Source organism: Heteronotia binoei, chromosome 6, assembly GCF_032191835.1.
Source record: "Heteronotia binoei isolate CCM8104 ecotype False Entrance Well chromosome 6, APGP_CSIRO_Hbin_v1, whole genome shotgun sequence".
Classification (NCBI taxonomy): Eukaryota; Metazoa; Chordata; class Lepidosauria; order Squamata; family Gekkonidae; genus Heteronotia; species Heteronotia binoei.
Genome location: NC_083228.1, coordinates 10427569 through 10715059, shown reverse-complemented (window position 1 = coordinate 10715059; position 287491 = coordinate 10427569). Strand labels below are relative to the sequence as shown.

Sequence of the window (287491 nt, the reverse complement as noted above, 5' to 3'; positions counted from 1 at the left end):
AGGGAGTTGCAATATACGTTGCTCACCATATTAAATCGAGTTGCTTATATTCGGATGATCAGGGAAGAATTATTATTGTGGAAGTGGAACTGAATGGACTTAAAACAGTATTAGGAAACATCTACGCCCCCAACGAAAATCAAGAAAAATTTTACCAAGCATTGCATCTTAAACTTAGTGAATTTAATTCAGACAGATACTGTATTGTTGGAGATTACAACGCAATATATGATGTTAAAATGGATAAAAAACATGTTGACCCACAAAAGAGGAAGAAAAATCGTAACATATTACCAAATGCTTTTTTGCAAATGGCTGAGGAACTAAACTTGGTGGATGCCTGGAGAACAAAAAATCCGACCACTATTGACTTCACTTTTTACTCTCATGCACATAAATCATGGTCAAGAATTGATATGTCCTGGATATCTCTGGGTATGATTCTCTCAGTGAGCCAAACGGACATTCTTCCACAGTCTTATGCAGATCACAGTCCAATAGTGGTGACACTAGAGGAACAGTCGAGAAACCCTCGTTGGTCTTTAAATCTGCAAATTTTAAGGGAACCACAGTTTCTAGAAACGGCCAAAAAAGAAATTCAAGAATTCTTTAAGATTAATGTGGAAAAGGACACTAAGATTCCAGTCATTTGGGACGCCTTTAAAGCCTTTTTCAGAGGTGTTGCCATGAGATACACAGCGAGAAAGAAGAGAGAACGAAAGAGAAAGTATAATGATCTTATATTAAAACTGAAGCACTTGGAGCAACAACAGAAAGCGGCAAGCCCAAAGGAGGTGAAGGCAAAAATTAGCTTTACTCAACATAAGATTAACCTTTTATTAGCGGAAGAAATCGAGAAAAAGTTAAAATGGACGAGACAAAACTTTTTTGAGAATGCAAACAAAGTGAGCAGATGGCTGGCATATAGACTAAGGAAAGAAAAAGAGAGAAAGATTATTAAAATGTTGAAAAGTGAAACCAACGAGGAGTTATTTCAAAATTCTCAAATGAAAATTGTCATTCAAAACTTTTACAGGAACCTTTACAAGAAACAGAAAATTGAACAACCAAGCCAGGAAGATTATATTAAGGGAGTGGAAGTTAAGCAATTAACTCGGGAACAACAAGTAAGCTTGGAGAGTCCCATTGCAATACAAGAAATTGTTGATGTAATTAAAACCCAAAAAAGTAATAAGACACCGGGTCCGGACGGATTACCGATTGAATTTTTCAGAGCTTTTGAGGACTTACTTTTATTACCCTTTAAGAGGGTGATTGAAGAAGCTTATAATACAGGTACGATTCCGGACTCCTGGAAAGAAGCTTTAATCACACTTATTCATAAAGAAAGTACTGATCCATCAGAAGTTAAAAACTACAGACCAATCTCACTCCTGAACAGTGATTATAAGATCTTTGCAGCGATACTTGCAAACAGGTTGAAGAAAGTAATTCCTAGTCTGATCCATGAAGATCAAACTGGTTTTGTGCCAGGAAGATTAATGAATCAGAATGTGAGACTCCTGTTGAATGCAATTGAATATTACAAGGAGCACCCGGATAAAGAATTTGCCGCTATTTTGGTAGATGCAGAAAAGGCCTTTGACAATGTTAATTGGAACTTTATTAAAGCCATGTTGGCAGCAATTGGCTGCGGTGAAAAGTATATCAGGATGGTCAGTGCGGTCTATTCAAGGCAAACAGCAAAAGTAAGTTTTAATGGGATAATGACAGACTCAATAGAAATTGAGCAAGGTACGAGACAGGGATGCCCCCTCTCTCCTCTGCTCTTTATTTTGACGTTGGAACCGTTGATTAAGAAGATTAGAGAGGATCCTCAAATTCAAGGCACTAGAATAAATGATATAGAGCTGAAAACTCTGGCGTTTGCGGATGACTTGGTATTTATTTTGGAACAACCTGTTTCCTCGATAGCTCTCTTGAAGCAAAAAATAAGAGAATTTGGCGAAGTTTCAGGTTTCAAACTGAATGTGGCCAAGACCAAAATTTTATCAAAAAACATGTCGAAAGACCAGATCCAATTATTAGAAGAACTGTCGGGATTTAAACATGAAAAGAAAATCAAGTATCTGGGAATTTATCTCACAAATGATTTAAAGACCTTATACAGAGACAATTACGAAAAAATATTAAAACAAGTTCGCCATGACTTAATTAATTGGAAAGATCTTCAGATTTCACTTTTGGGCAGGATTGCCACAATTAAGATGAATATTCTTCCGAGAATCTTGTTTCTATTTCAGACAATACCAATTTCGATATCCAAAACATTCTTTCAACAACTTAATACTATGACCAAAACTTTCATCTGGCAGGGCAAGAAGGCTAGAATCAAACTGAAAGTTTTACAGGATACAAAACTAAGAGGTGGCCTAGCCCTCCCAGATTGGAACTTATATTATAAAGCTAGTGGTATGGCATGGCTGAGAGATTGGTGCAAACTGGATAATAAGAGACTTTTGATCATTGAAGGTGCAGGATTGGGAGAAGGTTGGCATAACTATATGTGGTATCATGCCCCCATAAAAACAGGCCATTTTCTCAGACATGAAATAAGAAGATCTTTGTACAAGATTTGGAGTGAAATTAAGTTACAGTACTCGTATACACCTAAGTGGATATCTCCGGTAGAAGCCTTGACCCATCCTAATCTATATAATTGGGACAGACCACAGGATTATGCATATCTGTTGAATGATAAAAATGAATTGATTGAAGAAGAGGTGGTTAAGTTAAACTGGTGGCTCCAATGTCAACTGAGATCAAGATTTCGAGCAGATAAAGAAAAAGGTTTTGCGAACACACAAATTGAACTAGACCTCATCTTAGAATCCAAGCAGAAGATAATCTCTAAAGTCTACGACTGGCTGCTTCAAATTAAGATGTCCGATGAAACAGTGAAGGAAGTATGGATTCGTTGGCTTAAAGATTTTGGCTATAACATTGACCTGGAGGAATGGGAGAAATTATGGAAACAGAACTTAAAGCTGATAAAACCAGCAGAGCTTAAAGAAAATTTATACAAAATGGTTTATAGGTGGTATCTTACACCTGATAGATTGGCCAAAATCTACCCTACGTACTCCAATAAGTGTTGGAAATGTCGAGAAGTTAAAGGATCCTTATACCACATATGGTGGCAATGTAAGACTGCTAGAAAGTATTGGACACAAATTAACATCTGGACTCAAAAAATTTTGGAGCTACAAGTTTCCCATCTGCCAGAATTGTACCTCTTAAATATTTGTAGACAGAAAATACCCGCAACAAAGTTGAAATTGCTTATGTATATTATTACAATAGCCAGAATATTGTATGCTAAGTACTGGAAAAGTGACAAAACCCCGAATAGAGATGAATTCATAAATAGATTATTAGAAACCGCAGAGGCCGATCTAATGTCTACAAGACTAAGAAATGGAAATGTGCAAAAGTGTCAGGAGGAATGGAACCCCGTTTATAAATGGGTTAAGAGTAAAGGATTTGATTTGGAGTAACTATATTGAAATATAATATATTAATCGATTAATGAGAATATTTTCTTTTAGTTTAAGAAGTAAAGGCTTTGATATTAATATTATCATTGTGCTACATATTATTATATGAATGAAATAACCAATGAACTCACAACTAAATGTTTTTCATTTTATGGAAACCTCTCCGCCTCCCAGGGTGCTTGGCTGTGTATTTGTGATGAGTGTGTGGTAACGGGAGGATGATAAATGTATTTTATGTCTATTTTTCTTTTTCTATTGTCTATGTAATGTTACGTTTCATTTTCTATTGTGTATGTAATGTTTTCTTTTCTTTAATAAAAGTAAAATGCTTTAAAAAAAAAAAAAGAAAACCTTTGCTCTGGCTTGCATCAACGTGGGAAACCATCAAACAGGAACGTGTCAGAACGCGAGACTGCCTGTTAATTCTATGAAAAGCTTTGCGCATGCGCGGGCTGGGCAGCACAAAGCGCGGGAGGAAGAACGAGAACGTTGAGAAAATGGAGTCCAGAGGTGAGGGAATCTGAGCCGTGGCTGTTTTTGAAATGACGCGTTCGCATATGGTCTTCCTATCTAACGCCGATGGGATCTTTCAACATGAAGATGAAATCGGTCCTCCCCCCCCTTCCCCCGCGCTGGTCAGAGTGGTAGTACATGAATGTGGGAGGCGGGGGGGGGGGACAACTCATTCCATGTATGTCGTGTCAAATGGATCATTTCTGTGGAAACATGGATTAGGCCTGTAGGGAATGGATGCTAACATTAATAATAATAATAATAATAATAATAAATTTTATTTATATCCCGCCCTCCCCGCCGAGGCGGCTCAGGGCGGCTAACAACATTACTAAACATGGCTGGTTGGGAAATACTGATTTTTATCTGGGGTGCAGTGTGTGTTTTGGATGAATCAATTTACTTCTGTTAATTTTCTGGCAACTGAAGGCAGACATTATAGTGGAACTAAGTTTCATGTTGAAGCAAAAGCCTGGTGAAAGTTAAGCAAAATTTGAGTCCAGTGGCAACTTTAAGGTCAACAAAGTTTTATTCACAGTATGAGCTTTCATGTCTATGCACCTTGCAAATGTCCTAAGCTTGTTTACTTCAAAGTAATTTCACTGTATTCAGTTGTACTTCAGAAAGGTGTCCTATGACTCACCTGTACAGTGGATTAGAGCATAGTGAAAAGGTGCTTGTAACAGATGAGCTCTTGTTTGGTATAATGAATGTTATTTTTCTCCATCTCTTATACCTGGTTTTTCTGTCTTATTACCCACAGACGGTAGTACAAACAGCCAAGAAGTGGCTCAGCAGGGGTAAGTTGGCTTTTTTGAGAAATAAAATAGTTTCTCTTTATAGCGATCTTTATAAAATTGTTTCTCTTTATAGCGATCCTGCCAATTCAGGACAGCCAATTCAACTGCACCTACACAGCACCCAGGTAAAATATAACAGTAAATAGTTTTCTTTGTGAAAGGAACAGAAACAACTTACCTAATTTTTTTTAAATGTCCCTGCAGTCTAAAATACCTTATTGGATGGATTATTAAAACTGCTTAAAATACATTTTTGTAGCCATTCTATAAGTGTACAGGTGTAGGAAATGGGACTTTGTGGGGCCCAGCTGTGTGTGTCATAAAATGTAAGGTGAGATAGTGAAGATATAAACACAGATATCGCATCACGATGTTTCCACAGCAGTCTTTTTACTGCTGGGGTGGTATATTTTAATTTAAAATAAAATCTAATATTCTTATCTCTAATTAGGTTGTCTTTTTATTATATTTCTTTTCAGTGCCTGTGTGACATTGCTTGGTGTTGGTCACTACAGCTGGTGAATGACAAAATAGAGTGAATTGGATAGGCCCGCCACACATCTGTTTTGTGGTTCTTTGTTGAACTATTTGCCAGAACAGGAAGATATTCAAACTAGACATGGGGATTTTTCTTCCCTGTTATGCATGAATTACAGGCTTTTTGATCTGACTTTTGCCATTGAAAATCTTGTGTGTGCAATACCAAGAGAAATCTTTTTTGTCTATGGCAGGCCTATGGACAGCCTGTTGATGCCCATACTCAGACAACTTTTGGACAGCTGGCATATGCAGGTGTTTTGGGCCAACCTCCAACTGGTATGTTTGTGCTTCCCGTCTTGCAGCCTGTGTTCTGTTTCATGGGAGGAGGTTAAACTTATGGAAGAGTGAAACGTTAACACCAGAAGGGAAATTTCACATTAATATTAAAAATAATTTGGGAAGTGGGACACATGCAATTTGTGACCTCTTTCTGAATTCTGTATGGATATAAATTGTGCGTCAAAATGACAGTTGTGGACCAAGATATTCAGCCTAACTGAACTTAGTGGTCTTTGTGGTTTCCTAAAGGGTGAACAGCATGAGTGGACATGCTCAGCACTTGCTAACATCTCTGCATGTTCCATGTTATTGGTTCCTCCTTCAGACATATATTTCAGTGTCTTCATAAATGTTCTGTAAATTATTTTGCTTCTGTTAAAATTGGAGTTGTCTTCATCCTGATGTTTTATTTTGATATTAAAAAAACCCAGCCAAACTTTGAAAGATGTACAGTAACCACTTGATCCTGTAGTTTGAATTAAAAATGCATGCAGTCACATTTTTGGCCAATAGCATCCTGCTACTGTTTGAAACAGCACGTCTTTTTCATTGTACTTAAAGTTAATGCTTCTTATAGGATTTTTTTAAAAAGGGATTGAGGCAGCTTGGGCTGAGTTAAAAAACTGCACCATTATTACATAAGTACTTTAAAATGTTTTCCCCCTTTTTTGCCTTCATAAAACTGGTAGTTAAGTAGGTTTTAGTTTTTAAAAACCTTCAATCCTACTAGAGCTGCCTTTTTGGAAATTGATTAGGTTCTGAGATGAATGTCAAGAATATTTAGGGAAATACCTTGAGCCCATTATGTCATGTGTGTTCCTGGTGTTTACTCTGTGGAATATCTATTGGCTTAGAACATTATCCCTCCCCCCCATCCCTGCTAAAGCAGTTGGAGTAGGGAATGAGTTTTGACATCTTCCTATATTGTGGGATAAAGGATAGGATTTTTTAAATATGATGTATAGTCTTGAATTGATGGTAAACCTTTCAAGATAATTCACATAAATGTTTGGAAAAGTGTCTGCATATAGAACTGGATTTTGTGGGTTAAATAAAAGTATTTGCTTCCCTTTTAATTTTCTTCATAATCTCGTCAGGAAGCCCCTCTAGAGTTCTATGTTGCATAAATCTTTATCTTCATTAATGATCTCTGACCAAAATTTGCTAGTTCACATTCCTTGTATTTGTTTTTTTCTCAGGTATAACTGTGAATATTTATTTGGGGAGCGGTGTCAGAGGTACAGTGATTTGAATAGTGTTTCCACAGTAACATTGTACTGCTCAATTTTAAGTGTGCTTATAAAAGAAGACCCTTATGTAGTCATTGTGGGGTGAGTGTTGATACTGTGATTCCTATTTCCTACATGAGTCTTATCAGAGTAGCAGGGAATGAGATCTTGTTCACTTTTCTGTCTTAATGGCTAAAGTGGCTTTTAGAGAGGTTGTTGTGTTTAGACTGACGCAGAGGAAGGCACCTCTGCGCATCAGGAAAAGAGACAGAAAACATATTCATAGAGGCAGAAAATTAAGGGAAGTATTAATGCAATTAAGGGTTATTATTAACGTTAAAGAACGCATCGGGGGGAGGAGGTGGGCACACCTGAAGGGTGTAGAGAGGATGATTTATTCTTCCTCCAACCAAAGCTCTACACGAAGGGGAGGGGGGAGGGTTAAAGGGGAGGGGGGGGAAGAGGGAGCAAGGAAAACACTACAAAAATTAACTCTCAGCATGGGGGGTGGAGGGAGGGATCCGGATAAAAGAACATGACTAAAAGGTTAAAGGTGCTGACACTGAACGTAAATGGTCTGACTTCAGATTTAAAGAGATATAGATTGTCCAGGTTCACAAAACAAAATATAGACATTTTGTACCTGCAAGAAACGCATAAAGCAAAAGGAGATAACAAATCTCTGCTTAATGACCAAGCCTGGGTGACATTAGCTGAAGCATGAGGGGACTCTAAAGCAAGAGGAGTGGCGATATTAGTAAAGAAGAAATATGATATCAAGATAAGAGAAATAGCAGCTAGCGCAGATGGAAGGGCTCTGATGGTTAAATGTTTATTTGAAGGTAGTTTAATAACATTGGTAAATATATATGCTCCAAACAAAGGACTAAAAAGATTTTTACTTAAAACTCTTAAAAAAATACAGAAATTTGAGGAAGGAGAAGTCTTAATGGCAGGGGATTATAATATGGACATTACCAAAAATAAAACGATAAGATGGAAAAAATGGGGCCTAATAGAAGCTTATGAGGCTTTGGGATTGACACCACAACCGACATATTATTCAAACAGGTATAAAACAGCTTCACGTCTAGACTTTATACTGCTTAAAGAGTATGGCAAATGGGTGCCAAAAAACATTACCACATTCCCAATGTGCATATCTGATCACGCCCCCATTAGTATGGAAACAGAGGTAAATTGGGAAAAGGAAAAAAAAGGTATGGTGATATAACAACACGATTATGTCCAGAAAAGAGGACAAACAGTATATGGAAAACCAGATAAAGTTATACTTCCAAGAAAATAGAGGATCAGTAACTACAGATGTACTTTGGGATGCAGCAAAGGCTGTGATTAGTGGACAGTGTATAATGAAGGAAAAAGAAGTAAAAAGAAAATGGTATTTGGAAAGGAAGGATAAGATACAAGAGCTTGAGAATTTACAAAAGCAACAAGTACAGAAATTTAGCCAAGATAGAAAAAAGTTAATCGTAGGGTTGAAGAAACAATTAGAAATGCTAGACTCTAGGGCATTATGGAAAAAACAGGTTATGGTAAGAGATTAATTTCAAAAAAATTCAATAAATTCGGCAAAAAGACAAGCAAACTATTTAAAGATTAAAAGAGAAAAGCAAAGAGTAAGATCCATCAGAGTAAATAACGGTATTACACAGAACCCAGAAGAGATTTAAAAAGCTTTTGAAGAGTTTTATAAAACCCTATATAAGAAAAGAGATACGGTTGAATTTGAAGAAACATTAGTAAATAAACTTACAGAAGAGGAAAGGAAGGAGTTGGAAAGGGAAATAACAGTACAGGAAATAGAACAGGTAATAAAAGATTTGAAGATAGGTAAATCACCAGGTCCAGTTGGGTTCACAGCTGAATTTTTTAAAGAAATGAGAGAAAGCTTAGTGCTGGAATTATGTATAGTTTTCAATAGTATACTAGAAGGAGGGAAGGTACCTAATACATGGAAGAATGCGGAAATAACAATATTATTAAAACCACAGAAGGATCTGCAGGAAGTAGGCTCTTATAGGCCTATAAGTTTACTAAACCAGGATTATAACATCTTCGCGAAAATTATAGCAGATAGACTTAAAAATATCATGCCTAAGATAATAAAAGAAGACCAGTACGGATTTGTTAAAAATAGGAGCATTGCACACCCAATTAGAAACATACTAAATGTACTATATTACGGCAAAACCTGGAAAACAGCTCTGCTTAAATTAGACATATATAAAGCTTTCGATACATTAGCTCATGAATTCATGTGGAACACAATGAAGAAATATGATTTTGGGGAGGGAATCATACAAACCATACAGGAAATATATAGTGGAAGCTCAGTGGTAGTTAGAATAAATGCTGAACACACTGCACAATTCCCAATTACAAGGGGAGTTCTACAAGGATGTCTGCTCTCACCCTATTTATTTATAATGGCAATAGAACAGCGTAAAGGATTAGGAATTCAGGAAGGAAAGAGGGATGTAAAATAGGTAGGGAAGAGATGAAGATAAATTTATTTGCAGATGATATAATTATAATAATGATCAGAACTCAGGAATTAAAGAGACTAAAGTAATATTGGAAGATTTTGAAATAAGGTCAGGCTTAAAAATTAATATGATGAAATCAGAGGTATTATACCAAAATGTAGCCTGAGAGGAAAGGAAAGAAATTAATGAGTTAACCAAAATTGGATTGGGAGTAAAGAGATTTAAGTATTTAGGAATAGAAATATACCAGAAAATTAACAAGATAGTGGAGAAAAACTACAATGATGTAGTCAGAAAAATAATAAAGAGACAGAAAAAGATGGAAAAGAGAAGTCTTAAGTATAACATCCCAAATTAGGAGTGTAAAAATGTTCTGGATACCAAAACTGATATATCTATTTCAAGTATTACCATTAGAGATTACTAAACAAAAATTGGAAAAGTGGAATGTAATAATACGGGAATGGATATTTGGAAGTATAAAGACCAGAATTTAAAAAAAAAAAAATTACAGTCACAACACAGAACTAGGGCGGGTTCCAGACATAGCAAAGTATTATGAAGTATTCCAGTTGAAAGCTTTGCTGGAAATAGAAGATGGGAATAGGAAGTGGGTTAAATTTAAGAAAGAAGCAAATAAGGGAGCAGGGAAATGTGGTATATTTACAACTAAGATGGAAAGAGAAGACAGACTGGAGACGGGCCCTAGAAGAACAACATTAAAAAATTGGAAGAATTGGCAATCCAAATGGTTAAAAGGTACATCCGCATGGGCACCACTAGAAACTTTAGATAAGGATAGTATAGACAATAGATGGAGGGAACTGCTTAGACAGAAAGGATATAGAAGAATAAAATATATGTATAACGGGGGAAATTTAAATTCAATCCAAGTATTGGAAAGGGACATAGGGAAACAATATTGGTTAAAAATAGCTGGTTTGTATAAGAAAATAAAGAAGCTAAGGATGGGAAAATGGCTGTAGAGGAACCAACAGAGGAGATATATATAAGAATGAAAAAAAACAGGAAAGGTTTAGCAGGTGTGATATACAAGAAAATGATCTCAGATAAGCAACAAATAATTTTTCAAACACTAAGAAGATGGGAGGCAGAGACTCCTGGCTCCACCCTGAAAGTCACCTGGTTCCAACCCCAAAGTTCCCAGATATTTCTTGAGTCGACTTGGCAACCCTGCTATCATTCCACTTTTGCACCTTTCAAAAGCAGAGAAAGAATCCCCCCGGACTCTCCCAGAGGCACAGTCTTTAATGGCAATCCCTTCTCTGGACCATAGAGATGGGGTCTAAACTTTAAATCCTCCTATTCTGACTCCCTCTTTAGTGTTGTGCAGCAGCAGCTGGCTTATCCCCTCATTGCATTGGGGAAGCTGTGGAAAGGATGGGGCGAAGTACCGGGGTAGCTGGGCTACCAGCGGGATGACAGCCCCTCCCTCCCCCCCAGTGATATCGAGGGCGTGGACTAAAGAACAAGAGCTGGGAACAGGCTGCGGTTATTGACGGGGTGAGGTGAGACCGGAGGACGCCTAGTGGGGGATGGTGAGAACAACACTCTGCCTGGCAGTTCTGAGTTCCTGGGGTTGTGATCGCGTGGCTGAGGGGACACGGGGGGGGGGCTAGGACCTCCCTGGGCCCCTGGTGCTGTGTGGAAGGCTTCCTCGGGTTCCTGGACTGCACGACCCCCCCTCAACAACAAGAACTATGCTCTTATACCATCTAAGAACAAAACTAAACTTTTTCTTCACTTTCTTTGCACCCCTTGGACATTGATGCAATTTGACAACACAAGGAGAAGGACTCTGCACTTTATTGCCACCATCACTTTGTAAGCAGCAGCACTTTACCCTCTAACCCTAATGTTTTAACTGCCAATCTATACAACCAGATAGTTAAATATATAGGTTATTTAAAATAGTTCTCATTGATTAGCTAAGCAGATGTATTGATGGCAAATTAATTGTAAATGAGCGTTAGCTGGGGAAGGTTTTAATTAAGGAGCCAAGGGACGTATTAATTCAACTAGTGTTTGCTAAGGAGATAGATGTGGATTGGGGAGGGACTTAAATAACTAGTGGGTATTGGTAGCAGGCATTTTTACTGGTTGGAACAAGAGGGCTAAAGAGGGTATAGGTTTTTAGATACTGCCAGTTGATGAGCTGGTGTACACCAGTAGAAGATGACTGGCCTGGGGATTCCGGTACTCCTGGGGAGGGGAAGGTGCCTCCGACACTGGTGTTATGTAATGCCAGGTCCATTAATAATAAGACCGCTATCCTCCGAGATTTCCTGCTAGAGCAGGATGTGGACCTGGCATGTGTGACCGAGACCTGGGTGCGTGATGGGGAGACTGTGACTCTCTCCCAAATGGCTCCCCCGGGATACTCGGTCTTTCACCAGTCCCGGACTAGCGGGCGGGGGCGGGGGAGGAGTGGCACTATTCATATGAGAGGCTTACTCCTTCAGGGCTCTCCCGGCCCCGGAGATACAGGGCATTGAATGTGCTGGCCTGATGTGGAACGCTGGGGAGGGGTTGGCGATCTGGCTGGTGTACTGATCGCCTAATGCACCAGCTGGCACCTTACCATCCCTGGTGGAGGCCCCAGTGGGCTGGGCATTGGAGTACCCAAGGCTACTGGTCTTGGGTGACTTCAATGTTCATGCCGACAACGCGGCCTCCAGTCAGGCGATGGACCTGGTGTCATCCATGGCGACACTGGGACTCTCCCAAATTGTCACAACGCCCACTCATCAGGCTGGACAGGTGTTAGACCTGGTCTTCGTGGCGGGAGTTTTAGTGAACGATATTACTACTAAAGCAGTGCCATGGTCGGATCACTATGTCCTCAAGGCTCGTGTGGATGTGCCGCCCCAACCCTGTTTAGGCAGAGAGAGCATTTTAGCTCGCTTGCGGAGCCTGATGGACCCGGAACGGTTCCTAACGGCTCTCCAGGATCCCTGGCCCCCTGGCGACTCCCTGGATGCTCTGGTGGAGTCCTGGAATGATAGACTCTCCAGAGCTATCGAGGAGATCGCACCTAGGCGCCCTCTGCGTCCCCATTTAAAGTCGACGCCTTGGTTTAACCAGGAGCTGCGACAACTAAAACAGGGACTCAGACGACTAGAGAGGCAATGGCGGCGTACTCAAGACAAAGCGATCCGAACATCTTATAGAGAGAGTTTGAAGTCCTATGAGATGGCAATCAAAACCGCAAAGAAAGCATACTTTGCGGCTAAGACTGCATCCGCAACTTTGCGCCTGGCACAATTGTTCGATATAATTCGGAGTCTTACAACGCTGCCACAAGGCAGACCAAATTCTATTGAATTGGAGATTGGCTGTGAGGCTTTTGCGAAATTTTTTGCGGACAAAATCGCGTCGCTCCGCCTCGACCTCCCTGCCATATTTGAGGCAGTTAGCGAAACCGAGGCTCCGGGCCTGTCTTCGGATTATATCCTGGATGGTTTCAGTCCTCTCAGCCTGGAGAAAGTTGACAGGATCCTCTTATCTGCACGCCCAACAACTTGTAAATTGGACCCATGCCCCTCCTGGCTTATTAAATCCTGCCAGAGGGAGCTTAGATATCCTGTACGGGATATCATAAAAAGATCCCTGATGGAAGGGCATTTTCCAACACCGCTTAAAGAGGCAGTGGTCCGTCCCCTCTTGAAAAAAACAACCTTAGATCCGACCCAATTGGCACATTATCGGCCGGTATCAAATTTGCACTTTTTGGGCAAACTTATCGAGAGGGCAGTGGTGGTGCAGTTACAGACCTTCCTGGAGGATGCTTCCATCTTCAACCCCCTGCAGTCCGGCTTTCACCCGGGCCATGGGATGGAGACTGTGTTGGTTGCCCTGGTAGATGACATTCAACGGCATCTAGATCGGGGCGGCTCGGCGGTACTGATGTTGTTGGACTTATCGGCCGCATTCGATACGGTCGACCATCGGCTGCTGACCTGCCGCCTCGCTGCCGTGGGGATTCAGGGGTTGGCCCTACAATGGCTTTCCTCTTTTCTTGAAGGTCAGGGACAAAGGGTCACGATTGGGGGGGAACTATCCCGGAGGCGAACGCTTGATTGTGGAGTGCCCCATGGGGCGGTTCTTTCCTCGATGTTATTTAACATCTATATGCATCCCCTTGCCCAGATTGTCCGAAGGTACGGGCTGGACTGTCACCAGTATGCTGATGACACCCAGCTCTATCTGCTTATGGATGGCCGACCGGCCTGCGCCCCAGAAAATCTGGACCGGGCATTACAGGCCATGGCTGAGTGGCTCAGACTGAGCGGGCTGAGGCTAAATCCGGTGAAGACAGAGGTCCTCTGCTTGGGTCGTCGGGGTCCCGGGAGGGGGGGGGGAATCTCCCTGCCAGTTTTTGATGGTGCGCCGTTGATAACGGCGGACAGGGTCAAGAGCTTGGGGGTACTATGGAGCCTTCCTTAAAGATCGAGGCTCAAATAGCAGCCACTGCCAAGTCCGCTTTTTTTCATCTTAGGCAGGCAAGGCAGTTGGCCCCCTTCCTGGAGTGTGACGATCTAGCATCAGTGATCCATGCTACGGTCACCACGAGGCTGGACTACTGCAATGCCCTCTACATGGGGCTGCCCCTGTGCCGAACCCGGAAGTTGCAGTTAGTGAAGAATGCCGCGGCCCGGCTGTTATTGGGACTCCCAAGATGGGAGCACATTCAGCCGGGACTCCGGGTTCTGCACTGGCTGCCAATAACATACCAAGTCCAGTACAAGGTGCTGGTCATCACCTTTAAAGCCCTATATGGCCTAGGACCTGCCTACCTGAAGGACCGTCTCTCCCCACATGTTCCCCAGAGAGTGCTGAGATCGGGAACCCAAAACCTTCTCGTTATCCCCGCGCCAAAGGAAGCCCGCCTGCAATCTACCAGGGATAGGGCTTTCTCTGTAATGGCCCCTTCCTGGTGGAACCAGCTGCCGGAAGAGGTGAGGGCCCTGCGGGACCTTGCTCAGTTCCACAGGGCCTGTAAGACAACCCTCTTCCGGCTGGCCTACAACTAATCTGGCATAGGAAACTAAGTGTAGCTCTATTAGATTTCTGCTTTGTTTTAATGCTTTGCTTTGCCTTGTTTTAATGTTTTTATATTTTTAATGTCTTAATTGTGTAAATACCTAAACTTAATTTTGTTATGTTGGATTCCATGTGTTGTGAGCCGCCCTGAGCCACCTTGATGGGAAGGGCGGGATACAAATCATAAATAAATAAAAAATTGCATCTTATGTGCCAGTAGGACAGAATGGACTCCTTATGGTAATGAACTCTGGCATCTATTTTTCTGCATCGTGACTCCTGTTCACACCACACAAAGAATCACATAATGAAGGGGAGACCCCTGAATAATTAATGAATAACTCTATAAAATAATAAATGAAAATATACTCTTGTGTTTAAAAAGCAAAAAGGGCGTCTGATGTAATACTGAAGAAGTTGCAATGTGATAAGAACGCAGGCAGTGGGTGTGAGTCACAGATGTGTACTGGTGGCAGACACTCCTATAAGAAAACTCCTTGTTGAATAAAGATAAGCAGACATTGGAATGCTACCAGGGAGAAAGGGGAGGGGGGAAGTGAATCAGATAACATGTGAGGGGGCAGGCTGCAGGCTTGCTTTTGCTTAAAGCTGATGGTTTGAGAAGTGTACGGGGTTCATTATTTTTGGGAGCCTTGATGCTCAAATGAACCTTGCTATTGGTGCCAAATAGTAAAATACCTCGTTTTCAATTGGTAAGTGTGCGCCTCGTTTATTTCCCTGCTACAATACTACAGAGTCTTGTTCCCTGTATTAAAGTGCCTTCCTAAAGTATTCCATTTTATGCCATGCAAATCGGTGTTATAGAAATGTCACGTTGCACCGTTACTTTACCTTGTTTGTATGGAGATCTCCAGCCATCACCTGGAGACTAGTAACACTATCCCTCTCACTGTGGGTGTGGGTGGGCAGGAGATGTCTGCATTTTCAGCATTTCTTCCCTGCCCCTACATACCTCTGACTCCCCTCATTGTTGTGTTCAGAACTGACCGCAGCCGGCTATTACTACTAGTTATGGCTGTCAATATACCACTGACGTCATCAGTTTTTTAATTCCCTGTAGCCACCCTTCGAGGAAGACAGCCGGCAAGAGCTCAGCAGCAGACTACTGAGGAGGAGGAAGAGCAGCCGCGAGATGATACGGATGCCCCAGAGGAGCAAGAAGGTATGTAAGTGTTCATGATGTTTGTGGATTGGACACCTAGGAAAAATAATATTGATCAATAACCAGCACCCAGTTGCTGAACATAAGATCAAGAACATTTTTTTGATCGTCCCCCCCCCCCCCCAAAAAAAGCCAGAGATCGGTACTGATTGGCAAATCACAGGCAGAGGGCATCGGGAGGAAGGAAAAACACTTCCTTCCATCCTTTGCAGAGAAGCCCCTCCTACCCTGCTAGCCTCAATGTCTTGCCACTCTACTTCGCCCCTCCGTGTGCTCATAGGGTTCAGCATCAGCCTCCTCAAGTTTGCCTTTGTGAGAGTGGGTGGAGCGTATGTGTAGTGGAAATTACAGGTAGTCGGTTAGCCATACAGCCCTTCTCCATGTGAATAGCAGTCCCAGGGCAGCAGGGGGTTGAATTCTACACAGCACTGTACATAAAGAACACCTGGGATGAGAGGATGGTGTAGAGAAGAAGCAAGCTTTGAAGGGAGAAGTAGCTTCAAGAGAAGAGAGAGAGCGTGGCTTCGAGAACAGAAGGCAGCTTGGGAAAAAAGAAGCCTCAACAAAGATTTCTGAGTTGTGTGAGTCATGATCCTGGGCCTAGTGAGGCCTGCAGACCCCAGGGAAACCTGCCTAGGAGTTACTGTCCCCTCTGATTGGGTGGCAAGGTTTTGGAGGGAAACTAGCCCAGAGAGGAGTGGGGCTTGGGAGAACATAAAAGGGCCAAGCCCAGGTAGGGGGTGTTCTTTTCCAGGAAGGCTGAGCTGGAGGCAGGCTGTAGACTAGAGAGCTTGCAGCAGGGGAAAGATCCCTTACCCAAGAGGGTGAGTGTTGGTTATCAGAGTAGGGACTGTATAGTTAAACACGTCAGGGATTTTGTTTATTTGCACCAACTTTTACTGTACATATATTTCACTGGTTTACCCACTTATTATTTGAGCACTTTAAATAGACCGTTATTATACTCCTTGGGTCCTCCTGTCTCCTTGGTCACAGTTGAGGTATTTATTCACAAGGAAGAGAGGGGTGGTTGGGTGCTCTGGGCCCTCCATACAGACCCTTACCGGAGTGGTGGCTCTCAGTAGAAGACGCTGCTAGGCCCCTGATGTGTGACAGAAAGCTGCAGGGAAGCTCTGCAATCCATTCTTGGACCTAACCTAATTCATTGTAGGCAGTAGACTATTGTGAGGTAGACTTTCATTCAGGTTGCCCTTTGCGCAGGCCAACCTTCAGAGAATTTTTCCTACTAGTGTTAGATGGTGAGAGGAGCCCCAGAGTTTACAGCCAATCAGCTCATTTCCCACCAAAATGTCTCATTATAAACCTTAGGGCTCCTCACACTCCCTCAGTTGTTTTCGCCACCCCCGAAAACAGTTCACCTTCACTAGCACTCATACATTCCCCCACACAATGGCAACCCCAAAACCCTCAGGGTTTAAAAAAAGTGTTTGGAATGTGGGGCTAGTATGACAAAGGCTGATGTGTTGTGTGTCTTATGCCTAGGTGAGGCACATAATGTGACATCTGTCAAAAATTTACAAATAAGACACGCTCCAACCACTAGGTCTGCTTATGAGCAGCACTCTGAGAAAAGGTTCTAAAAAACACTGAGCAAATTCCCTCAACTTATGCGGCTCCGGCCAAAGCACCTTCCACAATATTTGTTATTGCACCGAGGCCTTCCTGCCCACCATCAACCCGCTCCGAACGGTCCTTACCAACTGCTGGCCAGATTCCACTCACACCATCTGAGCTCAATCCTGTGAGTTCTGCCTTAGCATCAAAAAAGCACAAAGATAAGTCTAAGCATAGAACCAAACTGCCCAAGTCATGTCACAAGTTGAAGGACTGTAGAGACATCCCACATCCCCCACGTAAGGGTGAGGAACTCTCACGGCCCACATTGCCTACCGCACCCCATCCACAGTCTTTTTCTCCACGGCCATGTCCATGCATGAAATGCCAGGAATCGGCCCGAAAGTTACCACTGGCATGATCCTGGGATGGGGACAAAGATGTGAAGGTTCCTTTCTGAGATGAGTCCGATCCTCCTATAGCCTTAGAGTCATATCTGCAACTTGACTGGGTGCCCTTGTAAATACAGCCCGAATCAGCAGCTAAGTCATAGTCCTTATTGGACTCCCCTCACAATGTGCCGTTGGACCTCATGGTAGGAGAACCAAGAGCTCGAAGCACCATTAGAGGATCCGAGACTATTCCACGACCAAATGACAAGGATGGCACAAGCCCTAGATTTGCCGATTGTCCCATCAGACCCAAAGCCAAGGGGAAAACTCATGAGCCGCCTTTACACAGAGTCCACACAATGAGCGGATTTCCCTTGAGGAAATCCTGGACATGTCACAAGACCCCTGTGTCAAGCAGATGGATTCAATGACGAGTTGAAGTTGATACAAAGACTACGTTTATTGATAGACCACTACTTTGGCTCAAGCCTTGGCTTGAGAAGAATGAAACCAACACATTGATACATAAGTTTTAAGGTACACTTCAAAGGGATTCCTACGGGGAGGGGAGGCAGGGGAGCATTCACACATAAGTATCAAAACTACATACATTCCCAGGGCTTATCAGACCCACGGCCTTGCATCGCCCAGATGACGCTTCCTCCCGCAGGAGGATTCATGGGAAGGTGCTGATTCCTTGGTCTCAGTAATTAACAGTTATAAACCAAGGAAAGGCTAAGAAAGGAAAATAAGCTAGCAGCATTTGGTTCAGTGTGATCTTATCCAGGCCTGTTTGTGGCCGATCAGAGACCCATCATTTATTGATCAGAATTAGTCATGCTTGACACCCTGGAAGAAGCCGTTGACCCTCCTGGCAACTTCCTGGCGTGTAGAGAATCGATACTGCACCCACCTCAATAACTGCTCCTTCCTTTTCCAGCATCTGATTCCCTCTTCCCTCATAGCCAAGGAAATGCAGGGTAGGTATCGCTCCAGATCACAGTCCACACTGTCAGATAAGGAGGGACAGAAGGTAGACCTCATGGCACTTATGCCACAGCTGACCTGGACTTAAAAATAGCCAATTACCAGGCAATCATGGCAGTTTATGTTCTTTTCCTTCATGAAAAGCTTCAATGTTTTTGGATAGCCTACCCAAACAGGACGAGGCATTAACTAAAATCATTCACGCGGAAGCTCTAAAATTATTGAAGCAACAACTCAATGCTAGTAAGCATGCAGCAGAAACTTCTGTGCATGGCTTGGTATTTTCCAGTCATCAGGAGGCATGCCGGATGCAATCAACTGCCCTTCTGGGGTCTCTTAACAACCAACAGCCTCAATACAAACAACGGTTCCTGTACTGGTCTTATTACTCCTCCTACAGATACTGGCTGCACTGGAACAACAGATCAACCACCCAGTGCCAACACCAGTATCCCATGCAAAGATCTTATGTCCCCCCCAGCCTCAGACCTCTCAGTGCCGAGGGGGTCAGCAAGCTAAGCAACCAACCTCCCATCAACACCAGCCATTGCAAAGAGAGCCTTCCCAGCCACCAACCCCCCTTTTTTGACTATCCAAGCGACATACTCCGTGTCCTCTTTCACGGAGGGTTTAGCCCGTTACTCGCCCATCTGGATCTGCATCACATCTGATGCTTGGGTTCTCAAGACAGTTGCAGAGGTTTAGCTTTTGGAGTTTAGTGCAGTTCCTGAATTATTTTCTCCAAGTTTTGACACTTCCCCAGTGCCTGACACAGAGCGTTTTGCCCCCTTGCTGATTAAGGGGGCAGTTCACCAAGTACCATTCTCTTCCGATCTCAGAGGATGTTACTCCTTTTTCGTTGTTTCTAAATCAGATGGGGGCTTAAGACCTATCTTAGATTTTAGACGGGTGAGTGCATTCTTAAATGTTCAAAAGTTTAAAATGCTGTCATTATATTCCTACTTACACAGGTGTGATTGGTACACTGTTCTAGACATTAAAGATGCTTAACTGCATATACCCATTGCATCTGAGGATCTGTCTTTCCTGCGTTTTATAAATGGCCACAATGTTTTCCAATTTACCTCCCACCCTTTCGGACTCGCTACAGCGCCAAGAGTCTTTACCAAATGTATAGCAGCGGTGGTGGCACGCCTCCGCTCGTTGGGATGTATCATCTCCTATTTAGATGATTGGCTCTCTGTAGTCCGATCAAGGGAAGCAGTCACACAACATACACAGATCACCATTTCCTATTGTGCAGTTGGGCTTGCAGATTAATTGGAAGAACTAGTTCCAATTCAGATGGCATCCTTCATTGGGGCCACTATTGAATCTATCAAGAGTAAGCTGTTCCTTCCAGACAAATGGAGGAAGAGCCTCCGCCTCTGCGTCAGGCATTGAATTCAGAACCGTCACCATTTGGCACACATAATCCAGGTCTTGTTAGGGCTTATGGCTGCATCAGTCTTTGTTGTGCCATATGCCTGTCTGGTTTATCAGGGCATTCTAACCCCATACCCAGAGTTCTTCCATAGGGTTCTTTATTCTGAGATATGTACAAAGAGAGCTAAGATGGTGGGTTGACAATACAAACCTACAGCAGGGCATGCCTTTCAGAATTTTTGTTCCACACTTCATACTGTCCACAGACGCCTCCCTAATGGGATGGGATGTTCATAAAGATTGCCTAACCACTCATGGGGTTTGATCAAACTATGAAAGGTCTTTGTATATTAACCTGTTAGAAATGAGAGCTATCCAATATGGTCCTAACTCTTTTGCAGATACCTTTTGCAGCCACCACTGTGTCCTGATCCAGACGGACACTACAGAGATGGTGTACTTGAACAAATAAGGTGGCACAACTTCCCTGGTATTGTGTCACAAAGCCACCCATATTTGGCACTGGGCAATTTGGCAGGGTGTACCCTATGAGCCATCAACTTAGCAGGCCACATCAACATGACAGCAGATCACCTCAGCAGCCTGGCTACGTACAAATATGCATGGTCCCTCAGCCCAGCAGTATTTTGCACTATATGCTCTGTGTGCAGATACCCAACCATCAGCCTTTTCACCAACAGAGAAAACGTGAAACATCCCCGGTTCTGTACAAGAGCAGGTTTGGATCCCTTGTCCATCAGAGATGCCTTCCAGGTCTCTTGGACACAGGATTTCCTTTACACATTCCCTCCCTTACCACTCCTAGAAAAAACCATCACGCAACTGCTGGCGTGAAAACGCCATTCTTTTATTGATGGAAGAAGCAGGGGGGAGGGAAGTTTGCTAAACAGAATTATTTTGAGAACTCTAACAGAACAGGCAGACGGTTAACTTAGATTGAAAAAAGAACGTGCAAGAAGAATTATCCTAGCTCTTAGAGGTGACAATATAGAAAAATCTATAAAGAATGAAATGGGAAAAATAATTGAGAACTACTATAAAAACCTGTAAGAAGGCTTAAAAGTAGATAAAGATACTCTGGAAAACTATTTGGCCCGATATAGTCTTAAGCCTTTTACAGAAGAATGTAAAATTTTGAATGATTTTATAACAATGAAGGAATTGGTGGAAGCTATAGGATTGCAAAAAGAAAGTAAAGCACCAGGACCAGATGACTTACCTGCAGAAACTTCTGAAGGTTCTTTGATTCTCCCATATATACCTTTGCTAGAAAAAAAATAGGCAATGAAGGTATTATGCCACCCTCCCAGCAAGAAGCCACCATCTCCTTGATCTCTAAGGAAGCAACTGACTTAAAAGAGATTAAAAACTATTGACCAATTTTTCTCTTAAATGTGGACAATAAGATTTTTGCATCCATATTAGCTCAATGCCTAAAAAGAGTTCTTGTAGAGATTATTCATCTGGATCAAGTGGGTTTTCTCCTGAAAATACATTTAAGGGGCAATGTCAGACTACTATGAAATATTCTAGAGTATTATGAAACCTGTCCTGATAAACAAATTGCATTAATTTTCTTGGATGCAGAGAAGGCTTTTGACAATCTAAACTGGCAGTTTATGATACAATTAGAATTTATGAACTGTGGAGCCAACTTTTTAAAGAAAATCCAAGCTGTTTACTCTCATCAATCAGCTAAAGTAGTAATAAATGGAGAACTAATGGATTCTATTGATATCAAAAAGGGTACAAGACAAGGCTGTCGATTATCTCCATTATTTTTTATTATCACTTTGGAATCATTAAACAATCAAATTAGAGAAGATACTAATATCAAAGAATTTTCATCCAGAGGTGAACATTATAAACTCAGAGCATTTGCAGATTATTTGGGTTTGGTCTTGGAACAACCTACTAACTCTGTCAAACATTTGGTTTCGAATCTTAAACAATTTGAAGAGGTGGCTGGAATGAAGATCAACTATCAGAAAACAAAATTTCTAGCAAAAAATATATCTGTTGAGCAAATTAAAAATTTCCAACAAGAATCAGGATTTGCTTACAAGAAGGTCAAATATTTAGGCATTCAACTCACTTATAAAACTACTACCATATAAAGAGAATTATGAAAAGCTAAATAAAGATAAACAGGATCTGGAGAAATGGAAAGACCTAAATATTTCTTTAATGGGAAGAAGACTGAGGAGTTACTGAAAGACCATGATGAATTGAAAATACAATAAGACTTAGCAGCCTATAATGTTTCCTTTGATTGGTGGACAAGACTTCAATTAGAATTGAGACATGTTAACGACAAAGAAATAGGGTTCGCTGCTGAACAGTATAGATTTGATAAGATTATTTTAGAACCACATCAACATTTAATTTAAAAAAAATTACTCAATGCTCCTTCAAATGAAACTTCAACATGAGGAAGTGAAAGACTGTATGATAAAATGGGCTCAAAACTTGGGTTATAATATTGAATTAGGAGTATTGATATTATAACCCAATACTCTTGATTCAATATTGATAAAACTTGGATTATAATATTGAATTAGGAGTTTCCCCTTTATTTTATCAGCTGATCCACTGATTTTGAGCTTTGAAAAGTTAGTGTTAAGGAATTTGAAAAACTGGGATGTGAGCCTCGGTATAATCACACTCTGGCTCAGAGTAATGTGTTGAGAGACTTAAAAGGCTGATAGTGCCATTGTAATAAAACCTGCCAATCAGGGTGGAGAGCTACAGTGATTATGAATGTAGCGAAATACTACAGAATGGTTTATGATTTATTAAATGTTACTGATCACTACAAAAGGCTTCCGGGTGACCCTACTCAATGCATTTTGCATAATACAAATTATGATCACTGAGGTGGAAATGTTAGGTTATATTACCGCTTCAATTTCTAAATATCTTATTAATAAATATCCTAGGAGCCCAGTGATGTACACCTTACCAAAAATCCATAAATCTTTGAGTCAACTCCCATGACGACCTATATTGTCAGAACTCTTTCCTACATTTCCATTCCTTTCACCCTTATCATAATCAAGAAGAATTTACCTTATAGTCAGTATTGTAAGTCGCTTGAAGATGAGGCTGGAGGAGGAGTTTCACCCCTCCTTCAGCACACTATTGAAATAGCTTAGAATTAGCCCAGGCCCTGCCAAAGCCTCGTTGTAGTGCCCTTCTGATCACATGGGCGGGGGGGGGGGGGGTTGACGAAGCTCAGCTCTACTGCTTCAGCAGGACCCGATTGTTTGAGAATCGTTCGTGCAAACAAGAATGCAAGCTATACAAGTGAGCTGTTCCTGATAAAGATATAGGTGGGCCAGTGGAAGTGACAGATGAAACACGAACAGAACCTTGGACTCATGTAGCCGCACCTGTTGGATGGAGGACTGCTACCTCTACATTATTTGAATATATGGTATTCCTACGTCTTTCAGGAAGCAAGTTTACAGACAGCAGGATATATTACCAATCAAACACAGCATTGAGATAATTTCTTTGGAACTAGAGAAATAATAGCTTAACTTTGAGCTCTGTTGAGCCATTTTGATTTTTGTTTGATGTTTGTCTTTGTTTAGTTCCAATGAATTGGCTATATTAAGTGTTTATATGCATTTGCTTCAAAGCTTGTTAATTTCAGTGTTATTTTCCTAATTCCTAAGGTGGAGCCCAGGTGTTAACGTTTTAATACTGAGACGTGGCAGCAGCCGCATAGGAGAACCATTAACGCCTTATGAGTAATTGACATGACTTCTGCAATTTCATTGACTGAGCACTGGGTGACTTATAGTACGTGGTAATATATCTTAATTATGTTTTGAACAGAACGTTATCCACATGTTATGGTATACTGTATTTGTATTTAGTTCCAGGATTTGTATTTAGTTCCAAGATTATCTAATCACTGATAGATTAGATTTTATGCCGTATAGGAGTCCACCATGGAACCCTATTTTTGCAGCATGGCATCGCCAAAAAGCCGTGGGTCCTTCATTTCAGCAATGCAAGGTATAGGCACGGCTACATTATGTGATTTGATGCTGCTGTTCAGAGAACCCAATTGAAAAACCCCAAGGATCTTCGAGGTTTCCCTGCTTCTGAACCATGTTTTTGCAGCTTGGCTTTATTTACCATGAAGCCATACAACTATGAGTTCTTCACTGCAAGCTGTGGCCATGGACACGATATGTGATTTGATGGTGCTGTTAGGGGGGAACCAAATACAGAGAACCTGAGGATCCATGAGGATCTTTGCTTCGGAACCAGGTTGTTCAAGCGTGGCATTGCCACAAAGCTGTGGATTTGTGATTTCCATGCCGCAAACTGTGGCCACAGAAATAATGTGTGATATGAAGGTGATGCTGGGGTGACCCAACACAAAAACCCTGACGACCCATGCTTCAAGACCGTATTTTTGCAGCATGACATAAAGCTGTGGATCACTCATTTCTGTGGTGCTAGCTGTGGCCAGGGACACAATATGTGAATTGATGCTGCTGTTGGGGGGACCCAACTCAAAAACCCTGAGGATCAGTGCTTCAAAACCCAGTTTATTCACTGTCGTGTTGCCACAAGCTCGGCTCCCCGAAAACTAAATTTCACCAAATGTGGTGAGCAGGTAGAGAAGAGTCAGCTGAACAGTTTGACACCAGTTTGGAGTCTCTAGCCCACTCAGGGGCCATTCTATGCCTAGCTCAAGAGAAGAATTCTATGCCTAACCAAGAACCATTCTATGTCTAACCAAAAGAACCATGATTCCTTTTGAAAGCAAAATCAAACGAACTGAAACAAAACTCTGATTCGTGAGTTCAAGCAAACGAAGATACGAAATGAATCACCAATTTCCCAGCTTGTGCCCATGCCTACACAAGACCAAGACCTCTGTCCTTCTTTCAAGACCAAGACCTCTGTCCTTCTTACACGGGGGCTTGAAGCTGTAGCAATTTAACCTTTTTAAAATTAATCTATTTTCAATAAGTTAAAGGTACCTCCATGAATATGTCACGTAAGATATGCTTCATTCTCTAAACTGAAATTTCTTTCTCCCGTTACCATGGTGTCAGCTAATCTTTGTAAATTGTTCAGTCTGCGTTTCCCCTTAACCAGGAGACATGGAGGATTGGGGATATTAAGCGTGATAACGGATGGGCAAGTTCGGGACGGTTGGGAGGCGTCCTGAATTGGGGCGGCTCAAAAAGAGACACCTGGGAGCCTCTACGTGCAAGCCACATGCATGTTCAGACGTGGAGGTGCCTCAGAAGCCAGACCACAGCTATGGAGGCGGAGGTAGCAGGGCTACTAGCCCTCCTCCTGGAAGTCATGATTGGTGCGGGCGTGGACAGGTTGAGCAGGCTGCGAGCCAGGAAGACATTGGCAGAACAGCGTTACCCGGATCGCTGGAGAGCCAGGCGTTTGGGGGCCATGCAAACCCTGCTCATGGGGTGTTGTGCCAGGGCTAAGTTTTAAGCTGATGTAAGTTCTACAAGATTTCTCACCTTCTGTTGTAAGCACCAGGGTGCAGCCACCAGCTGTAAGGTAGCAGGCCTTGATTGGCCAATTAGAGGCCGGCGAGCTAGAAAAGAGGAGATTTTCCTCCAAGCCTTAGTCTTCAGCTGCTTGCTTAGGCAAGGAGTTGTGGTGACCGAGTGTAAATGTATTCTTGGAACCCTGGGAATTTGGCCAGGCCACCCCAGAAGGGAGTGCCTGTGAAACTCTGAACCTTCCCCCCCCCCCAAACTTGTATTTTATTTAAAAATATATAATCAAATATAACAAATATTACAACATCCTTTAAAAGGAATCCAAAATCAAATAATACTATTAAATAAACATATATAAGTTCTAAACTCATACATACACATAAAAATATATTTGTTTAGATTGAATTGTGAAATGTTATAAACACTGTATCTTTTCCCTTCACATCATATATTCCATGTTAACACAAAACCAAATCAAGATATTTAGTTGGAATAGATGTATTGACTGAAGGTTTTTCATTGATATATGCAAGAAATGCAACCCATTTTTCAACATAGGTATCAGCTAATAACGGGTTTTCAGATTTCAAGATAAGGCACGCACAAGTACAGAGATTCTTACGGGGGGCCACACTCAAGTGTCCTCCACAGACTCACAGATTTCCAACGTGGCGTTTACACACTGTCTTGTCCGCACTCACAAAATCACCCTTCAAGCCCATTCAGGACATCTCCCTAAGATGGCTACGTTTGAAGACCATTTTCCTGATAGCGATCACATCAGCAAGAAGGGTTTCAAAGATTAATGCATTGTCTGTAAAGAGAGAACCCTAAATTTTTCACAAAGTGGTCCTTCGTACAGATCCTACCTTTCAACCCAAGATTGTATCTAAATTTCACAAATCCCAGGAACTACATTTGCCATCATTCTGTCCAGACCCTAAACATCCTAAGGAGCAAATGTGGCACAATTTAGATGTTAGACGTTGTCTGAAGGCATACTTAGTCAGGACTGAATCGATTCGGAAGACGGATGCCAAGTTTATCAACATTACACAACCAAGGTTGGGCCAGAAGATGTCAGCTTCAGCCATCAGCTATGCTATTAAACAATGCATCACGGAAGCATATAAAGCAATGAAATTAGAAGTACCCAGAGGGATTACAGCACATTCAGCCAGAAGCACGGCAACTAATGCGGCCTTTAACAAATATGCTTCAGTGGACGAAGTATGCAGGGCTGCGACATGGTCTTCCATTTCAACATTTGTTCGACACTACAAATTAAACACTTACAGTTCAGCAGAAGCAGCATTTGGCAGAAAACAACATGTTTTTCTAGAAGAAAGCGATGCCCCACCCAGTCATTAATCTACTGCTATAGGAGAACCCAAGATGGCCTCTGACTCAGAGGGAGAACGACCATTGGTACTTACCATGATGGGTCATTCTCCTGAGTACAGGAGGACATCTTGCCCACCATGTTGACTCGCTCATACTAGGGTCTGTTGTGCCATAGCTATATCTATCTCATTTTTTCTTGCTGCTTTACAGTTCCTTGTTATGCTTTTTGCATATTAACTGACTGTTATTACTGTTTCTTTTTTCAGAGTAAGGTTGATAGTTTAGAAACTGCTTCTCGGAGTACCCCAACTGAGGAGATCTGGGCGCTCCAGGGTCATGGAAGAGGGAAAAGAATTATTCTATTTCCTGCCTCCCTGACAAGATGGTGGAAAGCACCCAAGATGTCCATCCTCCTGTACTCAGAGGAGAATGACCCCTCACAGTAAGCACCAATGGTCGTTCACCACTTCTGGGTCAGGCAGCAATGTTTCTCCAGCCCAGTTTTGGCAGGGGTCCTGGAGGTTATTGCCATCTTCTGGGCATGGAGCAGAGATTATTGGGGATGTATGTGTGCGGTGGAAGGTATTTGTGAAGTTCCTGCACTGTGCAAGCGGTTGGACTGAATGACCCTAGAGTTCCTTGCAACTCTATGACTCTGTGATGTTTATCTATAGGATTTCTAATACTTATGTGTGTGTTTTTTATTTCCCATTAGTACCAAATACCTCTGAAGATGAGGAGGCAGGACCTTCTTCAATGCAATCAGGATCCGGCGGAACAGCATGGTATTGTTCCGGATCCTGGACAGCTCACCAGAGCCAGGTGGAAATGTATTTATGGCTTTTACAATGTGGCTGAGAAGATAATGGACCAATCTGAGAGGCACCATGGAAATCATCTGGCTCACTCTGAAACGCAGCATGCTGACCACACAGCAGCAAGGAGGCAAGAGATGGAGTTATACAGGGGAGGAGATGGAGTGGCGCAGACAGGAGATGAATGAAAACAGACGTGACAGGGAGATGCTCCAAGAAGACCTAAGCCAACATAATGCAAGTCATGGAGAAATCTGGCCATGCCCTGTCACTGCTAACTGACCTCTTGGAGAAGGAGCTGCAGAACCCTCATGTTAATCAGCAGGAATGCCACCCTGCCACTTGCGTACCCAGAAGCCATGTAAAACAGAAAGAAAAGAGGAGAAATGGGGGGTGTCCTAGAGACAGACTTTTACCTTAATGTGATCCCCCCCCCCCCGCATCTTAAACTTCCTGCACATCGCTGATCCCTCCTTCCCTTTTAGTTTAATCATTGTTATACGTAAGGTTTTTAAAAGTTTGTGGTTTTGAACCCTGCGTGCCAATTATTGTAATACTGTAGTAAACACCAGGGGTGATACCACAGCATAGTAATACATCACTTTGGTAACAAGTGCCTCATTGGATACACAGTTCAAGCGGGAGATCAGCGCACCAAGCATTGGTCTGTCACCTGTTGCTAACACTTTCATGCCCACACCTGAGTCAGGGGAATGTGATTGGTTTGTAGGTGACTCTGATGCACATGTATGGGGGAGGGGGTTGTTGCCATTTGGAGAGGGGTTGCCCATAGGGCAGCAGGTTTCAGCATGGGAACAGATCAAGAAGTGATTGGTGAGACAGATGTTGCTAACCCAGCCTGATGTGCACCCATCCACGCCCACAGACTATTGGCTGGAAAGGGACTTGTGCCAAGCTGTATCAGGTATAAATGTGAGGGGGGGGGGAAGCCACAGATTTCTGTGGGTTGTAGTTGGTGAGCGGTTTGTCGGGTTTAATAGGTTGGTGAGTGGATTGTCAGGAGCTGTAAGGAGGATGAGTGGGCCAAGAGGTGTAGCTTGGAAGGAGCATGAGATTCTGGATCTCCTAGCAGTATGGGGAGATGATGGAATCCAAGAAGCTCTGTGGACATCCCATAGGAATTATGGTTGCTATCAAAAAGTCTCAGCAGAGATGGCCATGACAGGACAACAGAGGAATGTAGGAGTAAAACCAAAAGCTTGAGAGCAGAATACAGGTGGGTAATTGCGTATAATTCCAACCCTAGAGATAACAAAGTCACATGCCCCTTTTCTAAGAAGCTTCATGGAATACTGAAAGGTGAAGGAACCATTAAGTCAAAGTGGCTGTCTGCCATCACCTTTCTGAATGATAAGCCAACAAACCATGGCAGGACTGCCTTGGTCGCTGAAGAAGTGTTGTGGCCCGAGACGCCAACAGTCAACATGGAGGACATATGTGAAAATGTTCATTGTAAGTGATGCATTATAAGGAGGGGAGGGAGTAAGTGCACTTTGAAATATGTTTCATGAATTAATGTGGTATGCCTGCTTACGTCTGCATAGTGTGAAGGACAAAAATAGGGGATGTCTTGCCTGTTGTCCGATAGATAGGGTCATCTACTCCAACACATCCTCGGTATTTTGCTGCCGGATGCTGAGGTGTTTCCTACTGAACCAGACAGTTATTGACAAGGTGGGCAGCAAGGGATGCATCAGTGCTCAGATCTTGTGACCCTCTCTTACACGCCCAGGAAAATGCTGTTCACCACTTCAGGGTCAGGCAGCAATGTTTCTCCAGGCCAGTTTTGGCAGGGATCCTGGAGGTTATTGCCATCTTCTGGGCATGGAGCAGAGGTCACTGGGGATGTGTGTGTGGGGTGGAAGGTATTTGTGAAGTTCTTGCACTGTGCAAGCGGTTGGACTAGATGACCCTGGAGGTCCCTTGCAACTCTATGACTCTGTGATGTTTATGTATAGGATTTCAAATAGCGATGTTATTAATTTTTTTTATTTCCCATTAGTACCAAATGCTACTGAAGATGAGGAGGCAGGACCTTCTTCAGTGCAATCAGGATCCGGAGGAACAGCATGGTATTGTTCCGGATCCTGGGCAGCTCACCAGAGCCAGGCGGAAACGTATTTATGGCTTCTACAATGTGGCTGAGAAGATCACGGACCAATCCGAGAGGCACCACGGAGATCAGCTGGCTCACTCTGAAACCCAGCATACTGACCACACGGCAGCAAAGAGGCAAGAGATGGAGTTATACAGGGGAGGAGATGGAGTGGCGCAGACAGGAGATGAATGAAAACAGACGTGACAGGGAGTTGCTCCAAGACCTAAGCCAACATAATGCAAGTCATGGAGAAATGTGGCCACGCCCTGTCACTGCTAACTGACCTCTTGGAGAAGGAGCTGCAGAACCCTCATGTTAGTCAGCAGGAATGCCACCCTGCCACTTGCGTACCCAGAAGCCATGTAAAACAGAAAGAAAAGAGGAGAAATGGGCGGTGTCCTAGAGACAGACTTCCACCTTAATGTGATTCCCCCCCCTGCAGCTTAAACTTCCTGCACATCACTGATTTTTCACTACTTCCTAAACTGTTGTATCCCTCCTTCCCTTTTAGGTTAATCATTGTTATACGGAACGTTTTTAAAAGTTTGTGGTTTTGAACCCTGCAAGCCAATTATTGTAATGCTGTATTAAACAGCAGGGGTGATACCACAGCATAGTGATACATCACTTTGGTAACAAGTGCCCCATTGAATACACAGTTCAAGCAGGAGATCAGCGCACCAACATTGGTCTGTCACCTGTTGCTAACACTTTCATGCCCACACCTGAGTCAGGGGAATGTGATTGGTTTGTAGGTGATTCTAATGCACATGTATGGGGGGTGGGGGTTGTTGCCACCTGGAGAGGGGTTGCCCATAGGGCAGCAGGTTTCGGCGTGAGAACAAACCAAGAAGTGATTGGTGAGACAGATGTTGCTAAGCCAACCTGATGTGCACCCATCCACGCCCACAGACTATTGGCTGGAAAGTGACTTGTGCCAAGCTGCATCAGGTATAAATGTGAGGGGGGGGGGGAGCCACAGATTTCTGTGGGTTGTAGTTGGTGAGCGGTTTGTCGGGTTTAATAGGTTGGTGAGTGGTTTGTCAGGAGGATGAATGGGCCAAAAGGTGAACCTTGGAAGGAGCACGAGATTCTGGATCTCCTAGCAGTATGGGGAGATGATGGAATCCAAGAAGCTCTGCGGACATCCCATAGGAATTGTGGTTGCTATCAAAAAGTCTCAGCAGAGATGGCCGGACATGGCCATGACAGGGCAGCAGAGGGATGTAGGAGTAAAACCAAAAGCTTGAGAGCAGGATACAGGCGGGTAATTGCGCATAATTCCAATCCTGGAAATAACAAAGTCACATGCCCCTTTTCTAAGGAGCTTCATGGAATACTGAAGGGGGAAGGAAGCGTTAAGTCGAGGAGGCTGCCTGCCATCACCTTTCTGGATGATCAGCCCCCAGGCCATGGCAGGACTGCCTTGGTCACTGAAGAAGTGTTGTGCCCCGAGACGTCAACAGTCAGCATGGAGGACATATGTGAAAATGTTCAATATAAGTGATGCATGATAAGGGGGGGAGGAGTAAGTGGACTCTGAAATATGTTTCATGAATTAATGTGGTATGCCTGTTTACGTCTGCATAGTGTGAAGAACAAAAATAGGGGCTCTGTCTTGCCCGTTGTCATCAACACCCTGTATAATGGAGGGAATTCACAAATACCTCCTTCCTCCACGCAGGGAACCCTGCTCCAAGTGCAGAAGATTTTTTTTTAAAGGATCCCAGGTCAAAGTGGCCAAACAGGCAGATATTTTAACTAGGTTGTCTATTTTGGAGGGCAGGTCTGCCGGAAATGTCGCAGGAGGAGCCATGAGTTTTGGTCGTTCCGACGGGGGGTCAGTTCCATCTCCGGGGGCTGCCGGATCCGGATCGGCACTGGTTCCCATGGGAACTCTGGGTACGGCTGGTGACATTCCACTGTCATATACTGGGCTTGTTTGACTTTGGGCTTCATGGGGTCCTGCCGCCGCTATTGCGCCTGGCATTGCTGCTGGGAGTTCTGGTGCATCTCCCTCTCCAGGTATGGGTCCTCAGACAAATTGGGCTCGGCCGCATGGTCAGTTTGGCCCCTTGGAAATTGGCCAGCTGTTGGGCAGCAGGGGTTTGCAAGTTCCTTTTCGGGAGGATGGGGCTTTCCTTTTCCCTATGGGGCGGTCCCTTTTGCTGCCCTACCTTTTGGGGACATAGCATTACCTTTAGGTGATCATTTGGGGGTCCCCAATAGGGAGAAAAGGAGAATATTAATATCCAAGTATTTAAATAAATAAATAAATAAATAAAACCAGGTGTGTTTTTTTTCCCCTGGAAAAAGAGGTGCCTTAATTCTCAAGAGGGATGAACCTGCTGACTATCCCCGGGCTGAAAGAGGTAAAACTACAGAGTACCCGCACCCGGGCTTTCTCTGTAGTGGCTCCACACCTATGGAACCAGCTCCCGGAAGAAATGCGGGCCCTGCGGGACTTTTAACAGTTCCACAGGGCCTGCAAGACCATCCTTTTTAGGATGGCCTACACCAATTAAAGAGAGACTGCTAAGAAAAAATTTACCATCTGTTTTAATACCACCAGGATTTCAATTTTATTAATTTTAGAATTTTAATTAAATTGTTAAATTTGTTATTGTTTCAAATATCATTGTATTTAATGTACTGATTTAATGTGGTAAGCCGCCCTGAGTCTGCTTCGGCGGGGAGGGCGGGTACAAATAAAATGATGATGAAGATGATGATGATTTGTTACCTGCAATGAAAGATAAGATCCTAAAGGGAGAGTGTGCTGATATCTTCTTTCTCCTGTTCCGTGAGTTAGAGAAGAAAGATAAAGAGGATTTGGATGACAAGGAAAAAAGAGAAATTGAAGAAGCACAAGGTAGACCGGACTTGGGCCAACTGGCTGCCTGGGTTTTTTTGTGTATGCTGGCGTGATCGCGCGCGCCCAGCCTTGGCGGGCAGCTGCGCTTATTCAGTATATGGCTATCATTTATAAGGGGTACACGATGTTTAGTGGGCCCGCCTGGATTCAATATGAAGAATTCAGGATGAGGGCAGCTTTGTACCCTTCTCTTCAGTGGGATTGCATTCACCAGCAGCTGTGGCTCCAAGTCAAGTCTCCTGCGCATCCGAATTTGGGTGACCGCTTGGATAGCAGTCATTTAGTAGCCAGGTCAGCTTCGTAATCCTCTTATTGAAGTTCTGCGGGGCAGGCGGTTCAACCCCACCTGCTTTGCTGGGAGTTTGGTTCTCAAGGAGTGTGCAGTAGAAAAGCTTGTCAGTTCAGGCATGAATGCCCCCTATGTGGCGGCTCTCACTCCTTTAGTAACTGCCCCAAAGCCCGACCATAAGATCCAAAAGAAGCAGGGTGGAGGTGGAAGTAATTACCAGGCTGGGAAAGGGGCGCCGCCCGATAAAGGTGGGACCTCTTGAGCTCTGGCTGTCCAGGCATCCGCGAAGGGTCGACAGTGTTTACTCGTTAAAAGGTGTCAGGTTCGGTTTTCGAATTCCTTTTCAGGGTCCTCAGGTCGCATTTCAGTCCGGGAATCTCAGTTCTGTTAAAGGTTTGGAGCATGTAGTCAAGGATAAGATTGACAAGGAGTTGGCAGAGGGCAGGATTTTGGGCCCATTTTCTAATCCCCCTGCGCCTAACCTTAGGGTTTCCCCTTTGAGGGTGGTGCCGAAAAAGGTGCCTGGTGAATTTCGTTTGATTGACCATCTCTCCTTCCCCAAAGGGAGGTCAGTTAATGATGGGATTCCCGAGCATTTATGCTCTGTTAGGTATACCAGCTTTGATCAGGCCGTGGGCCTGGTGCAACGCTGTGGAAAAGGGGGCAGAGTTGGCCAAATGCGATATTAAATCTGCGTTTCACCTTCTACCTGTCCATCCGGCTGATTTTGAGCTTTTAGGATTTTCCTTTGCAGGGCAATTTTACATGGATAGAGCGTTGCCAATGGGCTGCCCCGTCTCATGCGCAGCTTTTGAGTGTTTCAGCACGTTCTTGGAATGGGCTGTTCACCCAAAAGTTGGTCTGCAGGATGGTGTTCATTATTTGGATAACTACCTCTTTGTGGATTCTGCATGGACTGGGCGTTGCGCACAGTTGTTGTCTGGCTTCATTGAGCTGGCTGCAGAGCTGGGGGTTCCGTTGGCTCAGGAAAAACGGAAGGCCTGGCCCAAAAAACATATCTTTTGGGGGATTGAGCTGGATACCTTGGGGTAATTGTCCAGAATACCTATCCAAAAAGTGGCAGATTTGAGGAGTAGGATTAATTCCTTCCTTCTTAAACAAAAGGTCACGTTGCGTGAGCTCCAGCAGCTGGTGGGGCATCTTAACTTTGCTTGCAAAGTGGTTGCTTCTGGACGAGCTTTTCTACATAGGCTATGGCAGACTGTGCCTGCCTCAGCATAAGATGAGGGTTACCAAGAGCATGAAGAAAGATTTAAGGGTATGGCAAGAATTTTTGGAGTCCTTTAATGGGATTTCTTTTGGGAGATACGACATACGGCTTGAGGCGGAGCTTCAGGTCATGTCTGATGCTGCTGAGTCTTTAGGTTTTGGGGTTTATTTACGCGGACATTGGTGCACGGACGCATGGCCAGATTCATGGGTTCAAGCGGGTGTGAACCGAGATCTGACGTTTCTCGAGTTCTTTCCCATTCTTGTTGCAGTTCGGCTGTGGGGGAGTTACATGGCCAATCGCACGATTTATTTTAGGTGCGATAACATGGCAGTGGTCCATGTCATTAATTCCCTTTCTTCCAAATCGCAACGGGTTATGAGACTGGTGAGGACCTTTACTCTGCGGCTGTCTGCAGCTTAACATACTGTTTTTGGCCAAGCATGTTCCTGGGGTAAATAATGGGGTGGCTAACGCTCTCTCTCGTAAACAGATGGAGAAGTTTTGTCAGTAGACCCCAGATGCCGATCGCGAGCCGGTGCCAATGCCCCAGGAGCTATGGCTGATTGGAGAGCCGAGGCCTGCAGAGCGATAGGCCATGCGATTGCGCCTACCACTAGGAAGTCTTATGAATGTGCTGTGCGGCAGTTTGAGGACTTTAGGGCTGAGGTAGGGTATTGCATTGTTTGGCCCCTCCCGGTGGAGCAGTTGCTCCACTACTGTGTTTCTCTAAAAAGTAAGGGGTTGGCCGTGTGATCCATTAGGGAACGCCTGTCTGCTTTGGCTTTTGCTAGCAAGGCATTGGTGTATAAGGAGAAAACAGCAGACTTTCATCTTCGAAAGATGCTAGAGGGGTGGTCCAGAGAGGCCGGGCCTAGTCCTGACATGAGGAAACCTATTTCCCCTTTTTTTCTTAGGGGCCTGAAAGGGGTTTGGGGCACAGTGTGTGCATCTTATTTTGAATCCACACTGTTTCATGCGGATTCCTTGGTGGCCTTTTTTGGGCCCCTTAGAGTTAGTGGCAAGTTCCAGAAATGATGTTTCTGGTGACGCTTTGTTGCTATGGGACCTGAGATTAGTTGAGGGTAAGGCGGTTCTTACAGTTTGACATTTTAAGACAGACCAGCACAGCAAAGGGACCATGTTGAAGCTGGGCAAGTGCTTAGAGCCTGAGTTGTGCCGTTTCCACTTTGGCTGCCTATTTGGCAGTGCGGAGGAACATTGAAGGGGTTTTGTTTTGTAACCTTAATGGCAGCCCATTGACAAAGCATCAGTTTTGGGCCATGACTTCTCAGGCTTTAACTAAGCTGGGGTTGTCCGGGGTGCGGTTTGGTACCCACTCCTTTAAAATTGGGGTGGCCTCTACGGCTGCTGCCCTGGGATATCTTTCTTCCTCTATTCAGCGCCTGGGCCATTGGCAGTCATCAGCCTATAAATCTTATGTTCGCCCTTTGCTCAGTTCTTAGCTTCGTTTATAGTTGAAATGTTATGGTTCTTGTTTCTAGTTTGACTGTTTTTTTCTTTTTAGATGCTGTTGTTCCTGGCCAGAGGAGCCGAGTTCTCGTCTGTGGACACAGCTATGTGTTTTGGGCCGCACATCTGGCTCCGAGAACTTTGGTCGGGTCTCAGCTGGGACTCAGCCAATATGTAACTATCGAATGGCGGGGGCGCCGGGGTCTTCAGTGGCCTGGCCTGCTGCCATTGTTATTTCATGGGAATGTGGGCCCTCTTCCTCAGGTTTTAATCATTCACCTGGGAGGGAATGATCTTGGGCTGGTAAAAGGAAGGCTTTGGTCTTGCAGGCTCGAGAGGATTTGGGGTACATTAGGGAGAGATGACCAGGGAGAGATGGCCAGGGAGAGCCAGTTTGGTGTAGTGGTGAAGTGTGCGGACTCTTATCTGGGAGAACGGGGCTTGATTCCCCACTCCTCCACTTGCAACTGCTAGCATGGCTTTGGGTCAGCCATAGCTAGGGTGGCCAGATGGTCCCGCCCACCCGGGAAAGCCCCGCCCCTGCCCCCAAATTCCCGCCTCACGGGTTGACTAACCCGGGACCAATCAAACCCCGGGTTTGCCAAAATCCCGCTTTTTTATGTTTAATTTTTTTAATGGATCCAATGGTGAGGCTCCACTTCAGCAGCCAGCCTGCCCAGCCATTGGGGAACAGTCTGGAAGGGGCGTGGGGGCGTGGCAGGCAGCTAGGGGCCCTCACCTAATTGGTCTGTGAGACAGAGAAAGGGAGAGCAAGTGAGAACTCGAGAGGAGAAGAAGAGAAAAGGATTCCCCTACAGTAAGTGGCCTTCCCCTTCCCCCCGGCGGCCACAGTGAGCGGCCATTTGCCGAGGCGCAGTGCTGGCCTGGCCTCTTCCGTGGCCTCAGTTCCCCCACCCCCTCCTTTTCGGCCGCTTTATGGGCTCGGCTCCGCCGCTGTTCCACCGCCGCCATGTGCGCAGCCTGACTTCTGCCGCTTTCCGGTTCACCGGGGATGATCGCCCTCGCTTCTACCCCTCTCCACCCCTCCCCTCCTGCCGCTTTATGGGCTCTGCTCCGCCGCTATCTCGTCTCCGCCAGCCCCCCTCCTCTCGGCCGCTTCCCCTCCCCCCCTGCATGGAGGAGGGCCGGCCCGGCAGCTTCCCTTCCTGCCGGTGAGTGAGGTCCCCTCCTTCCACCGGCGCCTCGTGCGACGGCTTCCTGCCCTCTCTGGTGCCGGTGCCTCTGCTCCCCGCCCGCCTGCCCATCTGGAAAGGCCTCCGTCTGTCCTCGCCATGGGCAGATCACCAAATCAGGTAGGTTGGCTGTCACTGCCTATGAATTGGCTGCCCAAGAACTACAATGGAACAAAATCACCACGTCTGGCGAGGACTTAATTATGATTCTTCTGCCCTCTTCATCTAGGCCCTTACAGCAGACCATGGCTTCAACATCAGGCACTGGAGGTGGCAAAGGTCACCAGCCCTGGGAACCACCAAAAAAGAAGCCCAAACGTTTGGTTGTGTTCAATCCTGAATGCAAAAACACCTACCCCTGGTTAAAAGAGACAAAGGACAAGAACAAAGCATTCTGCACGACGTGTTCTAAGGATATAAGAATTGGTCACGGTGGAGTGAATGATGTGAAAGCTCATAAGGACACTGACTCTCACAGGAGTGCGGCAAGCCAAGCTGGAACTTCAAAATCCATCCCAACTTTTTTTGTCTACCAAAAAGACATCGCTGCTCAGGCCAGAATTGCGGCTGCTGAACTACCACATACCACACGAACAGCCATGCGTTATCATACCGGTCTCTTGATTGCGGTGTCTAATTGTGCAGAGTCACATTTCCCGATTCAGAGATTGTGACCAAGATGACCTGTGGGAAAACAAAGGGTGCAGCTTTGATAAGCGATGTCTTGGCACCTTACTCTGTAGAACTGATTATGTCAGATCTTGACACAGCACATTGTTTCTACAGCATTTCCAGCGACGCATCAAATCATGGCAACAAGAAAATGTTCCCCCTATGCCTTAAATACTTCACTTTGAAGGATGGCATTTCAAATCGTCTTCTTGATTTCTATGAAGATGCCAATGAAACAGCTGAGAATGTCACACAAAGGATTTTGGATGTCTTGACAAAATACCAGCTGGACTTAGCTCGTCTGTCTGCATACTCAGCAGACAGCGCGAATGTAAACTTTGGAAAATACCATTCTGTGTACACACTTCTGAGTAGAGGCCGTGAAGATATCGTGCCCGCCAGGTGCCCTGCACACACTGTGCACAATGCTGCCAAAAAATGATGTGATATGCTCACCTGCGACATCGAGTCTCTCATACTGAAGGCTTTTGGTCATTTTTCTGTTTCTGCCAAACATTCAGAGGAACTTAAGGAGATGTTTGAGTTTTTGGAGATGCAGGGTGATCGCCTGCTTCGACATGTACCCACAAGATGGCTATTTTTCTTGCCTGCATAAACAAGATGTTGAAGTGTTGGCCAGCCGTTAAAGCGTACTTTCAAAAGCTGGGAGAGGACGACTGTCCTTCTCTGATATGGCGCCACATTGACGATGAGGCTGGAGAAAAGGACTACAGTACATCACAAACTTACATTATGTTTCTCCAGACCACTTTGATGCCTATTGAGGAGACTGTACTGATTCTGGAGCAGGATGCACTGACAGCACCTGAATTGTTTGAGGCCATGTTCAGGTTGCTAAACAGCCTTAAGCAACGCAAAGCTGACTCCTTTTTTGGAACGGATACAGATAAGGCGCTGCGCAAAATGCCACCTTCAAAGGCAAGGAAAGTGAAGCAGGACTTCCTCAAGTTCTTTGAAAAAACCATCGCATATCTGGAAGCAAAATTTGATTTCTCTGAGAAAAATCACCTGTGTGCTTTGACACCATTTTCTCTTTTAAAAAGTGTGACTTATGACCACCTGCGGTGTGCTGCTGAGCAGCTGAAAATGGAGAAAATAATAAACCTGGATAATCTATACAGTGAATACACCGATGCCAAGAGCCTGCTGGATGAGCAAGTGGCCTGTGTTGACCCAAAAATCACAGTGGATAAAAAGTGGGTGGCCATATTCTCTGAGATGGGAACTCGGTCTCACAAGTGCGAAAACCTCTTACTTCTTGTAAGCAAGATCCTGAGTATCCCATGCTCCAACGCTTTTGTGGAGAGGGTATTCAGCCTCATGTCAGCTCACTGGACGGAGACCAGGAATCGGTGTAACGTAGACCTGGTGAAAGCAGAGCTGCAAGTCAAAGTGAATTTTGATATGGATTGTGAACAATTTTATCACTATATTAAGGAAAAGAAAGATATCCTCAAGGCTGCAGGGAAATCAGAGAAGTATAAATTCAGTAAAAAAAAAAGAAAGACTGAAAACTGTGTCGCTCCTTCCAGACCACAGCCCTTTCTCCAGCGTGGGAGGCGGGATGGCCCACACTTGCCGCAGGACGCAAGTCCCACCCTAGAATCCATGTTCTTTGTCCAGGGAGAAGTCGAGGTCCAGGAAGCTCCACTGTGTGGAGTCGGGATGACCCACACCTACGGGCCCACTGTCTGGGCCCGCAGCATGCAAGTCCCTCTCTACTAGCCATGTCCTTTGTCCAGCGTGGGAGTCAGGATGACCCACACCTGCCGGCCCGCCACCTGGACCCGCAGCACGCAAGTCCCATCCTACCAGCTGTGTCCCAGTCCTGGGAGAAGCCGTGGTCCAAGAACCGCCACTGTGGGAATCGGGATGGCCCACACCTGTGGACCTGCTGCCTGGGCCTGCAGCATGCAAGTCCCACCCTACCCGCTGTGTCCCAGTCCAGAGAGAAGCAGAGGTCCAGGCAGTGCCACAGAATGGAAGTCCATGCACAGAGGAACAAACACACCATGGAGGCGTAGTGATATAAGTGATTCTTTCTGCTTCCTGTTTTCAGTGACAGCATACTAATTATTGCTTTTCTGTATATGCAGATACTCAAAGAAAATAAATAGAACTTCAAATAATCAGGAGCAAGAGCAAGGTATCATTGGAATGCCAGAATCCCCAGCACAATCATTTGGATATGTTCTTGAATCATCTCAGCAGAGATGTTGCTGTACAGAGGGTGAGTATAACCATTAAGCCTGGAAGAACTGCCAAGATGCAAAGTAAACTGCTGACAGTATGTTTCTTTTTTTTCCAGATAAGCTCCATTCAGGAAACTAGCAACCACAGACAACAGTAGATCGCTTCCATCACACAACAGAAGGTAAGGAACAAATTGGCTGTGACTTGACGGCTCGTTCCACCACTTTAATAATATGAAGAGAACTTGGTTTCCTTTCCTTTTTGCAGTTTTTAGTATTTTAGTGGCACCTGAACACCTTTTTCTTTTTTGTGTGCTGCTTGGGGAGGACCTGCTTTTCTAGACCTGCATCCGCCTGGCTTCAGGCTGGGCTATGGGACACAGACTGGCAGTGGTGGTTTTAGCTGCTGATCTCAGTTTAATTGTAGATAAGGGTTGCTTTGTTGCTTTTACTGGGTTGCTCAAGACCCTTTGATACTATGGACGGTTTTGTTGAAATGTTTGTCAGCACAAGCAGGTATCAAGGATAGTGGATTGTTATCCTGTGAATCTGACTCAAGAGGGGTTGCTGTTGGAGCCTTTTTTTCTTCAGCACGGAACATCTTGAAGTTTCTCTTCTTTTTTCAAGTTGTATATTTTGGGGGTGGTAATGTCACCAGAAGTCTCTGTTTCCAGCAGTGCCAATTTGGGGAAATGATGTCACTTCATGTTTCCAGCGGTGATATTTGGGGGAAATGACATCACAGGAAGTGCCGTCACTTCCTGTTTCCGGCAGTGGCATTTGGGGGAAATGATGTCACAGGAAGTGATGTCACTTCCTGCTTCCGGCAGGTGGCGCGGGGAAACGATGTCACAGGAAGTGATGTCACTTCCTGTTTCTGGCGGTGGCATGACGTCACCGGAAGTGACGTCACTTCCTGTTTGCGGGGGGCGCGCGTGCGCACACACACATTCATTCCCCCCTCAAGGTGTCCCTGGCTGGCCTGCAGATATTATGGCCACCCTAGAGATCACTAACACATTATTAGCCTCCAGAAAGGAGTTCACCACCAGAATTTACAATACTGCTTGGAAGGGGTTTCATAGGTGGTGCCACAGAAAAGCAAGGGATCCACTAAACCCATCAATTCAATACATTTTAGAATTCTTACAAGATGGACTACAATCTGGTCTGAAACCAGCCACTTTACGTAGACAAGTAGCAGCTCTGACTTCTGTACTGGGACTAATTTTGTTCCATCTTCTGGATGGAACAAAAATGCATCTATAGACCGCTGCTTTTATTCTTATTTTGTTTTATTAATTATGGTTTTAACTTATTTGTAAATGTTTTTAAACCAAATTTATGTAAATTATAATGTTGTAAGCCGCCCTGAGACACTTCGGTGAGAAGGGCGGGATATAAGTCTAAATATAAATAAATAATACAGGGAAAAGATGTTTCCAGGCATGCACACGTACAGAGATTCTTACGGGGGGGCCACACTCAAGTGTCCTCCGCAGACTCACAGATTTCCAATGTGGTGTTTACACACTGTCTTGTCCACACTCACAAAATCGCCCTTCGAGCCCATTCAGGACATCTCCCTAAGATGGCTACATTTGAAGACCATTTTCCTGATAGCGATCACATCAGCAAGAAGGGTTTCGGAGATTAATGCATTGTCCGTAAAGAGAGAACCCTGAATTTTTCACAAAGACAAAGTGGTCCTTCGTACAGATCCTACCTTTCAACCCAAGATTGTATCTAAATTTCACAAATCCCAGGAACTGCATTTGCCATCATTCTGTCCAGACCCTAAACATCCTAGGGAGCGAATGTGGCACAATTTAGATGTTAGACGTTGTCTGAAGGCATACTTAGTCAGGACTGAATCAATTTGGAAGACGGATGCCATGTTTATCAACATTACACAACCAAGGTTGGGCCAGAAGGTGTCAACTTCAGCCATCAGCTATGCTATTAAACAATGCATCACAGAAGCATATAAAGCAATGAAATTAGAAGTACCCAGAGGGATTACAGCACATTCAGCCAGAAGCGTGGCAACTAATGTGGCCTTTAACAAATATGCTTCAGTGGACGAAGTATGCAGGGCTGCGACATGGTCTTCCATTTCAACATTTGTTCGACACTACGAATTAAACACTTACAGTTCATAAGAAGCAGCATTTGGCAGAAAACAACATGTTTTTCGAGAAGAGAGCGATGCCCCACCCAGTCATTAATCTACTGCTATAGGAGAACCCAAGATGGCCTCTGACTCAGAGGGAGAACGACCATTGGTACTTACCATGAGGGGTCATTCTCCTCTGAGTACAGGAGGACATATTGCCCACTTCCTGTTTGCAGCGGCGCACGCGCACACACATTCATTCCCCCCTCAAGGTGTCCCTGGCTGGCCTGCAGATATTATGGCCACCCTAGCCATAGCTCTGGCAGGGGTTGTCCTTGAAAGGGCAGCTGCTGTGAGAGCCCTCTCCAGTCCCACCCACCTCACAGGGTGTCTGTTGTGGGGGAGGAAGATAAAGGAGATTGTGAGCCACTCTGAGACTCTTCGGAGTGGAGGGCGGGATAGAAATCCAATATCTTCATCTACCTCACAGGGTGTCTGTTGTGGAGGAAGGTAAAGGAGATTGTGAGCCGTTCTGAGACTCTTCGAAGTGGAGGGCGGGATATAAATCCAATATCTTTTTCATCTTTATTATCATTTGGTCAGCCATGATTCCCCGCCTAGTTTGGCGTAGTGCATGGGACCTTGCAGGTATAGAGAGGGCCCATTATAAAGCTAACAAAGAAATTAGGAAGGCCTTGGATGGGGGGGGGGGGTTGGGCCACTTTTTGTTGGCGTATGAAGTAGAAATGCCTTAACAAGACAGCAACTCGTAGACAGGTCATGCTGATCTATCTGACAGGTAAAGATCACATGACTGGACATTTTGCATCAGCCTGCAAGTGGTGCTTCAGTGACTCAGCATGTCCGCACTGATTGGGCAAAAGGACATATAACTCTGTATATAAGTCTGTGCTGTACTTGCCAGCATATGCCATTGTGGTATCAGGTGTCTGGCGAAGCAGTTTGTCAGTAAGAACTACGACTGACTATAAGGACTATGTATATATATTGTAAATAAAATTGTAAATAGAACCAACCTCCGCTGGTGTGTGTGTACACTGTTTTGGAGCTACATCATCTACCCTGCTATAAAACTTCCGTCACTTTTTGCCCCACCCGGATATTTCTACGAAATTTGCTGACCTCTACAGAGGAGATGGAATGCATCTCTCAGAAAAAAGGTAACATGCTTTTCTTGAGAGATCTCCGGCAAGGGCTGCGAGTAGTCTTGGGCCTCCCGGTGGATGCTAAGGGCTAAGTAGAGACTTGACCTTAGTAGTGGCAGGTTTATACTGGGTTTGTGGTACTATGCGGCTACGGGAGGACCAGAAAGCATCGCCCTTTGGGGGAGTTAGGGGTCTGGCAGGATCAACCTTTGGGTTCCCATGACCCGGGGTGGGTGAATGCAGACCGTCCTGGAGGCTCGACAAGAGGGTGCCTTCCATTGAGATGTGCGTCTGGTGGTTGGGCCCTCTGGGGCGTGCCTCCTTGCTGGGCCGGCCTGGTGGAACCTGTGCCACACAGCTCCAGCTGGGGGCTGGGTCTCTCACCCGCTAATGGCAGGGAAGCGGTCTGTTGAGACCCCTGGCCTTGACTAGGCCATAGTTCTAGTTTCCTTTGCTGTTTTTTTTATTATACTTAAGTGCCCCTTAGTTATACCAATACCTTGTGTCCGACTCTTCTTTCTGACTTGCGATGAAGTTGAGTGGCAATAAGTTTTGTTGATCTTACAGGTTCCAATGGAGTCATACAGCTGCCCATCAAATCCATCTCCTTAGAAATGTGTACATATTTAATTGCCTCATCATTGCCATGACCCGTTATTGTATGTGGGCATTGAGAAAAACACCACACATTCACAGATTACGATGTCTTCAATCAGAGAGATAAGGACACAGGTCTTGCGATGGAGTTGTAGGGCAAGCACTTCGATATCAACAACTGGTAGTGAGGAAAAGAGTTCTCAGTGTGTTGGAGGACCTTGAGAGAAAACGTCTACCGATGTGTCAGTCGGTGCATGACAGTTGATGTAGAGAAATGACAAGTAATGTCAATGGATACTTTGAATCAGTAATTGAATTAATGTGGTGCTTTTTTTTATCTTGGAAACATGATGCTGCTTCTGTACTGTGTGATTTTTTTTGGGGGGGGGGGATAATTGTGATGACTTTCTCCCACCTTTCTTTTTCATCCGCAGTGAAAAGAATAACGGAAGCCGTGGAAGGAATGGGACATGCACCATAAGGCCAACAAGAGAACACAGCATTGCAGCATTAGCGCATCTGCCACTTTTCAGTATTTGATAACCTGCACTTAATTGCTCTCATTGGTTGTCACAAATGCCACTTAGCGAGCTTTGGAAAGACTTTGGGACTGCAGAGGGTCACACCGGTTTAATTATATTTCCATGCACAATCACCTTAAACAACAACATTTATGGCACTTTTACGTAAGAACAACACACACTACCATTGTTTGCACTACCATTGTTAGAACTTTTTGAGATTGTGTAAATAACTGAAATCCAGACATCATACTGAACGGATTGATTTCCTTGATGGTGGTGGGTTTGATCACTACTTTACAGCGATTGCGAGATTCCAGCTTTGAAGGCTGGCTTGAAGAGGCAACAAATATTGCCAATGCAATGTCTGTGGAGGCAGTAGAACCAGAAAAAAGAAGTTCCAAGAAAAAGAGGTTGGCAGATGAATTTGCAAGTGATGAGTCCTGTACATTTTCAACAGAAAAACAATTCAAGCATGAGATGAACGTAGTTTTTGACCGAATACTATCAGAATTGCATACAAGAAGTGAAAAGACTAAATACAGATTTTTTTTTCCCTTGCTGGTGAAAAATGAATGAGTAGGCACAGACTTATTGGAGGCTGCAGAACATCTGGTAAAAAAGTATTCAGAGGACTAAAATATGGATGAGTTTAGATGTGAACTTGAAACATTTAGAGATCAATATCATGTTTCTTCTAAAAACGCAGAACTAAAGAGCTGCCTAGATCTATTACTGTGGTTTACAGAAACGATGTACAGGATTAACTTCCTAATGTGTGTATAGCATTAAGAATGTATGCCAGTCTACTAACATCAGCATCCCATGAGAGAAGTTTTAGCAAAATGAAGCTTATAAAACCCTATCTTAGGTCAGCAATGTACCAGGAGCATTTATCAAGCTTGGCTATATTGTCTATTGAAAGTGATGTGGCAAAATTAATGTATGATGACACATTGAGAAGCTTTGCAAGAAAAAAAGCAATAAGCGCTCACTTTTAGTTGAAAGGCAGAGATTATTAGTTTATATTCAATATATACATTATTACTAATACTTAATTTTATTAAAGAAATAAATGCCCTTACATGCTGTGCTATTTTATCTGTATTTTCTCCTACGGACATGATGCCCTAGGCAAGACAATTTACTTTTCTTATATCTCTGCTTTTCAACAGCTGTGGATTCGTTTGGTTGTCAGAAACTTGCCTTGGCTAACCAATAAATGTTTTTTTCTAGAATAAATAATTTGAATCTATTTTCTTTATTTGGATACCGGGCTATCTTTGTTGGAGTTTAAATTTCCCCCATCATAGCGAGTTTCCTACCACATTTGTCTTACTGGAATATTGATAGCTTGAGCTTTCAATAGCTCTTGTTTTAGGAAAGCCCACCCTTCACTTGCTTCTCTCCCTTCAGTGTTTTCTGGCAGGGAATGACTCTCATTATGCCTCTCTGAGTTCTTTAAAGTCTGTCTTCCTAATATCTAACATGCATGTCTGGATATGAACTCCCTTAGCTCCCTACAACAAAAGGAATCCTCGAAGTAATGCTTAGCTAATGATGGATAAGATAATGTAAAAGTGTTATTAACTATTCATAGAAATCAACACAATTTATTCTGTTGTTTAAACAAGTTATTTATTATATATCTATATTACAAACATTGATGAAATAAATATGAAAAATGTAAGGGGATGCCATTTTTTGTTTTTGCGCCCCCCCCCCCCCCCCCAATGTAGATCCAGTCTTGTGTATCCCAAAGCGAGTATTGCGCTGCTCTAGAGGAAAATCATAGTGTAACAGATAAGCACTGGGTAAGTTTATTACTTGCAAGTCTTGATTTGTGAGTTTGGCAAGAGTTGTGAGTTTGGCAGGCTCCATCCTTGTGGAGGAGATGCAGCTCAGATGTGATAATTGCTGGCAGCCGCCAGGTCTTTTTATCTGAAGGGAGTTAGCATTCTTTACCAACCTTGCGACTGGACGACAGTACCTGGGGCTGGTGACGTGGCAACTCCTGCAAGAAGGTGGAAGTAACTCCTGCTCGAGGCTGATTTTTCCGCGGGCTCGCTTCAAGAACCTTTCGGTAATGAGAGCTGTGGCTTCATTTTGAGATTCACAAGCCTGTTTTGGTACCTTAAATGTTTTTTGCCGTTAATTGATATGGGATGTTTCTACCAGATGCATCCTGTGTGTTTGAATCTTTTTACTTAATTAAATGCAAAATTCCTGTGGCAAGGCTTCCTCCCACCCCTCTCCTATTTTTCCAGCTTTCCAGGGACCCTACATCTGCTCCACACGTCCATCTCTTGAGTAAATCAAACGTTTCTTAGCTTCCAATGCATCACTGCAAACGTTATCTGAGGTTCATCACAACTGAACAACCCATCATGAAGCAGAGCTCGATGTGGCTATCTTGTCAATGAAACATAACCAATTGCTGGGCACTGATGGTTTTACAGGTGAAATAAAACTTTCCACGCTTGCTTTTCTTCATGTTTACTGGATGTATTCAATCACACACACACGAGAATCAGGCAGTCTTCCGCTTACTTGGTCAATAGTAAAGATCACTGAAGTACCTAAAAATGACAGAGATCCTATAGACACAGGCCTCAGATTCAGTGGGAGCTCACAGGAGCACAGTTCCTGCACCTTTCTGAGAGTTCCTCCTCCTGAGAGTTCCACCTCCTTGTCCATTGAATAGTATTGCAGCTGCATAACAATCCCTGGGTGAGCTCCACCACCTATTTTTCTACAAAATGACCGCTGTATAGACATATATTGCTTATGAACTGTGATTATAAGATGTTCACAAATATCTTGGCTCTTAGGCTTAATAGAATAGTGTGACCAAACTGGGTTTATGCCCAACTAGGATATGACTGATAATGTGCGGAAGTTACTTGATGTACGTCATTGTTGTCAGGCCAAAGACATCTAATGCATGCCTCATGGCTTTAGATGTTAAGAAGGTCAACAACATTGTAGAGCCACGTTATTTGCACCGGCTTTTAAATTATATTGGATCTTGGACTACATTTTTGTGTGCTATACAGGCAACTTTATTCCTCTCCGAGAGCCTTTTTGAGAATAAATGGGCTTAACTTATCAAAGATAGTGCAATCTAGAGGTACGTATCAGGACTGCCCATTGTCACCGATTTTGTTTGTCTTAGCTGTTGAGCCTTTGGTGAATGATATCAGGGATGATCTGGCAATTGTTGGGATTCAAGCTCACCAGAATTTATTCGTTTGCAGACAACATAGTTGTATTTCTCACTTGCCCGCGAACTTAACTGCTGGCACTCTGGCCTCTTTTAACAGCCTTTGGAAGTGTCACAAGTTTGAAAATTGATCTGAATAAAACTATACAGCACCCAATTAGCCTATGTAGTGATACGGCTCCATATATCAAGCATAATTTTAATTATCACAGGGGGATGCTATGTCATGGAAATATTTGGGAGTACATGTCTCTTTGGTTCTCAAAAACCTTGTGAGGCTAAATTATGTTCAACTAAAACAGGACATACATTCTCAGTTAATTCATTGGTCAAAACATCGTCTAATGCTCTTGGACCAAATCAATGTTGTTAAAACCAAAGTCTTGACATGAAATGTATTCTGTATACCATTTACTCCTATTTATTTGACTCAATCCTGGTTGGTCAAGTGGCGAAGGGATATACTGCTTTTATTTTGATTCACATTTCTTAATGTAACATTTCAGTTTCAATAAAAAATAGTAAGATTTACTTTCCAATACTAATAAGTACTGAACACCATGGGAAATGACATGACATCAAACGATATTAGCACCAAATTGTTTTAATTGTTTAATTTTAATTATGAACTGTTGACTTGATAAATTGTTTATATGTAACTAAAGTGGTTGAATTGTTTTATTGTGATTTTTAGCTGTGAGCTGCCCTGAGCCTGCTTCGGTGGAGAGGGCAGCATATAAATCTAATAAATCTAATCTAGTGATCTCAAACTCGTCTACTGATTTTCTATGACAGCTTCATAATCAATGCAGGATTACCAAATAGGCAGAGTTAGCACACCAGCCTACGGGCCCTCAGGATTTTAGGGGCCCTGTGATCACAAATAATATTACAGTTTGTCTCTAAAAAGCTTCTGTCAGTTGTCAGTTTGTAACACATCTTGGTGCAATGTGTATAGTAGTAATGGTTATCTCTCCATTAGCGGCCGACACGCACACTACTTCCCACTAGAGTGCGCGCACACAAAAAGCCCTCCAGAGAAATGAAGCTTTCTTTGAGTTCAGGGGCAGCCAAGAAGCACTGTGCAGTAGAATCTGTGACTTTCACTCTCCCCCTGTGCATATAGCTCATATATACTCTCCGTCCACAGGAAATGTGTACTTGTTTCCCATGCATCCTATTTAGTGAAACACATAAAGGCCAAACTCAATTTAAAGATGAATTTTCTGATTGGAAGAATCCCTTGCAGCAAATGAAACTGCACAAGGGCAATGCAACGCATTTATCAGTAGACGATGCACACACAGTCAAATCAACAGCATCTTTGGAAATTCAAATCACAATGCAGCAGAAAAATGGGCAACAGAAACACAACCACAACAAGTAGTCAAGGTATTGTCATTCTTCTCTGGTGGGATAACCCCTACTGGGACAAGTGCTGCGTCATTGATGTTTGACCCAGGTGTCTCTTGATAGTCAACATGGACATTCATCCACAAGAACTCAAAGGGGTTTGGCTGTGGCCAGCCACATGAGGAGCAAAGGGATCACCCACAACCAAGACAACACCATCAATGACACGAAAGCCCACGCCAGCACTACTACACCCAAGGGAGGAGCAGACAGCATGGCAGCGCTGGTGTCACAAGCTGCTGGGACCACAGAGGATCGACCGCAAGGATAATCTTCAAACCTCCTCCGTGCAAACACAAAATTCAGAATTTAACAATTATTTGTGTTTACGAACCAATCCAAACATTAATAAATTCCAGTAATATGCATGATATGCAATGCTAAAGAAATCATACAGGAAAAAATTCATCCACAACGCACACACACTACCACTCCTACTTTTCTTTCTGTGACCAATGTCCAGAACAGGCGGGTCACATGTTAGACTTGATCTTCGCGTCGGGAGTTTTAGTGAACGATCTTGCTTCTGGTCGGATCACTATGCCCTCAAGGCTCATGTGGACGTCCCACCCCAAGCCCGTTTGGGCGGCGAGCTTATTTTAGCTCGCCCGCGGAGCCTGATGGACCCGGAACGGTTCCTGACGGCCCTGCGGGATCCCTGGCCCCCTGGCGATTCCCTCGATGACCTGGTAGAGTCTTGGAATGATAGGCTCGCCGGGGCCATCGATGAGATCGCACCTAGACGTCCTCTGCGCCCTCGTTCAAGGCCGACACCCTGGTACAACCAGGAGTTGCGGCATTTGAAACGGGGACTCAGACGACTAGAGAGGCAATGGCGGCGTACTCGAGACGAAGCGACTCGAACATCTAATAGAGAGTTTATGAAGTCCTATGAGATGGCAGTCAAGGCCGCAAAGAAAACATACTTTGCGGCGGAGATTGCGTCCGCAACTTCGCGCCCGGCACAACTGTTCAATACAATTCGGACCCTTACAACACTGCCACAGGGCAGACCAAATTCTAATGAATTGGAAATTGGCTGTGAGGCTTTTGCGAACTTCTTTGCGGATAAAATCGCATCGCTCCGTTCCGACTTCCCTGCCATATTAGATACAGTTAGCGAACCTGAGGCTCTGTGCCTGTCTTCGGATTGTGTTCTGGACGGCTTCGGTGCGCTCAGCCTGGAAGAAGTTGACAGGATCCTCCTATCTGCATGCCCAACAACTTGTAAATTGGACCCGTGCCCCTCCTGGCTTATTAAGACCTGCCGGAGGGAGCTAAGATATCCTATACGGGATATCATAAATAGATCCTTATCGGAGGGGCATTTTCCATCAGCGCTTAAAGAGGCGGTGGTCCACCCCCTCTTGAAAAAAAGATTAGATCCGGCCGAATTGGCACACTATCGGCCGGTCTCGAATTTGCCCTTTTTGGGCACTTATTGAGAGGGCAGTGGCGTTGCAGCTACAGAGTTTCCTGGAGGATGCTTCTGTCCTTGACCCCTGCCAGTCTGGTTTTCGCCCGGGCCACGGGACGGAGACGGTGCTGGTCGCCCTGGTGGATGATCTTCAGCGGCATCTGGATCAAGGCGGCTTGGCGGTGCTGATGTTGTTAGATCTATCGGCAGCGTTCGATACGGTCAACCATCGGCTTCTGGCGTGCCGCCTTGCCGACGCAGGGATTCAGGGGCTGGCCTTGCAATGGCTTTCCTCTTTCCTTGACGGTCGGGGACAAAGGGTGGCGATCGGGGAAGAACTGTCCCGGAGACACACGCTTGATTGCGGAGTGCCTCAAGGGGCGGTGTTTTCCCCGATGTTATTCAACATCTATATGCTCCCCCTTGCCCAGATTGCCCGAAGGTATGGGCTGGGTTGTCATCAATATGCTGATGACACCCAGCTCTATCTGCTTATGGACGGCCGGCCCGCCTGCGCCCCAGAAAATTTGGACCGGGCGTTACAGGCAGTGGCTAGGTGGCTTAGGCTGAGCGGACTGAAGCTGAATCCGGCGAAGACAGAGGTCCTTTGCTTGGGTCGTTGCGGCCCGGGAAGGGAAATCCCCCTGCCAGTTTTTGACGGCGTGCCGCTGACAGCGGCGAGCAGGGTCAAGAGCTTGGGGGTACTATTGGAGCCTTCACTGACGATGGAGGCTCAGATAGCAGCCACTGCCTAGTCCGCATTTTTTCATCTTAGGCGGGCGAGGCAATTGGCCCCCTTCCTGGAACGCGACGACCTAGCAACAGTGATTCATGCTACGGCCACCTCGAGGTTGGACTACTGTAATGCCCTCTACATGGGGCTACCCTTGTGCCGGACCCGGAAACTGCAGTTAGTGCAGAACGCCGCTGCCCGGCTGCTATTAGGGCTCCCAAGATGGGAGCACATTCATTCGGGGCTCCGGGACCTGCACTGGCTGCCAGTAACATTCCGAGTCCGGTACAAGGTGTTGGTCATTACCTTTAAAGCCCTATATGGCCTAGGACCTGCCTACCTTAGGGACCGTCTCTCCCCACACGTTCCCCAGAGAGTACTACGATTGGGTTCACAAAACCTGCTGGTAATCCCCGGGCCAAAGGAGGCCCACCTAAAATCCACCAGGGATCAGGCCTTCTCAATAACGGCACCTTACTGGTGGAACCAGCTGCCGGAGGAGGTGCGGGCCCTGCGGGACCTAGGGCAGTTCTGCAGGGCCTGTAAGACAGCCCTCTTCTGGCAGGCCTATAACATCTAACTGACAATGAGAATATCTTCTGGATGGAACTAAAAATGCATTTACAGACCGCTGGTTTTATTTCTATTTTGGTTTTATTTTTATTTTGTTTTATTAATTATGGTTTTAACTTTATTTGTAAATGTTTTAAAACTGAATCTATGTAAATTATAATGTTGTGAGCCGCCCTGAGACACTTCGGTGAGAAGGGCGGGATATAAGTCTAAATATAAATAAATAAATAAATGTAATTAATATTTAATGAAAACTCAATGACCGGCGAACCGGTCCAAAATCACTGCGGATCAACTAGCCCATCTTCTCAAATAATAAATGCAGTAAGTAGTGCTGAAATTCAGTTGCTACTAGTCACTGTATATTTGCTATTCACAGATCTTAACTACTTCAATCTTAGCTTTACTCATTGCTCAGTTACTTATGCATCTTGACTTCAATTAGCCCTGCCTGGCAACTAGCCTGCCCCCCATCCTCTTTCTTACCTATATGTAAGGATTTTTTTTTGAGGTATCTCAAGAATTGTGCATGGACAAAAGCTTATACCCAGAATTAAACTTTGCTGGTCTTAAAGGTGCCCCCGGACTCCAATTTTGTTCTAGTCCAACCATTATCACCTTCTCTGTCTGTCATTAAGGCAAAGAGACACCCCTTGCACAGGACTGAAGACGTACTCAAATGTTTAAGTTTCTCCTATGAAAGAGATTACTTCTCAGGGGATTTTGATACAGGGATGGCTCAGCTACACGTTCAAATTGGAGCCGGAGCCAACGGTCGGCAGGATCAGGCATTTACCAAGACCGACTGACTAGCAGCAAGCTATTTTAAATTGTATCTTGCAAAACTTATACCCTGCTTTTCTGCCCTTAGAAGAACCACAAAATTAAAGCATGCATAATAAAATCATATGGTAAAAACCATGAAAACCAACAACACCCCCCCCCAATCAAAATAAATGAAACTGGAGCTAAAATGCATAAAATACACATAGAGTTGCTTGGGCCTTCCCCTCCCACCGGGAACAGGAGAATGCTGCAGAAGGACCAGAGGTGATGTCTGGGGCAATTTCCCATTGCATTCTGGGAGGGGGACCCAGAGAAAGCCAAGCATGTCATCCGCAACTAGGCAGATCTTATAAAACTTGCCATTCACTATTATTCCTTCGATCTCCAGATCCGAACGTACCACATGAGCTAGAGTTTCTAATGAAAGGGCAAATAAAATAGGTGAAAATGGGCATCCTGTTGGTGTAAGTCTGCTGTAAAGCATGCTTAGATTGGGAGCATCTAGAATGACAGGTCTGATCACATGACTAATATAATCTATGCAATCAGGACAAGGCAAATCTGAATACTCACAATGAGTCAGCAGTATGACCCGATTGGCTGACCGGACTATATCTGTGGCTGAGTGTTCAGTGTGCTCTTGTTTTGTGTTATCTCGAGGGACTTGAGAAGCACTTTGACTCTCAGGACTGTTTCTGTAAATATTTCACCTCTGTATATATTTCTGTATAATACACTGTTTGCACTAAAGAAACTGGTGTGTGGCTCTTCTTACTGACATTCCTGCCAAAGTAGACTTCACACTGTACTCTGCACATGCTCCAGCCGACAGGGTTATGGGCCCAGACCTCGTGCTGTGCAGGTAGGACCAGAAGTCTATTCCTGGCTGTGGAGGTTCTTTGGTGAATGTAAAGAGCTGTGTTAGAGCAGGAGGTGAATGAGCAAGTCGGAGGAGAGTGCTGACGAATTATTGCTGTCCTTATCGGTGAGTGAAGAGGGGGAGGACGAATTCCAGTTTTCTGTGGACACTGGGGAGATGGCTCAGCCACTAACTGGTGGAGAAGCTCACTTCAATGAACTATGCAGTATGGGTTTTACGCATGGAGTTCTTTTTGAAGAGAGAAGGGCTTTGGACTTTTGTATCTGCCCCCCCCCCCCCGCTGCTCCGACAGTGAATGATGCTATTCAGGAGCAGAAAGCTCTCACTAATATCATTCTGTGTTGGGGACGACCAACTGATTTCTGTGCGAGGGAAGTCCACTGTGAAGGAGGCATGGGATGCGCTTAAAGGTATTTATGTGCGCACCACTGCGAGGTTCCTTATGGCATTAACACGCCGAATGTACCGTACTTTGATGTCTTCGGGTGGCTGTGTGAGAGAGCACATCTTGCAGGGTTTTACGGCCAGACCTGCGCTCTCCTCTGCGTCGGGTGTGAGACGATTGGCTCGGCTTCTTCTTCGCTCCGGATGATCGGGACGTCTTCTTCCTTGCTGGATTGGTCGGCGGCGCAGTGTTGGTTTCAGTTGCGAAGGCGTCGAGAGAGCTTTTACTCTTGCAACGTTCTTGGGAGGCGGCTGAGTCCATTGGGGCACTTGGGGGGAACGGCCTGCTTTGGCTGGGGATCCTGGGGCTTGGGGTGGTTGGAGGCCGGGGTGGCTGTGTCCAGACAGTGCTCTATAGGGCGGTTTTTTGGTGGTCCCTGGGGAGGGGAGTTATTGGAGCGGCAGCGGTGTATTTGTCAGTTTTGGGAGTGTTTGGGCGTGATCCCGGCTAGCTGGTCTCCTTATTTACGGAGGAGGTAGTTAGTCTAGATCTTGGCCCTCGGGATAGGCCCTTAAGGGTTTTGCTGGGTGCCCCTGCTAGGAAGGGGAGATTGGCCATTTTAAGGCCTGCAGGTATTTCTGCTTGCGGAAGGGGTGGTTGTTGGGCTGGATTGTGGCTCTCAGGATAGGCCCTCAGGGTTTTTTAGCTCAGTGGCCCTGCTGAGGCTGGGAGGGCGGCCATTTTGGGGTTCTTCTTGGCTTGGCTATCAGCCATTTTAAGTTTCAGATGTCAAACCGTGGTGGTGGCCATTTTATCTCCTTGGGGCGTGAGTGGTGGTTCGTCAGGAGCTTGGTGTTATCACTATGGCTGGGGGAAAAGGGACAGGGTAGTCCAAGGGAAAAAAGCCGGTGCCCAAGGCACCTAGGGCGCCACCCAAAAGACCCCCACCTCCTTTATCCTCATCTGACGAGGAAGGTGATGGGGTAGTGGAGGTGACATTGTGAGCAGGTTAAGGGCGCTTGAGTAAGCGTCTGGTTTGCCTTGTCCTGGTGGTTGGGATGGTAATAGCGTGTCTAAAAAGGGTCGCCAGGCTAGCGTTTTAACCAGACTTTCTATTTTGGAGGGCAGGTCTGATGATATTGCTGTGGACAGGGGCGCAGGTTCCACTGGGGCAGACGTGGGGGCGTCATCGGTCGCTGGAGCGTTTGGACTGGGGACGGCGGTTGTTCCCTCTGGATGGTCGGATAAGTTGGGGGGCAATTTGCAGGTTGGAGGTGGGCAGGCATGGCCTTGGGGTCCTTGTGGTCATGCATTGATGGCTGGACAGGGTTACCCCTCGTCCAGTTCAGGCATGCTTACTGCTTCCGGGTCCCCTAATACTTGGCCTGGGCTTAGTGGGCAAGGGGGTCCTTGCGGGGCTTCTACGGGTGTTGGTCATATGGGTATGGTTAGTCCCATCATGGGTGCACCTTCCCTTTATGGGATGGTGCCTTTGGTTCCTTGCCCTTTGAGGATGTCACCCTACCGTTAGGTGACCACCTGCAACGCGTGAGAAAATATTAAAAGGGGAGTACGTTGATATTTTTTCCTTACTCTTTAGGGAGTTGGGAAAAAAAATGAGGATTTAGATGAAAAGGAGAAAAAAATTGAAGAAGCGGAAGGTGGACAGAACCTGGGCCAATTGGCTTCCAGGTTTTTGTATCTATGCGGGGGTGATTGCCCGGGCCCAGCCTTGGAGGGCTGCTGCCCTTTTTCAGTATTTGGACATTATATATAAGAGTTACACGGCTTTTAGTGGCCCTGCGTGGCTACAGTATGACGAAGAGTTTCGAATAAGGGCTGCCCTTTATCCGTCTCTTCCGTGGGACAGGATCCACCAGCAGCTTTGGCTGCAGGTTATGTCCCCTGCTAGGCCTAACTTGGGTGATCACTCCAATAGTGGCCATTTGGTCAACAGGTCTTCCTCTGCTGTTTCGGCTTCGTCAGGCTCTCCCCGCGGCGCTGCGGGGCAGGCGGTTCAACCCCGCATGCTCTGCTGGGAGTTTGGATCTCTTGGGGTGTGCAACAGAAAAGCATGCCAGTTTAAGCACGAATGCCCCTAGTGTGGGGGCTCACATTCATTTGACAGCTGCTCCAGAGCCAGGGGACGTAAGAACCCAAAGAGGCCTGGGGGAAGCGGAGGAGCCTTTCCAGCTAAAAAAGGGTCCCAGTCCGATAAGGGTGGGGCCTCGTGAGTGGTGGCTGGAAAGGTATCCTAGAAGGGCCGATAGCTTGTATTTGTTGGAAAGTTTTAAGTTTGGTTTTAGGATTCCGTTTCATGGGCCTAGAGTTCCATTCATTTCAGGTAACTTTAAGTCGGTTTTGGGTTTGGAGCAAGTAGTTAGGGATAAAATTGCTAAGGAGCTGGTTGATGGAAGGTTATTAGGTTCCTTTTCACGTCCTCCAGTGAGTACTCTTAGAGTCTCTCCTTTGGGGGTGGTACCTAAAAAGACGCCTGGTGAATTTCGTTTGATTCACCACCTGTCTTTTCCTAAGGGTAAGTCTGAATGATGGGATCCCGGAGTATTTATGCTTGGTCAGATATACCAGCTTTGACCAGGCCATTGCCGTTGTGCGGCATTGTGGGGTTGGGGCTGAATTGGCGAAATGCGATATTAAGTCGGCCTTTCGCATTTTACCTGTTCACCCTGATGATTTTGAGCTTTTGGGATTTAGTTTTGAGGGGCAATTTTACATGGACAGCATTGCCGACGGGCTGCTCTGTATCATGTTCGGCTTTTGAGCGTTTCAGCACATTTTTGGAATGGGCTGTGTGGGAGAAAGTGGGTTTGCAGGAAGTTGTTCATTATCTGGATGACTACCTCTTCGTGGGTCCTACAGGTTCGGGGCGTTGTGGTCAGCTGCTGTCTGGCCTTGCTGAGCTAGCAGAGGAGCTTGGGCTTCCTTTAGCGCCTGAAAAGACAGAGGGTCCAACCCAGAAGTTAACCTTTTGGGGGTTTGAGATCGACACTGTTGCACAGTTGTCTAGGGTGCCCCTTCAGAAAATAGTGGAACTGAGGGCTAGGATTTTACCTTTCTTCTTAAGAAGAAAGTTACGTTGTTGGAGTTGCAGCAGCTAGTAGGGCACCTCAACTTTGCTTGCAAAGTGGTTGCCCCGGTAGGGCTTTTCTTAGAAGGCTGTGCGATGCTATGGCAGGGTTACGCTTGCCTCAGCATAGAACTAGGGTCACCTGCAGCATGAGGGATGATTTGGGGGTTTGGCAGGAATTTTGGAGTCCTTTAACGGAGTCTCTTTTTGGAGGGACGATATGAGGCTTGAAGCTGAGCTACAAGTCATGTCTGATGCTGCTGGAGTGTTAGGTTTTGGGGTCTATTTTCGTGGACATTGGTGCGTGGATAGTTGGCACGACTCCTGGGTACGGGTGGGTGTGAACCAAGATCTTATGCTTGAGTTCTTTCCCATTTTAGTCGCGGTTTGGCTGTGGGGGAAGGATATGGCCAATCACACGGTACATTTTTGGTGTGATAATATGGCAGTGGTCCACGTCATTAATTCCCCTTCATCCAAATCTGGGCGGGTTATGCGGCTGGTGAGGGCCTTCACTCTGCGCTGCTTGCGGCTTAACGTTTTGTTTTTGGCCAAGTATGTTTCTGGTGTGAGTAACAAGGTGGTTGATGCTCTATCTCATAAACAGATGGAGAGGTTTTGTCAGCTGGCCCCGGAGGCCGACAGAGAGCCGGTTGCAATGCCCCAGGAGCTATGGCTGATTGGAGAGCCGAGGCGTGCAGAGCGATAGGTCTATCCATTGCGCCTAGCACTCGGAAGTCTTACGAACGGACTTTGTGGCAGTTTGAAGACTTTCGGGCTGAGGTAGGGTATCGCAGGGTTTGGCCCCTCCCAGTGGAGGAATTGCTCCATTACTGTGTGTCGTTGCAAGGTAAGGGGTTGGCAGTGCGATCTATTAGGGGGTGCCTGTCTACTCTGGCTTTTGCCAGCAAGGCGCTAGGTTATAGGGAGGATACAGCAGACTTTTGTATTCGAAAGATGCTGGTGGGGTAGTCTAGAGAGGCCGATACTAGGCTTGATACGCGGAATCCAGTGTCTCCGTCAATTCTGCATGGTTTGAAAAGAGTATGGGACAGGGTGTGCCTAATTGTTTGAGACATGTTTGTTTCATGCCGTGTCCTTATTGGCCTTCTTTGGAGTGCTTAGGGTGAGTGAGTTGGTGGCTCAATCTAGAAACGATGTTTCCAGTAGGGCTTTGCGGTTGGTGGATTTGCAGCTGTCTGGGGGTAAGGCAATCATTACCATCCGTCGTTCTAAGACGGATCAGTTGCAGCGGGGTATGGTGCTGGAGCTGGGTAGTTGCTCGAAGCTTCATTTGTGTCCCGTTACAGCTTTGGCTGCTTATTTGACAGTCCGGGGTAGTCAGGACGGGTTTTTGTTTATTCACTCAGAGGGTAACCCTTTGACGAAACACCCGTTTTGGGCTGTGACGTCTCAGGCTTTGGGTGAGTTGAGGCTGTCCGGGGTGCGGTTTGGGACCCACTCCTTTAGAATTGGGGCAGCCTCAACCGCTGCTGCAATGGGGTATCCTTCCACCTCTATCCAGAGGTTGGGGCGTTGGTGTTCATCGGCCTATATGCGACCTTTCCTTAGGCCGTGAATGAGTTGGGTTTGGGGCATGTTTTGGTTGGTTGGTGTTTAACTGTTTTTTCTTTTTAGATGCTGTTGTTCCTTACCAGAGGAGCCGGAGCCGAGTTCTCATCTGTGGCCATAGCCATGTGTTTTGGGCCACTCTGCAAGCACGGAGAACTGCGGTTGGCTCTCAGCTGGGACTCGGCCAGCATGTTGTTATTGAATGGCAGGGGCGCCGGGGCCTTCAGTGGTCGGGCTTGCTTCCTTTATTGTTTCGGGATAGAGTGGGTCCTCCTCCTCAGGTCTTAATAGTTCACCTGGGAGGTAATGATCTGGGGTTACTGAAGGGCAAGGCATTAGTTTGGCAGACCCCTGATGATTTTAAGCACATTCGGGAGCGATGGCCGGGGACCATCATAGTGTGGTCAGCCATGCTTCCCCGCCTGGTGTGGCATTGTGCTTTGGACCCCGCAGCTATAGAAAGGACTAGATACAAGGCCAACAAGGAACTTAAAAAGATGCTTGAAGCAGGGTTGGGCCCCTATTTGCCCCATCCGGACATTTTGGCAAAATGTCCAGACCTATACACGGGGGATGGGGTCCATCTCTCGGAAAAGGGTAATATGCTTTTCCTGAGAGATTTGCAGCAAGGGTTGCGGGTGGCTTTGGGCCTCCCAATGGGCGCTAAGCCCTAAGTAGAGACTTGGCCTTAGTAGTGGCAGATTTTGGGGGGTTTAGTGCACTATGCGGCCAGGGGAGGACTGTGAAGCATCCCCTTTTGGGGGAATTTGGGGTCTGGCATGATCAACCTTGGGGTTTGAAGACCCGGGTGGAGAATGCAGACTGCCAGGAGACTCAGCTAGAGGGTGCTTTCTGGCGAGACATGCGTCTGGGTTTGGGCCCTCTGGTGCGGGCCTCCCTGCTTGGCCTGCCCGGAGGGAGCTGAGTTGCTCAGCTCTGGCCGGGGGGCTGGGTCTCTAAACCCGTTATGGCAGGGGAACGGTCGCGGTGACCCCTAGCCCTGGCCAGGCTGCTGGTGGGGTACCCTTGCTGTTTATGAGGTTAATTAATAAAGTGGCCCAATTTTATTCCAACACTTGGTGTCTGACTCGTTCTTCCGTCCTTGGGGGGCAAACATCTTCATCTTTGTAGATGACTTGCTAATATTATTTGACACAAACAAACAGCTCAGTTGGTTTCTGAGTACAGCTCAGGAGTTGTTCACGATAAAACACTTGGGTCCTGTAAGCTATTATCTTGGTGTAGAGATAACAAGGGATTCTGAGGGGTTTTATGAGCTGTGCCAAAAAGGCAAAATATACAAACTGCTTTATTAGTTCTGTTTGGAAAATGCTAAAAGTGTTTCTACTCTCATGACCATAGGATATGCCAAGGAGCCAGAGGAAGAGGAGTTCCAAGATGTACAATTGTATCAATCTCTGGCAGGTTCCTTGTTACATTTGGCCTGTTGGTCTCAACCTGATATTTGATATGCAGTGCATATCTTATGTAAGAAAGGTGCAAAACCTTACAAAAGGATTGGATATCAGCCAAGAGAATCTTACGCTATCTTGACGGTACAGCAGAGTTGAAATTGTCACTCAAGGTGGGAGAACTATCTCAAATGAGTGCGTATTGTGATGCCAGCTGGGGAGACCGCCCAGAGGCTAAGTCCACTTCAGGTTTTGTGGTGTACTTAGGCAATGCACTTGTTATGTGGAAGCAGTGGTGTAGGGAGGGGGGGGCATGGGGGGCGGGTCGCCCCAGGTCTGGGGGGTCCCCGCATTGCCAAGGGGGGTCCCGAACAATGGCCATGTTGCTGCACTGCGTCATTTTGCACTGCGTCATTTTTCTGCCTCCCTGGCTCCGCCCCCTGCTGATCATTGGCTCGCTTGCCACTGTGGTGTGCAGGAGCAGTCTGCAACGTCAGAGGGCGCCAGTTTCAGTTTGCGTTCTCTGTGCTGTGGAGCTTGACTGCTTGGAGAGCTAGAGAGAGAAAGTGAAACTACCGGCGAGGCCAGTAAGTTTTCGGGTCCCTATAATGGCTTTCACATGGTTGGGAAAGCTTTTGTTGTGGGGGGGGGGGCATTTTTTGGGTCCCTATAATGGCTTCCACGTGGCTGGAACTGGGGGGCGTTTAAGGGACTTGGGTTGCTCTGAGAAGGGGAAAGTGGCAAAAACCCCTTATGTTACCTCAATCTGAGTGGGAAGGGGTTAATGCTAATTCCTCCTTCGAGCTGCAACCCCCCCCCCCAACCACATGGAAGGACTGACTCCAACCTGATGTGTGTATGATTTTTAGAGTTGTTAATAGTGTTGCATATTTTTTAATTTTCTACTAAATTTCTAGCAACACTAGTTTCTTCTTTTCATGGCTTCAGTTTACCAACCAGACACTGTGACATTAGTGGCTTCCGTCTTTCCCAAAGGACACTCTTGCCCTACATTCTCTTGCTCTGCATCTGCACCCTGAAAAGCAGCTTCTGCTGCAGCAATGTTTTGTGTGAAATTACGGGGGGGGGGGGGGGGGGTGCTAGTTGTGATTCTTTTCCACCACTCTTTTTCCCCTTCTTTTTTCTTCTCCATTCCCAGTCTTCCTCCTGTTTGCTACCATTTCCTGTATTGGAAGTGTTAATTGTACAGTGGAATTTTTTTTTGTCTTTGCCTATCTCATTTTGTTCCACTTAGCATATCTTTTTTTTTTTTTTGTAATGAAGCCCAGGCAATGTGGGGGGAACAAAGAACCAACAGGTTTAATTGCTTTCCAGTACCTGTACCCAATCACCCAGTCCAGTTGTTCTTTTTTTAGAAGGGGAAGCCAGCCTCCCTTTGCTTCTAGCATTAGACCACAGCGTTGGGCTGGGAGATTCCTAAAGCTTTAGGAATGGAGCCTGGAGAGAGGGCAATTTGCACATGCTTAGATGAACAACAAGGTTAGACTTGGCAGTGAGATAAATCAAATGCCTAGTAGCACCTTATAGACTTAATATAATTTATTTCCACATTGGATTCAGCAACTCAGAACTCACTTCATGAGACACATGAAATGTTCAACTCTTGGGCAGACATCACTTTTACTCAGAGTGACAGTGCCTGAATACTTACTGCATTTGGCAGCTCAACCCTACTGAGGCTCTGGCGCAAATCAAAGCTTTCGGTTGTCAATTGTAAGAGTTTCAAAACCAATTCTTCTTTTATATTTGCAAAACAAAGCAGCGACACAAAAAAGTGATGCCTAGTTCTTGTTTTCTGTGTGTAGGCTATTTCATTATGTCACAGGAGGGACATAAGCAGCTCAGTGGTGCCCAGAAGAGGAAAAAAAAAAAGGAAAAGAGAAGAGGAGGAGCAACAGCAGAGAGGAGCTATCCATCAGTATTTCCCAATGGTCAGGCCCCCAACAGAGGACATGCCTCGTCTGTCCAAAATTCATGCACCTGGGAATCTGAGAGTCCTGTTTTGCCCCCTCTGGAAGACACACCTCATCTGTCCACGTCTCATGCACCTAGAAGTTCTGGGGGTACTGTTTTGCCACCTACGGAAGACATACCTCATCCGTCCACGTCTCATGCACCTGGGAGTTCTGGGGGTACTGTTTTCTCCCCCATGGAAGAGGAAGAGAATGTAGAAGGAAAACAAGGCATTAGTGTGGAGGAGATGGAGTGCACCGATGACAGTGAATCCAGCCCAGAGTCTGCCCCTGGAATGCAGGCTGTCACAGTACAAGAGATGCAGATGCTCGCTGATGTTTCTGCCTGGGAAATACCTGTTCCCAATAATCTTCGGGTTCAAATTGTCAAACGAGGGTCTGCTCATTTCCAAAACAAAGATGGTCCATTCGAGGTTGTGTCAAGGGGAGGCACAAAAGTAAAGGGAGCAAAGCGCCAGCTTTTACAACACTGGTTTTACCAGATGCTGCCAGGTAATGACAAGGTTCTGAGGACCTGGTTGGTCTATTCGAAGGTCTCTAAACAAGTCTATTGTTTTTGCTGCTGGCTATTCACTGACACTCTTCCAGATAATCCGTCCAAATTGTTGATTGGGTTGGGCAAGTGGTGGAAAGTTGGCGAGAAAATCCTGAGTCATGAGGTATCCAAAGGCCACCTTCTCTGTCTGGAAAACTGAGAAGAGAGTAAGAAGATAAATGTTATTGGCCTTATTTGTGTGGACCTCAGATGTTTTTAAAAGGGGGAAAAATTGTAAGGAGCAGTCAAAAGTTGCGACCGCCATTTTGAAAGATTTAAAAACTTTAAAAATAAATATCTTGACTTTGGGGGCTCCGAGGACGGCGAAATTGGGCTTGTTATAAAAGTAAAGTCCTATTCTTTTGAATCTGATAGTCGAATTTGAAATTGGTGAGGTCCAAATTTTCGCTGTTTTTTTAAATGTCTGAACACAAGCAGCCCCGTACAAGGGCTACTTCATTGGGAAAAATGCAGGACCAATTAGAGGCAATAGAGACCAGAATGATGAAAGGTGTGAGAGAGATGATAAATGAATTGAAAAAAGAAATTATTGCAGAGATTAAAAAAGACATGCAAATCTCAGAAAGGAAACAGGAAACTTCTAAGAAAGTGCAGGAGGTAGAAAGGAGAATGAAAGCATATGATTCCACCTTGTTGAAAGTGCAAAAAAAAAGTGGCAATCCGTGATTGCAAATTGATGGAAACTCGGATACGTCTGAGAGGACTACCTGAAAAGGAGGATGGGGATTTAAAAGAATATATAATAAAAATATTTGCAGAATGTTTAGAGGAAGATCCTGAACAGTCTAAAAATATGTACGACTCTATGTACAGAGTGAACTCACTTTATGCCAAGAAAAATAATTTACGCAGCAATGTTGTTATAAGATATATGACAAAGGAAATGATGGGAAGGATCATGAACAAAAACTTTGAAAAGACATTGATAGTGGGGGCAGTAGAGTGAGAATCATGAAGGAGTTGCCAAGGTAAGTCATAAATGACAGAAAAACATATAAAAATTGAGACAATGGAATGAGGTTTGGATGGATAATACCTGAAGGTTTGAGTTTTGAACTTCAAGGGAAAAGAATCACAATTACAAATGCGCAGGGAATGCGTAGATTTTTTGAAGAAAATAAAGAATTTGCACCATGATGGATTACAAATTATTGTCTTGGAATGTAAATGGACTAAATTCACCACAAAAAAGAAGGGCAACATTTCATTGGATTAAGAAACAAAATTGTAATATAATTTGTCTGCAAGAAGTGCACATTAAACAAAAGGATTACAATTTTTTATGGAATAAACAATTGGGAGTGGAATTTTTTTCATTAGCTGAACAAAAGAAAAGGGGAGTGGTTTTTTTATATTAAACAAGAATTGGAGCCAAAATTAGTGTTTACAGATAAAGATGGAAGATTTGTAGCAGTAGAAACAACATTAAATGGAAAGAAAACGTTATTGGGACTGTATACGCACAATGCTGCAAAAGATGCTTTTTTAAAAGGCATTATGCAACAGCTTGATGAACTGACTTATGACCAAGTTTTGATAATGGGTGACTTTAATGGAACAGTTAAGAACTTATTGGATAGGTCTGGAGGGAAAAAAAATAATAGCAAGGAAGGAAAATTGCCAAGGCTTTTTTTTGAACTTGTTAAACAAGAAAATTTGGAAGATATATGGAGAATATTTAACCGAGGTTCGGGACTATACTTTTTTTTCAACAAGACACAAAACTTTTTCTAGAATTGACATGTTGTGAGGGACTGAAGATTTAGGTCTTATAACAAAGAAAATAGAGATTCTACCTAAAATTGGTGCTGATCACAACCCAACAATGTGGATTACAAAATAGTCCAAGAAGTTGAGAAGATGGAGATTGAATGAAGATTTGCTACAGAATAAAGAAACAGACATACCTAGAAAATGAAACAAAAGCTTTTTTCCAAATGAATGACAAAGAGGATATAGAATTTCAGACAGTCTGGGATGCCTACAAAGCAGTAATGAGAGGAATATTGATTACTTTGAATAATAAAGATAAGAGAGCAAAAGAAAAACAGTTGTTGAACATTCAAAATGAAATAAAGAAAAAGGAAGGGGAGCTGAGAAAAAGACCAGGGAAAAAGAAAATTTTAAAGGAAATTACAATACTACAAACTCAACTGAGACATTTGTTGAATATCTGGGGGTTGTTTTTCATCATACAGGATCTTACCAAGGGCATATAGACAATGTACACTGTAACGCTCAACGCACAGCGCTTGCTTTGCAGGAGTTTTACACCTCCAAGGGTGCTTATAATGCCTTAGCGGCTATTAAGGTTTACAACGCTAAGGTTATACCCCAGTTAATGTATGGAGCAGAGATTTTCTTATACAACAAATTAACTAAATTGGAGATGGTTCAATCGAAGTTTATACGATGTATCCTACAGGTGCCAAAATATGCCTCATCTATTGCAATTAGGCTGGAAACGGGGCTTTCAAGCCTCTCCACATTAATGTGGAATAGAGGTCTGAGTCTTCTTCTAAGGGTGCTGGCGAATCCGGATGATATTGCATACCAAATCTTCTATGACTCATTTGTTAGTAACTGGTTAATGAAATTAAAATCCAAACTCGAGGAAAGTGATTTGAATATTGATTCTCTAGCCCTCATGTTTAAGAACGGGGCAAAAGCAATTATCAGAAACCGATTACTGGAATGGGAATTAAAACAATCTCTGGCCAAAGTTGGGGGGACGTATATCCCAACCTTTTTTACAAGTGAACTTAAAAGTGCCAGATATCTAGAAATGATACAGCCAATTAAGTTCAGGCGGATGCTGTCCTTGGCACGCTTGAACATTATGGACACGGCAGTACTAAGGGGCCGTTTCCATAAGATTCCGCTAGAAGACAGGACCTGCCCGTGTGGCCTCGAGGAGATCGATACGGTTTCCCATCTCATTCTGAATTGTCTCTTCCATACAGAGGCAAGGTACAGACTTCTGCGGAACCATCTAATGCAAGCTAAATCTTTAAATCAGGCCCAAGTCATTTACTTCCTCCTAGGGGACGGGAGTGATCAACTTTCCCTGGATCTTGCTAAATTTCTATATGTTACTGACCTTGACAGGAAGAAATTTAATGCTGCTTGTATTTGAAAGAAGTTGCGATCTGATTGCATAATGCTGCCCTTCATTTTGTGTTGTTTATACCAGATAATTTTAATATTATTTTGATGGTTGCACACAGTCATTATATAGTTATGTTTTATTTTAGCTCGGTGTTGTGTTGTACTGTTGTTAATGTGTTGTGTTGTTGTTGTTGATTGGCCTAGAGCCGCAATAAACTGACTGACTGACTGAATAAAGAAGTGGAATGGAGTTTGAAAAGACTTCAGCAAAAATCATTTGAGGGAGCAAATAAACCGGCAAAGTATTTGGCTTGGCAATTGAAGAAAAATAGAGAAAATAGAATTATTAGCAGAATTGTGGTAGATGGAAGGGAAGTGGTTACTCAGGAGGGAATAAAAAGAGAATTTTTCAAGTACTATGCCAAACTGTTTAAAGGTGTTAAAATAAAGAAAGAGAAGATGGATGAATATTTACAAAAGTTAAAAATAGAACCCCTAAGTGAAAATATGAGAAAAGTTTTGAATGATCCAATTGAAAAGATAGAAAGTGAAGCAGCAATCAACGCGATGAAAAATGGAAAAGCTCCTGGGCCAGATAGATATACAGTTAAATATTTTAAAACTTTTAAGGACGAATTAATACCAAAATTGCAGAAGTTGATGAATATAATAAATAAAAGGGTATGTACCAAATACATGGAAAGAAGCTGTCATTTCGTTGATACCTAAAAAAGATAGAGATGCCACAAATGTAAAAAATTACAGACCAGTTTCATTATTAAATAATGACTATAAAATATTTACAAGAATTCTGGCAGAACGGCTTAAACATTTGATAAATTTTATAAAGGAAGATCAAGCAGGATTTCTTCCCAAAAGACAAATAAGAGACAATATTAGGACTGTTATAAATATTGTAGAATATTATGAAAGACATCCAGAAAAAGAAGTAGCATTATTCTTTGCAGATGCAGAGAAAGCATTTGACAATTTAAGCTGGGACTTTATGTTCGCAGTAATGGAAAAAATGGAGCTGGGAGAAAGTTTTATAAGAATGATAAAAGCAATATACTCCAAACAAAGGGCAAGGTTGTGTATTAATGCAGATCTTACAGGAGAAATGAAAATTAGCAAAGGTACTAGACAAGGTTGTCCGCTTTCACCACTGTTGTTTATGACTCTTTGAAATTTTATTGATGCAGATTCAAGAAGAAAAAGATATACAAGGTTTACGAATAAAAGGATGTACTTACAAATACAGAGCATTTGCTGATGATATGTTTATAAATGAAAATCCCATGCAAATTACACCTTTGCTGTTAACTAAAATACAAGAATATGGGGAGTTGGCGGGACTTTCTATAAATAGAGAAAAATCTAAAATTCTGTGTAAAAATATGCAGATGAATAGACAATAAGAATTACAGAAACTAACGGGTTGTGAAGTCACCTCCAAGGTAAAGTATCTAGGGGTGGAGATAACAATGAAAAATATTGATCTGTTTAAAAATAATTATGAGATGTTATGGCATAAAACTGATGAAGATATGCTAAAATGGAATAAGCTTAATTTGTCATTGCTGGGCAGAATAGCTGCAATTAAAATGAATATTCTACCAAGGATAATGTATTTGTTTCAAACTATTCCTATTGTGAAGGATGCTAAACCATTTGATAAATAGCGTAGGAAAATTTCAGAATTTATGTGGGCTGGGAAGAAGCCAAGGATTAAAATGAAAATTCTGTCAGATGCAAAAGAGAGAGGCGGTTTTCAACTACCAGATTTAAAATTATATCATGAAGCAGTTTGCTTAGTGTGGATGAAAGAATGGATAACACTATTAAACAAAAAACTTCTAGTGTTGGAAGGTCACGGAAATAAATTTGGCTGGTACGCATATTTGTATTATGGAAAAGAGGATGGATGGTCTTTTCTCTCACCATTACATAAGCAATTTATTAAACACACGGACAAAATACAAGAAATATGGAGATGAGAGAAGACCGTTATGGATAGTGCCAGCTGAAGTAAAAAAGATAACGGCTGAGATAGGTGAAGAAAAGTGGTTGTCATATAATCAATTGTTAAAAATACAAAGTGGAAAAATAGAATTGAAAACTGCTGAAGAATTGAGTCACAAATATGATTGGTTTCAAATGCAACAAATAAAGAGCTTGGTAGAGAATAATATTAAAACTGAAGGAATAAGGAAAGAGAAAACAGAAATGGAAAAAGTTCTGCTTGGAGACAATGATAAACTAATTTCAAAAGTATACAAATTACTTTTACAATGGTCTACAGAAGATGAAGTAGTGAAATCTCAAATGATTAAATGGGCAATTAATGTAAATAAAGAAATAAAGATGGACTCTTGGGAATATCTGTGGAAGAACTCTATGAAACTCTCAACATGTCAAAGTATTAAAGAAAATTGTTTTAAGATGATGTATAGATGGTATATAACTCCTAAAAAATTGGCAAAGATGAATAATAAGATGCCAGACAGATGTTGGAAATGTAAAAAGCATGAAGGTTCTTTCTACCATATGTGGTGGACTTGTGAAAGAGCTAAAATGTTTTGGCAGATGATTCAGCAAGAGATTTCTAAGATTTTGGGTTATGAGTTTAACTAAGTTGCAGAGACTTTTCTGTTGGGACTACAAATGGAAACATTTCCAAAAGAAGATAGAACTTTAATCTGGTACTTGCTCTCAGCTGCTAGGACATTGTATGCGCAGTTGTGGAAGCAAGAAAAAATACCAGAGAAATGGGATTGGATTATAAAAGTTATGACATGGAGTGAAATGGACAAATTAACAAGAATATTAAGAGACTATGATTTGGAAGTTTTTAAGATGGAGTGGAAGTAGTTCAGAAGATACGTAGAAAAAGAGAGGAAAATAAAAGGACATTGGACAATTTTTGATAATGATTAAGTTTTAAAAGAAGAATATAACTTTTGGGTTTTTTTAATAGTTAAGGTACCTTTCATATTTGGGTTTTTTTAAGTAAATAAAACTGGTGCGGGTCAAATAACGGGGGGAGGGGTGGGAGAAAGTAAGATACGGGGTAGATAAATTTTTCTTTTATGTATAAATTCAGATCTTACAGAAGAGATGAAAATTAGCAAAGGTACTAGACAAGAATGTCTGCTTTCATCATTGTTGTTTATAATGACTCTTGAAATATTATTGATGCAGATCCAAAAAGAAAAAGATATAGAAGTATTAAGAATAAAAGGATTTACTTACAAATACAGAGCTTTTGCTGATATGTTTATAAATGAAAACAGTTACACCTTTGTTGTTAGCCAAAATACAAGAATATGGGGAGTTGGTGGGACTTTGTACTAATAGAGAGAAATAAAAAATTTTGTGTAAAAATATGCACAAGAACAAGCAACAAGAACTACAGAGACTAACGGGCTGTGAAGTCACCTCCAAGGTAAAATATCTGGGGGTGGAGATAACAATGAAGAATATTGATCTATTTAAAAACAATTATGTGAAATTATGGCGTAAAATAGATGAAGATATATTAAAATGGAACAAGTTTAATTTGTCATTGTTGGGTAGAATAGCTGCAATTAAAATGAATAGTCTTTCTGCGCACATTTTCTTAGGGAAGCAAGCCGAAGTACTGTCCCCAGCCAGGTATCTTTTCAACATCACTATCCCAAAATATCGGATAGCTTTCTCAAAAGCACGACTCAACGCACTTTTCTCTTCGGTGCTTTTGGGACGTTACGCTGGGTACCCATATCTGGAAAGATTGTGCCCCTGTAATTGCAATGAGGTCGAAACAACTCTCCACATCGTTTTGCGGTGCCCTAATTACAACGACTTGAGGGCAAGATTAATCTCTCCAATTCTTGGGTCCTTGGCGGGCAGGCCGGAGGATGAGCAGATTGCCTTCCTCCTGTCTGATGCTCATTCTGATGTTTCATTTAAGATTGCCCGTTTCTGTTATGTTGCTCAGTTGGAAAGGAGGGAAATTGAGAGTGTAAATCTTGCTTATGAGTTTTAACAATATGTGCAATAGTTGGTGTTAGGAATTTTGTGTAAGAGGTGATGGGTTTGTTTTTATGATTTTGTTTTTGTTTGTATTAAGCTGGTCGGATGACCGTGAATAAAGTACTACTACTACTTACCAAGAATAACGTATTTGTTTCAAACTATTCCTATTGTGAAGGATAGTAAGCAATTTGATAAGTGGCGAAGAAAAATCTCAGTTTGTATGGGCTGGGAAGAAACCAAGGACTAAAATGAAAAATTTGACAGATGCAAAGGAGAGAGGTGGGTTTCAACTACCAAATTTAAAATTATATCAGGAAGCAGTTTGTTTAGTGTGGATAAAAGAATGGATAACGTTAAATAAAAAAACTCTTCGTGCTGGAAGGTCATGGAAATAAATTTGGCTGGCACGCGTATTTGTATTATGGAACAAAGAAGATGGACAGTTTTTTCTCTCTCACTATTATATAAGAAATAATTTGTTAAATACACGGATGAAATATGGAGATGAGCGAAGACCGTTATGGATAGTGCCAGCTGAAGTAATAAAAATAACAGCTGAGATGGGTGAAGAAAAGTGGTTGTCATACAATCAACTATTAAAAATTCAAAGTGGCAAAATAGAAATGAAAACTGAAGAGCTGAATCATAAATATGATTGGTTTCAAATGCAACAAATAAAGAGCTTGGTGGAGAATGACATTAAAACTGAAAGAATAAGAAAAGAGCAAACAGAAATGGAAAAAGTTCTGCTTGGAGACAATGATAAATTAATTTCAAAAGTATATAAATTACTTCTACAATGGTCTACAGAAGATGAAGTAGTGAAATCTCAAATGGTTAAATGGGCAATCAATGTAAACAAAGAAATATTTCTGGAAGGACTCTATGAAACTTTCAACATGTCAGAGTATTAAAGAAAATTGTTTTAAGATGATGTATAGATGGTATATGACTCCTAAAAAGTTGTCAAAGATGAATAATAAGATGCCGGACAGGTGTTGGAAATGCAAAAAGCATGAAGGTTCTTTCTACCATATGTGGTGGACTTGTAAAAAAGCTAAAATGTTTTGGCAGATGATTCAGCAAGAAATGTCTAAGATTTTGGGATATGAGTTTAACAAAGTTGCTGAGACTTTTCTGTTGGAATTACAAATGGAAAAATTTCCAAAAGAAGATAGAACTTTAATCTGGTACTTGCTCTCAGCTGCTAGGACATTGTATGCGCAGTTGTGGAAGCAAGAAAAAATACTAGAGAAATGGGGCTGGATTGTAAAAGTTATGACATGGAGTGAAATGGATAAATTAACAAGTTTAAGAGACTATGATTTAGTAGTATTTAAGATGGAGTGGAAGAAGTTCAGAAGATAGGTAGAAAAAGAATGGAGGATAAAAGGACATTGGACAATCTTTGATAATGATTAAGTATAAGTGGGAGGAGGTTATGAATTTTGGTTCTTATTAATTAGGGGTACCTTTTATAATAATGTTTTAATTACAGTACACCGGCAGGGGTCAAGTAATGGGGGGAGGGGGAGGTAGAAAGTAATATATGGTATAGCGAAAAAAGTATTTATTAATTATATAAGAAATTGAATATATTGCCATATGTTACTAATAAAAATTGTTTGGGAAAAAAAAGATTCTGGTAAAAAAAACCCGAATAAAAAATGAAATCCTAATGTCTTCTTCTGCAGTGTGATTTTTCAGATATACAATTCCTGAACATGTAGGTTCTACTTTTAAACTATTATGTGTATATCTCAGTCCCGACTTTTTATTCCGTCTCACCTTACACCAGATCCCCCCCCCCTAAAAAAAATAAAACCACTCTCTAATCGAGAGCCAGTGGGGTGTAGAATGGTTGAAGCACTGGGAAACCAACGGCTTCAATTCCCATTTTGCCATGGAAGCTTGCCAGGTGACTCTCTCAGACTAGCCTATAACCACAGGGTCATTGTCAGAACAAAACAGCAAAATGGTGAAAGGCAAAAGAAATGAATCCAATAAATGAATCAAAACAAAGCCATTTATGTATGCCAATGGACTGCTGGATGCAAACTGTGTGCCTACCTAGCCACATACATCCCATTGCCCCCATGAAAAGAAACTTAGAAAAACTTTCTATCTTGAACTAGAATAGAATTTTTTAGTTCAAGATAAGAATTTTTTAAAACGATCTTGCAGAATGAACACTACAATCCATCCCTCCCCAATGAAGCCTGCTGCTCCACTGCCCTGGCGTTTCTCGCACATCGAAATTTCCTGAAGCAATCGGTAAAAATGCGAAGATACATTTGCACAAGCGACGAAGAACACGTGCAAAGGTCTTCTTGCTCTCGGCTGGTGCAGAACGGTTTCCCGCCTGAATCCTCTTTTTTCGAAATAAACGCCTCTCCCTGACAGTCTTCTAAATAAATAACCTCATTTAGCTGTCGCCTGACTCAGAGTAACTATGGAGAAAAGACGAAAGGGGTATAATCTAAAGGCCAAAACGCAGAAACACATCACAACGCTGCTAACGAAAGCACCACCTCCCACCAGCAGCAGCAGCCGAAGCACAACGGACCGGAAACCTTCCGCCTCGGGGAACAAAAGCGCGAGGCGCCATACCAACTCGCAATGTTAATGGGGGAGGGAAAGAGAACAGGAGAACCCTCAATTTGCTTTAAGAATGAACCAAACCCAAGCTCTTGGCTAGCCACCTGAGCCCGGCACCTCGATAGTTGTATTTTACATATCTGTAATGTCTTTGATTCCCCCGCGGCGCTTTCACTTAGAGTCTTCGTCCACCCCCGCGGTAAGCGCCATTTGGAACAACCCCATCTATTGGAAGAGCGGCGGGTGAAAGCTGTGCGAGCTGGCGTTGCAAAGTGAAACGGCGTTTTCTGTAGTAAACCCCTGAGCAGAGATTGCAGGAGTTTGCACGAGGAATTAGGTCGTTCACCATGTTAAAGATTAGCCATAAGTATGTGAGCTGATGCGTACTTCTATCAGATAATAGAGTTTGAGTCTAGAGGCAGTTTTAAGGCAAAGTTTAATTCTGGGGATAAGCTTTGGTGTGTATGCGCTTTTCTTTAGATTGTGTGTGTGTCAAAAACTGTAAATGCACAGTAAAATTCATACCCAGAATTAAACTTGGCTGGTCTTAAAAGTGCCACTAGACCCAAACCTTGTTCTATCACTTCAAACCTGGTGCCCAGCTGAATCCCAATTTGCTTTTGCACAAAATGCTGCAGAGACAGGAAAATACATTACAGGTTCTACAAGTCTTCGTTTGTGGAGCCGTTACATTGCTCCTGTGATTTTTGCAGACAGGCAACTGGGAAAAGTCAGTCAGAGTGAAGTTTAGCTCTTCACAAAACCAGGCTGTAAGGAAGCCCTTGAAATGCATGCTTGCTTGGGAGCAACCCTAGCTGGACGTAGTGGTCCCTAGCTGCAAGTGAACGTACATGGGGATGTATAGTTAAAATCCTGTGCACATTTACTTAGGAGTAAACGCAGTGAATTTCAATCGCATTTGCTGCCAACTGATATATGTAAGGGGCTGGATGTAAGAGCCCAGTGGCGCAGAGTGGTAAAGCTGCAGTACTCCAGTCGGAGCCCTCTGCTCACAACCTGAGTTTGATTCCAGCGGAAGCTGGTTCAGGTAGCTGGCTCCAGGTTGACTCAGCCTTCCTTCCGAGGTCAGTAAAATGAGTACCCAGCTTGCTGGCGGGGAAGTGTAGATGACTGGGGAAGGTAATGGGAAACCACCCCATAAAAAGTCTGCCATGAAAACGTGAAAGCAATGTCACCCCAGAGTCAAAAACGACTGGTGCTTGCACAGGGGACTACCTTTACCTTTTTAAGGGGCTGGATGCAGGCAGATACCCTTTGCATGCTCGCTTACCTGGGAATAGAACAAAGTGTGAGTCTAGTGGCACCTTTAAGACCAACAAAGTCGGATCAGAGTGTGAGCCTTTGTGTTCATGCACACTTCCTTATAGACTAACAAACTTTGTGGCAGGATATGAGCTTTCCTGCGTTGCTGCTTACTTCTTCAGATACAACTACAGGTTTAGTTGTAGGAGTACAACGAAGCAGGAATGGGAAACCATGTATATATGGAAATCTGGAACATTTTGTCATCAGCTTTTCTATTAGATGGTTTCTACCATTTTAACTCCTAAATTATAGGATTTTTTACTATTGTCTTGTGTTTTCTGCTGTTATGATCTGCCCTGAGCCCGCTTGGGGGGAGGGCGAAATAAAAATCTCATAAAATAAATTAAAAAAACCCACGTCCCTGTTTGAAGACAGAGTGGGGGAGAGACACAAAAGAATAACTTTGTCAAACCTAACTAGATCCTGTCTGTACACACAAATAAAGGATGCTGAAGAACTGAGGTCCTCGGCCTATAGGCACTGTTGGAATTTTTGAGAAAAGGTGGTAGCGGATACCATCACAAAATGGCTGCCATACAAGGTGCAACCAACCACAAAACGGCTGCCATTGAGAGAGTGGCAAAGGATTTGGCAGTTCCAAAGCAACTGTAATGTTTTGAGGGGACATTTTTGGGTGTGTGCTCCCTGCTGACAGAAAAGAGATACCTCCTGGGTTTTTTTGAAGTACCGTGGCTTCACTTGAGGTGGAGGAATGTCACAACTGGCTCTTTGCTTTGGGGAAGAAACTAGTGGCAGGACATATCTCAGTGGGAACCATGACAACCATGAGCTTCAAACTGAAGGGCCTAGAACATCTACAATCCATTCAAGTCAATCCTGAATTGTGTTTCTTTCTTTATTTCCCTTTATGTTAATATTAAACTAGGGTTGGCATGACACCAATGGGGAATGAGAGTTATCCCTACCTTACCGGGTGAGATTTTTTTTAATGGATTATTTTATAAAACTGGCAAGCAGGGATTTAAACTCTAAATTCCCCAATAGTCTAACCATGACCCATATTGCTGCTCAATAGAAAGTTCAATGATGTCTCTTTCTGTTGGATCTTAGCTTCCTGGTGCATTGTCTTCTGCCTGCTCTTATACAGTGCTGTTGTCAAGACATGTTCTGGATTCAAATCCCCCACTTTTCCATATGTGTCACTCAGACTCTTTCCTCTCTCGTCTTCAGCCTGGTCTACCTCACAGGGCAGATATGAGGGCATGCTAGATGCCCCACTCCACCAGGAAGCCTTACATAAGGGAAGCCATGTTGGATAAGGCCAATGGCCCATCCTGTCCAACACTCTTGCTGATTCCACACTACACTTTGCTCCGTGCCAGGCTTCTGTTTCTCTGCGGAACAAGCTGGCTATTTGGCACCAGTTGCTCCATGCCGCCATTTTGCGTGGGGAAAACCTTTGATTTGCAGCGCTGCAGCATAAACCTGGGTTTTTTTCAAAATAGCGGCATGGAGCAACTGGTGCAAAATCGTCAGCTTGCTCCGCAGAAAAACAGAAGCCTGGCACGGAGCAAGGTCTAGTGCGGAATCAGCCTCTGTCACAGAGTGGCCAAAAAACCAGGTGCCCTCAGGGGGTCCACCAGTGGGGCCAGGACACTAGAAACCCTCCCACAGTTGCCCCCCAAAGAATACAGAGCATAACTCGCCCCAGAAAGAGAGTTCCATCTATGCCTTGCGGCTGATATCCACTGATGGACCTCTGCTCCATGTTTTATCCAATCCCCTCTTGAAGTCATCTATGCTTGTAGCTTCCACCACGTCCTGTGGCGGTGAATTCCTTGTGTTAATCATTCTTTGGGTGAAGGAAGTACTTCCTTTTATTGTTCTAACTTCACTGCTCAGCAATTTCATGGAGTGCCCACGAGTTCTTGTATTGTGAGAAAGGGAGGAAAGTAGTTCTTTCTCTATCCCACGCCTACTCAACCGTGTCCCTCTTCTTTAGTCCAGTGACGGCATCTATAATGTAGAGACATTCCCCTATAATTTCAGTGTAGCTTCTGGTCTTGTGTGTGTGTATAATCTTAGTTCCGAAACAAGCCTTGGTCATTGCTGTATATGATCAGTTGCTCCTTATATGGAAGCATCATTCATGCCAAACTCTTTAAATTTGTCTGTGTTCCCAGAAGTAGTACCTGGTGTTAGGACTAGAGACTGGGGCATGCTTTGCATTAAACTGACAGATACTTCCTTGCTAGAACTAGGAACTGTGAGAACCACACCCAAAGAACACTTACATCAATCCTGCTGAAGAGCCGGAATGTATTGCGTCACAACCACTACTGAGACTGCAGCTGTCCCAGGGTATCACAGATAGTTGGAAAATATGCAGACAGAGGTTTGGGCCATTTATAGAACCAGAGAAGTAAGTGATATTCAGTTGAAAAGAACCCGCTTCTCAATCCCATATTTAAATGGAGGTCTGTTGGTTTCATCAGTAGCTTATTACATTTTAGTCCATCTTATTACATTTTAGTACATCATTGAATAAAGCAGAAATTATCTTAAAAATTTTCCCCTGGGAATCGAAGACACGGTGCTGGTATTGTGATTTTCAGTAAATGGCTGCTTAGCATGACTTCGGAATGGAGCCCAAGGTCTGTCATTTGGAAAGAAAGTATTCCTTTTCCAGAGTAAAAGGCAGTACAAGAACCGTGTTTATTATCTGACTATTCCCAAAAGCTCAGGGTGGCTAAGAAAGACGAAAAACAAAAACCATTGTCTGAGACGCATAAACTATTACAAAAAGGCAGCTGAAGTATTTTGGAATCTCCAGCTTTCACTAGCAATAACCTGCTGTACACATTCATCCTAATCATTCTGGCATGTAGCTACTTTTTGTGTTATTCCCATGTTCATTGGTTTAGGGATGACAATGGAACAAAAGAAATACCAGTGCTTCTGTACCACACACATTCCCCTAATCTCCCACTTACTAGGTTGTTTCCTGCTTTGCTTCAGTCCCCCCCCCCCCCCCTCACCAGCTAAGCTTGGTTTCTGGAGATAAAAGAGGAAGGTGCACACCTTACATCTCCAAAGTAAAAAGGCTAGATTCTTTCATATAAGCTGGGAATTTGGAGGGATTTAGCAATTGTGAAAATAAATTGGGGTCCCCAACGTGGGGACAATGAGTGCCATGGCACCTACTGACTCTCTTCCTAGTGCCCACTGAATAGTTTTAGAAAGTGGGCAGAGCATTTGCACAACGATGTTTCTGATTGGCCACTGGAGGTTTAACTGTGACTGGCATTTCATGGCTGTGCCCACCACACTGCCAGAATTCCGAGAGTGCCCAAAGGCTCGAAAAAGTTGGAGACCCCACCAATAGATCATTATAATGCTATAGTATACAAACTAGCAATTGGTGATTTAAAAAAAAATAGCCCAAATAAAATAGTTTGGGACATTGTCGTGTCAGGGAACCTGACTTTCTCTTTCCTATCATCCAGCCTGAAATGGAAAGTGGTATTCCCAATGCTAGAATATGTGGCACTCTGAAGCATAACTCTCTTTGTAAACCGGTCAGAATTCACAAACGATGAGAGATTTCGTTTCACAGTTCAAGTCATTCCACAGTCCGTTTTCAGGTACGATAATCACACAATCCTCGGCCCCATTATAGTTATTGGGCTCTCCGCTTTTCCAGTTTGTGTAGCTTAGCGATGATGCCCCGTTTGCATACACAAATCTGCCCTCCGTTTGGATATCGTTTATATCGATGAAAGCAAATTTGGAATTCTTCTTTGCTACTTCTTGCAGGGCGGAGTTCTCGGCCGCATTCTTGGGGCAGGCCAAGGCCCCTCCGGCTTTCGTGCACCGGGCTCTGCCGTTAGCGAAAGTGTCGTGCTGGTGAGTTGAAATGAAAGTTTTCTGTCCCACTGTCGACCCCTGCAGTAGCACCGCTGGGACCAGGAAGAAAAAGGATCAGCAGTGAGAATTTCTTTACTTTAAAAAAAAAAAAATCCCTGTCCTAAAGGAAAACTGCTGCAATTCACCCCTTTCACATGGCTTGCATCTTTTGCATTCGGCCCCCTAGGTTGCACAACTGCACCACAAGGAAGAGCTTTCTTGGGGTGTTTTTACATTCAGTTTGATCCAGAGTTTTAGAGTCTTCAAATCCCCTGCCACTGTTCCGCTTTAATTGTTTTCCTTTTACATGTAAGCGTTTCAATTGGGGGGGGGGGGTGTCTCTGATCAGGGCAGCCAGAATACCAGTGCTTAGTTAAATGTATACGATTGCTTGGAAATCGTGTCAGCACTGCAAAAACAATACAATTTTTTAATTACTAGATGAGGCAAGCAATAATATGTAAAAATTTCAAGTGCTGTCAGTTCTCATGCCAATTACTGCACCTTGTGGCTTTTGGAGGAGTCTTTTGAAATGCGTGAAAACTTCTACAATACACGTTTGAAACGCCTGTAGAGAAAAGACCAGATCCACACCGGTGTGGAGAAAAACGTTGCAGCAGCAGCTCGGAAACTCATCTCACCGAAACAAATGTAGATGCTTCAGGCAGCAACGATGCAAAACAGTTGTGAGAACGTTAGGTAGTGTAAAAGGTGAGTTTCCAATACGGTGCTAGAGAGTCGCAAACTGCCAGTGTAAAAACACCCTTGCTAGGAGAGACATGGTGTGAAATGGGTTGTAGACTAGGATTACTTATTTATTTAGCATAATGAATCACCGCATCCTGGCCAGTGCCAAGCTTTGGGCAATGTACACCATAAGAATAAAATGCATACGTTCAAATTAATAAAACCAGTTACATTAAAAAGAAATTATAAACCCTGTTGTCGTCTAATTTAAAGTGCTATTGTTCAGTTCCCAGTTGTTGCATCGGGGGTGGGGGCAGGGGTGGAATTCTAGCAGGAGCTCCTTTGCATATTAGGCCACACCCCCTGATGTAGGCTCTTTTTTGTAAGCTCTTGGAGCAGGGGTGGCCAACGGTAGCTCTCCAGATGTTTTTTTTTTTGCCTACAACTCCCATCAGCCCCAGCCAGCATGGCCAATGGCTGGGGCTGATGGGAGTTGTAGGCAAAAAAAAAAACATCAGGAGAGCTACCGTTGGCCACCCCTGTCTTGGAGGATTGGCTACATCAGGGGCGTGTGGCCTAATATGCAAAGGAGCTCCTGCTAGCCCTGGTTGGGGGATCCCCCCTGCGGGAGTAGCAAGAAAAAGGTGCCAGCTTGGCAACCGTTGCTGTCCTTATGCAAACACTTGATGAAACATCTCTGCCTTACAGGCCCTGTGAAACTAAAAGATCCCGCAAAGCCCTGATGCCTTTTGGCAAAGCGTTCCATCAAGTCAGGGCCAGGACTGAAAAAGTTCTGGTCCTCGTTGAGGACAGCCGGACCTCTTTAGGACCAGGGACCACCAGCAGATTTTGACCAGTGGAGTGGAGTGCCCTTCCAGGGACATAGTGGAAGATGTGGTCCTTTAGGTACATCAGTCCCAGACCATTCAAAGCCTTAAAGGTCATAACCAAAACCTTGAATCTGACTTGGTACACCATTGGCAGCCTGTGGAGCTGGCGCAACACAGATAGAAGATGTGCCGGCCATGGCATTCTCATCAGGACTCACGCCACTGCATTCTGGACACATTGAAGCTTCCGGGACACGCTCAGGAGTAGGCTAGTATAGAGCGAGTTATGGTAGTCTAGTCTGGAGGTGACCGTCGCATGGATTACTGTGGCCAGGTCCAAGTGAGATAGGAGGGAAGCCAACTGCCAGGCTTGACGGAGATGAAAAAATGTCACTTTGGCAATATGCGTGACCTAGGCCTCCATTGAAAGTGAGGTATCCAGTGTCACTCCTAAGCTCTTGAAGGTAGGCGCTGGCGTTAGTAGAGCCCCATCAAAAGTCAGCAGTCTGTGCTCCAACTCCAACTCCGCTCCCCACATCCACAGAACCTCTGTCTTTGATGGGTTTAAAGCTGAGGATGTCGCATTGTATCACAGGGACTTCCATAGCACTTACCTTATCGTTAAAGGTAAAGGTAGTCCCCTGTGCAAGCACCAGTCGTATCCGACTCTGGGGTGACATCGCATCACAACGTTTTCACAGCAGACTTTTTTAATGGGGTGGTTTGCCATTGCCTTTCCCAGTCATCTACACTTTCCCCCCAGCAAGCTGGGGACTCATTTTACCGACCTCAGAAGGATGGAAGGCTGAGTCAGTCTTGAGCTGGCTACCTGAAAACCCAGCTTCCACCGGGATCGAACTCAGGTTGTGAGCAGAGAGTTTGGACAGCAGTACTGCAGCTTTACCACTGCACCACGGGGCTCTTACCTTATGTTTACCTTGCTGTTTTTGTTTACACCCAAGTCAGCATTTGTTTTTTAAGGGGTAAATTTGGCCACAGTCCTTGCATTGATGAATTTCCCCCAGCATCCTGTTAAGCCCTCCCCAAGCATTGGCAGAGATCACGGAGTACACATGAACACGCTTGAAGCTGCCTCAGTCTGAATCAGACCGTCACTCCATCATAGTCAGTGTTGTCTATTCAGACTGGCAAGTGGCTCTCCAGAGACTCAGACAAAGGTCTTTCACATTGCCTGCTGCTAGATCCTTTTAGCTGGAGATGCTGGGGGTTGAACCTGGGACCTTCTGAATGCCAGGCAGATGCTCTACCACTGAGCCATGGCTTTAGAGGGGGATTAGGCAGATTCGTAGAGGAGAGGTCCATCAGCAGTTACTAGCAACAGTGACTAAAGGGACCCTTGCTGTTCAAAGGCAGTCAGCCTCCGAATCCCAGGGCTAGGCGGCAACATATAGAATCATAGAGTTGGAAGGGACCTCTAGGGTCATCTAGTCCAACCGCCTGCACAATGCAGGAAACTCACAAACGCCTCCCCCTAAATTCATAGGATCGTCATTGCTGTCAGATGGCCATCTAGCCTCTGTTTAAAAACCTCCAGGGAAGGAGAGCTCACCACCTCCAGAGGAAGCCTGTTTCACTGAGGAATTGCTCTAATGGTCAGGAAGTTCTTCCTAATGTTGAGCCGGAAACTCTTGTGATTTCATTTCAACCCGCTGGTTCTGGTCCTACCTTCCGGAGCCACAGAAAACAATTCCACATCATCCTCTAGATGACAGCCCTTCAAGTACTTGAAAATGGTGATCATACCACCTCTCAGCCACCTCCTCTTCAAGCTAAACATCCCCAGCTCCTTCAACCTTTCCTCTTAGGACTTGGTCTCCAGACCCCTCACCATCTTCATTGCCCTCTTCCGGACCCGTTCCAGCTTGTCTATATTCTTCTTAAATTGTGGTGCCCAAAACTGAGCACAGTACTCCAGGTGAGGTCTTAACAGAGCAGAGTAAAGCGATCCCATCACATCACGTGATCTGGACACTATACTTCTGTTGATACAGCCCAAAATTGCATTTGCCTTTTTAGCCACCACATCACACTGTTGACTCAAGTTCAGCATATGATCCACTAAGATCCCTAGATCCTTTTCGCACATACTACTGCTAAGATAAGTCTCCCCCATCCTATAACCATGCATTGGATTTTTCCTACCTAAATGCAGAACTTTACATTTATCTCTGTTAAAATTCATTTTATTGGTTTTAGCCCAGTTTTCCAGCCTGTCAAGGTCATCCTGTATCCTGTTTCTCTCTTCTACTGTATTTGCAACCCTCCCAATTTAGTATAATCTGCAAATTTAATAAGCATTCCCTCTATTCCTTCATCCAAATCATTGATAAAGATGTTGAACAAAACAGGTCCCAGGACAGATCCTTGAGGCACTCCACTTGTCACTCCTCTCCAAGAGGATGAGGAACCATTCACAAGCACTCTTCGGGTGCGATCTGTTAACCAATTACAGATCCACCTAACGGTAACAGGATCCAAACCACATTTTACCAACTTGTCAAAAGGATAGTATGTGGAACCTTATCAAAAGCCTTACTGAAATCAAGATAAACGATGACTAGAACATTCCCCTGATCCAGCAAGGTAGTCACTTACTTAAAAAAAGAGATCAGGTTAGTCTGACATGACTTGTTCTTGAGAAACCCATGCTGGCTCTTAGTAATCACATCCATTCTTTCTAAATGTTCCAGGACCAGCTGTTTGATTATTTGTCCTACAACTTTTCCAGGTATATACATTAAGCTGATGGGTCAATAGTTACCTGGATCATCTTTTTTCCCCTTCTTGAAGATGGGGACAACATTCGCCCACCTCCACTCTTCCAGCACCTCTCCTGTTCTCCAAAAATTCTAAAAAATAATAGCCAGAGGCTCAGAAATTACATCCGCAAGCTCTTTTAGAACCCTTGGATGCATTTCATCTGGCCCTGAGGACTTAGTTTCATTTAAAGAAACTAGGTGTTTATGTACTACCCCTATGCTGATCCTAGGTTGGAACTTCATACCCTCCTTATATGTTCTGTTTTTGCCATGCTGAGCACCGTTTCCCTCAGAAGAGAAGACTGAAGAAAAGTAGGAATTGAGCAGTTCCGCCCTCTCTTCATTACCTGTTATAATTTCACTTTATTGCCCTCACAATGGGCCTACCATGTCCTTGCTCTTTTTCTTACTCTGAACATAAGAAAAGAACCCTTTTTTGTTGTTTTTAGCATCTTTGGCCAGCCTAAGCTCATACTGAGCTTTAGCTTTCCTAACTTTTTCTCTACGAGCACTGGTGATTTGTTTATATTCATCCTTGGTTATAAAGCCCTCCTTCCAATTCCTAAAGCAGTCTTTATTTCTCAAGTCTTTAGAGAGCTGTTTATGGAGCCACTTCGGCTTTTTTAGGCTTTTTCCATTTTTTCTTCTCATAGGAATCGTCTGTGATTACGCTTTCAGTATTTCACTTTTAAGAAACTCCCACCCCTCCTGAACCCCCTTCCTCCTAAGTATTTCTGATCATGGGATTTTACCCAGCATAGTTCTAAGTTTGTCAAAGTTTGCCTTTCTATAAATCTGACTACGTATAGCTTTTCTCTTCCCTATGACTGTAAATTCCAAAATCACATGGTCAGTACTGCCCAGGTGCCCACTATTTCCACTTCTTCAATCAATTCTTCCTTGTTGGTGAGAATCAAATCCAAGATAGCAGATCCCCTTTTTTCCTTCTTCACTTTCTGGAAAAGGAAGTTGTCAGCAAGACATGTCAGGAATCTATTTGACTTTTCATTTTTAGCAGAGTTGGACTTCCAACAGATGTCTGGGTAATTGAAATTTCCCATGATCACTGTATCCCTTCTCTTGGAGAACTTCGCAATCTGCTGTATCTCATCCAAGTCCTCTGCCTGACTTGGTGGTCTATAGGAGACCCCCACAATAATATCACTGTTATTTCTTACTCCTTTTATTTTTACCCAGAGACTCTCAACTGAGCTGCCATGCTCAGATTCACATATTTCCTCACAAGCATATACCTCCCTCACATATTCTGCTACACCTCCGCCCTTTCTCATTTGCCTGTCCCTTTTAAATAAGTTGTACCCCTGAATCCTAATATTCCAGTTGTGAGTGTCATCCCACCAAGTTTCAGTAAGGCCTATTATGTCATAGTCTCCTTCCTTTATTAGGACTTCAGTTCCTCCTGTTTGTTTCCCATACTCTGTGCATTAGTGTGGAGACAAGCCTGCAAGTTAGCATTACCTAGCGTATGTGCCACTCTTTGCAAATCTTTAATGTTCTTATCCCTAGCTTCTGGCATCATACGAGGCTTTGAATTATTGTCTCGCTCCCCCCATACAATTTAGTTTAAAGCTCTCCTTATTAGGTTAGCAAGGGTGTTACCAAACACCCTTTTTCCTACCGCCGTAAGGTGCAAACCATCTCCCTATAGAAGACCACCATCTCAAAAAGCATAAGCCATGGTCCAGAAATCCGAATCTTTCCTGACGACACCATCGACGTAGCCAGTCATTTATTTGAAGTATTCTTTCTCGTCCTAAGCCACGACCTTCAACAGGAAGCACTGACGAGAACACAACCTGTGCACCCAGCTACTTCGCCTTCTGTTCCAGAGCCACATAGTCTTTTCTGATACCTTTAGGGCTATGACTGGCAGTATCATTCGTTCCCACGTGGATGAGCAAGAAAGGATAGTAATCCATGGGCTTTATAAGTCTTCCAATCCTTTCTGTCACGTGCTGGATGCGTGCACCCGGCAGACAGCAGACCTCTCGGGATGACAAGTCCGGTCGGCACACTTTGGGCTCCACCCCTCTGAGCAAGGAGTCTCCAATCACCACCACCTTCCTCTTCCTGTATTGGGGAGCAGAAGCTCCCAGCTTCTTATCCACAGGATCCTGAGAAACTTCCTTCAAGCTTCGTGGAGGCTGGGGAAGTAGCCCTTGTTCCAATGGTTCAGAATCAGTTACTGTGGGGATATCCTGGAACCTATTGCTGAGCAGCAGGGGCTCAGAACATCTGATTTTCTTTCTGCTTCGGGTTACATTTTTCCAGGAACCCTCCTCCTTGTTGGGTTCTCTTCTAATTGCTATCATTTCCTCTCTGTCCTCTTGACCTTTCAAGAGCCCCTCATGCGTTTTGTCAAGAAAATCCTCACCTTCCTTTATTTACTGCAGTGTGGACAATCGTGCCTCCAGTCCCTGTATCTCCTCCAGCAGGGCCACTAACTTACACTTGCTGCAAGTGTAATTCGTGCTACTCTCAGGTAGAAATACAAACATCCCACAGTCTTTACACATCACTGCCTCTGCTTCCTCACCAACCATACTGCTGCAATCCATTTCAAATTTTTCTTTATCTTCACTTCTCTTTAAAGCCCACTACCAACTGCCACTTGTAAGTAATCTCACAGAGGTCTGAGAGGAGCAGAACAGAGCAGAGCAGCTCTGATAGCTGAGACAGCTGGAGAAGTTGCTGAGAATTTCTGAGTTTTGAAAGACTTCATTCTGAGGTTTGTGGGGCTTCCTAAAATTCTGAGTTGTGATAGCTGGGGAACTGCTCTTTGTTTGGTTGAGTGGGTTAAAGGTGAAAGAGATTGAGAGTGATTGCTGCTGATTGCTTAGGAGTGCCTCTGCTCCACCCTCTTTGCATTTTAAGCTGCGCCTTGCCAAAGGCTGAGCACATCTCACAGAGGTCTGAGAGGAGCAGAGCAGCTCTGATAGCTGAGACAGCTGGAGAAGTTGCTGAGAATTTCTGAGTTTTGAAAGACTTCATTCTGAGGTTTGTGGGGCTGCCTAAAATTCTGAGTTGTGATGGCTGGGGAACTGCTCTTTGTTTGGTTGAGTGGGCTAAAGGTGAAAGATATTGAGAGTGATTGCTGCTGATTGCTTAGGAGTGCCTCTGCTCCACCCTCTTTGCATTTTAAGCTGCGTTGGCCTGTGGCTCTTCGGCTAGGGGCTCCCTAAGGACCAGGAACCCAGATCCCTGATTTCCTTGTTCTCCCAATAAGGTAAGTTGACCCTCCAGAGGGGAGCCACTTAAACAAACAGCATTTAAAGAGGACTGTATATATTTATATTTATATATATATATATATATATATATATATATATATATATATATATATATATATATATATATATATATATATATATATATATATATATATATATATATATATTAAACAGGGGGGTGGGGGATATATATGCCAACAGGGGGGTGGGGGATTTCCAGTGTTTTGCACTGAGTGTCACATGTATGACTATCTGCCCAAAGGACAGAAGTCTTGGGTGTGTGCTCGATGCAAGGAGCTCCTGGTCCTCAGGGAATGAGTTCGTACCCTTGAGGCCGAGGTGACTGCCCTGGGGAAGCAGAGATGGTCAGTTAGGCACTTCAAACAAGACCGCCCTCTTCAAACAGGCGTTCACTAATGATGGTACCAATGTTTACTGCTAAATTAATAATGCTTACCGCCACTCTTAGTCTAGGAATGTTTTAATCACTGATTGGTTTTAATGTGTTCTTAATGTTTTATTATTTTATTGTTCATTTTAAATGTAAGCCGCCCTGAGCCTGCTCTGGCGGGGGGGAGGGCGGGATATAAATAAAATTTTACAGTACATTACATTACATTACACTTGGGGAAGACTCTTGGGGGCGTATTAGGTGAGCCCCGCTCTGAACGTAGCAGCCCTGTTGCTGCCAGAGAGCATGAGGGTCAAGAGGGAACAGGGCACCATGCTGAGGATAAGGGGAATGCGCCCTCAGAAGAAACCTCTTCTTCGGTTGGTGAGCAGGAATCCTTTCGCGCCAAGGAACCATCCCTGGGCAGGGGGAGAGGGGGGGTTGGTAGTTGGTGATTTGATCCTTAGGCAAGTAGACAGCTGGGTGGCGAAACCACGTACTGACCGTATGGTGACTTGCCTGCCTGGTGTGAAGGTAGCGGACATTACGCGTGTAGTAGATAGGCTGATAGACAGTGCTGGGGAGGAGCCTGTGGTCGTGGTGCATGTTGGCACCAACGATGTGGGGAAATGCAGTCGTGAGGTCCTGGAGGAAAAATTTAGGCTGCTAGGTGGGAGACTTAAGGCCAGGACCTCCAAGGTAGCCTTCTCAGAAATGTTACCTGTTCCACATGCAGGGCAGGAGAGACAGGCACAAATTAGAAGTCTCAATGTGTGGATGAGACGATGGTGTAAGGAGGAAGGGTTTAAGTTTGTTAGGCACTGGGATGCTTTCTAGAACAAGCGGGAGCTGTACAAAAGAGACGGTCTCCACTTGTCCCCGGATGGAACCAGGCTGCTGGCGCTTAAAATCAAAAAGGTGGCAGAGCAGTTTTTAAACTAAATCTTGGGGGAAAGCCAACAGGAGATGAAATGTCTCTGGTTCAGGAGGACTCGTCTCAAAGAGATGAAGGTTGGTTGCTATTTTTCTACTGGGTAACGGATCAGAGTTGTCCACTGAGATGGTGACAAACAGTATGGACTCTCTGCCAGAGTCTCGAGGCGGCAGGAGGAAGGTGGCGGGCCTAGCTTGCCTGGGAAATTATAGATGTTTGTATGCAAATACTAGAAGTGTTCGAAGTAAAATTGGTGAATTGGAATGTTTAGTGTTGGGAGAAAACATAGACATTGTGGGAATTTCAGAAACTTGGTGGAATGAGGAGAATCAGTGGGACACGGTGATTCCTGGATATAAGTTATATCGGAAGGATAGGGAGGGAAGGGTTGGAGGTGGGGTGGCTCTGTATGTCAGAGAGGATATGCGGTCCGGTAAGACTGAGGTCAGAGAATTAGATTCCCTTTTAGAAATGCTTTAGGTTGAAATAGAGGCCCCAAAAGGAAATTTAACTATGGGAGTTTGTTATCGCCCACCAAATCAAAAGAGAGAGGACGATTATAATATGATGGAAGGCTTAAAGATAGCGGCTAAACGTAAAAACTGTGTCATAATAGGTGATTTTAACTACCCGCAGATTGATTGGGTCAATATGTGTTCTGGTTGAGAGAAAGAGATTGAGTTTCTTGATGCTCTCAGTGACTGTGCTATGGAGCAGATGGTCTCAGAACCTACCAGGGGTGGGGCGATCCTGGATTTGGTCCTAAGTAATGCCCAAGACTTGGTGAGAGATGTAAAAGTGATTGCGCCGCTTGGGAGCAGTGACCATAATGTTATTGATTTCACCGTTTGTATAAATAGGGAGTTGCCCAAAAAGACCGCCACAACCACGTTTAACTTTAAAAGGGGTAAATTCACTGAGATGAGGAGGCATGTGAGGAGGAAACTGAAAGGAAAGGTAAATACGGTCAAAACCCTTGGGGAAGCTTGGAGACTATTTAAAACTATAATCCTAGAAGCTCAGATAAAATACATACTACAAGTTAGGAAAGGCACAAACAGGCATAAGAAAAGGCCTGCATGGTTAACAAACAAAGTAATGGAAGCTGTAAAAGGTAAGAAGGACTCCTTTAAGCGGTGGAAAACCAAGTGAGATTAGTAAAAGGGAACACAGGCTGTGGCAAATCAAATGCAAGACTGATCAGGCAGGCAAAAAGGGACTATGAGGAGCATATTGCAAAAAACATAAAGACCAACAATAAACATTTCTTCATATATATTAGAAGTAGGAAACCAGCCAGGGAGGCAGTCGGGCCCTTGGATGACCATGGGGTAAAAGGATTACTGAAGGAGGATAGGGAAATGGCTGAGAAGCTAAATGAATTTTTGCCTCCGTCTTCATTGTGGAAGATGAGAACTTTTTGCCTGCCCCAGAACCACTAATTTTGGAAGGGGTGTTGAAAGACCTGAGTCAGATTGAGGTGACAAAAGAGGAGGTCCTACAACTGATGGATAAATTAAAAACTAATAAGTCACTGGGTCCAGATGGCATACATCCGAGAGTTCTGAAAGAACTTGTGGATCTTTTAACAAAAATCTGTAATCTTTCATTGAAATCTTCCTCTGTTCCTGAGGACTGGAAGGTAGCAAATGTCACCTCCATCTTTAAAAAGGGTTCCAGAGGAGATCCGGGAAATTACAGGCCAGTCAGTCTGACTTCAATACCGGGAAAGTTGGTAGAAAGCATTATCAAGGACAGAATGAGTAGGCACATTGATGAACACGGGTTATTGAGGAAGACTCAGCATGGGTTCTGTAAGGGAAGATCTTGCCTCACTAACCTGTTACATTTCTTTGAGGGGGTGAACAAACATGTGGACAAAGGAGACCCGATAGATGTTGTTTACCTTGACTTCCAGAAAGCTTTTGATAAAGTTCCTCATCAAAGGCTCCTTAGAAAGCTTGAGAGTCATGGAGTAAAAGGACAGGTCCTCTGGTGGATCAAAAACTGGCTGAGTAATAGGAAGCAGAGAGTGAGTATAAATGGGCAGTCTTCGCAATGGAGGACGGTAAGCAGTGGAGTGCCGCAGGGCTCGGTACTGGGTCCCATGCTCTTTAACTTGTTCATAAATGATTTAGAGTTGGGAGTGAGCAGTGAAGTGGCCAAGTTTGCGGATGACACTAAATTGTTCAGGGTGGTGAGCACCAGAGAGGATTGTGAGGAACTCCAAAGGGATCTATTGAGGCTGGGTGAGTGGGCGTCAACATGGCAGATGCGGTTCAATGTGGCCAAGTGCAAAGTAATGCACATTGGGGCCAAGAATCCAAGCTACAAATACAAGTTGATGGGATCTGAACTGGCAGAGACTGACCAAGAGAGAGATCTTGGAGTCTTGGTAGATAACTCACTGAAAATGTTAAGACAGTGTGCGTTTGCAATAAAAAAGGCCAACGCCATGCTGGGAATTATTAGGAAGGGAATTGAAAACAAATCACCCAGTATCATAATGCCCCTGTATAAATCGATGGTGCGGTCTCATTTGGAGTACTGTGTGCAGTTCTGGTCGCCGCACCTCAAAAAGGATATTATAGCATTGGAGAAAGTCCAGAAAAGGGCAACTAGAATGATTAAAGGGCTGGAACACTTTCCCTATGAAGAAAGGTTGAAACGCTTGGGACTCTTTAGCTTGGAGAAACGTCGACTGCGGGGTGACATTAGAGGTTTACAAGATAATGCATGGGATGGAGAAAGCAGAGAAAGAAGTACTTTTCTCCCTTTCTCACAATACAAGAACTCGTGGGCATTCGATGAAATTGCTGAGCAGACAGGTTAAAACGGATAAAAGAAAGTCCTTCTTCACCCAAAGGGTGATTAACATGTGGAATTCACTGCCACAGGAGGTGGTGGCGGCCACAAGCATAGCCACCTTCAAGAGGGGTTTAGATAAAAATATGGAGCAGAGGTCCATCAGTGGCTATTAGCCACAGTGTGTGTGTGTGTGTGTGTGTGTGTATATATATATATATATATATATATATATATATATATATATATATAATTTTTTTTGGGCCACTGTGTGACACAGAGCGTTGGACTGGATGGGCCATTGGCCTGATCCACCATGGCTTCTCTTATGTTCTTAATTGTGGGTAACTACCCACTTTTCCACAGAACCCCCAGGCTAAGGGCTACAGGCCAAGATCCCTTCACCTCACGCCTCTGGGAAGGATGAGTCTTGCAAATTAAAGGCTCAAGCCCCCACCCACCTCTGACTCAACAGCCAGAGCAAAAGCAGAGGGTGGGGCCACCAATTACTCCCAGGCAAACAAGCTCTCCTCACTCAGCAATAGCTACATAAAAGACACACAAAAGCAATCAGAAACCCCTCTCCAGCAGGCACCAAGCACTCACACAGTTACCTCTCACAGCAACCCTAGGTAATGCTCCCCATCAGTTTTAGAAAAGCAAATCAAGTCACTCACCTTACCAGCAGCTCTGTTCTAGATCCAAACACCTTCTACTGCAGCTGAGCCACTTCTGAGCCACATCAAGGGACCCTGTTTATTGGCCTTCAAGGGAAACTGGTTGGCCAATGTGTGAGACAGGATGCTGGACCAGATGGACCACTGGTCTGATCCGGTAGGGCTCTTCTTACATTCTCAATGCAATACAAATATATTTGTTATGGCTTACCATTTTTATAATTGTTATATTCGGCTTGAAGTTCCTGGATTTTGTTTTCCAGAGCAGCTACTTGTTTTTGGAAAGCGTCAGTACCTAAGGAATAGAAATAGGAAAGCACAATTCAGCACCAGGAATTCAGTTAATTGAAAAATGTTGATTGGTCACCATGATTGGTAGTGACCACCCCCATCTCTATCATGTTCAATGAATTTCTGTGCCACATTCCCAGAGTCCTTCTCAGAGTAACTATTTATGTATTTTAAGACATTTGTTAGTTGTCTTTCTCTCTTGCGGATGTAAACAATAAATAAATGTAAATGTAAATAAATTTACAATGTAAATAATAAATAAATAATAAATAATGATTTGATACAAGTAATAATAAAATAATAAGCAATAAATAATATGAATTAATAAATAATATATGCCAGTAATAATACAGTAATGAACATAAAATTAATAATAATGATTCAGTACAACTAATAATACAATCATAAAATAAAATAATAGATAATAAGTAAATAATAACAATGATTCAGTACAAATAATAATAACAAGCACATAAAAGACCACAATTTAAAATCTCCATTTAGAGCTGCCAATAAATAAATGCTAAATTAGTCGAATATGGTCCTGAATAAAAATGTCCAACTGCTTCCTGAAAATTGAAATGAAGGGGGCAGGAGGTAGTTCCAAAATGGGGGGGGGGGTTGCCACTCATGGAGTAGGAAGGGACCTCCAGGGTCATCTTGTCCATCCCCCAGCACAACGAAGGAAATTCACAAATACCTAAATTCACAGGATCCACAATGCTGTCAAATGGCCATATAGCCTCATGTGTCTCCAAACTAACGACAAGGCACAATTAAAAATCCATTTAAAGGACAATCAGTAAGAATAAGACTGACATTACTAATAAAGCCACTCAAAATGCCAGAACAATGTGTGTCAGACTAGGATTTGGGAAGCCCTGAATCCAAAGCCCTGAATATAGGTACACTGGGTGACACTGGGTCAGTCACCCACTCTAAGCCTAACCTACTTTGCAGAATTGTTGTAGAGATAAAATGGGGAGGGGGAGGATGTGGTACACCATTTTCAGTCCCCATTGGAGAGGACAGTGGATTATAAATGAGGGAAATGTTAAAAAGAGGATCATAATAACATCAGTATTGGTATGCGGAATATAGCTCTTTCTAAAAAAATGTAATAAAATGTTGATTAAAAGCCTGGGTAAACAGCAATGTTTTAGCCTGGTCCCTGAAAGATTGCAGGGTATTTGCCAAGCAATCCTGAAGGAAGAAGCTGTTCCAGTGACAGGGTGCCACCACTAAAAAAGCCCTGACCCTAGTTGCCACCTGCATAAATCCTCTGGGCAGAGGCACAGAGACCAAGGCTTGAGATAGATTTCCTAACTGATATACTCAGGAATTTTTTTGTTTAAAAAAGCCCAGCAGGAACTCATTTGTATATTAGGACACACCCCCTGATGTCAGCATTGTTTCACATAGAGCTTTTTTGTAGAAAAAGCCCTGTGGGAACTCATTTGCGTATCATGCCAAGCCAGACGGAACTGTGTTCCTGCTCAAATAAAAGCCCTGGGTATACTGGATAGAACAGGAGCAGGCATTTTTGACAGATGGCCTCTAGTTCTGCCTTCTGGGCTTCCCAGCCAATCCCTGCCTCCCAGAGAGCAGATACAAAGTGGCGTCAACCAGTGAGAAGCTGTAGAACCTCTGGGGGAGGGGAAGAGAGAAAAGTGGCGGGAAAGTCTGTCAGCACCTCAGATAGGGCTTAGAGGAAGTGACAGAGAAAAAAGGAGAAGTTTCCAGGAGATTAGTTAGGTAGTTAGGCTGTGTCCAGTGAAGAAAAAGGACGCCAGCAACTTGTTACATTCCTTGTTGTAGCCACCAAACTATTAAGCACTGAGCTCTGCTAAAGAAGAGACAATAAACTTATCTTTTTGTGCTGTCAAAGGAAGGTGTTGGTGTGAATCACTGAGGGAGAGTAGTAGAAAATTACCTCAGGTGCCTATTTTACCCTCTCAACTGTCTACTATAATGTTGTTGTTCAGTCGCACAGTCGAGTCCAACTCTTTGCGACCCCATGGACAAAGTCACGCCAGGCCCTCCTGTCTTCCACCATCCTCTGAAATGTGCTCAAATTCATGTTAGTTACATCAGTAACGCTGTCTACTATAATAGCAGCCCATAATCCATCACAGTTGGTTGTTAAAAACAGCCTTACTGACCAGGCCATTCCTAGAGTATAATGCCCTAGAGTTCACTTTCCAAAATGGCCACTTTCTCCAGATGAACTGATCTCTGTCACCTGGAGATGAGTTTTAATTCCAGGAGATCTCCAGCCACCTTAGATAGCAACCTTAGATGATGGCGTAGTGAAATGCTAATGCCAGAAGAGCTGACCACCAAAAAAGCTGAGATCTTTTTTTTTTAATTTTTTTTTAAGACCAACCCATTTTTATTTTCTTATAATAATTTTTTATTTTTATCACTGTATTGAGACATACAACATAAAACACCCAGTGTCACTTTTCTCCACACCCCGTGCATTTCGCCACTCGTAAACATTTAGTTAACCTTCTCATATCCTAAATGCTATTTACAAAATCTAACCACACTCGTTCGAATTTCGCCCCCTGTCCTTGTCGTACACAAAATACTTTTTCATGACATGCCAGTTGTAACATTTCATCTTTCCATTGTAGAAGAGAGCCAGAAAAAGGGCCTTTCCATTGTCTTAAAATGATTCTTTTAGCTGTTATCATTGCCCGATATAACACAAAATACTTTTTCATGACATGCCAGTTGTAACATTTCATCTTTCCATTGTAGAAGAGAGCCAGAAAAAGGGCCTTTCCATTGTCTTAAAATGATTCTTTTAGCTGTTATCATTGCCCGATATAACAACATTTTCTGTTCCATTGTTAACCCCCACAGTGCCGGAACATAATTTAAAATATATAATGTCAAGGGAAACCGACCCTGTAGGTTCAGTACACGTTTAACATATCGAGTAATCTGATGCCAAAATTCTGATAATATTGGGCATTCATATAGCATATGTTTTATGTCTGCCTCTAAATTATTACAGCGCCAACATCTCGAATTCGGTTTCATACCACGTTTATATAGCCGCATCGGCGTCCAGTAAGTTCTAAAAATAATCTTTTGATGTATTAGTATTAATCTTAATTCAAATGCCGTTTTCTTTACATTTTGACAAATCGCTTTCCATTGTTGTGGCAATAAGGCGCTATTCAACTCCACATTCCATTTATGTCTTAATTCAGCCAGTTCATGTACATTTTTTATTAACAGCTTATTATAAATCTTTTTTCGACCATCCTGTTCATGTATTTTATCAATTACTACCTGTAGTATCTCTGGACACTCTGGAGCAGCCAGTGCATCTGGTCCATATTGCGCTCTTAATAAATGTTTCAGTTGATAGTAACACCATAGCTGGTTATTATTCAAATTAAATTTCTGCAAGAATTCCTGATTAGCTAGAAACTCATCCTGAGAATTTTTAATTTGATCTAATGTAAGTATATTGGCATACATCCATTGCTTCCATTTAATTTTTTGACACCCAATTTTTACTAAGGGATTGTCCCACAATGTCATTTTTTCATGTGAAAATCTTTCAAACTGTAGTCTAGCGCTTAATCTTTCCCAGGCCGTCCTAGTTGCAACAATTGCAATTGGTATTTCATTATCCCTATTTACAAACTGAGACCCCAGAGCTTGCCAGCCCAATATTGGATTAATAGCCGCAGTTTCCAATTCACCCCAACTTGTTTCAGGTAATCCCGTTCGCCAATGCTTAATCATAGATATCATATATGTCCAGTGATATAACTGTAAATCTGGAAGCCCAAAACCACCCTCTGTAATCGGTATCTGTAATCTCTTTAAAGAGATTCTCGCACTTCCTACACCCCATAGAAACATTCTAATTAACTTGTCAATTCTCCTAAACCAATAAGCATTAATTACAACATGTAAACCCCTAATTATATAAAACAGACGAGGGAGCACATTCATTTTTAGAGCATTAATCCTGCCCCATAAAGACAGTGGTAGCTGCCCCCATCGTTGCAAGTCCATCTCCACAGCAGACAATATATTTTCCATGTTAATTGGGACAAAATTCTTAACATCCTTCGGGATCTGTATACCAAGGTATTTTAAACTTTCCGATTTAATTTGAAATTGCGCTCTAATTTCTTGTGATAGTGGGGTTCCCTTACCAATTTGCAATAGCTCTGATTTATTCCAATTGATTTTGTACCCTGCCACTTTACCAAATTGGTTTATAATTTCCATAATTATCCGCAGTGACACCTCTGCATTAGTAAGCATTAATAAAATGTCATCTGCGTATAACAAAATTTTATATTGGTATTCCCTAAACTTAAAGCCCTGAATCAACCCCTTTTGTCTAATTGCTAAGGCTAGTGGTTCTAGGGCAAGATCAAATAGAAGTGGTGAGAGCGGGCAGCCCTGTCGCACTCCTTTTGTAGTGAGATCGCCTTAGATATCACACCATTAACTTTTATTCGAGAGGTAGGGTTATAATATAATGCCCGAACCCAGTTAATAAAATAATTTGGAATAGCCATTTTTTCCATTATAGCTATCATGTAATCCCTAGGGATTTGATCGAATGCTTTTTCAGCATCTAGGGACAAGATTACCATTTGCTCCTGAGTATCATTATATAAACTAATCAGATCCGTAACTAGCCTAATATTATTAGTACCTTGCCTATTTTTAATAAAACCTGCCTGGTCACGATGAATCAGCGTAGGGATGACACCTTGCAACCTTGTTGCCACAATAGTAGCAACAATTTTTAAATCTACATTCAACAATGAGATTGGTCTATAATTAGTGCATTTTGAAGGTTCTTTCCCTGGTTTTAAAATAAGCGCTATTAATGCATCACCCAAATGATTTCCAGGTTGATTCGCATGAATCCAGTATGTATATAATTTAAGGAGTTTTGGAGCTAATATATCACTAAATTTTATGTACAGGTTAGTCGTAAATCCGTCGGGCCCCGGGGAGGTCCCTGGGGCCAATGTGCTAATCGCAAACTTAATTTCTGCTAACGAAACTGGGGAGTTCAGCACTTGTTGTTGTTCCTGTGAAAGTCTAGGGATTATTAGGTGTTGTAAAAATTGATTCAGTTTCTGCTCACCTAGTGGTATTGGGGCTTTGTAAAGCTCTGTGTAATAATTTTGAAACTGCTCTGCTATTGTTGATGGGGTTTTATAGATCTGGCCTTGTGCGTCAATAATCTGTGGTACCCAATTACTTTCTATCTGTTTTTTCAGCTGTGCCACCAATATACGACTAGGTTTCTCTGCTAGCTCCCACCTTGTCTGTTTCATGCTAAATAGAATACTTGATGCCTTATAAGTTCTGAGGGTATTCAACTCTAAACTAACCAGTTGAATCTTCCTATATTGGTTAATAGTTGGGGCTTGGTACATAACTTCCCAAAGGTTATTCAATTGTGCCTCCAGAGTTACCTCTCTGTTTGCTGTTTCTTTCTTTTTAAAAGCAGAGTAAGCAATGATCCAACCTCTCATGGTTACCTTTAGGGCTTCCCACAGTGTGATGTAGCTTGATACTGTACCTTCATTCAACTCCCAAAAATGTTGTAATTCCCTTATAAATTGTAAACAAAATTGTTCATCATTCAATAGTTGGTTATTAAATCGCCATATTGGCTGGCTCTTAAATTGTTTGTTGGTTTCCATTTCCAAAATAATCATATTATGATCTAAGAAGGAGCTAGGAACAATCTCACACTTCTCTACCATACCTCTCAATACTTTAGGAATCAGAAAAAAGTCTATACGACTTGCCGTGTTATGAGTTGGGGAGTAATATGAAAACGCCTTCATATTTTGATGGGTTTCTCGCCAAGGATCTATTAAGTTCAGTTCCTTCATAGCACTTAATATTGATCCTCTATTTCTCCTAAGGCCTGCACTCATATTATTACTTTGATATAATGCAAGATCCAAGGTTACATTAAAATCACCAGCCATATAGAGAAACATATATGATTTTCCTAACAGATATCCAAATATTTTATGAAAAATGTCTGGGTCCTCCACATTCGGCCCATATACATTAATCAGGATGGTCCTCTGTCCTTGGGCATACCCTTCTACTATTACAAACCGTCCATCTTTATCTATCTCCACATATTCTTTTACAAACCCAACTTTCTCACCTATCACAATAGCAACCCCTCTGGCGTTAGTGCAATAGCTTGTCATGAATACCTGGTCTGATTGTTTTCTCTTAAGCCATTTTTCTTCCCCTGTGACCAGATGCGTTTCCTGAAACATCCGAATATCTATAGATTCCATTTGTGATAAGGCTGCTATCATTACACGTTTTTTAGGGGAGCGCATTCCCCTAACATTTAAAGATAATAATTTAAGCATTTGGGCCCAAAAGCTTGTAATTGTAACATTGTCTCAATATAGCGAAATGTTGCGCATGTGACCCACCACCCATCTTTACCCTCACCCCAACTATAAGCTCCCACAGGTCAAACGTGCTCTTAATTCGAACCTCGCTCCGTATCCTAATTCTCAGGGGTATATGGATAATTATAACCTGTTATTCCTATTTATATCTCTATCGCTTTGATTCATTATGCATAGTTCTATAATCTGTGAAAATAAAAATTAGAGACAAAGAAGAGACACAAAGAAAAATACCCCTTCCCCTCTAAACCCTGTCTATACTAATGTATTATTCGCTGATATATGTGTAGGTAATTTTTTTTATTTATTTTTTTAATTTCTATTTCTTTTTATTTCCTCATAGTAATTCTTAATACATTCTAACCACTACCCTTATTCCCTCATTGGGTAACACTTCTACAATATATCCACAGCAAAGAAATATAATGCTGAATACACTTTCTCCCTCGCCCCCCTCACCCACACACCAGCTGTAATTTGATCCAGTCTACCAAGGCTGTTCCTTAACCGTCGCCGTCTACCAAAAGCTCCGTACTATTACCCAGCCATCTAGTCTTGCAGCAATGCTAAGTGTCCATCCGGGCAGACGAAGCTTACTCTGGTAGAGGCAGTTTCTGCAGGAATTCCTCCGCCGCGCGAGGCGTTTGGAAGGAATGCCTAATGCTATCTTTAATTATAATACACACTGCAGGATAGCGCACAAAGCACTGTAAGCTTCTCTCACGTGCCATTCTCTTTGTTTCTTTATAAGCCAGCCGTTTTTTTAATATTGCCGGACTGTAATCTGAAGAGATAAACATCTTGGTAATAGTTCCAGGAACAGAGGCGATCGCTCTAGCGGCGTGGAGGACCTCATCTCTGTTGGCTGTTCTTAAAAAGACAACCACTAGAATAGTTAATGGGGGGCCATTACGTTGGGGGCGATTCCATTTGTGTATCTCCCGTATGTCGAATTGGTAATCCCCCGGCATCTTTAACTCTTTCCTGAATACGTTCTCAACATGAGTAATTAGTTCCTTCCCCCCAATGTTAAGTACTTCCATTCCAACGACGCGTAGATTGTATCTGCGTTGCCATGCTTCAAGTGCCTCCACCCGAGTACCTGTTTCTTCCATAGTTTTTTGTTGTTCTGTTAGGCTTTTTTCCGTATCAGCTATTTTTGTTTCATGTTGCTGTAGTAGGGCTTGGGTATTTGTTGCAGAGTCTTGCAATTTTTGCACCATTTCTGGCAGTGGGGTGAGCGTCTGCAGGCACGCCACCACCTGCGTCATTTTTAAGACCAGCTCGTTTAATGTCGCCGCCATTGTCTCCAGTGTTGGCGGGGATGCCTGGGTTGTTTGAGACATGCTCGTACCTTCTCCTACTGTTGCTGCAAAGATTTCTGCCACGGCTCCTTGTGATTCTTCTCCTTCCTCCTCTTCCATTACAGCATTTTTATCCGTGGTTTGCTTCTTTCTTTTCCTGTGGGAAGCTGACATAAGCGCTTTCCCACACCGCAGCAACAGGTTTCTGTTTGTGAAACAGCTTGTCAGAAGATTGATAAATAGCTCGTTAACCCCCGCGTCTTCTCGCTTTCCAGCTACTTAGTGTAATTCATCTTATATATAATCTCAATTGCAAGCACGCGGTGGGGAGCTATATTTTCCTAATTAACGGGTTTCTCTTGAAAGTTTGCCGGAGCGAGTGCCGGGGACTGCTTACTCACTCCATCACGTGACCGGAAACCCTAAAAAAAAAAAAGCTGAGATCTTACCCACTGTTTCTCCTTTTTGTCCTTTTTCACCAGGAAGTCCTTTGATTCCCATTGGGCCCATTTCACCGGGAGGGCCCGCCTTTCCAGGGTAGCCTTGTTGGCCCTTCTGTCCTACCCCTAGGATTTGACAAAAAGAAAAGCCGTATATCTTTGACTTTTAACATCCTTCAGACAAAGAGCAACCAAGGGAAAGCTCCTTCAAACCACCACCCATGATGGCCACCTTCAAGTAACAATTCCTGCGCCACAACATTTCTTCATTTTGTAAATTGATGCATGAGCAAAATTCCCAATTTGCCCCAAGGCCCCAGCATCAGATATAATCAAAACAACCTCCTCGCCCTCCACCTCATCATCCTTCTCCTCATCCTCACAATCCTCCTCCTCCTCCTGCTTTGTGTGCTGTCAAGTTGCCTCTGACTCATGGCAACCCCAAGACCATGGGATTTTCAAGGTTTTGGTTTTAACATTTAAAGCTTTATGTGGCCTGGGACCGACATTCCTGCGGGACCGCCTCTCCCCATATGTGCCCCAGAGATTGCCGCGTTCCGCTTCACAGCATCTTCTGACCGTCCCTGGCCCAAAGGGTGTTCAACTCGCCTCAACCAGGGCCAGGGCCTTTTCAACCTTAGCCCCAGCCTGGTGGAATCAGCTCCCTGTGGAGATCCGGGCCCTACCTGATTTGATGCCATTTAGTAGGGCCTGCAAGGCGGAGCTGTTCCACCGGGCCTTCGGTTGAGGCAGCAGACATCCTTATTTCCATCTTCTTGGCCTCCCTTGCCTGTTATGATGCTATATTATCTTGCCTTAATTTATTATTCCATCTCTGGGCCAACTCTGGGCCAACTTCTGTACTTCTTCACCCAAAGGGTGATTAACATGTGGAATTCACTGCCACAGGAGGTGGTGGCAGCCACAAGCATGGCCACCTTCAAGAGGGGGTTAGATAAAAATATGGAGCAGAGGTCCATCAGTGGCTATTAGCCACAGTGTGTGTGTGTGTGTGTGTGTGTGTATTTGGCCGCTGTGTGACACAGAATGTTGGACTGGATGGGCCATTGGCCTGATCTAACATGGCTTCTCTTATGTTCTTATGATATATAGAATGCGCCCAATGGAAACCACCACCTGTAACGTATGTGCTATTTGTTTTATTGCATTTTATGTCTTAGCTTGTCGTTTTAATTGTTTTAATTTTCGTTGTTATCTGCCCTGAGCGCCCTTGCGGGAAAGTGCGGAATACAAATTAACAGAAATAAATAAATAAATACATTTTCAAGGCAAGAGATGAGCAGAGATGGGTTGTGGTGGCCTTCCTTGGTACAGCAACCCCAGTCTTCCTTGGTGATCTCTCCTTGAAGTACTAACCAGGGCTGACCCTGCTTATAATTCTGAGATCTGAAAACCTCAGACTGCTGAGGCCTGTTCAGGATGCTACAACTAAAACAATACGGATCACCAAAAACAAATAAGAAACCCTGGAGGGCTCTCAGGTAGTAATACTCTCAAAAGCTGCCAAGCATTTCTATTTATACACATGACACTGTATAATTATGTGGCAGCAACTTCCAAACATGATACCTTGGTCTCCTTTCTCTCCTTTGGCACCGTCCCTTCCATCTCTGCCAGGTAAACCATTGAGTCCAGGATTGCCACAGGCCATCACTGTACAGGTGTTAGCTTCAGGTCTGCTTGCTTCAGAAGCTGCTGCACGCCCCAGAGATGTTCCCACCACCAGAGCCATGAAAAATTGAAGCAAATACATCGCTGAGACCTTAAGAGATGATCAAGAAAGTACTGAATATTGTCGAAGGTTGTTCTATCACCACTCTGCTGTTCTGTGAGTGAGGGCCTTTGTTTAATCTCTGAAGACGAGATTCTCAAACCTTTTGACCTACTTATCAATGTGCTTGCCTCATGTTGACTGAAACTGTGGGCACGTCAACATGATAATCTGGAATGAGCTGGAGAAACCAACTTGAGGGGAGAGCTTCACACAAAGTATAAACAGGTTGCTTACCTGTAACTGGTGATCTTCGAGTGGTCATCTGTGCAGTCACACACATGGGTCTTGCCGCAGGCAACGGATCCATACCTCGGAGCTCCAATAGCTCGCCTATAGCGTTTTTTGGCGCGCTTCCCTCCCGCCCCGGGGAGCAGGCACCGACCGCGCATGCCTGGAGCGGGGGGGGGGGAGCGGCCATCCCACTCAGTTTCTTCCAGCTGCCACTGACACTAACGGTATAAGGTAAGGAACGATAAGAAGAGGCCAGCAGCGGGGAAGGCTGGGTGGGCGTGTGTGACTGCACAGATGACCACTCGAAGATCACCAGTTACAGGTAAGCAACCTGTTTATCTTCTTCGTGGTCTCTGTGCAGTCCCACACATGGGTGACTAGCCAGCTAAATGCCCTGGAGGAGGGTGCTGGTAAAAGAAGAAGTTAGTCACATAAGCAAATCAGATCATATTATGCAACATAGAGATGGAAGCGGATGCACTCACCCCTGACTTCAGTGGAAGATGGATCTGAGGACCGCTTGACCGAAGGAGGCGTCACGTCTCGCACGAACGTCTAAAGCATAATGGGAGACGAACGTGGATGGTGAGGACCACGATGCAGCCGCACAAATGTCCTCTAGGGAGACGCCTTGCAGGAAAGCCGAAGACGTTGAGACCGCTCTAGTAGAGTGGGCCTTAAGACCTTCGGGCAGAGGCTGTTTAGCCAGTTCGTAGCACAACCTGATGGCACTAACTACCCATTTAGATAGTCTCTGGGTAGAGATTTTGTGGCCTCTGTGAGGATTTCCGTAGGCCACAAACAGATTAGGGTCCTTACGGAAAGGTTGTGTACGATCAAGGTAGAAAGATAAAGCCCTTCTAACGTCCAGAGAATGCAGGGCTCGTTGTCCCTGGTCAGTTGGGTTGGAGAAAAACGTTGGCAGAGAAGTTGAAGTCAATAGGTGGAACTGGGAGACAACCTTAGGAAGGAATGCAGGGTCCGGTCTCAGAACCACCTTGTCCTTGTGGAAAATGGTGTAGGGAGGATCGTGGCGGAAGGCGCATAAGTCACTTGCCCGTTTGCCTGAGGTAAGGGCTACCAGCAATGCAGTCTTCCAGGACAAGAGGTTGAGCTGCGTGGTAGCCATGGGTTCGAATGGGGTTCTCATTAGGCAAGAGAGAACTAGGGATAAACTCCAAGATGGGGCAAAAGGTTTAGTGGGTGGATGCAAGTGCAGCATACCCTTAAGAAAGGCTTTAGACAACTTGTGGGAAAAAACTGTTTTACCCTCCACAGGGTCATGGAATGCAGAAATAGCCGAAAGATGAACTTTTAAGGAGGAATAGCAGAGGCCTGATGTCTGCAGTGAAAATAGATAGTCTAGGATCAGATTGAGAGGCACAGATTCTGCTCGGAGATGATTGGAGGCCGCGAAAGAACAGAAACGCTTCCATTTATGTTTATACGAGAGTCTGGTGGAAGGCTTTCTTGCATTAAGGATAACATTCGCTACCTCTGTAGAGAGGAAGGAGGATGCATCCTCCATGCCGTTAGGGCCGGAGTGCGTGGATTGTGATGCAGCACCCTGCCGTCTGCTTGAGTCAAGAGATCGCCCGCTAAGGGAAGCCGGCGGTAGGTGTGACTGGACATTTGAAGTAGTCTCGTGAACCATGGCTGCCGTGGCCACCACGGAGCAATGAGGATACAGTCCATGCTGTCTCGAGCAATCTTGATTAACACCCGTGTTAAGAGGGGGGTCGGTGGAAACAGGTAATGTAGTGGCCCTCTCCAGGTGTGCAGGAACGCATCGTTGCCCCTCCTGGTGTAAAAACGAGGACATTTCGCATTGTTCCTTGAGGCGAAAACATCTATCCTGGGCACTCCGAAGCAGCGAAAGATGCGGCGGAGATAGACTTGATTGAGGGACCACTCGTGGTCGTCTATCCGAATTCTGCTGAGGGAGTCGGCCAGGACATTCTCCACACCCGGGAGGTGAATGGCAGTCAAGTAGATGTTGTGTTTCACACACCATTCCCAGAGTAGTATGGCAATGCGGCACAGCCGAAGAGATCTTGTGCCCCCCTGTTTGTTGATATAAAATACAGTCGCGATATTGTCGGTGGAGACCTGAACATGACGACCTGCGACTAGTGGCAGGAACGAATGAAGGGCCCGGTGAACTGTGATCAATTCCAAGCAGTTGATGTGAATGGCCCGCTTGGCCCCTGTCCAAAGGCCTCTGACAGTCTTGCCGTCTAAGTGGGCTCCCCATCCCCACATAGAGGCGTCTGTGGTTAGAACGACTGATGGTGGAGGAAGAAGGAAGGGCATTCCGGAGAAGAGATTCTCTGGTATTGTCCACCAACGAAGGGAGTGCAGAGCCCTTTGGGAAACGGTGAGGAGAGTGCTCTGTGGCTTTACATGCGGGTGGTAAGCCCGAACGAACCAGAGCTGAAGATGTCGCATTCTCAGACGAGCAAAGCGAAGCACCGAAGTGGTCGCAGCCATAAGGCCCAAGAGTCTCTGAATGTTGTAAGCAGACTGGCGTGGGTTGAGAAGGAATAGATTGGCCAGTGATATGATGGACTGGGCCCGGTCCTGCGGAAGGAACGCAAAGTGAGGGGACGTACATAGACGAGCACCTATAAACTGCAGGTCCTGGGTCGGCGTAAGGTGTGATTTGGTGGTATTCACACAGAGGCCCAGGGAGGCCAGGAGAGAGAGGGTTGTGTCGAGGTTCCTCTCCAGCTGGTGCTGAGTCGGTGCAATCAGGAGCCAGTCGTCTATGTACGGGAATACTGAAATGTTCTGAAGGCGCAGGGCAGCTGCCACTACCGCCATGCACTTGGTAAACACTCTGGGTGCAGTGGAAAGTCCGAAGGGTAGGGATCGGTATTGGAAGTGTTGATGACCTATTGCAAAACGGAGGTACCTGCGGTGGTGGGGGCGGATCGTTATGTGAAAGTAGGCGTCCTGAAGATCTAGGGAAGCCATCCAGGAGTTCTGGGGGATAAGAGGGAGTATGGACTGAAGAGAAATCATTCTGAATTTCTTGTAAATTATGTGTTCGTTTAGCTTCCTAAGATCCAGGATAGGGCGCCTGCCCCCGTCCCTCTTTGGGACAAGGAAGTACCTTGAATAGAACCCCCTTCCGCGGTGTAGAGGAGGAACTGGTTCTATTACGTTTTTCTGGAGCAAGTCCAGAATTTCCTGTTGGAGGTGAGGGGAGGGTGGAGTAACTATAAAGTAACGGAGGTGAGGAGGTGAAGCGAACTCTATTGCGTAACCTAGACACACAATGGTGAGGACCCAGGAATCTGTGGTGATGGAATGCCACGTTGGGTAAAATGGAAGTAGTCTGGTGTGGTAAAGAGGACTCAGCGGTAGTGTTGTAGGAGAGTCAAAGAGACTGCTTAGTTGGTTGAGATGGCTTTTTGGATGGTTGCGCACGCGGCCGTTGTTGAAACGGTTGTTTCTGTTGCTGAGGCTTTTTTCTCCAGAGATCTTGCTGTCTGGGAGAGCGTTGACGGCGCTGAAAAGAAGGTTTCCATGGTCTCTGCTTGCCGAAGGTCTGAGAAGTCGACTGTGAGACCCCCAGGCGCTTGGCTCGCTTCCGTCCATCGTCCACAGAGGTGAGGACTTCGTCCGTCGAAGCGTGGAACAGTCCGAGACCGTCGAACGGAAGATCTTCTATCTTCTGTTTAATGTCTGGCTGCAGGTTAGTTGAACGCAGCCAGGCATGGCGCCGCAGGGCCACTGAGGTTGCAAACACTCTGGAGGAACAAGAGACGGCGTGTCTAAGTGAATTTATCTGCTGTTTAGAGACACGCGACAGCTCCGAAACTAGGCCGGAAACAGTCTTCTGTGATGAGTCAGGCATCGAAGCAAGGTGAGGAGTTATCTGGTTTGCGAGATTGAACGTGTATGCCGCAAAATAGGCCAGATAGTTGTTTAATTTGGAGTTAGTACAGGCAAAGCCGTAAATTTTCCTTGCTAAAGTGTCCAATTTCCTACCCTCGCGGTCGGGAGGAGCAGGGTGACGAGATTGCTTGGCCTTAATGGCCGAATGAACTATTATAGAGTTAGGAGCCGGATGGGAGGCTAGAAATTTACAATCAGTAGCATGCACCCTGTAGAGGGAGTCGAGGTGTTTGGAAATAGCTGGTATGGAGGCAGGCTTTTCCCAAGATTCACGGAGGGCCTCCAGATGGACAGGAAGCATAGGCAGTGTTGAGCCGTCAGGTAAGTCGGATTGAACGAGGTCATGCACCACGTCGGAGACCCTAGGAGAGTCTGATGGCATAGGGATATTAAGGGCCGAGGCCATTGTAGTTACTAGATTGAGATATGCCTTGGAACTGTCCGATGGTGAAAGCCGAGTGGGCAAGTCAGAAGAAGGCGAGGCTGGAGGTCCCTCGGAGTCTGAATGATCTGAAGTATCCAATTCTGAGTGTGAGTCACGTCGTTGAGGCGTCATGGACCTACGCGGTGAACGGTCCCGAGACGGTCCAGCGCGAGGAGACCGGGATGGGGACGGTTCAGCGCGCGGAGACCCTGATGGAGGTGGTTTAGAAAGCGCCGCGGAAGGTCTGGGAGGAGGTCTTGGGAGATCTCAGATTCGAGGATGAGAAGGAAACTCGAAGTCCTCACAAGGCCAATGGGCGTAGTAATGCTGCCCCCTGGCGGAGTCGAGAATCTCTCGGGTCCGAGCATCTCGGGTCTGATACGATTGGTCTCTAGCGTAGGGAGACGTGTGCCGATAACGGTGAAAATCACGATCCCGAGAACGGTACCGAGGAGAATAGACATCTCGGATCCGAGGAGTCGAAACGTCACGGACGTCTGGCTCGGGTTCAAAGTCATAATATTGCTTGTAATAGCTTTGTTCAGAAGGAGATCGAAAGTCTCTTCGGTACGCTGTACGGGTTCTAGGAGACGGGGATCTAGACTGGGAGCGGTCGTAATGGCGATCCCGATAGTCGTCTCGGTACGGAGAAGTGGAGCGAATACGTTCGCCATGGACCGGAGAGCGTGAGCGGAACCGTTGAATAGGAACCTGGGTAGAAGAGTCCTTGAGTTGCAAGGAAACTGGAATGTCTCGAAAGAATTCGGGGTGGACGCTTGACTTTTCCGGTTGTAGAATATCCGACGGAACCTCGCTGTGGATCGAAGGTGACCTGGAGCCAATTGGTATGATCTCAATCCTTGGGGAATGAGGAGTCAGCTGAGGCATGTCTGAGATAACATCAGACGGCGCCGAAAGTTCCAGAGGCAAAATCGGGACCGAGCGCCCCATCCCGGCAGAAGTGGATTGCGCAGAAGACATGGCGACAGCGGCAGTCGAAGCGAGCGGGTCGCGAGGTCCTTTAGGAACCGACGATTTCGGACTGGAGGCCGTCGGACTGGAGTGGCGAGACTTCGACACCGAGGACGATCCAGAGTGACGCAGTTTTTTTGGCGCCTTGCCTTCGGACACAGAGGGCGATTCCGAATGATGTAGTTTTTTCGGTACCTTGCCCTCAGAGTGTTTAGTTGACTTTTTGTCGGACTTATGCTTCTTAGGGATATTCAGAAGGGCCGACACAGCCGAATCTCCCACTCTTTGTGGGGGAGGCGGCGAATCCGAAGAGGGCATAGCCCGGAGGGACTTCTTTATGAGGAAACTGCGAAGGCGGGCCGCTCTATTTTTCCGCGCCTGTTTGCAAAAACTGGCGCAATGAGTGCAGGAGTCGACGCGATGGGATTCCCCCAAGCAGAATAGGCACTGAGAGTGGCCGTCAGAAGAGGGGAATTTGGCCCCACACCTCGAACACCTTTTAAACGTTATTTTCCCTTCCATACGCTCCGGACGGGGAGGGGAAGATGGAAGGGAAGGGATGGGGGGGGGGTAGAAAAAAGAACAGCGCAGAAGAGGCTTCTTTTTCTCTTTTTTTTTTCTTTTTTAGGTTGTAGGACGAAAATCAGAAAGGAGAATAAGAAAGAAAGAGTGATACGATACCAAGGTGAGGCGAATGAGGTGAAGCAGAAGGAGGAACGCAGCAAGGTAGGTGTTGTCCGGGCGGCGGAAGGGAAGAAACTGAGTGGGATGGCCGCTCCCCCCCCCCCCCGCTCCAGGCATGCGCGGTCGGTGCCTGCTCCCCGGGGCGGGAGGGAAGCGCGCCAAAAAACGCTATAGGCGAGCTATTGGAGCTCCGAGGTATGGATCCGTTGCCTGCAGCAAGACCCATGTGTGGGACTGCACAGAGACCACGAAGAAGATCTTGGGAATTCTATTTTTACATGAAACTGAGGAAAGCGTTGACAGAGGTGCCCAGTTCCTACATAGAACTATAGTCCCCAGGAACCCCTGATAGGGGATCATGCCAATGAAACATCTTGGGAACGTGAAACACTCGTGTCCCAAGTTCAAATAAGGAGCTCCATCTGTGGAAGCAGGTTTTGGTATGCAGAACTGCAGTCATAATTCAGATGATCATCAAAATGCATATTGAATATGGATGTCATCTGTCCAATGCCATCTTTAGTTGGAGACTCTGCAGTCCCCAACTCTGCTCATGTGCAATTAGTCCTATGCAGATACAAAGGGATGCACTATAGAGCATTTGTTTTGAAGGTCAGATCTGACATAAATGAGACCTTACTGAGCCAGGCCAGGCCATGTGTACACCTATTTAAGATTAGGTTGTAGGGATATAAATTTTATAAAAGGCAAAACCACAATTTTAAAAAGTTTTTTTTAACTTAAAACTTTAGCACTCATTGGTCTTAAAGGTGGGTTTTTTTGTATTTTTCTCATGGGATCCAGGGAACTGGGCAAAGGAAGCTCTGGCTCCTTCCCTCCCTCCCCAAGGGACCAGGAGGGAGAGGAGCCTCAGCCCATAGAAGAAACAGAGGCTTGCCTCAGGAGCTCTGTTGTGCAATTGAGAGAGCCTGGCAAAGCAACCTCTGCCTCCCCCACCCTTCCTCCTCAAGGGAGGAGTCTCAGCCAATTGAAAAAAAATAGAGGTTTTCCTCTGTAGTTCCTGTGTGATTGAGCAAGCCTTGCAAAGCAAGCTGTTATGCAGAAGGAAGCAAGAGAGGGAGAAGGAAGTAGATGACAGCCAGTCGCTTGGGGGCCTGATAGGAGCCCTCCAGGGACCTGATTCAGCCCCCGGGCCACATGTTTGACACCCCTGCTATAGAGTTTTGAATTTCCCTTTCACTATCAAAAGACCAACACTCTTCACTTTTTAAAAAATGTTGCATGTTGTGTTGGGTACTGCTTAAAGATCGGACGGGGGCTGCACCATGCCACCTTTCTTCTCTTGGACCACTTACATCACCTGTTAAACTGACTAATGCATTTTAGTTATAAATGCAAATTACACAGGACCAAAATGAACAGCAGGAAGGCTTCTGGCAGCCTTCAAGATTACCCTTTTGACAGTCTGTTGAAAAGGATGAATAGAACCCTCTGCAGGCCCCAGAATCCAATATAAAAATGGTGGGATTTTGTCTATAATCAGGGCTTTTTTTGTAGCAGGAACTCCTCTGCATATTAGGCCACACACCCCTGATGTAGCCAATCCTTCTGGAGCTTACAATAGGCCCTGTACTAAGAGCCCTGTAAGCTTCAGGAGGATTGGCTACATCAGGGGTGTGTGGCCTAATATGCAAAGGAGTTCAAAAAAAGCCCTGTCTATAATTGCTGACTTATTGGAATTTATTCCTTCGTGGTACAAAAAGCAGAAATTATTTACTTAAAAATCCTCAGCTGATAACTGAGTGCATAGTCTGTCACTGTGATTTTCACTACAGGAATATTGAACTGTGCCAAATACGCCAAGAGTCAGAAACTTAGTTTTTTTTAGTTTGAGATAGCTAAAAAAATGACTAGACATTGGCTAACACTGAGACAATGGCCCCCAGTCCTGTTATACTCATTATTCAAGCAAGCATTCATGTGTGATTACTGGTAGTAAAGCAAGAGGGAGTGTCTATCCAAGTAGAAATATATATGTCCACTGGCCAATTAACTGTGGAGAAAAATGCATATCTAGATCACACAAATGTAAGCGTTCCACAAGCATAAAAAGGTAAAGGTAGTCCCCTGTGCAAACACCAGTCGTTTTCACAACGTTTTCGCAGCAGACTTTTTTTTTCCGGGGTGGTTTGCCATTGCTGTCCCCAGTCATCTACACTTCCCCCCCAGCAAGCTGGGGACTCATTTTACCGACCTCGGAAGGATGGAAGGCTGAGTCAACCTGGAGCCAGCTACCTGAATCAGCTTCCGCTGGGATCAAACTCAGGTTGTGAGCAGAGGGCTCCGACTGCAGTACACAAGCATAGATAACATCTTGCTGCCACTACTAGAAATCACCCAAAGGCTGATTTAGTGATGTGAATTCCAGGGGTATCTTTGCTTGGCCTGGTGTGGAGTGTTACCCTTCATCATGAAGAAAACCTTTTACTCCCAGTTTGGATTGTGAGATGTGTAGATGTCCTAATCTTATGCCAAAATAGTAATCTGGTGCCCTGAACACTAACTTTCAATATAATGTGCGAAAGTAGCTTAACTCTTTTGGGGGTATATCTTATCTCTTCCTTTTGCAGAGAGATGAACAAATATTACATTTGCAGACTTCTGTTGTAATTAAGGAACCCTGGATTACATGAATGGACTAAATCGGGGTGCTGAATTCATTTGTTACGAGGGCTGGAGTGACATCTTGTCGGGCTGAGCTATGTGTGTTGTGAAATACAATGCCAGGTAGCAGACACATAAACTTTATAAGAGACAAACACAATTAAAGATTTTAAAAACCGTTTAAATAAAACATGCTGACAAGATTAGCACTCTTGCAATATTTTGTTTAACGCTCTCCTGAAGAAAGCAAGAGAGAGGGAGAAGGAAGCAGACTTGCTTGTGGGCCTGATAAGAGCCCTCCGGGGGCTTGATTTGGCCCCTGGGCCATACGTTTGACACCCTGGAGTAAATGGTAGCTTTCTAGCTATTGTGGGGACAAAGTAGGAGTCAAGTGACACCTTTAAGGTCAACAAAGTTTTATTCAGAGTGTTAGCTTTTGTATGCATGCATACTTTTTCAGACGAGGGGATGGGGTACAGAGCTGTTTAATTGCATTTGTGAAGGACTGATGTACAAATGCCCCCTTTCAGACTTCTGGTAATCATTGTATATATCCATTAATTTCATACTTTATCTATATACGCGTTAATGAGGGCATGAGCTGTCAAGCAATTAAAAGAAATCTGCCTTTTACGGGGCAATCGAACAAGAGCTACAATGCTCTTACAAGGGTTTAACTCTGTTCAGGATGGCAGTGTTAACCAGTCTGGTAAATTTAAATATTTCCCAAACTTTTTTAAAAAAATTGAGGTACTGAATACAGAAAAGCTGTCACCCCCCATAGTTAAGAAGGAAGGGGATGGTTGTTATTTTCTTCTCTTCCTATGACAGAAAAGCATTATAACCAGCATCGACTTTTAAAAAATTGGTAAAGGAGCCTTAACTCATTTAAAAGTTTTCACTAACCAGTTCAAACTGGGACCCACCAATAATCATACACAGACAGTGAACCCAGTTACGTATTGGAACTATAACATGCCTGTGTACATTCAACTAACTGTGTAACCTAAAGCATTCAAAACTTAAAGGTAAAGGAGCCTTAACTCATTTAACTCATTCCCTTGTGCAAGCACCAGTTGTTTTCGACTCTGGGGTGACGTTGCTTTCACGTTTTCATGGCAGACTTTTTAAGGGGTGGTTTGCCATTGCTTCCCCAGTCATCTACACTTTCTACCTGAAAACCCAGCTTCCACTGGGATCGAACTCAGGTCATGAGCAGAGAGCTCCGACTGCAGTACTGCAGCTTTACCACTCTGCGCAAGGGCTCTATTCGAAGTTTAGGAAGCACAAATTAAATCTGAGTGGGAAAATTAAAAAGAAAAAAAAAAGCAGTCAATGGGATAATAATCCAGCATTAATCTAAAACCAGCATTGCTTACCTGAATGAAGTATGTTGCTGTGTAGCAGTTTATTTGATCTGCAAAGAAGTGAGGCAGGCCAGCCAAGAAAGGCAGAAAATCTCTTTATAACAATTAAGACAAACAGAAAGAAACAAAATCACCCAGGAAGTAGGCGCTGCTTTATCTTTGCTGTTGCATAATTCTGTGGATTGCAAAACTGGACTCCATGCTTCACCATTTATGGGCACTGCAAACAGTGCCTGTCTTGCTAAATCAATTTGCTGGCAAAAAAGAGAACAAATTGTGATTGTCAAAATTTGAGATTAGCCCTTCTCCTCGCAAATTGATCTGCCGGTGCACTATGAACTAGAATGGTCTATTTTACAGTATTTGGTAATTATGGACCATTTTTTAAAAGTCTGAGCTGTCCATCTATGAAGCGTGTTTAACCTTCTGCTAATGTGATGTTTAAGGAAACCACTGAGGGATAAATAAGCAATGCAAAATGCAAAGAGAAACCCGCCTTTTTCTAACATTTTGTTGTTTGCACCTTGCACCCCATATTCCTAAAGGAATTGTGATTAGATTAGCAGGACCGTACTGCTGTGCCTTTCAGCAGAGCTCCAAGAAGACCATGGAAGCTGAAGCAAGAATTTCTGACACAGGTGAAGCTGTTTCAAACCAGCTTCATTTCCTATGGTGTGCCCCACTTTCCCAAGATTTCTGTTGCCCCACTGTGACCTGTGGTCCTCCAGGGTTTGCAGGTTTTTCAAACCTTAGAAAACCATGCAAAGGGGGATACGTGTGTCTCAGCCAGAATTATACTTCCTCTTTCAGCTCACTAATATATTTTTCTCCCAACTTTAAAGTGTGTAATTTCTACCTATTTGGGGGAAATGGCACAGAGAATGGAAAGACTGACAGCTGCCGCACCACTGTTTAGGTCGAAACCTAAAGTGGGAACAGGACAGAAAAGGTGGCTGCGTTGGGATAATGAACACACATAAAGTAACCCAAGGGTCGTTTTGTAGGGGGAAAAGGTGCAGGAGCTCAGTAGCATATCTTATTTGCATATGCCCCGGGATCTGTGTGCAGCGGGAAGAGAACTCCCCACTGCATGCAGACCCTGGCTGGAGGTTCAGGAGCTGTGCTCCTATGAGCTCCTGCTGAATTCAAGCCCTGAAGCAGCCTCGTATCAAATCCGATTATTGGTCTACCAAGGTTAGTACACAACATCTATTGTCTATCCCCGGACCAAGGGAGGCCAGACTGTGTTCTACAAGGGCCAGGGCCTTCTCAGTGGCAGCACCAGAAATGTGGAATGCACTCCCGGAGGCCATAAGGGCCCTGCGGGATCTCTCAGTTTTGCTGGGCCTGCAGAACTGAACTATTTCGACAGGCCTTTAACACCTAAACCGAGAGAGGACTGCCACCCCACATTGCTAAAGAGCTACGGCCATTATGGGATCACTGTTAGAAAAGGAAGATCCCCTCTTTATTGTACTGAACAGCACCATAAACTGTAATTATAGATGTTTGAACTGGACTGATTGTTAGCCGCCCTGAGTCCACTTGCGGAGAGGGCGCGATAAAAGTCTAAAGTAGTAGTAGTAATAATGATAATAAAATTGTTTTGTTTCTGTGGACATTTTAAATGAAGGGGGGGGGGGCTTGCGTGTTTTGACACCTGACAGGTTTTATGCAAGATGTCTTTAGAAATGTGTTACTGATTGCCTTAGGAAAAAAGGTAGGATATAAATGTTTTAAAATACAAATAGAAAGTATCCTGTAGTACATAGAATACTCTCACCTGAATATGAGGCATCTTTTACAAGAAATGGGGCACATGTGACTCATACCAATATGAGAACCAATGCTCAGTGCAGTTTTAGAGCACATCCTTCCTATAGAATATATATGCACGCATACCTTTAAATAGGATGCATATCTGTTGAAGGTTATTTCTACTTCCAGTTGCAATCAGGGTAGTTAAAGAATCTCAACATGGTTGATGCTCCCTCTTCCACACTTTCTTTCCAGTGCATGCCAGATATTGTGAATTCTGTTCTGTGTTAGTGTGTGCTAACTATTCATCTTCAACATGAAATGTAAGCATATTCTCATATATGTGACATATGGTAAATTTTAAAATAACTTTCCCAGTCCTCACCAGCCATAGAGTTGGAAGGGACCTCCAAGGTCATCTAGTCCAACCCCCTGCACATTGCAGGAAATTCACAAATACCTCCCCCAAATTCACAGGACCTGCATTGCTGTCAGATGGCCATCTAGCCTCTGTTTAAAAACCTCCAAGGAAGGAGAGCCCACCACCTCCCGAGGAAGCCTGTTCCACTGAAGAATCACTCTAATGGTCAGGAAGTTCTTTCTGATGTTGAGTCAGAAACTCTTGATTTAATTTCAACCCACTGGTTCTGGTCCTACCTTCCGGGGCCACAGAAAACAATTCCATCCCATCCTCTATATGACAGCCCTTCAAGGACTTGAAGATGGTGATCATATTACCTCTCAGCTGTCTCCTCCAGGCTAAACATCCCCAGCTCCTTCAACCTTTCCTTATAGGACTTGATCTCCAGACCCCTCACCATCTTCATTGCCCTCTTCTGGACCCGTTCCAGCTTGTTTATATATATTTCTTAAAATGTGGTGCCCAAAACTGAACACAAGACTCCAGGTGAGGTCTTACCAGAGCAGAGTAAAGCGATACCATCACTTCACGTGATCTGGACACTAGACATCTGTTAATACAGCCCAATATTGCATTTGCCTTTTTAGCCACCAGTGCCTGTAGGCTGCAGTGGGAGCCATGGGGAGCAGTGTGGGTGTTCCAACTCTTGAGATAATTTGCGAGGGGGCCCCCAAGATTTCAACTGCCTAGAGGCCTCCACAGAGTTTAATCCAGCACTGCAAGGGAATTCCTGCTACAAAACCCCCCCTGCAAGTCAGACCTTATGTCTTCATACTCTGGGTTGAATCCAACCATCTTTTTCATTGATGCAAAAGGACTGGTTTGTTTTTGACCACTGAAAAGTCTGCTCCTGGGGTTATGGTGTTGGAAGTCTGCTCCTGGGGTTATGGTGTTGGAAGTCTGTACCTGTCCTGCATGTCTTTGCAATGATCTACGTTCCAGGGTTAAACTGTTCACCTGTTCTCTGTTGTCTGCCTGACCTAGGAAGTGGAACTTGGCTGTCTGCCAATGAAGAAAAAGCCCACAAAAGGACTGTTTGTTTATGCTATTGGTCAGTTAGGCAAGTGACTTCCTTTGTCTAGGTAGAGAGAGATCAAGGAGAAAGAGGACGATTCTCCATTAGCAATATGACCATCTTAGCGATAAGATGTAGCTGCTAGTGTTTCTTGTTTTCATCCCAGTTCCCCATCCCTGTAGAAATAAACGTATGTTTTGTTTTTATACTAAAGAGCTCTCAATCTCAGTTTTGACCCAACGATCCGTTGAACTGTTTGGGATATAGAAGTTGGTTTTCCAAACAATACCTCTAACATATGGGGACCTGCCTGGATGAAAACAACATGAAACGAGGGCTGTAATAAGGCATTAAGTGCCATTGTGACAATTAAGCGACACTGAATGATGTGACACTGAATGAAGCATTCTAAATAAACCTAATCCCCTATTTATAATACTTCAGACTACAACTATTGCACCAAATGCACAAGCACTGCTGTGACGAGGTAAATACCAATGCATAACATTCCTTTATTACCATCATGTTGCATACATACATATAAAACCAAAATCTATATTCTTAAAAATGCTCCCTGGGAATTGAAGGCATGTACCAGCATTGTGATTTTCAGTAAACGGCTGCTTAGCATGACATCTGAATGGTCTGAAATTTGGAGGCTAGAAAGAGATTATTCATTTTCCAGAGTTAAAAGGTGATACAAGGACCATGCAGATTTGATACATTTCTATCCCCCCCTCCCAAACTCTCAAGGTGTTTAAGAAAGATGAAAACCTTAGTCTGGCATATAAAAACTATATTATAAACTTAGTTGAAGTATGTTTTATTCACTAGTGACACCTTGTGGTATCTTTCCGGCATTTAGCTGCTTGTTGCGATATTCCTATTTTATTAGAGCTGATAGTGGAACTTAAGAGATAATGCTGCGTCCACATAACCTGAGTTCCTCTAATCATGCACTTAGGGTGTATTTACACTGCACTAAATAATGTGTTTTGCAGCTGGATATCTGCTGTGTAAGCAAAGAAAAATTCCACTTGCAAAACACATTTTTTAGTGTAGTCTGAAATGCACCTTTGTGGATTTTCCATGCTTTGCTGCAGTTTTTTTCCAAGATAAAAGGGAATGGTGCGCACCTTACATGTCTGAAACACAAAGGTTAAAGTCTTATTTTTTTTTTTAATAAAAGCTGGGAATTTGGAAGAAGTTGGCAATTCTGCCAATAGAGCATTCCAGTGCTACAGCAACCTAGCGACTGCTGATTTTTTTTTAAATTAAAAAATCCAGATAAAGCCCTCCAGCATTGGTGGGTGGGGCGGCAAATGGCGGCTACAGGAGGTGCAAGAAAAATTAGGGAAAACTGCTATGTCAACGTTCCTTTGTCATGCCAGGGAACTTCAATTTTCTCATCCAGCCTCAAATATAGCCTGAAACCAATTAATAATGTTTCCCAGTGCTAGAACACACAGAACCCTGAAACATGAATGCTCTTTGCAAACAGGTCAAAGTTCACAAATAATGAGAGATTTGTGGTCACAGTTCAAGTCATTCCACCGTCCATTTTCAGCCAAGATAGTAGCACAGTCCTCAGCTCTATTACCGTCGTTGGGCTCTCCTTCATTCCAGTTTGTGTAGCTTAGCGGCGCCCCATTTGCATACACAAATTTGCCCTCCGTTTGGGTATCGGTTATAGCGAGAAAAGCATACTTGGAGTCCCTCTTTGTGAGTTCGTGCAGGGCAGCATTTTCGGCAGCATTCTTGGGGCCGGCCATGGCTGCTTCGGCTTTCGCACAAAGGGCTCTGCCGTTATTAAAAGTGTCGTGGTGGCGCGTTGAAAAGAAAGTTTTCTGTCCAACTGTCAAACCCTGCAGTAACACCACTGGGCCCAAAGAGAAAAAGAGTCAGCAGTGAGAATATTTGCTTTTTAAAAAATCCCTCCCCGAAGAAAGATTCCTGCAGTCCGCTCCTCCTATACACACACACACAAGACAGCCTTTATTGGCATATATAACAATACAAAATAGAGGGTTGGCCCAGTTACAGATTAAGAGAATACAAATTAGGATTACAAGATAAAAAGAAAGTAGCAACATAGTAAAACCTGATACGTAGTACTACTTATCAGGATGAGTAACCATAGCTCTGTAAAAAAACAACCTTTGCTACTAATTCAGTTATTTCTGGATCAGAATTATCTTAAAGCACCTTAAAATCATCAGAGATCTCTTAAATTTGGGCCAATTTGGGGTATAAAAGATGCTAGCAGGACGCCAAATAGAGAAACACTGGAGAAGGACATGGGCGACAGTCTCAACATAATCCACAATAGGGAGTCCCTTGGAATCTGCCAAATAAAATGGCTGACAGAAGGGCATTGAATCTGGCCAAGGAAAAGTCTGTGCAAATTTGGATTTAGAAGTTGATAGAGGTACACAGCTGGAACATATGCATTTGGAACAATCCCCACGTTTAGGGGAGAACAGGTTCTGTTGGCAAGAGTTTGTAGCTCTGAGCCCAGTAGACTAGATTTTATTTCTTAAAAAGCCTCGGGCTCAGAAAGCAAGGTTAAGGATTCTAAAGATAGATCCACGGAACTTATTTTAGCTTCAATGTAAGATAGCCGGCTAGAATTATCAGATTCAGAAAGCAGCTGGTACAGAAAACGAAATGGATCAGAGTTGAAGTGGAGTCGTAACCAGAATTTAAGAGTGTGAACCCATGCCTTAGTAGCCAACAAATTCTGACCGCACTCCAAACATAAAACGGCATAAGGAACACACGTAGGTAACCCTCATGATCTTTCGCAGAAGGGAAGAGTGGACACTGAAATGTCAACTGTGTCAATCCAGAGAGATACCCCAACTGTCAAATTCTGCAGTAACACCACTGGGCCCACAGAGAAAAAGAGTCAGCAGTGAGAATATCTACTTTAAAAAATCCCTCCTTGAAGAAAGTTTCCTGCAGTCCGCCCCTCCTATATGGTTGTGTCATTCACACCAATCCTCTACAGTGCAGCTGCATCACAGAAAATAGCTTCCCTGCAGTGACCAGGAACGATGGCTGGACCATTGGTTTGATCCAGCAAGGCTCTTCTTATGTTCTTAATGCAAGAAAAATAGATTTGTGATATCTTACCATTTTTGTATTTGTTAAATTCAGTCTGAAGAGCCAGCAACTTGTTTTCCAGAGCAGTTACTTGATTCTGAACAGGATCAATAGCTGAGGGAAAACAACCGGGTTGGGGGAAAAAAATCATAGTTAACAGTCCCTGGATTAGGAGAGCGGGCAGCCAGCCAGCCGTCAGGGGCTCTGCCAGATCGCCAGCAGCCCTCATTAACCCCCCTGAAGAGGGGGTTTCTGAGGAGAAAAGCCCCTCTCAACCAGGAGGCATGACCCACTTCATAATGAAAAACTGTGACATGGATGAAGTCATGTGTCTCTTAAGGAACACATCCTGATGGGCTCCTCTCAACCAGGAGGGATGACCTGTCTCATAATGAGGAACTGTGACATGAAGTCACGTCTCTCCTCAGGGACACATCCTTATGGGCTCCTCTAAACCAGGAGGGATGACCTGCCTCATAATGAGGAACTGTGACATGGATGAAGTCATGGGTCTCCTCAGGGCCACATTCTGGTGGGTTCCTCTCAATCAGGAGGGATGACCTGCCTCATAATGAGGAACTGTGACATGGATGAAGTCATGTGTCTTAAGGGACACATCCTGAGGGCTCCTCTCAACCAGGAGGGATGACTCCACCTCATAATGAGAAACTGTGACATGGATGAAGTCAAGTGTCTCCTAAGCGACGTGTCCTGATGGGCTCCTCTAAACCAGGAGGGGCAACTCTGCCTCATAATAAGAAACTGTGATAAGGATGAAGTCATGTGTCTCCTTGTGGGGACAAGTACAAAATGGCTGCTGTAGGAGGGAGAGCTAACCACAAAATGCCAGGGAGTGAGCTCATGCATATCTTTAATAATAACTCTTCAACATCAGAGGAAGCAGCTGTGTTTAACTGGATGCCTTTCAAAATGAACATATTCAAAAATACAGAGAGGATGCGCTATAGTGGCACCTGTTCCTAAAGCAACTTTTTACTAAAAAAAAAATCTGCACAATCCAATCTTCAGTGGCCAGTCAGAAATCCTGGTGGGCAAAAGCTTCACCTGACTCCGCCTGCTTTCTAAAAACAATTGATGGGCACCAAAGAAAGCACCGGTGAGTGCCATGGCAACCAAAGGCATTGTTTGGGAACCCCCGCTTTCCTGCCAGAAGAGCTGACCATCCAAAAGATAAGAACTTACCGGCCGTTTCTCCCTTTAGTCCTTTTTCACCTGAAGGTCCTTGAATTCCCATTGGGCCCGGAGGTCCAGCCTTTCCGGGAGAACCCTGTTGACCCTTCAATCCAACCCCTGGTGTTTGACAAAAAGAAAGACTTCATGCTTCTTGGGTTTAATTCCTTCAAACAAAAAGCCACTAAGAGAAAGCTCCTCCTGTGGTATTGAATTACAAGCATTGTACCTTGGTCTCCTTTCTCTCCTTTGGCACCGTCCCTTCCGTCTCTGCCTGGCAATCCTGGCATGCCACATGCCACCACTGAGCATGTGTTTGTTTCAGAACTGCTTGCTTGAGAAATCACCGCACACGCCAGAGATGTTCCCACCACCAGGACCGTGAAAAGTTGGAGCAGATGCATGGCTGAGACCTTAGAGAGAATGAAGGAAGTATTTTCTGGAGATCATGCAATCCCCACCCAGCCTGCTGTTCTGTGTTCGAGGGACATTGTTTCATCTCCGAAGATGGAATTCTCAGATCTTTTAGATCTACTTATCAGTGTGCTTTCCCCAGGCTAACTAAAACTATGGGCACATCTACATGATAATCTGGAACCAAAAGCAGAAACCAGTTTGAGGAGGAGAGAGACTCACACAAAGGATCTTGGGAATTCTGTTTTTACATGAAGCTGAGGAAAATGTTGACAAACGATCCAGTCCTTTTACAGAACTAAAGTTCCCAGGAACCTCTGATAGGAAGCCATGTCAATGAAACAGCTTGGATAGTGGCTTAAACACACATACGCCATTTTAAAAATATGGAGATCCATATGTGGAAAAAGGTTTTGGTATTCAGGAACCGTAGACATAAATCCAATGAGCATCAAAAAGCATATTGAAAATGGATGCCATCTGTCCAGTGCCAACTGGAGTTGGAGATTCTGTATTCCCCAGTTCCACTGACGTACAATTATGCTGATGTAGCTATGTGCAAATGCAGCTGGTTGGACTATAGAATTTGGAATTTCACTGTTGCTATCAAAAGCAAACACCAGTTCACTATTTAAATTTTTTTCATGTTGCTTTGAGTGCTTCTACCAGCTGTTACAATGACGAGTGCATTTTTAAATAAATCTAATTCATGCATTCCAAAAACAAGTTACAGAAAGGCTTTTGGAAGTCAAGCAAAAATGATGAATAGAACTCTTTCCTCTTTGTATGTCTCAATATCCAATAAAGAAACAGAGGCACATTCCCCCAGCATCTACATTACTGGCGTTTTTTGTTTTTAAATCATTTTAGCACTTCGATGTATGAAGCAGCAACTGTTTCCTTAAAAAACTGTTTCCTTAAAAACTGAGTATATGGTCTGTCCCTGTGATTTTCACTACATGAACACTAAACATGCCAAGATTCAGAAACATACTTTTTTACTTCTTTATACAGGGCTTTTTTAAAAGAAAAAGCTCAGCAGGGATTTGTCTGCATATTAGGCAATTAAAGAGGCAATTAAATATTAGACATATTAATGAACTAGCAGTAAAGAATCTTGTTGGCATCACTTCCGCAGGAGGTGGTGGCGGCTACAAGTATAGCCAGCTTTAAGAGGGGATTGGATAAAAATATGGAGCAGAGATCCATCAGTGGCTATTAGCCACAGTATATATATGAACATATGAAGCTGCCTTATACTGAATCAGACCCTTGGTCCATCAAAGTCAGTATTGTCTTCTCAGACTGGCAGCGGCTCTCCAGGGTCTCAAGCTGAGGTTTTCCACACCTATTTGCCTGGACCCTTTTTTGGAGATGCCAGGGATTGAACCTGGGACCTTCTGCTTCCCAAGCAGATGCTCTACCACTGAGCTACCATCTCTCCCCTATACACACACATATATTGGCCACTGTGTGACTGGATGGGCCACTGGCCTGATCCAACATGGCTTCTCTGATGTTCTTATGTGATACAGAGTGTTGGACTGGATGGGCCATTGGCCTGATCCAACATGGCTTCTTAGGCCACACCCCCTGGCAGCAAGCCAGCCGGAACTGCATTCCTGTGCGTTCCTGCACAAAGCATTGGCTAACATTGAGAGAATTGCCCCCAATCCTGTTACACTCATTAGGTAATGAAACATTATCTTTGATCATTAGTAGGATGCCAGAGGGAGTGAGGAGTCCCAAGGATACCTTGGCTTGCCCTGGTGTGGTATTAGCATTCATTGTGAGGTAAAACTTTTGGAAAGTGAAATGTACGTATGGCCCATTTTTATGGTAGTATAGTAATCTAATGCCTTGAACACTAACTTGCAACGCAGTGTGGAAAAGTAGCTTAACTCTTCCAGGGTATGCCTTATCTCTTCCTTTTGAGGGAGATGCACAAATATATATTTTCAGAGCTCTATAGTAATCGAGGAACCTTGGATTACATGTATGGACTAAATGATGACTTCATAGTTGTTGAGGGAGTAGCTTAACCCCCTTTGTGAAGGATTAGTGTACAAATATCCCCCTTTCAGACTTCTGGTAATCATACTGTATATCCAGTTGTCTTCACACTTTATTAAAGAACTAGCAGTAAAGCCCGTTGCAGAAAGAAATGCAATGGGTCCTAGAAAAATATTTGGGAGGGCGTAATGAGCTTGCAATAAACCCAGGTGCCAGTTTTGCTGTCACATACACCCAGACAATGCAATCTAGACTTAACAACATCAACTACACCATCTCAAGCTCTTTCAATTTCTCAAACTCTAATATTGTAAATGCCATTAAATGCCAACAGTGCCCTCCTGTTCTCTGCACAGGACAAACAAGTCAAACTCTGTGTCAAAGGATAAATGGACGCAAAGCTGACATCAAGAATCACAAGACTGAGAAACCTGTAAAACCCTTCAGCTTTCCAGGACATTCACTGGGTAACCTCATAGTAGCTGTTTTACTGCGAAGGAAGTTCAGGAATAGACTAGAAAGGGAAATAGCTGAGTTACAAATTATTGCCAGACTCAGAACCATGGAACCCCCAGGATTTAACAATGATATTGGTTTCTTATCTCACTACATATGCTAACGTCATTCAGTATTCCTACTAATCCCCCAGAAGGACTATATACATCCTCTTTAGTTTATTTCTTCTTTTGAATAGTAGATTGTAATGTAATGAATAGTAGAATGTAATTTAATCTGGAATGGTAGATTGTTATGTATTTCTTTGGTGTGGGGACAGAGGAGACATACTGTGCATTATTCTCAAAGAAGATGATGCTGTGAGGTTGCCTCCACACTTGAAAGAAGACAGATGGAGCATGATAACAGGGTCTCAGTTAATTACCCTCACCATTCCACGGTTAAGGGGTTATGCTGTAAGGCTGCCCAACAATCTCTGATTTTGTTATATTTATTTCCTTCACTATACTTTCCCCTGGAATTGAACTCAAACAAATGGTGACCATATAAACTAAGCTTGCTATTCCAGTTTGGTCATTGCATTCGTTAAATACCATTGTTATTCTGTATGCTAATTTGCTGCTCACCCTCTGCCTATATGTATAAACTGGCAATTTTCATTTCAGTGTATCTGAAGAACTGTTTGTGCACATGAAAGCTTATAGCTTGAATAAAACCTTGCTGGCATCACGGGACTCAGACTTTGTTCTGCCTTTTAACTGTAAGACAATCAGTTGAATTTATTGAAATAAACAAAGCCGATTATCAGATCCCCCACAGAAGTGACTTTTTAAAGATTCTGTGATATTGAATAAAGAAAATTATTTTCTCTCTCCCCATGGCAGATGACACCAGCATCAGCTAAACCAACTGGTAAGGGGCCCTTAACTCAGTTAAAAGTTTTCACTAACCAATTCAAACTGGAACCCACCGATAAACATGCAAAAACCTTTCCCAACAAACCCAATTATGTTTTGGAGCCATAAGATACCGCTGTATATTTAACTGGTCATATAACCCAAAATATCTAAAGCTTTAGAAGCAAAATTAAATCTGAATGGAAAAGTTTTTTTAAAAAAGAATAGGGGGTAACGACCCAAGATAGCTTACCGGAAGGAAACGGAAGATTGGTCACTTACCGTGAAGCTTCCTTCTCGGTGGACTGGCAGTGGGTCGGTCCGACTACTGGGTATAGGCTCCTCCTCCTCTTCACAGGGTCGGGTCTTCAAGCTGATCCGAAGGGGGGGAGTGGCCTATACCACCAAGCTCCCGCCAGGTGTATCCAAGCCGCATCCCCCTAGGAATAAACAGTTCCACGACCTCCCCATTCACAACTGAGGCAGGAGAATGAGGAAATTCATTTATTAAGTTCCAGAAAAAAAACCTCCAACATAGGAGACTGAAACCAACGTTGCCAAACCGAACAGACCATAGAACTCAGGAAAGAAAAGACGAGGCTCCAGGATCCATCTCCAAAACCCAGGAAGCCGCTCAACCTCTGACGGGCGGGCCGGACCGACCCACTGCCAGTCCACCGAGAAGGAAGCTTCACGGTAAGTGACCAATCTTCCGTTCTCCGGTGGTCTGGACAGTGGGTCGGTCCGACTACTGGGACGTAACAAAGCTGACATCCCCGGGCGGGACCGGCTTCCCTGTTTAGAGTGCATGCTGCAGCACACGCCTCCCAAAGGCCGCCTCCGCTGAAGCCCATTTGTCCACCTTATAGTGTCTGGTAAATGTGTGTACCGATCTCCATGTCGCCGCCTTACATACAGCCTCCAATGACGGAAAGGACCGATACACTGCCGATGTAGCTGCCCCCCTCAGGGAATGAGCCGTAATTCCCTCTGGAGGGTTCTGCCCCTGCGCCTTGTAAGCCAGACCGATACACTCTCTCAACCACCTGCTAAGGGATGAAGTAGAAACCTGTCGTCCCCTCGATTTTTTGCTGAAGGACACAAACAACGAATCTGATTGTCTCCACTCTTTGGTGCGCTCTAAATAAAAACTAAGCGCCCTCTTAACATCTAGGCAATGCAATGCCCTTTCCTTTGGTGATTTCGGATTGGGACAAAAGTTTGGCAGAACCAATTCTTGGGACCTATGAAAGAAGGAGTTGACTTTAGGAATGAAAGATGGGTCTGGTCTCAGAACCACCTTCTCATTGTGGAAGACACACAGTTCTTTATCAACTGATAATGCCCTTAACTCAGACACTCTACGCGCCGAGGTGATGCTTACTAAAAAAAGGGTCTTAAAGGTTAACTCCTTGATCCCGCAGGAAGCCAGAGGTTCAAAGGGATGCCCACACAAGGCCTGAAGGACAACATTCAACCTCCAAGAGGGAAATCTGTGCACTTGTGGCGGTTTCAGGAGAGAAATACCCCTCAGAAACCTTTTAACGTGAGGATGCGCTGACAGAGTCTTGCGACCCCGTACCCCTTGTATAGCCGAAATCGCCGCCACCTGCCTTCGCAACGTGCTGGTGGAAAGTCCCTTGTCTGCTCCTTCCTGCAAAAAACCTAGGATACCATCAACCTTTACAGACATCGGATCCCACCCCCGTTGGGCCGACCACGATGAGAAAACTTTCCAGGTGGTATTGTATACTCTATTTGTGGAACCTTTACGTGAAGCCAACATAGTATCTACCACCGTTTTGCTGTAACCTAGTCCCTCGAGCTGCAACCGCTCAACCTCCAGACTGTTAATTGTAGTAAGTCTGGTTGGGGGTGAAAAATGTCGCCCTGAGCCAGAAGGTCGTCCCTCCTCGGCAAGCGCCAGGGAGGCTGGACCGACAACCTCTTGAGTTCCTGGAACCAAGACCTCCTTGGCCAGAAGGGAGCCACCAATACCATCTCGGCCCGTGACACCACCACCCTCTGGATTACCCTGGGTAAAAGAGGCAGGGGCGGAAAGGCATATAGAAGTCCCACCGGCCAGTCTGCGCTGAGAGCGTCGGTATTTTCCGCTCTTATGTCTCTGTTTTTGGCAAAAAACCTGTCCACCTGACGATTTTCTGCTGTGGCAAACAGGTCCACTGTCACCGGTCCATATCTGTCCACTATCAAACGGAACGTGTCTTTGTGTAACATCCACTCCGTCTGGTCCAACCAGCGTCTGCTGAGCCAGTCCGCCACTAGATTGTCCTTTCCGGGAACGTGTACTGCCTTGATCGATAAGAGATTGTTCTCTGCCCATTCGAAAAGAGTCTTGGCTTCGGCATGGAGAGACTTTACCTTGGTCCCTCCCTGTCGATTCACATACGCCTTGGCTGTTGAATTGTCCGTTTTCACTAAAACGTGGTGACCCCTCAGGACTGCTTGCAAGCCCTGTAGCCCTAATCGAATCGCCCTGAGTTCTAAGAAGTTGATACTCCGCTTTGATTCGTGGGGTTCCCATCGACCCTGGATCATTTGATCCTGAGAGTGAGCCCCCCAGCCCCAAAGACTGGCATCCGTGGTAAGACATACCCTCAGGGGTTCGCGCAGAGGGTGGCCTGATCCGAAAAGACTCGGGTCCAACCACCACTGCAACTGGGATTTCAAGTTTGGCGTTAATGTCACTAACCTGGGGATCTTGTTCCCTATGGCCTCCTGGAACGGAAGAAGGAAGAACTGCAGGGGGCGAGTGTGGAACCTGGCCCAATGGAGAAGGTCCTGAAAAGAGACCATCATCCCTAGTAGCTGTGCTAAAACCATGACTGACACCCTGCTCTGCTGTAGAACCCCCCGTAAGAGGATACAGAACTTTTCCCGTCTCTCCAGGGATACAAAAACCCTGTCCAGGACTGAATCTATCTCCACTCCCAGATGCCCTAGTCTCTGGGATGGAAGCAGATTGCTCTTTTCCAGATTCACAACGAATCCATGCTTGCGCAACATGGTCACTGTTCGGTGCATGTCCTCCTGGCATTGCTGGAATGACCCCCCCTTCACCAGAATGTCGTCCAGGTAAGGAAACAAGGCCACTCCCTGCAGTCTCAGTTCCGCCACCAGAGTGACCAGAACCTTCGTAAAGACCCGGGGTGATGATTTCAGCCCGAATGGCAGTGCCCGATATTGGAAATGTTTTCCCCCGTAGGAGAAACGTAGGAACCTCCTGTGTGAGTCCCGAATGGGTACATGCAGGTAAGCCTCTGACAGATCCAGCGAGGCCAGAAAATCCTGGGGCTGAATGGCTAGCAACACCGACCGAAGGGTCTCCATTTTGAAGTGCTTTGTTGGAACAAACTTGTTGAGCCATTTCAGATCCAGGATGGTCCTGAACTCCCCGTTCTTTTTTGGAACTAAAAATATGATGGAGTAAACTCCTAAACCCTGCTGGGAGATTGGGACCGGCTCCACCGCTCCTATATCCACCAGATGATGGATGGCTGCCATCATGGCATTGTGTGCCGCCAAATTTTTCTTTCGTGGAACCCAACGAAAGTGGTTGGGAGGGGGGGTAAGGAACTCTATGGCATATCCATGAGTCACTACATCCAGAACCCACTTGTCCTGAATCGATTGACTCCAGATGTCTTTGAAAGATGAGAGGCGACCCCCTATTTTCCCCGTTATGTGATGAAGGGCGTAGTCATTGGGGTCCTCCTTTTTTGGCAGAGGATTTAGAGTTCTGATCTGACTTCCCAGAGAAATAGGGTTTGGAGTCACGCCCTTTCTGCTGCCACTTCCCTCTGAAGGGACGAAAGGGACCTGACCTGGGTTGTTTTTTAGGCCCTCGAAAGGACGAAAAGGACTTCCTCTGCTTGGTCTCCTTACCCTTGGAGGGAAGGACTTTCTTTTTATCCTTGTTTTCAATGAGGAATCTATCCAGACCCTCCCCAAACAACAAGGAACCCTTAAAGGGGACTGCTGCCACTCTGGCCTGGGCAGTAGTGTCCACTTCCCAATTGCGCAGCCAAATGTTACGTCTGGCAGCCACCCCACAAGCCATAGCTCTGGCAGCTAGCTGCATAGTGTCTAATGAACTGTCTGCCACAAAGGCCGCAGACAGAGCAATCTTTTTAAGCTCATCCTTAAACTCCTTGGGAGCTCCACTATCTGCCGCTGCTAAGTTATTGGACCACGTGCACATTGCTCTAGCAAAAAGAGAAGATGCTGTGGCCGCTTTGATTGCCCATGATGTTGCTTCAAATTCTTTCCGCAAGGCCTGCTCAATCCTCCTGTCACATGGATCCCTAGGAAGACCATCTGCATCCATGGGGAGGACCGAATTAGAGATCAAACTAGTCACAGGATCGTCCACTGTTGGTAATTTTAACTTCTTAGTGGCCTTTGGAATAAGGGAGTAGAGTTTAGGAATGATCTGCTGGTTAGACTTGGGCTTAGCCGGCTTTTCCCACTCTGCTTTAACTAGAGCGAAAAAGGTGGCTGGTAATGGCACCCCCGTCTGGACACTGCCCAGTTTGGGCATCATTTCCCCTGATCCCGTGGGCAAGTCGGGGTCTAGCTCCTCATCTTCCTTAGGAACAGGCACAAAATTAAGGGTTCTCAAGACCTTGGGAAGTAGCTTAGAGTAATATTCAAAAGGGAAAAGTCTAGACTGCACAGTGTCCGACTTTTCCTCATCCTCATCTGAAAGTTCTCCTTCCTCCCTTTCAGACTGTTGATCAGAGTCCTCCGACTCCTCAGCTGAACTCAGAAGAGGGGAGTCCAGACCTGGATGCATCCTGCCCTTAGACTGCCCCATAGTGTCACTAGGGCTGAGGTCTCTGGGTCTTTTTCTCTTTTGTTGCCTCAGAAGGGAAGGGGCCTGTTGAACAAGATCCTGCCCCAGTTCCTTCAACATCTCTCTTTTGAGCCATTGTAAAAGATTAGATTTTGCATCCTCGCCTGAGATATCAGGGTTCTGAGTTTCTTGTTGCTGTGACAAAGCTCCTGTTAAAAGAGGCAAGTCAGACTCGCTTGGAGAGTTGCTCTGGGAGCTAGCCGCCATTTTGTCTGCACACCAGATCCCTATAAGGGAAATGAGAAAGACAGGCTACAATAAAAGGGCGGGAAGGTTTCCAAAATGGAGGGCATTAACAGTCTTTAACTAGCCCTCTGATTGCCCTATCGGCTAAAGCATTGCACGCAAAAAAACCACCGAGGACTGAAAAAACGGGTTGTAAGCAGAGCTTAGTGCAGTAGAAAAACTGCATGTGTAAAACTCTGTGCTATGGAGAACCTTACCTCGGATCAACGGGGATTAGAGAAGAAAGGCAGGCCGGACTATGCAGTCCCTTGAGCAGGTTTCCACGAAGGGAAAAAACCTGCAGCCTGAAGGGGAAAGTTCCTTTTCCCCCTCCCCCCCGGCTCCACATCGCCCGCGCAGGTTCTCCCTGCCGCGGGACGACTTACCGCTCTTCAAAGAGCCGTCGCTTTTCTTCTCCGCTCCGTTCCACACGTGTGCGAGTGGAAACGGAGCCCCACGGACCTCCGCGCTGCCAACAGCGTCCGGAGCCTGCTGCGTCGTCGCGGGAACTACTCGTGAGTAGCCCTGCGCGTTTGTCCGCTGGCTGGGTTTGTCGGGGAAAACCCCTACGCTCCCAGTCCCCAGCCTCCAGAAAGGCAAAGTCTTCTTCCTTCGGATCTTCAGTGCTGCTATAAGCACGCTGTAGAAGAGAAACCGTCCTGCTCTAGCAGGGCCGGGAAACAAACTGGCGGGAGCTTGGTGGTATAGGCCACTCCCCCCCTTCGGATCAGCTTGAAGACCCGACCCTGTGAAGAGGAGGAGGAGCCTATACCCAGTAGTCGGACCGACCCACTGTCCAGACCACCGGAGAATACGTTGATATGACCTACGGAAGCAATTTCTTTGATCTGAAAAGAAGTGAGGGAGGCCAGACTGGAAATTCAGTCGATCTTTGTTTCGAACGATTGAGAGAAACGGTAAGAAACAAAATCCCCTGACCAGTAGGCACGGCTTTATCTTTACTTTTGCATAATTCTGTGGATTGCAAAACTGGACTTCATACTCTACTGTTCTTGGACACTGCACGCAGTACTATTTTGCCAAATCAATTTACAGGCCAAAAAAGAGAGAAAATTCTAATTATTGAAATTTCAGGTCACCCCCCCCCCATCCTCCTCATAGATTGATTTGCTGCCATACTATGAGTTAGAGGAGTATATCTTACAATACTTAGCAATTCTGGACCATTTTTTTAAAAAAGGTTGGACTTCCCACCAATGAAGAGCATTTAACCTGCTGGTAATGTTATGCGTAAGCAACCTCTCAAGATATATAAGGTACCCAAAAGCAAAAGGGAAACCTTTTGTTTGTTAAATCCAGGTGGTCGATCTGAAGCACCTTGTTGTTTGCACCTTGTACCCGGTATTGCAAAATGAATCATGAGCAAATTATGAGGACAGTCTTTCAGGGCATTTTGTCACAGCAATAACAACATTGCCATTAGTTCTTCTCAGAACTTTAGGTAATCATTTCTAAGACGGGAAAGTTGTTTGACACTGGCTTCATTTTATAGCAGGAGTGGTCCATGGTAGCTCTCCAGATGTTTTTTTGCCTACAACTCCCATCAGCTCCAGCCATTGGCCATGCTGGCTGAGGCCGATGGGAGTTGTAGGCAAAAAAACATCTGGAGAGCTACTGTTGGCCACTCCTGCTTTATAGGATTGCCAACCTCCAGGTGGGTGTAGTCAATAAAGACCATGAATAAGTAACAATAGTAACTCTCATTTATACGAAATAGTTCCGTATATATAGCAAACAACCTCAATACATAGATAACAGCAGGCCTCATTTTGGGCAGGAGCAGAGCCCACCGGAGCAGAGCTCCAGAACCTCTAAATGGGGAATGTCTGGATGCTTCTTTACGGGATGCTAAGAGAACAGATTAAATTAGAGGCGTGATCAGAGCATGGTGAACACGTCTGAACACAGCCAAGAGCTGCAAAATCAACCCACTAGACAGTGCCGGCTTAAACCCTGTGGAGGCCCCTAGGCAATTGAAATCTTGGGGCCCCCCTTGCAATTTATCTCCTAATGCATGCAGGCTGGGAGGGCTACAAGCAGGGGGAAAATGGGGGAAGAGCTGGCCCGGGGCCCCTAAAGGCACGGGGGCCCATAGGCCGGTGCCTACTTGGCCTATTTGTTCATCCAGCTCTGCCACTAGAGTTGCCAGACTCCAGGTGGGGTCTGGAGATCTCCCAGGATTAGAGCTGATCTCCAGACTACAAATATCAGATCCCCTGCCGGAAAGGGCAGTTCTGGAATGTGTATTCTCTAGCATCCCATCCCTGCTGAGCTCCCTCATCACCCCAAACTGAAACTTTTCAAGGTGCCTCCCCAAATATCCAGAAATTTTCCAAGCCAGAGTTGGCAGCACCTACAGGCTACCCTCCAGCCTCCCAACTTGGAAATTCAAAGTGGTCTCCCATCCAAATATACTTACCAGAGTCGGCCCTGGTTAGTTCCCAAGAACTGACGAGATTGGGTTTGCCTGGGCTATCCAGGTCAGAGTGCCCATGATTCCTCAAATGAATGATTCCATGATTCCTCGTTTATAATTCCTGTGCCACTTAAACCAGCCCATCCAGAACCAGTTATTCTTGGCTGAGTTGATTTCTAAAGAGAGAAGATGATATTGGATTTATATCCTGCCCTCCACTCCAAATCTCAGAGTCTCAGAGCGGCTCACAATCTCCTTTATCTTCCTCCCCTACAACAGACATCCTATGAGGTAGGTGGGGCTGAGAGAGCTCTCGCAACAACTGCCCTTTCAAGGACAACTCCTGTGAGAGTTATGGCTGACCCAAGGCCATTCCAGCAGCTGCAAGTGGAGGAGTGGGGAATCAAACCCGGTTCTCCCAGATAAGAATGCACACTTAACCATTACACCAAGCTGGCTCCAGACAAGAAGCCAAATTTTTAAAGACACTCAGGACTTTCTGAGAAGTCTGTCATATTTATGCTGTAAATGTGCCACCCAACTGATGAAGTTCCCTGCTTAAACTACCACAACCTCAGTCCTGGGCTATGAGAGGATGAGTTACCTAGTTTCCATAAGCTCACCAGCTCTCCCTCTCCCTTTAGCACAGTTTCAGAGAGAAAAACAAACTCCTGTGGCTTAAAAGGACACATCCTGATGGGCAAGGAGGATGGTGATGCCTCATAATGAGAGACTGTGATAACATGCTGTTAAGTAGGAGAGGTAGCTTAGGGCCTCCATAAGTGAACGAAGCATGGAGGGGAAAGGAACCATATGTGTATCTGTTGGTCTTTAGTTTAATTTCAGGGAGGAAAGACATTGAGAGAAAAACTCCAACGGACACATCCTGAATGGGCTCCTCTGAACAAGGGGGGATGATCTTGCTTCATAATGAGATGAAGTCACACATCTCTTCTTAAAAGGTCTCATCCTGAAGGGCTCCTCTCAACCAGGAGGGATTACCCTGCCTCATAATGAGAAACTGTGCCATGAATGAAGTTACATGTCTCCTAAAGGATGCATCCTGATTGGCTCCTGTAACCAGGAGGCATGACCCTGCCTCATAATGAGCAACTGTGACATGGATGAAGTCACATGTCTCTTAAGGGATGCATCCTGATTGGCTCCTCTAATCAGGAGGGATGACCCTGCCTCATAATGAGGAACTGTGCCATGCATGAAGTTACATGTCTCCTAAAAGATGCATCCTGATTGGCTCCTGTAACCAGGAGGCCTGACCCCACCTCATAATGAGAACCTGTGACATGGATGAAGTCATGTCTCTCTTAAGGGACACACCCTGATGGCCTCCTCTCAACCAGAAGGTCTGACCCTGCCTCATAATGAGCAACTGTGACATGGATGAAGTCACATGTCTCCTAAGGGATGCATCGTGATTGGCTCCTCTAATCAGGAGGCCTGAGCCTGCCTCATAATGAGAAACTTTGACATGGATGAAGTCATCTCTCTCCTAAGGGACACATCCTGATGGGCACCTCTCAACCAGGAAGGATGACCCCGCCTCATAATGAGGAACTGTGCCATGGATGAAGTTACATGTCTCCTAAAAGATGCATCCTGATTGGTTCCTGTAACCAGGAGGCCTGACCCCACCTCATAATGAGAACCTGTGACATGAATGATGTTTCTCTTAAGGGATGCACCCTGATGGCCTCCTCTCAACCAGAAGGTCTGACCCTGCCTCATAATGAGCAGCTGTGACATGGATGAAGTCACATGTCTCCTAAGGGATGCATCCTGATTGGCTCCTCTAATCAGGAGGCCTGACCCTGCCTCATAATGAGAAACTGTGACATGGATGCAGTCATATCTTTCCTCACGGGCACATCCTGATAGGTTCCTCTAACCAAGAGGGATGATCCTGCTTCATCCCAAGAAACTGTGACATGGATGAAGTCACGTCTTTCCTAATGGATGCATCCTGATAGGCTCTTCTCAATCAATAGGGATGACCCAGCATCATTATGAGAAACTGACATGGATGAAGTCGTGTCTCTCTTAAAGCTGGATCCACCACCTATATATTTCATACTACAGCTATTGTATCAAATGTAAAAGCTCTTTTGCGACTCCTCAAAGATTAGGTAAATATTAACGGGTACTACTTCTTTATAAAAAGAAGGGATTGAATTTATACCCCAATCTTCACTCAAAGTCTCAGAGCAGTTTACAATCCCCTTTCCCTTCTTCTCCCCATAACAAGACACCCTGCAAGACAGGTGGGGCTGAGAGCTGCTCTTGAGAGAACAACTCTGAGAGAAGGATGACTGATCCAAGGTCACACCAGCAGCTCTATGTGGCGGAATGCAAAATCAAACCTAGTTCTCCCAGATTAGAATCTGCAGTTTTAAACTTCTAACTGCTACTCCAAACTGGCAGTGGCTGAATTACATTCAGTTGTATACTATGCACACATATGTTACCCCTGGTATGTAACACCTGTCATAGCACACCTCTGTAATGCTCTGACGTGACTGGTATTATGCTGCCTCTTGGACTTCCTTAGCATTCCCAAATTACTTGCACTGCTAACAAAGGCTCTAACTTTAGGCCTCTTAGTTTCATTTGAAGAACTAGACAGCTTAATTTGATTTTGGTAGACTTATAAAAGTCAGCAGCAGTTTGGGGGGTGGGGATGGCGGTGAGGTAAAAGGGGTTCCATTGTTCTAAATAATATGGCTGCATTTACTTAAACAGAAATAAAGTTTATTTAGAAGTAGGGCTTTTTTTTGTTGCAGGAAATTGCATATTAGGCTACATACCCCTGATGTAGCCAATCCTCCTGAAGTTTACAGTAGGCCCTGTAAGCTCTTGGAGGATTGGCTACATCAGGGGTATATGGCCTAATATGCAATTTTCTGCAATAAAAAAAAGCCCTACTTCTAAATAAACTTTATTTCTGTTTAAATAAATGCAGCCATATGCAACATCTAGTGAGATTAGCACCAAACAAATTCTGATTGTTTTAAATTGTAGAATCTGTAATTTTGTAATATGTATTGTTTTAATTGTTGCTGTGATTTTATACTGTGAGTCGCCCTGAGCCTGCTTCGGTGGGGAGGGCGGGATATAAATAAAATAAAATCTATAAAAATAAATCAATAAAAATTATTTATGCCCTTTTTCTTTACCCCCTTTTTCTTATCCCCCCCACACAGTCTTGATTTTCTTCTCTTGTCACTTAAGCCTAATACTTCCTGCATAAAAAGACACAGATTTCCCTTTGCTCTCCAGCACCTCAATTTCTCCCCTCCACACGTGTGTACAGTCACAGGTGGGTTGCCAACCTCCAGTTGTTGGCTGGGGATCTCTATTACAACCGATCTCCAAGTGACAGAGATCAATTCACCTGAAGAAAATGGCTGCTTTGGAGGGTGGACTCCATGGCACTGAAGTCCCTTTTCTCTCCAAGCCCCACCCTCCCTAGACTTCATCCCCCAAATCTCTAGGTATTTTTTCCCAACTCGGTATTGGCAAGTCTAATACACACACACACACACACACACACACACACACCATCTCCTAGGGTACAGCTACCAACCAATCAGAACACACTTCACTTATACAGCCAGCCTTCCCTTTTTCTTACTCCAGAGGCCTTCATTTTAAACCACAGCAAACATACCTTGAAAACACTAACAATTTCAAACTGTGGTTCTGTTGTGTATGCGGACCAAAGTGAAGACTATTATGTGTGTTCCTGCCTGGCTCATTGGAGCCGTAAGAACTGAGCTTGGGGGCTCAGGAACTATGGGCAGCAGGATCCAAATACCTGCTGCCCTGCTCCAATCACAAGCCCCTGGACGGTTTGAATGGTCCAATGGTGTGCTAGCATGGGAGCCTTGCAGGGTATATAAGCTGGCCCCGTTGGCATAGTTCTCCAGTGTTAGAGTGCAGCCCTATATTATGCTGTACTGCAATAAAGAGCTATGATCACTACCACCTCGCCTCTTTCTTGCATTGAACCCACTATATTATAGGTTTTGCTTGATTCCTCACCAATAGCCAGAGGGAACCTGGTAACTCTATCTGGAAATGTACATATTTAGACTTGGGATGTAATCTTGAATCCTTCCTAATGAAGGGAATGTACCAGCTGTTGGAAGTGGAGGATTGTGCCATGTTCCCCTGCATAGAGCACCCCAGTGCTTTGAAGGGAACAGTGGAGTTACCAAGGCTAGAGTGGTCATTTCCTGTATCCTTTCCTTATTCAGCTGTGCTGTTGTCCCTTTGTTTACCCAGAATGCTAATCTTGGGAGTTCTTCCAACTGACAACCTCTGTGCCTCCATGTCTCACTACCCACCTCGAGAGCCAGACATGTTCTATGCAATCTCTCTCCCACCCACTGTAGGGGTAGAGGTAGGGAGATAGCTGGAATCTGTCTCTCTGACTTTCCTTTACAATATGGAATTCTTTCAAGAAGCCTTGTGCAAACATAGTTCCGTACGTAGCATCTCCTTTCCTCAGCACAAACCAGACTCCAACTGGTAGATAAATAGTGAAAGTGGGTGTCATCTGTCCCCAGTTATAAATGAAAAACTTCACCAAAAAATTGCTTGAATATCTGGACTGAAACGTAGCTGTCAGTTCATCTCATGGCTTCTGTGCAGGCCCACATGGGCCTCTAGGCCTCCACTACCTGGCCTATAGGCTCTAGAACATAAGAACATAAGAGAAGCCATGTTGGATCAGGTCAAAGGCCCATCAGGTCCAACACTCTATCACACAGTGGCCAAAAATTTATATATATATACACACACACACACGCACATACATATATATACAAACTGTGGCTAATAGCCCCTGATGCTCCATATTTCTGTCCAACCCCCTCTTGAAGCTGGCCGTGCTTGCAGACGCCACCACCTCCTGTGGCAGTGAATTCCACATGTTAATCACCCTTTGGGTGAAGAAGTACCTCCTTTTATCCGTTTTAACCCGACTGCTCAGCAATTTCATTGAATGTCCACGCGTTCTCGTATGGTGAGGAAGGGAGAAAAGTACTTCTTTCTCTACTTTCTCCATCCCATGCATTGTCTTGTAAACCTCTATCATGTCACCCCTCAGTCGACGTTTCTCCAAGCTAAAGAGCCCCAAGCATTTTAACCTTTCTTCATAGGGAAAGTGTTCCAAACCTGTAATCATTCTAATTGCCCTTTTCTGCACTTTTTCCAATGCTATAATATCCTTTTTGAGGTGCGGTGACCAGAACTGCACATAATATTCCAAATGAGACCGCACCATCGATTTATACAGGGGCATTATGATAGAGAAGCCTGCCTAGGAGTTACTAAAGAAAGCCTACATCTCCCAGGATCCCTTCTGTCCCTCTGATCGGGTGGCAACGTTCGGGAGGGAAACTAGCCCAGGAAGGAGTAGGACCTGGAGGAGAGCATAAAAGGGCCAAGCACAGACAAGGTATATTCTTTTTTGGAGAGGCTGCGGGAGAGAACCCTTACCCAAAGGGGTGAGTTTTTGGTATTAGAGGAAGGGAAGGTCTAGCTAAATGCATCAGGGCTCCTATTTATTTGCACCCACCTTTATTGTGTGTGTGTGTTTGTGTGTGTGTGTATAACTGTTTTTACCCACTTATTATCTGAACACTGTAAATAAATTGTCGTTGTTGTTATCCTGCCTGGGTCCTCATGTCTCCTTGGTCACAGTTAGGAGGTATTTACTAATAAGGGAGATAGGGGTGGTTGGGTGCTCTGAGTCCTCCCATGCAGTCCCTTACCAGAGTGGTGGTAGCCAGTAGAAGGCCCTCCTAGGCTCCTGCCGTGTGACAGCATGATTGCAGGCCAGCCATGGCACAGTAGGCCACTGCATGAACAGTGGCAACCCATTTTATGTTTCATGCAATGTCAAGAGATCACCACTTCATAAATTCCATATTGGGGCCCATCTGTGCAAAGGTAGGTTGTCAGGCCCAACTCAGGAAATATCTGGGGACTTTGGGGGTGGAGCCAGAAGACTTTGAGGGTGGAGCCAGTGGTAAGGGTGTGGCCAGCACGATTGAACTCCAAAGGGAGTTCCAACCATCACATCTAGAGGAACCGTGCTCCTTTTAAATTACATGCCTTCCCTTCCCTTCATTGGAAATAGTGGAGGCTGGGGGCACCTTCTTTGGGGACTCATAGAATTGGACCCCATGGCCCAATCTTTTTTGAAACTTGGGGGTTTATTTGAGGAGAGGCACCAAATGCTATGCTGGAAATTTGTTGCCTGTACTTCAAAAACAGCCCCCCAGAGCCCCAGATTTCCACAGATCAATTTTCCATTATATCCTGTCGGAGCCAGTCTCCATAGACTATAGTGGAATGCCCAGTAGACATTCACACACCCCTACATACACACTTTCTGATAACCCTGATGCGGGGTGAGGGCCTCCAAACCATGGGATCCCCTGCCTCCAACTGTGCAAAAGTAGGTGGATACCTCTAGATCAGGAGTGGGGAACCTCCATCCCGAGGCCGTATATGGCCCTCGAGGTCACTTGGTGTGGCCCTCGGGGATTGCTGGGCCAAACTGAGCCATGTGGTAGCCTCTCTGGGGCCTGGCTGGCCAGCGAGGATTGTGGGGCCCAGCTGTGCTGTGCAGCAGCCTCCCCAGGGCCAGCAGGGATCACAGGGCCCAGATGTGCTGCATGGCCTGGAAAAGTTACTCACACACAAAAAAGCCCTGGACCTAGGTATTTGCCTAGGCTGGCGGGCTAGGTATGTTTGTGTGTGGAGATTAGGCTCTCCCCACATGACTTCAAACAGAAAAACAATTACTTGCATTAATTTTGCTGGCCTGAATCATTTTCCCTCGCGGAGCACTGTTTTTTAAGTTGATAATTTTTTATGGCCCGCGAATGATGTTATAAATATCCATATGGTCCTTGGCAGAAAAAAAGGTTCCCCACCCCTGCTCTAGATGGTGACTGGAGATCTCCTGGGATTACAACTGGTCTCCGGATGATAAGAAGTCAGTTTACCTGGGGGGAAACGGCTGCTTTGGAAGGTGAGGTCTGTGGCATTATACCCCATTTGCAGAGCCAGTTAGAAGCCCTGCTGGACAAGATCCCTATCTGGCCCCATCCACTTCCTAAAACACTTGCCAGGCACCAGAAAAGGTGTTAGCACAGGTGTGTCACTCATTTGTTATGAGGGCTGGATCCGATATAAATTTGACATTGTTGGGCCGGGCCATGAGGGTCATAAAATGAGCATCACAAAATGCCGGGTAGTGGTAATGGAGTTATAAACTTTATAAAGGACACAAACACAATTAAATATTTTTAAAAATTAAAATAAAACATGCTTAAAACATTAGCACTTGGTCTTAAAGGTGCTTTCTTTGTATCTCTCCTGTGTGATCCAGGAAACTGGGCAAAGGAAGCTCTGGCTCTTTCCTTTCTTCCCCAGGGGACCAGGAGCAGGGGGAGCCACAGCCAATAGAAGGAAGAGAGGCTTGACTTAGTAGCTCTGCTGTGCAACTGAGAGAGCCTGGCAAAGCAAGCGACCCCTCCCCCCTTCCTCCCCAAGGGAGGAGCCTCAGCCAATGGAGAAAACAGACCCTCTGTAGTTTCTGTGCGATTGAGCAAGCCTGGCAAAGCAAGATGGCTGCAGAAGGAAGCAAGAGGGAGCGAAAAGGAAGCAGACGACAGCCAGTTGCTCGGGGGCCTGATTCGGCCCCCTTGGCCATGTGTTTGACACCCCTGCTGAGTTACTGACATGCATACCTAAGATGACATCTGCATTTTGTTAGCCATTCGGTTCATACGAAGGAACTGAATTCCCTCTTTTTCTGCTGTGTTCAAGACATTTTGGATTTTGCCCCAAGACTCAAGGAACAAGGAGGCAAAATGGCACCCCCCCCCTCAAGCCCTGTGTGTGGTGGAATCACTGGCTTGTGCATGCACACAAAAGCGGATACCCAGAATTAAATTTTGTTGGTCGTAAAGGTGCCGCTGGACTCAGACTTTGTTCTATAAAAACGATCTGCAGGACTCTAATACAGGGGTGTCATACGTGCGGCCCAGGGGCCACATCAGGCCCCGGAGGGTTCCTGTCAGGCCCACAAGCAAATCTGCTTCGTTCTCCCTTCTTTCTGTGTCACGGTTTGCTTTGCCAGGACAGAAGTTACAGAGCAAAGCCTCTGTTTTCCTCATTGGCTGAGGCCTCTTGGGGAGGAAGTGGGGGGGGGGGGGAGAACTTGCTTTGAAGCTGGCCACAATATTGCTAAGACTTAAGCAGGGGTTCAAGCATGCATTCCGGGGGCCGAATCAGGCCCCCGGAGGGCTCCTATCAGGCCCCTGAGCAACTGGCTGTCATCTGCTTCCTTCTCTCTCTCTTGCTTCCTTCTGCATAACAGTTTGCTTCGCAAGTCTTGCTCAATTGCACAGGAGCTACAGAGCAAAACTTCTGTTTTCTCCATTGGCTGAGGCTCCTCCCTTGGGATTGGTGGGGGGAAAGATAGCTTGTTTTTCCAGGTTCTTTCAATCACACAGCAAAGCTACTGAGACAAGTCTCTCTTCCTTCTTCCTGGGGAAGGAAGGAAAGAGCCAGAGCTTCCTTTGCCCAGTTCCCTGGATCCCATGGGAGAAATACAAAGAAAGCACCTTTAAGACCAATGAGTGCTAATGTTTTAAGCATGTTTTAAGTTTTTAAAAATATATATATTTAATTGTGTTTGTCTGTATCCTTTATAAAGTTTATATCTCTGCTACCTAATCTTAAGTAGGTACACACATGGCCTGGCCCAACAAGGTCTCATTTATGTCAGATCCGGCCCTCATAACAAATGAGTTTGACACCCCTGCTCTAACATATCAGTCCATGAGCACAACAACAGTAGAAATATCAAAGCAAAAGCAACACATGTTGGTGAAGTTACAATTAGTAATGCATCTAGATGAACCTCATAGTTAATAACTTGGTCCACCAAAAGCGTAATATTGACAGTAAGATACATAATCTTCCCAGGTTCAAAATCTTCCACACAACCGACTCTACAGACGTTTTAGAATTCACAAATGATTATCCACTCCAGTCCACAACGTCGATCGTGCCATTTGCCGTCCGGATGCATTTCTACGCAGTCTTCATTTTGAAGGTTATTTGGTTCTCCCGGTGCCCAGTTGAAGTATGTCACTATTTTGCCACTTGCATTTTTAAACGTGCCTTCTTTGTCACTGTCGGTGGCTCCTAGAACAGCCTTCTTGTTTTGCCACTGCACTATTTGCTGTACCGCTTTGTTCTCTGCAGCATTCTTGGGCAAGGCAATCGTGGCGCCCATCTGGGAGCAGAGGATTTTTGCAGTCTCGTAGTCGCCCGTGGAGCCGTCCGTTTTGAATATTTTGTCGCCGACCATCACACCAGAGGGCACGAGGAGAACTAGGAGACAGAAAGGCAGTGTCTCTGGATTGTTTACATAAGAACATATATGAACACATGAAGCTGCCTTCTACTGACCCAGACCCTCGGTCCATCTAAGTCAGTATTGTCTACTCAGACTGGCAGCGGCTCTCCAGGGTCTCAAGCTGAGGTTTTTCACACCTATTTGCCTGGACCCTTTTTAGTTGGAGATGCCAGGGATTGAACCTGGGACCTTCTGCTTACCAAGCAGATGCTCTCCCACTGAGCCACCATCCCTCCCATTAAGATGATTTTTGGGTGGTCTTTTGATCATATGAACATATGAAGCTGCCTTATACTGAATCAGACCCTCGGTCCATCAGTCAGTCTTGTCTACTCAGACTGGCAGCCGCTCTCCAGGGTCTCAAGCTGAGGTTTTCACATCTATTTGCCTGGCACCTTTTTTAGTTGGAGATGCCAGGGATTGAATCTGGGACCTTCTGCTTACCAAGCAGATGCTCTCCCCACTGAGCCACCATCCCTCCATTAAGATGATTTTTGGGCGGATCTTTTGATGCATATGAACATATGAAGCTGCCTTACACTGAATCAGACCCCTCGGTCCATCAAGTCAGGTCTTGTCTACTCAGAATGGCAGCCGCTCTTGAGGCCTCAAGCTGAGGTTTTTCATGCCTACTTGCCTGGACCCTTTTTAGTTGGAGATGCCGGGGATTGAACCTGGAACCTTCTGCTTACCAAGCAGATGCTCTACCACTGAGCCACCGTCCCTCCCCTTATACCAGGGTTGCCCAACATGGTGCCTGTGAGCTCCATGGCACCCACCGGTACAATCCTTTGGCATCTGCCAAGCATTTCAGTAAGTGCGACATGGCCATCATAAGGCAGGGCTTCTTACAGGCCTGATCTCATTCAAATGAAAGGGCTTCTCACTGAAAGATCAGAAGGCCGGGGTAATAGAGTTGCCAATCCCAGGCGGGGACAGGGGATCTCCTGTTTGGAGGCCCTCCCCCCGCTTCAGGGTCATCAGAAAGTGGGGGAAGGGGAGGGAAATGACTGCTAGGCACTTCTTCATTATTCTCTATGAAGAACCTATTGGCCGTAAGGTATAATGGAAAATAGGCTCATGAGTATCTGGGGCTTTGTGGGGCTGATGTAGCCAATCCTCCTGGAGCTTCCAGTAGGCCCTGTACGAAGAGCCCTGTAAGCTCCAGGAGGATTGGCTACATCAGGGTGTGTCGCCTCATATGCAAAGGAGTTCCTGCTACCAAAAAAGCCTAGTGATTGCCATGTGCTGAATCAGAGGCTGCAAGAGCATGCCTTATCACTATGTTCTTGGGCTACAAGGCTATCGCTAATACTGTTCCTGGGCTACGTGTGCTACAAGGCTATCGCTGATGTGCACTAAGAGAACAAATTAAATGGCTAATGCAAGACTTCTATGAGGACGAGGCCCATCTCCATAAAGAGAGCATGCCTGTTGTGTTTCCGCACGAATCAGCGCTTTGGCACCTCCCAATAAAAAACAGGAGAGATCATTTTGTTGCATTTCCACAATGAGTGCAAAGGGCTCCCTCAGTCCTTTGCAATGCCAGAGCCCAACAATCACATCCCTTTTGGTTGCCACCTGGGCTTTTGTTGATAGCAAGAACTCCTTTGCATATTAGGCCACACACCCCCTGATTTAGCCAGATCCTTCACGAGCTTTCAGTAGGCCCTGTACGAAGAGCCCTGTAAGCTCTTGAAGGATTGGCTACATAAGAGTGGTGTGGCTAATATGCAGAGGAGTTCTTGCTACAAAAACAGCCCTGGTTCCAACCAAGCCTCTTCCCCCTTCTTACCTTTCAGGGTTTTGTTGACTGCAGCTTTGTAGGCATATCAGTTGGGTTCGCAAGTCCTTTATTTCCTTTCTAAGACACTCAAGCTCTGAAGGATGGGGGGAGGGAAGTATTTATTTTCAATTTATTTTAAATACCTTTATTAGCCGCCTTTCTCCCTTGCAGAAGGCGAGGCAGGCCCACAATATAAATGCAATGCTTATTTAAACAGCAGAACCAAAACGATACAAATCAACCAATTATTAAAAACCACTAAAAGGTCACCATCTTTAAAATTCCAAGTAGGACTGCCAATAAATAACAACTCAATCAGTCAAATGCAGTCCTAAAGAAAACCTTCAGCTGCCCTCCTGAAGATCAAAAATCATAAATGATGTAGAGTTGGGAGTGAGCAGTGAAGTGGCCAAGTTTGCGGATGACCCTAAATTGTTCAGGGTGGTGAGGATTGTGAGGAACTCCAGAGGGACCTGTTGAGGCTGGGTGAGTGGGCGTCAACGTGGCAGATGCGGTTCAATGTGGCCAAGTGCAAAGTAATGCACATTGGGGCCAAGAATCCCAGCTACAAATACAAGTTGATGAGGTGTGAACTGGCAGAGACTGACCAAGGGAAAGATCTTGGGGTCGTGGTAGATAACTCACTGAAAATGTCAAGACAGTGTGCGTTTGCAATAAAAGAGGCCAACGCCATGCTGGGAATTATTAGGAAGGGAATTGGAAACAAATCAGCCAGTATCATAATGCCCCTGTATAAATCGATGGTGCGGTCTCATTTGGAGTACTGTGTGCAGTTCTGGCCGCCGCACCTCAAAAAGAATATTATAGTACTGGAGAAAGTCCAGAAAAGGGCAACTAGAATGATTAAAGGGCTGGAACACTTTCCCTATGAAGAAAGGTTGAAACGCTTGGGACTCTTTAGCTTGGAGAAACATTGACTGCGGGGTGACATGATAGAGGTTTACAAGATAATGCATGGGATGGAGAAAGTAGAGAAAGAGGTACTTTTCTCCCTTTCTCACAATACAAGAACTTGTGGGCATTCGATGAAATTGCTGAGCAGACAGGTTAAAACGGATAAAAGGAAGTACTTCTTCACCCAAAGGGTGATTAACATGTGGAATTCACTGCCACAGGAGGTGGTGGCGGCCACAAGCACGGCCACCTTCAAGAGGGGTTTAGATAAAAATATGGAGCAGAGGTCCATCAGTGGCTATTAGCCACAGTGTGTGTGTGTGTATATATATATTAAAAAAATTTTGGCCACTGTGTGACACAGAGTGTTGGACTGGATGGGCCATTGGCCTGATCCAACATGGCTTCTCTTATGTTCTTAGGGAGGCCAGGCACACCTTCCTGGGGAGGTTGTTCCATAATCTTGGGGCTACCACTGGAAAGGTCCTGTCTTGTGTCCCCAACAGAGGAGCAGCTTTGATTGGTGGAACACTGAGGAGGGCCCCTCTCTGTGATCTTCATTCCCAAGCAGGAACATTATGGGAGAAGACCGTTCTTACCATTGTACAACAAGTTACAGTTTGTTTGTTTTTTAAACGGTAAACAGTCAGCATAAGCATAGTGCCGCCTGGTCCAATTCAAGAAATATCTGGGGGCTTTGGGGGCGGAGCCAGGAGCAAAGGTGTGAGAAACATGATTGAACTCCGAAGGGAGTTCTGGCCATCATATTTAAAGGAACCGCCCTCCTTTTAAATGCCTTCCCTTCGTTTGGAATAACGAAGCATAGGGGCACCTTCTTTTGGGGCTCATAGGATTGGACTCCCCAGTCCGAGGATGGGCGGTCAGAGCACAGCCTATGTTGAATGATGAAATTGCTCTAACTGAGGGCACCAGGTTAGAGTCGGTAGCTTTATAGAGCTCGGTGAAACCCAGTTGGTCTTTAGGCATCACCTGATTCCCGGTGAGCAATAGCTCAGTGCTGTTCCTGGCTTCTCTTGCTGCGATGAAGAGCAGCAGAGAGCTAATAAGTTACTCTCTAGTTTGGCAGGGTGGTTAAGTGGGGAGACTCCTATCTGCGAGAGCCAAGTTTGATCCCGCACTCCTCCCCTTGCAGCTGCTGGAATGGCCTTGGGTCAGCCATCGCTCTTGTAGGAGTTGTCCTTGAATGGGCAGCTTCTGTGAGAGCTCTCTCCGCCTCACCTACCTCACAGGGTATTTGTTGTGGGAGAGGAAGGTGAAGGAGACTGTAAGCTGCTCTGAGATGCAGAGTGAAGGGCAGGGTATAAATCCAATTTCTTCTTCTCCTCCTCTCCTACAGCAAATGGCAGAGTTCGCCATTTTGAAAAAATGCTTGTTACGCTATACTGAGTGATCCTCAGTGATTCTGGGCTTATTACTGTCCCCCATCTTATCCTTCCCCAGTGGGATGTTGTGAAGATCAGTGAGTAACATATTCTAAAGCTCTTTGTCTAATGAAAAAGGAAAGTAGAAAGAACACATTGTGATTATTATGTGACACATGATTAGAACAAAACCCTCTACGCCCCTTTAGGACTTTCTACAGTAAGAAGTATGCAGTTAAAAAAAAATTACTGACCTGCTTGATTAGCATCTCTTCTAACTCTCGATCCTGCATATCTATGTGACCCACGAAAGCTAGTTGTTCCTACTGGATTCTGGGACCCTAGTATAGAAGGACAAAATTCACCTGTGATGTAAGTTTTAACCAGGGGTCATTTTGTAGAAAAACAGGTGCCAGAGCTCATTAGCACAGCTCATTTGTATCGCTCATTTGCCAATTTGGTGTAGTGGTTAAGTGTGGAGAGCCAGTGGAGAGTGTAGAGAGCCAGTGGTTAAGTGGAGAGCCAGTTTGGTGCAGTGGTTAAGTGTGTGGTTATCTGGGAGAACCGGGTTTGATTCCCCACTCCTCCACTTGCACCTGCTAGCATAGCCTTGGGTCAGCCACAGCTCTGGCAGAGGTTGTCCTTGAAAGGGCAGCTGCTAGGAGAGCCCTCTCTGCCCCACCCACCTCACAGGGTATCTGTTGTTGGGGAGGAAGGTAAAGGAGATTGTGAGCCGCTCTGAGACTCTTCGGAGTGGAGGGTGGGATATAAATCCAATAACTTCATCTACCTCACAGGGTGTCTGTTGTGGGTGAGGAAGGTAAAGGAGGTAGTGAGCCGCTCTGAGACTCTTCGGAGTGGAGGGTGGGATATAAATCCAATAACTTCATCTACCTCACAGGGTGTCTGTTGTGGGTGAGGAAAGGTAAAGGAGATAGTGAGCCGCTCTGAGACTCTTCGGAGTGGAGGGCGGGATATAAATCCAATATCTTCATCTACCTCACAGGGTGCCTGTTGTGTGTGGGGGGGAGGTAAAGGAGATTGTGAGCCGCTCTGAGACTCTTCGGAGTGGAGGGCGGGATGTAAATCCAATGTCTTCATCTACCTGACATGGTGTCTGTTGTGATGGGGGGGGGAGATAAAGGAGATTGTGAGCCGCTCTGAGACTCTTTGGAGTGGAGGGCGGGATATAAATCCAATATCTTCATCTACCTCACGGGGTGTCTGTTGCGGGTGAGGAGGGAGAGGGTAAGGAGATTGTGAGCCGCTCTGAGACTCTTCAGAGTGGAGGGCGGGATATAAATCCAATATCTTCTTCTTCTATGTCACATGCCCCTGACATCACTGGAAGGTGTAGTAAATTATGTCAGCTCAGCAGCCACCTTAAAATGCTTCTTGAATTCTAATTGTCATAATAAAACCTTACTCCCATCATACTTTTTCAATTGCTTTCTCTTATGTGGCCACAGTGGCACGATGAAGATTTCCATCTACCTGCTTTATATGTTTTGGTTATTTTCCCATTTTTTGTAGGGAAATAGTAGAAAATTTGTCAAGTCTTATAGTTCAGCAAAATTCTCACAGGAGATTTGAGCAATGGAGCCCAGAAGCAAGTATGGGGGGTGGGGATTTAAGAAAGAACGAGTGCAATAAAATTTGGAGCAGGGGTGTCAAACATGCAGCCCGGGGGCCAAATGAGGCTCCCGGAGGTCTCCTATCAGGACCCCGAGCAACTGGCTGTCATCTGCTTCCTCCTCTCTCTCTCTTGGTTCCTTCTGCATCTCAGCATACTTTACAAGGCTTGCTCAATCGCACAGGAGCTACAGAGCATAGCCTCTATTTTCTCCATTGGTTGAGGTTCCTCCCCCTCCTGGTCCCCTGGGGAAGTAGGGAAAGAGCTGGAGCTTCCTTTGCCCAGTTCTCTGGATCCCATGGGAAAACCCAACAAGTGCTAATGTTTTAACCATGTTTTAAGTTTTATATATATATTGTCTGTGTCTTTTTAAAAGTTTATATCTCTGCTACCTAATCTTAAATAGGTACACACATGGCCTGGCCCAACACTGCCCGAAAAGGTCTCATTTATGTCAGATCTGGCCCTCATAACACATGAGCGCGACACCCCTTGATTTAGAGGTTCCGGAGCTCCACTCCTGTGAGCTCCTGCCCAAAATATGGCCTGGTTTTAACCATATTTGCAAAACTTAGCATTGTTCCATGAAAGAGAGCATTTGTTGCTGTTGCTATCGGTATTCCTCGTTGGGGGATCTTTAATGAAACATATTCCTTCCTCAGTGAACCTTCTATTGATGGACATCATTCAACTCCATGTACTGCATATGTGTGAAACCCTTGCTTCTAATCGATGCCAACCTTGGGTGGAATTCTAGCAGGAGCTCCTTTGCATATTAAGCCACACCCTCCTGATGTAGCCAATCCTCAGAAAGCCTTCAAGACTCTTTTTTGTAAGCTCTTAGAGGATTGGCTACATCAGGGGTGTGACCTAATATGCAAAGCAGCTCCTGCTAGAATTCCACCCCTGATGCCAACTGTATCATAAATCCTTTTCAGTGTTCTTTCTCCAAATCTACTGTTAATAAAACAGAGCACCTGAAAAAAGTCACCCTTCCTATAATGCATGAAGCGAGTAAAAGCCCCCCTTCCCCATAAAGATTCTGGTACCTTGATCCCCATTTCCCTTTTCCAGGCCTCTCTTATGGGGTGCACATACAACCAGGGTGCAGGCGTTTGGGACCCATCCTTTTAGAAGGTAACTTGTCACTGGTGAGCTGACCTGTGTTGATACGCCCACGGATAGCAGACATAGAATTAGAAGCCGGAACACTGTTTGGATATATGATCTGGAGTTTGAAGAAAGGAAAAAAAGAAAAGAATCAATAGGGTGTTAAGTTATGAGACTTGTCAAGCCTTGGAAGTCATTTGTATACCTTATAAGGGGATTAAATAGATTCATGGAAGATAAATCTATCTAGCCGCGGTGACTGAGGGGAACCTCTGAAGCCCAGAGCCAGGAATCAACACCAGGGGAAGGCCTCAGCCTCCATGTCCTGCTGCTGGCCCTCCAAGGGAACTGGTTGGCCACTGTGTGAGTCAGGGTGCTGGACTGGATCGACCACTGGTCTGATCCAGCAGGGCTCTTCTGATGTTCTTACCTCCATTGATGATAGAAAAGAAACTCCTCACATCCTGGTTTTCAGGAACCAGGCTGGTGACACTGAATATCATACATGAAGCTGTCTTCTGCTGAATCAGACCACTGGTCTGTCAATGACAGTGAGAGCCAGTTTGGTGTAGTGGTTAAGTGTGCGGACTCTTATCTGGGACAACCGGGTTTGATTCCCCACTCCTCCACTTGCACCTGCTGGCATGGCCTTGGGTCAGCCATAGCTCTGGCAGAGGTTGTCCTTGAAAGGGCAGCTGCTGTGAGAGCCCTCTCAGTCCCACCCACCTCACAGGGTGTCTGTTGTGGGGGAGGAAGGTAAAGGAGATTGTGAGCCGCTCTGAGACTCTTCGGAGTGGAGGGCGGGATATAAATCCAATATCATCTTCTTCTTCTTCTTCTTCTTCTTCTTCTTCTTCTTCTTCTTCTTCTTCTTCTTCTTCTTCTTCTTCTTCTTCTTCTTCTTCTTCTTCTTCTTCTTCTTCTTCTTCTTCTTCTTCTTCTTCTTCTTCTTCTTATCAGAATCAAACTGCTAGTGGCTCTCTTGGGTCTCAGGAAGAAGTCTGTTATAGCATCCACTTGGTCCTTGTTAACTGGAGATGCCAGGGATTGAATTTGGGACTTTCTGCATGCAAAGCAGATGCTCTTTTCCTTAGCCACAGCCTCTCCCGTAAGGAAACAAGGCTAACATGGAAAGATAGTTAACAAAACACATAATCAGAGATCATACTGAAAAATGAGAATTCAGAGAACCTGAGACCTTAGAGAAGAACATATAGTTGGCTGGAAGAGTAAAGCAAGAACAAAGAGTGCTTATCAATGACATTTTTGGTAACAGTCAAAGTACTTCAGAGGATAGTTCTTTCTGGTTGTGATTCCTTGCAGTGTATAGGTTCTACAAGACTGTAGCCCTTCCTGCCTAGTCTGTATGTTACCTAGTCTGTTCAATCTGCACAGGACTACAGTTGGAGATAAAAAAAAGCATTTACATCTATTGCTATTTTCATGAGCAATAGCAGAGCTCAGAATGGCTCCCATTGAGCTCTGTGGGTCAAGTAAAACAGGTTAGATTTTTCTGGGAGAAGGTCAAAATCTTCTCCCTCATAAGAAACTGGGATCACCAGAACACAAGGGTTTAGCCCTTGTCCCAGAACACACATTTGTATTTCCTCCCATATGGATTAATGGGTATCATTAATCCCTACAACAAAGTATGAAATGTAGTTCTAGAGTATACTGAAAAGGAGAAGCTGCTTCTCAACTGAGAATGGAATCAAAGTGCATATAGCAACAAGGTGGGACCCCTTCTATACCTCTTTGTACCATCCCTTCTCATGTGAAGTAATGACAGGCATTTTGTTATTCTAGGTCATAAGCAGGTGTCTTCCAGATACTCTGAAGGTCCCCAATCTTTTTAAGCCTGTAGGCACCTTTGGAATCCTGGCATCGGGTCATGAGTGCAGCCACAAGATGGCTACTGCAGGAGGCTGAACTATCCACAAAATGGCTGACATAGCTTACTTTCCATCACACAGTGAAGATTCTTGTGCTGTGGTGGCAGCTGCTGCCATTTTTTTTAAAAAAAATCTGTGTAGCCAATCAAATCTCCAGTGGCCAATCAAAAGCCCTGCTGTACAAAATCCCCACTGACCCCTGCCCGTTTCCTCAAAACACATGGCAGTCATTGCTTTGTGTGGTCAAAACCCAGGTGTCATGAGGAGGTCCACCGACAGGGCCAGAACTCTCCCACTGTTAACCGCCCCCCCCCCCCACAGCACCAAGAATACAGAGCATCACTGCCCCAGACGCAGTGTTCCACCTATACCTTGTGGGTAATAGCGACTGACCTCTGCTCCATATGTTTATCCAATCCCTTCCTGAAGCCATCTGTGGTTGTAACCACCACCACCACCACTTCCTGTAGCAGTGAATTCCACAATTACTCTTTGGGTGAAGAAGTACTTCCTTTTAGCCTACACATCAATCATTTTAGTCACTTATACCTTCATGAGGATTCCCGCAGTCTGAGGTTGAGTTCAAAAACCTGGCCACTTACTGTGTCATTCTGAGTGTTCCTCAGAAATCTTAGCGATACTTTTGCAGACGTACACTCCCATTTATAAACTATGGATTATGTAATGAGAGCTTACGTGTTAAGTAAATCCTCTTAACAATAAGCATTGAATTCGGGGCCACGATCCTCAAACAAACCACCTTCAGAGCAGGTCAGTCACTGGGACGGCTCATGAGCTTGGCTGCCTTCCTTCCTTCCTTCCTTCATTAAGGCAAAATTACACACAAAAGGAGGCTTTGTCCTGTTGTAATAAGCATGAGCACAGAGCCAGAAAGTTGTTCACATCTGAATGAAAGCAAACAGTTCATAACATCTTGTTAACTCATTGTTTATCTGGCAGAAAAGTGGCTTCTCTGAGGTTTCTGGGGCAAAGTTGGAGGAAATTGGTAGGACTTGTGTGAGGTCCAGTGGTGGTTGCATTTAAACTGTTCATCTTATGGGGCTTGTACGACTTCAGCTAGAAGAAAGTAGGGAGTTTACAAAATAGAGGTTTACAAAATTATGCATGAGATAGAATCATAGAATCATAGAGTTGGAAGGGACCTCCAGGATCATCTAGTCAAACACCCTGCACAATGCAGGAAACTCACAAATACCTCCCCTTAAATTCACAGGATTTTCATTGCTGTCAGATGGCCATCTAGCCTCTGTTTAAAAACCTCCAAGGAAGGAGAGCCCACCACCTCCTGAGGGAATTTGTTCCACTGAGGAACCGCTCTAACGGTCAGGAAGTTCTTCCTAACGTTGAGCCGGAAACTCTTGATTTAATTTCAACCCATTGGTTCTGGTCCTACCTTCTGGGGCTACAGAAAACAATTCCACACCCTCCTCTATATGGCAGCCCTTCAAGGACTTGAAGATGGTGATCACATCACCTCTCAGCCTCCTCTCCAGGCTAAATATGCGCAGCTCCTTCAATCTTTCTTCATAGGACTTTCTTCATAGATAGAGAAGGTAGAGAAAGAAGACCTTTTCTTCCTTTCTCACAATACAAGAACTCATGGGCACTCAATGAAGTTCATGAGCAGTAGGCTTAGAACAGGTAAAAGGAAGGACTTATTCACCCAAAGTAATTTAACATGTGGAATTCACTGCCACAGGAGGTAGTGGTGTCTACAAGCACAGACAGCTTCAAGAGGGGATTGGATAAACATCTGGAGCAGAGGTCCATCAGTGGCTATTAGCCACAACATGCAGATAGAACACTATGTCTGGGGCAAGTGATGCTCTGTATTCTTGGTGTTCAGGGGGCCACAGTGGGAAGGCTTCTAGAATTCTGGCCCTGCTGGTGGACCTCCTGATAGAACCTGGGTTTTGGCCACTGTGTGACACAGAGTATTGAACTGGATGGCCCATTGGTCTGATTCAACATGGCTTCTCACTCACCTTGTCTCTTGTTCCTGAGCTCTTTCTGGTGCAGTCAGAGAACAGCTGGCAGTGTCTTAGGCAACTTCCTGACAATGAGGGAAGCTGTTGATCAAGTGTTTAGGCAACAGGGTCCCCCTCCCCTCATAATGAGGATGCTTGGCTGTTTCTCCTCCCCTCCTCAGAAACTTTTGAGTACAACTAGGAATTCCATCAACCCTGTACAACTTGGTTCCCCAGTCATTTTATGCTTGGCATCTGAAAATCCACACAAAGCAAAATTAATAGCTTTGAAGACTGTGGCTGACTTAATTGCAATCCATACCATACACTTAAGAGGTTTAATAGTCTTTCCCTCTTCCCAGGCAGTTCTGGGAACTGTAGTTCTTTGAAAGATTTCTAACAAATTCGGTGTACTCTCATCAAAATAGGATTCCCATAAAAGGGGGGGGGGGCGTGGGAGGGAAACAGTTCTGTCCTATGGCTCCATGTTAGTGGGGCACCACAGATTCTTACCAGAAGAATTGAGACCAAGTTCCTCTTAAATTCAATGTTAGGGAAAATCCTGGGCCTCAGGTAGAAACTGAGACCCCTTTACCAAGGTTCATTTTGGTAGGATAGAGGCTGGCTAGAGACTGAATCCCTTCAGTGAGGGAAAAAAGACAACAGACAAGTGCTCTCAGCTGGAGCTCTTCATGGTTATCTTCACAGGAGATATGAGAAACTTTAATGCATAACAAGAAAACTACTCAATTAAATCTGTGTACATATAAGATAGGGATACATTCCGGTCTACAGACCAAGACTTAAACACGGTGTTGGCGTGTAGCCTTGAACAAAAGCTAACAGAGGCAATATTTACCTGGTGCACTGTCATTCAAGAAAGTGATGAACTTATCAAGACCCATAAGCCAGCGGTGGCGAAGGAAGGAAGGAGAGGTTGAAAGAAAGCCACTTTAACGTTAAATGCATTCTCCAAGCCACTGTCTGGAGAAGTGATTTTAAAAGAAAAATGCCTTCTCCAAATCAGCTGATGGGGCAGGGGGGACTTGAGAAGCCTTGTGTTGGATGTCGGGGAGAGGTTGGCGATCTGGCTGGTGTACCGTCCGCCTAACGCACCGGCCAGCGCCTTACCATCCCTGATGGAGGCGGTGTCCGGCTGGGCGTTGGAGTACCCAGGGCTTCTGGTCCTGGGTGACTTCAATGTCCACGCCGATGACGCGGCGTCCACTCAGGCGATGGACCTAGTGTCTTCCATGGCGACACTGGGACTCTCCCAATTTGTTACGACTCCCACACATCAGGCTGGGCACACATTAGATCTGATCTTTGCGGCCGGGATTAAAGTGAACGAAATCGCGACGGAGGCGATACCATGGTCGGATCACTTAGCCCTCAAGGCTCGTATGGAGACGCTACCACAACCCTGTAAGGGCGGAGAGCCTATTTTGGCTCGCCCGCGGAGCCTGATGGACCCGGAACGGTTCCAAACAGCTCTTCGGGATCCTTGGCCCCCTTGCGATTCCCTTGATGCCCTGGTTGATGCCTGGCAAGACCGGCTATCTGGGGCAATCAACGAGATCGCACCCCGACGTCCTCTGCGCCCTCGTTCAAGGCTGGCTCCCTGGTATACCCTGGAGCTACGCCGGCTGAAACAAGGACTCCGACGACTAGAGAGGCAGTGGCGGCGCACTCGTGGCGAAGCGGCGAGAACATCCTACAGAACGTTTATGAGGTCGTATGAGATGGCAGTCAAGACCGCGAAGAAGAAGTACTTCGCGGCCAAGATTGCGTCTGCAAATTCGCGCCCGGCACAATTGTTTAAAATAATTGGACATTTAACTACACTGCCCCAGGGCAGACCAAACGTCAAAGAATTAGAAATAGGCTGTGAGGCTTTTGCGAAATTTTTTGCAGACAAAATCACGTCGCTCCGCCAGGACCTGCCCATCACCTTAGATACAGCACATGAGCCCGAGGCCCCTTGCCTGTCTTCTGATTTAATTCTGGATCATTTCGACCCGCTCAGCCTGGAGGAGGTTGACGGAATTCTCTCCTCTGCGCGCCCTACAACTTGTGATTTGGACCCATGCCCCTCCTGGCTAATTAAATCCTGCCTGAGGGAGCTTGAATGTCCTCTACGGGACATCATAAATAGATCCCTCTCGGAGGGGCGCTTCCCATCATCCCTGAAAGAGGCTTTGGTCCGACCCCTCTTGAAAAAAAGTACAGCAGACCCGGCCGAATTGGCAAACTACCGACCGGTCTCCAATTTACCGTTTTTAGGTAAAATGATAGAGAGGGCAGTGGCATCGCAGTTGCAGAGTTTTCTGGATGACGCTTCCATCCTAGACCCTTGCCAGTCCGGCTTTCGCCCGGGTCATGGGACGGAGACAGTACTGGTCGCCCTGGTAGATGATCTCCAACGGCATCTGGATCGGGGCGGTGCGGCGGTGCTGATGCTGTTAGATCTGTCGGCCGCGTTCGACACGGTCGACCATCGGCTACTGACCCACCGCCTCGCCGATATAGGGGTGAGGGGGTCTGCCCTACAATGGCTCTCCTCCTTCCTCGAGAATCGGGGACAAAGGGTGGCAATTGGTGGTGAGCGGTCCCGGAGGCGCACACTGGATTGTGGAGTGCCTCAAGGGGCAGTTCTCTCACCAATATTATTCAATATCTATATGCGCCCTCTTGCCCAGATTGCCAGGAGATATGGACTTGGGTGCCACCAATATGCAGATGACACCCAACTCTATCTGCTGATGGACGGCCGGCCTGGCTGCGTCCCTGAAAATTTAGACCGGGCCTTGCAGGACATGGCAATGTGGTTGAGGGGGAGCGGGCTGAAATTGAATCCAGCGAAGACAGAAGTCCTTTGTCTGGGTCGGGGCGCCCGGGAAGGGGAAATACCTCTCCCGGTCTTCGACGGGGCGCCGCTGAAAGCGGCGCACCGGGTCAGGAGTCTGGGAGTTCTACTGGAGCCTTCTTTATCAATGGAGGCCCAGATTGCAGCCACTTCCAAGTCAGCCTTTTTTCACCTGAGGCGGGCAAGGCAGTTGGCTCCCTTCCTAGAGCGCCAAGACCTGGCAACGGTACTTCACGCAACGGTCACCTCGAGACTGGATTACTGTAATGCCCTCTACATGGGGCTGCCTCTGTACCGAACCCGGAAGCTGCAGCTGGTGCAGAATGCAGCGGCCAGACTGTTGTTGGGGCTCCCTAAATGGGAGCACATACAGCCTGGGCTGCGCGAGCTGCACTGGCTGCCAGTTATATACCGGGTTCGTTACAAAGTGCTGGTCATTACCTTTAAAGCCCTATATGGTCGAGGACCTGTCTACCTTAGGGACCGTCTCTCCCCATACGAACCCCAGAGAGCACTGAGGTCAGCTGGAAAAAACTTGTTGACCACCCCCGGACCGAAAGAGGTGAAGCTGCAATGTACCCGTAACCGGGCCTTCTCCTCTGCAGCCCCGAACCTATGGAACCAACTTCCAGAGGAAATGCGGGCCCTGCGGGACCTTGAACAATTCCGCAGGGCCTGCAAGACCTTCCTCTTCCGACTGGCTTTCGCTGACGAAGAAAGAAATTGCTAATGACTACCGCCATTATAAAAGCACAACTAGCATTAGCACTTTTATTAACTTAATTAAGTGATTTTAAACCTATCAGAATTTTTAATGTTTAATGTTAATGTAACCTTGTCTTTTGTATAAGGGAAACTGAATGATGTTGTTAGCCGCCCTGAGCCTGCTCCGGCGGGGAGGGCGGGATATAAATAAAATTACCTACCATTACCTACCTACCTACAATATGTGTGGAAGGGCCACATGGGACTCCTGAGGCACAGTTTGACCAGCCATGTTATAAACTTTGTTCAAAATTAGTTTACTATCTGTTGAGTCAAGAAGCTCCAGTCATCTTTTCATCCAGGATGAGGGGCTAAGGTGTCTCTTAGCCTGGCAATCAGTATGTTTAGACTGCCTGTCTCTTGGGATGTAAGCTATTTTTCTAAGCAAAAGGGCACGGGCAAAGCAATGCCTATGAACAACTAGGCTACAAAGCCTTGTGGGAAGACGAACCAAAGAAGGGAACAAGAGGCTAATAAAAAATGAACCAGAGACAACTGAGGCCCACTCTCAGTTCCCATACAATTCTCCTGCATTCAGTGTAATGATTTTTCCTGCATATATGTACTTATAATTTTTGCAATTAAACAATTTAACCTGGGTCTTACGTTTTGTGGTGTCAGAACAAAGCAGGGACAACTCCTTGTAGCTGTGGAGTTTGTATGGAGGACAAAGATAACTGGGCTTCTTTTGCACTGCTAGACTATTATTTCTGGCAGCCTGCAGCTCCTTGGATGATACGTAAGTGACAGCACGAGGATTAAACGGATAGAAAAGCAAGAATTAAAGGGATATAAAAACAGCAATAGGATGTTTGGAGGTTAATTCGTAGGGCTGCCCTAAGTGACTTGACAGCAGTTGACACACACACAAAAGCGACAAGATTTTGTAGTGTAAATATTTCCTACTTTTCAAGTTACAGACGAGCCAAAAACCATAACCTTGATAACAATTCCTGGCACTGTTTCCCCTCCTCCCGGGAAGTCTCCGGGTAAATCCGGGGATTCCCCGACCCCGACAACTTGACATTCTACAAACTCAAAGCTCTAAGTGCTTGCCTTCGTAAAATGAACGATTGTTCTCCCTTCCCTTTCTGATACGATCTAAAATATTGGCGTGCGGTTCATTCAGACAGCCCATAATCACTTCTTGTGTCGCTCGGCAAAAGAACTCATGAAGCTGCCTTTTACTGAATCAGACTCTTGGTCCAAGATCAGGCCTGTCTACTTAGACTGGCAGGAGCTCTTCAGGGACTAAGGTGAAGATCTCACACCACCTGCTGCTTCGTCCTTTTAACTGAAGATGCCAAGGACTGAACCGGGGACCTTCTGTGTGCCAATATTCCACCACTGAGCCAGACCCCCTCCCTAAGACAAGATTAAGGCCAGCACAAATTGAGGGTTCGCAAAGGATTGCCAAGTCCCCACTGGCTGACAGCAGGGGACTTTTTTCATGAGCACATAGCGATGATGTCACCCCGAAGTGATATATTGCGCTGGGCATGGCGCATGGGGATACTCTAGGAAATCGCAGAAAATTCTATGGTTTTGCACTGGAACACTCTAGCAATTTGGGGAGAAACTTTATGGTACCATAGAGTTTCCCCAAAATTGCTAGTGCATCTCTGTATGAAATCATAGAGTTTTCCACGATTTCCTAGAGCATCCCTGCGCACCATAACTAGTGTGATACATCACTTCTGGGTGACATCATCATGCCATGCCATCATGCTGTCCATCGATGATGACCTCTTTGGTGAAATCAAAGTAGTTATATTCATTAAATGAAGATGTTACAGGTCCAAGACTTCATCTTGGTGAAACTGAGGCTCTCAGGCTCAAGACTACAATTATACCCTTGGGTTCAGACCGTTACAAGTTTGAAGCTCTAGGTGCTTTTTTGCTCTACCAGTGAAGCAACTCCCTACACACACACACACACACACGGTTCTCTGTTATCAGCTCCAGCTCTAGCGGGTTACTCAAAAGTGAAAGTCTCCAAGCCATGGCCTTCAACTCCAAACAGTGCCGTGCACCTAGGTTGATAAGGCAGCAAGCAGATTAAACAGCGATTGCCTTCTATGGGAGTTCTCACTACAGCATTGGCCTGAACTCAAAATGGATGCTCTTAGGGCAAGAAGCATTCTTGACAAAAGGAAGATAAAAGTGAACTATGTTTAAGGACAGAATTAGTGAAATTAAGAACATAAGAGAAGCCATATTGGATCAGGCCAATGGCCCATCCAGTCCAACACTCTGTGTCACACAGTGGCAAAAATTTTTATATATACACACACACTGTGGCTAATAGCCACTGATGGACCTCTGCTCCATATTTTTATCTAAACCCCTCTTAAAGGTGGCTATACTTGTGGCCGCCACCACATCCTGTGGCAGTGAATTCCACATGTTAATCACCCTTTGGGTGAAGAAGTACTTCCTTTTATCCGTTTTAACCTGTCTGTTCAGCAATTTCATCGAATGCCCACGAGTTCTTGTATTGTGAGAAAGGGAGAAAAGTACTTCTTTCTCTACTTTCTCCATCCCATGCATTATCTTGTAAACCTCTATTATGTCACCCCGCAGTCGACGTTTCTCCAAGCTAAAGAGTCCCAAGCGTTTCAACCTTTCTTCATAGGGAAAGTGCTCCAGCCCTTTAATCATTCTAGTTGCCCTTCTCTGGACTTTCTCCAATGCTATAATATCCTTTTTGAGGTGCGGCGACCAGAACTGCACACAGTACTCCAAATGAGACCGCACCATCGATTTATACAGGGGCATTTCCTTTTGGAAATCTTTGATTTGTTCCACCCTCCACTCTGAATCTCAGAGTAGCTCACAATCTCCTTTATCTCTCCCCACCCCCAGAACAGCACCCTGTGAGGTAGATGAGGCTGAGAGGGCTCTCCCAGAAACTGCCCTTTCAAGGACAAGCGCTGCGAGAGCTATGGCTGACCCAAGGCCATTCCAGCAGCTGCAAGTGGAGGAGTGGGGAATCAAACCCGCTTCGCCCAGATAAGAGTCTTAACTACTGCACCAAACTGGATCTAGACCCTGACCTTTTGTCTGTTTCATCCTATAAAAGAATTTCAAATCTTGTTCTGTATGGTAGTTTGATCTTTTCTTGCTTGCATCAGAAGGATCATCTTATTAAAACTGCATATTCTGGTAGCCTAAAGCCTTAAATGAATATTTTTCTCTCCCAGATACAACTTGGGAAAAGAGGGAGGGTTATATTTGTATTTGGAAACTCTCTTAACATTATCTTACTGGTGTTATAAGAAAATGGCACCCAAATGATCAGGGGTCCATGTTGAACTGGGTAATGCAATAACACGGATTAGTTCCTTGGATCATGTGGTTTTATTCCTCATTCCACCACTGCATGTCCTCAATACTAGAGGTACTGGTGTGGTAAATATCCACATGTTTTTCTATTACCGTTGTTACCTCCCCAAAATAGAATTCACTCACACTGAAGCATCTTTTAAAAACAAAATGCATGCATACTATGGAAGTAACATACAAATTGGACCTATGTCCTACTGTCTTCAAATTTATTCATGGAGGAGGTACAAGAATCGTAACTCATGGCCCCTGTTCTGGAATTTTGTGTCCCTTGCAGGATTTAAAACTTCACAAGCTTTACAAATAGATAATAAGGCCAGTTCCACACTAGACCTTTAATTCTGGCTTAGCCCTGTCCCCAAGCTGACATTCTACACTTGAATCATGGAATGGTAGAAACCAAATCTTATGAGTTTATGATGTGATTCTAGGGTAGGAAATCAGTTTGGGGACAGGGCTGAACCAGGATTAAAGGTCTGGTGAGGAGCTGGCTTTTCTGACATTGTATTTAGGTGGCACAGGTGTGCTTGCTCATTCTTGGGGGTCATATGGCAAGAATAACATTGTACAGTTGTTTGAAAGTGAGCCGGAAGATTTTCCAAAATAAATAACAACCTAGTGAGTGAAGTTCCGGGTATATGTTAGGCGTGAGGGCGTTTTAGACAATGAGGCAGTGAAAGATGGATAAGCGTTTTGTTCTGTCAGGAGAAGAATCCATCATCATATGCTAAAACTGTAAGATATTTATGTGACCCAAAAGTAAATGTTGCTGTATCAAATACAAGAACATCCCAACATTTCATATCTACTTATGAGGCTGGAGAAGGGATTGACTCCTGATTAGGTCAGTACTAGAGTATCTTCATGGACTTCCAGTCCATTTCTAAGACCCATTCTGAGTTGCAGTCTAAATATGTCACAGACTGCCTTTCCCTATACAATCATGTCCTCATGCCCCAATCCTCTATGGAAGCTCTGCTCTACCTCAGCAGGTCGATATGTGAAATGGGGCCTTTTGGTGGCGGTGCCCAGCCTCTGGAATCTTCTGCCCTAGGAGGCCCACTTAGCTCTCCTTCTCCTCAGATCCTCAGAGGCCAAGTCAAGTCACTAGTATTCCAGTGTGCTGTGGGTTTGTGCTGATGGCATATTGGATTGGGGGTGTGATTTGTGGCTGGTTTTACAAGAGATGTTTGCTTTATTTTGCTGGTTTGTTGTGGTACTGTTTTCATTTTAAGGTCTGGTTATACTTTATTCTTTTATTTGAGAGCCAGTTTGGTGTAGTGGTTAAGTCCGCAGACTTTTATCTGGGAGAACCGGGTTTGATTCCACACTCCTCCACTTGCAGCTGCTGGAATGGTCTTGGGTCAGCCATAGCTCTCGTAGGAGCTGTCCTTGAAAGGGCAGCAGCTGTGAGAGCTCTCTCAGCCCCACCCACCTCACAGGGTGTCTGTTGAGGGGTAAGAAGATAAAGGAGATTGTGAGCCGCTCTGAGACGCTGAGATTCGGAGTGGAGGGCAGGATATAAATCCAGTTATCATCATCTTCTTCTTCGTCGTATTTAGTCCCATTCTTAAATGTAGCTGATCCTTATTATCAGGGGTCGTTTTGCAGAAAAATAGGTGGTGGAGCTCATCCAGGGATTGTTATGCAGCTGCAATGCTATTCAATGGACAAGGATAATAATAATCATCTTCTTCTTCCTACTCCACCTCCTTCTCCTTCTTCTTATTCTTCCTGAGGCCTGACCTCCATGTCCCAGGACAGGGTGTCCTCATTGCTGTTCACTTCCAAGTAGGCTTCCAAGTCCCCAGTTCCCAGCAGGGGATCACCCAGTTTTACAGGCTTCCCCCCGCCCCCACAGCCACCTTGTACCTCTAGAGCTCCGACAGGTTTAGAAACCTGCAAACAGGTCCCGTTTTAAAATGTGTATGTTTGTGTGTGCCTTTAAAGTTGAGCAGGAAGCACTTCATGGGGAATGGTCAGCAGCACAGTTCTTCCATTTGTTTTGCTTTCGTTTTCAGAGCAAGTGTGTGTAAAAGAGAGCAGCTTGTAACCCCTGTTATTTTCAAATGTCGTTGTGGAGGAACCAGACCCAGTAAGTGTGTGTGTGAGAGAGAGAGGGGGGGGGGAGAGGGAGGGCTGCCAGTCCCCAGGTGGGGGCAGAGGATTCCCCGGTTTGGAGGCCCTCCCCCCGCTTTAGAAAGTGCAGGGGGGGGAGGGAAATGTCTACTGGGCACTCTATTATTCCCTATGGAGAACGATTCCCATAGGGAATAATCGGGAATTGACCTGCGGATATCTGGGACTCTGGGGGAGGGTGTTCTTTGAGGTAGAGGCACAAAATTTGCAGCATCTGATGCCTTTTCTCAAAACTCCCTCCAAGTTTCAAAAGGATTGAACCAAGGGGGTCAGTTCTATGAGCCCCCAAAGAAGGTGCCCCTATCCTTCGTCATTTCTAATGGAGGGAAGGCATTGAAAAGGTGTGCGGTCCCTTTCGATGTGATGCCCAGAACTCCCTTTGGAGTTCAATTGTACTCGTTCCAACCTTGCTCATGGCTCCACCCCCAATGTCTCCTGACCCCACCCCCAGATTCTCCTGGCTCCACCCCCAAAGTCCCCAGATATTTCTTGAATTGGACTTGGCAACCCTATTTCCAAGTGATGTAGTGACATTGGGCAAAACTCTATGATATAATTAGCTTAAAACCATAGAGTTTTACCCAAAAACCAGAATGTCGGGGCTTTTTTTTTGTAGCAGGAACAAAAAAAAAAGCCCTGGCTAGCCTGGGCCATTCAGGTCTGGAGGCCAGCATTAAACATTAGTATACTGTTGTGATTACACAGGATGAATCTACTGCGTATGCAATAATAATACAGCATTTATATAACGCATTTCAAGTGTTGAAAATGCTTATCTCCGTTATCTTTGCGACGGCTCTATAAGGCGAGTAGGCATTTCTTCTTTCCATGTAGCAGACAGGATCACTAAACTGGGAAAGCATTTTCTGAAAGGGAACGGCTTGATAAACAAGCTTTATGGTTGCCATAATGGGCAGATGATGGTCATTTAGCTATGAAAGATGAAAAAAGCTTTAGAGAAGAGCAATAAAAATATGCATTTCTCCATTCACAAATGAATGACTTTAGAAAGAAATAAACTTTATAGGCTGTCTTAGACAATGGGAACACCGTTTTATTTTGTATTATGTGTGAGATTGTGTATGTTTTTATTATACTGACCTTGCAAAACAGCTGTTAAAATCTGTACCATTTCCGATAAATAAAACCAACCATCTATAGCACCTTTGAATATTTTCCATTTGTTTTATGGGTGGATTTGTGCAGCGGTTTGGTTACTGAGGAGCCTCCTGACTTGCTCCCGACCATCTTATCCATTGTTCTGCATCAGGTCTCACTTTTATTTCTCTAACATAATATTCTACTTTTGGTTATTCAGGCAGAAGTAACAAACCAAGGACTTAATTCTATACAACATGATGGCTCTCGAACTATTGTTTAACCTTTTGTCCTCTGTACAGTTCCACACTTGGATTGCGCATGCACAGACTCACCATGGATAGACGTTTCTGGCACCAAAGAACCGCAGGAACACCCCCCACCCACTGAGCGAATGCAACAGCTTTTTCCCGCCTAAAGGTGTTGGCTTTGCGTGCTCTTTCATTTAATGTACTCAGTTATTTCAAGAATAGGAACTCCCCACTCTTTAATGCCACAAATAGCCTTGCTAGGAATCTTTTGTTGCTCGTTTGAACCCTTGGCTTAACTGGAAAACACAGGAAGTGGTCTCTTAGGAGAGCACTTGCTACCATTTCAAGTGAAGTAAGAACTTAAATTGGCCATTATGGATTCCTAGAGAGACTTCAAGCTATTGCTGAGGTCCTGGGATTAGAAATCAGGGCTTTTTATGAGCAGGAACGCAATGTGTGAAAGCCCTGTGTGAAACAGTGGACATCAGGGGGTGTGGCCATCAGGTGTGGCCCAGAGTTCCTGCTGGGCTTTTTCTACCAACCCCCCCCCCCCCACCTCACAGACATTATGCCGGCTGTTTCCATGATCTCATGTGAAAGCAGAATGGGGCAGGTATATTCCCTGGCTTCTCACACCCCTACACTTGCCATTCTCTCAGTCTCTCCCCACCTCAAGTCTCGTTGCTCAAGCAGTAGTGGGAAAAACTTTTTTTTTCTTTTTTAACCCAGTGGTGTCGCCAGGCCTCATTTCGGGCAGGAGCTCACAGGAGCGGAGCTCTGGAACTTCTAAATTTTATTGTGCTCTTCCTTCCTAACCCCCCCTCCCTCGCAATACTTGCTTCTGGGCTCCATTGTTCAAACTCCCTGTGAGAATTTTGCTGAATTCTAAAATTGGACAAACTTTCTAATATTTCCCCCACACACACACAAATGGGAAAACAACCAAAACATATAAAGTAGAGAGATGGAAATCTTCATAATGCCCTTGTGACCACAGAGGAGGAAATAATTTAGAAGTATGATGAGAGTAAGGTTTTATTACAACAATTATACGGCAAGAAGCATATTAAGGAAGATGCTGAGCTGATGTAGTTTAGTCCACCTTCTGGTGATGTCAGGGGTGTGTGGCATATGCAAATGAGTCGTGCTAATGAGCTCCTGCACCCCCTTTTCTATAAAATAATAACATTTATAATAATAACATTTTATTTAAATGACCTCTGAGCGTCGTATATACTGTTAGATCACTTCCTGTCAAAACCCAGAAGTGATAGAGGGTAGCTATAGGAATCACTGGAAACTCTTTATCATGTTACATTATTTTATTTCTTCATGTGATATCTGTCCCGCCCTCCCCACTGGAGCAGGCTCATTGCAGCCTCCACATCTCCAGTTTGGTGTAGCAGTTAAGTGGGCGGACTCTTATCTGGGAGAACCGGGTTTGATTCCCCACTCCTCCTTGGGTCAGCCATAGCTGTCTCAGGAGTTGTCCTTGAAAGGGCAGCTGCTGTGAGAGCCCTCTCAGCCCCATCCACCTCACAGAGTGTCTGTTGTGAGGAAAGAAGATAAAGGAGATTGTAAGCTGCTCTGAGTCTCTGACACAGAGAGAAGGGCGGGGTATAAATCTGCACTGCTACTACTTCTACTTCTGCTTTTTTTTCTTCTTCCCTGCCCCCAAACCTCCCAGCAGCTGCATGGCCTGGCAACCCTAGACACACTTCTCCCATAGAGCCATCTGGGCCCCAATAATTTTGCACCCCCAGTTCCCCTTCTCACAAGCCCTGGCATCACCATACAATGAGCAGATTTTGTGTGTGTGTGTGTGTGTGTGTAATCCTTTCCTTCACCATGATGCAATTTAGAAACTTACTATGAACTAGAGATGGATTTGTGAAACATTCCGAGTCAGATGGATAATAATTCACAAACTATCAGCCGGTTCTCTGAACATGACTTGTCGTTCCATCTGCCATCCGTGTACATTTCTATGCAGTCCTCTTGTGCACTGTTTGGCTCCCCCGTTGCCCAGTTTGAGTACTGCATCGGTTCCCCACTCAAATGCTGAAAGGCACCTTCTGTCTCCTGGTCATTCATTCCAAGAAAGATGTATTTCCCGAGCTTTGCAGCTATTTTGGTCAGGGCGTTATTTTCATCAGCGCTTCTCGGAGAGGCAGTCTGGCCACCCAGATGGGAACAGGCTGCTCTGGAATTCTCATAATTGCCTTCAGCTCCTTTGGATACAAACAGTTTTTGTCCAACGCTTACGATGTGTGGGAAAACATGACCTAGAATGACTTGAAAAGAGATACAGTGAAGTTTAACTCTTCTACCTTTACATGTTGGGCACTTGCTCACTGCCTTCTCTGTTGTACTATTGGTGATACTATTGAGAGTCAGTTTGGTGTAGTGGTTAAGTGTGAAGACTCTTATCTGGGAGAACCAGGTTTGATTCACCACTCCACATGCACCTGCTGGAATGGCCTTGGGTCAGCCAGAGCTCTGGCAGAGGTTGTCCTTGAAAGGGCAGCTGCTGTGAGAGCCCTCTCCAGCCCCACCCACCTCACAGGGTGTCTTTTGTGGGGGGAGAAGATATAGGAGATTGTAAGCCGCTCCGAGTCTCTGATTCAGAGAGAAGGGCAGGGTATAAATCTGCAGTCTTCTATTCCAGAAAAAAAAAAATAGAAACAAAATCCAGCACTTCACAAGTAGGGCAGAAAACAAATTCATTTATTTTTATTTTATTTTAAAAGAACATATTTTAATTTGTTTTATAATAAACTGCAATGCGTGTGTTTGTGTTTCTTTGTGTGTAAAATGCTCTCAAGTTGCAACCAACTTATGGTGACTCCAGCAAGGGGCTTTCAAGGATGATGAGAAGCAGAGGTGGTCTGCCATTCCCTTCCCCTGCAGAGCCTTCTTTGGTGGGCCCCCATCCAAGTACCGACCCTGCTTAGCTTCCAACTTATGACCACCCCAGAAAGAGACTTTCTTGGCAAGTGAGAAACAGAGGCGGTTGGCCATTGCCTTCCTCTGCAGAGGCTTCCTTGGTGGTCTCCCATCCAAGTACTGACTCTGCTTAGCTTCCAACTTACAGCCACCCCTGCAAGGGGCTTTCAAGGCAAGTGAGAAGTAAAGGTGGTTGGCCATTGCCTTCCTCTGAAGAGGCTTCCTTTGTGGTCTTCCATCCAAGTACCAACCCTGCTTAGCTTCCAACTTATGGCCACCCTGGCAAGGAATTTTCAAGGCAAGTGAGAAGCAGAGGTGGTTGGCCATTACCTTCTTCTACAGAGACTTCCCTGGTGGTCTCTCATCCAAGTACCGACCCTGCTTAGCTTCCAACTTACGGCCACCCCAGCAAGGGGCTTTCAAGGCAAGTGAGAAGCAGAGGTGGCTGGCCTTTGCCTTCCTCTGCAGAGCCTTTCTTGGTGGTCTTCCATCCAAGCTTCTGAAAGGTGACGAGATTGCCCTCCCTCCCAATAAACTACAAGGCAACCCTTAACGATCACTTACATTACTAAATAGAACAATTTCCAGGACCGTATGTCAATAAATCTCATCAGAAGTATTTTTGGATCTCTGAAAAGACAGAAATTCATCATCCTAGTTTCTAGTACCACTTTATTCCAGAATTTTTGAACTGGAGGGCATGTCCGCATATTTAGAGTATGGAGAGCAGGCGTTCTTGGCAGGACCTGGCAGAGCTGAAGCCTGGAATGGCTCTGGTCTCTCTTGGATGCATATGGCGGCAAAGCGTCCCATCCCTCTTACCTTTGTGTGTTATGCTTGCAATTCCATGCAGCGCCTTCACCTGTTCTTGCAGGTCGTTAATGTGGGCATTGAGACGTTCAAGTTCTAAACCAAGGGCGAAACAACAATGTTATTCTTGTATTATCGTACAAACAGAAGGCAACATTTCATTGCTGTGCATAAACCCATTTATTTCAGTAAGCCTAAACGGGAGCCTCGTGGCACAGAGTGGCAAGCTGCTGTACTGCAGTCCACGCTCTGCTCACGACCTGAGTTCAATCCCGGCGGAAGCTGGGTTCAGGTAGCCGGCTCATGATTGACTCAGCCTTTCAGTTTAAACGTCGTGTCTTCTCTTCCCACCCTGTCTTTGCAGACTTTATTTTCATTTATATTATTTGTGAAGGTATTTAAACTTTTCTCCCTCAAGGGGGCCCAGAGCAGCCTTGTAAGGTAGGTTAGGCTGAGAGGGAATAACCGGTCCAAGACTATTCAACGAGGTTCATGGCAGCGAGGTTCACGCTAACAGCCACACCACACTGGCTCTGCCCTCTGTCTTCGCATACAAACTGTGCAGTCTGACTTCTTTATGAATTTTAGGCATGGAAATTAGACAAAATCCCATGATTCTTGCACACGCTTTTCTTTCAATAATTCTTACCACTGCCTCCGCTGTCCCCCTTTTGTCCTTTCTCACCCAGGTCTCCTTTAGTCCCAGAAGGTCCAGCTTTTCCTGGGATTCCCTGTGTTCCTCGTGATCCTGAGAAGTCATTAGATGAATGAGCCAAAAAAGAAAAACAAGCAAGGCAAACCATTTCTGGCCAGCTGTTTTGCCCTTATAGGTAAGAGTAAGCAACTGTACATCCACCCACCCATCCATCCATCCCACTCACCCATCTATCCATCCCATGCATCTATCCATCCCATCCATCCATCCATCCATCCATGGATTGAAACATCTGCATGTCAGGACCACTCAGGGCAAGGGTACAGGTTTATATAGACCTGGGAGAACTTCCACGTTGGCATGAAAACAAGATCTTTTACAAAAAAATGATATGACTATCAAAATGGCAACAGCCACCTGCACATGTGCAAACATCACAAGAAAAAAAGCATTCAGGTGGTATTACTCTTGCGGCAATGGCCATGTCCTTTCCCTGTGACTTAACAGCCTACAAACCGTGCATCAAATCTGTAGCTGCATAGATGTCCATGGCTAAATCACATGTACACTTCTTCATCTTGCCTGATAGTAAAATCTGTTGTTCAGAAATGTTCTATAGACAGTCATTTCTGGGATTAATATATTGGCTGTGAAGTGAATTATAAGAGCACCAATATTTTAGGGCCGTTAAATAAAAGGAATATTTAGACAATTCAAACATTTTCTGATAAGATAAATGGAAGGAGACAGAAGAGCATTTCTGATCAGCTTTGAGTTTTAGCATAGCTCCATCTCCCCACCCCGCCAAAAAAAAAATAACTTTTATTAAATCTTAAAAGTTGGATACAGTCAACAAGTATGCATTTTATGATGTATAATTACAGTATCAAATTTTAAAATATGTCTTCAGAAAAGTTAGTTTATACTACAGGCAGAGTTTACTTGCAAGTGTCTGGCCAAGCAAAACCTCTTCCTCTCCTATTTAATTATCTGGCACATCAGCATCTTCACAGGTTGATGTTGGGGTTCCTGAAGGCATTTGGGCCAAAAAAAGGTTGTGCTTCCGCATTCTTTAATACAAAGCGCTTGTTCCTTCTTATGCAATTGCAGTGGAGATACAGGATATAGAAGAATCCCTCTGTGGCTGTTTCTGTATTTCTGCTTCCCCCTTACCCTGCACATGTGCAAGGAATACATACCGGCACTCAGGGAAATGAGACTTTTTCATGTTCTATCACATTTGTTTGTTCATTAAAAATGTTTATATACTGCAGTTCTCTGGAGGGAAAAAGATCACCTATGGCAGTTTCCAATATTGAGAAAGAAGAAGATATTGGATTTATACCCTACCCTTCACTCTGACTCTCAAGAGTCTCAGAGCAGCTCACAATCTCCTTTGCCTTCCTCCCCCACAACAGACACCCTGTAAGGTGCGTGGGCCTGAGAGAGCTCTCACAGAAGCTGCCCTTTCAAGGACAACTCTTGTGAGATTTGACCTAAGGCCATTCCAGCAGCTGCAAGTGAAGGAGTGGGGAATCAAACCCGATTCTCCCAGATAAGAGTCCATGTACTTAACCACTATACCAAACTGACTCTCTCTCAAAAAAAGGCAGGGACCTCAGTGGGGTACACTACCCCAGAGTCCACAAGCTATTTTCTGTAGGCAAACTTTTCTCTGTAGTCGTAATAGTGGTAGGCTCTACCTATAAATTGGAAATCCTACATCAGATTAAAAAACTGTACACCTTTTCCACTGTATCAGTCTCTCCACCCTCGGGCTTCTGCTTTCCCTGGCTCAGTCAATCAGTTCCCCACCAGATGCTGTGCTGGTGCATTTTGACCCATGACTCCCTCCAATTCCCCCTGCATCTTCCTGATCTTGTTTTTTAAAGACCAAGAAGACATGGGGGAAATTGGAGGGAGACGCAAGTCAAAATGTGTACACACAGCAACTGGTGGTGAATCGATTGGTTGAGCCAGAGAAAGCAAAAGCCTGAGGGCAGAGCAACTGGAACTGCCGAAAAGGTTGTAGTCCTTTAGGCTAAAAGAGTGACTTCAGCTAAAAGAAGTATAAAACAGAGTTGGCTAGGAAAGCAGCTGAGCTGCAATAACGCCAATTCAGAGGGAAGATCACAATTAAAATGCCCGGGCTAATAAAATTTGTTGACCTAACACTAAAAAATATAAACATTCACTGCTGCGTGAAGTGGTGCCAGCTACAAGCACAGACAGCTTCAAGAGGACATTGGAGAAACATGTGGATCAGAGGTCCATCAGTAGCTATTAGTCATAAGGCATAGATGGAATACCATGTCTGAGGAAGTGATGCTCTTAGTGGTTGGGGGGGGCAACAGTGAGAGGGCTTCTAGAGTTTTGTCCATGTTGGTGGATCTCCTGATGGCGTCTTGGTTTTGGCCACTGCGTGACGTGGCTTCTCATCTGTTCTTATGTCTGGGGCTGTGATGCTTTGCATTAGTTATTCTTGAAGCCACAGCGGGAGGGCCTTGGAAGTTCTGGACCAGCTGGTGGACCTCCTAATGGCACCTGGGTTTCAGCCACTGTGTAACACAAAGTATTGGACCAGATGGGCTATTGGCCTGATCCAACATGGCTTCTAATACATTCTTAAGCATTCATTGTCAGGAAACAGGCCGAGGGAAGGCATTCTACAGATGAAGGGCTACAGCTGAGAAGGCCACAACTGAAGGGCTACAACTGAGAAGGCCATACAACTCAGAAGGCCATATTCTTTGTGGCTGCCCACCTTCCCTCCAAAGGCATCAGAGAGATTACAAAAGAATCACAGTTGATTAAGAAATAATCTTTCCTCCCTGCTGTGAATGCAAAACATTTCCCTTTAAGAACAGCGACGCCTTCCCCACACCATATACTTTTTAAAAAACTCATCCACAGTCTGCTAAGATTCTGCTTTTTCTGCCCACAGAAACAGACGAGTCTTGTACCTTGCTCTCCTTGTTCGCCTTTGGGGCCTTGCAGTCCATCTCTTCCTGGTAGTCCATGATTCCCAGGGATGCCCGGCAACCCAGCGGCAACCGAACACACATTTGCTTTCTCTCCACAGTTGCATGGCTCAGGGTCTGAGGATCTCACCAGTGCCGCTCCCAGGCCCAGCAGGAGGGTGAAGAGAGAAGGAAGCCGCATAGCTCAAAGGGCTAAGCCTGAGGGAAGAATAAGAGTAGCAACCTTACTGTTAGGCCTAGAGAGCCAGCGTGGCGTGGTGGTTAAGAGCAGCAGGCCCTAATCTGGAGAACCCCACTCATCCACATGAATAGGGTTGCCAAGTCTGACTCACAAAATATCTGGGGACTTTGGGGGTGGGGCCAGGAGACTTTCTCATTCCCTAAAATAAACAAATAAAAATACAGCAGTGCAGTTCCCCTGCATACAGTTTTCATTTCCTCATCTCCCAGCAGTTTATTATTTATTATTTATTACCTTTAATTTATACCCCGCCCTCTCCGCAAGCGGACTCAGGGCAGCTAACAGTCCAAATTTCAGACAATAAATACAAATTAAACAATCAAACAATAAACACTATTAAAACATTTTAAAACCATTTTACGGTGCTGTTAAATAACTACCTAGGCGGGATTGTCCTTTACTAACAGTTAAACCTGATAGTAGTTCCAACATCTCAGTAGTGTAGGTGGCAGTCCTTCCCAGTTTAAGTGCCAAGTGATCGACTGTATGTCCCCCCCCTCTCTCACACACACATACAGAGAGCTCACAAGTAGGATTGCCAACCTCCAGGTGTGACCTGGAGACCTCCTGGAATGACAGCTGATCTCAAGGAAACAGAGAAAAATTCCCTTGAAGCATGTGACTGCTTTGGAGGGTGGGCTGTATGGCATTATACCCCATGGAGGACCCCTCCCTTTCCCAAACCCATGCACCCAAATCTCCAGGAATTTCCCAAACCAGAGTTGGTATCATAAAAAGACAGACACCAATTTGCCAGTCTTTATATCCCGCTGGATCAGGCTTGTCCTTCCGTATCTGGTCCCACACAGAGGTAATAGAACCATGGTGTGATTCTTATTCCTCTCCTCTAGCCCAGTGGTCTTTAAGCTCCTAGGCTCAGAATTTATTCAGTTTAGTTCCTTATTGGTGATAGGGAAGTCATGCCTGATCCAAACCTCAAGGTAGGGACCTGGTGATAGCCTGCGGGGGAGGGGGGGTTGTAGCAGGAACTCCTTTGCATCTTAGGCCACACACCCCTAATGTAGCCAATCCTCCAAGAGCTTACAAAGCTCTTAGTACAGGGCCTCCTGCAAGCTCCAGGAGGATTGGCTGCATCAGGGGTGTGTGGCCTAATATGCAAAGGAGCTCCTGCTACAGAAAAAGTTCATATCCAGCCTACAGGGATCAGCTCCTCTGGAGAAAATGGATGCTTCGGAAGGTGGACTCTGGCATTACAACTCTGCTGAGGAGTGTAATGTAGAAATTTCAGCTTCAGAAGTAAATGAAACAACAAAGATAAAAGATAAAGATACATCCTTCGCTCTAAAAGATATCTACTACCACTAGGATTTCTATACTCTGATGTATCATTCCTGAAAGGATCCTTTGGCAACCTTCCCTCTGATACATGTTCCTACCTTGGCTGCTTTCTGGGGGCAAAAGACCAGCAGGTCCTCCTTTGCCCCCACCTCTGTCTCTCTTCCTCTCCTCTAACTGAACTCCACCTGTCTCAACAGCTCTAGAATTATCTAAACCTCACCAATCGGGTTGCAGCATTCCAAATCAACCTATCACATGCCAGGTGAGCGGTGGCCAATGGTTTCAAATCCACGTCTTCTACAGCCAATAGAAAAGTGATTCTCTAAACTTTTGTTTTCTTTTGCTGAGCTCAGCTGCATTTCTTCTCATTTTAAAGTCTGACGCTTGAACTAAAACCCTCTTACTGTCACCAAGTCCCCTGAACAGAATTAGAACAAGACATTAATCATATACTTTTCCTCTCAAAGAGTAATTAACACATGGAATTCACTGCCCTGCAGAGAGAAGAAGATATTGAATTTATATCCTGCCCTCCACTCCGAATCTCAGAGTTTCAGAGCAGCTCACAATCTCCTATATCGTCTCCCCCTCCCCACAAGAGACACCCTGTGAGGTGGGGGGGGGGGCTGAGAGGGCTCTCACAGCAGCTGCCCTTTCAAGGACAACACCTACGAAAGGAGAGTTGCCAATCCCCAGGTGGGGGCAGGGGATCCCTCGATTTGGAGACCCTCCCCCCGCTTCAGGGTCGTCAGAAAGCGGGGGGAGGGGAGGGAAATGTCTGCTGGGAACTCTGTTATTCCCTATGGAGATTTATTCCCATAGAAAATCATGGAGAATTGATCCGCGGGTATCTGGAGCTCTAGGGGAGGGGCTGTTATTTGGGGTAGAGGCACCAAATTTTCAATATAACATCTAGTGCCTCTCCCCAAAATACTCCCCAAGTTTCAAAAAGATTGGACCAGGGGGACCAATTCTATGAGCCCCAAAAGAAGGTACCCCTATTCTTCATTATTTCCTATGGAAGGAATTAAAAAGGTGTGCCTTCCCTTTAAATGTGATGGCCAGAACTCCCTTTGGAGTTCAATTATGCTTGTACCACCTTGATCTTGGCTCCACCCCTAATGTCTCCTGGCTCCACCCCCAGAGTCTCCTGGCTCCACCCCCAAAGTCCCCAGATATTTCTTGAATTGGACTTGGCAACCCTATACAAAAGCTATGGCTGACCCAAGGCCATTCCAGCAGGTGCAAGTGGAGGAGTGGGGAATTAAACCCGGTTCACCCAGATAAGAATCCACGCACTTAACCACTACACCAAACTGGCTCTCTCAAGCTTCAAGAGGGGATTGGATAAACATACGGAGCAGGAGTTTGCCAGTAGCTAATCTGACAATGGGAAAGATTGGCTAAATTTACAAGTATTCAGGAATGAATTATTTAAGATCCTCTTTATTTTTTAAGAAAGGGGGCTCACAGATTGATATTATCAGGGCTTTTTTGGTAGGAAAAAGCCCAGCAGGAACTCATTTGCATATTAGGCCACACACCCCTGACACCAAGCCAGCTGGAATTGCATTCCTGTGCGTTCCTGCTCAAAAAAAGCCCTGGATATTACGGCATTCTATCATATCCCATATCTGAGCAATACTCCTCTGGTAGCAGCAATATCACTTGAAAAGATACTTACATTGCAAATATCTCTGTATGGCCTTGACGTTGTACCATGCGGAGAGCATGGTGTATCCTTATAAACTGGCTGCATTCAGCACGGCATAATTATGGACTTCAAATAGGGTTGCCAATCTCCAGGCAGGGCCTGGAGAACTCTACAGCCAACTTTCAGGCAATAGAGATCACTTCCCCTGGAAAGAGTGGCTGCTTTGGAGGGTGGGCTCTAGGGGTAGGGGTGTCGCGCTCATGAGGGCCAGATCAGACATAAATGAGACTTTGTTGGGCCGGGCTGGGCTGTGTCAGGCCGGGCCATGTGTGTGCTTATTTAAGATGAGGTAACAGATATAAACGTTTTAAAGGACACAGAGAAACACGACTAAAGTTTTTTTTTTTAAAAAAAAAACTTTAAATGTTAGCACTCGTTGGTCTTAAAGGTGCTTTCTTTGTATATTTTCCATGGGATCCAGGGAACTGGGCAAAGGAAGCGCTGGCTCTTTCCCTCCCTCCTCAGGGAACCAGGAGGGGGAGGAGCCTCAACCAGTGGAGAAAATTGAGGTTTTGCTTCGTAGCTCTGCCGTGCGATTGAGCAAGCCTTGCAAAGCAAGCTGAGATGCAGAAGGAAGCAAGAGAGAGGGAGAAGGAAGCAGATGACAGCCAGTTGCTCGGGAGCCTGATTCGTCCCTCGGGGTGCATGTTTGACACCCCTGCTCTATGGCATTAAACTGTACTGAGGTCCCTCCCCCCTGAACCCTCCTCTCCTGAGGTCCACCCCCCAAATCTCCAGGTATTTCCCCACTCAGAGCCGGCAACCCTAGTTTAAAAGCAGGGTTTGCCCTTTGGACATCTCAGAATCAATCTGCGGGTCAACCATTGTCAACAACAGACTAAGGGAGCTGTCTCTGTGAAGCAGTTCCCCACCACTGACTGCATAGCACAGAAACACAAGCCGGTCCAATATCAGCCTGCGCACAAACTTATTAGCTGAGATGCAACACAATTACATGCAACACAATTATATGGACCCTCCCCTGGGGTTGCCAAATCCAATTCAAGAAATGTCTGGGGAATTTGGGGGTGGAGCCAGGAGACATAGGGGTGGAACCATGAGCAAGGGTGGGACAAGCATCACTGAACTCCAAAGGGAGCTCTGGCTATCGCATTTAAAGGGACTACACTTTTTAAATACCTTCCCTCTCTTGGAAATAATGAAGGATAAGGCCACCTTCTTTGGGGGCTCATAGAATTGGACCCCCTGGTCCAATCTTTTTGAAACTTGGAGGATGTTTTGAGGAGAGGATGCTGTGCGGCAAATGCGGTGCCTCTACCCCAAAAAACAGCCCCCACAGAGCCCCAGTTAATTGCAGATTAATTCTCCTTTATACCCTATGGGAATCGGTCTCCATAGGGAATAATGGAGTGCCCAGCAGACATTTCCCTCCCCTGGTGACCCTGAAGCGGGGGGGGAGGGCCTCCAAACCGGGGGATCCCCTGCCCCCACCTGGGGATTGGCAACTCTAGCCTCCCCTGTCTGAATGTCCTTAACCCAACTTTCATTCGCGAAGCAGGACAGTCATAACGCCTTCAATATCTGCTTTATGCTGGAGTAATTCTGCTCAAGGTTGCACCGAATGGTGCCGTCGAACATTCCCCACATATGGAAGAAGTCGGTTTTGTGTCCCATTCCTATGTGCTGCTTTGGAGCTAAATGTAATCGGCCCGATCAAACTTGCTTTTGCAAAGTAGCACCATAAACAGAATTTATTTAGAACTGTGTGTTATTTGGCCTCATGATGGTTTAAAATAACAAACAGCGCCCCCCCCCCCTAAAGATCAGAGCCCAAGATTTCAACTATAACTACTGAATTCACCAGTAATTCTGAATAAATACATTTTCACGAAAATATAGAGTCCTTTGTGCTAAGAGCTGAAAGAAAATGGTTTATAAATTGCCACTCGCGCCCTGCCTTTCATGCCGAAGGAAAGCAGAAAATCCTACGGAGGGGAGATTTCATACTCTCAAAGGGCCTCTTTTCTCCCATTACGTGCTGTGGTTTGAAATGCTAAGCACTCCCAGGAACGAAATACGCAGCGACAATCACCAATGGGAAAATGGAAAGCGCTGAAATGCAAGCGTGTGCATTCCCAGCTGCGAGAAAAGGGTATATTTAGATAAAAGCATTGCAGAAATCCTTTAGTGCTTCCTGTTCCTTGAAGTTAACTTTTTTGTCGTGCTGTAAATCCCTAAGTAACACTAACGCACTTCTTTTAACTCTGACAAATGGAATGGAAAGGCCCAAGGATACCATAAACAGATGAGTGGGGTATAACATTGCTGTCATATCTATATCCTATTGTACAAAAAAAAAATGACATACCTTATGTAGTTGGGGGTCCTCTGTATGCTTTAGCAACATCTGAGTCCTTCACTATCTCCAAAATGCACCATGACGCCTTCCGCTTCTACCCACTAATTGTCTCTCGGTGGGAATTCCAGTGGAGCTCATCCCTTTATCTCGAGTGTTACGATCTGTGTACAGTTGACGTCAGAGTACCCTGAATATACTAAGTACACCGAGCGAGGCCGTGGCTCAGTGGAAGAGCTTCTGCTTTGCATGTCGAAGGTCCCAGGTCCAATTCTTGGCACCCCCAGTTGAAAAAGGGATCAGTATTTAGGTGATATGAAAGACCTAGGGTTGCCGGCTCCAATTCAAGAAATATCTGGGGACTTTGGGGGTGGAGCCAGGTGACTTTGGGGGTGGCGCCAGGAGCAAGGCTGTGACAAGCGCAACTGAACTCCAAAGGGAATTCTGGCCATCACATTTAAAGGGACCAAACACCTTTTAAATGCCTTCCCTCCATTGGAAATAACGGAGGATAGGGGCACCTTCTTTGGGGGCTCACTGAATTGAACCCCTGGTCCAATCTTTTTGAAACTCGGAGGGTGATTTGAGGATGCTATGCGACCAATTTGGTGCCTCTACCTCAAAAAAACCACCGCCCCCAGATACCTGCAGATCAGTTCTCCATTATACCCTAAGGGGATCAGTCTCCATAGGGAATAATGGAGTGCTCAGCAGACATTTCCCTCCAGCCCCACCCCACCCCACTTTCCAATGACCCTGAAGCAGGGGATGGCCTCCAATTGGAGGTTCCCTGCCCCAACTAGGGATTGCCAACCTTAGAAAGACCACTGAGACCCTGATAGAGTAGCCACTGTAAGGCAACTTCCTGTGAAACTGTACAGAGTGAGGGTGTCATGGTGGTGGGCTCTGATCATACGGTCGCCAGCTTCCAAGTGAGGATTGGAGATCTCCCACTATTACAACAAATTATCTCTATTACAAATTATCTCATGTGGAGATCAGTTCCCCTGGGGAAGAACGGCTGCTTTGGAGGGTGGATTCTATGGCATTATACCCTGTTGAGGTCCTTCCTCAAACCTCTGTCCTCCCCGGGTTCCACCCACAAAATCTCCAAGTATTTCCCTACCCAGATCTGGCAACCCTACCTGATCTCCACATTTTAACAAAAGAAGAGCCCGGCTGGATCAGACCAGTGGTCCATCTATTCCACCATCTTGTCTCACACAGTGGCCAGCCAGTTCCTCTGGAGAGCCAAAAACAAGGCATAGTGGCCAAAGCCTCCCCTTATGAACATATGAAACTGCCTTATACTGAATCAGACCCTCAGTCCATCAAAGTCAGTATTATCTATTCAGACTGGCAGCGGCTCTCCAGGGTCTCAAGCTGAGGTTTTTCACGCCTACTTGCCTGGACCCTCTTTAGTTGGAGATGCCGGGGATTGAACCTGGGACCTTCTGCTTACTAAGCAGATGCTCTACCACTGAGCCACCGTCCTTCCCTATGAGCCACTGTCCCTCCCCTTGACATTGCCTTGTAGAGAATTACTTTCTCTGATTATGGAGGTTCATTTATAGCATGGCTTGTGCACAGAAGCTGCATGTGTGCACATATGTATATATGTATATAAATGTATGTGTGTTACTTTACTCTGCTCTAGTAAGACCTCACCTGGAGTACTGTATTCAGTACTTTTTAAAAAGGATATAGACAAGCTAGAATGGGTCCAGAAGAGGGCAACGAAGATGGTGAGGGGTCTGGAGACCACGTCCTATGAAGAAAGGTTGAAGGAGCTGGGGATGTTTAGCCTGGAGAGGAGGCCGCTGAGAGGTGATATGATCACCATCTTCAAGTACTTGAAGGGCTGTCCTATAGAGGATGGTGTGGAATTGTTTTCTGTGGCCCCAGAAAGTAGGACCAGAATCAATGGGTTGAAATTAAATCAGAAGAGTTTCCGGCTCAACATTAGGAAGAACTTCCTGACCGTTAGAGCAGTTCCTCAGCAGAACAGGCTTCCTCAGGAGGTGGTGGGCTCTCCTTTCTTGGAGGTTTTTAAACAGAGGCTAGATGGCCTGACAGCAATGAAGATCCTGTGAATTTAGGGGGAGGTGTTTGTGAGTTTCCTGCATTGTGCAGGGCGTTGGACTAGATGACCCTGGAGGTCCCTTCCAACTCTATGATTCTGATATGTATACTATATATAAAGGTAAATGTAGTCCCCTGTGCAAGCACCAGTCGTTTTCGACTCTGGGGTGACGTAGCATCACAAAGTTTTCACACTAGACTTTTTTACGGGGTGGTTTGCCATTGCCTTTCCCAGTCATCTACACTTTCCCCTCAGCAAACTGGGTACTCATTTTAGTGACCTCGGAAGGATGGAAGGCCGAGGCAACCTCGAGCTGGCTTCCTGAACCCAGCTTCCGCCGGGATCAAACTCAGGTCATGAGCAGAGCTTAGGACTGCAGTACTGCAGATTTACATTCTGCACCATGAGGCTCTTACTATACCATATATAAATATAGATATATTTATATATCTATAAGAGCTCCATGGCACAGAGTGGTAAAGCTGCAGTACTGCAGTCGGAGCCCTCTGCTCACGACCTGTGTTCAATCCCAGTGGAAGCTGGTTCAGGTAGCCGGCTCCAGGTTGACTCAGCCTTCCATCCTTCCGAGGTCAGTCAAATGAGTACCCATCTTGCTGGGGGGAAAGTGTAGATGACTGGGGAAGACAATGGCAAACCACCCCGTAAATACGTCTGCTGTGAAAACATTGTGAAAGCAACGTCACCTCAGAGTCGGAAACGACTGGTGCTTGCACAGTGGACTACCTTTACCTTTTATGTATCTATACCATAGATAGATGGATAGATAGATAGATAGACAGACAGACAGACACATTCGGTTTTTTTTCTCTTCAGACCAGTTGGCATATGAGGGCTCTTTCTTATAATGTGTGGAACAAGGAAATGGCCTTTTAAAACTATGACTGAAATTCCTCAAGAGTGTTTTGGGTCAAATCAGAGAATCCCCATGAATCTTGCCCGAGGGTCATCCATATTGTTTTACTTAAGAGGAGAAGCAAAGTGGTAAGTTTAAATGCCCTCCTCCCTGTTCAGCCTTTTCCCCCTCCCTCTTCCTCCCCCCCCCCCCGCTTTGGTGTTGCAAAGAGTATACAGTGGGTGGAATCTCACACCTGGATGGGTGTTATTCCACCCAAAGTTGGCAATCATCGTTACAGTCTTTTTGTCAAGTGTCGATATTTCTCAATAATCAGTCTTTTGTTGTAAAATCAAAAGTTGCTTTATTGTAGAAACTCTGAAGCTTTACCAAGGACAGAGTCCTTGGAAGTAATGATGTATACATAATTATACTGTTACTATATAGGATTAGTTCAAAGAATAACATACAGATGCATTTTGAGTCATGGGTTCAAAGGTTAGTACATAGTACGTATCTATTTTACTACTAAGGAATGTAGATTATTAAAAACATCTCCGTTTCTCACCTCTTCCAGACCTGACAAGAGCTGTCTGTGTGAATGTGGAGGAGAGGCAGATTTACTATTTGCCCAACATTTGGGAAAAAGGGAGGCAGGTGGTGGATACTAACAGTCTCCTTTCTGTCTAAGAACCCACCATTGTGCTAAGAAATATGCATGCTTGACACTTTCGACATTCTAATAAAGCAAAGCAGCAGCTGCGGAATCTTAGGCTCTTCTTGGGTCAGTTAAACTTCCTTAGACAGTGCCATCTAGTGCTACCTTTGGGGATATTGCAAACACCATTTTTAAGACATTCCTTTAAAAAAAAAAAAAGACTACAACAGGGGTGGTTCAGGGATGTTGGGCCTTGCCCTGAGTTTGTTCATGGGAAGAGTGGGCTAATAATCAAATAAATCAAATCAAAATTCAATTAAACAAATAAACATGTAAATGCTGTATCTTATTTTTTTAAAAAATCACATGATTTCGTATTCTATAAGTACGCAAAGCTTGTAACTCTACAGGAGTGGCAGCTCAGTATATTCAAAATGCAACATCTCTACATTGTACTAGTATATTAATGGATAGATTGTCATAATCTCAGGATAAATGTACCAGCTCTTTCTCCTCTACTGCCGGCTAATTTTTGCAAGTGATTTGGTTGGTTTTTGCACCTTGCTCTCGGAAGTGAGTGGATTTAAATTCTGTGTAAAGTGCAGCACAGTTCTGCGATTGTGGCAGAAATGTTAATGAAAGGTTATAGAAATGTTATTGGCCAACGAAATTACACCTGGATCTGTGTGACATTCCCCAGCCCCTCAAAAGAGCAGCTTTCATGTGAACGTCCCCATGTGATAAATGAGGCAAAAAGCTGGTAAGTAATAGATCTCTGAATACAGCCTTCATGGATTTAGACATGGGCAGATTAAAATTCACACATTATTAACCGGTTGTAACTGCACTCAGCATCGTTCCAGTTGCCATCCATGTATATTTCTATGCAGTCTTCATGCTCCCCATTGGGTTCGTTGGGGGCCCATTTTGAGTATGTCATCGGATCGCCATTTAAATGCTTAAAGGTGCCTTCCGTTTCCTGGTCATTCATTCCAAGATATGCCTTTTTTCCAAACTTGGCAGCGAGCGTCTGCACAGCCTTGTTTTCCTCCTCGTCTCTTGGCGAAGCCATTTGCAGACCAAAATAGGAACACGTGTTTTTGGAAACCTGATAATTTCCTTCAGCTCCATTGGTGACAAATTTCTTTCCTCTTGCTGTTGTGCTGTGTGGAAACATTTCGCCTAGAAAGCCTGGCAAAGAATACAAGCCCAAATTAAATTTTTTGGAAGCGAAGGACTGGTCTCTGGCCCCGTTTCAGCCTCCAGGCTACGTGGCCACTAGTCAGATAGCTAGATAGTCCAATTACATAAGAACAAAAGAGAAGCCATGTTGAATCAGGCCAATGGCCCATCCAGTCCAACACTCTGTGTCACATAAGAACATAAGAGAAGCCATGTTGGATCAGGCCAATGGCCCATCCGGTCCAACACTCTGTGTCACAGAAGAACATAAGAGAAGCCATGTTGGGTCAGGCCAATGGCCCATCCAGTCCAACACTCTGTCACAGAGTGGCCAAAAAAACAGGTGCCATCAGGAGGTCCATCAGTGGGGCCAGGACACCAGAAGCCCTCCCACTGTTGCCCCCCTCCCTCAAGCACCAAGAATACAGAGCATCACTGCCTCATAGAGTTATTATTTATTTATTTATTTATTTATTTATTTTATTACTTTAAATTTCTATCCCGCGCTCTGTGCAAGTGGACTCAGGGCGGCTAACAACATTCATAGTTGCATCTATACCCTGTAGCTACTAGCCACTGAGGAACCTCTGCTCCATATCCAATCCCTTCTTGAAGCTGTCTATGCTTGTAGTTGCCACCATCTCTGTGGCAGTGGAGGTGGCAGTAGATAGTCTGTGTTTATTCTTGTGCCACTGTCCCTTTGAAATACAGAATGCCTCTTTATCCTTCCATTCATCCTCTCCCACAAGTTCAACGCACCAAGAGGGAGGACACACTGTCTTCATCTTGGCCCCAAGACGCAGATCATCTACATCCATCCTTAGTAAATTAGTCTTGCATACTGTCCTATCTCTACTCTTTCCTATCTAGAATGTAATTCTATCATGAAGTGACTATTACTAGCCTCAAACTGAAGAAGTGGCTCTGTGTAGCTTTGTGACTAAGCTTGGATACCTAGAACAGAAACGTTTTTGCGTGGGTAGCTTAAAGCACTCTCCTAAACTAGCTCTGGGAACTGGACTAACTACACCAGCTCACCCAACAAATTCTTCCATACCCACTTTTATCATAAACTGCCCCATCTACCTGAAATCGTTCTGTTCTTATCAAAACCCAAAACACACACACTGAACACAAACAACACCTTTGGCTGCATGTGTGAGGCGCATAATAATAAGAACGTTGGACGTCATCAGGAATGTGAATTACAGAGTTGGAAGAGGCCATAGAGGCCATCTAGTCCAACCCCTTGCTCAATGCAGGGTCAGCCTAAAGCATTCCTTACAAGTGTTTGTCCAGCCACCGCTTTAGACTGCCAGTGTGGGGAAATTCACCACCTCCCTAGGGAGCTGATTTCCCTGTTGAACAACTCTTACTCTAAAAAAGTTTTCAATATCCAGCCGGTATCTTCCTGCCCTTAATTTAAACCCATGATTGCGAGTCCTCTCCTCTGCTGCCAACAGGAATAGCTCTTTGCCCTCCAGAAACAACCCCTCAGATTCTTCAAGAGAGCAATCATGTCCTCCCTCAACCTCTTCTCCAGACTGAACGTTCCCAAGCCCCTCAGCCTTTCCTCATAGGACGGTCTCCAGGCCCCTGATCATCCTTGTCGCTCTCTCTTCTGTGCCCGTTCCATTCTGCCCACATCTTTCTTGAAGGGAAGTCTGGAGACAGAGCCCTTGATCACCGAAGCCTAGGCAGCCTTCTGCCTTACCTGCTGAGGTTTTATTTGAGTTCAACTGCAACTCCTTCAGCTCCTCTTGTAAATGACTGATCTGAGTTTTAAGAAGTTCAAGTTCTGAAAGGAAAAAGAAATCTTGTGTTTATATATTTTTCTTCGCCTATCCTGAGGAACCAATCCTTGAAGAAGACTCATTTCCCATGACTGCACTTCTCCGGAAGGTGAATGCCAACACAGGCACTCCATGGGGTTTCCAGAAACCATCTGAAGGGCCTGAGATCTCCCACTCCCAGTTCCCACGGGCTGCCACCAGTCTGGCAGCTGGAGGGAGAAAAATAAAGTACAAAATGGCTGCCAACATGACAGCATTACATCATTTCTGGAGAAAACCCAGAAGTGATGTCATGCCTCATTAGGAATTGCTGAAAACTCTGTGGTAAAACCTGAACTAGTCAGGACAAAAAACACCAAGAACTCCAAGGGAGAGCCAGTCTGACGTAGTGATTAAGTGGGCGGACTCTTATCTGGGAGAACCAGGTTTGATTCCCCACTCCTCCACTTGCAGCTGCTGGAATGGCCTTGGGTCAGCCATAGCTCTCGTAGGAGTTGTCCTTGAAAGGCAGCTGCTGTGAGAGCCCTCTCAGCCCCACCCACCTCACAGGGTGTCTGTTGTAGGGGAAGAAGATATAGAAGATTGTAAGCCACTCTGAATCTCTGACCAATTTCGCACTCACCTTACGCTGTTTTCATGCAGCAAACAGAAACCGCTAAAAACCAGTTTCTGTTTGCTGCGTGAAAATGCTGTTCCTTGCTGCAGCCCCAGGGCAGATAGTGGGAAATCGGAAGAAAGCCACGCTGAGAAGATAGACATGAGAGTGGCGTAAAGTGAGTGCGAAATTGGTCTCTGATTCGGAGAGAAGGGCGGCGTATAAATCTGCAGTCTTCTTCTTTTAATGAGCAGATTATATATGACCACCTCATGCCAGATTAGATATTCTGCTTCGGGGAGTTTAACACCAAAAATCCCCACCAGTAAAGGAGTGAAACGGGGCTGCGTCCTTGCACCTCTTCTTTTAAATTTATTTTAAGTGATTTTGTACCATTCTTGTCTCAAGTAGACGGTCACTGCCCAAACTAGGCTCCATTAAAGTCTCAATTTTGCTTTATGCAGATGACACAGTCCGGCTTTCATGCTCTTGTGTGGGATTACTTCATTTATTGAACAGGTGTTGAGAATATTGTAAAACACCATTCTTCTCAGTTATACACAAATCCTTTGTAATTAGTTAGATAGACTTCAGCCTATCTCTGGACCTCTGCGAGGGTCACCTCTTAGGAACTCCAGATAACTGCCTCAGGAATACACTCAGGTGGAAACCATGTTAGTCTGTGGAACAGAATTAGACTCTGGAAGCACCTTAAAAAGGTAAAATAGTCCCCCTGTGCAAGCATCAGTTGTTTCCGACTCTAGGGTGATGTCACATCATGATGTTTTCTTGGCACGCTTTTTACAGTGGGGTGGTTTGCCATTGCCTTCCCCAGTTATCTACACTTTCCCCCCAGCAAAGCTGGGTACTCATTTTACTGACCTCAGAAAGATGGAAGGCTGAGTCAACCTTGAGCCGGCTACCTGAACCCAGCTTCCGCCAGAATCCAACTTAGGTCATGAGCAGAGAGCTCAGACTGCAGTATTGCAGCTTTACCACTTTGCATCCCAGGGCTCCTTAGAGACTGACAACATTTTCCAGGGTGTAAGTTTTCTTCAGTCAAATCGCTCGTCATCAGACACAATTAAGGATGAAAATCTATCACCCCTTATATCCAGGTTAAAGATGAGGGGGGTTAGGGTTGCCATCTCCAGGCTGGGAAATACCTGAAAATGTTGGGGGTGGAGGCTGGAGAAGGTGCTGTTTGAAGAGGGGAGGGACCTCAGTGGAGACGTGGCTGGTTGGCTGCTGTGTAAGACAGGATGCTGGACTAGACAGACCACTGGTCTGACCCAGCACGGCTCTTTTGTTCTCATGAGCATTCAGGGGCAGAGACTTCAAAAAAAAGGGGGTGGGGTAGATTCCCAGATTATTGCTACATTGTACTAACATTTAATGCTACCCCGCCCCCCTCCAGTTTTCCTCTACAGCTCTCTGGACACCAACGAGAAATGGCAGCGGGGGTTGGCATGGCATGCTCTTCGTGGGCAAATGGCAGCCCCGTCTGCAAAGATGCCACTAAGATCACAGGAAATAGATATAGTTCTATATTACACACACAGTAGGATTGCCAAGTCCTTCCAGAAGTGACATCATCACACCAAGGATGTTGCACTGGGGACACTCTAGGACTCACAATAAAACTCTATGGTACCATAGAGTTTTACCGTGAGTCCTACAGTGTCCCTGGTGCAGTGTCCCTGGCGCAATAATGTCAGTTCCAGGGCTGTCATCGGGCCGGGGATGGCGCACAGCGATGGGCCTTTTCAGGGGCAGGGATCCCCCCAGCCCCTGCTCCCTGTCGGCAGGTTCGGGCCTTCCAGAATGGGCGATCCCTTGCCCCCAGCAGGAGCTTGGCAGCCCGAACAGTGGGAAGGCTTCTAGTGTCCTCGCTCCACTGATGGACCTCCTGATGGCACCTGGGTTTTAGGCCACTGTGTGACATAGAGTGTTGGACTGGATGGGCCATTGGCCTGATCCAACATGGCTTCTCTTATGTCTTTATGTCTGAGGCAGTGATGCTCTGTATTCTTGGTGCTTGGGAGGGGCACAGTGGGAGGGCTTCTAATGTCCTGGCTCCACTGATGGACCTCCTGATGGCACCTGGGTTTTTGGCCACTGTGTGAAACAGTGTGTTGAACAGGATGGGCCGTTGGCCTGATCAAACATGGCCTCTCTTATGTTCTTACTTGCTTGGGTTTAATGTATTCAGAGAGTATGCACACAAAGACAGATAATTAGATCGGCAACCCAGAACGGTTCAAAAGGGGTGCAACTCCTCTTGCTTCAAATGTAAAAGCATTTACCCTCGTGAAGATTCCAGTTCATACAAACAGTATTTCCACATGGTCATGTTTCTGAGATGTTAATGTCAGAGCTGCAGTACATCTGAGCTGCCTTTAAATTAAGATATGAACACGCTGGTACTTATGCATCTGCTTAGAGTTGAAGCTACCATATGTTTGCATTTCTCAAATGGAAGCTAATCCGGTTTTTAATCTTAAATCTATTTTAGTGCAGTAACAGCACTCCCCTAGATGCCAGTCAAGGGCCTTCCTTCCATCATGTATGAAATTATGAATTTAAAAATAGCATTAATGCATCCACATGAGACACCCTTCTGGAAGTTCATTAAAGCCTTGCCAACCCTTAATAGCTCTTCCTAGGACTACAACCTAATTGGACTTTAAATAAGGCTGCCCTCTGATTGAAGAGGTTTTAAACCTCTTCATAATTTATCCAAACAAGAGATTTGTTTAATTGAAATTCATTTGCATATTGCCAACATAATGTAAGTGCTTTTTTAAAAGATATTGGGAAAAGTGAACTAATGAACAGTGGTTTTTCTTGATTATCAGAACACAGGACCATCTTTTTATTATTGGGAAACTCTGGAGCTAAAATGACTTCCATCTATTGTCTTACATTTCCATATTAATTGTCCATAGATCTCATTCGCTACTGCACTTTGGGCATTTCCACATGCCCCCCCCCCCCCCCAATCAGTTCTAGCCCCGTACTGCTTCGGTTTTACTCCTGATTTCTGCTTGCATTTTTGCACGTATAATTTTCATCTTCATTTTTTGGGTTTTTCCCTTGAGCCTTTCCCATTTTTTTTTTTTTTGAGACTACTTCTACCCTGTTCTTTTCCTGGAAGCTGATATGGAGTCAGCTTTTTGCTTGCGTGGAATGATTGTGTCAATTTTCTTTGTTCCGCCCGCTCCCACCCACCTGGTACACAATTTTGGGGTATCTGTATTTGATGTTATTCTTAGATGTACCTGGTCATGGGAAAGATGCTTGTAAATGTGTGACATCCCCACATGTATAAGTGTGATTTTACTACTACTACTACTACTAATAATAAGAATAAGAATAAGAATAAGAATAATAAGAATAATAATAGTGTTTTGGAGGAAGCTACCTATATATGTAACTAAGGTTCATGGATTTTCATGCATAGTTGTCAACATCTACAATATGATTTATGATTCTTTCATTTAATATAATTTTAGCTTTTATGGAATTGATCTTGATATTTCTACATATAAGGTTTTTCTTCTTTTTTCCAGCCTCTTTGGCTACCTGGTTTTCTTTGCCTTGCCCAATCTCACCCATCTCCAGTCCACTTTTTGGTGCTGTGGTGGTCAAAGATTGGACCGTGGGGGTCAAACCTCTCCCTCTCCTCCCCCCACCCTGAAGAAGAATGGTTTCTCCCTTGCTTTAAAAAAAAAAACTGTCATAACTGTCAATATATACTAGAGCACTGTAATAGTCGGCTTTGCAGGTTCTTTGAATGCCCAGCTTTCTTTTTTTTTTTTTAAAGGAAGTCTCTAGTGTCGTCTTTTGTGGAAATATAAGGAAAAAGATGTACCTCTGTGAGGAAAGGGGGAAAAGACTTACATATTTTAGACTAAAGCTGAGAATTTAGAGAAACTGCTGGACCTATTTACAACACCCAGCAATATACCACTATTTAGAACCTTTTTTAAAAAAGAAGATTGCAGATCTATACGCCACCCTTCTCCCTGAATCAGAGACTCAGAACGGCTTACAATCTCCTATATCTTCTCCCCCCACAACAGACACACTGTGAGGTGGGTGGAGCTGAGAGGGCTCTCACAGCAGCTTCCCCTTCAAGGACAACCTCTGCCAGAGCTATGGCTGACCCAAGGCCATTCCAGCAGATGCAAGTGGAGGAGTAGGGAATCAAACCCGGTTCTCCCAGATAAGAGAGCTCTGGCTGACCCAAAGCCATTCCAGCAGCTGCAAGTGGAGGAGTGGGGAATCAAACCCGGTTCTCCCAGATAAGAGAGCTATGGCTGACCCAAGGCCATTCCAGCAGCTGCAAGTGGAGGAGTGGGGAATCAAACCCGGTTCTCCCAGATAAGAGAGCTCTGGCTGACCCTTGGCCATTCCAGCAGGTGCAAGTGGAGGAGTGGGGAATCAAACCCGGTTCTCCCAGATAAGAGAGCTCTGGCTGACCCTTGGCCATTCCAGCAGGTGCAAGTGGAGGAGTGGGGAATCAAACCCGGTTCTCCCAGATAAGAGAGCTCTGGCTGACCCAAGGCCATTCCAGCAGCTGCAAGTGGAGGAGTGGGGAATCAAATCCGGTTCTCCCAGATAAGAGAGCTATGGCTGACCCAAGGCCATTCCAGCAGCTGCAAGTGGAGGAGTGGGGAATCAAACCCGGTTCTCCCAGATAAGAGAGCTCTGGCTGACCCTTGGCCATTCCAGCAGCTGCAAGTGGAGGAGTGGGGAATCAAACCCGGTTCTCCCAGATAAGAGAGCTCTGGCTGACCCAAGGCCATTCCAGCAGCTGCAAGTGGAGGAGGGGGGAATCAAACCCAGTTCTCCCAGATAAGAATCCACACGCTTAACCACTACACCAAACTGGCTCTCAAAAAACAGGCTTGCTGTAACATTACAGGCAACATCACCAATGACAACAGCACCCTCTGTTGAAAATCCTCATTGTTGAAGGTCTGTGCTGACTCCACAACTATGAAAGGCACAGGAAGAGTAGATGTGTGGGAGAAACCTGCCTAAACCGATTCCAGGTAGTTGTAGATCAACTACAAGTGAGTTAAGTGTGCAGAAAAACCTTTTGCCTGCATACCGGAGCGGGGAAATTGTTAACAAACCATTCCCAATTATAATTTTTGGGGATACTTTATATGGGTGCAAATTGCTGTCAGGTGTGAAACTGCTAAAGAGCTCTGTTCCAACGAAAAAGACTGAAATCATACCCTTGAGCGCTACTAAAGATTTATCGCTGGTTTAAAATGCCTTTTCTCCTAACACAGCCAGTGAAGTTCACCCTATGTTCTCACTGCTTTTGTGCAGGAAAACAAAACGTACAGCAAAAAAACTCACTCTCTGCATAGATTCCCCCAGCCACAAGACACCTTACCTCTGCCGCCGCTGTCACCTTTGGGTCCTCTTTCACCTTGATCTCCTTTGGACCCAAGAGGACCGGGTTTTCCTGGAGGTCCCTGTATCCCTTGCAATCCTGACCATTCATTATATACAGGAACAGAAATGAAAAGTGACAAAAATGATGAGTGTTTTTGTATTATAATCAACAACAAGAATGAATAACAGAATATCTTGAAGGAAATATCCTGAAGGAAACAAAATGTGAAACCCGTGTCGTCGTCCACATCTTTGGAAGAGAATGGTCCTAGGTCCTTTTTGCCCTAGAATCTTCTATCCTTAAGGTGATAGATTTGGGATCTTGTGTAAGCAGATTACCCATATCACAGCATGACTGGTCACCATTAGCCACCCAACCCCTATCATCATCTTCAGAGGCCTGAGATTAGGCAATTGGCAGCCCAAGACAGGGCCTTCTTGGTCATGGCACCAAAGCTCTAGAACTCTCTCGGAAGATTCGTCTGTCCTGTTCTGTTGCCATCCTCCACCAGTGGGTGAATATTTTTCTAACCAATGTTTTAATTGCAGGGTTTTGTTTTTTAAAAAAATCTTTTATATGTGTTCTAACTCTGTTTTAATTTTTTTTTTTAATGATGTGTGTTTTGTGGGGGTTGGTTTTAATAGTTTCAATGTGATTTTGACCATGTTTGGTGTCGTGGAGAATCAGGTTTGATTCTCACTTCCCCACTCCTCCACTTGCAGCTCCTGGAATGGCCGTGGGTCAGCCATAGCTATTGCAGGAGTTGTCCTTGAAAGGGCAGCTGCTGTGAGAGCTCTCTCAGCCCCACCTACCTCAAAAGGTGTCTGTTGTGGGGGGAGAAGATATAAGAGATTGTAAGCTGCTCTGAGTCTCTGATTCAGAGAGAAGGGTAGGGTATAAATCTGTGGTCTTCTTCATGCACATTATAAATTGTAAGCCACCTTTGGGGCCCTTGTATGGGTGGAAAGACAAGGCATGAGTGTTGCAAATAAATAATAAATAAAATAAAGGGCTCTCCTCATAGAATGATTCCCGTCAGCTTTGAAATATTGCCAAATGCCTTGTGGAGAGAAGCCTTGTGTAAAAGATCCCCAAAGACGGTGACAGGTTTGTTGTGCAGTAACCAAAATTCAGCAGCTCTGCCTGTATGAAGCAGTTGGGTTAGGAAAAGCCCCATTGCAATGGAGACTGCAGGGAGTCTCTTTGGAAGAGGAAGCAGAAATGGTCATGCTTGAACAGGGTCCAGGGTTCTAGAGACCGTCTGCTGTTCACATTGTTAAACCGACTTTTTGCATCATTCGGGGTGTTGAGCTCATGAGGGCCAAATCTGGCATAAATGAGATTTAGGGTTGCCAATCCCCAGATGGGGGCAGGGGATCCCCTGGTTTGGAGGCCCTCCCCCCGCTTCAGGGTCATCAGAATAATAATAATAATAATAAATTTTATTTATATCCCGCCCTCCCCGCCTAGGCAGGCTCAGGGCGGCTAACAACATTTCAATAAGTTATACAATATAGGGTTTAAAACAATTAGGTTATACAGTAATATAAAATAACAATCTAAAACAATATAAGATTATACAATAATTTAAAACAGCGATCTAAAACCAGTTCCAGTTGCCTGGATCATTCCATGATTTGGACGGCAGTGATCTTCCTGATGTTGTTCTGTTCACTTATGTTATGGCAGGGGTCACTAGATAAATCGTTGATGGATTAAACAGCCATCCTATCAACGGTCTACAAAAGCCTGCTTAAAAAGAAAGCGAGGGGAGGGGAGGGAAATGTCTGCTGGGAACTCTATTATTCCCTATGGAGATTTATTCCCATAGAAAATCACGGAGAATTGATCTGCGGGTATCTGGGGCTCTGGGGGGGGCTGTTTTTTGGGATAGAGGCACCAAATTTTCAGTGTAGCATCTAGTGCCTCTCCCCAAAATACCCCCCAAGTTTCAAAAAGATTGGACCAGGGGGTCCAATTCTATGAGCCCCAAAAGAAGGTGCCCCTATCCTTCATTATTTCCTATGGAAGGAAGGCATTGAAAAGGTGTGCGGTCCCTTTAAATGTGATGGCCAGAACTCCCTTTGGAGCTCAATTATGCTTGTCACAGCCTTGATCTTGGCCCCACCCCTCATGTCTCCTGGCTCCACCCCCAAAGTCCCCAGATATTTCTTGAATTGGACTTGGCAACACTAATGAGACTTGGGCCGGGTCATGTTGGGCGGGGCCATGTGTGTACCTATTTAAGATTAGCTAGCAGAGGTGTATACTTTATAAAGCACACAGACAAGCAGAATTAAAGATTTTTTTTTAATGTAAAACATTGGCTTTCATTGGTCTTAAAGGAACAGATTGGGATCCAGGGAAGTAGGCAAAGGAAACTCTGGCTCTTCTTTCTCTAGGCGACCAGGAGGGGGAGGAGCCACAGCCAACAGAAGGAAGAGAGACTTGGCTTAGTAGCTCTGCTGTGTGACTGAAAGAGCCTGGCGAAGCAAGCTTTCTCTGATGTGTGATTGAAAGAGCCTGCCAAAGCAAGCTCTCTCTGCTGTGTGATTGAAAGAGCCTGGTAAAGGGAGGAGCCTCAGCCAATGGAGAAAATAGAGGCTTTGCTCTGTAGCTCCTGTGCAATTGAGCAAGCCTGGCAAGGCAAGCTGCGATGTAGTAGGAAGCAAGAAAGAGGGAGAAAGAAGCAGATGACAGCCAGTTGCTCGGAGACCTGATAGGAGCCCTCCGGAGGCCTGCTTTGCATGACTTCTTCTGGAACTCCATATTTTGCGTCTGTAGCATTGTTAACCTGCAAGTTCCCCTGGAATTCATCTGATCTCTAGTAGGGTTGCCAGGCCTTACCGACTCACTGGCAGGGGGGGAGGGGAAGGGAGTTTTCTGGGAATGGGAGGGGGCAAGGCGCCATCCTCGATGTGATGTCACATGGAAGTGATGTCATCACGTTGGGGACATCACACAGTGGTGCTCTGGCATTTGAAGCAAAATTCTAAGGCTATCATGGAGTTTTGTCTGAAACACCAGGGTGTCACTATGTGACCTCCCCTGGTGTGATGACATCACTTCCACATGACATCATCACATTGGGGAAGTTATGCTGGGTCATGGCTGTTGGGGTCAGGGCTTCACAGGAGCCCATGAAAGCAGGGGATCCACCACTCCCACCTGGGGGCTGGCAACCTTAATCTCCAAACTACAGAGATCGGTTCCTCTGGAGAAAATGGCACCATAAGAGGGTAAACTCTATGGTTTACTACTGAGTCTAGGTGAACTCTCTCCCCAAATTCTCTCCTCCACAGGCAACTCCCCCAAAGTGCAGGAATTTCTCACAGTTGGTCACCCTCTGTATCCCCTTGTGCTTTTTATTTATTTATTTTTTGGAAAGCGCTGATAACAAAGCATATAGGTTCAACCAGTAACCAGGGGTCCCCAACTCAGCCACAAAATGGCCACCACAGGAGGCAGAGCCAGTCACAAAATGGCTGCCACTGCTTCCCTCAGCCACTCAGTGAAGATCCCTAACACAGCAGCCCTAACCTCCACAAAATGGCCACCACAGGAGGCAGAGCCAGTCACAAAATGGCTGCCCCTAGTTCCTTCAGCCACACAGTGAAGATCCTCGTGCTGTGATAACAGCTACTGCAAGGGTAATGTTTTTTTTTTTTTAAACTGCACAGTCAATCAAATCTCCAGTTGCCAATCAGAAGCCTTGCTGGACAAAAGTTCCACCTGGCCCCTCCCACTCTCTAAAGACACTTGATGGGCAGTAGGGTAGTGGCTCCCTAGTGCCTATAGGCACCACATTGGTAAGCCCTGCACTAAATTCTCCTTTCAGTGCCTGTATTGGATATCGCTCTCTGAAATTGTTCCAACTTTACCTCGGTCTCCCTTTTCACCTTTAGAACCCTCCTCTCCATTTTTCCCTGGCAGTCCTTGTCTCCCAGGGATGCCTGGCAGTCCATTGGTCCCCGGAGTACCAGGCAATCCATTCGCTCCAGCAAGGACGGTGCAGGTGTTCCTCTTCTCTTCGCAGTTGCATGGCTCCGGGTCGGATGTTTTCGCCAGCGACACCCCCAGCACAAAGACACAAAAAGAACAAAACTGCATGGCTCCAATGAGTGAGATCTGTGGAGAGCAATTGCCAAGTCTATAATGTTAAGTCAAGGATCATGGAGCACAGGCACCTGCTTTGTTCTTACAGAAGAATTAAAGAGATGAGACAGGAGAAATCTATGCTCAGATATCTCCAGCTCTCAGATTCAGCAGGAGCTCACAGAAACACAGCTCCAGAACCTTTCTGAGGAACCCCCTCCTCCCCCACACCTACCTACCTTGTCCATTGAATAGGAGGTGCAGCTGCATAACAATCCCTGGATTAGGAGAGCGGGCAGCCAGCCAGCCACCAGGTAGGGTTGCCAAGTCCAATTCAAGAAATATCTGGGGACTTCGGGGGCGGAGCCAGGAGACTTTGGGGATGCAGCCAGGAACAAGGGTGTGACAAACATAATTGAACTCCAAGGACGTTCTGGCCATCACATTTAAAGGGACAGCACACCTTTTTAAATGTCTTTCTTCCATAGGAAATAATGAAGGATAGGGGCACCATCTTTTGGGGCTCATAGAATTGGACACCTTGGTCCAATCATTTTAAAACTTGGGGGGTATTTTGAGTAGAGGCACTAGATGCTATACTAAAAATGTGGTGCCTCTACCTCAAAACATAGCCCCCCCCCAGAGCCCCCAATACCCGCGGATCAATTCCCCATGATTCCCTATGGGAATCGTTCTCCATAGGGAATAATAGAGTGCCCAGTAGACATTTCCCTCCCCCCCCATGCTTTCTAAAGCGGGGGGAGGGCCTCCAAACCAGGGAATCCCCTGCCCCCTCCCTCTCTCTCACACACAAATACTTACTGGGTCTTGTTCCTGCAGAACTTTACTTGCTCTGAAAACGAAAGCAAAACAAAGGGAGGGGCCGTTCTCTGACGAAACTGTTACTGACCCTTTCCCATGAAGCCCTTCCTGTTTCCTGCTCAGCCTTAAAGGCACACATTTTACAAATGGAACAGTTTGCAGGTTTTTAAACCTGCAGGAGCTCTAAAACTACATGGTGACTGTGGGGGCGGGGCTTCCCCCGCCAGCCAGCTGGCTGGGGGCGGAGGGAAGCCTGTAAAAATGGGGGATCCCCCGCTGGGACCTGCGGATTGGGAAGCCTACCATCAGGGGCTTTGCCATGCCCCCAGCAGCTCTCATTAACCCCTGGAAAAGCCTGCACCACCCTTTCTCCACTTCGTATGTGATTTTGGGTGGCAGGTGGCTTGCTGGCCTTTTGACTGGGGGGGGGGGAGCGGGCGGCCCAGGAGAGCTCCAGGGAACTGAGCCCTGCTTGGGCTGGCTGAATCTCTAGTCAGCCCAAACAGGCCTCACTCGCATGGTGCTCTCCTTTCTTACATCAAGTTGCTTTTGACTGGGGGCGGCAGCATATGATAGTGAGTTATGCTAATGAGCTCCACCAACTATTTTTCTAGAAAACGATCCCTGGATATCTCCGTTTTATTTTAAAAGAAGAACATGATGATATTGGATTTATACCCCGCCCTACACTCTGAATCTCAGAGCGGCTTACAATATTCTTTACTCCCCCCCCAACACACACACACACACAACAGACACCCTGTGAGGTGGTTGGGGCAGAGAGAGAGCTCTCCTAGGAAGCTGCCCTTTCAAGGACAGCTCTGCAAGAGCTATGGCTAACCCAAGGCCATTCCAACAGCTACAAGTGGAGGAGCAGGGAATCAAGCCCGGTTGTCCATGGTTGAAATGTGGTATAAGTTATGGGGTCAGTATGTAATGGGTAAGACAATGGGTAACCCTATCTTTGAAAATGATACTGATTTGGCTATAGAATATGAATTGCTTTGGGTCCCAGTTTTGGAATTCTTTGGGAATATTTCCTTTTTGTCTAATAGAATGAATTGTAGGCTATCTCTTAATTCTTAATACCTAGCACAGGGGTGTCAAACATGCAGTCTGGGGGCCGAATCAGGCCCTCGGAGGGCTCCTGTCAGGCCCCCGAGCAACTGGCTATCATCTGCTTCCTTCTCCCTCTCTCTTGCTTCCTTCTGCATCACAGCTTGCTTTGCAAGGCCTGCTCAGTTGCGCAGAAGCTACAGAGCAAAACCTCTGTTTTCTCAGTTGGCTGAGGCTCCTGCCTTGGGGAGGAAGGGGGGAAGGCAGAGCTTGTTTTTCCAGGCTCTCTCAATTGCACAGCAGATCTACTGAGCCAAGCCTCTCTTCCTTCTATTGGCTGAGGCTCCTCTCAACCAGTCCCTTGGGGAAGGAAGGAAAGAGCCATATATATATATGGTCCACACCCACACACACACACATATATATATATATATATATATATATATATATATATATATATATATATATATATATATATATACACACACACACACACACACACACACACACACACACACACACACACATACATACACAGCCTGGCCTGACCCAACATGGCCTGACCGATAAATGTCATAACAAATGAGTTTGACACCCCTGACCTAGCATATTATGTATTGTTTTTGTAAATTGTTTGTTATATGCATCCAATTATCTAAACTGGATTCTTGTATGTTAGATTTATATTTTTATTATTTATTTTCCCTATGCTCCCTTTGTATTGGATTAGATTCAACAAAATTTGAAGGGAAGGTACTAGTGAGTTTCCTGCACTGTGCAGGGGGTGGACTAGATGACCCTGGAGGTCCCTCCAAACTCTATGATTCTACGATTCTAAATAAAATCTATTAAAAAAAAAAGATTAATAGCCACTCAGGAGCAGAAGAGGGTATTTCTATATAGGTACTATGGCCTTGATCCAAATTCTCCACACCCAGTCTTGCAGCTACTTTTAATAAAATTAAGTTTGTTGAATGACCCAAACATGGAAGCTTAATGAAGGTGGTCTACTGCCTGGGGAAAAAAAGTCCTGCCCCTCTAATAAAGGTTTGGTGGTAGAAAGAGCTGTCTGTCAAGACACAGCTGACTTGTGGTGCCCTCTGGTGGGGTTTTCGTGGCAAGAGCTGTTCAGAGGTAGTTTGCCGTTGCCTGCCTTCACATTGTGACCCTGGTATTCCTTAAAAGTCTCTCAAGCCGGGGTGGAATTCTAGCAGGAGCTCCTTTGCATATAGGCCACACACCCCTGATGTAGTTAATCCTCCAAGAGCTTCCAGGGCTCTTTTTTGTAAGCTCTTCAAGGATTGGCTACATCAAGGGAGTTCTGGCCATCACATTTAAAGGGACAGCACACCTTTTTAAATGTCTTCCTTCCATAGGAAATAATGAAGGATAGGAGCACCTTCTTTCGAGGCTCATAGAATTGGACCTCCTGGTCCAATCGTTTTGAAACTTGGGGGGTACTTTGGGGAGAGGCACTAGATACTATACTGAAAATGTGGTGCCTCTACCTCAAAAAATAGCTCTCCCAGAGCCCCCGAAAACTCCAGATTAATTTCCCATTATACCCTATGAGAATCAATCTCCACATAGGGAATAATGAAGTGCTCAGCAGACGTTTCCCTCCCTCCCCCCTTTCTGGTGACTCTGAAGTGAGGGATTGGCCTCTCTACTCACAAGTTGCTGCCAACTTCTTTAAAGTACACACAGACACACCATCCCAAGAGGAAGCCTTTCAATCGGAGACTGAAGCCTCCAGAGGTGCAAAGGCACATGGTCCTCTGGGGGCGGGGCTTCCCCCCACCGACCGGCTAACTGGGGGTGGGAAGGAGCCTGGGAAAATGGAAGAACTCCCGCTGGGACCTGGGGATTGGCAAGCCTAGGCAGAGCTCATTAGCATAACTCATTAACATATGCCGCCACCCCCCCAGCCAAAAGCAACCCGACACAAGAAAGGAGAACCCCGGGCAAGTGAGACCTGCTTGGGCTGGCTAGAGATCCAGCCAACCTAAGCAGGCCATCTCTCCTGGAACTCTCCTGGGCCGCCCACCCCTGAGTCAAAAGGCCAGCAAGTCACCCGCTGCCCAAAATCACATCAGAAATGGAGAAAGGGTGGCATGGGCTTCTCCAGGGGTTAATGAGGGCTGCTGGGGGTGTGGCAAAGCTCCTGGTGGCTGGCTGGCTGGCTGCCTGCTCTCCTAATCCAGGGATTGTTATACAGCTGCACCTCCTATTCAATGGACAAGGTAGGTGGGGAGGAAGAGGGGGAACCCTCAGAAAGGTTCAGGAGCTGTGCTTCTGCGATCTCTTGCTGAATCCGAGGCTTGCCTACAGGCTACAAAAGGTTGGGAACTCCGATCTAACCCATTAGTCAGCATAATTTTTCCTAGCGGGCTGTGGCATTTTCAGTGTGTTTTCTATAACAGAAACAGCTGTAAATGCATATGGCTCTAATGCACAAAACATTATGCTACAATAAATCGGTTAGTCTTTCCCGTGCCACAGGAATCTGGTTTTGTCTCTGCTGCGACAGACTTACATAATTCCCATCTACCTCAAAGTAAACTGCTTGTGCAAATAACGGATTGCATAAATATTGAGTGGCTGCAAAACAGGTTAATCATCAACTCCATTCCTGGAGACCCTTCAGAAAGGTCCACCACCACCGCCCTCAGTAATAGGGCTATGTTTGCCAAATTGTCTCAGGTCTAGAGAACTTAGGTCAGGCGTTGTAACGTTTATAAGGAACTTGGCTAGGGTGGTGCACAGGTGATATAGTTTAGCATGGAACAGCAATATCGATTTGGATCCCTGCAAATACGGATTTCCCACACTGAGCTGGCTGAGAGCCTGACCACATATTATGGATCCATCATGGGTCCCGTCGAACCAGATGAGCAAAGGGACTGCTGTGTTGAAATTTAATACCCAAGTGGTGGTGGGGGGGTGTGTGATTTGGATTGATACCACTGTGTAAAGGGAGAGGGGGCTCAAAACTTTTCCTTGCAACTTGAATCAGTTCCAAGGTATTCCTGATTGCACCCGTGGGGATATTTCTGTGCACTGATGGGTTACCTGATGAGTTCCACAGCTGGGCAAGTGACAACGATTGCAAAGAATTAAGAATGTAAGAAGAATGCAGGGGTCCCGAATCCCCGGCCCGTAGACTTGCACCGGTCCGTGGCCTGTTAGCAACTGGGCTGTGAGTTGTATAATTATTTCATTATGTCTTACAATGTAGTAATAATAATAAGACGATGACATTGGATTTATATCCTGCCCTCCACTCCGAATCTCAGAGCGGCTCACAATCTCCTTTATCTTCTTCCCCCACAACAGACACCCCGTGAGGTGGGTGGGGCTGAGAGGGCTCTCCCAGCGGCTGCTCTCTCAAGGACAACTCTGAGAGCGATGGCTGACCCAAGGCCATTCCATCAGCTGCAAGTGGAGGAGCGGAAAATCAAACCCGATTCTCCCAGATAAGAGTCCACGCACTTCACCACCACACCAAAATAAAGTGCACAATTGCGATGACGTAGGCCAGGGGGTGGCCAATGGTAGCTCTGCAGATGTTTTTTGCCTGCAACTCCCATCAGCCTCAGCCATTGGCCATGCTGCTGGGGCTGATGGGAGTTGTAGGCAAAAAACATCTGGAGAGCTACCGTTGGCCACCCCTGATGTAATGGTGCAGATCAGCTTATGTGGAGATAAAATTCCCAGTTTATCCCATAACTTGTGTAGTGTTTCATTCGAGGGGTTGGTGGGCACATGGTCAACACCACAAATTTTTATGTGCCCTAGTAAAAAAAAAAAAAATGTCATGTGGATAGTACAAGAGACTTCAAGAAACTGATTGCTATCCTGTCCAAGCAGAGAGCAGCCAACTGGCAGGTATGTTTGCCTACTTAAGTGTCAGTGTAGCTTGGCAGCTGGTGCACCAGTCTTTATTGTTCAATGTTTGATTTGTAGCTGGATTTTGACATTTACGTCTGATGGAAAGGTTAGGCTAATCTGAGAAACCATCTAGAGTGGATAGAACTGTTCTCACACAGTGCAAAAGGAAGTATTTAATTGAAGCCCACTGATGTGATGAATGGGGAAGAAAGTTGTGCTGGGATTTGTGTTTTATTTTATTTTTTACAGCTGGCATCGACACCACTGAGAGCCAGTTTGGTGTAGTGGTGAAGGGCGTGGATTCTTATGTGGGAGAACCACTCCTCCCCTTGCAGCTGCTGGAATGGCCTTGGGTCAGCCATAGCTCTCATAGCAGTTGTCCTTGAAAGGGCAGCTGCTGGGAGAGCTCTCTCAACCCCACCTACCTCACAGGGTGTCTGTTGTGTGGGAGGAAGGTAAAGGAGATTGTGACCGGAAGGTAAAGGAGATTCAGAGTACAGGGCGAGATATAAATCCAATATCTTCTTTTTCTGGCTTTCTTAGTCAAAGCACCCAAATTCCAGAATTCTCTCCTCTGGAAGTCTCATCCTTCCCCCTTTTGCCATCTTACACCAGTTGGCAAAGACTTTTCAGTTTCGCTTGGTCTTCCCTCTGTGATTCCTCCATGGTCAATGTTTTGATAGCTACGTTGATGTCTTTGTATGCATTTTAGCTGTGTTTTAAGAATTGCTCCGATGATATATGTGTGTTTTGATTGGTTTAATTGTTTTAAAATGTTATTTTACTGTGCATGTTTTAATTTGTTAGCCACCTTGGTAACCCTTGTTGGGGGCAGAAAGGTGGGGTAAAAAATTCTGTAAAATAAACCATCTGCAATGGCGACTTAGTGCGATGGACTGAAACAAAACTCTTTCGTAGGATATATTGAAGAGACCTGCACTTCAATGTGCTATTAGTATGGGCCAGCCAGAACAATGGAATTAATATTGCAGACATGCCAGGGTTTCTTTTGTTACTGGCAAAATGCCCATCGTTCCATCAAAGGAGGACCCTGAAAATTGAAAGGACACTGAAAGTTGTAATGTCCAAAGTTGCAGCATGATTCTACTGAGCGTCTATGTACAGGGACACGTTGCACACATCTCTTCCATGATGGCTCCTTATTGGTGGACCCAAAGGCTCAGGTTCGGATACAGTGGGAAGATTTTATTCCCCTAACAGCACTGTACAGACTTTTTTACCAGTATGTTCATTTTAAAAGGTATCCTGTTAACCAGAGTTTCTGCCTGATATGTTGAGGAGTTGCTATTAGATTTATAAATGACTTGACTCCCTCATATTTTGTGGCTGGCTGCAGCTCCTGTGGCAGCCATTTTGTGATTGGCTTTGCCTCCGGTGGCAGCCATTTGGTGACTGCACCGCATCCTGTGTCAGAACTAAAAAGGTATGCACAGGCTGAAAAAAAGGTTAGGGGCCACAGCTCTGCGATGTTCTGTGGTTTCCCCTTACATGTCATATCAAAATATCATATATTCTAGTAGCAAACTAAACCAAATCTGAGGGTACTTAAATCCAGTGGGCAGAGCTGTAAACGGGCAAGATGGATCTTTCTACACAGATGTAGTGCTTCATGGCTTCGTAGAAATGAACACAACTGTTGTACTGTCTACGCGGGGTGGTGGTGGTGGACTATATTTGGAAACAGTAGAAAAGGGGGTTGGACTAGATGACCCTGGAGGTCTCTTATGATTTTATTAAAAGGGCAAAGTCCATTAGCACCTATCCGTCCTTATACATGGAGAGTGGAGTGATTTCAGGTGCCAAATGACAATAGCAGGCAAGTGACAATAATAGGCATGATTAGATTAGGTGGAATACACAGAGGGATAGTAGGCATGGAGAAATCAATGGCCAGGGACTTGCTTTCCTCTGGGTCTGCCTTTCCCCATATGAGCCCCAGAGAGCACTAAGATCAAGTACTCAAAATCTCCCTGTGATCCCCGGGCCAAAAGACGCTTGGCTGGCTACCACCAGAGCTAGAGCCTTTTTGGTAGCAGCCCCTGCCCTGTGGAACGCTCTCCCCGGAAACACCAGGGCCCTGCAGGACTTGCCACAATTCCACAGGGCCTGCAAAACAGAACTGTTTAAATTAGCTTTTAACAACTAACAGGGAAGCGACCGCTATACCCTAGCATGGATATCTAAACCCATCCCAGTACAAATACAGAGCGCTAGACGATATTTAACAACTTTATCGTTTGCAGCGCCAAATATACGAACTGATAATACTGACGCCACCTTGGGTTTTAGGACTGAAACTGCAAATATATTGTATGTGTACAATGAATTTTAAGGATTTTATTGTATTTTACTTTAACATTGTGTATTTTAACTGTTGTTAGCCGCCCTGAGCCTGATAGGGGAGGACGGGATATAAATATAATATAATAAAATAAATAAATAAATTAGCAATGAGACAGGGAACCTAGGTCTCGATTCAGTCCAGGAGGACGCGTTGTCTTGAGCTTCGTTATCAGATGCAATTCAACAGTCTCTCTGATCTCCCTTTGAAATTCCTTGGTTAAGAGAACTGCTACAGAATGGAAAGCTGTATCTGAAGAAGTGAGCATTGATTCACAAACGCTCATGCCCTGCCACAAATTTTGGTAGTCTTTAAGGTGCTACTGGGAACTTGCTGTTTTCTACTGCTACAGACAGACTAGCACAGATCCCCATTTTGACCTACACTTTGGAATATTAGACATTTTTGCTGTCTGACAGCAAGATGTCGCAACAATCTTCACAGTAACCATTTCTAAAAGTGATTTTTTTTTAAAAAAAAATGTGAATTCTTAGTTGTAATAAAAGGGTATATTTTGGGGAACAAAGCTTTAGAAATGTTTTGATCTGGCTTGCCTGTAGAGACAAGAGAAAGATCCTGTGTCTTGTTCCCACCATAACATGCAAATTGCAGTTTCACGAGGTCTCTATTTGCCTCGGGGCTGTGTGCAGAAACTAAAGGGCATTTAACCCCTTCAACCTCTACTCAGTTTTTACCAGGGCTTTTTTTTTGGTAGCAAAAGCCCAGCAGGAACTCATTTGCATATTAGGCCACATCCCCTGACATCACCATTGCTTTGCATAGAGCTTTTTAGCAGAAAAAGCCTAGCAAGACTTATTTGCATATCAGGCCACACCCCCTGATGCCTAGTCAGCTAGAACTGCGTTCCTGTGCATTCCTGCTCAAAAAAAGCCCTGGTTTTTATTATTCAAAACTGGGCTCGTCTGTTTCAGTGCCAGCATTTCAAAGGGGAAAATAGCTGTTTGTGTCTGTGTGTGTATTTTTAAGAGACAGGTCTTTTTCTCCTTTTGAACACAGCAGGGAGCCCAGCCGTGGTGTCTGTAGTTTGCTTTCTTGTTCCCCGAATCCTTTTGCTGTCTGCTTGATTTTAAAACACAAATGAATTTCCCATCGCTTTCTCAAATGTAGTCCAGGTTGAGGCACAAGCAGCAATACAAAAACAGCTGAAACAATGAAAATGCTTCCCCTCATTTTGTGTAGAAAAGTCATTATTTGTATAGCAATGGGGGGAGTTATTGACTTACCTTATGCAGTTTTGGCTTCTCTGGGTGGTGTTGTAAGGTCTGAGCGCCTCACTATCTCCTAAAAGGGATTTATTTTACCTTCTGGACATTTCCTGGAAGGTAGAATTTCACCAAAGCCCATCCCCTAACCCTGAACCCAACTACAAAATACATAACGCATGACTCACAACTGAAAGAAAGGCCAAATGAGGCAAGATTTATCTGAGGAAACTGCCAGTGTATTAACAAAGTTGGTCCTTCTTAAAGCAAACAGTGATTTTTTGGGGGGTGTGGGGGAGACCCAGGCCTTATTTTGGGCAAGCGCTCACAGGAGCAGAGCTCCAGAACCTCCAAATTTTATTGTGCTCTTTCTTTCTTAACCTTCAAAAAAAAAAAAAAAAAAAAGACCCAAACCCTTGCTTCTTGGCTCCATTGTTCAACCCCCCCCTGAGAATTTTGCTGAACTCTAAGATTTGACACACTTTCTAATATTTTTTCCCACAGAAAATGGAAAAAGAACTAAAACATATAAAACAGTCAGATGTTCTTCATCATGCCACTGTGGCCACATCTTCATCATCATCATCATCATGCCACTGTGGCCACATAGAAGAAAGTCATTTAAAAAGTATGATGGGAGTAAGGTTTGATTATAACTACTGTTATTTAAGAAGCATTTGAAGGTAGATGCTGAGCTGCTATAATTTAGTCCACCTTCCGGTGATGTCAGGGGTGTATGGCCAATGCAAATGAGGTGTGCTAATGAGCTCCAGCACCTCTTTTTCTACAAAATGACCCCTGGAAAAACCACTTTACTTGCAACACCTTGTGTGTTATGACACAGGCTGTATACATGATTTTGGGTACTGCCTTTCCTCTAGAAAATTATTAGGAAAGTTGTAGAGTAGAGCAATAGTATTGGTGGAAGATTTCTGACCCTGTGTCGAGTTGCTCAGACATGTATTTCTTATTGTCCACCAACAATATGGATTTTTGAAGGATTTAGGCAGGTTAACCAAGGACCTGTATTTAAGTTGGAAGAAAGCAGGAGATGAAGAGCTGACAAAGCCTGACTATGTCTACTAAATCTTGAGAGCCAGTTTGGAGTGGTGGTTAAGTCCACAGACTCTTACCTAGCAAATCTGGGTTTGATTCCCCTCTCCTCCACTTGCAGCTGCTGGATTGGCCTTGGGTCAGCCATAGCTCTCACAGGAGTTGTCCTTGAAAGGGCAGCTGCTGGAAAGAGCCCTCTCAGCCCCACCCACCTCACAGGGTGTCTGTTGTGGGGGAGGAAGGTAAAGGAGATTGTGACTGCTCTGAGACTCTGAGATAGGGCAGGGTATAAATCCAGTATCATCATCATCACCACCATCATCATCTTCATCATAATTATCATCATCATATTATTATTCTACTACTACTTCTATCTCCTTTACCTTCCTAATTTACTAATCTCCTCTACCTTCCTCCCCCACAACAGACACCCTGTGAGGTTGGTGGGGCTCAGAGAGCTCTCTCAGAAGCTGCCCGTTCATATAGAGGATGGTGTGGAATTGTTTTCTGTGGCCCCGGAAGGTAGGACCAGAACCAATGGGTTGCAATTAAATCAAAAGAGTTTCCGGCTCAACATTAGGAAGAACTTCCTGACCGTTAGAGGGGTTCCTCAGTGGAACAGGCTTCCTCGGGAGGTGGTGGGCTCTCCTTCCTTGGAGGCTTTTCAACAGAGGCTAGATGGCCATCTGACAGCGATGAGGATCCTGTGAATTTAGGGGGAGGTGTCTGTGAGTTTCCCACATTGTGCAGGGGGTTGGACTAGATGACCCCAGAGGGCCCTTCCAACTCTATGATTCTACTACTACTGACATATGTGAACCATTTTAAGAACTGGCAGTAAGTTCAGAAGTGGGGAGTCGGGGACATAAGTTCAGAAGTGGGGAGTCGGGGACATAAGGGAACGCATCATTATGTGCACTTCCAGGGAAAACCCAACACCGACACCAGGTAGTTCTAGACAAAACCACGGATTTTCTGGACAATCCTAATGCTACTGGATGTCACATCCAAGGGACACAACACCAACTTCTTTTTCTCTCACCGCACCAAGAGGTCTAGCAGACTGTTCAGTCGGCTCTGTTGTACACAGAGACTCTGTGAACTTCATCCCTGCAGACAGTAGAGCGCCAGGATTGAAACATCTGCAGCTTGGTTGGTTGGGTTGCCCTGGACCACCTATAGGGGGCTATTGGACCAGTTTGAATGGACCTATGGGACGGGAGCGGGGTGGAGCCTCACTGTCTATAACCAGGCCTAGGTCTGGGGGTTTTCAGGCTTGTTTACTGTACATAGTTATGCTGAATCACTGAGTAAAAGATGCTGATAACTGCTCTGGGAGTCCTCATTCTTTCCATTGAACCCAGAGAAGAAGAAGAAAAAATTGGATTTATATCCCACCCTGTACTCTGAATCTCAGAGTCTCAGAGCAGTCACAATCTCCTTTACCTCTCTCCCCCCCCACAACAGATACCCTGTAAGGTGGGTGGAGCTGAGAGAGCTCTTATAGCAGCTGCCCTTTCAAGGACAACTCCTACGAGAGCTATGGCTGACCCAAGGCCATGCCAGCAGGAGCAAGTGGAGGAGTGGGGAATCAAACCCGGTTTTCCCAGATAAGAGTCTGCACATGTAACCACCACACCCAACTGGCTCTCAAGACAGACCTCGGACCAGTATATGGTCAAAAGCATCAATTTCCCCATGTGGACAGCAACGAAGGTTTGTGTTTGAGTCTGCATTTCAACAGGCCCTCCGTTGTTCTTCACGTGGGGGAAAAAAAAAAATAACATTTCAGGGGGAGGAGAAGGAAGAAGGAAATGGATCAAGCCCTTTGTCTGTGCCCTTTAGCGATGGGAAGAATTATATCACACTGGAATGTTGAGGAAGGGAATTCATTTTACGATGTTTTTGTAAATCCTCCATAAAAGAGGAAGACTTAATCATCAGGGGAAAATAACTGAGATAGTGCTTGTTAGATACACATGGAGGTTTTTAAAAACTCAGGGTCATATAGGGAATTCATCTCCTTTGCCCACCTTCTGAAGTGGAACTGTCTATGCCGTTGCATGTGGAGGAGAGGGGCTGTGGCTCAGTGGCGGAGCATCTGCTTGGGATGCAGAAGGGTCCCAGGTTCAATCCCCGGCATCTCCAGGTAAAAGAGTTAGCAGTAGGTGATGTGAAAGACCTCTGCCTTAGACCCAGGAGAGCCGCTGGTGGTCTAGACAATACTGACTTTGAGGGACCAAGGATCTGATTCAGCATAAGGTGTATTTGTGTGTAGAGCAGGGGTGGAATTCTAGCAGGAGCTCCTTTGCATATTGGGCCACGCACCCCTGATGTAGCCAATCCTCCAAGAGCTTACAAGGCTTGTTTTTTGTAAGCTCCGGGTGGATTGGCTACATTAGGGGTGTGTGGCCTAATATGCAAAGGAGCTCCTGCTAGAATTCCAACCCTGGTGTAGAGAATTCAGTAGAAAAAGAAGTGCCTTTCTCCCTTTCTCACGATACAAGGACTCGTGGACAGTCAATGAAATTGCTGAGCAGTCAGGTTGGAACTGATAAAAGGAAATCCTTCTTCACCCAAAGGGTGATTAACATGTGGAATTCACTGCCACAGGAAGTGTTGGCGGCTACAAGCATAGACAGCTTCAAGAGGGGATTGGATAAGCATACGGAGCAGAGGTCCAACTCTATCTACCTACTCTATCTAGCCATCAGTGGCTACTAGCCACAGCGTATTGTTGGAACTCTCTGTCTAGGGCAGTGATGCTCTGTATTTTTGGTGCTTGGAGGGGGCACAATGGGAGGGCTTCTAGCCCCACTGGTGGACCTCCTATTGGCACTTGGTTTTTTTGGCCACTGTGTGACACAGAGTGTTGGACTGGATGGGCCACTGGCCTGATCCAACATGGCTTCTCTTATATTCTTATGTTCTTAATGCATGATCTGGGACTTTGTCATGTAACTTAGCTGCAAAGGCAGCCATAAGGCACTATGGATTAAGGCTGTGGTGGTGGGGACAGTGAGGGGAATAACTCTTCTCCCAATACCATTTGCTCAAGTCAGAAATGACCCCGGTCCCCACACCGTATTATGCCTGTCTTTTTCCTCACCAGAACTTAAGCAGCCTGGTGAAAGCCATTTTTGAGAAACACTGTAGTAAAGGAGTTAAGCATTACACCTCTCCTCCGTCGGTGTTACAGCCGCAATACGTATCAGTTCCCTTGAATGACTGCTTCCGGGGAATCTAATTACCGGGGCTCAGTGTCACCATCTTTAGTGTGGCCCAAAGCAAATGGCTGAGTTATATAGTGAGAGAAAAGCTCCACTAAAGCACGTGGGGATTCTCAACTGTGGAGAAGGTAGAGCTCACTGAAAGAGCCTTCTCATGTCCTGGAATGCATAGGATCAAGCAGCTGAGTGCAGAAGTAGTGCAGAAAAGGCCAACTAGACTGATTAAAGGATTGGAACACTTTCCCTATGATGAAAGGTTAAAATGCTTGGGGCTCATTAGCTTGGAGAAACGTCGACTGAGAAACACGATAGTGGTTTACAAGATTATGGATGGGATAGAGAAGGTAGAGAAAGAAGTCCTTTTCTCCCTTTCTTGTGAGAACTCGTGGGCACTCAATTAAATTGCTGAGTGGTCGGGGTAGGACAGATAAAAGGAAGTCCTTCACCCAGAGGGTAATTAACACAGAGAATTCACTACCACAGAAGGTGGTGGCAGCTACATGCATAGACGGCTTCAAAAGGGGATTGGATAAACATATGGAGCAGAGGTCCATCAGTGGCTATTAGCCACAGTGTATTGTTGGAACGCTCTGTCTGGGACAGTGATGCTCTATTCTTGGTGTTTGGACCTCCTGATGGCACCTTTTTTTGGCCACTGTATGACACAGAGTGTTGGACTGGATGGGCCATTGGCCTGATCCAACATGGCTTCTCTCATGTTCTGAGATGCCATGGGGGAATCTCTGGGATTCAGTGTTATGCCAGGCCAAAATCGGTACCAGTTGCCTGGCAGGGTATTCGTTATGCATTCCCGAATACAGCCACTTGGTTAAAATTCGCATATGATCAGTCGCCTCTCGGTGCAGGATCTGTCATTCCACTTGCCATCCAGATACATTTCGACGCAGTCCTCTTTCCCGCCGGCGTTATTGGGCTCCTCGTCGGCCCAGTTCATGTACCCGATTTCGTCGCCGCACAGATACGCAAAGGTGCCTTCGTTCTGCATGTCGCTGATTCCCAGATAGGCCGCCTTGTTATGGCGAGCAATGATCTGTTGGACGGCTGAGTTCTCGGAAGCGTTCCTTGGGGAAGCCAGCTGGCCTCCGGCCTGGAAGCATGTGGCTTTGGAAGCCTCAAAGCTGCCTTGGGAACCGTCCGTTTTGAATATCTTTCCACCGACAGTTCTTCCATTTGGGAACAGGTGAGCTAGGGAGACAAAGATTTAGTACATTAAATTGCATCCTGTACAGTCAGTGCCCCAGACCTGGTGCCTGCCACGTCTTTTTAAAAGTGGGCAGGGCAAAATGGGGCTTTCCCCCAACAGGGTGTCTGATTGACAGATGGAGACTTGATAATGAATCCAGATTTTTAAGAAGTTGCTTCAGCAAGCAGCTGCTGCCTCAGCACAAGAATCTTCACTGCATGACTGGAGGTGAGATATATGACTTGACTCCCTCATAGTTTGTGGCTGGCTCCACCTCCTGTGGCAGCCATTTTGTGATTGTCTTTGCCTCCTGTGGCAGCCATTTTGTGATTGTCTTTGCCTCCTGTGGCAGCCATTTGGTGATTGCACCACACCCTGTGTCAGAATTAAAAAGGTATGCACAGGCTAAAAAAAGGTTAGGGGCCACAGCTCTGCGATGTTCTGTGGTTTCCCCTTACATGTCATATCAAAATATCATCATATATTCTAGTAGCAAAGTCAACTAAATCGGAGGGTACTTAAATCCAGCGAGTGGAGCTGTAAATGGGCAAGATGGATCTTTCTGCACACCCAAACAATACCCTGGGTTTGCAGAAAAATCTGAAATCTAAAAAGAAATTAATGAATGCATTGGGAGGCTTAAAAAAAACACTCAAAATGATAAAAGGAGCGCCTGTAGCTTTAACAACCAGATGCCTTCAATGGCTGTTGCTAGGCAAACCCAACGTTTGGTTTCTGGGAGTAAAAGGCAGGGGGAGGGGGCGAGATCCTTTCCAAGGCTTTTTTTGGTCTTGAAGGAACACTCATTGGAGCCAGGCCTGATCGCAGCTACTGGGAAAGCAGAGTGGATATGGGGGTTTCCAGAAGGAGGGAAAAGGAGAAATAATGCGGAGAAGCGGATGCAGGGGAGAGTGATGTGTTCCTTCACAAGTCCTTGATCGTTGCCAGTCCCCAGGCGGGTAGCAGAAATTAACCTTAAGGTTCTGTGATGACCAACCTCCAAATAAATGAATCAGCTTGAAAAAATTATTGATAATATTTTAAACATTCTAAACATTCACATAATCTTATTAACCAACATACCCTGATAAACAGAACACTTAGGGTGTTTTCGCACTCACGTTTTACTGGCGCCACGACCCTCCTGACGCCGGCGAATCTGCATGGATTTCGCACCAGAAGCGCCGGCGCTCCCAGAAGCGCCGGCTACTTCCGTCGCTAAGCCAGCGCAAACGTTTTCCTGCATCTTTGCGATTTCCGTTTGCGCTGGCTTAGCGACGGAAGTAGCCGGCGCTTCTGGGAGCGCCGGCGCTTCTGGTGCGAAATCCATGCAGATTCGCCGGCGTCAGGAGGGTCGTGGCGCCAGTAAAACGTGAGTGCGAAAACGGCCTTTAAGTGAAAAAAAGGACAGTCTTAAGCTTTATGATGTACAGTCCCATGTAGATCAGGGGTGGCCAGCGGTAGCTCTCCAGTTGTTTTTTGCCTACAACTACCATCAGCCCCAGCCATTAGCCATGCTGCCTGGGGCTGATGGGAGTTGTAGGCAAAAAAAAAAAACCATCTGGAGAGCTACCGTTGGCCACCCCTGATGTAGATGATGTGTCCTAAATTCAAGAGAAATCCTAAAGGTCTTGCAATGTGCTCAAGGATTATTTCCCCATAAATAATCCTTGAGCACATTGCAAGACCTTTCGAAAATTGTAGCTTTGTTGTAAGCGAAGAAGTGGAATCTCGCCGCGCTCTGATGAAACTGAGAAAAGATGGTTAAAGCTTCTAGTGAAACGAGGGAATACAAAGTACAACCTCATCGTTGTGTGATGCTGTGTACATTCGACATTTCTGGAACTGGAACAGAAGGACTGTGGGATCTCCTCAAGAGCAAGCAGACTCAGGATTTCTCTTGAATTTGGAAGGACATATCATCTACATCGGGTGGCCAACGGTAGCTCTCCAGATGTTTTTTGGCCATGCTGGCTGGGGCTGATGGGAGTTGTAGGCAAAAAACATCTGGAGATGTACCGTTGGCCACCCCTGATCTACATGGGACTGTACATCATAAGACTCCTTTTTTTTCACTTTAGGTGTTCTGTTTATCAGGGTATATTGGTTAATGTTATGTGAATGTTTAGAATGTTTGAAATATTATAATTTTTGTAATAATTTTTTCAAGCTGATTCATCTATTTGGAGGCTGGTCATCACAGAACCTTAGGGTTACTTTCTGTTACCTTTTGCTGTGATTCTCTATGCGTTCCTCATAATCCCCAGGTGGGGGCAGGATCCCCTGGTTTGGAGGCCCTCCCTGTTTCAGGGTCATCAGAAAGCAGGGAGGGGAGGGAAATGTCTGCTGGGCATTCCATTATTCCCTGTGGAGACTGATTCCCATAGGGTATAATGGAGAATTGATCCAAAGGTATCTGGGGCTCTGGGGGGCCTGTTTTTTGGGGTAGAGGCACCAAATTGTCAGCATAACATCTGGTGCCTCTCCTCAAAACACCTTCCAAGTTTCAAAAGGATTGGACCAGGGGGTCTAATTCTATGAGCCCCAGACGAAGGTTCCCCTATCCTTCATTGTTTCCAGTGGAGGGATTTAAAAGGTGTGCGGTCCCTTTAAATGTGATGGCCAGAACTCCCTTCGGAGTTCAATTCTGCTTGCCACAACCTTGCTTCTGGCTCCACCCCCAATGTCTCCTGGCTCCATCCCCAAAGTCCCCAGATATTTCTTGAATTGGACCTGGCAACCCTACAGTGGACCTACTGTCTTAGGAAGAGGCTACTAGGGAGGGGAGGGAAGGAAAGCTGATGACAGAGGAACAGATAGCACAGGTGGGAAGGAGAGAAGGAAGCAAGATTAGGTGAGAGGTGATGGAGGCTTTCATAAGGAGGCCTGAAGACTTTGGGGGTGGAGCCAGGAGAGGGCGGGGTTTGGGGAGGGGGGGGGGCCTCAGCATGGTACAGTGCCATAGAGTGCACCCTTCCAAGCAGCCATTTTCTCCAGGGGAGCTGATCTCTGCCAGCTAGAAATCTGTTGCAAAAGCAGGAGATCTCCAGGCCCTGCCTGGAGGCTGGCAAGCCCTACCATCTCTTTTGATTGAATTTTAGTTTATCGGTTCTGGGGCAACAGGGGGAAAAACTCTGCTCCATCTTCTGAGGGGTTCAATCCCTTTGAAACTTGGTGTTTTGAGGAGAGGCACCATATGCTATGCTGAAAATTTGGTGCTTCTACCTCAAAAAACAGCCCGCCCCCCCAGAGCCCCAAATGGAGAGAGCCGGTTTGGTGTGGTGGTTAAGTGTGCGGACTCTTATCTGGGAGAACTGGGTTTGATTCCCCACTCCTCCACTTGCAGCTGCTGGAATGGCTTTGCTACTAGAATATATGATATTTTGATATGACATATAAGGGGAAACCACAGAACATCGCATAGCTGTGGCCCCTAACCTTTTTTTAGCCTTTGTATACCTTTTTAATTCTGACACAGGGTGTGGTGCAATCACCAAATGGCTGCCACAGGAGCTGCAGCCAGCCACAAAATATGAGGGAGTCAAATCATATATAAATCTAATAGCCACTCCTCAACATATCAGGCAGAAACTCTGGTTAACAGGATACGTTTTAAAAATGAACATAATGGTAAAAAGTCTTTTCTTGCATACATGTATCTCAGCCCCACCTACCTCACAGGGTGCCTGTTGTGGGGGAAGAATCTAAAGGAGATTGTGAGCCGCTCTGAGATTTAGAGTATAGGGTGGGATATAAATCCAGTATCATAATCTTCTTCTTCTCTTTGAATATTTGAAGATGGCTTTCATAGCATCTCTCAGTTATCTCCTGTCCAGACTAGCTATCTAGCTCGAGCCAATGTTTAAAAGAAGAAGAATAAGAAGAATTGCAGATTTATACCCCACCCTTCTCCCTGAATCAGAGACTCAGAGCGGTTTACAATCTCTTGTCTTCTCCCCCCACAACAGACACCCTGTAAGGTGGGTGGGGCTGAGAGGGCTCTCACAACAGCTGCCCTTTCAAGGACAACCTCTGCCAGAGCTATGGCTGACCCGAGGCCATTCCAACAGCTGCAAGTGGAGGAGTGGGGATTCAAACCCGGTTCTCTCAGACAAGAGTCCGCACACTTAACCACTACACCAAACTGGCCCTTCATCACTTGATGGAGAGTAATGCCCCTTGAAGTTCAGTTCATGCCGGGAGTCTTTTTGCTCTCACCTCAAAGTTAACATTAATACTCAGCATTAATATTTTTTTTAAAATGCAGAAAGGTTTCAGAGTGCAGTCTGGCTGTGCTGGTTTGAAAAGCCTGTAGGAAATCTCAACCACAAGGAAATCTCAACCCTGCTGTGAATTTTTGAAAAGGTTAATGACATTAAAAAAAAAAAAAAGTTGGATCGAGTGTGTCACAAATCTTCTAACTAATAAATTCTGTCAACATATTGACCTCAGTGGGTTTCTGATCACGTAGTTTTCTAAGCGAGAGGCAGTTTGGCATAGTGGTTTGGTATAGCGTGCGGACTCTTATTGGGAGAACTGAGTTTGATTCCCCACTCCTCCACTTGCAGCTGCTGGAATGGCCCTTGAGTCAGCCATAGCTCTCGCAGAGTTGTCCTTGAAAGGGCAGCTGCTGTGGGAGCTCTCTCAGCCCCACCCACCTCACAGGGGGGGTCTGTTGTGGGGGAGGAAAATAAAGGAGATTGTGAGCTGCTTTGAGACTCTGATTCAGAGAGAAGGGCGGGGTATAAATCTACAGTCTTCTGCTGCTGCTGCTCCAAAGGATCTTAACCACCACGCCAAACTGGGGGTCAGCCAGCAAAGGATGAGAGTATACTTCCTGGGAGCAGGGAAGAATGCCAGAAATTATAGTGACCTGGAAGTGACTTACACATGTTGGGGGGGGGGGAGGGTTAACACTGGTTTTTGGGCAAAACTCTATGGTAGAACTATGGTAGAACTTACTTTTGAAATAAAATACGTTAACCTTTTAATAAATAAATAAAACAAGGTGACAAATAATAATTAAGTAAAATATTTTTAAAATGAAATAAAAAATAAATAAAAGCCAGAGTGTTGCCCCCAACGTCCCTGACGTGCTTACAACACTTCTGGGTTATATAAGCATGCCATGTTAAATTCTAGGATTCCTTCCATTGGGTGGGGGGGGGGGGTGGGAAGGGTAATTCCCATCCCACTGATTGGCTGGCCGGCCAGCAACAGAGGAATGGGGGCTAAAACCGGGAGACCCTTACCCCATCAGAGGGATCTGGCATCCCTACCCACAATGCATTGTCTCACCATTTCGACTATTGGTGACAGCGACCATCAAGTCATTCAGTTCTCTTCTTAGAGTGTCCACTTCCGATTCAAGGCGCTGCAGTTCTAAACAATGGGACGATACAATTATTTCCGTGACTTTGCTTTTAAAAATAAACCAGAAAAGCAGGACAGCTGGCAAGACTGTCACTCAAAAAGTCGCAATCATCACACTGTTTTTGGGAAAGAAGGGGCTTTAACACGGACCATATTGTCAGAATTCGACGATAAAAATATTAAAACAAGCCGTTGAACCCAATTATTCACATAATAATTGCCCCAATCTAGCAAGGAGCCCATGTATACATGGAACCAACTTCTCATGCCTCTATCCCTATGCAGTTGGCAAATCATATCCAGTTCTCTAGACGAATTCATTTTATTTATTTACAAAAATCATACCTTGCCTTTCTGCCCTGATCAGGGCTTCGCTTTCCCCTGAGACACTGCATGTGTGCACAAAGTCCTGTTGAGTCAGCCAACTTATGGCAACCCCAGCAAGGGGCTTCCAAGGCAAGTGAGAAGTAGAGGTGGTTGGCCATTGCCTTTCTCTGCAGAGCCTTCCTTGGTGGTCTCCCATCCAGGTACTGACCCTGCTTAGTTTCCAACTTACGGCCACCCCAGCAAGCGGCTTCCAAGGCAAGTGAGAAGTAGAGGTGGTTGGCCATTGCCTTCCTCTGCAGAGTCTTCCTTGTCTGTCTCCCATCCAAGTACTGACCCTGGTAAGCTTCCAGCCTATGGCGATCCCAGCAAGTGGCTTTTGAAGCAAGTGAGAAGCAGGACTGGTTGGCCGTTGCCTTCCTCTGCAGAGTCTTCCTTGGTGGTCTCCCTTCCCAGTGCCAACCCTGCTTAGGTTCCAACTGATGGCAATCTCAGCAAGTGGCTTTCGAAACAAGTGAGAAGCAGAGGTGGCTGGCCATTGCTTTCCTCTGCAAAGCTTTCCTTGGTGGTCTCCAATTACTGACAGTATTTAACTTCCAAGATCAGGCTATCCCATGATGCCTTTCCTTCCTTGTCACTGTATGCAGAATCCGTTTTTGAAAAAACAGGATTCCCAACAACCAACAGTTCAAGAAATAGACCAAAACCCCATACTGTTCTATCAACTGGCTGGTGAAATTCCAGATTCCCTTCCCCCTGGTTACGCATACATCATCCTGAGCCCAGGCCGTTGTCTCTCTCTGTGTGTGCTCTGTTGTATCAGAGATAATAACCAAAATCCTCTAACATGGACTAGCAGAGCAATCCTAAACAGATGTACAGCCTTCTAAATATGTTGATGCCTTGACCTGGTTGGCCCAGGCAAGAATGATCTCATCAGATCTCAAGAGCTCATAAGAACATAAGAGAAGCCATGTTAGATCAGGCCAATGACCCATCCAGTCCAACACTCTGTGTCACACAGTGGCAAAAAATTTTATATATATATATATATATACACACACACACACACTGTGACTAATAGCCACTGATGGGCCTCTGCTCCATATTTTTATCTAAACCCCTCTTGAAGGTGGCTATGCTTGTGGCTGCCACCACCTCCTGTGGCAGTGAATTCCACAGCCACAGGAGGTGGTGGCGGCCACAAGCATAGCCACCTTCAAGAGGGGCTCAGCAGGGTCAGCCCTGGTTAGTCCTTGGATGGGAGACCACCCGGGAAGTCCAGGAGCACTTCAGGCAGGCAGGCAATGGCAAACCACTTCTGTCCCTCTCTTGCCTTGAAAACTCTATGGCAGGGGTGTTGAACTGATTTGTTATGAGAGCCGGATATGACATAAATGAGACCTTGTTGGGCGGGGCCTTGTTGGGTTGGGCCAAGCCATGTTGGGACAGGTTATGTGTGAACCTATTTAAGATTAGGTAGCAGAGATATACACTTTATAAAGGACACAGACAAACACAATTAAACCCAGTGGGCAGCCGTGTTGGTCTGAAGTAGTAGAACAAAATAGGAGTCAAGTGGCACCTTTAAGACCAACTTAGTTTTATTCAGAACAGAAGCTTTTGTGTGCTCTCCAAGCGCACTTCATCAGACGAGGAATCCGCTACAGTGAGCAGAGCCACACACAGCTGGGAGGCAGTGGCTCAGAATGCATGAGGAGGTGTGCTTAGAGCACGTGAAAGCTTACGTTCTGAATAAAACTAAATTGGTCTTAAAGGTGCAATTGACTCCTATTTGGAAACACAATTAAAGATTTTTTTTTTAAAAAAAATTAAAACATATTTAAAATGTTAGCACTTGTTGGTCTTAAAGGTGCTTTCTTTGTATTTCTCCCATGGGATCCAGGGAACTGAGCAAAGGAATCTCTGGCTCTTTCCTTCCTTCCCCAGGGGACTGGGTGTGGGGGAGCCTTAGCCAATAAAAGGAAGAGAGGCTCGGCTCAGTAGCTCTCCTGTGCGATTGAGAGAGCCTGGAAAAACAAGTTCTGCCTCCCCTCCTTCCTCTCCAAGGGAGGAACCTCAGCCAATGGAGAAAACAGAGGTTGCTCTGTAGCACCTGTGCAATTGAGCAAATCTTGCAAAGCAAACTGTTATGCAGAAGGACGCAAGACAGAGGAAGCAGATGACAGCCAGTTGCTCAGGGGCCTGATAGAAGCCCTCCAGGAGCCTGATTTGGCCCCCAGAACTCATGTTTGACACCCCAGACCTACGGGATCACCAAAAGTCAGCTGTGTCTTGATGGCACTTTCCACCAACAAATTGATTGACATCAGTGGGCTTAGAAGCATGGAGGTCTACCTAGGAATGGCACTGTTAGAAACTCTACCCATATTCTGATGGTCATGGTTGCCTCCATACTGGTTTGGAGGTCATGTAAAGGATTTTGTTCATCTATTTTTTTCTAATAACTTATTTAGCATCCTGCGGATGTGACACCAACAATTAAGCTGTTGGGAAATCACGAAGTGTTACTCTTCACACACATTTCAAGTGTAGAAAGCAACTAGCCCATTGTCTTTTCCATCATTAATCCAAAGACCTCAGGCTATTTTACCTGCTGGTATTTCCTTCCCCCAAGTCCTACTTAATATGCCGTCTTGTGAGAAAATAGTTACAGCTCTAGGAAAAGCAATATTAGCTGAGGATAGGTGAAATCCAGATGGCTGCAATTTGGGCCACTATGAGCGACAACTATGAAATGTTAACTTGAGCTTTGAGCATATTTCTTCCTGAATGTTTATGACATCCAATCTTTGTCTCCTCAGGTTCCAGTGTTATTTACCATCTTGGCTACAAGTACAGCTCATTGGACAGAAGATGTAGGACTAAGCTCTCACCTCTTCCTCCATGGTCTCCCTTTGGTCCTCTTTCACCTACTGGCCCCGGGTTTCCTGGAGGGCCTGGTGGCCCAGCTTTTCCTGGGGGGCCTTGTACTCCTTGTACTCCTGCCAATCCAGGTGAACAATAAGATAACAAAGAGAAGATGTGAATACTGAAGGACTGTCTGATTCCATATAAGACAACTTCATGGGGTCCCATTAACTGCTTTATCCATGTTGATATCCTGTTGGTGGTCTTTCTAATTTTCACTTTAAAAAAAAATTCTTTTTTTGGATACCACCTCCCAAGTCAATTTGGCTGCGAGTACGACATAAAAGTGGGATGAAATCTGAGCTGGGATATTGATTGTTCTGCTCCCTCTCTCCAAAACTGGACTTCAGCGTCTTTGTCCTGGGAGAGTTCTAACCTGTAAGGTCTTCCAAACACCCTCCTTGCTTCTCAGGTGGAAATTTAAGATTCAGATGGTATTCCATAGAGGACCAAATTTGGCTTTGAGAGTTACTCATTCCTTGAAAAAAGCACAATAAAGTGATCTAGGACAGATTCAAGGCACAACTGGCCAGCAGCGGAGAGGAATTTTTCTTCATAAAAGGGAGGAATGCCAAAAATTAACTCAATGTTCCTACGTGACCCGGAAGTGATATAGACATGTTGGGGACATTGGGGAGATGCTCTGTTTTTTTGAGTAAAACTCTATGGTAGAGGCTAATTCTACCATAGAGTTTTGCCCAAAAACCAGTGTGTCACCCTCTGATATTCTGACATCACTTCTGGGTCATGTAGGGACATCACATTAATTTCCTGCATTTCCCCCTGATTCAAGGGACCTGGCAACCCTACCCATGAAATACATTCCTGATAAAACAACAGTTACTGTACCTCGATCACCCTTTTCTCCTGAAAACCCCGACATCAGAGGGCAGGTATTGGGTCTTTCATCACATCTGCAGTCATCACCTCTTGACCCCCATGAAGATGCTGCCAAGAACAGGAGGCCAAAAGTACGGAGAAAAGCCATTCATGCAAGTCGAGTTGAATAGAGTCTTAAAAGCAGGAAAGAGACGCAGTCATGCCAAAAACAATCCCAAATGTTACCTAAGTAGCAATTTGTTAGGCACCGTCAGCACATCACTGGAAAGGTGAGATAGAAATTGTTGGGCGGGGTTGTGGCTCGGTGATAGAACATCCACTTGGCCGTCAGGAAGTCCCAGGTTCAGTCCTCGGCAGGGGTGGAATTCTGGCAGGAGCTCCTTTGCGTATTTGGCCACCCCCCCGATGTAGCCAATCCTCCAAGAGCTTACAAGGCTCTTTTTTGTAAGTTCTTGGAGGATTGGCTGCATCAGGGGTGTGTGGCCTAAAATGCAAAGGAGCTCCTGCTAGAATTCCACCGCTGGTCCAGTTGAAAATCTCAAGTGGGAGGTGATGTGGAATCCCTCTACCTCTGGGGAGCTGCTGCCAGTCTGAGTGGACAATATGGACCAATGGTCTGATTCAGTATAAGGCAGCTTCATATGTGTTCAAATTAACTTTGTGATTCTGGGTGATTCAACATACCTGAAAATGAACACACCTGATACTTTCCCAGAACAATTAAAGTCTATTCTGACTGGCAGTACCTCTCTGGGGTCATAGGTGAAGGGTTTTTTCTGCTATCTGATCCTTTTAACTGGGATGCTGGGAATTTAATCTAGGACCTTTTTTCACCGAATGATCTGGTATATGTAAGAGGACGATACAAATTAGAAAGAAGAAGAAGACCGTAGATTTATATCCTGCCCTTCTCTCTGAATCAGAAACTCAGAGTGACTTACAATCTCCTATATCTTCTTCCCCTACAACGGACAACCTATGCGGTGGGTGGGGATGAGAGAGCTCTCACAGAAGCTGCCCTTTCAAGAACAACTCCTGCGAGAGTTATGGCTGACCCAAGGCCAGTCCAAGCAGCTGTAAGTGGAGGAATAGAATCATAGAATCACAGAGTTGGAAGGGACCTCCAGGGTCATCTAGCCCAACCCCCTGCACAATGCAGAAAACTCACAAATACCTCCCCCTAAATTCACAGGATCTTTATAGTTGTCAGATAACCATCTAGCCTCTATTTAAAAACCTCCAAGGAAGGAGAGCCCACCACCACCCGAGGAAACCTGTTCCACTGAGGAACTGCTCTAATGGTCAGGAAGTTCTTCCTAATGTTGAGCTCGAAACTCTTTTGATTTAGGGCCTTTTCACACTTACCGGTGGAAACCAGAAGGGAGTCGGTATTGTGCCGCCTTGCAGTAGTCCGAGACAGGGATGGGAGTTTTCAGACACATGTTTTTTTTTTCCCCGGTAGGGTTTCGTGATTGAAGCAAGCCATTTCACACAGTTCCGCTTTTATCTCGCTTCCACCAGCACCAGCCGTTTTTGCCTGCCGGCTCGCGATCTCCAGCTTATTATTTTTTTTTTTAGAATGTCAGGTAAAGATCGCTATAGCGACATATCACAACAGCAACACCATAGAGATGGCTAGGCTCCATTGAGATAAGTTACCAGGTTTCAGCGGCGGCGATCTCTGACATCTTAATGGAACCCAGGCATCCCTATGGTGATGCTGTTGTGATACGTCGCTATAGCGATCTTAGCCCGACGTTCCAAAAAAAAAAAAAAAGCCAGAGATCGTGTGCCGGCAGGCGAAAAAGGGCGCGAAAACTGCTCCCGGATTAGATACTGGACATTTCACACAGCACCCCATACCGATTTCAACCCGGAAGGAGGGGTTGAAAACTGGAAGAAGCTGCTCTTTGTTAGTAACGCCTCAGGCATGCCTCACTACCGGGACAGCCGACTGTGTGAAAAGGTGAGAGTATTCCGGTAGCAGCCAGTTACTGAGTCGGGTCTGTCTGAAATGCCAGCAGAAACCCGTTACTGTTCAGTAACTGACCAGCTTCCATACCGGAATACATAGGCTGTGTGAAAAAGTTCTTAATTTCAGCCCATTGGTTCTGGTTCTACCTTCTGGGGCCACAAAAAACAATTCCACACCCTCTTCTATGTGGGGAGGAGTGGGGAATCAAACCCGGTTCTCCCAGATAAGAGTCCACACACTTAACCACTACACCAAACTGGCTCTCACTACACCAAACGGGCTCTCTGTTTCACATTGGACCTACGAATTCACTTGGGGCTTTAGTCCAACAGCCTCAGTCCTTGAATATGAAATATGGCACTAGTAATATTGATCTACCTTAGATAGCTGCGGCAAAGCTTCTAACAAAATAGCTGAACCCTTAATTACTTATTAAAATAGCCATCCAAAAGTTACACTGTGTAGATAAAACAATGCAGACAGTGGGCCCACTCAGGATTTAGGGTAGATGTTTCTACAAACCAGGTGGGACCCTCCAGATTTGCAGAAAAATCTTAAATTTAAAAGAGCAGAGCCAGAGAGGAGGCAGGAGAAAAAAACTGAGGCCTTTTCCGTACAGTCTTCTACTCCATATCAGGTCAGGATTGTGCGCAGGATTTAGTGAAGAGTTCCACACATTCTGCTCCTGATCGAATTTTTGGTCCTTCTTTTCTGCCTTTAGCGTGGGTTTTCTGGACTCCTGATTTTTGCGGTGTCCAGAAAACCCATGTTAAAGGCAGAAAAGAAGGAGCAAAAATTTGATCAGGAGCAGAATGTGCAGAACTCTTCACTAAATCCGGCCCACGATCCTGACTTGATATGGAGTAGGAAACGGTGCGGAAAAGGCCTTAATAAAACAGGAGAGACAACGACCGATTCCACATTTAGCACTTTCCTGCCTTCTGTGCAGGGCTCCCCACGGTGGCTCTTTTTTCCAGATCCTGTACTTGCATCTCTGGAGTGGGGTTGTGTGTTCCCTGCTTGCTCCCTGCCCTGCACAAACTCAAGAGCTGAGAACAAGACCAGGGCAAAGGCTAGTGCAGAATCAGATGGAAGGAAGGAAATTCCTTTCCCTGATAGCCCCCCCCCCCCTACTAATACGTGTAAAGTGCCATCAAGTTGCGACTGACTTAGAGGGACCCCAGTAAGTGGCTTTTCACGGAAAGTGAAAAGCAGATGTGGTTGGCCATTGCCTTCAGCTGCAGTCTCCCTTGGTGGTCGTCTGCCATCCAAGGACCCACTCTACTTAGCTTCCAAGATCTCTCCCCCCCCCCCCAATACCAGCAACAATACTACACTGAAGAAGATAGAAGATATTAGATTTATATCCTGCCTTCGACTCTGAAGAGTCTCAGAGTGGTTCACAATCTCCTTTACCTTCCTCCCCCACAACAGACACCCTGTGAGGTGGGTGGGGCTGGAGGGGGCTCTCACAGCAGCTGCCCTTTCAAGGACAGAGTCTCAGAGTGGCTCACAATCTCCTTTCCCTTCCTCCCCTAGAACAGACACCCTGTGAGGTGGGTGGGGCTGGAGAGGGCTCTCACAGCAGCTGCCCTTCCAAGGACAGAGTCTCAGAGCGGCTCACAATCTCCTTTCCCTTCCTTCCCTAGAACAGACACCCTGTGAGGTGGGTGGGGCTGGAGAGGGCTCTCCCAGAAGCTGCCCTTCCAAGGACAGAGTCTCAGAGCGGCTCACAATCTCCTTTCCCTTCCTCCCCTAGAACAGACACCCTGTGAGGTGAGTGGGGCTGGAGAGGGCTCTCCCAGAAGCTGCCCTTCCAAGGACAGAGTCTCAGAGCGGCTCACAATCTCCTTTCCCTTCCTCCCCCACAAAAGACACCCTGTGAGGTGAGTGGGGCTGGAGAGGGCTCTCACAGCAGCTGCCCTTCCAAGGACAGAGTCTCAGAGCGGCTCACAATCTCCTTTCCCTTCCTCCCCCACAAAAGACACCCTGTGAGGTGAGTGGGGCTGGAGAGGGCTCTCCCAGAAGCTGCCCTTCCAAGGACAGAGTCTCAGAGCGGCTCACAATCTCCTTTCCCTTCCTCCCCCACAAAAGACACCCTGTGAGGTGAGTGGGGCTGGAGAGGGCTCTCACAGCAGCTGCCCTTTCAAGGACAGAGTCTCAGAGCGGCTCACAATCTCCTTTCCCTTCCTCCCCTAGAACAGACACCCTGTGAGGTGGGTGGGGCTGGAGAGGGCTCTCCCAGAAGCTGCCCTTCCAAGGACAGAGTCTCAGAGCGGCTCACAATCTCCTTTCCCTTCCTCCCCCACAAAAGACACCCTGTGAGGTGAGTGGGGCTGGAGAGGGCTCTCACAGCAGCTGCCCTTTCTAGGACAGAGTCTCAGAGCGGCTCACAATCTCCTTTCCCTTCCTCCCCCACAACAGACACCCTGTGAGGTGGGTGGGGCTGGAGAGGGCTCTCACAGCAGCTGCCCTTTCAAGGACAACCTCTGCCAGAGCAATAGCTGACCCAAGCCCACGCTAGCAGGTGCAAGTGGAGGAGTGGGGAATCAAACCCGCCAGTGTATCAGAATAATTTTGTGTGTGTGCTGACATGCTCGTATGAGGAATGTGGGCTGTTTGTCTCATTACATATACTAACCCACCCTCCACTATACTTTAATGCACCCTGTTTTTCTAATGGCTAACATATTATTTCTCTTTTAGAACAGTGTGTCGGAATATTTGTTGGTTTTGGTTTTTTTGTTTTGTTTTTTTTGTATTGACATACTCAAATGGGGGATATTGGCTGTTTGTCTTATTGCATATACTTATTGCATATTGCATATACCCATCCTCCACTGTATTTTAATGTCTTCCTTTTCTTCCAATGGCAAACTATAATGGATGTTATAACCTCTTGAGAAGCCATGCCCTCTATTTAAACTAATAAAGCCAGAGTGTTACCTAGATTTATGGCACTTCGCGCCTACAACAGCAGGCTGCTTTTTATCACCCTCCAGTGTTGTTTCAGCCCCGCTTTGTCCTAACACTAACAAACACCGATCCCTATTTGTGGTTCTTTTAATCTGCTAAAAGCATTCCCATGATTCTATGTGCCAACTCACTGCCCACTTATATTAAGAACTGCTGCTTGCCATTCCCATTTTGTCTGATGAAGTCTGCTTAAGAGCATACGAAAGCTTACATTCTGAATAGAACTTAGTTGGTCTTAAAGGTGCGCTCGTCTCCTGCTTTGTTCTAATATTACATCAGTGTTCACCTTCACATAAGAAAACAGAGGATGTACACAAGTTGACAGCGGCGACAGGAGATTCAGTTCAACGATGTGGAACTATATGGCCGAGGACCTGCCTACCTTAGGGGCCGTCTCTCCCTACCTGTTCCCCAGAGGGTACTTAGATCAGGAACACAAAATCTATTATTGATCCCTGGACTGAGGAGGGCAAGACTGAAAACAACTAGAGAAAGAGCCTTCTCCATCACTGCTCACCACTGGTGGAACCAACTGCCTGAGGAGGTCAGAGCCTTGCGGGACCTTGCCCAGTTCCACAAGGCTTGCAAGACAGTATTATTTCAACTAGCTTTTAACTGACTGACGACCACTGCCATGATATCAGATCCAATTGCCTAAGAACTGTATTATTGGTGCTTGGGGAGGGGAAAAGTGGAAGGGTTTCTAGACCCACTTGTAAACCTCCTGATGGCACTTGGGTTTTTGTTTTTGTTTTTTGCCACTGTGTGACACAGAGTGTTGGACTGGATGGGCCATTGGCCTGATCCAACATGGCCTCTCTTATGTTCTTATGTGACACAGAGTGTTGGACTGGATGGGCCATTGGCCTGATCCAACATGGCTTCTCTTATGTTCTTATGTGACATAGAGTGTTGGACTGGATGGGCCATTGGCCTGATCCAACATGGCCTCTCTTATGTGACATAGAGTGTTGGACTGGATGGGCCATTGGCCTGATCCAACATGGCCTCTCTTATTTGACATAGATTGTTGGACTGGTTGGGCCATTGGCCTGATCCAACATGGCTTCTCTTATGTTCTTATGTGACATAGAGTGTTGGACTGGAGGGGCCACTGGCCTGATCCAACAGGACTTCTCTTATGTTCTTATGTGACACAGAGTGTTGGACTGGATGGGCCATTGGCCTGATCCAGCATGGCTTCTCTTATGTTCTTATATCAGGCCATTCAGTGAAATTATCCATTTTATTTTAATTTTATTTATTCTTTTGTGGATTTATAGTCCACCCTTTCCTGTAATGGGCTCAGGGTGGATTACAACATAATAGAACAATTAAAAATCCAACAATAAAATAATTAAAACAATTAAATCATCTGATCTAGGGAATGGGTATTTTTTATGTGTAGAAGCAACGATTTCTTTAGAAAGAGAGCCAATCGTTTTTGATCTTTGATGTAGCAGGCCCAGCCCACCATGGCGGAGTCTACTGTGCAGAAATCTCTTTATCTACAAACATTTTTACCTCAGCTCTCTCCAGGAAAATCGGCATCAACCTGCAGATGACTAAAATGTCAAGTGCCTTGCCAGTATAGGGTTAAAACTGAAGATTTTACTACTAGTGGAAATGTCTCTTCTCTGGAACGTCTTCTCTTATCTATCTCTCGCTTTCCCAGCCTTGACCAACTCTCTTGCACCTGCTGTTTAGATATATAGAACTGCCTTAACTGTAACAATGTGTATCACATTCACAGCCGTTTTAAAAGTAAAACACAGTAAACCTATTGTGGGAAATTTGGGGAGGGGGCTTGCTAGCATTCTTGCATTGCTCGTTGTAATCATTTAAGATTGCATCTGTGCGTATTTATGCCAGTTCTGACTCGGACCTAGTCCAGGCCGGTTTACCTGCCTGAAGCCTTGAAGAAACGGAACCTTTTGAAATAAATGGACTGTTTATTGAGTGAATGGGGGGAAGCCTGACATAGTTAAATATCTACATACAGCCTCAGAGAAGCCTTTCCTACATGAGAAAGAAGCCATTTGTTTAATGGCGCCTCTTATTGACGTTGCTGAAGTACTTGCGTTCAAAATAAAGCAATTAGAGAACAGCTTTTGATGGGCGCATCTAACCAGTTGACTTGCAAGTGCCATCCTAAGCAGACTCAGAGCCTCTTAAGCCCATTGACGTCACTGGACGTTGAAGGGCGTAGCTCTGCAGAGGGTAGCTAGATCTGAGTCCAGGTTCACCTTAAGGACCAACAAGATTTTGGAGGGTATGCACTTTCGAGAGTAAAAACTCCCTTAATCAGATACAGTATCTGACCAAGGGAGCTTTGCCTCTTGAAAGCTTCCACCAGGGGTAGCCAAACTGTGGCTCAGGAGCCACATGTGGCTCTTGCACAAATATTGTGCGACTCTCGAAGTTCCCATCTCCCTATCAGCCAACTTGCAGGAGGTCTTTGTCTTTTTAAATCACTTATCCAAGCCAAGACAGCAGGTTGCTTTAAGAATACATTTAAAGTTGCTTTCTTTCCACCCCTCCCTCCCTCCCTTTCTGCCTGCCTTCCTTCCTTCCAGCTCTCAGACATCTCACATTTATTCAGTGTGGCTCTGGCTGGTCTCTAAGGTGCTCCTGAATTCAAATCTGGCTGTTCTATTGCAGACCAGTCCGGCTATCCTCTGAAACTGCTGAGGACAGCACTGTAAATACCAGATGCTCAGAATGCAGAAGTGCATGTAATCTCCTCATATTTCTCTTTTGACAAGGCTAGCTTCATCTGCAAGTGACACACTATCACTTTGGGGGTATAATTTAGCCAATTATTATACAAAGGTTATTATAACAATTATTATTCAAAGGTTTTATAACACCATTTCTCTGTCTGTGTGTGTCATCTCCACTGGTTCCACAAAATCCTAATATGTCTCAATCACAGGACAAATACATTTTTAAAAAAAATCTGGTTTACCTTATTCAGGTCCAAATTTGGTGTCTTTGTTGGAAACGGTCAAAGCCAAGTAATTCTCTCTTCTCTCTCTTTCTCTCTCTTCGGTCCACCCACTGTTTTCTTTCCAGCAGGACTTCTACGGGACAAAGCTCAGTCATCTGCCCACCCCACCTCTGTTTCTCTTGGGTGTAAATAATTGACTCAGACTACAGGTGTGCTGTGGAAGACACAGTACGGTGAATGGTCCTTCAGAAAGCAACAGAAGTGGTCTTAATGGACAAATGGACAAAGAGTTGTCAGTAAGTGCTCAAATATGTGTTTCAGCTAGCTCAGAATACTACTAAGTATCCACTAAAGCAGACAATTTTGACGTAAAGTGTCATCAAGTTTCAGACAACCTATGATGACCTCCCCCCCCCCCCCTCAAGGGCTAGGGCAATAGAGTGGTTAAGTGGCAGGATCTAATCTGGAGAACCATGTTTGATTCCCCACTCCTCCCCAGGAAACCTGCTGGGTAACCATGGGTCAGTCACAAGTTCTCGCAGAGCTGTTCTGTCAAGAGCAGTTCTCTCTGAACTCTCTCAGCCCCACCTACCTCAAAAGGTGGCTATTGTGAGGAGAGGAAAGGGAGGAAGGTCTCCCTGCTGAGGTTAGGAAGGCTCCTGCTCTTCTTGCTTTCCTCAAACTACACAAAATAGAATTCTGCAAGAAAGCTTTTTGCACAGGTTAAAGAAGTCTGTGTTGTAATGAAATGGTCAGAGATTTGCATTGGTGAAGGAATAAGGACTAACTTACTCTACACTACGAGAGCCCCGCGGCGCAGAGTGGTAAAGCTGCAGTACTGCAGTCGGAGCCCTCTGCTCCCAACCTGAGTTTGATCCCAGCGGAAGCTGGTTCAGGTAGCTGGCTCAGGTTGACTCAGCCTTCCATCCTTCCGAAGTCAGTCAAATGAGCGCCCAGCTTGCTGGGGGGAAAGTGTAGATGACTGGGGAAGGCAATGGCAAACCACCCCGTAAAAAGTCTACTGTGGAAACATTGTGAAAGCAACATCACCCCAGAGTCGAAAACGACTGGTCCTTGCATAGAGGACTACCTTTACCTTTTTTATGCCCTATCTTTCTCCCCAGTGAGGACCCAAAGTGTGAACGCTAGGGTGCTTACTAGGGTTTCCAGGTCCAACTAAGGAACTATGTGAAGACTTTGGGGGTGGAACCAGGAGACTTTGGGGGTGGAGCCAGGAGTAAGGTTGTGACAAGCACGACTGAACTCCAGCCATCGCATTTCTAGTGATCATGCTCCTTTTAAATGCCTTCCCTCCATTGGAAATAATGGAGGAGGAGGAAGAGAATAAGAGTGCAGATTTATACCCTGCCCTTCTCTCTGAATGGCCCCGTGGCGCAGAGTGGTAAAGCAGCAGTACTGTGGTCTGAACTCTCTGCTCATGACCTGAGTTCGATTCTGGTGGAAGCTGGATTCAGGTAGCCGGCCCAAGGTTGACTCAGCCTTCCATTCTTCCGAGGTCGGTCAAATGAGGACCCAGCTTGCTGAGGGGAAAGTGTAAAAGACTGGGGAAGGCAATGGCAAACCACCCCGTAAAAAGTCTGCCGTGAAAAGGTTGTGAAAGCAACATCACCCCAGAGTCGGAAACGACTGGTGCTTGCACAGGGGACGACCTTGACCTTTAGCCATCTTGAGCTGCAATGGCAAACCACCCCGTAAAAAGTCTGCCGTGGAAACGTTGCAAAAGCAACGTCACCCCAGAGTCGGAAACGACCGGTGCTCACACAGGGGACTACCTTGACCTTTAGCCATCTTGAGCTGCAATGGCAAACCACCCCGTAAAAAGTCTGCTGTGGAAACGTTGCAAAAGCAACGTCACCCCAGAGTCAGAAACGACCAGTGCTCGCACAGGGGACTACCTTGACCTTTTTACACTACACTACACTACACAATTGCTGCCTGTCTCTGTAAATATGCTACAGGCCAGGAAGTTTTCATGCCACTGCAGGTATCATGTTTAAAAGCTCTTTATTTGTTTCAGCTCTTCTAGAGGTTTGCAAGGGGGGGGGGCGGGTTCAGACTCCTCCAGTTGTGATTCCAAATTGGGAACCTTCCCGTGTCACGGTTTCTCCTCTTCTTTCCTTTATCCTATTTGTATAGCCGAAGCAGAACAGCTCAGTACATGAATTCTGTTATCGCCAATGGATATTTCTTCGGGAGAAGGAAGTCGGCCAGTCTTAAGTGCCCTCTAGTGTTTGGAAATGTGATAGATTCAGGTGGGTTGTCCTTTTTGGTCTGAAGCAATAGAAGGAAGTTTGAGTCCAGTGGCACCTTTAAGGGCAATGGAGCTTAATTCTGGCTAGAAGTTCTCACGTGCATCTGAAAAAGCGGGCATGCACTCAAAAGCTTATACCAAGAATCGAACTTTGTTGGTCTTCAAAGTGCCACTGGACTGGAAAGGTGATATGATTCTGTGCCCAGTGGACCAGTCCTCTTCTCCCCACCACAAGTAAACACACCTTTGCCCTCTGTCACTCACCAGCCCTGGGTATATCCCACCCAGCTCTTCCACCCCAGCCTGGTTTGGAAGCATCCCTTATCTACTACCCTTGGCCCCAATCAGGGTTCAGCCCCACCTCTTCCTGGAAGTGATCAAAGGAGGGTGGGTACCAAGAACTGTCAGTCATTTGCTCTCCTGGGCTTTTAAGGTATCAGGCCCAGCCTTCCTCCTCCATCTTCTTTTTACTCTGGCCCTTCCCAGCTGATGGCCTTCACCACGTTAGGCTGCTGGTGGACTATCTATGGGTGTTTTTACATTCAGTTTGATCCAGAGTTTTAGAGTCTTCAAATCGCCTGCCACTGTTTCGCTTTAATTGTTTTCCTTTTACATTTAAGCGTTTCAATTTTTTTTTTTTGGGGGGGGGGTGTCTCTGATCAGAGGGCAGCCGGAATACCAGTGCTTAGTTAAATGTATATGATTGCTTGGAAATCGTGTCAGCACTGCAAAAACAATACAAATTTAAATTACTAGATGAGGCAAGCAATGATATGTAAAAATTGCAAGTGCTGTCAGTTCTCATTCAAATTACTGCACCTTGTGGTGGCTTTTGGAGGAGTCTTTTAAAATGCGTGAAAACTTCTACAAGTTTGAAACGCCTGTAGAGAGTAGACCAGATCAACACTAGTGTGGAGAAAAACGTTGCAGCAGCAGCTCCGAAACTCATCTCACAGAAACAAATGTAGATGCTTCGGGCAGCAACGATGCAAAATAGTTGTGAGAACGTTAGGTAGTGTAAAAGGTGAGTTTCCAATGCAGTGATAGGGAGTCACAAACTGTCAGTGTAAAAACACCCTATAACTCCAGTGTCTTCTTTAGCAACTGTAGGGGGCGCTTCTGTCACTGCCTGCCCTGTTGGGCTAACCACTGCTGTTGACCCTGCTGATTCCATTTCTGGTAGTGCTGCTAACTTCCAGATAAGAACTGGGGATCCCCTGGAATTACAGCTACAGTGAACCAGCTGCGGTGTAGTGGTTAAAAGGGGTAGAGAGCCAGTTTGATGCAGTGATTAAGTACATGAACCCTTATCTGAGAGAACCGAGTTTGATTCCCCACTCCTCCGCATACACCTGCTGATGTGACCTTGGGTCAGCCACAAGTTCTCTCAAGGCTGTTCCGCTCGAGAGCAGTTTGTGTCTGAGCTCTCTCAGCCCCACCTACCTCACAGGGTGTCTGTTGTGGGAAGGGGGAGGGAAAGGAGATCATAAGCCGCTCTGAGACTCCTTTGGGTAGTGAAGGGTGGGGTATAAATCCAATTTCCTCTTCTAAAATCTTATCTGGAGAACAGGATTTGATTCTCACTCCTCCTCCACTTGCAACCAACTGGGTGAGCTTGGGTCAGTCAAAGTTCTCTCAGAGTGGTTCTCCTAAGGGACGTATCCTGAGGAGCTCCTGTAATGAGGAAGGATGACCACACTTCATCATGAGAAACTGTGACATGGATGAAGTTGCTGGAATAAATCAATGCACGGAGACGAGGGATCCTTATTTTCAATGGAAGCTCTTTATCTAACGACTATAAAGAAAGGGGAATAACTTTGGGAGATAACATAAAATAACAGTTAAAAGGCAACATAGTCTACAGTAAGCTTACATTAAAATATGGGATGCGGGCTGTCGCAGCAAACATACAAGCTGACAGCTAGACTGGTGCGGGCAGGTGTGAGAGGTTAGCAGTCAGGCAGACAATTAGGCTCTTTTTCTACATTCCTAATCAGAAGAACACTGGCCAGCCACAACATTGTTAAAATAAAACCACCCAGTCAATTAACACAGGATTGACTCTGGGCCAGATCCAGGTCAGGTCTGTTAGAACGGAAAAAAATACACTCACCCCAAAATGGCTAAATGACTAATTTAGATCTTGCCATATCCCAACAGAAGTCATGTGTCTCCTAAGGGGCGCATCCTGATGGGCTCTTCTAACCAGGAGGGATGACCCTGCCTCATAATCAGAAACCTTGACATGGCTGAAGTCACGTATCTCCTCAGGGACGCATCCTGATGGGCTCCTCTCAACAGGAGGCCTGACCCTGCCTCATAATGAAAAACTGTGACATGGCTGAAGTCATGGGTCTCCTCAGGGACACATCGTTATGGGCTCCTCTCAAACAGGAGGCCTGACCCGGCCTCATAATGAGAAACTGTGACATGGCTGAAGTCATGGGTCTTCTCAGGGACACATCCTTATGGGCTCCTCTCAACCAGAAGGGGTGACCCTGCCTCATAATGAGAAACTGTGACATGGCTGAAGTCACGTATCTCCTCAGGGACGCATCCTGATGGGCTCCTCTCAACAGGAGGCCTGACCCTGCCTCATAATGAAAAACTGTGACATGGCTGAAGTCATGGGTCTCCTCAGGGACACATTGTTATGGGCTCCTCTCAAACAGGAGGCCTGACCCGGCCTCATAATGAGAAACTGTGACATGGCTGAAGTCATGGGTCTTCTCAGGGACACATCCTTATGGGCTCCTCTCAACCAAAAGGGGTGACCCTGCCTCATAATGAGAAACTGTGACATGGCTGAAATCATGCGTCTCCTCAGGGACACATCCTGATGGGCTCCTCTCAACAGGAGGCCTGACCCTGCCTCATAATGAAAAACTGTGACATGGCTGAAGTCATGGGTCTCCTCAGGGACACATCCTGATGGGCTCCTCTCCACCAGGAGGCCTGACCCTGCCTCATAATGAAAAACTGTGACATGGCTGAAGTCATGGGTCTCCTCAGGGACACCCCAGGGGTCCCCCGGCAGGGCTTCCCAAACCCCCCACCCTGCCGGGGGACCCCTGGATTAGCAGCCTCATCCCCTGCTCTCCAAAAATCTGGTAGCGGGGGGGTGGGGGGTGGGGGTGGAGAAACAGCTCAGTGTCTCTTTCCCTGCCTGCCTTCCTCCCTTGCAGGCTTTAGGCTTCTCCCTTCCTCCGGGTCACAAAGACCCGCCCACCGCCGGCCTGCTCTTTGCTCCAGTCCGGCCTCCCTTCGCGAGGTGCATGCTGGGACTTGTAGTCCTTGCATCCTTTCCAGCTGCCACAGGTGTTTCCTCAGGGAGTCTGGCTGGTGGAGGGGGGGGGGGAGCTCCGCCCCCAGAGGACCATGTGTGTTTCTACCTCCGGAGGCTTCAGTCGCTGATTGAAAGGCTTCCTCTTGGGATGGGGTGTCTGTGTTACTTTGAAGAAGTTGGCAGCAACTCGTGAGTAGAGAGGCCAGTCCCCCTTCAGTGTTGCCAGAAATGCGGGGGGAAGTCTTCTGAGTACTTCATTATTCTCTATGTGGAGATGGATTCTCATAGGGTATAATGGGGAATTGATCTGGAGGTTTCGGGGACTCTGGGGGCGCTGTTTTTTGAGGTAGAGGCACCAAATTTTCACTATAGTATCTAGTGACTCTCCCCAAAGTATCCCCCAAGTTTCAAAACAATTGGACCATGGGGCCCAATTCTATGAGCCCCAAAATAAGGTGCCCCTATCCTTCATTATTTCCTATGGAAGGAAGACATATAAAACTTGTGCGGTCCCTTTAAATGTGATGTCCAGAACTCCCTTGGAGTTCAATTATGCTTGTCACAACCTTGTTCCTGGCTCCGCACCGATGTCTCCTGGCTCCACCCCCAAAGTCCCCAGATATTTCTTGAATTGGACTTGGCAACCCTATTATGGGCTCCTCCAACCAGGAGGGGAAACCTGCCTCATAATGAGGAACTGTGACCTGGATGAAGCCCCCAGAGGACCATGTGTGTTTCTACCTCCGGAGGCTTCAGTCGCTGATTGAAAGGCTTCCTCTTGGGATGGGGTGTCTGTGTTACTTTGAAGAAGTTGGCAGCAACTCGTGAGTAGAGAGGCCAGTCCCCCTTCAGTGTTGCCAGAAATGCGGGGGGAAGTCTTCTGATGGGCTCCTCTCAACCCAGGGCTTTTTTTTTTGTAGCAGGAACTCCTTTGCATATTAGGCCACACACCCCTGATGTAGCCAATCCTCCAAGCGCATACAAGAAGAGCCCTGTAAGCTCTTGGAGGATTGGCTGCATCAGGGCTGTTTAGCTTAATATGCAAAGGAGCTCCTGCTACAAAAAAAACCTGGCTCAACCAATAGGGATGACCCTATTTCATAATGAGAACCTGTGACATGGATAAGGTCACGTGTCCCCTAACAGATGCACCTAAAGCTCTTGCTCTTCCTCTCTGTCCTCTCCCTGTCTTTACATGGCCTTCCACATGCTTCTACTGGTCCCTCCTGTAGATACAATGCCCTCAGAAGGCCACATACCTGATGCCTGACACGGCGTATGTGTGGTTTGTTGCAGGCCCTTTGTAAAGTGAAGAAAAAAAGAAACCCAAACAGGGCACACACCTTGTAATGCTGCAAATACTTATGTAATGCTCCTATATCAATCTTACAAATGATTAAATATTTCAATCTTTCAATCCATTGTGCTGCCTCAATGGAAGTATTGAAACGGTGCGTGGAAAGCACTCACTTCACAACATATAGATTCATCATGCCCCTGTATAAACCGATGGTGCGGTCTCATTTGGAGTACTGTGTGCAATTCTGGCCACCGCACCTCAAAAAGGATATTATATCATTGGAAAAAGTGCAGAAAAGGGCAACTAGAATGATTAAAGGTTTGGAACACTTTCCCTATGAAGAAAGGTGAAAACACTTGGGGCTCTTTAGCTTGGAGAAACGTCGACTGCGGGGTGACATGATAGAGGTTTACAAGATAATGCATGGGATGGAGAAAGCAGAGAAAGGAGTACTTTTCTCCCTTTCTCACAATACAAGAACTCGTGGGCATTCAAGGAAATTGCTGAGCAGTCAGGTTAAACGGATAAAAGGAAGTACTTCTTCACCCAAAGGGTGATTAACATGTGGAATTCACTGCCACAGGAGGTGGTGGCGGCTACAAGCATAGCCAGCTTTAAAAGAGGATTGGATAAAAATATGGAGCAGAGGTCCGTCAGTGGCTATTAGCCACTGTGTGTTTGTGTGTGTGTATATATATATATATATATATATATATATATATATATATATATATATATATATATATATATATATATACTGTGTGATACAGAGTTTTGGACTGGATGGGCCATTGGCCTGATCCAACGTGGCTTCTCTTATGTTCTTAAGGACAATAGAAATTATTGCACATTTCGTAATAGCTTCATAGAGCTCCCAAAGCTGATGTCTTCAGTCCAAAAGAATCAGTTGAAAGGTCCCTTGTGTGGAGGTCTTGCGCAACAGGACACCGGTAAGACCCCATTTCCCGGAATCGCTTCCTAAGGCAGATGCGTGTTCTAAAATTATATGCTTAACGGGACAAAACTACCTTTATAACGCTCACATGAGCTCAGCACGGACCACTGGCGTCTCTAAACGCATTGCATAAGTATTTACAGCACTACAGGCTGTGTGTCCTGTTTGGGTTTGGTTTTTTCTTCAGTGTTCGTTACACAGCCTTCTCCTGTGGTTTTGTGGCACTTTGTAAAGGGCCAGGAGATCACTGAATGCATGTTCTGTGCTAGGGTTCCCAACCTCCAGGTGTGGCAATTACAGTTGATCTCCAGACTACAGAATACAATTGCGTATAAAGTACTTTCCAATCACAGCCAACTTATCTAGCACACGAAAGCTGATTCCATTCTAAATAAAACTTCGTTGGTCTTAAAGGTGAAACTGGACTCCTGCTTCAGTGTGTTATTGTGTGTGTGTGTGAGCACCCAAAGTATTTGCTGTTAGCCTATAACAATTTCTGGCATTATTCACAAGCCAAGGAACCATACTCTTTCAGCAGCGGTTGTCAAAGAACCCCTTCCCTTCTTCTGGAGGCTGGTACAAACCCTCTTGAGATTCCTACAGAGCAACACTTCATTGATATGCAATCGAAGTCTTAACAGCAAAAGGGAACTCGTTTTTGATCAGAGCATCGGCTAACTGCTACATTACTCATGCACGTGCACATCGGCTGAACTACATATCAACCAGAGTAACAAAATCACGATAGTTTTAACGTCTACCAATAAAAAGCGAAAGTTGTATCAAAACTGCGTGGTCCTCATTGTAACGATTGAGCATGGCGGGGCCTGGGGTCTAAAATTCACAGAGTATGAGCCTCTTCTCCCCACAGGACCTGTCGTTCCACTTGCCGTTCACAAAGATTTCCACGCAGTTCTCTCTCCCGTTTTCATTGTTGGGTTCCCCTTGCTGCCAGTTGGAGTACACAATGGCCTCGCCATTCAGGTACTTAAATCTCCCCTCTGTCTGGATGTCATTTATCCCAAGGAACACTGGCTTGTGATGGAGAATGACTATCTGTTGGATGGCAGCATTCTCAGCGGCATTCCTGGGGGAAGCGAGCTGGCCGCCGGCTTGCAGGCACCTTTGCCTCATGTCATCGAAGTTGCCTTCATAGCCGCTGGTCACAAAGGTTTTGTTGCCCACAGTTTGGCCGTTTGGGAATGCCGCGACTGGAATAAACAAAAAGGGGACATACGGCCATGTTGGCTGTTATGCAGCAAAGCCAAGAGGTCGATGGAAACGGTTGCTCTATCGATTGCATTTTTGTCCCAAACTTCTTCCCAGGAGCCTTCCTCCCTTTCGTCATAATAATCCTAAAACCAGGGGTGGCCAAAGTTGCTTAATGTAAGAGCCGCTTAGAATAAATGTCAGATTTTTGAGAGCTACAAGACATGAATGTCAGATGTTTGAGACCTACAAGACAAGAAAGGAAGGAAGGAAAATAGATAGGGAGGGAGAGGTGGAAAGAAAGCAACTTTAAATGCATTCTCCCAACTGCCAGCTGGCTTGGCTTGGAGAAGTGATTTAAAGAGACAAAAGCCTTCTCCAAGCCAGCTGACGGGCCGGTAGGGGCTTCAGGAGCCACACAATATCTGTGAAAGAGCCACATGTGGTTCCTGAGCCACTATTTGGCTACCCTTGACCTAGACCAAAGGACTTGCTCCTTTGTGGCTGTGTGAGGATTTGAACTCGAACACATGAAGCTGGCTTTGTAGCAACAGAGACCATTGTGTCATGGCAGCAGCTAGCCAAGAACTCAGGTGTCAGTTTTTCACACAGGCCTCAGATTCAGCAGAAGCTCACAGGAGGGCAGCCCCTGAACCATTCTGAGGGTTCCCCCTCCTCCTCCCCACCAACCTTGTCCGTTGAATAGGAGGTGCAGCTGCATAACAATCCCTGGATTAGGAGAGCAGGCAGCCAGCCAGCCACCAGGGGGTTTGCTATGCCCCCAGCAGCCCTCATTAAGTCCTAGAGAAGCCCGCGCCATCCTTTCTCCACTTCTTATGTAATTTTGTTTTAAACAATTTATTAATAACATATGGTTACAATCTTTAATTATATCCTTTCTATCTCTAACCCATATGATATTTTCGATCCCCCCTCCCTCCATTACTGGACTTCCCCCGAAGTTATATACTAAAGTTCAATTATAAAGGTACCCCTAGCCAATCAAAGTTCAATGTCTTTCTCTTCCCATTCATACTAAAAAATTGTCCAATGTCTTTTTACGTTCCACTCTTGCTCTATATATCCTTTAAATTTCTTCCACTCGTTTTTAAACACGTCTAAATCATAGTCTCTTAAAGTTCTTGTTAACTTATCCATCTCACTCCACGATAAAACTTTCACAAGCCAATCCCATTTCTCTGGTATTTTTTCTTGCTTCCACAACTGCGCATACAGTGTCCTAGCAGCTGAGAGCAAATACCAAATTAAAGTCCTATACTTCTTATGTGATTTTGAGCGGCAGGTGTCTTGCTGGCCTTTAGCCTGGAGGGGGGGGGGTGACGAAGGAGAGTCCCAGGTGAGCAAGACCTGCTTGAGCTGGCTGGATTTCTAGCCAGCCCAAGCAGGCCTCGCTCGCCCGGGGCTCACCTTTCTTGTTTCGGGTTGCTTTTGGCTGGGGAGGGGGCGGCGGCATATACTAATGTGTTATGCTAATGAGCTCCACCACCTATTTTTCTACAAAACGACCCCTGCTTCCACATCATCTATCTGATCCATTTAACTGGAGATGCTGGGGATTGAACTTGGGAGCTTTTAGATCCAAAGCATATGTCCTACCACCAACCCACAGCCCTTCCCCAATCCTCCCCACCACCCGGCCCGTGTCTACCATCATTCTTTCTTTCATGAATCTGCCTTCTACCGAATGTGGCACTGACCTTTCAACATTCATGAAAGTGAAGTTGCCCTTCTGCTCTTATAGCACTTTACCTTTTTGGAACTTGGCGAGACTGGCTTGCAACATTGTTAGCTGTCCTTGCAAATCGCTGACTTGTTTTTTCATGAGGTTGACCTCTGAGAAATGATAAAGCGACAATGAGTTGTGAGGCGCAGGACTAATAATAGCAGGGGACCCGAGACATATAGAGACGGCCCCCGACACATTTTGCTACAGCAGTGAAAACAAACGGCAAGCCACGAATACGACACAAAATTCCATTTATCCAAATGCTCTTCAAGTGAGAAAAGCTGTTCTTCAGGGGATAGGAATTCCTGTTTTAAGAGGAGACTCGCTTATACCGTGGAGGTCATTTGGTGATTAACGAGGGGGGAGGGGGTTAAACAAAGAATTTTGCTGCCCTTAACAGTCCAAATTCACAAATCCACAGTAAGCTTTCACTAGGGTTGCCAAGTCTAACTCAGATAATATCTGGGGACTTTGGAGGTGGGGTCGGGAGACTTTGGGGGTGGAGCCAGGAGACTTTCCCTAAAATAAATAAATAAAAACTCAGCAGCGCAGTTCCCCTGAACACAGTCTTCATTTCCTCACCCAAGCAGCTGCAAATCCTCTCTCTCTCTCTCTCTCTCTCTCACACACACACACACAGAAGCAAAAATAAAACAGTTTGCAATCCCACACTCATGTGGTCTCATTGGGGCAATTTACTCACGAGTTGCTAAACTTCCGATAACACAGGGAAACCAAAGGTTCACGTTTCCCCTTTACTATGCAAACGACCTCTGAAAAGCTTGTACAGCCAACGGAGGGTCTGGGCTGCTTTCACAGCTCCTGGGAGCAGCCACATTGTTCTGTCTGCTCACCCCGCCCCCATTCAGCCTTAAAGACACAGACACACCATCCAAACAGGAAGCCTTGGCAAGCTTTCTCCTAGCGTTCTGAAGGGAAAAGGCACAGGGTAGCTGTGGGAGAGGAGCTTTCCCCCCGCTGGCCAGCTGACCGAAGGTGGAAAAGAGCCTGAGAAAGTCGGAGAACCTCCCCCCCACCCCGGGACCAGGGGATTGGCAAGCCTACCTTTCACTGAACTTGAATATTCTTTCGGTTTGCTTTGAGGGTCAAAAGTAGTACAGTGGGAGAGGGGAATCCTCACTCAATAAAATCCAATTATATTGTTGTTCATAACTCTTCTCAGCTATTTTCTCCTCTCCTTTAAGCGATCCCAGCCAACCAGCAATCATGTTCTAGATGTGATTATGTCATGATGCAGCCAGTTGGGTTTGGCAATTTGATGATGTGAAGGTCAAACCAGACTTATTTAGAATGAAGGGGATGCTGGACATCACAGTTTTTTTTTTTTGCGATCTCCCCTTCTCCAAAATTGGTGCCAGGCAGGAGCTCCTTTGCATATTAGGCCACACACCCCTGATGTAGCCAATCCTCCAAGAGCTTATAAAAAAGAGCCTTGTGAGCTCTTGGAGGACTGGCTACATCGGGGTGTGTGGCTTAATATGCAAAGGAGCTCCTGCTAGAATTCCACCCCTGTTGCCAGGGTAGATCTACTTTTGTTTCTGACAAAGATTTTCCCAAACGAAGGCCGCCTCCGCCTGGTTCAGCTGACTAAAGAAAAGATGGGTGACCCAAATTTCTTACGATGTCTTGGTTTTGTGGCTGTTTTACTATACACTTTGTCTCACAGTTTTCCTGGAGAGAGCTGAGGTAAAAATGTTTTTAGATAAAGAGATTTCTGCACAGTTAGAACAAAGTAATTTAAAATATGCTGTCCTGTAATCATTCCTACAGTAGACTCCGCCTTATGGTGGGCTGGGCCTGCTACATTAAAGATCAAAAACGATTGGCTCTCTTTCTAAAGAAATCGTTGCTTCTACACATAAAAAACACCCATTCCCTAGATCCGATGATTTAATTGTTTTAATTATTTTATTGTTGGATTTTTAATTGTTGTATTATGTTGTAATCCACCCTGAGCCCATTACAGGAAAGGGTGGACTATAAATCCACAAAATAATAAATAAAATTAAAATAAAATGGATAATTTCACTGAATGGCCTGATATAAGAACATAAGAGAAGCCATGTTGGATCAGGCCAATGGTCCATCCAGTCCAACACTCTGTGTCACACAGTGGCCAAAAAATTTATATATATATATATATATATATATATATATATATATATATATATATATATATATATATATATATATATATATATATATATATATATATATATATATATATACACATACACACACCACATATATATATACACACTGTGGCTAATAGCCACTGAGTCAGATTGAGGTGACAAGAGAGGAGGTCCTACAACTGATAGATGAATTAAAAACTAATAAGTCACCAGATCCGGATGGCATACATCCAAGAGTTCTGAAAGAACTCCAAGTTGAACTTCTGGATCTTCTGACAAAAATATGTAATCTTTCATTGATATCTGCCTCCGTTCCTGAGGACTGGAAGGTAGCAAATGTCACCCCCATCTTTAAAAAGGGTTCCAGAGGAGATCTGGGAAACTACAGGCTAGTCAGTCTGACTTCAATACCGGGAAAGTTGGTAGAAACCATTATCAAGGACAGAATGAGTAGGTACATTGATGAACACGGGTTATTGAGGAAGACTCAGCATGGGTTCTGTAAGGGAAGATCTTGCCTCACTAACCTGATATCCTATCACTGGGATATGTAATTTAAAAACACACACACTTAAACATTCACCTGATTGGCAAATAGGTCCTCAATGTTGCTTGAATTGATCCCAGTTGCATAGTTGTGAACACCTCCACCCAAAATGTGGCCAGTAAGAAGCCAAGAGGACTCTGGGACCTTCGTGTCTGCTGGACCACCTCTCCTCCCATGAACAACCACATTTTGCATAGTTTGTGGAATGACAGATCTCTGGAAGCCTTCCTGATCTCAGCCAGACAGGCCATCCCTTCAGGTGGGGCCACAATGGAGAACCTGGGAGTGGGGGGGGGGGAGTTGATGACCCCGACCTTTTGCCGAGGGCAGAAGGCTCTTAACAGATGAGTGAAGCTTTGTGGCAGAACATGGGGAGTTTCTACAGAAAGATAATAGAGCTGCACTGTTACAGAATGGCTCAGGAGGGTGCTTTATAAAGGGAAAGGGACTATACCACTGTGTATGGGCCTGTACCACTGTGCCTACTAATGTGTATGGGACATGCTATACCACTGTTTATGAGACTATACCACCATGCATAGGACATAGAGTCCCGTGGTGCAGAGTGGTAAAGCTGCAGTACTGCAGTCGGAGTCCTCTGCTCACAACCTGAGTTCGATCCTGGCGGAAGCTGGGTTCCAGTAGCCGGCTCAAGGTTGTCTCAGCCTTCCATCCTTCCGAGGTCGGTAAAATGAGTCCCCAGCTTGCTGGGGGGAAAGTGTAGATGACTCAGGAAGGCAATGGCAAATCATCCCGTAAAAAGTCTGTGAAAGCACCATGATGCAATGTCATGCTTACTCAGGTTTCCTCAGAGCTGGAAACGACTGGTGCTTGCACAGGGGACTACTTTTACCTTTATAGGACATATTGGCCCAGTATACCACTGTCCTTGGGACTATTCCACTGTGTATAAGACAAACTATACCACTACGTATGGGACTATGCCACTGTGTATGGGACATATACCACTGTGTATACCACTGTGTATAGGACATATTATGTGTTTGCGGCACATATTATCCTGCCATCACTGCATTGTTTTCTGCTGATGTAATACCATTTTTCTGCATTGTATCTGCTCTTTGTGCCGTGCCTAATATGTCATGCTTACTCAGGTTTCTGTAATCCTAGTCCCACTACATTGCTTATTAATTATCCGCTCACATTGATTGTATTGATTTAAACAGTGTCATCCTCTTTGAATCTCAGCAAAATAAATATAGCAAATAAATATCCCCAACAAGAATTATTAAAACTAGTCTCTTTCATTTAAGAGCAACATTAACACACTCACCGGAGAGGCCGCTGTCTCCCTTTGTTCCCTTTTCTCCCATGGAACCTTTGTCTCCTTTCAGACCAGGAGAGCCTGTTTTCCCCATCAGGCCCGGCACGCCAATTGGTCCTTGCAATCCTGTTGTAATTAAATCACCAAGTTACTGAGTGGCTTCTGTTATCTTTTGGCTTCTGTAATCCTTGGGAGACCACCAAGAAAGGCCCTGGAGAGGAAGGCAACAGTCAACCACTTCGTGTTTCTCACTTGCCTTGAAAGTCTCTTGCTGGGGTTGCCATCAGTTGGAAGCTAATCAGGGTGAGTACTTGGATGGGAGACCACCAAGGAAGGCTTTGCAGAGGATAGCAACGGCCAACCACCTCTGCTTCTCACTTACATTTAAAGCCTTTCACTAGGTTGCCATAAATTGTTTGCAACTTGATGGCACATATGCATGTCAGGAGATGGGCAGCTTTTTATTTAACATTATTAGCAGCGAGCCGTGATTCTTGCACGGCTATGCTCACTAGTCCTGCCACTTGTGAACTGACTTGTACAGAAACAAGTTAATTATGCCTGGAGAGCCGCTGCCAGTCTGAGAAGACAATACTGACTTTGATGGACCAAGTGTCTGATTCAGTATAAGGCAGCTTCATATGTTCATATGCATTTGTGAAGGGCTACCATCTTGTGTCTGTCTTGAACACTGCCAGCTCTTAGCTCCTTCAACAAAAAGTGCTATTCATAGAATCATAGTTGGAAGGTACCTCCAGGGTCATCTAGTCCAACCCCCTGCACATGCAGGAAACTCACAAATACCTCCCCCTAAATTCACAGGGTCTTCATTGCTGTCAGATGGCCATCTAGCCTCTGTTTAAAAACCTCCAAGGAAGGAGAGCCCACTACCTCCCTAGGAAGCCTGTTCCACTGAGGAATCGCTCTGTCAGGAAGTTCTTCCTAATGTTGAGTCAGAAACTCTGTTGATTTAATTTCAACCTATTGGTTCTGGTCCTACCTTCTGGGACCACAGAAAACAATTCCACACCATCCTCTATATGACAGTCCTTCAAGTACTTGAAGATGGTGATCATATCACCTCTCAGCCCTCTCCAGGCTAAACATGCCCAGCTCCTTTAACCTTTCTTCATAGGACTTCTCCAGATCCCTCACCATCTTTGTCGCCCTCCTCTGAACCCATTCCAGCTTGTCTATATCCTTCTTAAAATATGGTGCCCAAAACTGAACACAAGACTCCAGGTGAGGTCTTACCAGAGCAGAGTAAAGTAATACCGTCACTTCACATGATCTCATACTTCACTTACCTCTGTCTCCCACTTCTCCTTTTGCTCCTTTCTCGCCCACTGAGCCATTGTCCCCTTTTGGTCCCGGATTGCCTTTCATGCCTTGCGGGCCTGGCACACCAGGGGCTCCTGTTGGTCCTACAGGGAGATCGATTGATTCAGGTAAGGAAAAGTTTTTCAGGTCTTCTAGTGAAAAGGACCTGATATCTTAGCATTCCGAAAGTTTGAGAGCTTGTTAAAAGGCACAAACATTAGAAAGAAATACGCTGGAAAACGCAGAATATGCTAAAGTTTAAATTCCCAGTGGAAGCCAAGAGCATGCTGTTAGGTGTTCTGCCTAACAAATAAGCAAAAATTGTAGAAGAGCTATTCAAATGCGTGGTGACAGCGGCTAGAACCATTTACGCAGCAAAATGGAAACTAGATGTCTGTCCCCGTTTAGAAGAATGGGAGAATAAACTTGCTGAATATGCAGTAATGTGATAGACAGTCAAACATTTATTCAAAGAATCATTCAGTTCTATCATTTCTGTTTTCTGCCAGGAAGTTTATTACACTGCCCAAGACTCTTTTGGCATTTGTTATACTGTTGCTGAAGCAAAGAAACACTGACTGTTAAAAAGCAGGGCTATTCTTGTAGCAGGAACTCCTTTGCATATTAGGCCCCACCCTCCTAATGTAGCCAATCCTCCTGGAGTTTACAGTAGGCCCTGTGCTAAGAGCCCTGGAAGCTCTTGGAGGATTGGCTACCTCAGGGGCGTGTGGCCTAATATGCAAAGGACTTCCTTCTACAAAAAAAAAAAAAAGCCCTGTTAAAAAGTATACCTAGCATGGAATCCAGAGCCTGTATTTCAGAGACGCTGAAATTCCTGGGGAAGAAAAAGAAAATGTTTTGTGCGTCCTATCACTGAGTGTTGGCCTATACAGCATCGAAACATGATAAATAAAGCGTGACGCAAATAATTCTGACAGCAGGTATGAAATTAAGGAAAGCTAAACAGAACCGCAGGTGTCTCAGCAGGGCAGCGTGGGCCCTGCTTCAAGCACAGATGTTCAAAGCAAACATCAATGTAAGCATAACGTGACTGTAATGAGCCAGTGGAGGCATGGGGTAGTGGGCCCTTGAAACTCGGGCGCCCAGGGAAGAAGCCACAACTGCGGGCAGGCAAGCCAGGTGGAACGAGCAGGGATTTCAGCTTCAGCCGGCAGTAGCAAGGGACCAGCCCCCGAGATCTGAAGACTCACCCACTTATTCAAGCAGCACTTATTTTCTCAGTGCAGTCATGTATTGGGTTCATGACAGCCAGTGGTGGACTGGGTCTAAAAAAATATTGGTTGCCAGGAGACAAAGGGGGCCCACCCACAATGATAAGGCTATCGTTTCATGTTTATAAGAAAGAAATACTATTTTCAAAAAACACAAGTGGAAAAAAGGTACAATTAAAACTTTTGCGAAATAAATGCATATGCATTTTTAGTAATTACAGTGTACGTATATTGTACATTTTACTGGCAGTACGCAGTAGATAAAAGGTAAAGGTAGTTCCCTGTGCAAGCACCAGTCGTTTTCGATTGGGATGACGTTGCTTTCACAACGTTTTCACGGCAGACTTTTTACGGGGTGGTTTGCCATTGCCTTCCCCAGTCCTCTACACTTCCCCCCACAGCAAGCTGGGGACTCATTTTACCGACCTCGGAAGAATGGAAGGCTGAGTCAACCTGGAGCCGGCTACCTGAACCAGCTTCCGCTGGGATCGAACTCAGGTCATGAGCAGAGAGCTCCGACTGCAGTACTGCAGCTTTGCCACGGGGCTCTTGCATGCAGTAGATACTAAATGTAAATACAGATTGCATTTTCTCCAGGGGAGCTGATCTCTGCCAGTTGGAAAAGCGGGAGATCCCAAGGCCCCACCTGGAGGCTGGCAACCCTACAGACAACGTAAATTTTAGTTGCATTACAGTAATAATATTGAAACTTCTATTATATTTTCAAGCTACTAAAAGGACATTAACGTTTTAAACATATTGTCTAATGTTTAAGGGGGCCCACTTCATCGGGGCCCACTTGCCTTCGGGCACGCTGACACCCTGGCTAGTTCGCCAATGATGACAGCTTAGAGAAAACTTGAGTACGAACCACCACGGGTTCGTCTAGTTCTCACCGGCTTCTGTGTCTGGGCTGTACCACATCAGATTGCAGGTACGTGCTCTTCTCCCTATACTAATATTTATAACAACAACATTTATAACAAATGTTGGATTTTAATTATTTAATGAAATGTTAATTTTATAGTGTAATTTATTTTTATGTTAGTTTTATATATGTTGTAAGCCGCCCTGAGCCAATCGATGGGAAGGGCGGGATATAAATCCCAGATAAATAAATAAATAAATAAAAATAATATAATCCTTGCAACCGGAAAGCTAGCACGTCACCAAAAAGTATCTCCCCTAGGGGTTGCCAGCTCTGGGTTAGGAAATCCCAGGAGATCTGGGAGGTGGAGCCCGGAGAGGGCCTCAGCAGAGTAAAATGACACAGAGGCCACCCTCCAAAGCAGCTGTTTTCTCCAGGGAGACCAACTGTAATAGCAAGAGAGTCTTCTCCAGGTGCTACCAGGAGGTTGGCAACCCTAAGCGGCTTCTTGACTGCAGACCCTGACTGTTAGTAAATGCGTTTTGGCACTTGATCATTTGAACATGTGAAAATGGTGCCAGAAATTAAGCTCCCACTGCCCATTGTGATATAGGTACTGCTTGACCTGTGCTGTCCAATGGCATCAGCCATCAACTTAACAATGGAAGGCCAGCTTCAGGGCTGTCACCCCATAGGTAATGGTAAGCAGGCCTCAGATTCAGCAGGAGCTCATGGGAGCACAGCTCCTGAACCTTTTTGAGGGTTCCCCCTCCTCCTCCCCACCTACCTATCTTGTCCATTGAACAGTAGGTACAGCTGCATAACAATCCCTGGATTAGGAGAGCAGGCAGCCAGCCAGCCACCAAGGGCTTTGCCACACACCCAGCAGCCCTTATTAACTCCTGGAGAAGCCCACGCAACCCTTTCTTCACTTCTGATGTGATTTTGGGTGGCCTTTTGACTGTGGGAAGGGCAGCCCAGGAGAGCTCCAGGTGAGCGAGGCCTGCTTGGGCTGGCTGGATCTCTAGCCAGCTCAAGCAGAGCAGGCCAGATCTATAGCCAGCCCAAGCAGGCCTTGCTCACCCGAGATACTCCTTTCTTCCATCGGATTGCTTTTGGTTGGTGGGGGGTAGTGGTGGCATATGCTAATGATTATGTTAATGAGCTCCACCACCTATTTTTCTACAAAATGGCCCGATGGTAAGGCATCCATGACCAGGTTTGCCAGCCTCCAGGTGTGGCCTGGGGATCTCCCAGAATTCCAAAGTACTCATGTCCACCATGTAGTGCTGCTCTCTCAACTCAATTTTCAAGAAAGGCAACATCGTATTCATAGGATTATCCATCTCCAGGTAGGATCTGTGGCTCTCCCAGAATTACAGAGAGCCAGTTTGGTGTAGTGGTTAAGTGCGCAGACTCTTATCTGGGAGAACTGGGTTTGATTCCCCACTCCTCCACTTGCACCTGCTGGAATGGCCTTGGGTCAGCCATAGCTCTGGCAGAGGTTGTCCTTGAAAGGGCAGCTTCCATGAGTGCTCCTCAGCCCCACCCACCTCACAGGGTGTCTGTTGTGGGGGAGGAAGGTAAAGGAGATTGTGAGCCACTCTGAGACTCTTTGGAGTGGAGGGCGGGATATAAATCCAATATCTTCATCTTCTTCTTCTACAACTGATCTCCAGAGTCATCAACCATGTGTGCTGCCCTCAGAACTCAAATTTCAGGAAAAGCAACATATCCATGGGTTTCCCAGTCTCCAGGTGGGGCAGGGTAAAGGTACACAGACCTCTGCGAAAACCCGCCTCAATAAATAACAAACTGAATTCACTTATAGAAAATGAAAATATATTCATACAAAAGAATGAAACTAGATCACACTTAAAGTTACAGAACACTGACCACACCCGAACCCAAAGTCTCGAACGTGCACTCAATGCCGAATAATTCCAAATTAACGGTCCGGGTTGTGGTAAAGAGGTCGATTCTCAGACGGAATCCAATGCTTCAGTTTCTTTCAAGAAGAAGGGTGGAGTGATATATTGCAGCAAGGCAAGAAGGAAGCGCGACAGGGTTGTACGTGATCCCATTTCACCCAAAGCTTCTACAAGCTTCAAAATGCCGTTATACAATTTTCAAAAAAGAGTAAAGTTCAGAATACTCAGCAATCAGTTCCGACCAGGTGGGGTCTGGAGATTTCCCAGAATTACAGCTCATCCCCAGACTACAGAGATCAGTTTCCCTGGAGAAAATGGCTGCTTTGGAGGGTAGACTCTGTGGCACTAGGCTCCACTGAGCTCCCTCATTTCCTCAAACCCTGTCCTCCCCAGACTCCACCCCCTAAATCTTCAGGAATTTCCCAAAACAGAGTTGGCAACCTTGATCCATGACAGGTGGTGTGCTGCAGACAGAACAGTAAGAAGGAGAACTATCCAATTTAGAGACCAATTTGTCTTCTACTGACATGTGTTGAGTTCAACTGAAAGAAACATTTCTAGGATATTTGACCAGGAATAGTATTGAGAGGGTTTTATAGTGGTTTAATGTTTCCTCTAAGCTGCAGAGTCTTGTGAGCAAAAATTCTACTTTGTGAGCTACTGGCATTAAAGTTGTGAGCTACTGCATAAATTAGTGTGCTCTGGGGTCATCTTTCTCCAGCTAAGACAAAAATGTGTGAGCTGGAGGCTAAAAATCTCCGAGCTAGCTCACGCTAACTCAGCTTAGAGGGAACACGGGTCTTGATCCATTTTTCCTCCTTTGTCACATCCCTTCATGACATCTCAAACAGCTTTTGAGAGCATATCATGGGCCTGCTGTTTGCCCAAAGAGCCAAGCAACACAGAAAGATTTATGAAGTTCTTGGAATTTTGGCCAAGATATTCCCCCCTCCCCACCAGCTCCCTATAGAAATGCAACCAACAGACTTACCTGTTTCTCCAGTTACTCCTTTTTCACCTTGAGGCCCCTGGTCACCTTTTGCTCCAGCAGGACCTGGACTTCCCGGAGGACCCTGCAAACCTCGGATTCCACGTGGTCCTGCTCGGGCAGAAATAATTATTTGCAGGTGCAGAAAGGTCAACTCCATAAGGATCTGGCAAGGCCAAAGGCGATGGCTCTTAGATCCCTGCACTACCACTGCCCCCTGTGGTGAGGTTGTGCAGTTAGCTGTAGAACTGCAGTTACTTGGGCAACCCATCCGTTTCTCCTGACCTGGAAGGGCTATAAAAGCTTCAAGGTCAGCGTGGGAATTTGTCTGGGCTTGAGGAGTCTTAACCATCGTCATAACACGGCATGTTGTGGTTGCGCAAGCTCTAACACAGTGGTTTGTTGTGAAGTAGGTACGGCATGTCACCTGCTTGAAAAACGAGAACTAGCTAATCCTGCTATGCTAGCTGTCAACTGTAATCCTATTAAAGAAGATTAATACCGAGTGGATACTAATCCCACAATCTTCTGTCCTTACCTCCTGATATATCCTGGTCTCTGCCTTTTCCTCCTAATTCTACCACTCTCTGTTGCTCTTCTACTTCCTTGCACAGGTAGTCTCCTGTGCAAGCACTGGTCATTTATAACTATGGGGTGATGTCGCAGCATGATGTTTTCACCGCAGACTTTTTATGGGGTGATTTGCTATTGCCTTCCCCAGTCATCTACGCTTTCCCCCCAGCGAGCTGGGTATTCATTTTACTGACCTTGGAAGGATGGAAGGCTGAGTCAACCTTGAGCCGGCTGCCTGAACCCAGCTTCTGCTGGGATCGAACTCAGGTCACGAGCAGAGAGAGCTCAGACTGCAATACTGCAGCCTTACCACTCTGCACCACAGGGCTCCTCTACTTCCTTAATGAGAAGAAACCCACCTACTTTCCCTAGCTTTCCCCTATGCCTGGAAATCCTGCCCCAAACACCAAGCTATACTCAAATCCCACAAGAAATCCATCTCTCCCTTGAAACATTAGGCTTACTTCTTTTGTCTTCGGCTCCCAATACAGGGTCCGACTACGTGTTCAATTTTCCCCAGGTGCATCTTGAAGCAGTTTCAGGTTAGGATGGGAGTCCCCAAGGGAGTACATTTGGTGCCACAGTGCCCACTGATACCTAAGGTATCATACCTTCTCTGGCAACTACCAAGAGAAAGGAGGTGAACCAGGTGGGGCTTGTGTCCAGTGAGGTTTCCGATTGGCCCCTGGAGATTTGATTGTTCAGGGTTCGACACCCCTTTTCTTTGGCAGCAGCTGCCACCAAAGCACAAGGATCTTCAACATGTGGCTGAAGGTGGCAGCCATTTCGCGGCTGGCCCTGCCTCCTGCGGCAGCCATTTTGTGGCTGCATCTCTTCCCCCATGTCAGAATTCCAAATTTACCTGCAGACTCAAAAAGGTTGGGAACCTCTGGTTTAGGAGAATGGTGTGGAGGAGAAGGCGTAAGTCTCCTCTCTCATGCTGTCATAGGGTTGCTATATGTGGTATGGTATTAGGGGTGTACATTTTGCCAGCATGTACCTGGAGCTGAGGCCTTGAGATTGTCCTTATGATGCTGTCTGTTTGAGTCCTTTGGAGCATATTTCCTGTTCTCATTCTTGTCCCGTCTGTTCATACACGACTGTGCTTCTTCACAATGAATGGCTGCTACCTAAGCTGCATTGGTCAACTGAACTGCTCTACTAGCAATGCTGGTGCAGTCTCTGAGACGGAGATATTGCATTGTAACTGAGGTCCTCCATCTCTCAGCTTCCAAGAAACGCCATTAATAATCCTCACACACGCATCACTGCCATAAGTGGTGCTATATTTGGCAGGTTGCATTCCTAATTATGATATCCAGCAGGCTCGGAGGTGAACAAGCTAAGAGCAGCTAAATTAAAACGTGCAAATTAAAATATCACACCTGATCACATTTCATAATCTAAATGCCTCACTTGATGGGTTCAAAACCATTTCTTTGTTCATAATTTTTTTTTTTTGCTGATGGAATCATTTCCGATAAGGAAGACGTGAAGTACCTCTTGTTAGATGTTCATTAAACAAGTGGTAATTATAGCCTTTAAAATTCCAGGAAGTAGTTTTTACTTACTTCTCATTTGAGAATAATGGAATCCTTCCAATTGGTGTTCAGGGTTCAACACTATTTATTGAAATATTTAAATACTTCTAAGGCATTAGAATGCCTGGTCTACATTTGGGGTAAGCTGGCTTCTCTCTCCCCACATAGCACTGTTGAAAAGTGTCCTATTCCTTTCTGTCCCTTTTCTCATCAGGCAAATAAGCTGCACCAAGAGACAAAGATGGCTGAAAGAGTAGTCAACAGAGGAAGCAACTTGCCTCAGAGGGAGTTGCGAGTTCAAGGTTCTGCTGGACATGCAGTCTCAAACAGAACAGAGGAAGATCATGTATCTTCTTTCACCCATGAAAAACAAACAGCAGACTGGTTAAAACTGAAGGAATAAGACGAGAACAGAAATGGAAAAAGTTCTGCTTGGAGATAATGAAAAATTAATTTCAAAAATCTATAAATTACTTTTAAAATGGTCTATGGAAGATGAAAGTGAAATCTCAAATGATTAAGTGGGCAATTAATGTAAATAACGAAATACAAATGGACGCATGGGAATATTTGTGGAAGAACTCTATGAAACTCTCAACATGTCAGAGTATTAAAGAAAACTGTTTTAAGATGATGTACAGATGGTATATGACTCCTAAAAAGTTGGCAAAGATGAACAATAAGATGCCAGATAGATGTTGGAAATGTAAAAAACATGAAAGTTCTTTCTACCATATGTGGTGGACTTGTGAAAGAGCGAAAAAGTATTGGCAGATGATTCAACAAGAGATTTCTAAGACCTTGGGCTACAAATTTAACAAAGTTGCAGAGACTTTTCTGTTGGGATTACAAAAGGGAAAAATTTCCAAAAGAAGATAGAACTTTAATCTGGTACTTGCTCTCAGCTGCTAGGACATTGTGTCAGACTCTGGAAAATTACTGTATTAAAATGCTTAGATTAACTGAATGTAATGAAATGCTTAGCTCAACTGACTCCATTTTCTAACCTGTGTTACTAACCACGGGAAGAGACCTTGCATATCAAAGTAGGAACATAGTATTTACTAACACAGGTGTGAATTCCTGTCCCGGGAACTAACAAATTCCCCTTTGAAGATAAAATGCCTCCGGGGATGGCAGCCTAGCCATGCCTGTGAGACCAAGAACCACAGAGAGATAAGCGAAAGTCGCTGTGTGAAAAGTAACACTCCATGTTAAGAATGCTTGGGAACATAGTTTTGTTTAGAAAACCTTTGATGTCCAATTCTTTAAAGTGACTCCTCAGCAGGGAGAATGTATCAGTTCCAATCTTGCTATGCTCAGAAACTGCAAACTATCAAATAAAGCCTTAAACTTGGTATCCAATGGAGTCTGGTTGATTTGAAGTGCCATCGTCTGACACATTGTATGCGCAGTTGTGGAAGCAAGAAAAACACCCGAGAAATGGGGATTGGATTGTAAAAGTTATGACATGGAGTGAAATGGACAAGTTAACAAGAACCTTAAGAGACTATGATTTAGAAGTTTTTAAGATGGAGTGGAAAAAGTTCAGAAGATACATAGAAAAAAGAGTGGAAAATAAAAGGACACTGGACAATCTTTGATAATGACTAAGTACAAGAGGGAGGAGGACATTAATTTTGGTTTTTATTAATTAAGGGTACCTTTAATATTAAGATTTTAAGTATATAATATCGGCGGGGGTCAAGTAACGAGGGGAGGGGTGGGTAGAAAGTAATATATGGGATAAATTTAAAAAAGTAATTATTAATGATGTAAGAAATTGAAATTTATTACCATATATTACTAATAAAATTGTTTGAAACTGAAAAACAAATGGCAGACTGGTAAAGCCTCAATTTGCCTTGGGACTATATAAGGAAGAGAGAAGGTTTTAACCCTTCAAAGTCAACTTAGTTTTGCTACTTAGTTATTAGCATTTTAAAGGACATGTTTTGACAGGGCATTTCCCCCTCTTTTAAAATGCCACCAGAGAAGGAAGACCAGTTTCTAATATGGAAACCAAGTGGAAGCTGAAGGGTTAAATGCCCTCTCCCATCCATACATTTCTGCAGGAACTGAAATTGCATGAGCCTGCAGTTTGTACATAAGAACATAAGAGAAGCCATGTTGGATCAGGCCAGTGGCCCATCCAGTCCAACACTCTGTGTCATTTAAAAACATAAGAGAAGCCATGTTGGATCAGGCCAGTGGCCCATCCAGTCCAACACTCTGTGTCATATAAGAACATAAGAGAAGCCATGTTGGATCAGGCCAATGGCCCATCCAGTGCAACACTTTGTATCACACAGTGACCAATATATATGTGTGTGTGTGTGTGTGTGTATGCTAATGCAGTGGCTAATAGCCACTGATGGACCTCTGCTCCATATATTTATCCAATCCCCTCTTGAAGCTGGCTATGCTTGTCGCCACCTCCTGTGGCAGTGAATTCCTCATGTTAATCACCCTTTGGGTGAAGAAGGACTTCCTTTTATCCGTTTTAACCTGTCTGCTCAGCAATTTCATCGAATGCCCACGAGTTCTTGTATTGTGAGAAAGGGAGAAAAGTACTTCTTTCTTTACTTCCTCCATCCCTTGCATAATTTTGTAAACCTCTCTCATGTCACCCTGCAGTTGACGTTTCTCCAAGCTAAAGAGCCCCAAGCGTTTTATCCTTTCTTCATAGGGAAAGTGTATTTGATGAAGGGAACAGTGCATGTTCTTTTCCACATTTGTTTGCACCTCAGTGGTTCGCTTTTTACCAGGGACAATCCCTATTTTGTGGTTCTCGTCTCTTTAAAAGCATTGCCTCTATTTTACCATTGGTGGAGATTTCTGGAGATGCCTTATGAAAAGAAAATACACAAGGAATAGATTTGGCATTCCTCAGACTTCACCCCCCACCATCCTCTTCAACAGAAGCAACATTGACAAGTCTCCTGGGACTTTGGGGAAAGGTGGCGCTGAGTGTGCTCTGAGGTGAGCATCCAGGATGACCTTTCATGTGCCAATATATCTGAGGTCCCTGAACTATAGGTTATGCACAGCCTACAGTTTGCATTGATGACAGGAACAATGCATGATCTTTTCCTCATTTATTTGCACCCAAATGGTCCCCTTGTACCAGGGACAGTCCCTATTTTGTGGTTCTTGTCTCTTTAAAAGACATAAGGGGTTAGATCCTATGATCTGTTGCTGCTGGTATGAGGAAACTTCTGCAAGAAGGAGGTGGGGTTTCCTCACAGCAGACCTTGCATGATGCTCAACACTGCCCCTAGAGATCCCCAAGAGGCAACATTTTCGAGGGGAGAGCAGGAAGAATTTGTTTTGTGAGTAGAGAGAATAAAATCCAATTTAGGAGTCCCCAGTCTTCTGGAGCCTGTCAGCACCTTTGTTATTCTGACACAGCATGGTGAGTATAGCCACAAAATGGCTGCCAAATACAACTACCACAGGAGGCAGGGCCAGCCACAAAATGGCCACCGCAGCTTGCCTTCAGTCACACAGTACAGATCCTCGCACTGTGGCGGCATCTGTTGCCAGAGCAATGTTTTGAAAATCTGCATGGCCGATCGAATCTCCAGTGGCCAATTGGAAGCGTTGCTGAGCAAAAGCCCCACCAGGCACTGCCCAGCTGCCAGGGTTGGTGTTGGCGAGCACCCTGGCACCCACATTGGTCATCTCTGATCTAACCCAATACAAAAAGAAAGTTTGAAATAACATTTAGTTGGGTTTTTTTATTACGAGCAATGCATGCAGGAGTTGAGTATTACAATCCATTAGGTTTCAATGTATCTAAAGAAGTGTGCATGCACATGGAAGCTTAGACCTAGAATTAAACTGTATTATTATTATTATTACTATTATCATTATTAAACAGCCTCATCCCAGCCAATGCTGGGCTCTAGGCAATGTAAACAGTATAATGTAAGTAATCATCAATAAAATCAGTTAACAAAAACAAATTTCAACCCAATGACATATGTTATAGGGGAAAGGAAAGGTCCCCTGTGGTCAAGCACCAGCCATTTCTGACTCTGGAGGTGACGTTGCATCACATTTTCACGGCAGACTTTTTTTGCGGGGTGGTTTGCCATTGCCTTCCGCAGTCATCTACACTTCCCCCCCAGCAAGCTGGGTACTCGTTTGACCGACCGCGGAAGGATGGAAGGCTGAGTCAATCTTGGGCCGGCTACCTGAATCCAGCTTCCACCAGAATCGAACTCAGGTCGTGAGCAGAGAGTTCAGACCACAGTGCTGCAGCTTTACCACTCTGTGCCACATTATAACTTGCTACTAATCTGCTTTCTAGATTCTGAATTGGGGCAGGGGACCTTTATTGGTCTTAAAGATACCACTGGACTCAGACTCAACCCATTAGGTTGTAACACTAAGGAGAGGGGGAGGGATCGTTGGGTAGAAAATGAAGCTGACTTACCCATGCCACCGACATCTCCCTTTTCTCCTTGAGCGCCTTGGGATCCTTTTTCTCCTGCTGGTCCAACCGAGCCCATTTCCCCTGGAGGACCAACGATCCCTCTCGGTCCTGGCATTCCTGAGGGTTGATCAGAGATCAAAAGGACAGATTATTAAGAGGTGGAGCAAAACGAGCTTTTAGAGAAGAACCAAAGGAGGACAAATAACAAGGATACTTGCTCAAAGAGATATATAGAATCATCAGCCCTGTAAAGTTCTGTTTTCTAGATACTGGAAATAAAAAAGATGCAACCTTCTTGAGTTTAAAGATGCGAACGCTGGATGCAGAGTCTAATGATAAACCATTTTCATTCTAACCATAGATCTTTATTCTTATTGTTATTGATGAATTGGCCAAGCCCCCATTGGAGGTCTGTGTTACACACCCCCCCCCCCCCAGGCTCTGCCTATCTCTTTCTCAAGGCCTTTTTGGTTGAAAAAACCCAGTAGGGACTCGTTTGCATATTAGGCCACACCCCCGGACATCACTATTGTTCCACGCAGGGCTTTTTGGTAGGAAAAGCCCGACTGACTCATTTGCATATTAGGCCACACCCTCTGACATCACCATTGTTTCACGCAGGGCTTTTTGGTAGGAAAAGCCCGATGGACTCATTTGCATATTAGGCCACACCCCGACGCCAAGCCAGCCGGAACTACATTCCTGTGCGTTCCTGCTCAAAAAAAAAGCCCTGTTCTTTCTCCATCTCTGTCCTATCCGCTTGAAACCATATTTGCCTGTTTAATATGCTCTGAAATTCAGATTCTCAAAGGTTCCCTCCATTTCCCCTAAGCAGACCATCATTACAGGCCTCTGTGACATTACAACAACTGAATAGATAGCAGCCAAGGGCTCGGTGACCCCCTTCACACCTCCACGTAGCTTTTAATGTAGAGCTGTACAATTCAGATCACCACGAAGCCAACATTTACATTTCCACAAGTGAAGCGGAAATTAGCTGCTCTCTTTGCTTTTGCCCTCTCCTCATCTTTCTTTTTAAGATCCTAAGAAAGACGCTAATCTTCTGAAACTTCAGATTGAACTCTGAGACTTGGCAACTGTATGCCCTGTTTCAGAAGGTAGGATTATCAACTCTTATATTACCAGCAAATGGACTCAGAGAGCCTGGAGTCTGCATTTAAGAGAAAGTAATACCAATGGGATGAAAAATAAGAAAACATTTGTGGTCACTGTGGGATAGCAACCTTGATATTCAGCCAGAGGTATTTACCTAGCATAAATAGCTGTTACATATTGAAAGGGCAAGGATAAGGAATGAGATTTGTTAATGCTATTGCTTTTGGGGTAGAAAAAGCCCAGCAGGAACTCATTTGCATATTAGGCCACACCCCTTGATGGCACCATTGTTTAACATAGGGCTTTTTGTAGAAAAAGCCCTGCAGGAATTCATTAACATATTAGGCCACACACTCCTGACACCAAACCAGCCAGAACTGCGTTCCTGCTCAAAAAAAGCCTTGCTGTGAGGTAAAAAATGTGTGGTTTAACCCACAGCACAAATTTTGTAGGTTACTGTGTAATGTAGGCCTTGGTGGGCGGTGTACCAAGCAGCAAAACGACCTTCAGGTAGGGCCTGGAGACCTCCAAGAGTTACAACATCTCCAAACTATGGAGATAAGCTCCCTGGGAAAAATGGTTGATTTGGAGGGTGAACTCTGTGGTATGTCATAGAAATCCCTCCCTAGATTCTCCCCTCTATAGGCACTGCTCCAAATCTCCAGGAATTTCCTAACAGAACAGGCAACCCTAACTAGTTACCATGTCCAAGGAAATGATAACACTGCGGGGTTTACAGTATATACTCCTTCGGTGTATATAGGGGGGGACAGGAACATCAAACAGTGCAAAACTGGTTGATCAGTTAACAGTTATTCTGTCCATCCTCACTGACCCAAAATTAAGACCCAATGCATCAGTGACTTGAGAGGTGATGGATGTTGACTGGCCAGAGGTGTCTTGGCCAGAGACATCTTGGCTAATGAGTTAGAACCAAACAACAAGATGCAAACAGAGCTGTCTGAAGAGGAAGAAGACATTGGTGGTGGCCCAGGAAAATGACTATCATTTTGATTGATAAGAAAATGGAAGGTGGAAGCGTGGCCGGCGTGAGGAGTAAGCCAGATAGGCGGTTGTCTGTGGCCTACAGGGTGCCGGACACCCCTCCCCCCACATGCGCACTCGCCATGTCCTGCACCACCACTTTCACCTTCAAGAAGGCGAAAGCAGAGGGACTGGGTGTGCCTGTGCTCTTTGGAGCCTGCCTCCCACCACAGGAGGAGAAGAAGCTGAAGTATATATTATATAGATGTTATCTCATTGAATGGGATGCCTCACTTTGTCTCAACCTTTGTCCTCTCCCTCTTTCACATGGCTTTCCACGGAGACACAAGTCTCCGCAGGTCTCTCTCTATACTTCCACTTATACTTGATATTAGATAAGCTAGCCATTTGTGGCAGGGAAAGTAGTAGTAGTAGAACAACAACAAGAAGAAGACTGTGGATTTATACCCCGTCCTTCTCTCTGAATCAGAGTCTCAGAGCAGCTTACAATCTCCTTTATCTTCTTCCTCCACAACAGATACCCTGTGAGGTGGGTGGGGCTGAGAGAGCTCTCACAGAAGCTGCCCTTTTAAAGACAATGCTGCGAGAGCTATGGCTGACCCAAGGCCATTCTAGCAGGTGCAAGTGGAGGAGTGGGGAATCAAACCTGGTTCTCCCAGATAAGAGTCCACTAACTTAACCACTACACCAAACTGGCTCTCCAGAGAGTGCCATTCAAGAGACGGAGAAGAAGAACATACTGGATTACATCCCGCCCTATATTCTAAATCTCAGAGCGGCTTACAGTCTCCTATATCTTCTCCCCCCACAACAAACATCCTGTGAGGTGGGTGGGGCTGAGAGGGCTCTCACAGCAGCTGCCCTTTTGAAAACAACTCCTGAGATAGCTGTGGCTGACCCAAGGCCATTCCAGCAGCTGCCAGTGGAGGAGTGGGGAATCCAACCCAGTTCTCCCAGAAAAGAGAGCTATGACTGACCCAAGGCCATTCCAGCAGCTGCCAGTGGAGGAGTGGGGAATCAAACCCGGTTCTCCCAGATAAGAGAGCTATGACTGACCCAAGGCCATTCCAGCAGGTGCGAATGGAGGAGTGGGGAATCAAACTTGGTTCTTCCAGATAAGAGTCCACTAACTTAACCACAACACCAAACTGGCTCTCTTTAGATTAGGCTTCTCTCTTTTCTTTTGTCTGTAACCTGAACGTGCAATACAAAAAACAAACGACATGTCTGGGATGTAAATAGGCTACCATACTTTTTATATATAATTACTTATGAATGTACATACTTTTAAAATATAAAACTACTTTAGAATTTACAAATATGTAACCTGAATGTGAACTAGATATACCTGAATAAATATGTTTACCATTTTTGCATTATACCTGTTGGGAGATTTATTTACTGCACTCAGTACCCTGCTTATATGATTGGCAAACTCTGCTATATTAACCAAATATCCCAACAGAAACACTCGGGGATGGGATAACGCCCCCCTGACAGAAATATTTTAAAGAGAATTTAATTGCAGATGGGGTCGTTCCAAGGGCTTTCAGTCCCCGAGCTAGCCGTATCTCACGAAAGTAATCAAAAGCCATGAACAAAGACTAGTAAATTATCTCAAAGATCAATAAATACACTTTAAGAAAACTCTGATTTGAAGGGGAAAAAGCACAATAAGCTACGGCAAAGAAATATAAGTCTCTTGCTACAAAACATAACAGAAATCAATAGGCATATACTTCAGTGGATGTTCTGCGTAGTATTGTTCAAAGAGATTTTCTTTGCATCCTTTCGATCAGGGATTCAAAAATGCTGACCGGTTTTCCTAGAACAAAATTATACTATGGATTCCTCCCTGTTAACAGAATGAGACCCCTGTTGGATATTGTAACTTTGCATGCAAGAAAATCTGGGAGGGAAAGGGTTAAGAGAATTCCTTCACTCGGGTACACTTGGCAGTTGGAGCCATCCTCCTCTCATTGGTTAGCTGTTGAGCCTCTTTGGTGATTGTTTGCCCGGGCCAGTGCTAGACTGTCTGGCACCCTAGGCAAAGCTAACTTCTAGTGCCCCCCCTGCACTGATGATGTCACCAAGGCACATGGGGGTGCCCACTTCAACACCCCCACAAGGCCAGATCAGTGCACTGATCTGGAGTTGGGAGTAAGCAGTGAAGTGGCCAAGTTTGCAGATGACACTAAATTGTTCAGGGTGGTGAGAACCAGAGAGGATTGTGAGGAACTCCAAAGGGATCTGTTGAGGCTGGGTGAGTAGGCGTCAACGTGGCAGATGCGGTTCAACGTGGCCAAGTGCAAAGTAATGCACATTGGGACCAAAAATCCCAGCTGCAAATACAAGTTGATGGGGTGTGAACTGGCAGAGACTGACCAAGAGAGAGATCTTGGGGTCGTTCTGGACTTTTTCCAATGCTATAATATCTTTTTTGAGGTGCGGTGACCAGAATTGTACACAGTACTCCAAATGAGGATTCACCATTGATTTATACAGGGGCATTATGACACTGGCTGATTTGTTTTCAATTCCTTTCCTAATAATTCCCAGCATGGTGTTGGCCTTTTTTACTGCAATCGCACACTGTCTTGACATTTTCAGTGAGTTATCTACCACGACCCCAAGACCTCTCTCTTGGTCAGTCTCTGCCAGTTCACACCCCATCAACTTGTATTTGTAGCTGGGATTCTTGGCCCATTGTGCATTACTTTGCACTTGGCCACGTTGAACCTCATCTGCCAAGTTGACACCCACTCACCCAGCCTCAACATGAATTTGCCATGTAAGATGTGCTTCTGTTTTTGTAAATAAAATTTCTATTATTACCATTGGAGTCAGATCATCTTTGTAATTTGTTTGTACAGCATTTCCCCCTTAACTGGTTAACATGGAGGACTGGGGATGCTACTTAAAACTTCTGTGCTTCCAAGTTAAATGATTTTAACATTTAACTCAGAGCCCCCTTCCTCACCACAGCCCTCCAAACTTCATGCCTATTGTTCCACATGGATCTTGCAAGCCCAGGGATGAACTTTTCTCAGGTTGGAAGGGACTGCTAGAGAAGAGGCGAAAATAGAGGAGATCTATTTTTCTTGTGCAAGTGGATTATTGCAGCCAACACATAGACTGATTCCCCACTAGCCTTGTCCCTGTGTCACACTCCTCTTCTCCGCAGGGCTTCCAGCCGATTCCGCACAAGCTGCCCTGGGGCTGCAACTCACTCTGCCTCTTTCCTGCGGCAAGCAAGATCCTCTGAAGCCGATTTCTGTTTGCCGTGGGAAAGAGGCAGAGAGAGTTGCCGCCCCAGGGCAGCTTTTGCAAAATCGGACGGAAGCGCCACGGAGAAGAGGCAAGCGAGACCGGGACAAGGCTAGTGGGGAATCGGTCATAATCTCCCCTATCCTTTTACACGCTGCACCTCTGAGGAAGTGTGCATGCACATGAAAGTTCATACCTTGAATGAAACAATGTCGGTCAAGTTGCCACTGGACTCTAACTTTGTTCTGCTGTTACAGATTGACAGAGCTGCTCATCTGGATCTATAGCGCACCTCTATTAGTGCCTTTCACCAGGAGGTGAAGACCTTTTTGTTTTGTTTGGCATAACCCCAGTAATAGTTATGGGCCCTCTATCTTGGTTCTGGTGTTGTTTATGGAATAAACCAGGGGTATTGAACACCGCCTGGGAGCAAAACCAGGCCCCCAAGCAACTGGCTCTTGTCTGCTTCCTTCTCCCTCTCTCTAGCTTCCTTCTGCATCTCAGCTTGCTTTGCAAGCCTTTCTCAATCACATAGGATCTATGGAGCAAAACCTCAATTTTCTCCATTGGTTGAGGCTCCTCCCCCTCCTGGTCCCCTGGGGAGGGAGAGAAAGAGCCACAGCTTCCTTTACCCAGTCCCCTGGATCCCATGGGAAAATACAAAGAAGGCAACTTTAAGAAGAAATACAAAGAAAGCACCTAAGAAAGGCAATGGCAAACCACCCCGTAAAAAAGTCTACCGTGAAAACGTCATGATGCGACGCCACCCCAGAGTCAGAAACAATTGGTGCTTGCACTGGGGAATACCTTTATCTTTTTATTCCTAATCCTAAAAGGTAAAGGTAGTCCCCTGTGCAAGCACCAGTCGCTTTCGATTCTGGGGTGATGTTGCTTTCACAACGTTTTCACGGCAGACTTTTTACGGGGTGGTTTGCCATTGCCTTCCCCAGTCATCTACACTTTCCCCCCAGCAAGCTGGGTACTCATTTGACTGACCTCAGAAGGATGGAAGGCTGAGTTAACCTGAGCTGGCTATCTGAACCAGCTTCCCCTGGGATCGAACTCAGGTTGTGAGCAGAGGGCTCCAACTGCAGTACTGCAGCTTTACCACTCTGCGCCACGGGGCTCTTCCATTCCTAATCCTGCCATGTTGTTTATTGGGCCCTTTATGCTGCCTGGTTTTTTTTTTAAATCTGTAATTTGCCTAGAAAGACTGGCTAATAAATTAAAGTAAATGAAATAAGTTGTAAGAGGTGACTATTTCAAGTATGTGGATGGAGGGGAACGTGCAAAATGCAAATCACAATTTATATCCCATGCAAAGATTTTCAGTGCAGATAGATGGCATTCTTGCTCATATTTAGATACGCACATCCAAGCCATACCCAAAGTCCCCAAATTGGTGATACATACGCATAAAGGTTCTCATATACATTTCCTTTTGTGACCTAGGTGATTGTTTCCAACCTCTGTTCTCTTTCATATCTAGTCAACAAAATCCTGAACCGCATTCAGAATCAGACCTCATTTTGGGCAGGAGCTCACAGGAGCAGAACTCTGGAACCTCTACATTTTATTGTGCTCTTTCTTTCTTAAAAAGACAAAGGGAGCCCTCAGTCGTTTCCGACTCCGGGGTGACGTCGCATCATGATGTTTTCGCAGCAGATTTTTTTACGGGGTGGTTTGCCATTGCCTTCCCCAGTCATCTACACTTTCCCTCCAGCAAGGTGGGTACTCATTTGACCGACCTCAGAAGGCTGGAAGGCTGAGTCAACCTTAAGCCGACTACCTGAACCCAGCTTCTGCTGGAATCGAACTCAGGTCATGAGCAGAAGGCTCCGACTGCAGTACTGCAGCTTTACCACTCTGCCCCCCCCCCCCCAAAAAAAACCTTGCTTCTGGGCTCCATTGTTCAACCCCCCTGTGAGAATTTTGCTGAACTCTAAGATCTGACAAACTTCTAAAGTTTCCTCCCCTGCCACAAAAAATGGTAAAATGGTAAAATAACTAAAACATATAAAGCAGACAGATGAAAATCTTCGTCATGCCACTGTGGCCACATAGGAGAAAGTAATTTTAAAAGTATGATTGGAATAAGGTTTTAATAGGACTATTATAATTCAAGAAGCCTTTTAAGGTAGATACTGAGCTGATATAATTTAATATACTTTCCAGTGGTGTCAGGGGTGTGTGACCTATGCAAATGAGTTATGCAAATGAGATGTGCTAAGAATAAATGATAGATGTCTTGTAAGTGGGAAGTGCCATCAAGTCACAGGGGATTTATGGAGACCCAGTAGGGTTTTTAGTGCAAGAGGCATTCAGATGTTGTTTGCCATTGCCTGCCTTAAGGTTGCCAAGTCCAGTTCAAGAAATATCTGGGGACTTTGGGGGTGGAGCCACGAGACATTGGGGGCGGAGTCAGGAACAAGGTTTTGACAGGTATAATTGAACTCCAAAGGAAGTTCTGGCCATCACATTGAAAGGGACTGCACACTTTTTAAACGCCTTCCCTCCGTTGGAAATAATGAAGGATAGGGACATCTTCTTTGGGGGGGGGGCTCATAGAATTGGACCCCTTGGTCCAATCCTCTTGAAACTTGGAGGGTGTTTTGAGGAGAGGCATCGGATGCTATGCTGAAAATTTGGTGCCTCTAACAAAAAAAAAAAAAAATAGCCCCACCAGAGCCCCAGATAACCACGGATCAGTTCTCCATTATACCCTATGGGCCTCCAAACTGGGGGATCCCCTGACCTCACCTGAGGATTGTGTAACAAACAAAGAGGATATAGAACATACGGAGTCGTAAGGGCAAACAAAGGAACGTATGTGACCCCACCCATAGTCATTTAAATTGGAAGTCCGTGTCCATAGTGCCTCAACAACAGAATGTGGGTCCTGGTTCCAACGTAGCCGTTATCCATGGAGACCGATGCTCTTGTCCTCAAATGCACGGCTAGGCACAAAATGGTACGCGACGCAGTAGGACGCCCTGCCACGTTTTACTATTTGCTTCTACAAGCTTCTCCGAAATATTTCGCCAATTCAATGCCGATCCTTCAAATAGCTTAACCATACTGGAGCTAAGCTATTTGAAGTATGAGCGTTGAATTGGTGAAATATTTCGAAAAAGCTTGTGGAAGCAAACAGCGAAACGTGGGAGGGAGTCCTACCGCGTCACGTACCATTTTGTGCCTAGCCGTGCATTTGAGGACAAGGGCATCGGTCTCCGTGGATAACGGCTACGTCGGAACCAGGACCCCCATTCTGTTGTTGAGGCACTATGGACACGGACTTTCAATTTAAACGACTGTGGGTGGGGTCACATACGTCTCTTGGTTTGCACTTATGACTTTGTATGTTTGAACGATACCGTTTTTATATGTGAAAATTCATGCTTTGTATAAGATAGGAGGCTGGTCTTCGCGGAGGTGTCTACCTATTTTCCCTGCTCACCTGGGGATTGGCAACCCAAGCCTGCCTCCATGCCATGGCCCTGGTATTCTTTGGAGGTTTCCCATCCAAATACCAAGCAGGACACTAAGCTTCCCAGATGTGATAAAATAGTTAACTTCTAAGATCTGATGCGATCAAGGTAGTCTGAGCCATCCAGGTCAAGGGGGCAATAATTGTACACCGTAAATACACAGCCAATTTAGGGCAACCCCATCGAGTTTTCAAGGCAAGAGACATAAAGAGGTGGTTTGCCATTGCCTGCCCCTGCGTGGCAGCCCTGGGCTTCCCTGGTGGTCTCTGATCCAAATACTCATCGGGGCTGACCCTGCTTATCTCCCAAGATCTGATGAGATTGGGCTAGCCTCGGCCCTCCACGTCTGGTACTTACAGAGAAAATAATAATGTAATTCAAAATCTTCAAGGGGCAAAAGAATTACATTGCACAGTTTATGTCAAGTTATTTTAACTTCATGGTTTGTACTGCTGGTTGCCCCCTTTCATATGTAAACGGAAAATTGATCTCCAGTAGTTTCGGTCTCCGGGAGGGAAAGTTTTCCTGTACCTTGAGCTCCCGTGTCCCCCTTTGGTCCTTGCATCCCGTCCTTGCCATCTCTCCCTGGCAACCCTGGCTCGGCTGGTCCGCACACAACCAGGGAACAGGCGTTCCGATCCAGGTTCTGCATCACTTGGTGGTGGGGCGTTGGGTCTGTCGTGGGCGAAGCTTGCAAAACCAAAGCACACAAAGTCAGAAGCACCAGCATCGTTGAGAGATTTTCCTGGAGGAAAAACCAATCATCATCATCATCACCTCCTCCTCCACCACCATCACCATCATCTTTACCTAAGGCAAATCTACTATTTATATTGCATAGGATTCTGCAAAGGGTACTTCTAAGGATTCTGGTGACTCTTAGAATTCAACAAGCAGAGGACCCACAAGGACTTGCAGGGAGCATTCTCCCCGCTGCCCCCCCTCCCGGATGCCCCTTTCTCACTATTTCCTCTTTCTCTTTGCTGGCAGCCCCCATAGCCTCTTTCCCTTCCCCGGCAGCCCCCGTAGTCTTTTCCCCGCTTCATTGTTTTCTTCCTACCCACCTCCCATCCATCCTTTATCATCCCCCTGTTCAGTTTTCCCTTCTTCCTTCTCCTTGATGGAGACCGATTCCCCACTCGCCTTATGCCACTCTCACTCTCCTCTTCTCCGTGGGGCTTCCATTGGATTTCACACTCTCTGCCCCGGGGCTGCAGCTCATGCCACCTCTTTCATGCAGCAAATGAGATCTTCTAAAAACCGGTTTCGGTTTGCCACACGAAAAAGGCAAAGTGAGTTGCAGCCCCGGGGCAGATAGTGTGAAATCCGACAGAAGCCCCGCAGAGAAGAGGAGCGTGAGAGCGGCATAAGGCTAGTGGGGAATCAGTCAGATTCTCCCTGGGAAATGTCTGAACCAGCTGTACAATGTTACCAGCCTGTGGGCCAAACTGGTCCACTTCAATGGCCATCACAGGATGCAGTTGCATGGTAACCACCACCAGGGCAGGCCAACCTGAGCTGTATCTGTCCCCAGCTCCATTTTGTGGATCTATTAATCATATTCTCTATAGTGTGTTTCTCTCCATGGAGTTTTCTTGGCAAGGATACTGGAGTGGGTTGCCATTTCCTTCTCCAGTACGGCTGTGAGAGCTGGACCATAAGGAAGGCTGAGCGCAGAAGAATAGATGCTTTTGAGATGTGGTGCTGGAGAAGAATCTTGAGAGTCCCTTGGACTGCAAGAAGATCAAATCAGTCAGTCCTAAGGGAAATCAACCCAGACTGTTCCCTGGAAGGTCAGATGCTGAAGCTCAAATACTTTGGCCACCAAAGGAGAAGGGAGCCCTCACTGAAGAAGACTCTTGAGAGTCCCTTGGACTGCAAGAAGATCAAATCAGTCAGTCCTAAGGGAAATCAACCCAGACTGTTCCCTGGAAGGTCAGATGCTGAAGCTCAAATACTTTGGCCACCAAAGGAGAAGGGAGCCCTCACTGAAGAAGACTCTTGAGAGTCCCTTGGACTGCAAGAAGATCAAATCAGTCAGTCCTAAGGGAAATCAACCCAGACTGTTCCCTGGAAGGTCAGATGCTGAAGCTGAAGCTCAAATACTTTGGCCACCCAATGAGAAGGGAGCACTCCCTGGGGAAGACCCTGATGCTGGGAAAGCCAGAAGGCAAAAGAAGAAGGGGACGGCAAAAGATGAGATGGCTGGACAGTGTTACTGATGTAACAAACACAAATTTGAGCAGACTTCAAAGGAGGGTGGAAGACAGGAGGGCCTGGCGTGACTTTGTCCAGGGGGTCGCAAAGAGTTGCGACTGAACAACAACAATATAGTGTGTTTCAGAATTAGATATAAGATATTAGTATTTGTTTGAAGGCTTCTTGCTATGTGTTTTTGTCATGTGAGGATATTTTGAACATTCAAAATGCCTTCCAGAATCTCACTGGTTTCTATCGTACTGTTCTTCAGACAGACAACCTTTATTGGCATGCCAAAAGATATGAACGACTATAAAAAAAAGAGTACCAAAATGGCCAAAATACTTCAAGTGCATCAAATAATGGCTTCCCTGGTTTGAACTGCACACTAGAGCAGGAAGTAGGCGACATTAACAGTTAGCTTCCTACCCATTCTTCAACCACAGGACTTGGTGGCTTCCACAGGAGTCCCAGAAGGACTCCCATTCAGCAGCGATCAGTCCCAAGTGGGCTTGACTTAAGCAAGGTTGCTGGATCACATGTCCTTAGAGTCAGAGCTAGGTTCCATTTTAAGGAAGAAGACGAATCTGCTACCCTGCCCTTACCTGATTGGCCCAGTCTGCTTAGATCTCGGAAGCTAAGCAGCGTCATCCCCGGTTAGTCCCTGGATGGGAGACCACCAAAGAAGCCCAGGGTTCCTAGGCAGAGGCAGGCAATGGTAAACCACCTCTGAATGTCTTCTGCCCTGACCTGGATGGCCCAGGTTAGCCCAGTCTCATCGGATCTCGAAAGGTAAGCATAGTCAGCCCTGGCTAGTATTTGGATGGGAGACCACCAAAGAAGTGGTCTACGCAGAGGCAGGCAATGGCAAGCCACATCTTAATGTCTCTTGCCTACGGGGTGGCCACAAATCAGGTGTGACTTGACAGCTGTTTACAAACACACACACAGACATGGCTCATCTCTAAACACACATCATGGGAAGCCATGAACAATTAGGGATGGGTATTTGGAAACGCCCATCTCTTACACTTCAAAAACACGGATATCAAAGCAGGCACAGATGGAATTAGGGTGGACAATCCCCGTAGGGGCAGGGGACCCCCCAGTTTGGAGGTCCTCCCCCTGCTTCAGGGTCATCAGAAAGCGGGGCGGTGGGAGGGAAATGTCTGCTGGGCACTCCATAGGGTGTAATGGAGAATTGATCTGGGGGGATCTGGGGCTCAGGGGGGAGGGTTTTTTTTGAGATAGAGGCACCACATTTTCAGCATAGTATCCAATGCCTCTCCTCAAAACACCAAGTTTCAAAAAGATTGGACCGGGGGCCCAATTCTAAGCCCCCAAAGAAGATGCCCTATCCTTCATTATTTCCAGTGGAGGGAAAGCATTTAAAAGGTGTGCAGTCCCTTTAAATGTGATGGCCAGAACTCCCTTTGGAGTTCAATTATGCTTGTCACAACCCTATTTCTGGCTCCACCATCAAAGTCTTCCAGCTCCCCCCCCCCCCCAAAAAAAAAGTCCCCAGGTATTTCTTGAATTGGACTTGGCAACCCTAGGAATTCTAGTGTAGTCTATCTGTGACTTAAAGGTGAAACCGCTCTGAATTGGCTTGGATCATACAGGTAAAGGTGGTCCCCTGTGCAAGCACCAGTCGTTTCCGACTCTGGGGTGACGTTGCTTTCACAACATTTTCATGGCAGATGTTTTTACGGGGTGGTTTGCCATTGCCTTCCCCAGTCATCTACACTTTCCCCCCAGCAAGCTGGGTACTCATTTTACTGACCTTGGAAGGATGAAAGGCTGAGTCAACCTCAAGCCGATTACCTGAACCCAATGCAAAAGAACAGTGGCAGCACAACATATAAAATACAAAATATTGTGCACAAACAAACACTCTTGACTGGTGTATACAAAGTTCTATTATCATGAAATGAACAGCCTACAACAGTGGGCATACATTCATACAGTATAAATAGAAAACAAACAACAGTCTCAAAACAATATTCCAAGGAGGACCCCACACAGTCACTGAGTTTTCCAAACTGAGTACTAAGACTCAATAATAAAGTTCCACAGGAGTCCCTCCATTGCTTGTTGACTTCTGAAGGACAAATTCTTCTGAAGGACCATGTTACAAAAAGAGGCACAGTGGATACATCGTTTAAACACTATTGAACCTTCTGGCCTTAATCAACACAATGATTTCTCTTGTTATATATAATGCATTTTGTTTCTTGGGTATGTTGGTAGATTGTGGTGAGGTCTCCTTTAAATGGTTGAGTAACAACAGCTGTGTCCGTCCTTTTAAAAAAAAGCCGTGGGCTCTGTTAGCCCAAGCCGCAAATTAAGATACCAAAATGGGCATTTGAGAAAGAACTTGGCTGGAGGTTTCAGGTTGTTTTACCAACTGTTTCTGTATGTTTTTGTTAAGATTACTTTGGTATAGGGTGGTTTTTATCGGTCACTTTTGTTGTTTACAGTTGACTTACGAGGAAGCTGCAGGAGCAGCGGAACGCAATCAAAGCCAGGGTTTGCGTGAAGGCTAGAATTTGTCCTTCAGAAGTCAACAAGCAACGGAGGGACTCCTGTGGAACTTTATTATTGAGTCTTAGTACTCAGTTTGGAAAACTCAGTGACTGTGTGGGGTCCTCCTTGGAATATTGTTTTGAGACTGTTGTTTGTTTTCTATTTATACTGTATGAATGTATGCCCACTGTTGTAGGCTGTTCATTTCATGATAATAGAACTTTGTATACACCAGTCAAGAGTGTTTGTTTGATTACCTGAACCCAGCTTCCACCAGGATCGAACTCAGGTCATGAGCAGAGTTTAGGACTGCATACCTCAGAACAATTTATCAAGGACCAACTGACCTTTGGAAAGCTTGCTTTGCATACAGTGGTCGAACGGTTGGAATTTTCTCTCATTTGCACCATGTTTAATATTTCATGTGCTTGGGAAGTTTACAGACGGATTCACATTCTAGGAAGATCCAGATGCTGGATAAAGAAACTACCCCAGAAGAATATGGTGGAAAGTCACTACATGCCAGTTGTGTTGAAGAGGAAACTTCAGCCTGTCTCACTTTTCTCCCCCTTAGATGACAAACTGTATTAACCAAAAGTCCGTCTTCTGTGTAATATTAAAGGAACAGGAATTCCATCTCCCCTTGTGACAATTTGTCCTAATGATACATTCAAAAGGCCCATTTACCAACTGCATTTCAACCAAGCCATTTCACAAATAGATGAAGAGGCTAGTAAATGATATTGATGTTGGACTCATAATCAACTGCCGATTAAAACTGGAGGCAATTATTAGATAAGCCGGGAGAGATGGGAAAGATCAGATGCAATGATGCAGAATATAAGAGATCGCTTATCAATGAAGCCTGAATTAAGAAGGAAAAGCAAACTCCGGCCGACATTAATCAAACATATTGAGCGCGGCACAATCTTGCTAGTCCTTAGAAGTTAACTGGCAGCAGTCTTCAATTTCCTATTAATGCCGTTCAGCAACATTTCATTTATAAATCTCTCGGCAAGATCCATCATTAAGGAGCAAATAAAAAAGAAAAGAAACAATCACTTACTTTTCAATTTCTGATGCTCTCCAACGGCCTGAATACAACCCCTCTATTAAGAGTTCAGCCTCTCTTTTTATAGGGAATGGATTAAGTAACCATGGGCTCTGTTTTTTCAGTCATGTGACTTCACAGGGAAATCATAGGGAACTGATGGATCTTTTTTTCATCTTGCGGGGCTGATAAGAAGTGTGAGGCACAAAGGGAGAGATTCCCCCAGGCTTGCAAAATGTGGGGAATGTAGAACTGGATTTCTTAGAGAAGAAGGAGTGAAGGCTTTTTGCGATGTGTTTTTGTCATGTGAGGATATTTAGTGAGGTTGAAATCAGGCAAATGCAGTCAGACTTCCCAATGGAAGAAAGTTTTGAAGAAGAAGATAATATTGGATTTATATCCTGCCCTATACTCTGAATTTCAGAGTCTCAGAGTTTTTGGCTACTGTGTGACACAGGGTGTTGGATTGGATGGGCCATTGGTCTGATCCAACGTGGCTACTCTTATGTTCTTATGTCTGGGGCAGTGATGCTCTGTATTCTTGGTGTTTGGTGGGGGGACAGTGGGAAGCCTACTAGTGTCCTGGGCCCACCAGTGAACCTCCTGATGGCACCTGGTTTTTGGCCACTGTGTAACACAGAGCGTTGGACTGGATGGGCATTGGTCTGATCCAACGTGGCTTCTCTTATGTTCTTAACAGCCTAGTGGGTATCTGTTAGAGTTGCAAGCTCTGGGTTGGGAAATTCCTGGAGATCTGGGGGGTGGAGCCATAATGCCATTGGAGAGCCAGTTTGGTATAGTGGTTAAGTGTGCAGACTCTTACCTGGGAGAACCACGTTTGATTCCCCACTCCTTCACTTGCACCTGCTAGCATGGCCTTGGGTCAGCCATAGCTCTGGCAGAGGTTGTCCTTGAAAGGGCAGCTGCTGTGAGAGTCCTCTCAGCCCCACCCACCTCACAGGGTGTCTGTTGTGGGGGAGGAAGGTAAAAGAGATTGTGAGCCGCTCTAAGACTCTTCGGAGTGGAGGGTGGGATATAAATCCAATAACTTCTTCTTCATAGAGTCTGATCTCCCAAGCAGCCATTTTCTCTAGGGAAACTGATCTGTATAGTTGGAGGTAAGTTGCAATTCTGGGAGATCTCTGGACATCACCTGGTATTTGGTAACCCCAGGATCTGCAGAGGGAGAGGGAATTGGTGCAAGCTGGTTTCTCAGCATTTGATTCCTCTATGTGCAGCTGAACAGTTGAACTTTGTCTCTCCAAAATGAATCACATTAGAAGCAAGGCCATGGAAACTTTCAGCAGCTTCCCTTTTAATGCTTGTATCGAGAGGGGATGACTTGCACGTGTGAGCGGAGCTGCTAGTTTTTTTTGTATCGTTTCAAAGGGCAAGGCTTTTCGATGATACAAGGCCACACATTCACTTGTCAATCTTCAAGCAGTCTCAGGACCACAATAGGACATTGACCATCAAGAGGCAAAATTGCACATGTTTGTAGACTGGATTCAAATGGCAACTACAGAAGGAAGGGTGTGTGTATTGAGTGTGTAATCCTTCAGCTCCTGCTTGCTTTGCTAATAGGAACCCCCCCCCCCCCCACACACACACAAACATCATCTCCTGGCCTAGAAGTTTCAGTAGACTCGTTTGCATCAACTTCTTCCTTTCCTCGGAGTTCTGCAGAGCCTGATCTTAACTCCCTTATACGTATCAGTTTCTCCTATCTTTTATGGGTCGCCGACTCCTGCGGAAACTAATCTTCCCAGGCCTTGTTTAATATTCCATGGTCTCTACCTGAACAGATGAGTCAACTGTCTTATAAGTGTCTGCACCTTGGACCTAGCGATGGAAAACAGCTGCTTCGGTCAAAACAAGCGAGCATTCTGAAGTAGCAAACGAGCGAAAAAGTCAAGAAAATCACCTCGATACACAAAATTGAACTGGGATGTTTTGTGTCGTTTCTGAACCTATTTCTAGCTGCGTGGCTACAAGACACAGCATTTACCTGGCGCCAGCGGGGAGTAATCGTTTGCTCTAGGCAGCCGGGAAGAAAAGCCTGTAAACTGGAAAATATGTGATTTTTCTTCTTCTTTTCTTAGGAAGGAACTGTTTCCTGACCTGGGTGGCCCCGGCTTGCCAGATCTCATTAGATCTCAGAAACTAAGCAGAGTTGGCCCTGGTCCTTATGTGGATGGGAAACCCCCAAGATCAGGGGGATATATATATATATATATATATATATATATATATATATATATATATATATCTCGCTCTCGGCTTGGCTTCGCGAACGAAGATTTAAGAAGGGTGCAATAGTCCACGTTTGCTGCAGGCTCGCTGGTGGCTGACAAGACCAATGTGGGACAGGCAGGTCCGGCCACAGCGGCTGCAGGGAAAAGTCTGATTTAGGGTTGGTGCTGTAGCAGTGCGATTCTTCCTCAATCTCCTTTTGTCCTCAAGACCAGCTATGCGTGCGTTCTCAAAGGAAGAGACAGCCTGGTGGATGGTGTGCCTCCATGCTTTGCGATCTGAGGCTAGGTCAGACCACTGGTGATGGTTGATGTGACAGGTGCTAAGGGATTTCTTCAAGGAGTCCTTGTACCTCTTCTTTGGTGCCCCTCTATTTCGATGGCCGGTGGAGAGTTCGCCATACAGGGCAATCTTGGGAAGGCGGTGGTTTTCCATCCTAGAAATATGCCCTGCCCAGCGCAGCTGCGTCTTCAACAGCAGTGCCTCGATGCTGGTAACCTCTGCCCGCTTGAGGACTTCAGTGTTGGTCACAAAGTCACTCCAGTGGATGTTGAGGATGGTGCGAAGGCAGCGCTGATGAAAGCGCTCAAGGAGTCGCAGGTGATGACGGTATAAAACCCACATATATATATTCCCGACTCAATTCAGCATATATTGCTCGATTGTTCCTTTTATCATAATCTCCATAAAGATTTATTTTGTAAGCTTTCTTTCTCCCCAGATTTGTCTATTCTGCCACCCTGTTATTATTTATTGAATGATACTGAAGGGGAGGTTAGCGAGGTGGTGGCAAAACTTTTGGCTGACATTAAGATCGTTTTCGCACACAGCTCACCTCACAGCCACAATCCTGTTCCCTCCGCAGCGTCTGGTCGGATTTCCCACCACCTGCGCCGAAGTTACAGGAAGTGCTGCAACTTTTGTGTAGCAAACGTAAACAGCTAAAACCCAGTTTACGTTTGCTACGCAAAAGCCGCGGCACTTCCTGTAACTCCGGCGCAGATGGTGGGGAATCCGACCAGACGCTGCAGAAGGAACAGGATTGTGACTGCGAGGTAAACTGTGCGCGAAAACGGTTTAAGACTCAGTCTTAAAGGTGCTTTCTTTGTTTTTCTTCCATGGGATCCAGGGAACTGTGCAAAAGAAGCCCTGGCTCTTTCCTTCCTTCCACAGGGGACCAGGAGGGGGAGGAGCCTCAGCTAATGGAGAAAATAGAGGCTGTGCTCTGTAGCTCCTGTGTGATTGAGCTAACCTGGCAAAGCAAGCTGAGATGCAGAAGGACGCAAGAGAGAGGGAGAAGGAAGCAGGTGGCAGCCAGTTGCTCGGGGGCCTGAGAGGAGCCTTCCGGGGCCCTGATTCACCCCTGCCCAAGATAGTGCAGGGTTGCTGTGAAGAGGCAGGCAATGGCAGACCACTTCTGTTCACCTGCCCTGACCTTGGATGGCCCAGGCTAGCTTGATCTGGTCAGATCTCAGAAGCTAAGCAGAGTCAGCCCTGGTTATTACTTGGATGGGAGACCACCAAGGAAGTCTAGGGTCACTATACAGAGGCAGGCAATGGCCAACCACCTCTGAATGTCTCTTGCCTTGAAAACTCTATGGGGTGGCCATCAGTTGGTTGTGACTCGATGGCACTTTCTACCTAAATGAATCTATAAGAAGGGAGGCTGGTAAAACTTCCATGGGCTTGTAACTTTTGTGCATTTACTTTCACGACAGGCTATATTATCCCTTGACAGGGATGGCCAAACTGTGGCTCAGGAGCCACAAGCAGCTCTTTCATATATACTGTGTGGCTTCTGGAGGTCAAGGAGGGACTTAATGCAGGCTAAGCGTGCTTAGCGTTGGGACCTCAGTCAGCCTCTGAGTGCTGACCCATAGATAGGCAATAATTTCTGCCATGTGTGAAAAGAGAAGGAGGGGGAAATAGGCAGGCTTGCAAGCTCTTCTCCTTCACCACAGTGGTCACCCGTGTCAAGTCTGCTTAGAGAGGGGGAATAATTTAATAACCTTTCCCTATGCTGGTCTTATGGGGACTGTTATTCCCAGCTTTTGTTTTTAAAAAAAGTCTCCTTCTAGCATGGTGACATTGTAAAGTGCATATATACGTATTTCATCTTTTTGTGCAATGAAAATATTAAGAGTTTTAATAAAGACATGTATGTAATATTGGTTCATGCCTTGCAGCTCTCAAGCATTTGACATTTATTCTATGTGGCCCTTACGATAAACAACTTTGGCCACCCCTGCTCTAGACTGTCTGGCATCTTAGGCAAAGCTAACTTCTTGGGGGGGGTGCACTCATAATGTCACCAAGTCACATGGGTGCATCCAATTCGTCACCCCCAGAAGGTTGGCGCCCTAGGCAGTTGCCTAGCGACAAGGCCAGCCCCTTGATGATGGGGGGAAATGAATCTCAAGTAGAGGTATGAATAAGGCAATTTCTAACTGGCACAAATGACATTCCATAGTTAGGATACGTAGTGGGTTCACCTAAACCCCAGAGTAATCCAGGAAACGGCTTCCTGCTTATAACTTGCATGCCAACAAGATATCTTTTGTCCCGATCATGTCTTGGAACTCTGATCTCCAGTGACCTGGAGTGATGATATTATAGCCTAGAAGCCCTTTTCTGGCATCTCCCACACGTTCAAACAGCAACAGACTGAAACCGGAGGAGCTCCCAGATCAAGGGCTCCTTTCTGCAAATAAATCCGCGTGGGCAAAACCGTGGGATATTGTTGTGCGGGCGCAGTCCTTCCACCCCCAAAGATCCAGTTGCAAATTAGACTGGTATTATCGATACGAGAGTGCCAAGAATGACAAATGGGGGGTGCAACCAAGGAGGAGGCGGGCAACACACGTAAGGGTATAGGGAGATCACCACTGTAGGATTACATGGTTCCTTGGTCTCATTGTTTATCTGAGTCTTTTCCCAATGCCGTCTTGACAGTTTAATGGATTTCTCTATTTCAAAACAACTCATACAAAGAAAGAGATTCTTCATGGGTTTTTTTTGTGTGGGGGGAGGGGTAAGAAATTTCAAATGTTCTTTTCCCCCAGGGGGCAGGCCCAGAGTGTCGGGTTTTGCCACTCCAGGCAGCCCCTGCACCGCGCCTCCCCCCCAATCTTGTCAATTTTGCATGCAGGTGGCACAATGACATCACAAAGTGTCATCATCGTTCAGGGCCATTGGAAGCCTCTGAAGAGCTCGGGGTTTTAGCGGTGTTCGGCTGCTTTTGGATTGAAAGTGGCACCTTCACGCAAAGGCAGCACATGGCCACTTTCAACCCGAAAGCGTCTGGGCGCCACTAAAACCCCAAGCTCTTCAGTGGCTTCCAAGGAAGCCTGCAAAGAGTGTAGGAGAGTAACAGAGGAATGATACCTCCTGAGCTCAGTAAATAAATCTCCCAAGAGGTCCAGGGCAAAAAAGGTGAAAACTTACATTGATTCAAGTAGATCCCGTTCACATTAAGGTGGAAGAAGAAGAAGATATTGGATTTATATCCTGCCCTCCACTCCGAAGAGTCTCAAGCGGCTCACAATCTCCTTTACTTTCCTCCCCCACAACAGACACCCTGTGAGGTAGATGAAGAGATTGGATTTATATCCCGCCCTCCACTCCGAAGAGTCTCAGAGCGGCTCACAATCTCCTTTACTTTCCTCCCCCGCAACAGACCCCCTGTGAGGTAGATGAAGAGATTGGATTTATATCCCACCCTCCACTCCGAAGAGTCTCAGAGCGGCTCACAATCTCCTTTACTTTCCTCCCCCGCAACAGACCCCCTGTGAGGTAGATGAAGAGATTGGATTTATATCCCGCCCTCCACTCCGAAGAGTCTCAGAGCGGCTCACCATCTTCTTTCCCTTCCTCCCCCACAACAGACACCCTGTGAGGTAGATGAAGATATTGGGTTTATATCCCGCCCTCCACTCCGAAGAGTCTCAGAGCAGCTCATGGTCTCCCTCCCCCACAACAGACACCCTGTGAGGTAGATGAAGAGATTGGATTTATATCCTGCCCTCCACTCCGAAGAGTCTCAGAGTGGCTCACAATCTCCTTTACCTTCCTCCCCCACAACAGACACCCTGTGAGGTAGATGAAGAGATTGGGTTTATATCCCGCCCTCCACTCCGAAGAGTGTCAGAGCAGCTCACAGTCTCCCTCCCCCACAACAGACACCCTGTGAGGTAGATGAAGAGATTGGATTTATATCCTGCCCTCCACTCCGAAGAGTCTCAGAGTGGCTCACAATCTCCTTTACCTTCCTCCCCCACAACAGACACCCTGAGGGGTGGGTGGGGCTGGAGAGGGCTCTCACAGCAGCTGCCCTTTCAAGGACAACCTCTGCCAGAGCTATGGCTGATCGAAGGCCATTCCAGTACCTGCAAGTGCAGGAGTGGGGAATCAAACCCGTTACCTCAGATAAGAGTCCACACACTTAACCACTACACCAAACTGGCTCTCCCCTTCCCCCAGGGAAGCTACCTTGAGGGTGACCTTGAGGTTGCAGAGCTTTCCCTGCCGCCGGATCTTGCCCATCACCCCATATCCCCAGCTGGGCAGGTCCCCCACCCAGAAGTCAAAAGAAGAGAAAGAAGCCTGGTCTAAAGAGTACTTTTCCTGTCACAAACAGCAAACTTTCCAGGCATCATGTGCGTGGCCTTCTAAGGGCATTGCATCTACAGGAGAGACCAGCAGAGACATGTGACACCACGGAAGGCCATGTAAAGCAGGGAGAGGACAGAGAGGAGGGGCCAGAGCTTCAGGTGCATCTGTTAGGGGAGACATGTCTTTATCCATGTCACAGGTTCTCATTATGAGGCGGGGTCATCCCTCTTGGTTGAAAGGAGCCAATCAGGATGCATCCCTGAGGAGGACTTCATCCGTGTCAGTTTGTCATTGTGATGCATGGTCACCCCTCCTGGGTGAGAAGAGACCATCAAGATGTGTCCCTGAGAAGAGACATGACTTCCTCCATGTCACAGTTTCCCATTATGAGGCAGGGTCACCCCTCCTGGTTGAGAGGAGCCCATCAGGATGTGTCCCTGAGGAGACACATGACTTCCTCCATGTCACAGTTTCTCATTAGGAGGCAGGGTCATCCCTCCTGGTAAGAGGAGCCCATCAGGATGTGTCGCTGAGGAAAGATATGACTTCATCCATGTCACAGTTCCTCATTATGAGGCAGGGTCACCCCTCCTGGTTGAGAGGAGCCCATCAGGATGTGTCCCTGAGGAGACACATGATTTCCTCCATGTCACAGTTTCTCATTAGGAGGCAGGGTCATCCCTCCTGGTAAGAGGAGTCCATCAGGATGTGTCCCTGAGGAAAGATATGACTTCATCCATGTCACAGTTCCTCATTATGAGGCAAGGTCACCCCTCCTGATTGAGAGGAGCCCATCAGGATGTGTCTTTTAGGACAGACATGACTTCATCCATGTCACAATTTCTTGTTATGAAGCAGTGTCATTCCCAGGGCTGGCCCTAGACTGTCCGGCAACCTAGGCAAGGCTAATTTCTGGCACCTCCCTCTGCACTGATAGCATCACTGAGTTACATGGGGGGTGCTCGATTCGGCACCCCCAGGAGGCTGGCGCTCTAGGCAATCGCCTAGTATTGTGAATAAGTATTTGAACTAGAAATTGTTGGTTTTTGTGCCACATGGTTCTCCAAGGTCTCAGGCGGAGGTCTTTCACACTACCAACTGCCTGGATCTTTTAACTGAAGATACCAGGGATTGAGCCTGGGACCTGCGTGCCAAGCAGATGCTCTACCTCTGAGCCACAGTCCCCCCCCCCACCCTTCCTTGCAGACTTTGTGTGTCCTACTTCCTACCTCCCTTTCCTGGTAGAGAAACTCATTGTCTCAAAGAGATTTCCCTTGTCTTAAGGAACTTTAATTTGCACTTGCCAGCTTGTTGTCAAACACGGCTCTTTGACAATCAAACCCAAATGCTTCATAAATCTTTATTTTCTTCTTATAAATAAACCAAGACTGCCTTGATACTTTAAACACAGCAGAGCCGACAAGCAAACAGCCTCCTGGCAAGAGAATGGAAGTTTTTAATAATGTATACGGTACAGTATAAGAAAACAAACATACAAATTCCCAGGTGTTGGGATTTTTTTTTTTACAGCCGTCTGTCACAACCACTTATGAAAAGATCTCAATTGGAAACAGAACATGTTTCCTGATATTCCACTCTACAAATCAGGAAACAGATAGAGGTGGTTTTCCCCAAGTTATGGAGTTTTCTCTGTGGGAGTCACCGTCAAATTTAGGACAGCAAATGGCACCCTGGGTAAGTGGCAAATGACACTCACTTCTTCCTCTCTGTGTACATGGCACTCATACACAAATATGTCACAAGCAGACTTCCTTTTGGGCAGGAGCTCACAGGAACAGCTCTGGAACCTCTAAATTTTATGGCTCTTTTTCTTTCTAACTGTCCCCTCTCCAAAAATACTTGCTTCTGGGCTCCATTGTTTAAACCCCCTGTGAGAATTTTGCTGAACTCTCAGATTTGGCAAGCTTTCTAACATTTCCCCACATAAGAAACGGGAAAAGAACCAAAACATAGAAAGCAGACAGATGGAAATCTTCCTCATGCCACTGTGGCCACAGAGGTGTCAAATCCCACCCCCCCCCCGCCCCCAGGTACTTCCAAATAAAAAGTCTTTGGTTCTTTTTCTATTTTAAAAGTTGTATTAGTTTCAAGAAATTAAGGATAGAGAATAGGAGGGGATAGAAAATAAAAGTACATATTAATCTTTTGTCTGTTATTATTATATCTAAACTATACATCATCATTATAGTATTTTATGTTATAAATCTTTTAGTTATAATGTCTATTGATATTGACAAATCTAATAATGGCAATCGTGTAGTACAGCATAGAGGGAAAAAGGAGATATAAGTTCACACCAGAGAATCTTAAGAGTCTTGAGTATCTAGCCAGGCATAAAATTTCATCCAATATTTTCTTGCTTCTTCCTTAGAAAAATCCAGCTCAAAAAGTTTTTGGTTCTTTATGAAGTTCCTTTCATTAAAAGATCCAGGGTAATAGGTATAGACATCTTGGTCAAGTCAGATCTGGGGTGTCTGAGATCTTCCTCCAGTGTATAGGGTAACATGCTAAGCAATCGCCCCCCCTCTCTTCAGCAAAGAAAGATACATGAGCATATTTTCCCAGGCATTCTTTCAGCAGAGAATAAAACCACTCAAGACTAGCATGTTAGATACAAAGTTACTTCCGCAACAGTAGACTAAACAACAGGTGAGTTGCCATAGAGTCCAAAGGCTGGGAACTGAGGAGAAAAGGAGGATACAGGAAAAGGGGGGTGGGGGGGAAATAAGAAACTACCATCCTAAGTTTTCAGGGTAAGTAACACTTTTAAGTATTCAGCGCAAGCAGTGATTTAACTCTTCATGGCACATTTATTTGACAAGAAAAGAAAGTGATTGAAAAAGTATGACGGGAGTAAGGTTTTATGATGACAATTCAGATTCAAGAAGCCTTTTAAGGTAGATGCTGAGCTGATACCATCTGGTGGTGTCAGGAGTGTGTGTACATGCAAATGAGTTGCACAACTGAGTTGTGGTAAGGAGCTCCGTCCCCTCTTTTTCCACAAAATGACCCCTTGTGGACATATTAAATTAACTTATACTGAATCAGACCATTGGTCCATCAAAATCAGTATTATGTAATCAGACTGCCAGTGGCTCTCCAGGGTCTCCGTTAGAGATCTTTCACATCACCTCCTGCCTCATCCATTTAACTGGAGATGCTGAGGATTGAGTCTGAACCTACTGCATGCAAGGCAGATGCTTTACCACTGAGCTACAGCCTCTGAGACTGAAAACAGAGCTTGCAGGGAGGCTGAAACTTTTCCTAGGAAATGTCTTCATTATTCCAAATATTCACCTGTTCGAAGCTGTTACTTTCCCCATCTGCTGTGACTCGGTGTGACACCCATCATAAATCTTCCAGGTGTAATTCTCTCCACAAAGAACATGAATGGAATTTGTTCTTATGCATAATGGGTGTTAGAGCCATGTGGCGCAGAGTGGTAAAGCTGCAGTACTGCAGTCAAACTCTGCTCATGACCTGAGTTCGATCCTGGCAGAAGCTGGGTTCAGGTAGCCGACTCAAGGTTAATTCAGCCTTCCATCCTTTTGAGGTTGGTAAAATGGGTACCCAGCTTGCTGGGGGAACAGGGTAGATGACTGGGGAAGGCAATGGCAAACCACCCCGTAAAAAGTCTGCTGTGAAAACGTCGTGATGCGACGTCACCCCAGAGTTAAAACGACTGGTGCTTGCACAGGGGACTTACCTCCAAGAGACGAACCTCTCTTGGAGTATGAGTAAATGATGTAATGAAATAGGAGCCATACAACTGATGAGGAAGAAGCTTTCTGAAGTTTAAGGAAATTAACTACTATCATTAAAAGGTAACAGTATGACCGAACTGCCAATAAAAGAGCCAATAAAGGTTTATAGAAAGTGGGTCCTGTAGAAAAATGATAGGCACTGTAGTGAGTAAGGAAATCCAGGTCTCTGTTTAAACCAGGATTACAGACAGGGCTTTTCTTGTAGCAGGAACTCCTTTGCATATTAGGCCACACATCCCTGATGTAGCCAATCCGCTAACAGGTTAGAGGGCTCTTCTTACAGGGCCCACTGTAAGCTCTTGGCTACATCAGGGGTGTGTGGCCTAATATGCAAAAGAGTTCCTGCTACAAAAAAAGCCCTGATTACAGGTTGTGTTCAATTTCCTGATGAATTCTAATTCAGCTCTTTCACATTTTATATTCCCTTTGAAACTGTAAAATATGGAGTTGTTTCTTGCTGGTGGTGGACAGTGTTGTCAAGTTACAGTCAACGTCCAATCCCCTCTTGAAGCTGTCTATGTTTGTAGCCGCCACCACCTCCTGTGGCAGTGAATTCCATGTGTTAATCACCCTTTGGGTGAAGAAGTACTTCCTTTTATCTGTTCTAACCTGACTGCTCAGCAATTTCATTGAATGTCCATGAATTCTTATTGTGAGAAAGGGAGAAAAGTACTTCTTTCTCTACCTTCTCTATCCCCTGCATAATCTTGTAAACTTCTATCATGTCACCCCATAGTTGACGTTTCTCCAAGCTAAAGAGCCCCAAGTGTTTTCACCTTTCTTCATAGGGAAAGTGTTCCAACCCTTTAATCATTCTAGTCGCCTTTTTCTGCACTTTTTCCAATGCTATAATATCCTTTTTGAGGTGCGGTGACCAGTATTGTACACAGTACTCCAAATGAGGCCGCACCATCGATCTATACAGGGGCATTACGATACCAGCTAATTTGGTTTCAATTCCTGCATATAGTCCGATTTAAACAATCTTGACACCATCATCAAGAAAGCAGATAACAGCCCCATAGTTCAGGGCTTCCTTTTCAGCATGGTTGAGATTGCAAGTGGTAGTTTTGTCGATCACTTCAGTTTGGCCAGAATTATAAAAGAGTTGATCTATATATGCCAGAGGTGGCTAAACTGTGGCAAAGGAGCCACATGTGGTACTTTCACATGTATTGTGCGGCTCTCAAAGCCCCCATCGCCCCATCAGCCAGCCTGGAGAAGGCATTTGTCTTTCAATCACTTCTCCAAGCCAAGCCAGCCACTGGCTTGGAGAATGCATTTAAAGTTGCTTTCCTTCCACCTCTCCCTCCCTCAGCCTCCCTCAGGACCTATTGATTCACTCATCAACACCCTAGCTTCACTTCCCCTCACCCACTTCCCCTCTGAGCCAGTTTGGTGCAGTGGTTAAGTGTGCGGACTCTTATCTGTGAGAACTAGGTTTGATTCCCCACTCCTCCAGTTGCTGGAATGGTCTTGGGTCAGCCATAGCTCTGGCAGAGGTTGTCCTTGAAAGGGCAGCTGCTGTGAGAGCCCTCTCCAGCCCCACCCAACTCACAGGGTGTCTGTTGTGAGGGAGGAAGATAAAGGAGATTGTGAGCCGCTCTGAGATTCTGAGATTCAGAGTGGAGGGCGGGATATAAATCCAATATCATCATCAGTTAAGTGACCATTAACCAACACTCAAATCTATTCATCTTCCCAATTGCCCTTACCATCTAGTCCTTGTGGATCCATCAAAACTTCATATCTTTTGGGTCTACTTAAAAAAAACACTATTTTTTCTGGCAAGCATATCATACCTTGCCTCAGGATACGTTTTGCCCTATAAATATGTCAGCCAGCTGAGCCAGCTGTGTGTTGTACGACCACATACACCCCCCACTTTGTGGGCTTCTTTGGTTTTTTAGCTTCACAGAACAAAACACTGGCCGCTTTCTTTCCGCATCTGCTGCTTCCCAGGATCTCTTCAAGATAAGCCTTCCCTAAAATCTTTCCTATTTCTTCCCTGCCTTTCTTATCTCTTGTATGCGACTTGTGTGTGTTCATTGTGTGCATTTTGCTTTACTCTTTTTCTTTTTAATTAAAAAAACCTTTTCTGGTTGAACATCTGCCTGGTTTATTTCAGAGCTCTGTAAAAGGGGGAGAATCCTAGTTCCTCACCTCTCTGTCTCCTTTGGCTGATTTCCTCAACTTAAGCGAAGACTGCCTTCTTTGCGTAACATAATGGGGGAAATGGGCATTTCAATAGGGCAGGGGTGGCCAAAGGTAGTTCTCCAGATGTTTTTTGCCTACAACTCCCATCACTCCCAGTCATTGGCCATGCTGGCTGGGGCTGATGGGAGTTGTAGGCAAAAAACATCTGGAGAGCTACCGCTGGCCACCCCTGCAATAGGGTATCTGTTCCCAAGGCTTGCTAGGGTTGCCAGGTCCAATTCAAGAAATATCTCAGGACTTTGAGGGTGGAGCCAGGAGACTTTGGGGGTGGAGCCAGGAGCAAGGTTGTGACAATCATAATTGAACTCTAAAGGGAGTTCTGGCCATCACATTTCAAGGGACTGCACACCTTTTTAATGCCTTCCCTCCATTGGGAATAATGAAGAATAAATGTAAAAAGCATGAAGGTTCTTTTTACCATATGTGGTGGACTTGTGAAAAAGCGAAAATGTTTTGGCAGATGATTCAGCAAGAGATTTCTAAGATCTTGAGATAGGAATTTAACAAAGTTGCAGAGACTTTTCTGTTGGGATTACAAATGGAAAATTTTTCAAAAGAAGACAGAACTTTAAATCTGGTACTTGCTCTCAGCTGCTAGGACATTGTATGCGCAGTTGTGGAAGCAAGAAAAAATACCAGAGAAATGGGATTGGATTGTTAAAGTTATGACATGGAGTGAAATGGATAAGTTAGCAAGAACTTTAAGAGACTATGATTTAGAAGTTTTTAAGATGGAGTGGAAGAAGTTCAGAAGATATGTAGAAAAAGAATGGAAAATAAAAGGACATTGGACAATTTTTGATAATGACTAAGTATGTGGGAGGAGGATAGGAACTTTGGTTCTTATTAATTAGGGGTACCTTTTATAATGATGTTTTGAATATAGTACACCAGCGGGGGTCAAGTAATGGGGGGAGGGGTAGATAGAAAGTAATATATGGGATAGAGAAAAAGAAAGAATATATTGCCATATGTTACTAATAAAAATTGTTTAAAACCAGGAATAATGAAAAATAAGAGCGCCTTCTTTTGGGGCTCATAGAATTTCACTCCCTGTTCCAATATCTTTGAAACTTGGAGGGTGGTTTGAGGAGATTCATTGGGTACTATGCTGAAAATTTGATGCCTCTATCAAAAAACAGCCCCTCCCCTCAGAGCACCAGATACCTGTGGATCAATTCTCCATTATACCCTTTGGGAATCGGTCTCCATAGTGAATAACGGAGTGCCCGGCAGACATTTCCCTCTTTCCCCACCCCCGCTTTCTGATGACCCTGAAGTGAGGGGAAGGCCTCCAAATTGGGGGATCCCCTGCACCCAACTAGCGATTGACAACCCTATCCCAAGCCTGCTAAATATTTGAAATGAATATAAAACGCACCAGAGGAATTCAAATGAGGCATTTATTGACCACATATTTATCCAGCTGCTCCCCCCACCCAAAAAAAGCCTACATCAGCATACACACACGTCACCTCATTTTATCTTCACACCAATCTTACGGGGTAGGTGAGATGGAGGTTCATGCAAAGAGCCTTATTATAGACTGCAGATTAGGCCCTCCTGGTCCCGAGACCGACTCTCTTTCTACACCCCATTACTGTGGTGCTCCAGACGGATGAGAAACAAAAGAGAATTCACAAGTGATCAAGAGCTGCTCTTCACAAGAAGTGGCCCTCCACTGGCCATCGTCATCAATTTTCGTGCAGGTCTTAGCGGCTTTAGTGCCGCTCGGCTCCCCGGGTGCCCAGTTTGAGTACCCATCCAAAATTTTGCCGAGGTAAGCTGATTTGTTGTGCCTCTGCAGCGTTTTCATCAGGGCGTTATTCTCGGCCTCGTTTGCAGGGACAGGCACGACGCCCTTTGCTCGGAGACAGATGCTGCTCGCGGTGTCAAAGTTGCCTTCTTGTCCGTTGGTCACAAATAAGCTTTCGGAGCCGCTTCCGAAAGAGCGGGCTGGGAACACAGAAGACAGGTGTGGTTGTTTTAGGATCTCACAGTATTCGTTAAGCTTTCAAAACGTGACTTCTGATCACCAAAAGCGGCGATGACAAATGAGGATGATAAGACTTGTGATCATCCAAAGGAAAATAACAAACCACAGGGGTATTCAACAAAAAAGTATGGGAAAATTAGTCATATATCTATATGGAGACAGACAAGGAGAATGACTGCAGGTGTTGGAATATGTATTTATCAATACCACCAGACCTTGAATTCAGCAGGAGCTCACAGGAGCGCAGCTTCTGAGCCTTGCTGAGGATTCCCCCTCCCCCCCCCCACCTTGTCCATTGAATAGTAGGTGCAGCTGCATAATAATCCTTGGATTAGGAGAGTGGGCAGCCAGCCAGCCACCAGGGGCTTTGCCATGCCCCCAGAAGCCCTCATTAACTCCTGGAGAAGCCCACACCACCCTTTCTCCACTTCCGATGTGATTTTGGGTGGTGGATGGCTTGCTGGTCTTTTGACTATGGGGGCGGGGGGTGGCGGCCAAGGAGAGCCCAAGGCAATCAAAGCTTGCTTGGGCTGACTGAATCTCTAGCCAGCCCAAGCAGACCTCGCTTGCCTGGGGCTCTCCTTTCTTGCATTGGGCTGCTTTGGCTGATGCGGGTGGTGGCATATGCTAATGAGTAATGCTAATGAGCTCCAGCACCTATTTTTCTACAAAATGATCCCGGAATACCACTCAAGTAATCTGACATTTATAGTTTAAAAATGAGATTGGACATTCTTCATTTTTTAAAACAAAATCATCACGGCCTATTTACTAAGGCATTTCAATGACAAGTTTGGTGTAGGAAATGGCTGATTTGAAAGGTGAACTCTATTACACTGTGTCCCATTGAAGCCCCTCTCCTCCCCAAACCCTGCCCTTTAGAGGCTCCAAAATCTCCAGGTATTTCCCAGCCTGTCCACCTTAGTTGATACAGATGGGCAGGGCTTTTTTTGTATATTAGGCTACATACCCCCGATGTAGCCAATCCTCCAACAGCTTTCTGTAGGCTCTGTAAGAAGACCCCTATAAACTCTTGGAGGATTGGCTAGATCAGGGGGTGTGGCGTAATATGCAAAGCAGCTCCTGCTACAAAAAAAGCCCTTCTGATTGGATCTCTGAGAGGGACAGACTGGTGACGGACGGAACCTAGTTGGTTAATGGGTAATATTTCCATTTCTCCTCCTTTCTCTTTCCTTGGGAATCTCGGTGACCCAATGAAACCGTCTTGAGGAAATCAACTTCCCTCAACAGGAGTGGAGAAGGCAAGAACTCTTGTGTTCGCCGCTTGCCTTGTGGCAGATTTACAGCGACCGCGGAACTGAAAATCGGCAGAGATTTTTAAATGAGAGAGTTTTTTTTTTTAAATGGGATTTATTTTTCTGTGACTGGAAAACTCCAGTTGTTTCTCAGCCCACCGGGGACCCTCCAGCTCACTTACCATTGTGGACGGAATAAAAGGCAGTGCTCAGGTCCTTCAACTCCTTACTCAAAGAGTCTAGCCGTACAGTCAATCTCTGAATCTCTGAAAGGGAAAACCAACACAATTTCACTGGGCTACGTAAGGCAGAGAGCGCAATTCTCCAAGTCGGATGCTGCATGGGCAATAACAGACAAAGCATCCTTTCTTTGAATGGAATTCTTTGCAGCCATAGAAATCTCAGCAGGCCATTATGCACATTTTATATTCAACTCTTTGTAGCATTTACAATTTATTTCCAGAATTTAGCCCCTTCTCTTCACAGCCATACAGCCTTTATTTATGTCTGCCCACGTATATTATTTTGGATACTACAGTGCTAAAAGGTACAATCGCCTGACTTAGTATAAAATGTCTTCTGTTATGTAGTGAATTCAGCCAGCTTGAGGTACGCAAGAACGTTTATTGAATAAGAGCAGAATTGAACACAGTCAACCTCACTCCTTATATCCATTTGGCCGGAGTTAAACACACCCCCTTATGTGGGCAGCAATCCATCCTATCGGTCTCTCCAGAATCCTTCATTTGCATTTCCTGAGAAAAATGCCTCATGTTGCGATTGGCTGGTTCTAAAAGAGTGGCCAATCAGAATGTAGGCATCAGGGTCCTGGGGGGGCATAACAGACATAACAAACAGACATAACAAACCAGCAGTCAAAACAAACCAGCAGTCAAAACAACCAATACACAACAATCTTCAAAACGTTATATGTCTGCTGGGTCTTACCCAAAAATCGTTTTGGCACCTTGCTGGCTGTTTTTCATTTCAAGCAAAGTTCTTTCCCAGCACGGCTACCTGAGATCACTTTTAAATGGCCATGCCAGGACTTGGATTTGGAACTGCTTTGCCATGGGAACAACAGCTCCTTTTCAGTTCAAACATCAACGTACCTTCACAAGAGCATTCCGGTTGCTGCTTTTGCTGCGGAACGGCCAGAGATGTTCTGAGAACAAGGCCACAGAATGCCAGGAACAGAAGCATCTTTCAGGTGGTCTGATCTATTTTTTGTTTAAAAAAGAAAGTTGTTCAGTTAATCTATCCATGCCTAACAAGGGTTCTTAATCTGAGCCAATGTTTTGGAGATGGGTCTCAACCAATGCCCTCTCTAAGCTGTGGAGTCTTGTGAGTGAAAATTCTACTTCGTGAGCTACAGAGATGAAAGTTGTGAGCAAGAGGTTTGGCTACGGCATAAATGAATTTGCTCTGAGGCCATCCTTCCTGAGCCAAGACAAAAATGCATGAGCCACAGACTAAAAAACTGTGAACTAGCTCACACTAACTCAGTTTAGAGAGAACTCTGGTCTCATCAACAGCCTTCTCCAGTTCTTCCTGGTTTCGACCATGTGTTTTTGACCATGGAGATTTGCCTCCAACTCTACATTTCACTTGCTACTAGGGTTGCCAAGTCCAATTCAAGAAATATCTGGGGACTTTGGGGGTGGAGCCAGGAGACTTTGGGGGGTGGGGCCAGGATCAAGGGTGTGATAAGCAGAATTGAACACCAAAGGGAGTTCTGGCCATCACATTTAAAGGGACTGCACGCCTTTTTAAATGCCTTCCTTACATAGGAAATACTGGATAGGGGCACCTTCTTTGGGGACTCATAGAATTGGACCCCTGGGCCCAATCTTTTTGAAACTTGGAGAGTAATTTGGGGAGAGGCACTGAATGCCATACTGAAACTTTGGTGCCTCTACCTCAAAAAACAGCCCCCCCCCCAGAATCCCAGATACCCACAGATCAATTCTCCATTATTTCCTATGGAAATCAGACTCCATAGGGAATAACAGTTCCCAGCAGACATTTCCCTCCCCCCCACCCGGCTTTCTGATGACCCTGAAGCGGGGGGAGCGCCTCCAAACTGGGGGATCCCCTGCCCCCACCTGGGGATTGGCAACCCTACTTGCTACGGACTTTTATTTTCTCCCACTCAAAAAACAAAAAACAACAAAAAATACACCAAAATGATTGTTAAAGAATTTGTTTTTTTTAAAAAAAAAAATTAGGGAGAGTCCCATTGCTTCCACGACTGCAGTTGCTTTGAGGAGCGGCTTCTGGTCCTCCAGAGACTTTAGGGGACTAACCAGCCAAAATGAAACACTCATTAAGTTTTGCTAAGTTAGCACCGATGAAATATCAGCTCTGGGTTGGGAAATACCTGGGGATGGGGAGGGGGGTGGAGTCTAGGGAAGGGGGAGGGGCATTAGCAGGGTACAATACCACATAGCCCCTCCATAACCGTTATCATCAGGGGAACTGATCTCTGTAGTCTGGACAGAGATCAAGGGTAATAGCAGCTCTTCAGGCCCCATCTGGAGGATGGCAACCAGCTCCTGAACCTCCAGCCAGGGTCTGCATGCAGTGGGGGGGTTCTCTCCCTGCGGCACATAGATCCCGAGACATATGCAAATGAGATATGCTATTGAGCTCCTGCACCTTTTTTCCTACAAAATGACCCCTGAGGGCAACCAATCCTCCTTCTAAGCTGTGGAGTCTTGTGAGCAAGAATTCTTCGTTGTGAGCCGCAGGCATTCAAGTTGTGAGCTACTGGCATTCAAGTTGTGAGCTGCTGCATAAATTAGTTTGCTCTGGGGCTATTTTTCCTGAGCTAAGGCAAGAATGTGTAAGCCAGAGGCTAAAAAAACTAGGCTAGCTCACATTCACTCAGCTTAGAGGGAACGCTGATGGCAACCATCGACAAAAACAAGTGCAGCGTGTGCTTAATTCTCCATTTGAAATAAAAGGAACTTACAAATGTTTCACATTATCTAGATTCATTAATGTATTTCTTTCCTGGTACTTAGTTTGCTGATATCTTAATTTTCAGAATACGTTCTATTACTTTTCTAGTATATTTTATCTGCTTTTTAATCAACAAACTGATTATCTTTTTCTCTTTCTGCAAGTTACTTGTGCTCTCTTGAAAAGCATAACATAGTAATGATAATTATATTCTTTATCCCATTTTTTTTTAATCCGGGAGAGGCGGAAAGAATAGCCGTAGCTTGGGGATGTTGGTCCATGTCATACCTGAACCATAATTTGCAAACCTTTTTATAAACCAGATTTTAAAACCTTGGGTTTGGACAAAGGTACTTTAGGTATCCAGAGGTAGCAGTAAAAACATCAGAAGAGCCCTTCTGGATCAGACCAGTGGTCCATCTAGTCCAGCATCCTGTCTCACAGTGCCCAACCAGTTCCTCTGGAGGGTCAACAACAGAGCATAGAGGCTGAGGCCTTTGTCTGATAAGAACATAAGACGGGCCCTGCTGGATCAGACCAATGGTCTATCTAGTCCAGCCTCCTGTCCCACACAGTGGCCAACCAGTTCCTCTGGAGGAGAAGACTGTAGATTTATACCCCATCCTTCTCTCTGAATCAGAGTCTCAGAGTGGCTTACAACCTCCTTTATCTTCTTCTCCCACAATAGACCCCCTGTGAGGTAGGTGGGGCTGAGAGAGCTCTCACAGAAGCTGCCCTTTCAAAAACAGCTATTGCGAGAGCTATGGCTAACCCAAGGCCATTCCAGCAGCTGCAAGTGGAGGAGTGGGGAATCAGACCCGGTTCTCCCAGATAAGAGTCCACACACTTAACCACTACACCAAACTGGCTCCCAACCAAACTGGGCCAATGACAGGGCACAGAGGCCAAGGCCTTCCTCTGAGGTTGCCTCCTAACTTTGGGATTCAGAGGTTAACTGCCTCTGAGCAATGAACTGCCTCAGGGTAAAAGAAAACGTGGTAGAGCATCTGCTTGGTAAACAGAAGGTCCCAGGTTCAGTCCCTGGCATCTCCAACTAAAAAGGGTCCAGTCAAATAGGTGTGAAAACCTCAGCTTGAGACCCTGGACAGCCGCTGCCAGTCTGAGTAGACAAGACTCACTTTGATGGACCAAGGGCCTGATTCAATATAAGGCAGCTTCATATGTTCAGTATATAAATAAATGCTAAATCTTCATAAGCCTGTGTAACTAAAACAAGGAAGTAGCATTTCACAGAACATTAAAAGGAGTCAAATGTGGAAGAACGACATACACTGCTCAAAGTTTAGATAACCTGCTACAAGAATCATACATTCCAGGCCTTTCATAACACCTCATCGTTCCATGTAAAAAGGAAACTTCAGCTTGGATGCCTTGGATACAAGTTTTCTGATAACAAAGAAGAAAGTAGAAAATAGTCAGCTTATCATTTCAGCCACTTACTTGGAATCTTGAATCTGCTGCTCTTCTTCTGGATGAGGGTCCTCAAGTCTAACTTTCGCAGCCCTTGGTCACCTTTTTATAGGGGCCTGTTGCACAACACAAGAGCCGAACACATTGTCCACTCAAATAAACCCTTCCCTTTTGCAGTAAATTACAACTCTGTGTTGTGAACAATTTGGCCTTTTCAGAATAAATGGATGTTTAGAAATTCTGATTCATCTGGGGGAAAACCCCGGAACACAAGGAAGCAAACACAGGGAAGTGGGGAAGAAATATCCAAAAAAAAAATGTACCTGCAAGATTTCTCAACGCAATGCAATTCAGACTGGATTTCTCACTATACAAACTGTACAGGCAGGCCTGAAAAAACACCAAGTTTCTCAATCGGGAGAGCAAAGCCAAGATCAACAGGCCACACAGCAAGGGGGCATTTGGAAAATGTGCCTTCCGTATGATGGTTTCAGAGAAGTCCTTGCTTTCATTAAGGTGTTAAACACATCTGGGCTGATGTTGGCGAGGGTCTGGGTGGACAGGTCTGAGCCAGAAACAAGACAGAGGTGTTGATGGCAGAAAGCTGAGTGAACCTGTTATTTGCCTCTTCTGGGAAGGTACAGAGGAGAGCAACCAAGACGATTAGGGGGAAAGGCTGAAGAGCCTGTGCCTTTTCAGCTTGGAGAAGAGATGACTGGGAGGTCACGATAAAGTGACTGGGGGGGGGGGCATGATAAAATTATGCACGGGATGGAAAGGATTGATCAATAATTTTTTTTTCTGTGTCCCAAAATATTAGACATCGTTAGGGCATCCAACGAAGCTGATGGGCAACAGGTCCAGGACAGACAAAAGGAAATGATTAAAATGTGGAAATGTTGTGATGACCGCAGGAACAAACAGCTTTCAAAGGGGATTAGGTAGATTCATGGTGGGAAAGTCGACTAGTGGCCCCTAGCCATGGTGGATGAGGGGAACCGCCATACTTAGAGGCACTAAGCCTCTGAATCCCATTGCAAGGTGGCAACATCAGGGGAAGGCCTCAGCCTCTCTGCCCTGTTGTTGGCCATCCAAAGGAATGGGTTGGCCATTGGGTGAGACAGGATGCTGGACTTGATGGACCATAGGTCTGATCCAGCAGGGCTCTTCTTATATTGTGTTCTCAATGGTTTGTAATCTCCCTGAAAGGAAGCTCAGAACTTTGGGGCGTCCTCCTTGAGCTATCTTGATGTCTGGATGTCCAGTTGGCATCTCTAGTAGGGACTGCCTTTACTAGGCTAACAAAAGAATATCTGGCCATGGTCATTCAAGCGCCGGAACTGTCATACTTGGACAACCACAGTGTTGTGTACATGGGGATCATTCCTGCAAACCATCTGCTGGTCCCAAATGCATCCACTCAACCGTCAGCAGATCACTCGGAATATATTATGGCTTGGTTCAAACACACGGGACACATGAAGCTGCCTTATACTGAAGCAGATCAAAGATTTATTTATCAAGATCAGTATTGTCAGTATTGTCAAGATCAGTATCAGGGGTCATTTTGTAAAAAAATAGGTGGCAGATCTCATTAGCATAACTCATGAACATATACTGCCCCCCCCCCAAAAAAAAGCAACCCGATGCAAGAAAGGAGAGCCCTGGGCGAGCGAGGCCTGCTTGGTCTGGCTAGAGATCCAGCCGGCCCAAGCAGGTCTCACTCACACAGGGCTCTCCTGGGCCACCAACCCTCCACAGTCAAAAGGCCAGCAAGCTAGCCACCACCCAAAATCACATCAGAAGTGGAGAAAGGGTGGTGCGGGCTTCTCCAAGGGTTAATGAGGGCGGCTGGGGGCGTGGCAAAGCCCCTGGTGGCTGGCTGGCTGCCCGCTCTCCGAATCCAGGGACTGTTAGGCAGCTGCACCTTCTATTCAATGGGCAAGGTAGGTGGGGAGGAGGAGGGGGAACCCTCAGAAAGGTTCAGGAGCTGTGCTCCTGTGAGCTCCTGCTGAATCTGAGGCCTGGGATCTTTCACATCCCCAACTGCAGCACTGCTGGTCTTGTGCGATTCAAGATTCCTGCCTTTAATGATGCGAACTGTCTGGGCAGAGGGGCTGTAGGGAGCTTCATCTCACATAAGCCTACTTACTCTGCATATTTTGATCAGAAGAGGCAACCCTGTTTTAAAAAAACACTGCTCTTACACACTTGTTAACACTTCTGTTGCCAAAAGACGGCTGCCCCAGATGATCCCCCTGAGTCTCATACACAATTCCATGTTCTTTTTTAAAACTGGAATTTATCTGCCTTTGACTGGGAAATGTTCAGTGGTGCCTAGGATGAGATTTCGATTGGGGTGTGTGTCATTTTTCTTGACGTTTGGCCACCCCCTTTAAAAAGGCCACTGTGTTTATTGAGAAGAATAAATGGCAGTACTTTAGTACGCATGACCAGGATTTTAAATGGCTAAATTCCTTTAAATGGGTACTACAGCCCCATGGTGCAGAGTGGTAAAGCTGCAGGACCGCAGTCCGAGCTCTCCGCTCAAGACCTGAGTTCAATCCTGGTGGAAGCTGGGTTCAGGTAGCCAGCTCCAGGTTGACTCAGCTTTCCATCTTTCCAAGGTCGATAAAATGAGTCCCCAGCTTGCTGGGGGGAAAGTGTAGATGATTGAGGAAGGCAAACCACCCCGTAAAAAGTCTGCTGTGAAATCATTGTGATGTGATGTCACCCCAGAGTCGGAAACGACTGGTGCTTGCACAGGGGACTATCTTTTACCTTTTTTAGACAATAATGCTTCCTTTGCCTTTTGATGATCCCTGTCTTCAAAACTGCAAAAACTGTCATATCCTTCAGCAATCATTCCTGTAACACAATGGAAGTATTTGTGTCATTTGAACAGGTGTTATTAATTGGATTAAAGGTGAAGCTGCAGAAATAAATGATAAAACGTCCCATGGGAACCAAGTACCCTTATGATTTCATACACACACACCACAACCCAGCTAGCTTTTTCTTTGTCTGTAAATAGATAAAACCAGACTACCTTCATCCATGCCACATTCTCCTTCCGGGCATCCTATCGATACATTCCGCAACCACCTGTGCTGAACTGGCTTCTGAAATGCTTTTGTAAATAGACCATGATTATTTTTTTTAAAAATAAGGATGTTTATTCTCACAGTTATAAAATCCAACATCAAAAGCTATGAAAGAAGAAGAACAAGAAGACGACAACGACAGTATTGGATTTGTATCCTGCCCTCCACTTTGAATTTCAAAGTCTCACAATCTCCTTTGCCTCCCTCCCTCACCATAAACACCCTGTGAGGTTGATGAGGCTGAGAGAGCTCTCCCACAAGCTGCACTTTCAAGGACAGCTCTGCGAGAACTATGGCTGACCCAAGGCCATTCCAGCAGCTGCAAGTGGAGGAGTGGGGAATCAAACCCGGTTCTCCCAGATAAGAGAGCTAT

General features: G+C 45.3%; 9 protein-coding genes across 12 annotated transcripts; 1 reads left to right on the top strand and 8 right to left on the bottom strand.

Annotated features, from left to right (window-relative positions):
- Positions 1-38146: 38146 nt before the first annotated feature.
- On the top strand, positions 38147-45361 carry LOC132573285 (uncharacterized). The gene is made up of 4 exons (XM_060240789.1): positions 38147-39757; positions 39836-39901; positions 43569-43879; positions 44033-45361. The coding sequence occupies exon 1, from the start codon at positions 38260-38262 to the stop codon at positions 39250-39252; it is 993 nt and encodes a 330-aa protein (XP_060096772.1). The 5' UTR covers positions 38147-38259; the 3' UTR covers positions 39253-39757; positions 39836-39901; positions 43569-43879; positions 44033-45361.
- Positions 45362-75857: 30496 nt separating this feature from the next.
- LOC132573528 (pulmonary surfactant-associated protein D-like) lies at positions 75858-110113 on the bottom strand. The gene is made up of 5 exons (XM_060241039.1): positions 109920-110113; positions 99497-99689; positions 97916-98032; positions 89634-89717; positions 75858-77120 (listed from the first exon to the last, which is right to left on the bottom strand). Exons 2-5 carry the CDS (start codon positions 99678-99680, stop codon positions 76741-76743), a joined length of 765 nt encoding a protein of 254 aa, XP_060097022.1. The 5' UTR covers positions 99681-99689; positions 109920-110113; the 3' UTR covers positions 75858-76740.
- Positions 110114-113593: 3480 nt separating this feature from the next.
- On the bottom strand, positions 113594-127256 carry LOC132573529 (mannose-binding protein-like). Of its 4 annotated transcripts, XR_009555547.1 has the most exons (6): positions 127083-127256; positions 117627-117810; positions 117410-117517; positions 116237-116320; positions 114176-114980; positions 113594-114110 (listed from the first exon to the last, which is right to left on the bottom strand). XR_009555547.1 is itself a non-coding variant. In XM_060241041.1 (5 exons), exons 2-5 carry the CDS (start codon positions 117799-117801, stop codon positions 114604-114606), a joined length of 744 nt encoding a protein of 247 aa, XP_060097024.1. In that variant the 5' UTR covers positions 117802-117810; positions 127083-127256; the 3' UTR covers positions 113594-114603. The 4 variants fall into 4 exon arrangements, 3 of the variants coding, with proteins under 3 accessions (XP_060097024.1, XP_060097025.1, XP_060097023.1); XM_060241041.1 differs by having other exon boundaries at positions 113594-114980; XM_060241042.1 differs by lacking the exon at positions 127083-127256 and having other exon boundaries at positions 113594-114528; positions 114582-114980; positions 117627-117834.
- Positions 127257-137778: 10522 nt separating this feature from the next.
- LOC132574261 (pulmonary surfactant-associated protein D-like) lies at positions 137779-147505 on the bottom strand. Its single transcript, XM_060242609.1, has 3 exons — positions 147498-147505; positions 144943-145121; positions 137779-138152 (listed from the first exon to the last, which is right to left on the bottom strand). Exons 1-3 carry the CDS (start codon positions 147503-147505, stop codon positions 137779-137781), a joined length of 561 nt encoding a protein of 186 aa, XP_060098592.1.
- A 12859-nt stretch (positions 147506-160364) lies between these two features.
- On the bottom strand, positions 160365-172523 carry LOC132573526 (pulmonary surfactant-associated protein D-like). Its single transcript, XM_060241036.1, has 5 exons — positions 172323-172523; positions 166722-166937; positions 163753-163851; positions 163116-163199; positions 160365-161641 (listed from the first exon to the last, which is right to left on the bottom strand). The coding sequence occupies exons 2-5, from the start codon at positions 166918-166920 to the stop codon at positions 161253-161255; spliced, it is 771 nt and encodes a 256-aa protein (XP_060097019.1). The 5' UTR covers positions 166921-166937; positions 172323-172523; the 3' UTR covers positions 160365-161252.
- A 3062-nt stretch (positions 172524-175585) lies between these two features.
- LOC132573525 (pulmonary surfactant-associated protein D-like) lies at positions 175586-198399 on the bottom strand. The gene is made up of 5 exons (XM_060241035.1): positions 198361-198399; positions 188772-189040; positions 184888-184986; positions 178801-178884; positions 175586-177095 (listed from the first exon to the last, which is right to left on the bottom strand). The coding sequence occupies exons 2-5, from the start codon at positions 188998-189000 to the stop codon at positions 176716-176718; spliced, it is 792 nt and encodes a 263-aa protein (XP_060097018.1). The 5' UTR covers positions 189001-189040; positions 198361-198399; the 3' UTR covers positions 175586-176715.
- Positions 198400-203215: 4816 nt separating this feature from the next.
- Positions 203216-221340, bottom strand: LOC132573527 (pulmonary surfactant-associated protein D-like). Its single transcript, XM_060241038.1, has 5 exons — positions 221214-221340; positions 213304-213467; positions 212421-212528; positions 209125-209208; positions 203216-203828 (listed from the first exon to the last, which is right to left on the bottom strand). The coding sequence occupies exons 2-5, from the start codon at positions 213440-213442 to the stop codon at positions 203452-203454; spliced, it is 708 nt and encodes a 235-aa protein (XP_060097021.1). The 5' UTR covers positions 213443-213467; positions 221214-221340; the 3' UTR covers positions 203216-203451.
- Positions 221341-229845: 8505 nt separating this feature from the next.
- LOC132574260 (pulmonary surfactant-associated protein D-like) lies at positions 229846-263545 on the bottom strand. The gene is made up of 8 exons (XM_060242608.1): positions 263517-263545; positions 258257-258470; positions 248850-248966; positions 242298-242405; positions 237263-237379; positions 235965-236081; positions 231991-232074; positions 229846-230222 (listed from the first exon to the last, which is right to left on the bottom strand). The coding sequence occupies exons 2-8, from the start codon at positions 258453-258455 to the stop codon at positions 229846-229848; spliced, it is 1119 nt and encodes a 372-aa protein (XP_060098591.1). The 5' UTR covers positions 258456-258470; positions 263517-263545.
- A 14211-nt stretch (positions 263546-277756) lies between these two features.
- Positions 277757-284406, bottom strand: LOC132573524 (phospholipase A2 inhibitor subunit A-like). The gene is made up of 4 exons (XM_060241034.1): positions 284045-284406; positions 280732-280839; positions 279802-279885; positions 277757-278323 (listed from the first exon to the last, which is right to left on the bottom strand). The coding sequence occupies exons 2-4, from the start codon at positions 280820-280822 to the stop codon at positions 277965-277967; spliced, it is 534 nt and encodes a 177-aa protein (XP_060097017.1). The 5' UTR covers positions 280823-280839; positions 284045-284406; the 3' UTR covers positions 277757-277964.
- Positions 284407-287491: the final 3085 nt, after the last annotated feature.

Coding starts and splice junctions, on each gene's coding strand:
- LOC132573285 (XM_060240789.1), top strand. CDS start 38,260: ATGTTTCTCCAGACCACTTTGATGCCTATTGAGGAGACTGTACTGATT.
- LOC132573528 (XM_060241039.1), bottom strand. CDS start 99,680: ATGTATTTGCTTCAATTTTTCATGGCTCTGGTGGTGGGAACATCTCTG. Junction 89,718..97,915: donor ACAAAAAGGAGAAACAGTGG/GTAAGATCTCAG, acceptor TCTATTCCTTAG/GTACTGACGCTTTCCAAAAA. Junction 77,121..89,633: donor ATATAACAATTATAAAAATG/GTAAGCCATAAC, acceptor TCCTGGTCCCAG/CGGTGCTACTGCAGGGGTCG.
- LOC132573529 (XM_060241041.1), bottom strand. CDS start 117,801: ATGCATCTGCTCCAACTTTTCACGGTCCTGGTGGTGGGAACATCTCTG. Junction 117,518..117,626: donor AGGAGAGAAAGGAGACCAAG/GTACAATGCTTG, acceptor GTCAAACACCAG/GGGTTGGATTGAAGGGTCAA. Junction 114,981..116,236: donor ATTTAACAAATACAAAAATG/GTAAGATATCAC, acceptor CTTTGGGCCCAG/TGGTGTTACTGCAGGGTTTG.
- LOC132574261 (XM_060242609.1), bottom strand. Junction 138,153..144,942: donor AAAGGGAAATGGGGATCAAG/GTACCAGAATCT, acceptor TCTGTCTCCTAG/TTCTCCTCGTGCCCTCTGGT.
- LOC132573526 (XM_060241036.1), bottom strand. CDS start 166,920: ATGCGGCTTCCTTCTCTCTTCACCCTCCTGCTGGGCCTGGGAGCGGCA. Junction 163,852..166,721: donor AGGCGAACAAGGAGAGCAAG/GTACAAGACTCG, acceptor ATGACTTCTCAG/GATCACGAGGAACACAGGGA. Junction 163,200..163,752: donor GGGGGACAGCGGAGGCAGTG/GTAAGAATTATT, acceptor CCCTTGGTTTAG/AACTTGAACGTCTCAATGCC.
- LOC132573525 (XM_060241035.1), bottom strand. CDS start 189,000: ATGCAGTTTTGTTCTTTTTGTGTCTTTGTGCTGGGGGTGTCGCTGGCG. Junction 184,987..188,771: donor AGGTGAAAAGGGAGACCGAG/GTAAAGTTGGAA, acceptor ATGAATGGTCAG/GATTGCAAGGGATACAGGGA. Junction 178,885..184,887: donor AGGTGACAGCGGCGGCAGAG/GTAAGGTGTCTT, acceptor TTTTCCTTTCAG/AACTTGAACTTCTTAAAACT.
- LOC132573527 (XM_060241038.1), bottom strand. CDS start 213,442: ATGGCTTTTCTCCGTACTTTTGGCCTCCTGTTCTTGGCAGCATCTTCA. Junction 212,529..213,303: donor AGGAGAAAAGGGTGATCGAG/GTACAGTAACTG, acceptor CTGGATTGGCAG/GAGTACAAGGAGTACAAGGC. Junction 203,829..209,124: donor TGTCACCAATAGTCGAAATG/GTGAGACAATGC, acceptor TTGTCTCCCTAG/CTCACCTGTTCCCAAATGGA.
- LOC132574260 (XM_060242608.1), bottom strand. CDS start 258,455: ATGCTGGTGCTTCTGACTTTGTGTGCTTTGGTTTTGCAAGCTTCGCCC. Junction 248,967..258,256: donor GGGGGACACGGGAGCTCAAG/GTACAGGAAAAC, acceptor ATCAACCCTCAG/GAATGCCAGGACCGAGAGGG. Junction 236,082..237,262: donor AGGAGAAGTGGGAGACAGAG/GTAAGTGAAGTA, acceptor TAATTACAACAG/GATTGCAAGGACCAATTGGC.
- LOC132573524 (XM_060241034.1), bottom strand. CDS start 280,822: ATGCTTCTGTTCCTGGCATTCTGTGGCCTTGTTCTCAGAACATCTCTG. Junction 279,886..280,731: donor ACCGGAATGCTCTTGTGAAG/GTACGTTGATGT, acceptor TTTCCCTTTCAG/AGATTCAGAGATTGACTGTA. Junction 278,324..279,801: donor CTTTTATTCCGTCCACAATG/GTAAGTGAGCTG, acceptor CTGTGTTCCCAG/CCCGCTCTTTCGGAAGCGGC.